The 288,358-nt window shown below is 34.1% G+C and overlaps 4 protein-coding genes, 6 non-coding genes and 1 pseudogene across 10 annotated transcripts; 8 read left to right on the forward strand and 3 right to left on the reverse strand.

The window, feature by feature from the left end:
* The first annotated feature begins 5,410 nt into the window (after positions 1 to 5,410).
* Positions 5,411 to 115,880, forward strand: LOC145260353 (uncharacterized). Its single transcript, XM_080118286.1, has 6 exons — positions 5,411 to 5,625; positions 22,385 to 24,653; positions 33,205 to 33,373; positions 37,757 to 37,886; positions 44,187 to 44,399; positions 115,098 to 115,880. Exons 2-6 carry the CDS (start codon positions 22,418 to 22,420, stop codon positions 115,248 to 115,250), a joined length of 2,901 nt encoding a protein of 966 aa, XP_079974412.1. The 5' UTR covers positions 5,411 to 5,625; positions 22,385 to 22,417; the 3' UTR covers positions 115,251 to 115,880.
* On the forward strand, positions 46,368 to 48,763 carry LOC145260214 (uncharacterized). The gene has a single exon (XM_080118039.1). It carries the CDS (start codon positions 46,443 to 46,445, stop codon positions 47,604 to 47,606), a length of 1,164 nt encoding a protein of 387 aa, XP_079974165.1. The 5' UTR covers positions 46,368 to 46,442; the 3' UTR covers positions 47,607 to 48,763.
* Positions 61,417 to 61,580, forward strand: LOC145260786 (U1 spliceosomal RNA). Its single transcript, XR_013864367.1, has one exon. It is a non-coding gene; the product is annotated as a U1 spliceosomal RNA (small nuclear RNA).
* Positions 63,940 to 64,098, forward strand: LOC145260790 (U1 spliceosomal RNA). The gene has a single exon (XR_013864371.1). It is a non-coding gene; the product is annotated as a U1 spliceosomal RNA (small nuclear RNA).
* On the forward strand, positions 82,320 to 82,483 carry LOC145260787 (U1 spliceosomal RNA). The gene has a single exon (XR_013864368.1). It is a non-coding gene; the product is annotated as a U1 spliceosomal RNA (small nuclear RNA).
* Positions 93,418 to 93,581, forward strand: LOC145260788 (U1 spliceosomal RNA). Its single transcript, XR_013864369.1, has one exon. It is a non-coding gene; the product is annotated as a U1 spliceosomal RNA (small nuclear RNA).
* On the forward strand, positions 108,151 to 108,314 carry LOC145260789 (U1 spliceosomal RNA). Its single transcript, XR_013864370.1, has one exon. It is a non-coding gene; the product is annotated as a U1 spliceosomal RNA (small nuclear RNA).
* On the forward strand, positions 114,310 to 114,382 carry Trnar-acg (transfer RNA arginine (anticodon ACG)). Its single transcript has one exon. It is a non-coding gene; the product is annotated as a tRNA-Arg (tRNA).
* Positions 115,881 to 120,786: 4,906 nt separating the features above from the next.
* On the reverse strand, positions 120,787 to 226,985 carry LOC145260354 (uncharacterized). The gene is made up of 32 exons (XM_080118287.1): positions 226,726 to 226,985; positions 222,500 to 222,709; positions 220,205 to 220,273; positions 218,461 to 218,491; positions 215,894 to 216,001; positions 212,471 to 212,613; positions 209,476 to 209,565; positions 205,864 to 205,947; positions 199,657 to 199,763; positions 194,456 to 194,575; positions 192,286 to 192,359; positions 185,207 to 185,298; positions 182,596 to 182,673; positions 179,837 to 179,874; positions 178,898 to 178,941; positions 175,777 to 175,928; positions 173,603 to 173,726; positions 171,927 to 171,972; positions 168,203 to 168,458; positions 165,861 to 166,011; positions 161,902 to 162,012; positions 155,238 to 155,301; positions 152,474 to 152,550; positions 145,812 to 146,543; positions 142,617 to 142,744; positions 141,489 to 141,623; positions 136,935 to 137,066; positions 131,419 to 131,550; positions 129,396 to 129,527; positions 124,687 to 124,818; positions 122,009 to 122,058; positions 120,787 to 120,891 (listed from the first exon to the last, which is right to left on the reverse strand). The coding sequence occupies exons 1-32, from the start codon at positions 226,822 to 226,824 to the stop codon at positions 120,873 to 120,875; spliced, it is 3,960 nt and encodes a 1,319-aa protein (XP_079974413.1). The 5' UTR covers positions 226,825 to 226,985; the 3' UTR covers positions 120,787 to 120,872.
* Positions 128,421 to 128,537, reverse strand: LOC145260902 (5S ribosomal RNA; annotated as a pseudogene).
* A 22,289-nt stretch (positions 226,986 to 249,274) lies between the features above and the next one.
* LOC145260355 (uncharacterized) lies at positions 249,275 to 278,667 on the reverse strand. Its single transcript, XM_080118288.1, has 6 exons — positions 278,037 to 278,667; positions 265,674 to 265,801; positions 258,878 to 258,991; positions 258,247 to 258,390; positions 254,957 to 255,074; positions 249,275 to 250,394 (listed from the first exon to the last, which is right to left on the reverse strand). Exons 3-6 carry the CDS (start codon positions 258,969 to 258,971, stop codon positions 249,434 to 249,436), a joined length of 1,317 nt encoding a protein of 438 aa, XP_079974414.1. The 5' UTR covers positions 258,972 to 258,991; positions 265,674 to 265,801; positions 278,037 to 278,667; the 3' UTR covers positions 249,275 to 249,433.
* Positions 278,668 to 288,358: the final 9,691 nt, after the last annotated feature.

The following is a 288,358-nucleotide window of genomic DNA, read 5'->3' on the forward strand; positions in this document are numbered from 1 at the left end:
ATTCATAGAATTGATGGAAGGCTATGTGTGATATTTTGTGTCTCCTCTGACTTCCGGTTATCCAAATTTTGTTTTCAAAGGATATTTGCACAGTGAGTTACCAAATTTTATAGAGGAATATTTTTGCTTTGTTTTGCTGACATATATTTTTAACAGTCTTTCTATAGTAAAATGACCGTACATGCATGGCAAAGAGTAACACTCTGCAAGAGGCAACCCTGTTAATATGCATGGGTATAGACAAAAAACGGCTGATCTAGAAGAGTAAACTTCGATAAACTAGTCTGTTATTTCTAAAAGTATAGTAGTTGATCAGAGAACAGCATGGTTGTGCAAATATTCTTGACAACAAACAAGCACAATGTTCTAGTTTTTGGAGAACTATGGCAAGATGGTGTCTCGATAAAATAGCTTACTCTTTAGCGGGGTTGGAAAATTTTTGCTTCAAACAAACTATGGTTGTTTTAAGTTAGTTTGCTATGACGAGCAGACTTCTGAGTAGGTGCCAAAATGCAGACCAGTGCAATCCATGGAAACCTGTCTACAACTGGATAGTCAGTCATATCAGTGTCTTAAATTATTTATCCCGTATGTAATATACTCGGTCTGTAATGGACGAAAATATAATTATTTAATATAGATAACTTGTTACGGCAACTGAGAAAATAAAGTATGTCAAATATTTAGAGCTAAAAGAGCTCAAGAAAGTTCTGGTGAAAGAAAGGTGTTTCTACAGACATTGAGTACGAGGTGCCTTCAATAAGTGTCCAGACGTTTTTTGTACAAGCATTTAAAATTGTTGTTGACGCTTGAAAATTCAGTATGTTATTGCTATACATCTTATGAGATGGCTGACCAATTTTTATGATTTCAGGTTCAAATGAACGGCTATAGCAGGAATTGGAATACACCCTACTAAAGCCTGATTGTGACAGCTGGTGAATTTCAAAAATGCAATCTGGACATGAGGATACTTTAGAAGAACAATATGCAATAAAATTCTGTTTTAAACTTGAGGGAAAAATACCACAGAGATGTATGGAATGCTTCAGACTGCTTTTGGACCATCTTGCATGAATCGGCCATCAGTTTTTGAGTGGTCTAAGAGATTCAATGAAGGCAGGGAATCTGTGAGGGATGATGAGAAGTGTGGGAATCAGAACCCCAAGAGTTGACTGGCCAAATAAAGAATTTCATGGATAAGGACCATCGTGCGCCTATAGAGACAATAAGTGCATAGTTTGATATCAGTGTGAAAGCTATACACACAATTATTTGTGATGAACTGAAAATGTAGAAGATTTGTGCGAATGCACCAGTTCACAACTCCATCTTTGTTACAAACTATTTGACCAAGATGGTCATCAAAACAGTTTCTCATCCTCCCTATAGTCCAGTGACTATGTGACTTTTGATTATTCCCTTAGCTTAATAAAAACCTTAGAGGCTGCTGTTATGAAACAATTGAAGAGATGAAATCTAATTGACACGCTCACACAAGAGGACTTCGATGAGGCCTTCCAGAAGTTGTTGGAATGGTACAACAAGTGCATTGCAGCCGGAGGAGATTGTTAATGTAGACATTGGTTACCTCCCTTGCTTCAGTTACATGGTTACCTCCCTTGCTTGTGGTGATATAAATAGGAGTCGGCCATCTTGGTTTAGTCAGTTCGTTCGTACAGTTTAGACAGACTACAAGTGTCTCAACAGAGATGACTTCGAAGGGGGATAGAGTTTCATGAACGTGCAATCAATAAAAGTGCTCATACAAAAAAATGTCTGGAAACTTATTGAAGGCACCTTGTACAGATATTTGTTTTGGCTGGTGTAAACAGGTCTGTGTGTAAACATGTCTGTGTGTAAACAGGATAAGTATAAAGATATGTGTGTGTGCATATTAGCATGTCTGTTTTGTTAGTGAGAAAGTGTAAGTACTAACATGAGTGTGACAGAGTTAAGTTAGCAGTGTATATATGCTGGTGCTGTGTTTAGTAGTTTGTGAGAGTCTATCATAGTATTTTCTACTATTCTGTGAGAGTAGTTCTTGCATGCATCGACTATAAAAACAAAAACAGAAAAGAGAGAAAGGAAGCTGTGTGTTTGGGTTTTTATAGTGTGTGCTGAAATTTGGAGCTGAATCTTTCTTGTATTGTTATTGGTTAAAAGAAACTGCTGATTTGAGTTTTGTCTAATCAAGAGTCCATGCATAATAACAGCATTTACAGCTGCTGCTACTTCAATCAGTTTAAAAACTTTTTTTGGAGGTGTGTGTGTGTTAAAAAAAAAATGTTAAAAGAAAAAGAAAAGTTTTAGTAGGAAGGTAGGATTGAACCCTGAACCCTTGACGCGAAGGTGGAAATGAAAGAGAAAAAAAGCCAGTCACCTGATCATCTCAGTCACGAGAGAGAGGAACTAATAAGGGCGTTATATGAAGGTTTATGAAGCGAAATAAACAGGTGCAAGGAAGTGGCGTGGTGTTTATTTATTTGCTTCCCAACTGAGCAAATTAGGCACAAGACCGTTTTTTAATGTGGGGAGGAAAAATCAGCTCCCCCAAGGGGGCACTCTTGCAGGGTCCAAAATTAGCAATTGTCTGATATGAAGGGTTTCCCCACATTGATCAAACTAATTGACTTAAAAAGCAATTGTCCGATATGAAGGATTGTCCTCACATTTACCAGAACTGATTACTTCCTTTTTTGCTCCTGGCCCGAAGGCCAAGAACAGCCTCTGCGCATGGTGTCTGACCTAGTTTTGCGCTGCAAGCCAGATCATTTGCTTTCGCTTTTCACGGCGAGCTGATAAAATTCGGGCTAATTAAATACACATGCGACCCCTGTTGTTAAGTCCTAGTTATTATGATTTAGACGCGATATAAAAAGTTTTAAGTATGAGCGAGTCTACCCAGAAGGCCTGGGAAAAAAGCCTTTCGCGGGCACACACAAAAAGCAAACATACATACACACACATTTTGCCTTTTATATATATAGAAGACAAAGTGCTGTTTCTATTCTGGTACTGCACTTCATCTTTTCTGTCCTGGGCTAATGAGGGGGGGGGGTTCTTATTAGACATTATTTCAATCAAAAGTGCTTTCTCCTTATTAAAATTCAACCTTGTATCTAACTCTGTCGTCATGGGGAGGCAAGTGAATAAAAGCATATCAGTTCTTTGGCCTTATAATCAATAGCAAGGTGTAGTATCCATTTTAATACTAGCAGGATCTGTGGAAATTCCACAGCAGACTCTTTCATATGTAATACATTGATGTTGGCATTCTGTGGATGTTCAGTGTAAATGGGGACATCCTGCTATATCCATCAAAAAAGGAGCGAGGGTAAATTTGTACTTTTTCTCACTCGATGATGACGTTTACAAGTTTTCGAGTATGCTGTAAATGAGTATCATAGAAAAAAAATTCCAAAAATATTACATTCAAACAAAATTGAATACAAAGTTTAATTGATACCCCCCCTCCCCGATTTTGGGGGGTTATGAGTAAAAACAGCATCTCCAACAGACCTTGTCACTTTTGAAAGCTGAATATGGCAGTATAGACATGGTATGTCCACAAGAACGCTTGTTGCTTGCAACAAGATGTTTTACCTGCGCAAAATTGTGCGTAAAATTTTTCAAAAGGTCCATTCTTGGAGTGCCCATTTTCTTATAGTTGGGATTCTTTCAAGCGAAACGACACAAGTGAAATAGATAAGATAAATAAGAGTGGGAGTGGAAGGAGGGTGGTTAAGAAAGTTCCCTTAACCGTAACCCCTCTTTTTTAAATGGGAATAATCACCGGTCACGTGAGAGAATCGCAATATCTTTCTCGATGATGGTCACAAAGTACATGTTCAATTTAGGGTACTCCTTGGGCGTTGAGTTCCATGGCGACCAGCAAAAAAAAATAATAGTCGCTTTCTTGACCCCCCCCAGTCAAGGCTGACGCATGTGCACGTAACATTTTTTATTTACTGATGTTGCCATAGTAACTAAACGATTATTTGAAACTTTTAGAAACATTTATTTATTTATTTTGACAAAACGTTTTACTCTTTATGAATATTAAAAGAAAAAAGTTACTAAACATTTATTAATAATTTCTCACTTTTACAAACATTTGTTTTTAAATTTCTTTTTAAATAACGACTTTTATCGACTTTTTTAAAAATAGTATTTGTGGATGGCCGGATGGGTATGCTGACAACAAATATCAGTTAAATTTTGCAAACCCGAAGTTTATTACAAAAACGTTTTGTTTTCGCACCATTCAACAATATGTTCTTCATCCGCGCATGTAAATTAAAAATATTTGTAAAAGTGAGAAATTATCAGTAAATGGTTTAGTTATTTTATTTATTTATTTTTTTTTTTACATTAGGTCCACTTCCGCGAATGTTAAGAACGGCTTTCAGAATAAACACCCTCAACCTCTTCATGTTAACAACGGATTTCGGAATAAACATCATTTTGGGGAGGAGGTGGGTGAAAAAATACTGATATTTGTTGTCAGCATACCCATCCGCAAATACTATTTTAAAAAAAGTCGATAAAAGTCGTCATTTAAAAAGAAATTTAAAAACAAATTTTTGTAAAAGTGAGAAATTATTAATAAATGTTTAGTAACTTTTTTCTTTTAATACTCATAAAGAGTAAAAAAAATTTTCAACGTAAATAAATAAATAAATGTTTGTAAATGTGACAAATAACGGGACCATCGTCATATTACGGTAGCCACGCAAATAATCGTTTAGTTACTACGGCAACGTCAGTAAATAAGACGTGCCGGGGGGGGGGGGGGCTTAGGGAGCGACCATTAAATTTTTCTGCTGCTCGCCATGGAACTTCAACGCCCAAGGAGTACCTAATTTAGTAGAACGTCATAATTGAAAACTGATCCCCGCCGATAAAAGTTTTTTTTTTTTTAAATCTTAAAGTTAGGTTTGTAATCGATGAGATTAACGTGAAAAAAAAAAAAAAAAAAGTGTAAATTGTGGAATTTAAAGGTGGGGTTCAATTCCTAAACGTCCGCCAAAAAGATAAATAGTTTATTTTCATTTTCTTCTTTTAAATGGTACAAACAAAAGTTATGATAATATTAAATTGTTGCACCATATTACATATACGAGGCGGGGGGGGGGGTAAATCTGTGTTGTGTGACTCGTGGGTTGAAGGTTCCTAATGATTTTTTTTTGAAAAATAAACTACTAAATAAATTACTAATAAATTAATACTAATAAATTAAGTGATTTTTGGAATGTGACATTTTCGTTCCGTGACGGGTACGTACATCATAAAGATTGTTCTGTAGTTTTTTTTGTTTATTTTTAGGTTTGATTCTAATCAAGAACTTCTATTGTTTTTCCTGAAAAAAAGTTTTATTTTAATTTATCGTTAAAGTATTCCTCTTCCCTTCTTAATTTCTTTCCGCCTATCTGCTTTTTCTTTTCCTCTCTATATCTTTACCTCTCCTCTCTCTTTGCATTTATGCTATCAATCCGCGTTCCTCTCCCCTTCTACCCCCTCTTTCATTTAATCTATCTATCCGTCTTTCTCACCCCCTCCCCCAAATCAAATTGCTATTTCCATTTCGAAACGACTCTTGAATTAAGGAAAGAAGAACCTCAGGTAATAATTTCATTATTAATTCTTCATTCAAAGAATTTCTTCAATGACATTGATTATTATATTCCTCATTTTATCCCTGTTAATTCATACGTGACTTTAAAAGTTGCACTTATTTGTTTTTTGATTTAAAATAAGTTTCAAACGAAAGAAATGTCAATTTTTCTTTTCTTACAAGAAAAAAAAAAAAAAGCATGGTTCCGGTTCAGTTGTTTCAGATATTAAAAAAAAAAAGAATCCGTTGCTTAAACACTTTTGTTACCGCGCTATTTTTAAAAATTCAAATTCAATTCGAGTTTTACGATATCTTTTAATTTTTAAATTAAATTGTTAGATGAAAATAGTGAATAATTAGAAAACATCCCCCTCTCCTTATGTTAAGAACGGCTTTCTGAATGTTATTATTTTAGCACGGTAACAAAAAAGTACATCACCAATTATTGATATAATTACAATAGTATAATATAAAAATTAATTACGAAATTAAATCCACCATATAAGGCAGCCATTTTACCTGGGATGGGATGGCGCAGACACCGCACGCGCACGGCGCACGTTCATGTATGAAAACGGTACTCCTCCTTCTATATTTCTTTTTTAATTTCAACTTTTTTCCAAGTTTTCAGCGGATTATTATCGAATGGACACTAGTCTACAAGATTATCAAAAAAAAAAGTTGTTTTTTTTACAACCTGCTCCATCGTAGTATAACACCCCCACCTCCCCATGTTAAGAACGGTTTTCGGGGTTAGGGGTGTTTATTCCGAAAGCCGTTCTTAACATGGGGGGGGGGTTAATGTGTTTATAATACGCTGGGTCACGTCGTAAAAATTTACAAAAAAAAAAAAAAAGAATTGAGGGTTTCTATTACAATCCACAGAGGCAGGGGGGAGTGGTAAAAAATATAAGAAATAAATTTTATCAAAGACAAGAGAAGTTGCTCTTCTACCTATCTGGAAAAGTTTTTAATGGTTTTACTCACTTAAATTGGTTCGAAAATCATAGTGTTTATCGGTACAAGGCGGCTGCGAGCTGACTATTAAATACGTGAAGTTTGGAAAAATGAGTATAAACTAAAATAATTTAAACAAAACACTGTTAGAAACCCACTGAATATATATCACGGTAACATATTAGGTGTATCAGAATTTTTGTAGTAATTTTTGACACCCCTAACACGAAACTGCGAATAAAATATAAAAAACTCGTAATTTCTCTTTTAAAAGTGGGTTGTTTATTTTCTTTATGGATTATACTTCCAAAATAAACTAGTTGTTTTAAAAGTAATAGAAATATTTTAGTACCAATATTTTTTTTATTTTTAAAAAAACAGTAATGAAATTAATTGAATTTTACGAGTTCAGTATTTTTCAATTTTTAAACTTTAAAAATCTATCAATTTTTCTATTGATTCTATTTTTACAATATTTTCAGGGTTAATGTGAAATTTTATGCTCTTTCCAATAAACCGAATATAATATTTTAGACACACGTTTTTTTTTAATCCCCCCCCCTTTTCAAGTGTCTATTAAAAAGTAAATAATTTACTCACCAAAGATTTATCACAAATTGAGGATAAAAGATCAATAAGTAATATAGGGTTTGTATTACTGTACACACAGATTCGAAAAAGTTGTCAAAAAACAAATATATAACAAATAAATGTTATCAAAGGCAAGATAAGTTACTTTTCTACCTAACTAACTGGATATATTTTTTGTGTATTTATTCAATGTAACATGTTTATTCAGCTCGAAAAACATGCAGTGTTTACCGATGTATTGGAAAATTCAAAATGGCGCCCAACACTCTCTTTAACATGGTAAGTTTGGGAAAAGGTGTTATAAATAGACAAAATACTATTAAAAAAACACCGAATATATGTCAACTTATGTCACGGTAACATATAATGAGCGAATTTCTAACAGTATTTTGTCTAGTTTATTATTTATAACATCTTTTCCGGAACCTACCGTGTTAAAGAGAGTGTCGGACGCCATCTTGAATTTTCCAAACGGTAAACACTGTATGTTTTTCGAGCTGAATAAACATGTTACATTGAATAAAAACACGAAAAATATATCCAGTTAGGTAGAAAAGTAACTTATCTTGCCTTTGATAACATTTGTTATATATTTGTTTTTTTGACAACTTTTTCGAATCTATGTGTACAGTAGTGCTGAGCACCACTGGTGCTCGGTAAAAATGGCACAAGTGAATAACTAGGTAAAAATGGCACCAAAAGGTGCTACTGAAGCTATGGGGTCCCAAATTCTAACCTCATTTTGGGTTTTGTAAAAGTTCCTATTTTCTTGCTGTCAACGAGGGCAGAGTTAGACACAAGGTCGATTTTTAATATCCAGCCCCCCCCCCCCAAAAGGGGCAGTTTTCATCGGAACAAAAGATTACAATTACCTCAGTTTATCTTAAGGTTCTTATTTAATTGCACCTCGCTAGGGCAAAGTTAGACACAAGGTTGGTTTTAAATCTGGGGAATATCCAGCTCCCCAAAAAGGGGCATTTTCGATCGGAACAAAAAATTACAATTACCTCAGTTTAGAAGCATTGTTTATCTAAAGGTTCTTATTTAATTGCACCCCAAACACAATGTCGGTTTTTAATCTGGTGACTATCTAGCTCCCCAAAATGGGGTACTTAGGACTAATGAATCGCAACTTATCAAGGATAAAACACACTTGAGGATAAGGGTTAATGTGGAAGTTTTCAATTCCACTAAACAAAATGCATCTTTTCTGGACAAGTTGTAGTTGTATTTTTGGGTTCTTTTTTCATAATGAATCGCTAGGTATCAAGGATAAAACACACACGGGGATAAGTTTTTTCCCCTAAAACAAAACAAAATAAAAATGATCCAGAAAAGATGCACTTTGTTTAGTGTAATTAAAAGCTCCCTGGTTAACACTTATCCTCGACTGGCTTTTATCTTTGATAAAAGAAAAAAAACTAATTTTGGTGCACTCTAAATTTATTTTATCATTGAATGTATTTTATCGTTGATAAGTTGGGCTTTGCAATTTTTTCTTATTTATCCAAAACTGCTATTATTGAATAAATATTGAACTCTGGAATGTTTCTGTTGAACTCGAGAATCTGCACAGAATTTCTGTCGGAGGTTGCATCGACTGATACGTTAACAAAGTGTAGTATCACTTCTGATGCTACATTGCTGCTACACTCCACCTATTATCTCCCCGTTCAATGAAGATAAATCCTTTCAGACTGAGACAATTTTAATTTTTGTTCTGATCCAGAGTTCCTCTTGTAGGAGAGCTGGATATTGCCCACATAAAAAAACGACATTGTGTCTAACTTTGCCCTCTTGGCGAAGCAAGTAAATAGGGATACTCAAGATGAGAATAGTAGTCCAAAGCTGGAATGGGAACAGTAACACAAAATTCTCAAAGCTAAACTGTATCAATGTTGTTAATTACCAAAAATAGTTTTATTGCCTTATTAACAAATTCAACAGATACATAAACTAAAGTGAAAGATAACATGTGTTGTCGCGTATACGTGCGAAAAGGTTTTATGACCAATTCATCTCACAGTTTCATGCGAAACCGTTCTGGGGGACATTTCTGGGGTCAATCGGTCATTCGGTCACTGAGTATATTTCTGACATAAAATTATAAACTGATTCCAATATAAATAACAGCTTACTGACCAAATATGACAGAGTTCAGTTTTGACTCACTAAAATAGGTACTTATACATGTTTGACACCCCGAGAGTACAAACAACGTTGAAATAATAACTATTTAGAAAGCCATTCTTAACATGGAGGTGGGGTGAACTATTTTGCACTTTCACCTAACAATTTAATGAAATAAAAGTAACATTTTTTTTTAAGTTCATATTTCTTTCGGTATCAAACATCCATAAGTACAATACGTTCGTTTGTTTACAAAATAAAAAAAGTTTATTTCCGCACCAAGGGGAGAGGTCATTGAATATTTAGGCTGTGAACTATAAGACTCAACGCACAAGGAGTACTTAATTTTAAAGTATAAAAATGTATCGAACTATAATTTTAAAGTTTTAATATTTCTTTTTAATGAGTGAATTGAAAAAAAATATGCTAAAAACATTTATAGATTGTTTTTAGTATTTTTTTTTGGGGTGGGGGGTTACATTAAGGTTGTATAAAATGTATCAAAATATAATTTTAATTCATCAATATAGTAATTTAAAAAACATGCAATATTTATGAAGAAACTTCTTTATATTTGAGTTTCATAAAGGGGTCGATAACTCGTCTCCATTGCCGACATGTTGCAATGCAGGAGTTCCATAAAAAAGAAACAACACTAAGTTTACATAAATTACGAGGAACGAATAACATAATGTTGATTTCTGATTTCAATATCAGAAGCCGTCATCAAATGGATATAATTGTTTATGTCTAAGTTATTTTGTTTGTATTTTTGAAAAATATATAAACTGCTTATTTTTATTTTATTTTTACTTTTAGCATATCTTGCGTTTGGTAGCATTTATTTGTTGTATATTTTACTTTTTCATTTTGTTGTCTATAGTAATAAATGTTCGATAATTCTTATTTTTAAGGCATTTATTAGTATAGACATCGAATCGAATATATGATAAAGAAACAAATAAATAGAAGTAACTAATTAAAATAAAAGGAACTTGTTTGTAAATAAGGGAGATTTTTTAAATTTATTTCTGCCCAGTGTTCAACTTATAATAGGGGAGAAGAGGTGAATGAATTACCACACAGATGAAAAAAGTTATTTCTGACACCTGTGACGTAATAGCACTTTGGGAAATCTCAAAAACAAGATTCGCATTTAGGATCTATTTAAATTTGACAAACTTCTCATTATTTTCTGTAACACCGGTGACGTTGCAGTACATGACCTAACTTTTGGAAAACTCAAAACGAGGGTAAAATTTGAGACCAGATCGGTCGTCTAGCAGTAGCACCCTTTTTAATTCGACAAATTTCGCACGTTTTCCCATTTTAATATACTATGAGATATTCATGCATGTTCTCGTTTTGTCATTTTTCTCATTAATCCATTACGTGCCATTTTTACCGGTGCCATTTTTACCTAAATTCGTGTACAGTAATACAAACCCAAACCTTTTTTTAAAAAAAAAAACACGTTGTTTGTTTGTTTGTTTTTGTTTTTTATGAAACCTTGGTCCTTGCTCCTTTAATTAAAAAAAAAAAAATTAGGGCTTGAATTACATTTTTTCGAGGAGTTATAAGTTTGAAAAGTAGAATTATTCAATATTTTTCACGAAATTTCTAACACACCTAGTTGGGAGGGTTTCTAACAGTATTTTGTTTATTTTAGTTTATACTCATTTTTCCATACTTCATCTCACTCAGATTGTTCACGAACCCACCCGTGTGCTCTACACTGAAGGCCAGTATGGGAGCATCCCACACCTTTTTCTCACAACTTGCCCTGAACTATGTTCAGTTTCCGTTCTGTCTCCTCTTGGATCTTCCGACCACTCTGTTGTATCAATTATGATAAAAATGAAATGTAATAAGTCCTCAGACGTACCTCTCCATCGTACAGTATATCGATACACTATGGCTGACTGGGATAGCTTCTGTACATTTATATCAGATCTACCTCTGCATTCCATGTTTAAAAAGAATGTGTCCTCTATAGTATCAGATCTGACGGAATGGTTAATTTTAGGTATAGACAGCTTCATACTCTCAAAAAAGTTCCAGCAAAAACAGCCAGACATGGTTCTCTCCAGAATGTACTGCTGCCATTGCGCACAGAAATCACTTTTTCCATTGCTTCCAACGTAATAGATGTACTGAAACTAAAGCGGCTTTCAGGACTGCCAGCAATCATTGTAAGAAAGTAATAAAGAATGGAATAGAGTTGTATGCTCAGTCCGTCAAGTCCAAAGTAGCTGAGCAGCGGCTTGGTTCCCACCAGTTTTGTTTTTTTTTTTACATGGGGATCACCACTTATCAAGGCCCGGAGGCCACTCAGGGATAAGGGTTATTGCATGTAGTAATCAATGAGATAGTATTGTAGTAATCATTAGTATTGGAGATTTGATAGTGTTTTACTTAAGAGGACGGTTTGTCATGAATTTGTTTATGTTGGACTTGAAGACATCCAAGTTGTAGTCAGGTGGGAAACCGTTAAGCGGAAGAGAGTTCCACAGTCGTGTGTCATGAGTAAGTTGCTGGAACCTGTGTTAAATAGAGAAGTAATCAACCATCTCAGCAAAAATAACCTTCTTAGTGACACTCAATATGGTTTTCGTTCTGCTAGATCTATAGCAGATGTGCTTACAGTTATATCTCATAGGATTAGCGAATCTCTCGACAGAGGCAACCTTTCTAGGGCAATTGCTCTTGACATATCGAAGGCCTTTTGATAAGGTATTGCATAAAGGTTTACTTCACAAGATCTCCAGCTATGGTATAGCTGGAAATGTCTTCTCAATTAATTAAATTAATTAATTAATTAAATCATTTCTTTCTGATAGGTTCATAAGAGTAGTAGTTGACGGGCAGAAATCAGAAGCTCACAGTATTAATGCTGGAGTCCTTCAGGATTCCATCCTGGGACCAATTCTCTTCCTGATTTACATTAATGATTTTCCAACTCGCATCCTTACATCATTCGTAGATATTTATGCTGATGACACTACCATCTATGGTAGCACATCTAAGATCATAAACGACCAAGTTCTCTCTGATTCTGTCACCTCTAATCTTGAGCACATGGTACAATGGGGAAAGGAGTGGCTGGTTACTTTTAGTGCATCTAAAACCAAACTTCTATCTTTACATCATCAATGTTCTGATCCCCATTTGGCATCAATTGAAACGAATGGCTCTCATCTTGGGGAGGCGTCATGTTTTGATAAGCTTCTGGGCTTAACTGTTACTCCTAATCTTAAATGGAACACGTACATTAAATCTATTGCCAAGGACGCTGGAAAAATGGTGGGATCCTTCTATCGATTCAGTAGATATCTTACTGCTGACGCAATTCTCTATCTATATAAGAGCCAGGTATGTCCAAAAATGGAGTACTGTTGCAACATTTTGGCAGGAGCTGCTAGAAAGGACTTGTCCTGCCTTGATAGAGTTCAAAATAGACTTCGTAGCCTCATAGGAGATGTCCTTTTCTCTTCTCTGCAACCTCTATCTCACAAAAGAGATGTTGCGAGTTTGTCTCTGCTTTATCGTTATTTTCATGGCAAGTACTCGACTGAGCTTCAATCTATGGTCCTCCCTCGCCAAACTTTAACAAGAAACACTCGTCTAGCTGAACACACTATCAATAATTCCTACCACACTTATCTGTGCCTAAACCTAAACGTAGATTCCATGAAAGAAGCTGACTACAATCTGGTTAATTTAAAGTCCAACGTAAACAAGTTCTTGATGAGCCGTTCCACTTAAGTTAACAAATTTACCTAATTTCTATTACTAACGATTACTACATTGTTCAATTGACTACTATACACTCTTAACCCTTATCCTCGAATGGTCTCCGGGCCTTGATAAGTGGTGACGCCTATGTAAAAAAAAAAAAAATTGCCTTGTTCACATATACCGGTAAACACTGTGATTTTCGAACCAATTAAAGTGAGTAAAACCACTGAAAACTTTTTCAGATAGGTAGAAGAGTAACTCATCTTGCCTTTGATAACGTTTATTTATTATAATTTAAAATTTTTACCACTTTTTCGTACCTATGTGGATTGTAATACAAACCCCCAATTTTTTAAAGTCGATATTTTAATATTTGTAGGGGTGCTCAGTTTCTAATGCGATGTTTTAGTAAATCGCTCACCCATTTTAGAACCACAACGATTTTAGGATAAACTTCGAATTTAGCCTTCTTTTGAATTTTGCTTTCTCCAATCGTTTTATATACATATTTATGGTTATCTTTAAAGACAGAGGGATGGTGCTTATGTGTGCGCTGGGAGCATTTATTAGTATAGTCAACAAGCGGAAAAAAATGGTCGGTATTTTTTAGTACTTATGCACTTATGTTACCGTACTAAAATAATAACGTTACAAGCAGAACCCGTGGAAATTCCACGTTACATGTCTGCCTTTAATGTTTTTCAAAAGTTCACCTAAATGTGCATGACACACCACATGTGATATTAAGTTAGGTCGATTTTATGTAAGTTCTGATGATTCCAAGTTGTTTACTATTCAGGACATTTTGGATTACACGTGTATGTAAGTGTCTGGTTTCCCATATTTACAGAAAACTGCTTTGTATTAATTGCTTTGTAATTTCAATATGACATGTAAGAGAATGTTTTCACCTAAAATGCGTAGGTTTAAAAGATTCCTAATCAATAGGCACCTCCAAAAGTCACCAGAATTACCCCTCAACCATATGTAAAATGATGTAGCTTTATTATAAATTAATATTATCAATATAACTTTTGTACCATTTAAAAGGGCGAAATAACCAGTAATAATTTTTAAAAAATTTTTTCATCGTACGAAAATAATGAAATTGCGAGACGAAAATCGTGTTTACATAATTGGCGCTTTAAAATAACGTTCGCATATAGTAGACATTCCGAACGTGAAAACATACCCTATTTAATAAATCTAGCAAAAATCAACTAATGGTCAGATTTTCATGAAATGTTTTATACTTATCCATTTCAGAATGAAATTACATATAAAATGCAGTTTTCGTAAAATATATGAGGGGAAATATTTTTAGTGCGTGTTCACCCCCCCCCCATTTATTTTTTCAAAATTCGAACAAAATATATTTAAATCTATCAAAATTTCTATTTATTATGAAACATAAGAGTTCAAATAAGTAAAAAATATTTATTTTTTAAAAATTTAAATACACATATTGAACAAAAATTTACCTTTTAAGTTGCAATTAAAAAATTGATATAAACTTAATATTATGTTTTTTTAAATTAATATATACTATAATCAGTTGAATTGCCAAGAAAAAGAAACTTTGAACATTAATTAACTTTTAAAAGATTAAAACGATTAAAATTCCATTATTTCAAAATGTTCCATTACAACATAGATTTTTAATTAATTGTGTTTAAATTTTTTTTTAATATTAAGTTTTCATATAAACATGACTCTTGTCAGCTATTTTATCGCCAGATTAAAACCAATTTGAAAATATTATTGCACAAATATTAAGCATTTTGTAGTCCCCCCCCTCATATTTTCTGTCTCTTTTTACCAAACAAGAAAGAAGCAAGAAACGACCGTCTAGAAGATAAAATAATTTAGTGAGAAAAAGATAAAAAAGAAAAAAATGATTAAAAAAATGTAGAATGTTCACTTGCGTCTGCACCTGCTAAATTTGTCCCTTTAGCAAGGTCCAACAGACTTTAAGTAACTATATAAAAACAGTGAAGAATAGAAGTAAAGAAAGATAGATCGAAAGAAGTCGCGTACTGAAACGCTTTTTACAATGGACGACTATATTATCTTTTTAAATGTGGACGAAAATAAGTCAGCATAAGTTACTTCCCCTTAATCATCACAATATCTCTTTTTGATTTAGGGTAAATAAATCCATGTTAGTTCCTTGTAGATGACAAAAATAAAACCACAAATGTTCCTTCATAGTTCATTTGCTAATTCCCATGATTTTGTTTCTTTGGTAGTTTCCACCACCTCACTCAGTAGAACTTCCTTTCTTACCATGCACATCGAAGTCGACTTTCGATTTGTAATTCATTTAAACTCAACTTCGCAACATTTCGACCTTGTGTATGCCATTAAACAACTTCATTCCTAGAAGAAATATTCTGTCTTTTACTCTCCGATGCATGAAAGTTACTGATTTTTATGTTTTTACTGACATGTCTTCGACTTTTTATAGTCTAGTCACCACACCTGGATAAACCTAACCTTCACTTGGTTAGCTTATTTCCAAACTTTTTGGATTTCTAATTGTTTTAAAGTCTGTCTATTTTTTTACGTCTTTTTTTATGGAGACAAAGTTCACACGTCCCGCACCAGTGGATGGCGATACCTCAATTGACAAAATAACGCAAATCTTCAAAAAACAAGCAGGAACTTCCCAAACCAATCAGCATGTAAAATTCAATCACGTGATGCAGCAAATCATCATCATTACATCAGAAATAGATAAAAGAGTAAGAAAAAAGAGGAAAAAGAGAGGAAGAAAGATTAAACAGGAATAAAATAAATAATGTTTTCACTTGAAATGTGTAGGTTTAAAAGATCCCTTATCAACAAAATTAGAAGTTATGATTTTACTTATTTCAACATGACATTTAAGTAGGTGATAATGTTTTCATCTGAAATGCGTTGGAATTTGTACTAATTTCAGCATGACATGTAAATAGGTTAATAATGGTAATAAAAAATTTTGGAGAGGGAATGGTTTTAATGATTTTTAATTAATAAAAAGCGATTATAAGAGAGGTAACTTGTTTCTCATTAATTAATGTTTGCAATGTACGAACAAGTAAATTAATATTTAGATTATTTAAAAAAAAACATTAACATGGGGAGAAAGTTCTGTAACTATTCTGTATTTTCACCTAACAATTTAATAAAAAAAGGTATCATAAAACTCGAATTTAGCGTGAAAATATGATTAAAAAAAATAGCACGGTCACATAAGTGTATAAGCACCATATTTTTTATGACCCAACTCTGTAGTTTATCTCTTTAAAAGAAATCAAAAGCTTTTTTTTATTTTTTTATTTTATTTTTTTTTTTTTTCCACTAATTCGTTTCAATATCCTTCAAAAATATGAAAGAAAGAATTTTAAAACAATAATTTAACATTTTAGAAGGGGGGATCACTTTCTTATATAAATTTAACATAATGTGAGCATCCGCTTAGCTACGTAGTGATCTATGAGACATAATCATTAGCATTTTTTTTTTTTTTTTTTTTTTTTTTTTTTTTTTAAGTTTGGTGTCAGAGGGTTGGTCATCATTTTCAAACATTTTAAAAATGCATAGAAACACTTCCAAAACTTATCAAGGTAGGTGGAAGAGTAACTTATCTTGCCTTTGGTAACATTTGTTTTTTGACTATTTGGTAAATTTTTACCTTCTTTTCACCTAAATAATGACCTTTAAAATGACGACTTGTGTAGGTTTTACTTCTTGGGTATGCTGAAATCGAATATTACACTTAAATTTGATGCAAGCAAGTAGTGTTCCAAAGAAAGTAAAAAGTTACCAAATTTAAAAAAATTAACATCTACAATGATTATAAAAAAGCATGCATCTTTTTGAAGTACTTAAAACTTTGACTTGATGGTGTTTTTTGTTTACAAAAAATAATAGTGCTAATAACAGAAGGGAAAGTACACCCTCTATATTTTTTTTTATTTTGTCTTTTTTTCGATTCTTTCAGTAGTTTTTTATTGAATGGGCACTAATCTACTAGATTATCAAATAAAGTGAAAAAGTCAAAATTTAAATATTTTTAGGGAATGCTCAGTTTCGAATGCAATGTTCTAGTTAATCGATCGCCCATTTTAAGACCAACTCAACGTTTTTGAGCCAAATTTTGCAAATTTTGGCTTTTTTTTTAAATTTCCCTTGAATTTTGCACATTTCCAATTATTTTATATACATATTTATGGTTATTTCAAGTTTTGTCACCCAACATTTACAATTTTTAAATTAATAGGAAAACTCTTACATGTGTGCACAGTTTCTAATAAATAAATCGATCCTCCACTTTGGAACCACGCGAGGAGAACACATGCACACCTTTTTTACATATTGAATTTTTCATTTATCAATCTAAGGGCAATAATTAATTGTCAATGTGCACTAGAATACCAACTTACATTTAAAAAGTTGATTTTTAGGAGTATTCTGGTCTGTATTCCTTGTTTTTAAGCGTATTCAATTATGCACTAAAATTTAATGCACGTGCGTGAAAGCAAACATGGCAAGGGAAAACAATATGGAATACAGACTCAAATACCCTAAAAATCAACTTTTTAAAGATATGTTTTTAGTTGGTACTTTAGCACACATTCATTGCCCTTAGAATGTAAATGCTGAGAGACGAAAATTAAAGAATGCATATTAAAAATTTAATAAATATATAAATATGAAATTTAATAAATACATCTATAAATCTCAATTGTTTGTTTAAATGTATGTGTGTACGTATGTTTATATCTGCCTAAAACTTTTGACAGAGGCGACAGATTTTCATGAGATCGGTATCATTTTGAAGCTTGATCCTTCGTATGACAAATATGGGGAAATTGACCAAAAACATTAATTCCTTCACCCTCAACTGGGTACTTTTCTACAGGAAGGGGTCGCTTTTTTTGCCAATATTTTCAAAAGTTATCGTCTTTTCAATTGTCTAGCCCTGATTTAAACCTATGTCACTTCTGGTTTGGCGATGGACACAACAGCAAACATGTCACATTTTTTGTGGGTTTTTTTTTTTTCATTCTTTTCCTCCTTCACAGTACGGGTTCGAGCCTTCCTGCCTACTACCATTGTTTTTTTTTTTTTGCTCAAAACACACCTCCAAACGCGGGGCACCCAGGCTAGTAGATAATATAAAATTTAATGAACGTATAGATAAAAAATTTCATAAATACATGGATAATATGAAATTTACTTGATTAAAAAAATTTTTCTTCAAAATCTTTGGATTCGGCATTAAATAATGTGAAAAGGGTTGATGTGCCATAAAACAAAAACAACCAACCAACCAACACCTTTCTATGGACATTTTTACATTCTCAAACAATGTGAAAGGAGTTCATATGCTATTATTCTTAGATAAACAACTTTTACGAAAACTTGATAATAGAAAGAAATGCCAGTTTTAACACAATATTTATTTTTCATTGAAAATATTTGTCCACTGAGTGTTTTTTAATTTGTTTGATTTGTTTTGGCGCACGAATGAATCATAGGACTTGACTTTTAATGAATTGTGCTCTGAACTCCTGGCACATGCCCTCTCTATCGATGTACATATTCTTGATTAACCCATCAAGCAGCAAAATCTCCCCCCTTCACATTTGAGGTCCCTAGATGCTGAAAAGTTTTTTACTCTAATAGTTCCTCCCCTCGGACTGTTAGACTTTGGAATTCCCTCTTGTTTCCTGCTTCCTGAAATTAACAGTTTAAATGCTTCCAAATTACTTTGAATTTCGAAAGCTAATCACTCATTGATAAAACAACAAAAATGCATATCACATGTTTTACTTAAAACAATTCTAAAGTAATTTGGAGTCTTAAATTTATGACACTAGTACATATCTTTTCTCCATTTTCATTTTTCAAGTTCATTTGAAATATGCTGTTATAAATATGAAAATTTGAAACGCAAGGGTGGTGCTTATATACTTTTTGGCTTTTGTGAACGGTCACTGCATAGACTGTGATTGTCCACTTTTTGTCTGAAGTCCATGCTCTGTTCCAACACCAACCACAGTATCGATGAAGTGATCTTTGTCATTGTAATCATAAAAGGATTCTCCCTGCACACAAAATACACCACTCCAGTTTACTATTTCAGATGATCATAACTTTCGGAAAATCTCAAATGGCTCACAATTACAGCGTAAAACTTTTTATTGAAGAAGACATTATTTTAATGAGCCAACCTGTTTCTTGTGTAGTTTGTCATCTGAGCTGAAGATTTTCTCATATTGGAGGCCTGCCATCAGTAGCATCCATCTGTGCATTCTACTAAACATGTCTTGCACATGTTCACATTTTGACACATCTGTATACTTAGATTCATTTGCCCCTCCCCCCTTACATCATGACCCTCAGCTTAACATTCATAGATAATATCAACTGGAACAAGTACATTGAGGACATTGTAAAGGCTGCTGCAAAGAAAGTGGGTTCCCTCTATCATGCTAGAATACTACTCACACCTGAGAGTATCCTGTATTTTTACAAGGCCACCATTCGGCCATGCATGTTATATTGTTGCCACATCTGGGCTGGTGCATAGGATCCAAAACAGTCTTCAATCTAATAGGTCCCACTTTATCGACTACGCTCCAACCCCTGTCCCATCACCGCAATGTGACATTCTGTTGGTGGTTCTTTTGGTCTTGCGTAAGCATTCATGGAACCCGCCTAGCACCCACTTTGCTGTACTTAGCGATGACATCATTTCCAGTGCACTGACACCCACATTCAACTCTATACAGATTTCATTCACCGCTATCTGCCAATAAGCACAGATGAGTTGGTCAAACGGCATAGTTTTTTCTGAGGTTGTGGGCGTCCAATGTGCACTTTGTCACTCACATTTCTGTTGCTACTCTTAAATCGACAAACTCATCTCCTAATGATGCTGACATCAACTGTATCAGCTTCGTAAACGTTCAACAGGTGCCGGTGAATGTTGATCAGTTCAATTTTCTTCTGCATGAAGGAATTCAATGATACATCTCTGCTTTTAATGTATGTCCATGACTAGTTGTTTTCTTAAGGTTTCACACTGTCAATATCTTCAACAGAGTGATGAAACTTTCATATCATAAATGCATAAGTTCAGTCATCATAACAATGCTATTTGCAATCCCTCTGATCCAGTCAAGCAGGATGAAAAAATAAGAAGCATTACTTTTGGAACACCCTTGTAAAAAAAAAAAATATTCATTTAAATGTCATATCCAATTAGTGACATGGAACAAGGAGAAAGAAACAACCTTGGTAGAAGTTACTGACCCCAATAAGGCTTGATTAAACAGCTAGGAAGGAAAAGATACAAAATATCAACGTCTTATGTACGACATAAAAAAAGAAACGGGAACCTTAGAAAGAGCTTCATCATTCTAGTTTTTAATGAAGCAACCAGACAAAAAAACAACTTTCAAATATACCCAGTGAACCAAGTGCAAGAGAGACACAAACAATTGTACTTAGTGACTGTTTTAATTTCATAAAGATCTTTTAGTTGGAGTATATTAGATAGTGGGTGAATGTCTGGCATCCAGTAGTGTGTTCTATCCTTAGCTAGAACAAAATAAGAAATTTAAAAAAAAAAAAAAAATCCAAAAAACAAACGTTTTTCAAACTATTTTAAAAATGTTAAAAAAAATTATTTTTGGACTTTTTGCTTTATTTTAATGACTTTGTATGTGGATTATTTTTTTGAGCTTTTATTTTAAAAAAATACTCATAAAATTAAATGGGTACTTTACTGAAAATTTGTATTCAATGCTACGATACTGAAGTGCTAATGCAAGAATTAAGAGTAAACAAACATAGCATCATCCATTATATTATTTTTTTCCATGCAGCGCATATCCTCAACCCTCATGGATTAAGTTTCACTTTGATACATTGTCACACTGCGTACACATGCCTGATAGACACTTCCTTAGTTGACAATGGTACTGTTCTGCTGGCTAATAATGGCAGAAGTTCAGAGTGCAACCTGGCCCATGAGGGTTAAGGATATGCGCTGCATGAAGAGAAATGATATGATGGATATGTACTGTTAGTCTTAAAGACAAGCTTAGATCAGATGACCTCAGAAAAGGATTAAATTGGAATAGTGTAGAGAGAGTAGACCACGTTGAAGCAGTGGATGATTGGTCAGTGGATGTAGAGCACTTGAAGTAGTTCACAGGGGAAGTCTAACAAAAACATGAGAGGAAGTAATAAAAATGAACCTGATAGAGGGATTAATAAAGACCTGGCCAGAGATAGGTTTGTTTGGAAGTCTATTTCTTAAAGCCATCCAATGCGTGTAAAACGGACGTTAAAATGAATATAGTCATGATGATCCTTAGTTTAATTTGCAGCTTCTTCATTTAAAGCAATTTTTTTTTCATATTGGATTCTTTAGATCACTGTTATTTTCATGTTTCGATCACTGTAACCTCCGACTTTCTTTACGTGTATCATGTTGAACTCTGGAATATTTCTGTCAAACTCCGGAATCTGCACATAATTTTGTAATGGGACGTTTTTTCTTTTCATCCATATGGTTTCATTCCATCAGGACTTATATCCAGTCATGACTGATGGAATGAGAGCATGCTACCCCTCTGGATTAAAGAGTTGCGTTCAAAATTCCGTGCAGATTCCTCCTGATGCTACCAGATCAGACTGTCTGAAGATATTGGCTTCCTGAGACGAAATGCATCTAACATTGATGCTTTTTGTTTTTCTACTTTTTGCAAAACTTTATGTTCTGCAAAGCCCAAAACAAAAACAAAAACAACCCACCTTTCCCCCCTTCCCCATTTCCCCTTTCTCTTTCTCCCTCCCCCACTTCCTGATTGGTTTCCTAACTTAAAACGAACAAAACATTAATACTGTAACCCTTTTCCCTCTTCCATTGCAAAACTCATATTCTACAGGGCAGGGAACAAAAACATTAAAATCCACTATAAAACAACCAAATCAAACACTAGAAACTAGCAATTGAAGATAATTAGAGCTTAAAATGAAATAAAATTAGACTAAAAACCTTCTAAAAAACAACTGGATACGACATGAATACTATTTCCAAAATAACTGAACATGGCATTAAATAAATCGTAATGGGTTGATATGCTGTAAAACAAAATAACCAAACCAAACCGTGCAGATTTCTCAAGTTTGACAAAATACACCTGAAGAAAGTTGGAGGTTACATCAACTGAAATGTTACGAAAATAACACTCAAGATGAGAATAGTAGTTGAAAGTATCCAAATAATATGAATAATCAATCCTCATCTCAAAATTTAGAAACATAATTGCATTTTTTTTTGTTTTTCAGCTGAAGGCAAAATCATCTGATATCTTCTGAGAGATGATGAAGACAGCAGATGCTTCTACCTTAATGCGTCAGTCATTAAGGAATCGGCCTTCACAATTGCTGTACGAGCCACCTGCAAAGCGCCATGGTAATAAGGGTTTGAAAAGTTCCTCCACCTCCCTCCCTTCGAACGCCAACTCAAAACCTGTAAGGTCCAAGACGGATTCCAAAATTTCCTGTTTACCAAAACCGACTGAATGTGAGAACGTAGCCATTTGCGGATCCAAACGATCTCTAGAACCAGGATTTGTTACCCATTCTGAAAACTCTTTGTCATCTTCTCTCAGCTGCCAAGGAGATGTGGAGAACACTAACAAACAAAGATTGCAGCCTATCGATAATCCATGGCAGTTTGAAAGAAAACCATCATTTGGACGAGGAATGCTTTTAAAACGACAACTCCTTTACGAACACAAATATATTGTGCCTAATGGACACAATGTTGAAAGGCAAAATAGTCATAATGCAACAGGTGTCGGAGTCTGTGCCCCAAATTTGGCTAAAACCGATTATCAGTTGTCGGATGATTTCAACCACAACAGCAACATGAATGATCCATTCTTGAAAGTTTCAGTTGATAAATTCACATCTTATAAAAATGGCACAAGTCCCCAACAGATTGAAAATAATTTGAAATCTTTTGTGAGCGGAAACTCCACATGTCAAGAAAATATTCCTTCTCTATCAATTGATAGAGACTATGATGTGCGCTACATCTTAGAAGAGGCTGTAAAGAGGTTGGAAATGAATCGAGTTCCTAAATCTTTTGCATTTAGAGATTGGGAAGCCAAGCTGGAAGCGTCTGAATCTCCTGTTTCTGAGCAATTGTTAACTACACATCATAAGAGCCCAATTACACAAAGTAAACTCTACTCCCTACCTGATAGCTGTAGTCCAGTTCTATATGATAGGGACTCTGATTATAGCTTTAACCAAAGTATATGTAATAACGAACCCAATGTCAGCAGCTTCAGTCAATCTGTCAGCGATGCTGATTCGGATCCTGGCTGCAGGCAAAGTTTCAGCAATCGTGACTTGAAAGGATTAACCAACTTTTACATCCTGGAGAAAGCCGACAACGAGGAGTCTGTCAATATCTTAAACTCGGAAACATCATCACTCAGTGATGAAACATACGTAACTGCTGCTTCTCACTCGAGTGATTCAGAAGAACATAGTGGGGAAAATATAAGCCGATTTGGTGATAGTTTCGGCAAAGGGAATCAGTTGTTGGAAAATAATAGCTGTACAGATTATCTTGTGAATGATTCGTCAGATGATGACATTCGTAGTTTTAAGACTTCGTTCAGTGGCGAACCAGACGAAAATACCAAAATTTGGGAAAGTTTGCAGTCTTTCCAAGAGAATTCAAGAGGGCAAATTAATGTCTCTGTTTTTGCAAAAGAAAAAAATGATCATCATACACACAATCAGAAGCAAGACAATAAATTTAACGAAAACACGCATAATTATTTTTTCCAGGATAAGTCCCAAGACGATAAATTTAACAAAAACACAACATACGTGGAGAATCACCCTGCCAAATGTGAAAATCTGAAACTAAAACATTCGCCTGAACATGAAAAGTGGCGCACACCTGAATTAAGTATAAGCGACTCTGCTTATTCTAGCTGTTTGTCGCCCAACTCTCCTCGGAATACTGTGCTTTACTTCTACCCATCAGCTACAACCAGATATAAAACCCCTACCACAACTCCCATCTGGACCCGAATAGATGAGAAACCAACGTTTAAAAAATCTCCTCCTTCAGGATCCACATCATCCCCCATGTTTTTTAAATCTTTCAAAAATAATGTTAACCGAACATTGCCCAGACATCTTTCTGGTCAACGGCTCAACCGATTGCAAAGACATTCCTGGTGCGGATCACAAAGCAACGATTGTCTTATGGATTCTCTGAGTACACAAGTCAAAGATATTTCGTTCCGAAATCATGATTTTGGGAATCTGTCAGTTTTTCAATTCCAGCCAAAATTTACCGACAACACCAAATGTTCTAAATGGAATATAAACTATCGGAAAAAATGTTCAGAGGCTGGTCACAGATTCATTGACACCCATTGTCATATCGACAGGATTTTCGAAGAAAATTCAGACACAATTTACGGCAATTTTCAAGAATATCGCGAAGCAAATGCAGATTCCTTCCCTGCAGAATTTGGCGGATGTGTGACAATTTTCTGTAATCCGCTCACATTTAATCCACGCGGTAACAAAACTTTTTCTTTCTTATCCATTTTAGTTTTCTTGTTTTTTTTTTTTTTCAATTTCGTCTTTAGTATGTACTAGCGGGGGGTACCCGTCGATGCCCGGGTGTCTTGAGGTAAATCAAAACTCCGGGGGCAGGGTGTTAAATAATAATAAAAAAAAATGTTTTGGTAGGTGAGTATGAGAATCGAACCCGTACCCTTGAGTTGGAAATTAATGTGTGAAAAAAAAAACGTGCGATGTTACCATTGGGCCACCGCGACATACAGCGTAGACGTGTTTGAATTTATTTATCTAACTATAACTATAAAAACAGGCATGCGTAATAAAAGTTAACTTTGCTGCTTCCATTTGACCTAATTAAGAAGGTCAAATAGAAGTCACGCAGCGTAAGCGTCTGTTCCTGGCGCATTGCTGCGAACACGTCCGTTTGAGTTTAGTTTAATTTTATTTATACGAAATAGCCCAATCAACACGCGAGAAGCCAAAATAACAATAATTTTGTAAAAATCGACATAAATAAATCTATACGCTACGCGCTTTCCTAATTCCTAGATATTATGATATAGGACCTATATACACAGTTTTAAGCGATAGTAACGACTCCAGGAGCGCGTGCGAAAGAAGCCTTTTGAAGACATACATGAAATGATCACACACATTTTGCCTTTTATATATATAGCTTTCTTTTTTCTTATAATATTTGTATAATAAATACATACAAAATTTGGCTGACAAAGTGGGGGTGAGGAAAAAGCAATCAAATATAACTAACCTCGCTAGTCAAAGGAAATCATTTCCGGTTTAATCTATTTAAAACCCATATATTTTATCCCAACCCCTTATTGTATAATATATATATATATATATTATACAATAAGTGGTTGGCATAAAAAATTTTATGTACAGATAGAAATTAAATATACACAATGAAAAAAAAAAGCTGCTTGTGCAGTATCCTGGGTTTTCGAACAGATACATTTTAAATAAAAACACTTTTCTGTACTTACTTGTGGTGTCGAGGTTAATATAAATTCCAAAAATTACAAAAAATGATCCAGTAGAAAAATAATTACAAGTAAAAATAGAATTTATCGAATTTTTCATGTGCAAAAGTTGTGTGACCAATTCTGTATGACAAACTGATTATCTCCCTTGCCTTCCTTGAAATCTGCCATTGAAAAAATAGAAAATGTCCCACTGCTAGTCTCTGATTTTTTTCTTCCCAAAAATTAGATCTAGCATATTCATTAAATCATTTTTATAAATTTTTGGAATTTATATTACTTTCGACATGGCACGTTAGTACATGTTTTTACTTGAAATGCATGTTTGAAAGCCTGGTATACTGCACAATCACTGAATAAATACTTAGAAAATATGACTCATAATAGGAGGGGCAGTGAGAAAAAGGAAATCCAGAAAAAAACTTAAACTACTATAATTTACCAAACAAAGTCTTTCTGTGTTTACCCAACTCATATATTCATTGTGCAGTTAGGGTTTGGGGTAAAAATTTTATATACATATACAAACAGAAATTAAATATATACAATGAAGAAAAAAAAAAAAAAAAGAAGATTGTCTCCCCACCTCCCTTATTGCTACAGGTAAACGGATTTGTCAGTCAAAAAGTGAAATCAGGCCCTAAAAGCTTTCCACACATTTTGTTTAAAAATATGGAAGCAGACCTGCATCTCTAACAAATTGAGCTGCCTGTAAACTGACATAGGAATGGGGGAAATTACATGAAAACAAAAGTATGCTGCTTACAAGAGACCCTCTTTATTCAGTCATTGGCGGCGGGGGGGGGGGGATTCTCCGATGTTCACTCAAGAGGGTTAGTCTGGCTAATAAAGCATCCTTGTTTTTTGGATTTAGAAGGAAGACACTGCATTCTGGATGTTAACAAAGGATGAGGCATCTCAACTTATCAGGTGTTGTTTGCCCAATGTCAATTTGGAACGTTTAGTGAATCAAGCAGTTCATGAGTATATCACTAAGAATCGTCTTAATGGGAGACTGAAATGCAGTTTGGGGTCCGATTTAGATTGCGAAGGTAAACCTAATCAGGATCCTAAAGAGTTTTGCTATTTTATCAGTTAATTTGATCTAGATAAATTCTAAAATGAGATTTGTGATAGTATGGATTTGAACTGGTAGACATGGTTTCGGTTCAGTGCAACTCTTAAGTTGCATTAACTATTTCTTAATTAGGAGAATCAACATAGTATTTCTAGAGTGCCCAAATTTTCATAATATAGTATATTCGGATCATCAGCTTAACTGGATTTGCACTAACTTAGATTGATCTAACCCTAGTATGGCTAGTTACTAGATGCCCAACACTTTGTTGTTCAGAATGAATGGCTACTGGGAACTGCTATTACAAATATTATAGTAGAAAATGAATGATCTGATCGGCAATATCTAGTGTAATCATCATAAGAAAAAGAAAATCATGTGACCCTTTTCTACCGATGACTCAACGTGGATTTCAGAGCAGAAAAAGCAATACTAGAGTTTCCCAAGTTTTAGCAATTAGAGCTGGGTTAAAAAGAATGCCCCGGAAATCTATAAATATGGTCGTTGAACTCTGTGCTAAGGAGTGACGTTATTTTTATCATTTTCTTCTGTTTTTTTTTTTTTTTCTCCATTTTTCACTTTTTGTATCAATTAGAAATGTTGGGGTCTGGATTAGACTTTAACCCTTTTTACACTTTCTTCTCAAATCCTTTTTTTTTTTTTTTTTTTTTGATAATTTCTCCATAGTTTTACTGTTTTTAATTTCCTACCAAATTTTATCCTGGATCTTATTTTATTTCATTTGAAAAAACAGGAAAGCAAAAAGAAAAATTCTCCAAAACTTATCCAAACCCTTCTCTTTCTTTCTAATATATTTTTTCATTGAATTTTCCAGCCATTTTCTTTGCACTCCATTCAACTCTCATCTCACCATTTTTTTTTTTTTTTTTTTTTTTTGTCACTTCATTTTTCCGCAGTTTGTCTCTCATTTTCTTTACACACAATCTCATGCTCGTGCCACAATTTGCAAGATGGAACGTTCTAGTAATGCAACCTTTTTAAATTCAACATGAACTTAATTAGTAATTGCAACCTCTATACACACTTGTAGGCTTTTTAGTTTATGGCATTAAAAATTAGTAACAAAATACAGTACAGTATATAATACACATGTATATAATTAAATAGCATAACACTGCAAGGCAGGGCAAATACAGTAACTAGGGTCCAGAAAAACATTGTATTCCACATCGTAACCGAAAAAAAATGTATCCTAGAGCCACCATATCTCGGAGTTCTGCTGTATTATTTGGTTTTCTTAATAAAAAAATGGGTTCTTGTCCAGAATTCAACCTAACTAAAAAACAAAAATAAAGGAAATTCTTTATGATGCATGTACCAGTCACAAAACAAAAATGTCATATTCCAAAAATCGCATAAATTGATCACATAGTTTGTTTTTTTACTTAGAAAATCAAGTCTTGTTAGAATGTTGTATCTTGCTCTCCCACATTTATTAAATATAGGGAGACAACTCAATTCGAACTATCATAACAAAAATAGAAATTAAAATCAGCCTTATAATTCCTACAAATTACTATTATTCATTAAAAATCATAAAAAAATGATTTTCAATATAAAAAAAAAGCTATTTGATCAATTTATATGATTCTTGAAATATGACATTTTTGCTCCGTGATAAAGATTTGTCTGTCGTTTTTTTTTTTTTTAAATTAGGTTCATTTCTGGACAATAACCAAAAATATTTCATAATGTAAAAAAGTCATAGCAAACAATCTCAATAAAGGTTTTTTTACAAAGGAGTCACCACTTATCAAGGCCTGGAGGGAGTGTACGGTAGTCAGTGGGACAATATTGTAGTAATTGTTAGTAGTGAAAATTTGGTAAATTGGATTACTTAAGGAGATGGCTTATCAAGAACTTGGTCACGTATGACTTGAAGACGACCATATTGTAATCAGCTAGAAAGCAGGGAAACAGAAGAGTTCCACAGGCATGCAGTTCTAAGAAAGAAGGTTTGTTCATAGAATATAAATTTAGGTTTAGGCACAGATAAAGAGTGGGGGAAATTATTGATATTGGTTTAAGATAGACAAGTGTTTTTCATAAAAGTTTTGCAAGGTTGACCAGACTTAGCTCAGACGAACAGTTGTCATGAAAATAACGTTAGAACAGAAAAGGGCTTGCAATGTCTCCTGTAGGAAAGAGGTTGCAGGGAAGAAAAAACGGCATCCCCTCTTAGGCTACGAAATTTATTTTGAAGTTTGTCACAGCAGAATAAGGTGCTTCTAGTAGTTCCTGCCCAGATGTGGCAAAAGTACTCCATCTTTGGATGCTTAGGAATTAACTTAAAAAAAAAAAACCTTGATCAGTGTAGCTGCTAATCACGAGGGTGAAATAAATAATTCACTTTGATTGGTGGATAAAATGCTATCTAGTGTTTTCATCATAAATCGGGAATAAAAAAAATCAGAACTTTTCTGAGGTATTTGTATCGGAAAATTTGTGCCTATTTTTCAATGTCAAAAAATTATTCTTTTAGTTGTTTTTATTTGTTGGTTCCCTGACAAAGGAGGGATTGGACCTAGTAATTCACTCATATTCATCTGTTCGTTTGTTCATACTCTTCTCAATAACCACACCATGGATTTTTTTTTCGGGAGCATTATATGGGTAAAATTGTCCCAAAATTATTTGTATATTAGTTCTCACTTTTCTCAATCACCATGCCTTGGGTTTCTTTTTTTTTTAAATTTTGCACAAACATTAGTCATGGTGAATGCAAATTTTTGCCAGACCAGATTTTCCGAACTCTGGTTACTCCCCCTAGGGGGTATTATAGGAGTAAAATTGTCCCAAAATCATTCACTCATGGATAGGGACCTCACATTCTCGGCTTGTTTTTAAGAACTTAATTTTCCATGGCTCGTATTAATAATGAGATGATATTTCTTGATTTTAAATTATCAGTGAAACTAAAATCTATGAACGAACTCCGAGTGTAATTTTATGTTTGCAAAAATATATGCGCATATTATATGGGTTTTTGTACAATTGTGCAACTGTTGCATGTGACTATGAGCAACTTGCTAAGTTTCTTGTGCATCATCCTTTAATGCATCTATATAATCTAATTCATTTTGTATGAATTAGATGATTTTATTGTTTTCGTTGGTTTCCTCAATATCTTTCTGGTTAGAATTTTTTTTTAGAAAAATATTGTATGGTTCACATGAAAGTTGCCAACTAGTAACTTTTCTATTTGGCTTGTAAACAAAAATATTTTCTTTTTCTTTTTTTTTTTTTTTTTTTTTTTTTTTTTAATTTTATTATTACATTTTCTCCCCAAACAAGGCACATTGCCACTTTGATGTAGGGGCTACTATCAGGGACATAAGCATCAGGAGTACTTTGTAGGGAGTTGGGCAGTAAGAAGTTGGTTCACGTTACACTTGAACTTCTGCATGTCAGTACAGTTGGGGAAGCAGGGACCCGGAAAGGAATTCAAAAGTCTAGCGGTTCCGGGGAAGAAACTACTGGAGTAGCAGGCTCAGTTACATCTAGGGATCTCTACTGTGAAGGGGTAGGATTTAGCTGCTTGTCGGGTTTGTCGGGGGTATTTACGTTGAGGGGCACAAATGCTTGCAGTTCGTCAAGAGCATTTACTGTTAAAGTACTTGTAGAACAGGCAGAGGGATGCAACATTTCGTTGATGGGACAGAGGCTGAAGCTTAGATGACAGTTCAGGACCTATTAGATTGGCAACTCTCTTTTGAATCTTGTCTAGGAGCGGAAGACTAGTGGCAGATGCACCAGCTCAAATATAACAATACTCCATACATGGGCGAATGGTGGCCTTATAGAGGTACAGGATACTTTCAGGCGTTAGTAGCTTTCTAGCACGGTAGAGAAAACCTACCTTTTTCGCAGCGGTTCTGGGAATACTCTCAATGTAATTGTTCCAACTCATGTTTCCTGTGAACGTTAGGCTGAGGTGTTTAAAAGATGTACTTTCAGATAAAGAGTCATTGGCCATTGCTATTGGTGGTAGAGAAGGTTTCTTGTAATTATTGAAGGAAACAAGTTTAGTCTTGGCAGCATTGAATGTGACCATCCATTTTTGTCCCCATTCCACTACAGATCAGAGGTCATTCTGCCATTTCTTTAGATATGTGTTCATTTGTTTTCCTGTCGTGTCTGTTATAGAGCGTGGTGTCATCAGCATATATACCCATCTCACAGACAATTTAGTTATCAAAGGTTAGCTGAAGATAAATTTGTCTGTAAAGCTCTGGTCTTTGTCCTAATTTTAGTCGAGTATTGCTAAGAATTTCATCTGTTCTATGAAAATACTGTTTTTTTGTCAAAGAATTTGTTTAATAGTGAAATTATTGCAACGCTGTTAAAAGTAGAATCGGCTAAAATGTTAAGTTTTGAAAGTTCTTATAAACATTTTCATTCCAATGTTATTTATTTATTTTTTTTTTTTTAACAATTTGTGTATGGGAGGAGGTTGTTTATTTTATTTTTATTTTTTTAATCTTTTTGAGCTTCATTGAATGTTCATTTTTTTATTGCATTTTCACCCGAAACAAGGCAAAATGCCACTTTGATGTAGGGGGCTATTGTCTGGGACAATTGCAGGAATACTATGTAGGGAGTTGAACAGCAAGATGTCTGTTTACATTACACTTGAGCTTCTGCATGTCAGTACAGCCGGGGAAGCAGGAGCCTGGAAGGGAATTCCAAAGTCCAGCAGTTCTATGGAAGAAACGATAAGAGCAAAGGGCTTTCTGGCAATTTCATTTAAACCAGTTTTCACTTTTTTGTTTATCTGGTCTTTATACTAATTAAATAGAATTGTTTACAATATCATAACCTTAACTTTGAAAAAATTATTTATTTCCAAAAATTTACAATTCTTAAAAACAAATTAGTGTGGGGAGTGGGGGGGGGCGTCTATGGTCATCCTTGTCACTGGACCTAAGATTAGTCTATCAATTTCCTAGCTAGAATCCTCAATCACCAAAATACCACATTTACACCCAGGATTATCCTAATTAAAATTCCCAAATTTAGTTTTACTTTTTATTGTTCTTATATAAGCTTAGCTTGATACAATACTAATATTAATAAAAAAAAATCCATTCTGTTTTGAATACCATTAACAAAAGTGGGAGGGGTGCTGTAATAAAATGACTGGTAAATAATTAACACAGCTGCATATCATAAATGTTGATTTTCTAACCTTGTGTTTAAGTGTATATATATATATATATATATATATATATATATATATGTATACACACACACTTAAGGGGTAACCGCTTATATAGCCTTGGGGGGCACTCTAGAATAAGACTTAAATATTAGATGGTGAGACAACATGATCAGTTATGGTGGAACTTTAGTAGGGCTAGATTACTTAAGAGGATTGCTAAATAAGAACTTATTCATATTAGATTTGAAAATGACCATGTTATAGTCAGCCAGGAAGCAGTTGCACAATATTGTGTTTTACAGACTAGCAGTTATAGGAAAGAAACTTTGCTCATGGAATTTTCATTTAGTTTTAGGCACAAACACTGATTTATTCTATTAATCATTCTGTTGCTACTAGATCAGGTTGTCTGAAGGTACAGCCTTCCTGACCTAAAATGCACCAAACATCGATGTCATTGTTTTGTTTTTTTTCACTTTCTCTTGGTTCTGGATATGACCTTAAACTATATCCGATGGTAAGGCCCGGCTTGTGGGCTTTGGAGAGTGTGGAGCCACCCTTTAATTGTCATTGCTCCCAGGTTCACTCTGCCCCGGAGTGGTAGTACCTGTTAGGGTCCCAATTATGGGTTAAATAGAAACCAACTTGAAAAAAATATATATATTCTATTAAAAAAATTTTCTTAAAAAATAATTGGATTCTGCATTAAATAACCTGAAAAGGGTTGATATGCCGTAAAAAAAAAAACGACCAACCAATCACTTTCCCTTTGCAAAACTCAATCGTGTTTTGCAAAGTAAAAAAACAAAAACAATTTTCCTCTAAAAAACAACCAAACCAAACACCATGAATGCATATTTGAAGATATAAAGAACTTAAGATATTTGTTGAGGGGAGGGGATTTATATCACTATTTTGTTTTTTTGTTTTTGAGTGATTATCAAGACTCCAAAGATGACAACCTCATGTCCACCATCTTGTTGTTATTCTAACTTAAAACTCACCACTGTTTGGATTTCGAAGTAAATAAAACACCCAAAAGACATTGAATGTATCCATATTTGCACGATATAAAATAAAAATAAGAAAATTTAAAAAAAATCAAGGTCAAAATCTGATGTATAATGTTTTAAAAGATGTATAAGAAAAAAATATTCAAGAACCTGTACATTTGACAACGTTATTGTAGAAAATATTAAAATTTTCATTTATAGAAAACCTTTTCTGTTCATTATTTCATTTGTTTTTTTGTGTTTTTACATTAGATTCCAAATGTCTTTTGTAGGAAGTCTCTTTCGCAGTTTGGTTGATGAGAAAAATGTGTGGATTGCTGTTGGTTGTCACCCAAAGAACGTGAGATTCTTAGACGATAGAACATTACTCTATATGAATACCTGCATACGAATGCCACAGGTGGTTGCAATTGGTGAAATAGGCTTAGATTATTCCGGAATGTAAGTAATACTTCGTTTTTCCTTTTTTGTTTTTCTCCTAATATAAATGTAACACCGATGCTCCGGCGCCTCTTAATTGAGACAAAACTACAAGCAGAAGTTTGAAAATCCAATTATGACCAGATTAGTTTACTGAGCAGCAAATAAATAACTCTTGTATGTTTGACACCATGAATTTTTTTTTGTTTATACTGCACCTGCTGGTGGTAGTCCCCTATCTGACAAAAGTCTCTTTTCGAAAAAGAGTATCAAATCTAATAGGTCCCACACTATCAGTCAAGCTCTAACCTCTGTCCCATCGCTATATGGTTACTTCCTTGTGCTTGTTTTACAAGTACTTTAATGGAATGCACTCCGATAAACTCATAGCACATGTGCCCTCAATGTACACACCCCTTACTAATATGACAAGCATTAAAATCATACCCCTTCAATGTTGAGGTCCCTAGATGCCAAAAAACCCTTCTACTCTAATAGTTCCTCAGACTGCTAGACTTGGGAATCCCTCCGTTTCCTGCTTCCCTGATTGTACTGATCTGCAAAAGTTTAAATGTAATGGGAAAAGACATTTTGTTGTTCAACTCCCCATGGCATGATCCCAAATAGTTAGTCACCCCTTATGTTCCAGGTGGCAATATATCTTGTGTCAGGTGAAATGGAGTAAAAAAAAAAAGTATCTTATTTTGTTTGGTAAACTAAAGTAATAGCTGTGGTCTATTTCCATGAAAAAAAGTTGCATATTTAAGATTTCTAGCAATCGCTGGTGTTTTAGAGAGTTTGAAGGTGTATAATTATTAATTTAATATTGATTAATCATAAAATTGAATGATCTGCGTTAGATATTGACTGGGTAACCTTGCTGATTATTATTTAGAGAAAGAAAACAATTAGATTTTGGAAAATATATATTTACAGCTTGGAATATTTAGTCAGGAATTTAACTCAAAAATAAAATGAGCAAAGTCAATTTAGAAATTTTAAAGTAGATTAGAATTTGCTTAGTTAAGTAGACAAGGTTTTATGACACGTGATTTAGTCTGTTTTGCTGACATAATAGTTAGCAGAGATCAAGAGAAACGCACTAGTGAACATACACGCAGACGACTCTGTTGGAAGCGGACAGGGAAACGAGTAAACATGTAGAGACTCAGCGTGTCAATCTCCGACACGAGAATCCATAAGATGAATAAAACCGATGTAAAATATAACTTGTTATTGCATTCTTTATGGAGTTTGGACCAATAAGAAGGTATGTGATGCTTTTGGTCAGAGACAAGCAGACATATTATCGTTTGCTTGTAAAAAGCTGTCTATGAAAGTTTGTGTAACGTTTGTATTTTTGAAAAAGCAGCCATGCAACTAACATTTTATATACATACAGGACATAATGACTATTTCTACAGTCTGTATACGTGCATTCTATTAGATATCAAAGACACTGTGATATACACCACTGGATGATTGACAAAAGTAAGGAATACAGGTGTGTGTATGTGTGTATATATATATATATATATATATATATATATTATTTTATCAACAATTCCTTTCTGTTACAAGTTTAGAATATAATTGTCTATAATACTAACCCAATTATAATCTTAGCTCAATGAATTTTCAAAAGAGTTTTCAGAGCATATATACGTAAATTGAATAAAATCACAACCTACATGAATAGAAATTCACTCATTTTGGCGTTAAGCTCTTACAGCTGTTTCGTGAAAGGATGGACAATTACCTCTCGTCCATAGAACTGTAAATCTTCCATCCAGTCACTCCTCAGAGACGCTTACAACTATCCCCAACTAGTTTTTCAATCCGTTGTGAACACGTTTATTTTTTCAAACGTGTTCACAACGGATTGAAAAACTTGTTGGGAATAGTTGAATGCCAAAATGAGTGAATTTCTATTCATGTAGGTTGTGATTTTATTCAATTTACGTATATATATATATATATATATATATATATATGTACCGATTAATCGGCTGATTAATAAGGTTTCTAATGCAGATTTATCTGTAAATTTTGTTGTCATAAATGATATTAATATTAATTATATTGTAAACGAAGACAAGTTAACTCCTTCTTTTGATGTCAGTGAAAATTTATCGAAGAGACATGCATTGCCTACACCATATTATCAAATAACAGGCATGACATGCTGTTAACATGTAAACTTTTGCAACTGCACTTAATTTGAGGCAAATATGGAAAATTTCCCTCCTTTCTCTTTCTGTTGAATAAAATTATTTTTTTTACTTTAAATCACTGTCAAAGAAAATTATTTTATCTTTCAGTTTTCATGTTGAGGAATTGTACAGTAAATTGTGAGCATGTGCGAACCAAAAATAAAGCATTCTTCATCAGTTATTCTCTTGATTCGCATTTTTGAACTCTTGCTACCATTATACATTTTTATTTTTCTGGCTTAAATACTGTATATTTTATTGAGATAAATTACTAATTAGATATCAGACATAGTTAATTTAAATATGTAAAAAATTAACTAAATATTGACTAAATATTCAACCATTGTGGCAACTAGTTTCTGCTGGAAGTATTTTGATGTCGATCTCAAGAATAAGAATACAGCTATCTGCAAGTTATGTTGAACCATCACATCAAAAGGTGGCAAATCAGCAAAAATCTTTACAGTGACTATGTTAAACCATCTTGGAAAGGTTCATCCATTATCAAATAATCCTTATACAATGTGAAATTTACTTTAAGTAGTAAGCTTTTATCTTTACATCATCAATGCTCAGATCCCCATCTGGCATCAATTGAAATGAATGGCTCTCATCTTGGGAAGGCCTCATGTTTTGACAAGCTTCTGGGCTTGACCTGTATTCCTGGTCTGAAATGGAACATATACATCAAATCCGTTGCCAAGGCCACTGGAAAAATGGTGGGATCCTTCTATCGATCCATTAGATATCTCACTGCTAATACAATTATCTATCTGTATAAAAGCCAGGTACATCCAAGAATAGAGTACTGTTGACACATCTAGGCAGGAGCTGCTAGAAAGGACTTATCCTGCCTTGATAAAGTTCAAAATAGATTTTGTAGCCTTGTGGGGGATGTCCTTTTCTCTTCCCTGCAACCTCTTTCTCACAGAAGAGATGTTGTGAGTTTGTCTCTGCTTTACCATTATTTTCATGGCATGTGCTCGACTGAGCTCCAATCTATGGTCCCCCCTCGCCAAACTTTCACAAGAAACACTTGTCTAGCTGAAAACACTATCAATAATTTCCCCCACTCTTTATCTGTGCCTAAACCTTAACATAGATGCCATGAACCAATGTCTTCCATTTTCCTGCTTTCCAGCTGACTACAATATGGTTGTCTTCAAGTCCAATGCAAACAAGTTCTAGATGAGCCATTCCAATTAAGTTAACAAATTTACTGAATTTCCATTACTAACAATTACTATATTGTCCAATTTCATTACTGTACACTTTTTAGCCCGTATCCTCGAGTGACCTCGGACCTTGATAAGTGGTGATGCCTATGTAAAAAAAAAAAAAAAATGTATGAAAACCAAAGAGAGGAGTAGAAATATTTGGAATCAAGTTTCTCCTTGCTGTTATTTTAGATCATTTGAAATCTTAGCGACAAGTTTGTCTCCCCTCCATCAAGGCCAGAGGTTTTGAGGAAATATCAGATATTTTGTAACTCATAGGAAAAACTAGGAAAATAAATGACTATGATTGAAACATTTTATGGCTGTAAAAAAGTGTCCAAAATAGGCTCTAGATGATTCCCTTAATGTGCGACCTTAAGGGCAAATTTCATATAGCCCACTACACAATTCAGGTCATTAGCTTTATAAAGAGCCTTCATTTGTTAAATTCTGATCAATAGTCACTGAGATTTGGAACTCATAAAATTGCCAAAAAAGGTGGTATATGTATCTATACTGGTAACTAAATTGAATATTGAGATGCTCATATCTTTGGTTCTAAGGGACGAAACTACATGAAAATTTGCAGGCTTTTTGAAGATTCTTATCCTATCCTATGGTTAAAATTTTATTACAATTGGTAAAAAAAAAAAAAAACTATTTTCAAACCAATGAAATATGCCCACATTTGTATATATAGTGTCCTGCAGATCAGCTTCAGTTTTGCTACTTCAGTTGCATCCCCTATGGCTTTGCCAGGCCACTAATATATAATCTTTCCAGCAATATTATCAGCATACAAATGAAAGTAATTGACTGCATTTGAGAGTCCATGTTGGTAAGTGTTTATTCCTGTCACATGCTAACTCAGGGTGAAATGCTTCTGTGAACTTTATTAATTCCTGTGGTTAGTTTTTATGAATTTAAAAAAGAATTCTTTTTAAATAAATTTTTGCCATGTTGGCATTTTTCAGGTTTTATTTGCAAGCCGAGACACAAAAAGAAGTTTTTCGTACACAAATCAAATTAGCATTGGATGTTTCAAAGCCAATTGTTGTCCACTGCAGAGATGCTGAATACGATTGCTTCGATATACTTAAAACGGTAAGAAATGGTGACACTTTTTAATCCTTTTTCTTTTTATCAGTTTTGTTTATCTATACATTAATATCGCTGGAAAAAACATGTCAGAAACTACCGGCCATCCTCTCCCCTTTTAAAAAATTTTTTTTTTTTTTAACTATTTATTCATTTCATCTATTTACTTATATGTATGTATGTGTGTGGGTGTGTGTATATATATATATATATATATATATATTAAGTAATGTGATTGATAATTTAAAATTTAAAAATCAAATTATAATTAAATTAAAAATCCGTTTCATAAGAAGGAACAACAACAAAATCAATTATCTGTACGATCGTTTTGGAAAACAGTGCTTTTTATTGTGGTAGACATCAAGTTACGGACAATAATTATTACATATAGTTTTATAATAAGCAAGGTCTCCTCATCAGAAAATTTTGAAGGGTTTTTATTAAATTTAAAAGATACCATAAATAAACCTAGCATTAAAAGTAAGGCAGATGTATCTGAAAAAAATTGAAATATACTGCTGGTTATAAAGGTGTCTTTAGAGGGTATGGGGATATTGGTTGATAGTTGCAAGTTCTTCTTATGAAACATATCTACAATTACGTATATAAGCTCGACCTGTTATAGGGAGCTAATAATTTAAAGGAGATTAGAACAATAGTCTAAAGAGCTGAGTGTATTTCAATGTAACAGTGAAATTACTAGTTTAATTAAAATACAGGAAAGATAAAGTGCTCGTTGTAATTTAGATATATAATAAGCTCGGTAAGTAAATATCCTAGAGCTAATTCAATATTAAGTAATGTGATTGATAATTTAAAATTTAAAAATGTGTGTGTGTAATTGTATGTATTTATATGTGTATGTATATATTTTATATTTCTTATTTCATTTGGTGTCCTTTAATAACTCCTGATAATTTAATTCTTAAGTAATAACTTGTACATTTCAGTTGACCCCTTTATTGCTTAAAATTTTGGCGCCTTTAACGTCATCTTGTCTGGGTCATTTTGACATTGGCTTTCTATTTTAAAATTAATTCAATCACCATTCAATTTAAAAAAAATTTTTTTCTTCTTCACTCATTTTTCTTAATTTTGCCTTGCCTCGACAGTCAAGTTTTAAATTTCTTCCATTTTTTTACGCACATTTTATCTTTTTAATAATATTATTGGAATTCATTCACGTTTCCTTGTACCTATTTGTGAATTATTTCACGGATTTCTGCCTTTTAGATTACTTTGGATCATTTTCCAATTACGCAATTCCCTTGGATTTTACTTGTGCGAATGTAAATTTAACTAACTTTCTTGAATTCTGCATTTTTGGATTTTACCGTCATTGGATATTTTACCCTTCACCAGACTATACATTTACGTGAAATCACTTTTTTATTCACCCTCTGCTTCACTTTTTGTTACCAAGTAAGATCTATGGCTTACTTGTAGTTTCATTAAATACTTTTGCAAGAAAAATTTGACCCGTATTTTGCTAAATCCTACTCTCTGATGAGAAGGAAAGTATTTCTTCGAAACTCCTCATATTAAGGACTATCCACTTATTTAGTGTTTCCTTTTTAAAATTAAGTATGTTTTAAACTCTTTTTCAAAGTGTTTTTTAACATGTTTTATTAACTACTTGTTCTTATATATATATATATATATATATATATATATATATATATATATATGAGGATTGATTTTTTTTTTTGTGGAAGCAACCATTTATTAAATTGCCTAATGAGGACTTTTGATTTTAACTGATCATTTGTCTCTTACACTTTAGCATCTCCAGTGTGCAACGATGTAAATTTTTTTATTTTAATAAAAACATATCTTGCTTTTCTTGTAATGAGCACTTTTATTAACCTTGTGAAATTCATTAGTTATCATTCTGATGTGTGTATGTATGTATATATATATATATATATATTTATATTTATCTGTGTGTAAACATGACTGCGAAACGTATAAATTGTAATCGTTTCCCTATTTCTTATTTGTAGTCAAAGAGGGATAAATGTCTTTAAAAAAAAAAATACACATTTTTCTAAAAGGACAATTTTTTTTTTTTGTTCCATCCTTCGGTCTTCCTCAGAAGGACATATGTGTCTGTTTATGGTCAGTGTTGGTAATAGCAGCATAAGAAAGCCAGTGAGATAAAGAACTGCATACCATCCTATAGGTACACTAAAACATTTTAGAGTAATGTTCTGTTAATTTTTATTTTAATTACATTTTCACCCCAAACAAACCACAGTACCACTTTGATGTAGGGGGCTACTATCAGGGATATAAGTTGCAGGGATACTATGTAGGGAGTTGAGCAGCAAGATGTCTGTTCATGTGACACTTGAACTTCTGCATGTCAGTTGGAGAAGCAGGAACCCAGAAGGGAATTCCAAAGTCTAGCAGTCCTAGGGAAAAAACTATTTAGAGTAGAAGGATGTCTTACATCTAGGGATCTCTACTAAAAAAATATGTAACTGAAGACGAACGTTTTATTAAAATTACAACAAAAAATTTAAAGAAAAATTAAGTCATCTTAAACTGAACAAATTTTGCACAAAAATGTGTATTCAAAAATAATAATTATGTGTAAGCATTTCTTAAAAGAAGGGGTGTGTATTTTAAAATTACATTTGATGTTGATTTGGTTTTCATTTATCTCGGTGAACACGAATCTGAGCCCCCACACAAAGAAATTTATTATAAATGTTTAAAAGAATATGGAAATTATAAGAATATGGATCTTTTGCTAGTGAATGCAATTCCACGATCCATATATAACAAAGTTGTATTTTCTTTTTAAATAAATAGAGAAAAAAAAATTTAATATGAATATCAATACACACAAAACAAAATTTATAGGAGTATATATTGGATATGTTTTTTTATGATTTTTGCAATTTTGTTATTTTATTTTAATAGTTTTATTTTTATACTTTCATAAACATAAATTAAAAAAGAAAAACAACTCGAACAACAAAATGAAAAAAAAAAACTTTATAATTTCATAAACATTTTTTATAAAATTTCAAATAAAATAATTTTTTTTTAATTTTCTTATTGAAAGTGCAAATAAAGACAGTGTTATTTTTATCTGTATAAAATAAATCAGAGAGAGTTGCAACCTTGGTTGAAGTGAGTGTCCCTAATGATGGAGGTTTGAACAGAGCTGAAAGGGAGAAACAGACCAAATATCAAGGTCTCATGTATGATATGAAAAACTGAAATCTTAGGGAGATATCAATCATACCAGTTATTATAGGTGCCATAGGGCTTATGAAGAACCTGAAGTCCTACCTAAGTAATATTCCTGGTGAACCAAGTGCAAGAAAAGTCCAGACAATTGCACTTAAGAGAACAGCGAGGATACTAAAAAGAGCTCTCGGTTGGTTTCAATAAAAAGCAGGGCAATGTTGGCAGCTGGTTTGGCTGCCCCATACCCAGCGTTACAATCTTCAAAGGAAGAAAATTAAAAAAAAAAAAAAAAATCCCTCAGCAACTAATATAGTATACTCTTGTTGAGCTGCCAACAACGATAGAACTCCAGAAAGAAATCATTCTAACAAATTCTGGCAAAGCAGGTGGAAAGGATGGAATCTCTGCTGAAATCTAAAAGGCGACAGGCCCAAACACCTTAGAAGTCTTTCATCATTTACTGCAAAGCATCTGAGAAGAGATGCCAGACGACTTTTAAGATGCCTTGATTCTCCCTGTATAAGAAAAAGAGTAGCAACATTGTTTATAGAAACTAGAGGTATATCATTTCTTTCCTTCACCAGGAAATATTCACCAAAATCATTCTCAATGGACTCATTCAAGTCTTTGGAAAAAAACTTGCCAGAGGCATAGTGTGGTTTTAGACCAGGGAGAAGCGTCATCGATATGATTTTTGTCATGAGACAACTTGAAAAATGCCTCGGTACTCTGTCTTCTTGATTTAAGGCTTTTGACTCAGTGAGCAGGGAGCCTTTATAGGTTGTGCTTGGCTGTATTGGATGTCCATCAAAATTTATTTCAATGATTAGGCTCTTTCATGTTGGCATGACAAGACAAGTTCTTCACAACAGCATAGACTTTTCAGATTATCAATGAAGTAAAGCAAAACTACGTACTAGCACCAAATTCTTCAATACCTTCTTTCACCTTCATGCTGTCTCATGCAGCGAAGGATCTGGAGCAAAGTGTCTATATTCGCTACCGCCTGGATGACACTTTTTTTGAATTGTGCCGACTTAACGTAAGACCAAGAGCCTTCATCCAAGAAGTTGTCTTTGCCAGCGACTGTGCTTTAGTGGCGCGTTGTAATTCCCATCTGCAACTGGTACTAAACCACTTTTCAGAATCCTCCAAACTGTTTAGTCAATTAGCTTTAGTAAAATTGGGATGTTTTGTCGGCCTGCACCAGAAACAAACCCCCTAAACTCTGAACACTGTCATTGACAACATTCAGCTGAAGAATGTGGAAAATTTCTAAAATCTAGAAAGCACCATCGCTCCTAATGATTCCTTGGACAGAGAAATCAATGTACGCATCAGCAAAGCCAGCCAAGTTTTAGGAAGACTCCAAAACAATGAGCTCAGTCAGTATAACATGTTTGAACACAAAACTGAAAGTGTACAATGCAGCCATACTTGGACATTGTATCATAAACACTTTTAAAAAATTAAAGAAATTCCATGTGCGTACTCTACATTTTGTTCCATCATTGGAATTCGTTGGCAAGACCATGTTACTAATCTTAACGTCCTGGATCTAGCTAAATCATCAAATATATAATGTATGCTCATTAGGGCCCAACTGCAGTGGATAGGTCTATCATCTGCATGGTAAGGTGCTGGTTGTACAGAGAACTTCAGAAATAGAAAAATAAAACATGGTTGTCCAAAACAAACGTGCAGTGATGAGAACTTGGACCAAAGGAATTGGAGGACTGTGCCAGTGATCAATCAAACTGACAAGTCACCATCCACAAAACTACTACGATCGTTGAGGATACTTGCCACTAGAAACTCCCTACTGCTAGAGCATCAACAGCAGTGATACAAACTATGACCTTTTGGTGCCCTTACTGTGTCTTCAACATGCGGTTGCACAGCCTCCACCGAAAACACAGATGAGTTGCCAAAATAAAACATGGTGCTTATGCACCTATTGAAATCTAAAAGGCGACAGGCCCAAACACATTAGAAGAAGTCTTTCATGATCTACTGCAAAGCATCTGCGAAGAAAAGAAAATACCAGACGATGCTATTTTTAAAAAGTATTTTCAAGTTAAATTAAAGTTTTACTAGATCTATTTTTAATTAAATTGTTAGGTGAAAGTACAGAATAGTTACAAAACACTCTCCTCTCCTCATGTTAAGAATAGCTTTCTAAATAATAACGGTATTGTTTCAGCATGGTTCAATAAGTGCATAAATTGGATTACCAACAAATTTTTTGATTACTCAGCACAATTAAGAATTAAAAAAAAAAATTAGACTATCTTCCAAGGGATTATCTTTTCTTTTTTGAGTTGTGTGTAGTATCTTTTCTGTTGTTTCTTCTTGAATGAGAAAGATTCTCCAAGGTTTTACTTCTTCTGTTTCAGAAAAGGTATTGTAGTATATGTTCTGTTATGATAATATCCTGCTAGGTATTACCTCATTCTTTTGAGGGTCATTGTATGAAGTTGTTTATCATGACATCATCTCAACCTCACAAAAAATATAAAAAAACATAAAATAAAATATGCATCAAATGCGCTTGAAACCAAATCACAACGTAATATTAGAAAAATAAACAAATATTTTACTTGTTTGAATTTATCACAAATATATTTCAAAGGTAGACTTCATCTTCAGTGTGTTCTTTGTTTTTTGTTTTTTTTTTGTTTTTTTTTCTTCCTTGCCATGTTGTAGATTTGGAGAAAGAAGTCTATAGAGCCGTGCACTGGTTGTATTTTGAATTGTTTGAACTGTGCGCAGGTAATGTGAGAATAACGTCAAAGAATGAGAGTTCAATATAGAAACGTCGTTTTAATTTGAATAAAATAAAATACGCATCAAATGCGCTTGAAACCAAATAACAACGTAATATTAGGAAAATAAACAAATATTTTACTTGTTTGAATTTATCACAAATATATTTAAAAAAAAAACATTTGAATATAACAGATCCTGGATAATGCCAGTTTGATAGAGTTAATCATATATTATACTAGCACGCCATTCAGTTTTGCACGTTTTTTTTTTTTTTTAATCTTTATTTCGATGAAATGTGAACTATTTTTTTTTCTTTTCCGCCTTCAATTTTAGGAATGTCCATCAGATTGGTTCATCCATCTCCATTGTTACATGTTGGATTTTAAACATGCCAAAAAATGGTTGGATGCATTTCCCAACCTTTACATCGGTTTGACTCCCAGGATTACGTATAAAAATGCTTTCAGTGTCCGTGATACAGCAGAGAAAATTCCGTTGACTAGATTGGTACTGGAAACGGACGCTCCATATTTTATTCCAAGTATGGTAAGTTTATTCAAATTTTTATTGCAAAAAAAAAAAAAACCTCAACCAATGATTGGCATGACAAATAACATATCTGAGAATCCAGCTTTCAAACTTCTAACCTTCAAAGGCAACATGAATTAAAACAGATCTCCCTTACATGAAGTGTAATGTGAACAGACATCATGGTGCTAAATTACCCACATTCTCCTGTTAGACATGGTTGCAAATAGTAGTCCCTTACGTTCCAAATGGCAAATTGTTGGGGTTAAAAAGAGTAAAAAATAAATGTTTTCGTACTGGAGTATTTCTTCCATCAAGGATGACAAAATGAAATGTTTAGAATAAATTAATCCAGCATCAACAAAAACGGCAACATTAAAATTTACAAACAACTATTTATATCGCTTTCTTCTTAGATATTTGTTTAGCCTATAAAATATGGTGACTGCACTTCTACTTAAGAATAAAACCTTTCTTCAATGATGTCATCTGTTGGCCAATGGTGGCAACCAGTCATGCTTGGGAATAGGAACCATGTCTATTAGCACTAACCGGGGGGGGGGGGGTAAAATACACTTAAATTAGGTATCCCAAACTGGCCTAGTTTAGGTGCGAAAACTAGTAAATAAAGTAAAATTTCCCTTAACTTCAACTTGCGATGTTTGTTTTTTGGGTTATTTTGATATGGTTTTGATTTAAATAAAATTTAATCTTTTGTTTTTATAGATATATAATTCTTTTTCTTGTGTCTTTAATAATTTTTTTTTTCAGGATTTTTCAAGTTATGCCTCTAATTTTGGTAAATGTCGCTTTATTTTTTACACAAAAAAATGTTGATGTTTTTCAAATTTGTTGTGCTTCATATTGTGAGTCTCTAAGTATATAAAAATGGTATCATTTTAAAGAAAAAAGGTCACTTAATAACATGGTGAGGTTATTAAAAGGTTATAAGTGGTTTTTCTAAAAAAATCCAACTTGAAAACTTCAGTGAAAGAAACATGAAAGAAATTTTATAGTAAGAATTCCAAAAAAGGCACCATTTTGTAGAGGAATATCTCCTCTTTAATAATCTGTTGGTGTCATGTTTATGGCCCCATAAATCAAGGAGCACACACTAATAAAAGTTGGGGTACCTACAGAGATTTTCAACTTAATGCCAGAGAGACCAATTATCAACTGTCAGCTAGCCAGTAGCCACACAGCAGCACAAGTACTGACTGACTGAACAGAAAAACATAAACAAACAACTCCTTTCACTATGGTTTGAGTGAGTTTGTTTTTTCTTTATTATTTAAAAGTTAAAGAAAGATATTTTTTTTTATTAATATTTTTAGAACATTAAAAAAAATGAAAATTTACAATTTTAAAAATAATGCCAGTTTATTTTCTATAGCTTTTTTTCAAACTTTCATATGTTCTTTCATCGCTTTCTCCTTTGGTTACGGTTGGATTATAACTATAAAGTATATGTTTTTGTTATTGTTCAGAAACATATGTTTTTTTAATTATGAAAAAAAAAAAAAAAGAATTAAAAAAAAATTATTTAAAATAAATTACTTAAAATAAGCATTATTTATTTACTAATTTTTTGTTTCTTTGTTTTGGATTTGTAAAACATGTCAACATTTGCGCTTTGTAGAAAAAAACTGACTAAATATAAAAACTCAGTTCCAAGGCTATATATTAGCAAATATATTAAATTATTTTGTCCTAAAATTTGAAAATAATTAGATAAAAACTTTTTATGTCAGCATTAACAGAAATTGTGACCGAACGCACATGTTTTTGTTTTTGATTTTCAATTCGCCAAACATGTCTAAATTTACGCTTTGTAGAAAAAAACTAACTAAATATAAAAACTCAGTTCCAAGGCTATATATTAGCAAATATATTAAATTATTTTGTTCTAAAATTTAAAAATAATTACATAAAAACTTTTTATGTCAGCATTAACAGAAATTGTGACAGAACGCATATTAATTTTTTTTTTTTTTTGTCGTCACCCGTACATACACTCATAAACAAAATATTCAGTAACTGACTTATGGCGATAAAATATACATGGATTCTTCCATCCAATTTAAAAATTGGACTTCATCAGAATCAGCTAGAGCAAGGCTGATTAGAACCACTGCGGATGTTCTTGGATGCCGTGGAGACGATAAAAGTGGTTGCAGGACAGAATGGCTGGCATTCTGCAGCAAAGAAGGGTACCAATCTCAAATCACAAGTTATCGGGCAAATAGGTTTAATTCTCTATTTGAAAATGCCTTAGCATTATATCAGTATAAAGAGCACATAAAATTATTTTTATCTGTGTTTGCAACATCTTGCAATATGAAATTACAGAGTGTTTTGGCTGACATTTCTGATGAGAGACTACATTCCCTACTTGCTGCAGTTGGTTTGCTGAACATTAATTTGACCAAACCTTTCTGGAAACTTGTTAACAGCACTGTTCAGTATGTTGACTTCCATCACTATATCAAGAAAATGGCTCTAAGTTTAGAATGCTGGATCAACAATCCCCAGTTGTTATTAAAATCTGACTGTAAAGGTGTATTTAATGGGGAATTCTTTGAGGAAGGCAATGTGTCTCTCTGTATTAGTCTCACAGCCCCTGAACTTGTTTTAGAATGTTTGCGCAAGATACTCAGTAAGTTCTTCATTGTCACTAAGCACCAGTTGCATGACTTTTTAGAAGGAGGTGCTTTTGGAAAAGATGTAGATCAGGAGACGAGAGATGCCTTGAAGAGCTGCCCTTTAACAAATCTGTCAGGTGAGCATGCCTTTGGAGATTTAGATTTTAGCATGCAAACAAAACGACATGCATCACTACATAATCGATCATCTTCAAATATGCTTAAGCGCAATCGGACAACAGCTTGGTTGGAAGTAATACCATCAACAAAGAGGCAATCCATTCTGAGCATCTCCAGAAAACATGCAAAACATTTGCGACAAAAACATGCACAACAAGAAGCCCTTGTGAAACTTCGTGTCCAAGAAAAAATTGCACAAAATGAAAGATTAAAGAAGGAAAAAGAACGTCAAGCTGCTGCTGAGAAAGAGAGAATTATTAACTTTGTTATTAAGCATGGTGGTCCAGTGAAGTCTGATAAACAGATAAAAAGAAATTTCAGAAAGTGGTTTGGAAGCACTCAAAGACCAATTGAGATACCTCAAGGTTGTTTTAGATGTCAAAATCAACACCAGTGGAAATAAAGTTCAACTGGAAGCTGCTCTCTCTGACTATTTGAAAAGAAATCCAATTGATTCATCTCCACCTCTACCAAAGCAACAAAAAATGTCTTCCCTAAGTGAATCTGCTGAACATTCAGATAACTCCCGCAGTTGTGATAAAGATCCATCTCAGGATATCTTCAGTTATGAACATCAAGGACAATGGGTAGCTGTCTACTATGACACCAACTTTTACATTGGCCAAGTCATTGATATTATATCTGCATCCAGCGCTGTAGTAAAATTTTTAATGCAAACAAAAAGTAGAAAAGATTATTTACGATGGCCTTTATCAGATGACATTGCACAAGTAGAGTCAGCATTTGTCTACAGATGGGATTTTGAGGTAATGCCAGTTTCAAGTGATGGTAGGATTTGGAGGGTTCCTGAGATATCTACCATAGCAGAAGCCTATGAAAGAATTCTGAGAGAACATCGATAAGAAAGGAATTGTAGTAAAACCTAAAATATCTTTTTTACTTGTTTTTTAAGTTGAAAGTTTTTCAATGTTTAAAAAAAATGATTTGTGCCTTTTTTTTGTATAAAAAATTTCTAAATATTATTGTCGTCGGTGCTTTTTTGGTGAGTTTAAATTTCCCAAAGTAAAAGTATTTCTGTGGCAAAAAGTTTTGTTATTAGAAACAAGGCAACCATTTTTTTTAATTCCTCACCCCAAAATTAGTAAAGTTGCAAAGTTTCAAGCTTCTATCACCAATGGTTACAGTTTTATAGCAATTTCAGTAACGTATACTTTTGACTCATTTTTTTTTAACCTTTTTTGCCCTTTTTACAAAATTGTCTGTTTGACTGCTTTTACATGGTCCACAATTGAGTGGTTTTATCAATTTATAATTAAAAGAAAGAATTATCTTGATCTCTAATGTGTTTTGAATCATACTAAGAAGATTCAATACATTAGCTATTAAAATGAAATTGATATGAACAGTTAAAGTTGCATTTCCGTGTCGTATTTTCACTGTTTTCGCGTTGATAGAGGGATTTTGCCTAGTGTTTAAGTTGGTTTCATCTAATATTTATTGCCTAAATTTGTATTAATTTTCATCTACTATAAGATATCATTACATTTATAAGGATTTTTCACTTGTTAGTAGCTTACATTTTTAGTTATAGACTATGAAATTTGGCTTCTCGGCCACGATAGCAAATTCCAACTTTCCGACAAACTTTGAATGATCATAACTTGATGGCTAATTGACCTACCAAAATAAATTTGGTATTTTTGTAAATGGTTTACAAAAATCTACATGCCCACATTACTTTTTTTTTTAGATATGATAAAAATAAAATTTTGGTTTGGGATACCTACTTAAATATGATATTTTAATTTGTCCAGATTTCATATATATTATTATAGGGTAATGATTTCCAAAGTAAAAAAAAGTATTTGGGTGCCATCAGCTAGAATTGAAAGCAAAAGCAAAACTGTAACATTCAAAGCTGGTGATGTCACCACTGTACCAATGTGACATGCATATGAACTGATTAAAAATAAACTAAGATGAATGTACAAAATGTATAATGAGTCTTTTCAATTTTGATCCCTTAAAAACCCATAAAAGTACAGTCTCTGGTCTCCCCTCGCCAATCTTTCACGAAAAACACCCGTCTAGCCGAATCCATTGTGAAAAATTTCTCCCACTCTTTATCTGTGCCTAAATCAAAACATGGATTCCATGAACAAAGCTTCTTTCTTAGAACTGCACGCCTGTGGAACTCTGTTCCGTCTGCCTGCTTCCCACTGGACTACAACTTGGATGTCTTCAAGTCCAATGTTAACAAATTCCTAATGAACCGCCCCCTTAAGTAAACACTTCATCAAATCTCCACACTAACGTAATGTACTTGCAATAACCCTTATCCCTGAGTGGCTTCCGGACCTTGATAAGTGGTGATCACTGTGTAAAAAAAACAAAAAAAGTCTATAAAAAATCCAATCCCTAGCACTACTGCCTGACTTTTGGTTTTGGAAGCGATACGAGGAGTGTGCAATAAGTAATGCCCCAGACCCACTTCCCCTAGCAGTAGAGCAACGAAACTTGGCACAGTTATTAGTCTTTCTCTACATAGGAACCACCCAGAGTTATGCATTTCTCCCATTGTTTGATGCAGCTCTGGAAACCGTTTTTTTTTTTTTTTTTTTTTTTAGAACACCCCAGGTTGGCTCTCCAACCATGACGTGACTTCAGAAATCAAAGCTGCATCATCTGGGAAACGCTTTCCTTTCAAAAACAACTTCATGGCTGGGAAGAGGTGAAAGTCAGAGGGTGCAAGGTCAGGAGAGTAGGGAGGATTTCATAACCACACGCCTGTGCTTCTGATCTGGCGACATGCGAGTTGTGGACCGCAGCGTTGTCCTGCAGGAGGAGGGTACCTTTGCTGATCTTGCCTTGCCTCTTAATTTTGATAGCTTCCCTTAATTTCCTCAAAAGTGAAGCATAATAGGCTCCTGTAATTGTGGTACCCTTTGCCAGAAAATCTGTCATCACTACTCCGTCCTGGTCCCAGAAGACTGTGAGCATGGCCTTGCCAGCAGAGGACTGCACCCTTGCCTTCTTTGGAAGCTGCATCATCTGGGAAACGCTTCCGTTTCTGTGCGTCATGAGTAAGTTGCTAGAATCTGTGTTAAATACAGAAGTAATCAAACATCTCAACAAAAATAACCTTCTTAGTGACACTCAATATGGTTTCCGTTCTGCTAGATCTACAGCAGATGTCCTTACAGTTATATCGCATAGGATTAGCAAATCTCTCGACGGTGGCAATCTTTCTAGGGCAATTGCTCTTGACATATCTAAAGCCTTTGATAGGGTATGGCATAAAGGTTTACTTCATAAGATCGCTAGCTATGGTATAGCTGGAAAAGTCTTCTCAATTATTAAATCATTTCTTTCTGATAGGTTCATAAGAGTAGTAGTTGAGGGGCAAAAATCAGAAGCTCACAGTATTAATGCCGGTGTCCCTCGGGGATCCATCCTGGGCCCAACTCTTTTCCTGATCTACATTAATGATCTTCCAAATCATATCCTTACATCATTTGTAGACATTTATGCTGACGACACTACCATTTATGGTACCACATCTAAGACAGTAAACGACCAAGTTCTCTCCAATTCTCTCTCCTCTGATCTTGAGCACGTAGTACAATGGGGAAAGGAGTGGCTGGTTACTTTTAATGCATCTAAAACCAAGCTTCTCTCTTTACATCATCAACATTCTAATTCACATTTGTCATCAATTGAAATGAATGGCTCTCGTCTTCAGGAGGCCTCAAGTTTTGACAAGCTTCTGGGCTTGACCATTACTCCTGATCTTAAATGGAACACGTATATCAAATCTGTTGCCAAGGCCGCTGGAAAAATGGTGGGATCTTTCTATCGATCCAGTAGATATCTCACTGCTGATGCTATTCTCTACCTATATAAGAGCCAGGTACGTCCAAGGATGGAATACTGTTGCCACATCTGGGCAGGAGCTGCTAGAAAGGACTTGTCCTGCCTTGATAGAGTTCAAAATAGACTTCGTAGCCTCGTAGGAGATGTCCTTTTCTCCTCCTTGCAACCTCTATCTCACAGAAGAGATGTTGCGAGTTTGTCTCTGATGTATCGTTATTTTCATGGAAAGTGTTCAACTGAGCTTCAATCTATGGTCCCCCCTCGCCAAACTTTCACAAGAAACACTCGTCTAGCTGTAAACACTATCAATAATTTCCCCCACTCTTTATCTGTGCCTAAACCTAAACGTAGATTCCATGAACAAAGCTTCTTTCTTAGAACTGCACGCCTGTGGAATTGTCTTCCGTTTTCCTGCTTTCCGGCTGACTACAATATGGTTGTGTTCAAGTCTAAAGTAAATAAGTTCTTGATGAGCCGTTCCATATAAGTTATTAAATTTACCAAATTTTCATTACTAATGATTACTATATTGACCAATTTCTACTGTACACTCTTTAACCCTTATCCTTGAGTGGCCTCTGGGCCTTGATAATGTGGTGATGCCTTTGTAAAAAAAAAAAAAAAAAAAGGTGGTGAGTCCAAGTGCTTCCACTGCATTAACTGGGTTTTGATCTCTGGATCATAGTGATGGATCCAGGTTTCATCCTGTGTAATCAGTCTTTTGAAAAACTTTGATTCATCTTCTTGGTACATCTCCAAATTCATCCTCGAGCACTCGACGCGTTCTCGCTTCTGGAATGGTGTGAGCAACCTGGGAATCCATCTGTCAGATACCTTATGCATATGTAAATGGTCACAAATGATAGTTTCCATAGACCCTGTACTAATCTTGACATCTTGGGCTATTTGGCGAATAGTAATGCGCCGATCTTCCAAAATAGCAGCCTCAACTTGACGGACAGATGCCTCTTCAATGGCAGAAGGGGGTGGGGGGGGGGGGCGACCAGGTCTGGGAGCTGTTTTCACAGATTTCCGGCCATGTTTGAATTCACAATGCCAGCGTTTTACAAGGTCATATGATGGGGCATTATTACCATAAGTTTCTTTCATTTCATCAAAAGTCTCCTGTGGTGTGCGTCCTTTCAAATACAAAAACCGGATCACTGCTCGACATTGAACAGGCTCCATTTCACACCTGACTCAGTTCAAACACCTGTAAAACAGAAACCACAATTAGTTCAGATCTGTAATTTGCCATATAACCAGTAGAGATATAAATCATTGCACATGCAAAATTTCAGCTAGATCAGACAACTGGAAGTGGGTCAGGGGCATTACTTATTGCACGCCCCTCGTAGTTTGAAAATATGGAGACAGACAAACAGACATGGCTAATTGCTCTTGACATATCAAAGGCCTTTGATAAGGTATGGCATAAAGAGTGGGGGGAATTATTGATATAGATGAGTGTTTTTTGTGAAAGTCAGGACAGTGGGAACCATAGATTGGAGCTCAAATGAGCACTTGCCACGAAAATAACAATAAAGCAGAGACAGTCTCACAACGTCTCTTCTGTGCAAAAGAGATTGCAGGGAAGAAAAAAGGACATCCCCTGCTAGGCTATGAAGTCTATTTTGAACTCTGTCAAGGCAGGATAAGTGCTTCTCGCAGCTTCTGCCCAGATGTGGCAACAGTATTCCATCCTTGGACGTACTTGGCTCTTATTCAGGTAGAGAATTGCATCAGAATGGAGATATCTACTGGAGTGGTAGAACGATCCCACCATTTTTCCAGCAGCCTTGGTAACGGATTTGATGTACATGTTCCATTTCAGATCAGGTGTAAAGGTCTAGAAGCTTATCAAACCATAGAGCCTCCCCAAGGCAAGAGGCACTCCTTTCAATTGATGCCAGATGGAGATCAGAGCATTGATGATGTAAAGATAAAAGCTTGGTTTTGGATGCATTAAAATTAACCAGCCACCTCTTTCCCCATTGCACCACATGATCAAGATCAGAGAATCAGAGAAAACTTAGTTGTTTACAGCCTTTGAAGTGTCGTTAGCATAAATGTCTATAAATGATCTTAGCATGTGTTTTGAGTTATGCAGATCAGAAATAGTTGGGCCGAGGATAGACCCCTGGGGGACTCAAGCATTAATACAATGAGCTTCTGATTTTTGCCCATCAACCACTATTATGAATGTATCAGAGAGGAATGATTTAATAATTGAAAAAACATTTCCAGCTATACTGTAGCTGGAGATTTTGTGGAGTAGACCTTTATGCCATACCCTATCAAAGGCCTTTCCTATGTCAAGAGCAATTGCCCTAGAAAGGAAGCCTTCATTGAGCGGTTTGCTAATCCTCTGAGATATAACTTCGCACATCTGCTGTAGATCTAGCAGAACAGAAACCATATTGCATGTCACTGAGGAAGTTATTTTTACGGAGGTGGTTGATTACTTCTTTATTTAACGGATTCCAGCAACTTACATTAGATGCACAGGAGACTGATTGGTCTATATTGAGAGGGGGATGATCGATTACCTGATTTTTTAAATACGGAACATACTGATGAGGTTTTCCCAGGTGTTGAGAAGCAATTCTCTTTAAGACAACATTTAAACAGCTTTGTAAGTATGGGAACTAGTTCTGGTTGAAGCTTTTTAAGCACTATAATAAGAATGCTGTCAGTCAGCTGCTTTACTGGAATCGAGGTTTTTGATTAGCTTGGCAACATCACGCACAGATATTTGTATGTCATGTAGCGTGTTTTCAGACACAGGAGAAAATACAGGGGTTGGCGGCCCTGATCGCATAGGGTAGAATTAGCTGCAAAGTTTTTCACAAAGAGTTTTGCTTTGTCCGATGCTGACAAGATTACCTCAGGTCCATTGATGATGTTTTTTGTTTCTGTTTTTTTAATTACATTTTCACCCCAAACAAGGCACAGTGCCACATTGATGTAGGGGGCTACTATTGGTGCCATAAATTGCATGTATGGAGTTGAGCAGCAAGATGTCTGTTCAAATTACACTTGAACTTCTGCATGTCAGTACATTTGGGAAAGCGGAAGCCTGGAAGGGAGTTCCAAAGTCTAGCAGTTCTTGGGAAGAAACTATTTAGAGTGGAAGGATGTCTTACATCTAGGGATCTCTACTGTGTAGGAGTGGGAATTTGCTGCTTGTCGGGTTTATCAGGGGTATTTAAATTGAGGGGGTACAAGGGCTTGTAGTTCATCGGAGCATCCACCATTAAAATACTTGTAAAACAGGCAGAGGGCTACAACATTTCGTTCGTCAATGGGACAGAGGCTGAAGCTTAGATGACAGTTCAGAACCTATCAGGTTGGCGACTCTCTTTTGAACCCTGTCCAGGAGTGAGAGATTAGTAGCAGATGCACCAGCCCAAATGTGGCAACAATACTCCATACATGGGTGAACGGTAGCCTTGTAGAGGTACAGGATACTTTCAGGCGTAAGTAACTTTCTAGCAATGATGGAGAGAACCCACCTTCCTCACAGCGGCCCTGGCAATTTTTTTAATGTATCTGTTCCAACTCCTGCTCCCTGTGAACATTAAACCGAGGAGTTTGAAAGAAGTACTTTCAGGTACCTTGTATCTTTAGCCATAGCTATTGGTGGTAGTGAAGGTTTCTTGTAATTATTGAAGGAAACAAGCTTAGTCTTGGCAGTATTGAATGTGACCATCCATTTTTGTCCCCATTCCACTACAGATTGCATGTTTTTTAGTGTTTCTGCCATTTCCTTAGGTATGTATCCATTTGTTTTCCCCTCGTGCCTGTTAAAGAGCATAGTGTTGTCAGCATATATATCTGTCTCAGACAATTTTATCAGGGAGGTCATTTATGAATATCAGGAATAATAAAGGTTCAAGGATAGACCCCTGAGGTACTCCTGCATTTATACCATATTGTTTAGATGTATTACCGTTAAAGACAACCTGGATTCTTCTCTTATTTAAGAAAGACCTAATTATTTTAAGTATCCAGTGATAGCCTATGATCTGATTTTCCGGAGAAGACCATCGTGCCAAACTCTGTCAAAAGTCTTAGATATATCTAGGGTTAACGCTCTACCTTCCCCTGCTTTGTCCAGTGTATGTTATATACGTTTAGAGGTTACAGTTAGGATATCTGCTGTAGAATGGGCTTGCCTAAATCCATATTGTTGGTCGGTCAGAAGTTTAGCATCTGTAAGGTGATGGATTAGAGCTTGGTAAATTATGGACTCAAATATATTTGGCGAAAAGCAGGAGGAGGCTAATAGGGCAATAATTTAATGGTTCAGTTCTTTTGCCAGAATTCTTGTAAACTGGTATCACAGAAACAGTTTTCCAGCAGTCAGGAATGCAAGATTCGTTAAAGCATGTATTGTAAAGTTTGAAGAGGACTGGAGCAACCTCAGCGGAGCATTTTTTTTTAATAGCACAGCCAGAATGAAATCAGGTCCACATGCTTTTGAGGTGTCTAGAGTTTTTATGATACCATGCACCTGAGGAGAGGTGATTTTCAGATCTAGTGTGGAGTCTGTCCGCAAAGGAAAGTCAGGGAGGGAGTGGTTTGCTGGGTCCAATGTGGAGTTTGCCTTCTTGGTTGCCATGCAAACAACAGCCTGATTGTCGGAGAGTTGGGTAATTGTTGATTACCCATTATTTACTACACTGTTGTAGATTTTCCAGAAATCACGGATTCCTAATTTCTGTGCTTCGATACGTTATCTGGTGGTTTCAGTATATTCTCTCTTAGCTGTCATTATTTCTTTCTAGCTCTTGGGATAGAGCACACATTTCTATTCTTTGTTATTTGCCAAAATTGGTGGGAACCAAGCTGCTGCTCAGCTACTTTGGACTTGACAGACTGAGCATACAACTCTCTTGTGTTCTTTATTACTTTTTTACAGTGGTGGCTGGCAGTCCTGAAGATGGCTTTAGTCTAAGTACATCTGTTACATTGAAAGCAATGGAAAAAGTGATTTCTGTGTGCAATGGCAGCAGCACATTCTGGAGAGAACCAGGGTTGACTATTAGGTTTTTGCTGGAAATTTTGGAGGGTATGAAGCAGTCTATACTTACAATTAACCATTCCATCAGGTCTGATACTATGAAGGACACATTCTTTTTGACATGAAACGTCAAGGTAGATGTTACACACTAATATGGCATCAAGAAGCCTCACCAGAAGCTACTACATGATCCTGAATCCATTCACGAAATGGCAATACAGCAGCACTAGTAGTTTGCACCTGCTGATAGGATGGCCTCCTTAGTGGTTAGTCTAAGGTTTGAGTCCCTGACTATCAGGCGAATAATGTCAGCCCAGAAAAACGTTTACCTCCAGTACCCGTATCAGTAACATGTTTACAAGGATATAAATAGAAACAGAAAATTTCCGACATCTCAGACGACTGCTCACGCAAAATACAACTGACCTAGAATACAGCTTTTTCTTCTGTCTTTGTCAGAAAAATCACTCATTTTAAACGAGGACAGAGAGACAAATTAGGAGAAGCGAGAGTTATGGGAGCTGCCAACAACGCATCCACAATGCATTGTCTACTCTCCATTTATTTTGATGATTGTAATATTTTCCAACGTAGGTTTTTTTACTTGGCACAATACCCTCCAATTATTTTAATTTCATAGGATTGGTCTCTTTGCTGCTTCAGTTGCTTGGAGACCATTATCAATCAGCCCGAACTTAGGTACGCCGCCTGGGTGGTATTAGCCAGGAAGTCTACCATCCCAAGCCTTGCCACCTAACTTTCAGATAAGCAAAGTTTATTGCTTGTTGCCTGAGACGCCCCTACCAGGAAATGCCAACAGGAATGCTGAGGCAATTTTAGTTAGGCCACAGTGCCCCTGTTTTAGGGGCACTGGCTTGACGTCCTTACGTTTTGACTTTATGTCACACCTTGCTGTGATATCTATCTGGCACAAGTTAATTTGGTGCTTTTAAGGTTACTTATAAACAAACCAAAAAAATTTGAGAAATAGGAGAAAGTGGCAACCTACAGAAAAAATTGCTGAGGTAAAAGGAGGTAACTCTTCTGATTTTTTATTTTATTTATATATATATATATATATATATATATATATGATGGGGAATCACCACAAATGCATTCAATCAGAATCTTTAAGAAATAGTCACATATTGAATTTCTAAAAAAAAAAAAAAAAAAAAGATAATTTTTTAAAAAATATTGTCACTACATGTAAACAATATTGATTATTTAATTTATTTTTATACAAAAGCTCACATTAACTTTTTTATAAGAACGTCAGGGGAGGCAATACCTAGACCATTTTAAAAATGGGAACCTGAACGAGCGTCACTCCCATCTCTGATTTTTTTTTTTTTTTTTTTTCAGTGGATTATTATTGATTGGACACTAATAAACCAGATTATCTATTAAAAAAGAATAAAGTCGTTATTTCGACATTTGAAAGGGGTGCTCACTTTGTAGTTACAACGTTATAGTAAATCGATCCCCCATTTTGTAAACACGGAAAGGAATTATTGCCCTTTGTTATTTTGGTACTTGTGCACTTTTGCTACTGTGCCAAAATAATAGCGTTATTATTTCAAAAGCCATTCTTAACATGGGGAGCGGAGGGTGTCTTGTAACTATTCTGTGCTTCTACCTAACAATTAAATTTTTTTTTTTTTTTTTAGATAATCTGGTTTATTTAGACACCGCCAAAAATGGCCGAAAAATGAAGTTGTTGTTTTTTAAAACAAAATTACATTTATTAAAATCCATTATTTCTGAGTAACTTTTTTTTTTCCAGAAAGATAAAACCCTGAATTTTATCATATAGGAAACAGAATAATGTAAAACTTTTTCTACTATTTTTAATTAAATTTTAAATGTTAAATTTTCCCAAAATTGACATTTTTTGTCTTGCACAAAAAATGTATATAAATAGTTAAAAAAAATAACAAAGGTTTTTGAAATAGTTTATTTATTTGTTGTCTAACTAAGATTTAGGGTGATTTTTCTATGAGAATATGCAAAAATATTATAATATAAGTACCTGGATTTCAAATAATTCCACTTATTCATATAGGCAACCAGTTATTTCGCGTCGATCTTGACAATGTTTACGTTTGTACTTGATAAAAAGCAAACTATGGAAGACCAAACAGGCCAAAAAAAAATTATTTTTCAGTGACGAAAATTTCAATGTATTATTAATGCTGAGGCTGGCCAGTACCAGATGGGTGACCATGTGTATGAGTTTGGTTTTTTATGTGTATGTGTGTGGGGGGCAGGCTCCCCAAAATGGAGGAGGGGGCAATTTAAAGCAGAATAAAAAAAAATTATTTCAGCGCGTTTGGTCCACCGTAGTCGAAAGGCGGCAAACGTTTTCAAACGGAATCGAAAAAATGATGCTATTTTTAACACAAAGGGCACAATATTTATCGAATTTTTTTTTTTTTTTTTTTTTGTATCAATTCTTCAAAGCATGCCCTGTTTAATAATGGTCATGCATTATTCGGCTCGCTAAAAAAAAATTATTTATTTATCAAAGATTTTAAAATGGCTTTTTTCGTATAAATATTAAAAAAAAATTTTTTTTTTTTAATTTTTTTTTTTACTTAAATAAAATTTTACACTTCAAAACTCAAAAGCGGAATAATTAAACACAATCGAAGTTCTGATATTCAGATGTCAAAATAAGGTATGCAAACAATTTTTTTTTTTTAAATCTATAATCCTGTCCCTTACAACAACACAATATGTTTTGTTCAGTTTCAGATGATTATTTTAAGCATATTTGGAACCCCCTCAAAACAAGGGGGTGGGGGGTGTAAGCAAAAAAATATATATATATCTATAAATATCGTTTATGAAAAATAAGTACACTGTTATAAAGTTCATTCTTCTCTTAATAATCGCTGAAAATTTCGTATTGATTGGATAATTACCTGATTTTTGGTAGATTTTTAAAAAGGCGGTCCGTCAAAAAGTACTTTCCTGCCCCCCCCCCCCCCCCAGTTTTGGCGGTGCCTAGGTTTAATAGTGTCCAATCAATAATAATCCACTGAAAAAAATGTAAATGAATAAATGAACAGAAAAAAAATAGAGAATGAAAAAAATGACGCTCATTTAGATCCATCAAAAACGATATCGTTATTGTTTGTTTGTTTTAAAATAAAATCGGTTGGTTCCGGTTTTATATCACTGTTGATTGCATATAAATGACCTTGACATTAAACATTACGGTAAAATGTTTTTTATTTTTTTTTTAATTTTTATTTTTTTTAAGAAATGTATGGTGAGAAATTGTTATGAAATGTTATTGATGACTAAAAATTGTACAAAGGTCTTAATATTGAATATAATATAAATAATCAATTCTCATCTAAACATTTCTAAAACATTAAAAGACAATTTCCTCGTTTTATTTATTTTGCATGATATGAAATAAAATTGTTTGAAGTATATATTTTATATTTTGTGAAAAACAAAAACTTAGGCTCAATGCCATTCAAAAATTGGTCATCCTCGTCACTGTACCCTAAGGACTGCCAAAAGTCACCACAGAATTACCCCACCCTATATGTAACACGATGTAACTTTATTATAAATTAATGTTATCAGTATAACTTTTGTACCATTTAAAAGAAGAGCAAAATAAACCAGTAATGATTTAAAAAATTTTTTTCATCGGATGAAAATAATAAAATTGCGAGACGAAAATCGTGTTTACATAATTGGCGTTTTAAAATAACGTTCCAATATAGTAGACATTCCGAATGTGAAAACATACCCGTATTTAATAAATTTAGCAAAAATCAACTAATGGTCAGATTTTCGTGAAATTTTCAATACTTACCCATTTTAGAATGAAATTACATATAAAATGCAGTTTTCATAAAATATATGAGGGGAAATATTTTTTAGTGCCTGCCCCCCCCCTCATATTTATTTTTCCGAAATTCGAACAAAATATATTTAAATCTATCGAAATTTCTATTTATTATCAAACATAAAAGTTCAAATAAGTAAAAAAAAAAAGTTTTTTATTATTCAAATACACATATTGAACAAAAATTTACCTTGAAGTTGCAATTAAAAAATTAATATAAACTTATTATGTTTTTTTAAATAGCGTTTTTTTTTTTTTTTTCAAATTAATATATACTATAATCTGTTGAGTTGCCAAGAAAAAGAAACTTGGTAAACATTAATTAATTTAAAAAAAAAATTAAAACGATTAAAATTCCATTATTTCAAAATGTTCCGTTACAACACAGATTTAATTGTTAATTGTGTTTAAAGATTTTTTTTAATATTAAGTTTTCATATAAACATGATTCTGGTCAGCTATTTTATCACCAGATTAAAACCAATTTGTAAATATTATTGCACAAATATTAAGCATTTTGTAGCCCCCCCCCCCATATTTTGTTTGTCTCTTTTTACCGAACAAAATATGAAAGTCCGTAGGTAACCAAAAGAACATTCAGTAAAACCGTATTTCATATTTAATATACAAATGTTTATAATATTATTAATCATTAAAACTGTGTAAATCTTAAAACCTAACAAAATTATAACAAAGATTAATTATTAATTGCAGTTTGAAGAAGATAAACATTAAATCATTAAGTCGTTTCTGCTTTTTCATAGTTCGTATAGTACACACAAATCTGACGTCACGGAAACATGCGGTCAAATCTTCACATTCGTTTGGCAGTCCCTACTGAACGCTTGCTTGTTTATGCTAGTCCTAGCTAAAGTTCTCATTCACCATAATACCGCAAACACATCGAGATTGTTCTACTTAAATTATATGTTTTTTGAGTGGGGTTTAAGATAAAAAAAATATTGATATGTAAATAATATAATTTTTTGAAACTGTAACAAATAAAAAGATAAGGGGAGGCAACTCTTCCGGTCGTAGTTTTGTTTTTGTTTTTAATTTGCGATTTGAAATAATTTTTTAGTTATCGAAAAAACAAAAATGATGCGTAAATAAATAATTTGATTTGACTCAACGAAAAATGTGTTTGTTTCTTGTTTGTTTGGTTCAAAATGGAAGGAAATTGCATTTGTTTGTATTTTTTATTAACGTATGAATTATTGTTGATGCGATACAAACGACCTTGACATTGAATATTACGGTAAAATATATGTTTATTTAAGAAATATCGTATTATATGAAAAGGTTAATGTGTTTAAATGGTTATGAATTGTTTGTTATGAAATGTTGTTATTGATAAATGTAAAAGTTGTAAAGTGTTAATGTTGTTGAAATTTGTTTGAATGTATTTTGTTAAGTTGTAAGTCGGTGTCGGTATTGTGTGTCGGTGTGTGATATAAAAATGTGCCTGAAGTTGTGAAAAGCATACTTACCTGGCACAGGGGTAAACGGTGATCATCCAGGCCGTTCTCCCAGAGCGAGGCCCTTCCATTGCACTACGGTTGGGTTGACCTTTGCGATCGTCCCAAATGTGGACGACTCGGGTGCGCTATTTCTAAGTGTGGGGTCTGCGTTCGCGCTCACCCCGATAACTAATCTAAAATCAGAACATCTTTTGTTTTTTTAAAAAAAACCTCCCCAACTCTATAACATAAAGTGTACATGTTTTGTCTTTTTTGGTCACTCTGTATTATCTCGTAATTGTATTTTGTTAACTTTACATTATTACAAGTTCAATAATTCAGAAATATTATAAACATTTATATAGAAAATATCCATAATAAATTTCTATGCAGTAAGTCGGTGGGTCTGCGGTTGGGTGCCTGGACCGGAGTAAATTCGCTTCCGGGCATCTTCAGTTGGACCGACGGCCCGGTCCGGATCCTCGGTGTGTGGTTCGGACCGGGTCTCCAGCTGAAGAAAAACTGGTCGGAAGTAGAGACCAAGGTCGAATCCTCTGTTAAGACTTGGGTTCGAAGGAAATTGTCCTTGAAGGGTCGAGCGGAGGCGTGTGCTACATACGTCTTTCCGCTCATCCTTTACCGTCTGTCTGTACTTCCCCTCCCTACAAAACGACGAATCAGCTTACAGGAGCACCTCGCCACACTCTTGTGGAACGAGGGTAAGCATTATGTTTGCAGAGAGGTCTGTGTTCGAAATCCGAGTGAGGGAGGCTTGGGACTGCCCGATCTCATGTGTCACAAGCACGCAGAGAGGTTGGCCTTCCTGAGCCGTTCATTGTACGTAGACGTTCCATGGGTCACTGCGGTTGAAAGCTCGTTTTCCAATCTCACACCTGACCCCTCGGTCGAAGCACGGCGGAGACCGAGGGGGGAACAAACATTCTACGCTGAATGCCGGTCCGCACTTAGAGCGTTGCCGGGGACCAGTGTCCTCGAACAGTCTAGGAACAGGCTTTATCGGGAGCTAGTGGGGCGTAGCAAAAAGGAACCGCTAGTGAAACGGACGGGGATGTCGTTGGAGGAGGTCCGCTCCCAGTGGAGTTGGGCGCTGGGACGGGACTTTCTTACAAATTCGGAATTTTCCCTTACCTGGCGACTTGTCCGGAACGCACTGTCCCTCCTTGAGGAACTCAACCTTTACAATGAAGAAACCCGGGTCTACTGCCTGCGCTGCGACGAAGACATGAGAGAAACTGTCGGTCATGCCTTTTTCCGCTGTAGCAGGCTCAAGTCCCTTCTAGGGTACGTCAACGAGGTAACGGCTCGCATCGATGCCGAGCGCTGGCTTGAACTAGACGAATCATATTTTGTGGAGAACATTGATCCGCCGCTGCCTAGGGAGAAAAGAATGGTTTTTCTAGCGATACTAGCAGTAGCGAGGATGGTCATATGGATCACACGCCTCAAGCGAGTCCGCGAAGGGATATCTGTTCCGGATCGGGATCTGATAGTCTACTTTAAGCATCTGCTTAAAGTGAAGATCAGATGCGATTGGAAGAGGTTGCCTCGAGTGGCCTTTGACAAGAGGTGGGTGCATGACGCTAGCTTGTGCATCCGACGAGGCGCCAAGTTTGAATTCGTGTTACCACCATAGGCATGGCACATGCGGTACTGGGTCCTACGGAGCCCATCCCGCTAGGTTAGACAAATAAAAAGTAAAGAGACTCTTGACTGGTGGTACAAATGAGATCCTGCCCCTCGATTTTTTTTTTTTTTTTTTTTTTTTTTTTTTTTTTGGCACTAGAGAACCTTCCGAGGCTACCCTACCACTACCCCCCCCTATCTTTTTGTTTTATCATCCCCTGATCAACCCTCACTCGAAGGTCGCCACCAAAGATATTCCCCCCCCCCCTTTTTGTTATTAGCAATCGATTTATTTTACTCCCAACACCCGACATGAAGTCTTCCCAATCCCCATTAGGGATCTCCCTGCTTGTTTTCGGTGCCCCGGAAAACAGTAGGCGATCTAACTACTTAGATTAGCTTAGGGAGGGACCTTACTAACAATGCACTAGGCAATTTTATTTTTGTACATTTTTCCTATATTTCTCACTCCCCAACACGAACTATTTTTCTTCCAAATTCAAGAACTTTTTATTTTTTCCAATGAATTGAACTTTTTCACACACACACACACACACACACACACTTTAATAAATTAAATAAATAAAAAAAAAAAAATGCGCACACACACATACAGAAATTGTATATATATATATCCTTTTTGTAAAAACGCTGGGGTTTTCATTAGTTAGCTTTAGATTCCACAGAGTGAATGAGGTATTGTGGTAAATGTTGCCAGTCAAGAGTAAAGTCGCCAAAGACGCCATTCTTACTTTAGTTACAAAGACCCTGCAACACTCCCCTCCCCAAATCTTATAGGGCCTTGTGCCTAAATTTGTTTTGTCTTTTGGAGAATTTACTTTTTTTAAATGTTTTAATTTTATATTGGAATTTTTTTTTAATTGTAATTTTTTCTTTGAACAAAATAAATTAAATATAAACGGTGATCATCCAGGCCGTTCTCCCAGAGCGAGGCCCTTCCATTGCACTACGGTTGGGTTGACCTTTGCGATCGTCCCAAATGTGGACGACTCGGGTGCGCTATTTCTAAGTGTGGGGTCTGCGTTCGCGCTCACCCCGATAACTAATCTAAAATCAGAACATCTTTCTTTTGATAATAAAAAAAAACAGTCCTCAATTCTATCACATAAAGTGTACATGGGGCCCGTTTTGTTTGTTTGTTTTTTTGGTCACCCTGTATTATCTCGTAATTGTATTTTGTTAACTTTACATAATTACAAGTTCAATAATTTTGTAGTAATATTTCAGAAATATTATAAACATATATATATAGAAAATATCCATAATACATTTCTATGTGTTGAGATTCGTGTTCACCGAGATAATTAAATGAAAACCATTAAATAATATGCATTATTTTTGTGCAAAATTGGTTCAGTTTAAGAAGACCAAAGGATGGAACAATAAAAAAAAAAATTGTCGTTTTATTTATATATATATATATATATATATATATATATATATATATATATATATATATATATAATATAAAAATTATAACACGGAAATTACTTAATTGTCGATGCAATAATTTATTTCAACCTTATGGTATTTTCAAGCATCTAAATCAGACAATTACATTTTTGATACTGAAAAAGAAAAGAAAAATCGTGCTTCGACCCTCAAAAAACCAAAGGTGGTGGTAGTAGCAATCCACTTAATACATTTATAGAGAGGGTGGTAGGGATTTAAAAAAAAATAAAAATTAAAAATTAAAAATAACAAATAAAAAAATTAGATTAGACACTTATAAGCGGCAGCTCGATGTAACCATAGATACACACACACACACACACACACACTCACACACACACACACGCAACACATACACACACACACGCCTCTAAGATGTACGTTCTGACATGTAAATGCCTTGACACGCGTTTACTAACCTAGGAAGGGGGGGGGGCGAAAGTATACGGATATATAGTGAAAGAAATAGAACAGCGCGTAATGGAAAAAAGAAGAAAAAAAAAAAAAAAAAAAAAAAAAAGAGGAAGAAAAGAAGAGGATACAGTGATTGAGTCATGGAAAGTAGGTCTATTAAAAGATAAATAAATTAATAAAAAATATAACTAAAAAAATAAATAAATAAAAATAAGAAAATAAAAATAAAAAGAATATTATATATAAAGTTTTAAAACTATCTGTATGTTATTATGTAAAAATTGATATTATCTTATAATTCATTTAAATATTTTATATGTGATATAATACTATGAATTTAAAAATTGAGTCTATATATTTAATATTTTATATATTTTCATGTAAATAATTTTATTGGTGATTATAGCGGTCGTTGTAATTAATATTTCAATTCTTAATTGATTAAGAAGTGGGAAAATGTAATATTGATCGCCCCCAATTCGATAGGACGTATCTAGTTTCGGTTAATATATACTTTTATTCCCTCCGTACAACAAAATTATTATCATGCACGCATAAAGAAATAAGTAAAATAATTAAATTTTTGTGTTGATTTGTATCAAATCTAATAATATCTAGTTTTAGTATTTGGTCTTTTTGACTTTTTAGTACTTTGATAAAATGATAGAGGTTCTTGCAGCAAAAGTAAAGATTGTGGAATCAACTAAAATGAAAATACAGATCTTGACACTTGCCCCTACCGATTGATCACACAAAAATGTATTTGGTGTTTCAAAACACATTGTACACAAGATTCGCAAATTGTGTTTGGAAAGTGGTATTTTAGTTTTAAAAATTCATATGCATTTAAAACAAAAGAAATCATTTTTTTGTTTCGTGAAAATAATGTAATTAATTTTTTAAAATTCAATCAGTAATAATTGCTTTTAAATTAATGTTTAATGTCATCTACAAAAACTCTTAATGCATGAATTACAGACAATCTGTCCGTACCATACAAAATGCAATATCTGCAAAATATATTTAAATTATTTTCTTTTTAAATTAACAAAGATTATCTTATTGAATAGTTTAAGAAATTACTTAGCACAATATGAACATTTGAGGAATTTTGGAGCATTAGGATTATTGTCTTTATCAATCTTTCACTGAATTACTGTGCGTACATAGAAAAAAAAGATAAACTTCACAGGGCCATATCTTCTAAAGTAGTCTAGAAACCCTCACAATTTTTTTTTTGAGAACTTCAGCAGTCATAGATGCTATAAAAAATATGATGAAAATTGAAGAGGACATATTTTCTCTAGACTGACCGTAAGCTATTTTCTACCAAGTATGGGGTTAAAATAATGAAATATTCGGATTCTACAGTCCTTTAATGCCCTTCCTACCAAATTTCAGAAATATTGAATGCATGGAAGTATTTTTTTTTTTTATTATTTTAGAAAACACTGAAATTTCGTGACGTTCCGCGGCGTAAATTTAGAAGCAAAATATGCAAATTTTACACTCCCCCTAAAATGTGAACGGTAAGGTTTTGGACCAAATAATTTGGCAAATTTTCTTAACTCATGAAAGGTAATATTTGTGCCAGATTTCAAGTAATTCGGTGTTGGTGGGTGCAGATTTCATCTTTTTGGGGGTGTTTTGACATGGAATGACTCACACTAGAGATGCTAATGTTTTGGCCAAATGATTGGTTAAAATTAAAAGTCCTCATCAGGCAACTTAATAAATGGTTGCTTTCCACAAAAGAAATCGATCCTCATATATATATATGATTGATTGAAGGTTACTATTTTATTAATAGTTTCTGACATCTGTTTTTTCCAGCGATATTAATGTATAGATGAACAAAACTGATTAAAAAGAAAAAGGATGAAAAAGTGTCACCATTTCTTACCGTTTTAAGTATATTGAAGCAATCGTATTCAGCATCACTGCAGTAGCCAACAATCGGCTTTGAAACATTCAATGCTAATTTGATTTGTGTACAAAAAACTTCTTTTTGTGTCTCGGCTTGCAAATAAAACCTGAATAATATTGTTGTATTGTCTATTTATAAAAGATTGTTACGTTGTCGCTTCATAAAGGATTGAGTGTTTGATTATTTTATCAGAGTTAATGTCGTGTCAATTTATATGCTGATAATATTGCTGGAAAGATTATATATTAGTGGCCTGGCAAAGCCATAGGGGAGACAACTGAAGTAGCAAAACTGAAGCTGGCCTGCAGGACACTATATATATAAATATAGGCAAATGTGAGCATATTTTATTGGTTTGAAAATCTTTTTTTTTTTTTTTTTTTTTTTTACCAAATGTCATAAAATTTTAATCATAGGATAGGATAAGAATCTTCAAAACGCCTGCACATTTTCGTGTAGTTTCGTCCCTTAGAACCAAAGATATGAGCATCTCAATATTCAATTTAGTTACCAGTCTAGACACATATACCACCTTTTTTGGCAATTTTATAAGTTCCAAATCTCGGTGACTATTGATCGGAATTTAACAAATAAAGACTCGTTAGAAAGCTAATGACCTAAATTGTGTAGTGGGCTATATAACATTTGTCCTTAAGGTCACACATTAAGAGCCTATTTTTGGCACTTTTTTACAGCCAAAAAAAGTTTCAATCATAGTCATGTTTTCCTAGTTTTGCATATGAATCACAAAATATCTGATATTTCCTGAAAACCTCTGGCCTTGATGGAGGGGAGACTAAAACTTGGCGCTAAGGTTTCAAATGATCTAAAATAACAACAAGGGGAGACTTGATTCCAAATATTTCTCATATGTTACATCTCCCCTCTTTGCTTTTCATATCCCACTTAAAATAAATTTCACATTGTATAAGGATTATTTGATAATGGATGAATCTTTATAAGAGGGTTTAACATATTAGTCATTGTAAAAAATTTTGCTGATTTGCCACCTTTTGATGTAATGGTTTGACATAACTTGCAGACAGCTGTATTCTTATTCTTGGGATTTCCATCAACATACTTCCAGCAGAAACTGGTTTCCATAATGGTTGAAGGTTGTTGTCAATATAAATTTTTTACATATTTAAATTAACTATGTCTGATATCTAGTTAGTAATTTATCTCAATAAAATATTATCTAAACCAGAAAAATAAAAATATGTAATGATAGCAAGAGTCCGAAAATAAGGAACAAGAGTATGACTGATGAAGAATGCTTTACTTTCAGTTCGCACATCGTCAGATATATAGATAGATTTCTATGAGTCGTTCTGTTTATAATTGTTTATTTTTGAAAAAGCAAACAAACAAACTTACAGCCATTGAATTATACTTTTGCCATACTTAAGGTAAATGTGCACTGAACAGATGCCATAATACTTAGTTAAATTCAAATTTTGATATCTTTTTAAAATGAAATTGTTAGTTGAAAGTATAGAATAGTTAAAAACACTCTCCCCATGTTAAGAAGGGCTTTTTAAATAGAAAATAAAATGTAACCTTTTTTTTTTTTCATTTCTTTTAAACAAACATTGATGACACATTGGGTGAAATATTTAATTTATATGTTAATAATAAGGTCTATAAAACTAATTAAGACAATTTCTGTTTACAGCATTTTTTGTACAATTTCAGTTTTTTAAAGAAAACTTTTGTTATCATGTCCCTTAATTAAGTAAGACTTCTTATAAAGATTCTAACAACTTTAAACGCAAAAAATAAAACAAAAAACAATTGGGACGCTGAAAATGTACAGAGTAAAACAATACGTTTTATTGACGCGTTGATTATTATGGTTGTCAACTGGTCAAAGTTGATTTATTTGTAAGAAAATTGCAACAGTATAGTTGTAATACGAAATAGTTGCAAAACATCCCCATGTGAGTGACGAAACGCGCTCTAGACACCCATACAGTCACCAGCCCATCACTGGGAAAAGTGCATTGAGAACAGTTGTGAGTATGTAGAAAAATAAATTCGGAAGCATAAAAGGTCACTCTTCATACCTCCTAAACATTTTAAGTAAAAAAAAAAAAAAAAAAAAAAAGGAGGCTTTGCTTTTGGAACGATCCTCGTATGACAAAGCACGCTTTGAATGGGCATCGTCCATTGCTGGCAAAACTGCATTGACAATTCTGGTGACTGTAGAAAAATAAATTCTGGAGCATTAAAAGGTTGCTCGTTTTAATGATACCATTCTCATCTTTGTAGGTCTTTAACATTTTTTAGTTAAAAAAAGCGGATCCATTACTTTTGCAAAGACCCTTGTAATATATAATACCCTTGTAATAATGTAATATATATCGTTCTAAAATATAAAATAGAAAGTAAAACCAGAGAAGATCCGCCCCATAAAAGAAGAAACAACAGAAAAGATATTACACAAGATTCAAAAAAGAAAAAGTAATCCCTGGGAAAATGGATATTAATTGTGCCTAGTAATTTAAAGAGATTTTTATTTAAAAATGAACAATATTTGGAGGTTAGGTCATAATTAAATAAATTCAAGAAAGTTAATTTGGTGCTTTTAGAATTGTTCAAGTTAGTTCACATGAGAAAAGAAAAATGAGAAATAGGGAAAAGTGGCAATCGACTAGAAAAAAAAACACCAAAAAAAAATGGTTATGTAAGGAGAGGTAACTCTACTGATTTTTTTATTTTTTTTATTTATTTATGTGTCTGTGTGTGGGGAGGGGGACGTCATCTTCTCTATCTTCTATCTATCTTCTTCCGTCTTTCTATATATGTGAAATGGACTCAATTTTTCCCCTCCGAGTTTGACCTCAATAGGATTAAAGATCACAACATTTCATTCATGCAAATGTAATATGCACAAACTCCAGCACATTATCTGAGGTGTGCTATAGGTCTATTACCTATACACTTGCTCGATAATCGTACATTCCTATATTTTTCCTGGTGAGAGTTCACTGCAAAAATTAGTTATAATCAACGGAAGTTGTAAAATCTTTTCTCTCTATTAAATTCCTCCTTTCCCCGCGCCTCATTTACACCGCTGCTTGATCGTTCACAAGGGACTGCTACGAACGCACACCGATTTCGGGTTTAATAGTTGCTTATAAAAACTGAAATGCTTCCTATTGGGGAAACGCACTACGCTTACTTTTACGTTTTTAAATTACCATTTCCTTCCATACATTTTCAAACTATGAAAAATAAATAAATAAGGATTCTTTCCATTCCCTCCCCCCCCCCAGCCACCTATACATACATTACATAATTTCCGGTTTATTTCGTTTCGTTTCGTTCTCCGTTTCTTTTTTATGTTGACATTTTCCCGATTTTTTGGGGACACTCGCCGTCATTATTTTTTCTTCTCACCATCGTTATTTTTTCTTTTTTCTTGGGGGTGAGGGTGGGTACATAATTGAATATTACTTTTCCTCTCAAAATATTTACACCATGATGATTATCGCATTTCTTAATGTAACTATGTCTGATATCTAATTAGTAATTTATCTCAATAAAATATTATCTAAACCAGAAAAATAAAAATAGGTAATGGTAGCAAGAGTCTGAAAATGAGGAACAAGAGTATGACTGATGAAGAATGCTTTATTTTCAGTTCACACGTGGTCACAATTTAATATACAATTCTTCAACATGAAAACTGAAAGATGAAGTAATAATTTTCTTTTACAAATGATTTAAAGTAAAAACTAATAATGTTAATTCGACAGGAAGAGAAAGGAATGAAATTTCCCATATGCTTACATCTATTTGTCTCAAATTCAGTGCAGTTGCAAAAGTCTACAGTGTAGGCAATGCATATCTCTTGGATAAATTTTCACTGGCAAACAAAAGACGGAATTAACTTGCCTTTACAATATAATTAATACTAGATTACTCGTGACCCGTTGGGTCAGTATGTTATATTAGCTATGGAATGAATGTATGAGCGTGACAAATAATTTTATGAGTGATAAAAACTATTTAGCGAAGAAGATCGAAATTACTAGATTACAAAATGTAAACAATGCATTCCTATATGCCACTATAAACGTACGGAGTTAAGAGGGGATGCATCATATTAGTTAATCAACGTATCTTTGTCAATACAGTAAAAAAAAAAAAAATTCCTATCATTTTCTCGTTTTCTTTTTTTTGTTTTTTTATATAAAGATCGAATACATCAATTTAATTTCATTCCGTTTCGTTTACTTCCGTTCCGTTTCGTTCCATGTCCTTTTTTTACTTAGGCACCACCAAAAATGGCCGAAAAATCAAGTTGTTTTTTTAAAACGAAATTACATTTATTAAAATCCATTATTTCTGAGTAACTTATTTTTTTTTTTCCAGAAAGATAAAACCCTGAATTTTATCATATAGAAAACAGAATAATGTAGAACGTTTTCTACTGTTTTTAATTAAATTTTAAATGTTAATTGACATTTTTTGTCTTGCACAAAAAAATGTACATAATAAATAAAAAAAGGTTTCTGAAATAATTTATTTATTTGTTGTCTAACTAAGATTTAGGGTGATTTTCTAAGAGAATATGCAAAAATATTATAAGTACCTGGATTTCAAATAATTCCACTTATTCATATAGGCAACCAGTTACTTTGCGTCGATCTAGAGTCTAGATCGACAATGTTTACGTTTGCATTTGATAAAAAGCAAACTATGGAAGACCAAACAGGCCAAAAAAACTTATTTTTTAGTGACGAAAATTTCAATGTATTATTAAACTGAGGCTGGCCAGTACCAGATGGGTGACCATTTGTATGAGTTTTGTTTTTAATGAGTGTGTGGGGGCCAGGTCCCCAAAATTGGGAGGGGGGGGCAATTTAAAGCAGAATAAAAAAAAAAATTATTTCAGTGCGTTTGGTCCACCGTAGTCGAAAGGCGGCAAACGTTTTTAAACAGGATCGAAAAAATGATGCTATTTTTAACACAAAGGGCCCAATATTTATCAAAATTTTTTCTTTTTTGTATCGATTCTTCAAAGCATGCCCTGTTTAATAATGGTCATGCATTATTCGGCTCGCTAAAAAAAAATTGCTAATTTATTTATCAAAGATTTTAAAATGGCTTTTTTCGTATAAATATTAAAATTTTTTTTTTTGTTTGTTTTGCTTAACTTAAATTAATTATTTTACTTAACATATTCACTGAATTTCACATTTCAAAACTCAAGCGGGATAATTAAACACAATCGAAGTTCTGATATTCAGACGTCAAAATAAGGTGTGCAAACAATTTTTTTTTTTTTTTTTTTTAAATCTATAATCCTGTCCCTTACAACAACACAATATGTTTTGTTCAGTTTCAGATGATTATTTTAAGCATATTTGGGACCCCCTCAAAACAAGGCAGAGTTTTGTAAGCAAAAAAATATATATATATATAAATATCATTTATGAAAAATAAGTACACTGTTATAAAGTTCATTCTTCTCTTAATAATCGCTGAAAATTTCGTATTGATTGGATAATTACCTGATTTTTGGTAGATTTTTAAAAAGGCGGTCCTTCAAAAAGTATTTTCCTGCCCCCCCTCCCCTAGTTTTGGCGGTGCCTAGGTTTATTAGTGTCCAATCAATAATAATCCACTGAAAAAAATGTAAATGAATAAATGAACAGAAAAAAAATAGAGAATGAAAAAAATGACGCTCATTTAGATCCATCAAAAACGATATCGTTATTGTTTGTTTGTTTTAAAATAAAATCGGTTGGTTCCGGTTTTATATCACTGTTGATTGCATATAAATGACCTTGACATTAAACATTACGGTAAAATGTTTTTTATTTTTTTTTTAATTTTTATTTTTTTTAAGAAATGTATGGTGAGAAATTGTTATGAAATGTTATTGATGACTAAAAATTGTACAAAGGTCTTAATATTGAATATAATATAAATAATCAATTCTCATCTAAACATTTCTAAAACATTAAAAGACAATTTCCTCGTTTTATTTATTTTGCATGATATGAAATAAAATTGTTTGAAGTATATATTTTATATTTTGTGAAAAACAAAAACTTAGGCTCAATGCCATTCAAAAATTGGTCATCCTCGTCACTGTACCCTAAGGACTGCCAAAAGTCACCACAGAATTACCCCACCCTATATGTAACACGATGTAACTTTATTATAAATTAATGTTATCAGTATAACTTTTGTACCATTTAAAAGAAGAGCAAAATAAACCAGTAATGATTTAAAAAATTTTTTTCATCGGATGAAAATAATAAAATTGCGAGACGAAAATCGTGTTTACATAATTGGCGTTTTAAAATAACGTTCCCATATAGTAGACATTCCGAATGTGAAAACATACCCGTATTAAATAAATCTAGCAAAAATCAACTAATGGTCAGATTTCCGTGAAATTTTCGATACTTACCCATTTTAGAATGAAATTACATATAAAATGCAGTTTTCATAACATATATGAGGGGAATATTTTTTAGTGCCTGTCCCCCCCCCCCTCATATTTATTTTTTCGAAATTCGAGCAAAATATATTTAAATCTATCAAAATTTCTATTTATTATCAAACATAAAAGTTCAAATAAGTAAAAAAAACATTTTTGTAATTATTTGAATACACATATTGAACAAAAATTTACCTTGAAGTTGCAATTAAAAAATTGATATAAACTTAATTAGGCACCGCCAAAACTGGGGGGGGGGCAGGTCAGTACTTTTTGACGGACCGTCTTTTTAAAAATCTACCAAAAATCAGGTAATTATCCGATCAATACGAAATTTTCAGCGATTGTTAGGAGAAGAATGAACTTTATAACAGTGTACTTATTTTTCATAAATGATATTTATATATATATATTTTTTTGCTTACAAAACTCTGCCTTGTTTTGAGGGGGTCCCAAATATGCTTAAAATAATCATCTGAAACTGAACAAAACATATTGTGTTGTTGTAAGGGACAGGATTATAGATTTAAAAAAAAAAAAAAATTGTTTGCTATCTTATTTTGACGTCTGAATATCAGAACTTCGATTGTGTTTAACTATCCCGCTTTTGAGTTTTGAAGTGTGAAATTCGGTGAATATGTTAAGTAAAATAATTAATTTAAGTTAAGCAAAACAAAAAAAAAAAATTTTTAATATTTATACGAAAAAAGCCATTTTAAAATCTTTGATAAATAAATTAACAATTTTTTTTTAGCGAGCCGAATAATGCATGACCATTATTAAACAGGGCATGCTTTGAAGAATCGATACAAAAAAAAAAATTTGATAAATATTGTGCCCTTTGTGTTAAAAATAGCATCATTTTTTTCGATCCCGTTTGAAAACGTTTGCCACCTTTCGACTACGGTGGACCAAACGCGCTGAAATAATTTTTTTTTATTCTGCTTTAAATTGCCCCCCCCCCATTTTGGGGAGCCTGGCCCCCACACACATACATATTAAAAACCAAACTCATACAAATGGTCACCCATCTGGTACTGGCCAGCCTCAGTTTAATAATACATTGAAATTTTCGTCACTAAAAAATAAGTTTTTTTGGCCTGTTTGGTCTTCCATAGTTTTCTTATTATCAAACGAAAACGTAAACAGTCGATCTGAACTCTACGGCGACGCGAAATATCTGGTTACCTATATGAATAAGTGGAATTATTTGAAAGTCAGGTACTTATATTATAATATTTTTGCATATTCTCTTAGAAAATCATCCTAAATCTTAGACAATAAATAAATAAATTAATTATTTCAAAAACCCTTTTTTTTTAAATATTTAAATACGTTTTTTTGTGCAAGACAAAAAATATCAATTGTTAACTTTTTGGGAAAATTTAACATTTAAAATTAAATTAAAAATAGTAGAAAAAGTTTTACATTATTCTGTTTTCTATATGATAAAATTCAGGGTTTTATCTTTCTGGAAAAAAAAAAGTTACTCAGAAATAATGGATTTTAATAAATGTAATTTAGTTTTAAAAAACAACAACAACTTGATTTTGCGGCCATTTTTGGCGGTGCCTAAACTTAATATTATGTTTTTTAAATAGCGTTTTTTTCAAATTAATATATACTATAATCAGTTGAATTGCCAAGATAAAGAAACTTCGTAAACATTAACTTTTAAAAGATTAAAACGATTAAAATTCCATTATTTCAAAATGTTCCGTTATAACATAGATTTTTAATTGTGTTTAAATTTTTTTTTAATATTAAGTTTTCATATAAACATGACTCTTGTCAGCTATTTTATCACCAGATTAAAACCAATTTGTAAATATTATTGCACAATATTAAGCATTTTGTAGTCCCCCCCCCCCCATATTTTGTTTGTCTCTTTTGTGAGAAAATAAAAATAAAAATAAAAAAAGAAGATTGCTTACTTGGTGGCGCCGGCCTCGAGGGCGGAATTCTAATCTGAGTGGTTGAGAGAACGAGTCTCTTATAGACTTGGAGGAGTAGGGGGAGGCACTATTCTTCTATTATAAAAGAATTGTGTCTCTGACTAGCACCAGTTCTGTTAACGACTTACTGGTGAACGGTTGGCACAAATTAGTTACTCGCTGCTCGCCGTACTACAAAACTTGTTACTCGACCCAGTAGGGGGGGGGAGGTCGCATAGGGCATCCTTTGCAACCCCTCGGAGCTTACGCTATCACCGGGTAATCTACTTTACCCTCTAAATAGTTTTTTTTTCCACATCTTGCAAAGGATTTGCTGCTTACTCTTTCGTCGGTTAACTACTCTCATGAACGTCATGAAAGAGCAGCTCCTACGCAGAAGGGAGTCATTGACTCAGAAGATTCAGGGACGACTGAAGATGTGTCGTGATGGAGTTAGGCCATCGGCGTACTCATTCTTAAGGACGGAGATTCGACAATTCATTGTCGAGTTAGAGACTTGTATCACACAGCTGGAGTTAGGCTCCTTTGATGAGAGTACACCTGCCGAGATTGAGGGTGCTTGGCTGCCTCAACTAAAGGATTATTATGAAGACTTGGGCGATTTGGATCAAGCATACCGACAGCCAGAGCCCAGCCCTTACTCGGAATCTGCCTTTGAGTTCTCAAGGGCTTCTGCAACTACCGGGAGAGGTTCTTCCTTCATTGTTAAACCCCCACGTATACAGATCACAGGGCCTACATTTAGCGGACAGGAAATGGAGTCCGACCGCATGAGTTTCAGAAACTTCTTGACTAGGTTTGAGAACTGCGTGATCGGCATGGCCAATGATGCCGAGAGGTTGAACTTCTTGAAGTGTTCACTCTCAGACAGAGCCTTGAGGCTGGTAAATCACCTGAGTTGCACTGACACCAATTACCAGCAAGCCATGGCTATACTGAAGAGGGAGTATCTGGACCTGGATGAAATCATTGACCAAATATTCCAGGATATTTTGGACTATGTACCAAAGAAAGGTGGAGCCCTTTTTGAGCTGGGGGACTTCGTTTCCAGGACGGCATCGCTGTTGGAAGAGCTGGGGAATTCCTTTTCGTGTGACTTTTCTGTGGACGATTCTGGCAGAGCCAGACTGATGGCTAAGATTCTATTTAGGAAATTTCCTCTCGAACTGAAAGGCGAGATAATAGCGCTAACAAATAGACGGGTGCCACCTTTGTCCTCCATATTGAGACTAACTGGAGAAGCAATAAAGAGATTGCAGATTAAGGGCGGTGTCTCCACTGCATTTACATCAACAGTAAGACAGAATACGTCTCAAAAGTTTGGTAGGGGGAACGCTATTACTCCTTCTTTTCATGTGGATGTGAACAATGCAACTTCAACCGGGTATTCCCGCACGTTGCCACCCATTCTCTCAGTTACATTCTCTTGTGGACCAAAGACAGTGTCAGTGAATTGCCTACTGGACACGGGTAGCGGGCGGACATATCTGGCGGCAGATGTACTGAGAACTTTGTGCCCAATCGAAACCCTTGGTGTCAATTGTCAGCTGAGATTGTCTACCTTTCTAGGTGAGTGTCAGCGTGGGTTCACAGAGGTAGTCCTGGGAGTTGACTTGGGTTCTAGAAGGACTGTGACATCTCCTGTCTTGGTAGCCGATGGTATGGACTTGTCGGTTCGAGTGGCCAACCTGGAATCTCTATTGCGTGTCTTTCAGGATGCAAAATATGCTTTGGCCGGCCAGTTTGAGACCGGAAAGGATTTAATACCGATCAAGGGAATAATTGGGTTAGACCTGATTGAACACCTGGACTCATTGAAGCTGATCCCGTGTTTGAATGGATGGGCCTTTGCAACCCCACCTGGATTGGTCCCGTTTGGAGCAGTGGACTCTTTGTTCTTGGAAGATAAGCCCCTCTCTGAGGTTACTCACCTCTCGTTTAATTCGGTAATGGAACATACCCCCCAGGTCGATTCATCACATTTATGTTTTGTCCTTGAAACACAATCAACATACCTGGATCCCATGGCGGAGTGCTTTCCTGACAGTATGGTACAAAGAGGGCTAGAACAAATGTTTACGTTGGAATCTCTGGGGCTTCCCAGTCAGGAGGACTTTTCTGATTACGATAAATTTCAGATGAAGCGATTTGAGGAAACGGTAGAGCTTCGGGATGGAAGCTATTATGTGGAGCTCCCCTGGCATCACGATAGATTAGCCAGAGTCCCCTCTAATCATGCAACTTCCTTGCATGTTTTAGACCGGGTAGCAGCAAACTTGACTAAAAGAAAAATATATGATGAATATTTGGAGGTGTTTCGTCAGCAACAGGAGGACGGTATAATTGAAGAGATTTTTGTCTCCCCTCAGGAGTTCGACAAATATGTGTGGATACCACATAGACCAGTTTTCAAGTCGGACCCTACGGCAACTACCAGGATAAGACCAGTGTTCAACTGTAGTTTGAAGACAGGAGATGGATTATCGCTGAACGAAGCAGCATATTCTGGCGTTAACTTAACAGGGGACATGATAAAGTTGTTGCTGGCCTTTAGAGCCAACAATTATGTGCTACTAGCAGACATTCGCCGAGCCTTCCTAATGATTCGGCTTAAGCTGGAGGCGGATAGGAACCGGTTTTGCTTTTTTCTTAAACAAGGAAATTGTTTGCGCTGCTTCCGCTATACCACCTTGATATTCGGGTTTACTTCCAGCCCATTTGTGTTGGGGTGCATCTTAAAATTGCATGCGGCAAAATACCCTCAGGATGCTTGCCGCAGAATGATGGAGGACCGGTTTTATGTGGATAACCTTGTGGCATCCGTGGCAGACGCGAGTGAGCTTACTACATTGTATTCCCTTGTTAGAGAGCGTTTGCTGGAAGGGGGCTTTATTATCCAGTCATGCAACTCAAACAGTCAGGCGCTCCGCAATAGGATGAAGGAGGATGGTGCTCTAAGTATCCATGAAGAGGAGTGGGAGAGAGTACTGGGCTACCGATACTCCCCACATTCGGAGGAGTTGTATGTTGCTCCGGTAAAGTGCAATCCTGACGTGACAACTAAGAGAGGTGTTCTTTCAGAGTCAGCTAAGGTCTTCGATCCGTTGTCCCTATGTCTCCCGGTTACTATCCGCAGTAGAGTGCTAATCAGGTCCATGTGGAAGAATGGTGCAGGTTGGGATGATCCACTCCAGCCAGCGATCTTGAGCGATTGGAGAGAGCTAGCCAGGGACCTTTCAGGGTTGAGTGATTTCCGTTTTTTGCGCAAGGCGCTTATGGCAGGGCTGCCTGGAGATATGTACCTGTTTTGCGACGCGTCCAAGGATGCATATGGGTTTGCCGTGTATATCGTACAAAATGGTCGGTCATCCTTATTATTTGCGAAAGCTAAGGTGGCACCTATGAAGGACAAGACTTTGCCTGTGTTGGAACTAATGGCCGTTTTCCTCACCTTCAAGTGTCTCCCCACAATCCTGGACAATTGTGAAGGATTTGTTCCCGAGAATTTGTGTATAGCCACGGATGCACAGGTGGTCTTGTCCTGGATTTTATCTCAAAACATGGCTAGCAAAAATGTTTTTGCAAAAAATAGACTTAAAGACATTCTGCAGATGAAAGTGGAGTTGGAGTCTCGCTATGGCTTGAAGACTCTCTTCAGATATGTTGATAGTACACTCAACCCGGCGGATTTGTTAACAAGAGGATTAACATTGAGAAAGTTCCAATCCAAGATGGAATTTTGGTGTTCAGGCCCTTCCTGGCTATGCGAAGGAATATCTCAATGGCCAGGACAGGATATGCCCTGTTTGAGTGAGATATGCCAGCGAATGACCCGCAGTTCAGCAAATTGTTCTTTGATCCATGATCAAGAGTACACTTCGGCCATACCTTTTCAGAGGTTTTCCTCATTCTCTGGTTTACTGACTGTTACTGCCTTGGTGTTTAAGTTCCTAGCCATCCGATTTAATCGACAATGGGACTACAACTCTAAGGCAGCGATCTACCTTATGAAGACAGTGCAACGGCAAGAATTTCCCGTGGAAGTGGAGTACCTAAAGGAGCCGAGTGGTAAACCCATGCCAGTTAGGGTTTGTGCTCTGGATCTTTTTCTGGACCCTGACGGTTTGATTCGATCTCGGGGAAGAATCAACCAATCTTCCCACTTTGGTTATGAAGTTAAAAACCCCATTCTGATAGGGAAACATCATCCTGTTACCAGACTCATCATTTTAGATTGTCATGAAAGGTGTTGCCACCTTGGAACTGGGTCAACTCTAGCGGAGTTGAGGCGAAGCGGTTATTGGGTCCCGCAGGGTCGACAAGCTGTGAATAAGGTACTGGCTGTTTGTGCCAGATGTAAACGTTATAATTCAACGCCAGTGACGCCGAATGCTGCTGGTGCCCTGCCGTCGCACCGTACCGATTTCAGAGTCCCCTATCAACACACTGGGATTGATTTTACTGGCCATCTTTGGGTGAGTGACGGGAAATGAGATACGAAAATGTACTTGCTCCTGTTCACTTGTTTGAATATCAGAGCAATACACATTGAAGTAGTTCCCAACATGAGCGTACCCTCTTTCTTCCAGGCACTGGTTCGATTTACTAACCGATATGGCGTTCCCGAAACCCTTTATAGTGACAACGCGAAAACGTTTATAGGAAGTGGAAAGATTTTCGATCGTCTCTCTCTTTTTACGGACTATCAAAGAAAATACGGTCCTTGTAAGTTAAAACTTAAAACCATTCCCTTGTTCTCTCCTTGGTATGGAGGAACATGGGAGCGATGTATCAAGACCATGAAGAATTGCCTATTTAAGATTCTTGGCAGCGGTAGATTGGATTACTTTACCCTTTTGACAGTGTTATCGGATATTCAGAGGTCTGTTAATAACCGGCCTCTTACTTACCAGGTGTCAGCCGACAAAAATGCTACTCCAATTACCCCTAATATGTTCCTTAAGCCCAATCAGAGCCCCGGGCTATTGATACGACTGGATAGAGAGGATAGAACAACCTTGTTGCCTCCCAGCAGGGAGAGGCTAATTCAAACCTTGGAACTTAGGGACCAATGTCTGACAGATTTCCACAAACTATGGTATGAGGAGTACCTGCTAGAGCTGGGAAGGAAGATTCCTGGTCGATCCCGACTCAGTACAAGAACCCGCCTCCAGAAGGATGATGTTGTGCTGATTAAGAGTCCTTTGAAACCCAGACCGTTTTGGGTCTCAGGAACTATTACTGAACTGATTCCAGGTCATGATGGTGTCGTTAGAGCAGCACGTGTACAAAAAGGGGAGGGCTTGGAGGAAGTACATTCCCTGAAACATCTGTACCCCTTAGAGCTTTCTAGGACTCCTGAAGGACCTCCTGTTGCGGAGGGAGGGGAGACGTTGGATTCACCCCCTAGTGTTGAAGAGCAGGTCTGGTTGTGTCCCCTGTGCAGCTCTCCGCAGCAGAATCAGAATATGATCGGGTGTGACTCGTGCTACGATTGGTACCATTTCCGATGTGTCGGTATCGACTCAGAACCTCCCAACAGGCAAAAGTGGTATTGCCCAGAATGTGCGCCCCTTAAAAAACGACGGGGTAGACCTAGCCTGCTGCCTGCTTGATTGATATCTGGACTGATCGACTACTGCTATATTGTACTAACAGTTGTTTTTTGATTAAGTATTTTGGTGGTCTGTCATTTTTATGTAACTTTTTCTTTTTCTTTTCTCTCTTCTACCTTTTGTTTTTTTTCTCGTTTTTGTCGGGAGTGCGTGAGAAAATAAAAATAAAAATAAAAAAAGAAGATTGCTTACTTGGTGGCGCCGGCCTCGAGGGCGGAATTCTAATCTGAGTGGTTGAGAGAACGAGTCTCTTATAGACTTGGAGGAGTAGGGGGAGGCACTATTCTTCTGTTATAAAAGAATTGTGTCTCTGACTAGCACCAGTTCTGTTAACGACTTACTGGTGAACGGTTGGCACAAATTAGTTACTCGCTGCTCGCCGTACTACAAAACTTGTTACTCGACCCAGTAGGGGGGGGGGTCGCATAGGGCATCCTTTGCAACCCCTCGGAGCTTACGCTATCACCGGGTAATCTACTTTACCCTCTAAATAGTTTTTTTTCCACACTTTTTACCGAACAAAATATGAAAGTCCGTAGGTAACCAAAAGAACATTCAGTAAAACCGTATTTCATATTTAATATACAAATGTTTATAATATTATTAATCATTAAAATTGTGTAAATCTTAAAACCTAATGAAATTATAACAAAGATTAATTATTAATTGCAGTTTGAAGAAGATAAACATTAAACCATTAAGTCGCTTCTGCTTTTTCATATAGTACACACAAATCTGACGTCACGGAAACATGCGGTCAAATCTTCACATTCGTTTGGCAGTCCCTACTGTACGCTTTCTTGTTTATGCTAGTCCTAGCTAAAGTTTTCATTCACCATAATACCGCAAACACATCGAGATTGTTCTACTTAAGATTCCTAAATCATATGTTTTTGGGTTTTTTTTAAGATAAAAAAAATATCGATATGTAAATAATATAATTTTTTGAAACTAACAAATAAAAAGATAAGGGGAGGCAACTCTTCCGGTCGTAGTTTTGTTTTTGTTTTTAATTAGCGATTTGAAATAATTTTTTAGTTATCGAAAAAACGAAAATGATGCGTAAATGAATGATTTGATTTGACTCAACGAAAATTGTGTTTGTTTCTTGTTTGTTTGGTTCAAAATGGAAGGAAATTGCATTTGTTTGTATTTGTTATTAACGTATGAATTATTGTTGATATGATACAAACGACCTTGACTTTGAATATTACGATACAATCGTGTTTATTTAAGAAATATCGTATCATATGAAAACGTTGATGTGTTTAAATGGTTAATAATTGTTTGTTATGAAATGTTGTTATTGATGAATGTAAAAGTTGTAAAGTGTTAATGTTGTTGAAATTGTTTGAATGTATTTTGTTAAGTTGTAAGTCGGTGTCGGTATTGTGTGTCGGTGTGTGATATAAAAATGTGCCTGAAGTTGTGAAAAGCATACTTACCTGGCACAGGGGTAAACGGTGATCATCCAGGCCGTTCTCCCAGAGCGAGGCCCTTCCATTGCACTACGGTTGGGTTGACCTTTGCGATCGTCCCAAATGTGGACGACTCGGGTGCGCTATTTCTAAGTGTGGGGTCTGCGTTCGCGCTCACCCCGATAACTAATCTAAAATCAGAACATCTTTCTTTTGACAAAAAAAAAATAAATAAATAAACCTCCCCAACTCTATCACATAAAGTGTACATGGGGCCCGTTTCGTTTGTTTTTTTTTTGGTCACCCTGTATTATCTCGCAATTGTATTTTGTTAACTTTACATAATTACAAGTTCAATAATTTTGTAGTAATATTTCAGAAATATTATAAACATATATATAGAAAATATCCATAATAAATTTCTATGTGTGCGGGTTGAGATTCGTGTTCACCGAGATAATTAAATGAAAACCATCAAATAATATGCATTATTTTTGTGCAAAATTGGTTCAGTTTAAGAAGACCAAAGGATGGAACAATAAAAAAAAAAAAAAATTGTCGTTTTATATATATATATATTTTTTAAAGACATTTACCCGTCTGACTACAAATAGGAAAACGATAAAAATTGATATACATGTTTCGCGTTCATTTTACACACATAAATATATATACATACACACACCAGGTGATAAATATATATACATACACACACCAGGTGAAGTATTTAAGAGTGATAACTAATGAATTTAACAAGGTTATTAACAGTGCTCAATACAAGAAAAGCAAGATATGTTTTTATTAAAATAATCAAATTTACATGGCTGAGATACGGGTCATTCCATGTCAATTCACCAGGCCATTACACCCACCGACACTGAATTACTTGAAATTTGGCACAAATATTACTTTTCATGAGTTAGGAAAATTTGCCAAATTATTTGGTCCAAAACCTTACCGTTCAGATTTTAGAGGGGGGGGGGTAAAAATTGCATATTTTGCTTCTAAATTTATGCTGCAAAACGTCACGAAATTTTAGTGTTTTATAAAATTTAAAAAAAAAAAAATACTTCAATACATTCAATATTTCTGAAATTTGGTAGGAAAGGCATTTAAGGACTGTAGAATCCGAATATTTCATTATTTTAACCCCATACCTGGTAGAAAATAAAATTTTGTTCACCCAAAAGCATGTCCCCCAAATCATCAATTTTTTACCTATGAAGGTTATGGTCATTATAGTGTCACGACCCGGTTAATGGATGACCGAATTGATTGGCAGTCAGATCAAGACACAAGAATTTATTTTATTTTATATCCAACATCTCATAATTATCTTCGGTTAATCGTCGGATGTCGGATTAACCAGCGAAACATATCATTAAGGAGGACGGAACAACAGAGCAAAAATGACAAAACAAACACACAATAAAAGTTTCTAATTTCCAGAAAGATTTTTATATACAAAGGAAGAAGAAAAAGCTCCGATAAAAAGAATGAGTGAGACAGACGTATTTTTGGGGATGTATGCCAGATGTATGCGACATGTAAAATACAGTACAATATGTATAAAAGTTTGTGGAAAGGAAAAGATATTGGCATGAGATAGGCCAAACTTATCTGTTTTTATCCGTTAGAGTAAACACGGATTAAAAGTTCGCAAGCACAATATCCAAGAAAAAAGTTGAGATGGCGAAAGTCTATCTCTTCCTTGAATCTTAGTTCCAAAGAAGAATTCAATCGACAATACGATTGTATTTGAATGATAATCCGCAATTTAATTAATTCAAATCTCAGCCAGATTAAATGTTGAGTTCAATCGACAATACGATTGTATTTGACTAATAATCCGCTGTTCAATTGATCCAAATCTCAATCTTGGATGAGGTCCGATTCTCGGAGATAGTGTTTGTATACCGGGCTGTCTCACTTCTTTTCACCAACTGTTTATTTCTTATTTTCAAATCCCTCGTGCTCCAAGTTTCCCGCCACGAATGTTCACTGTCTGGTTGCCATGACGACGTATTTCCGCTCGCTACAGCGATATTCACACCCAACCTCTGTCCCATTTCCCTCAGCCAAGTGTCTGCCACGCCACATCATTCACAGAGAGAGGGGGTTATCTGGTTCATTAGATTTTTAAGAAAGAGAGAGAGATAGCGAGATATATAGAGAGAGTAAGTAGAGAGATTGACTGTTCGCTTTGCTCTGACGTCACATCCCCCCTTAAAAGGCCGAAAACTTATTTTTCCTTAAATGACGTTTTCGGATATAGTACGACTTATTTATAGGCGGGATAATGTATCTGTAGCCGTTACTCGATTCACCTTTCTGTAATCGTTGCAGAATCGCTTCGATCCGTCTGGCTTGTCTACGAGAACGCATGGAGATGCCCAAGCACTATAGCTGGGTTCTATAAGATAATGCTGTAGCATATAATCCGTCTCGGCTTTCATCAGCTTAGCTTTATTCGGATTCATCCAGTAAGGATGTTGCTTGATGGGCTTTGCATCTCCTACATCAATTTCATGTACTGCTATTTTCGATTTGCTAGGCACGTCTCCGAATAAGCATCTGAAACTTTCGATGAGCTTCGATAACTCCTCCCGTTCTGTTGTGCCCAAGTGATCAAATTTCTCCCCCAGCTTTTCCAAGATTGCAGAATTCTGAAGTTTTGGTGATTTTTCTTGGAGCACGTCATAATAATCATGACTATCACATGTTTCGCTCTCACTCAACTCCAGTTCGCATGCGGCTATTTTTGCCATTTCTTCATTTCTGCTATAATATGACTTCAGCATATTTATGTGGCATTTTCAAGTTTTCCTTCTTCTATCCAGTGTTCCGATGATATAGTTTAGGTCACTGACCTTCCTTATAACCTTATAAGGTCCTTGGAACTTGGATTTGAGTGGATGGGTATTCATTGGTAATAGAAGAAGTACTTCGTCCCCCACTTCAAATTCCCGTTGGATCGTCTTTTTGTCATATCTTAATTTCATTTTGGTTTGGGTGTGCTCCAAATGTTCCCTAGCCAAGTCGTTTGCTTCCCTTATCCGTTTTCTCATCTTCAGTACGTATTCCGACAAATTCAGTTGTCTTGAAGTGTCCACCAGCCATTTTTCTTTTATTAGTTTTAATGGTCCTCTGACTGAGTGTCTGTATATCAGCTCGAATAGGCTATATCCGAGTGATTCTTGGGTAGCTTCTCTCGCTGCAAACCTAACAAAAGGTAGTCCTTCATCCCATTCTTTTTGACTCTCCATGCAGTATGCTCGAAGCATGCTTTTCAATGTGGAGTGGAATCGCTCAAGCGCCCCTTGGGATTCAGGGTGATATGCGCTCGCTCGAATCGCTTCGATGCCCAGTTGTTCAATGGCCTGTTGAAAGATCTTGGAAGTGAAGTTTGATCCTTGATCCGATTGTATTTCTTGTGGCAAACCGAATTTTGTAAAAAAGTTCACCAGAGCTCCAACTATTTTCTTAGATGATATGTTTCTTAATGGTATAGCTTCTGGGAATCTGGATGTTGCGCACATAATTGTAAATATATATTTGTTTCCCTGCTTTGTTCGGGGTAGGGGTCCTACGCAGTCTATGATCACTTTGCTGAATGGTTCGCCGGTGATAGGTATGGGTTGTAATGGAGCTGTAGGTATGTTCGAATTAGCCTTTCCCGCTATCTGACACGTATGGCATGTTCTGCAAAACTTTACTACATCTCTTTTTATCCCTGGCCAGTAAAACTGTCTATTTATTTTGTCGTAAGATTTATTTATCCCCAAATGTCCCGCTAACGCATCTCATGTGTTGTTTGTAAGATAAGCACCCGGTAGTCCTGAGGTATCACTACCTGATCTCTATTTTCCCAGTCTTCAATATCAGGGGTATTCTTCGGTCTCCATCTTCTCATCAGGATCCCATTGCAGATATGATATTCCGAGGTGCTATTATCTTTTTCAATATTCCCTTTGGCCAAATCGAAATATTTCTTGAGGCTTGGATCCATCTTCTGTTTTTCGATAAGATCTTCCGTAGTGGTTTGATCACGTAAGATGTTGTGTTCGCCATCTTCCTTTCTTGTCGGTAGTTCGCGCCTTTTCTTGATCTTCCCGCAATTTTCTCCTGATTCTCACGCCATCTCCTCTGGCTGCCTATGTTTTTCCTCCTCCACCTCCTCCTCTCTGCTACGTGTTAGAGTTTGTGCGCGCGTCACCACTCCCGCCTTTTTCTGATTTGGGTTCGCTTTTGGCGCCCATTTTCTGATCTCCTTCTGTTCTGGTATACCCGTGGCCATTACTCTGGGTCCAGCTAAGTCGTTTCCTAAAAGCATATCCACTTCCTCGATCAGTAGAGTTTCGACTACCCCTATTTTTATCGTTTTCGAGATCCATTTCGACTCGAGGTTTATTTGATGGATTGGGACTTTCGTGACTTTTCCGCCTATACCTTTAATTTCGACATGTTCACCCGTATCGGATCGTCTTCCTTTAAGGAGGTGTCTTCTTAGCAACAGGGATTGTGATGCCCCTGTGTCTCTCAGTATTTTAACTTTTGAGGTGTTCCCACTATCGTTCTTCTGTAACACTAGTCCCATAGCTATGAATGGTTTATAGCCGTCCTCTATTTCTTTTCGCGACACTATCCCCTGGGGTGTGGTTTGATATTTCTCTTCCCGACTGAATTGATTTCTACAATTCCTGGCTATATGGCCGATTTTTCCACAATGGAAGCAAGTTATCTCCTGCCTTTTACCGGAGGATGGTTTCTTGCTGGCACACTCTCGATCGGTGTATAGTGGCCTTTTCCTCGCATGGTTGGTATTCCCGCGTAGCTGTGCTTTGCTTTGAACATCTTATGTGTCAGGGCATGTTCATCTGCTAAAGTAGCTAATTCGCGTGCAGTTCCAACTCTCCTCTACATAAAGCAGCAGTTGGTCACTCAAGCCATTTTTACATTCTTCGATGAGAATTACTTGTTTCAGCTTTTCGTAGTCTCCCTCGGCTCCCTCGGATGCGCTCCATCGGTCGAAGTATGTTTCCTTCTGTCTAAGGGATTCCGTATAGGACTGAGTTTCGTTTTTTCGATAGTTTCAAAACTTTTGCCGGTATGCTTCTGGTAATAGCTCGTATGCCGCCATTATCGCTCTTTTTACCGTCTCGTAGTTTGCGCATTCCTCGATCGTCAACGACATGTATGCTTTTTGCGCCTTGCCGCTTATAACGGTTTGTAATAGCATCGTCCACGTGTGATTCGGCCATTCCAGATTAATCGCTGTTTTCTCGAAGTGCTGGAAATATTAGTCGACCTCGTCTTCTTTGAATTTTGGTACTAGCCTGACTTGCTTCGCTAAGTCAAATACTTTATTGCCTGATCCAAAATTTCTTTCTTGGAGTTCCAGTTCTAATTTCCTGGTTTCCTGCTCTATTCGGGCTTTTTCTATCTCTGCTCTGGCCATTATTTTTGCCCTCTCAAGCTCGATTTGTGCTGATGTCACTTCTTGAGGTTCTACCTGTAATTTGTCCAGTATCTCGTCCTCGAATACATCGTTGTCGCCCATGTGTTCTGCAGTTATCTTATGAAGATGAGCTTTACTCATAGATCGTCTGACATCTAATTGGAGCTGTTGTCCTATTACGAATGCGTCGTCCTTCTTCAATTTTAATAACTGCTCCGCCAATGGGTTTCTTAAGAATTCCTCTACTGTAGACATTTCTACTTCTCGTCTCCCCAATTGACAGATTTCGGATAAAGATAAAAACTAATGAGAATCCCGGACTGAGCCCCCAAATTATGTCACGACCCGATTAAGGGATGACCGAATTGATTGGCAGTCAGATCGAGACACAAGAATTTATTTTATTTTATATCCAACATCTCATAATTATCTTCGGTTAATCGTCGGATGTCGGATTAACCAGCGAAACATATCATTAAGGAGGACGGAACAACAGAGCAAAAATGACAAAACAAACACTCAATAAAAGTTTCAAATTTCCAGAAAGATTTTTATATACAAAGGAAGAAGAAAAAGCTCCAATAAAAAGAATGAGTGAGACAGACGTATTTTTGGGGATGTATGCCAGATGTATGCGACATGCAAAATACAGTACAATATGTATAAAAGTTTGTGGAAAGGAAAAGATATTGGCATGAGATAGGCCAAACTTATCTGTTTTTATCCGTTAGGGTAAACACGGATTAAAAGTTCGCAAACACAATATCCAAGAAAAAAGTTGAGATGGCGAAAGTCTCTCTTCCTCGAATCTTAGTTCCAAAGAAGAATTCAATCGACAATACGATTGTATTTGAATGATAATCCGCAATTTAATTAATTCAAATCTCAGCCAGATTAAATGTTGAGTTCAATCGACAATACGATTGTATTTGACTAATAATCCGCTGTTCAATTGATCCAAATCTCAATCTTGGATGAGTCCGATTCTCGGAGATAATGTTTGTATACCAGGCTGTCTCGCTTCTTTTCACCAACTATTTATTTCTTATTTTCAAATCCTTCGTGCTCCAAGTTTCCCGCCACGAATGTTCACTGTCTGGTTGCCATGACAACGTATTTCCGCTCGCTACGGCGATATTCACACCCAACCTCTGTCCCATTTCCCTCAGCCAAGTGTCTGCCACGCCACATCATTCACAGAGAGAGGGGGTTATCTGGTTCATTAGATTTTTAAGAAAGAGAGAGAGATAGCGAGATATATAGAGAGAGTAAGTAGAGAGATTGACTGTTCGCTTTGCTCTGACGTCATAATAGAGAAAATATGTCCTCTTCAATTTTCATCATATTTTTTTATAGCATCTACTTAAGTTCTCAAAAAAAATTGTGAGGGTTTCTAGCCTACTTTAGGAGATATGGCCCTGTGAAGTTTATCTTTTTTTTTCTATGTACGCACAGTAATTCAGTGAAAGATGGATAAAGACAATAATCCTAATGCTCCAAAATTCCTCAAATGTTCATATTGTGCTAAGTAATTTCTTAAACTATTCAATAAGATAATCTTTGTTAATTTGAAAAGAAAATAATTTAAATATATTTTGCAGATATTGCATTTTGTATGGTATGAACAGATTGTCTTTAACAAGTGATAAACATTGACTCACTTCTTTACAAAAACACTTATAGAGTTTTTGTAGATAGCATTAAACATTTTTTTTTTTTTTTTACAATTTTTCCAAAAGTTATTTTCATTAAACTAAAACGTTTTCTTTTTCATTTAGAAGAAATTTATAATAAAATGTATTTTTCAATAGTTTGAAACACTAAGTATGGAGCTACACTAAATTTGTTGTAGACTATTGTTTAAACCTAATATCTCTGATAGGTAATAATTGTAATAAATTTAGAATTAGACCAACCGTGAACTCTGAATGACCCTCCTTTGACCCAGACTGGAACATGTCTGTGGCACCTAAAATAGTTATTGGTCCTTTTTCATCTAGTATTCAAAGAGAAAGCTGGCATTTTCCAACTTTGATTTTTTTTACAAGCACATGGAATAATTGAAGTTGTTTTGTTTTTTTTGGGGTTTTTTTTTTTTTTTTTCAGATAAAGATGAATTGTTCTATTTGTGCTGAACTAACAGTTGAAACAAGTAGTAATTTATTTCATGATAAACAGTTTGGATTAATTTCAGTGGATCATTTGGATGCAATGGATGTAAAGGTTATTGCCTGTCGGATAGGACTTGATGAGGATAAAATACTATCTGTAACCATCACAATCAGACCTTGTTAACTAAGTATGAGTGGCTCGATAATCGTACATTCCTATATTTTTCCTGGTGAGAGTTCACTGACGAGAGCCATCCATCACAGTTGATGCCAGATAGGGATCAGAGCATTGATGATGTAAGGATAGGTGTTTGGTTTTGGATGCATTAAAGGTAACCAGCCACATCTTCCCCCACTGAACCACGCGCTCGAGATCAGAGGAGAGAGAATCAGAGAGAACTTTGTCATTTACAGCCTTTGATGTGTTGCCGTAGATGGTCGTGTCATCAGCATAGATGTCAACGAATGATTTAAGTATGTGTTTAGGGAGGTCATTGATGTAGATCAGGAAGAGAGTTGGGCCCAGGATTGACCCCTGAGGGACTCCAGCATTTATATTGCAGGCCTCCGATTTTTGTCCATCTATCACTACTCTTATGAGCCTATCGGAGAGAAATGATTTAATGATTGAGAAAACATTTCCAGTTATACCGTAGCTGGAAATCTTGTGAAGTAGACCCTTATGCCATACCTTGTCGAAGGCCTTTGATATGTCAAGAGCAATTGCCCTTGGAAGGAAGAGATTCACTAATCTGCGGTAGATCTTGCAGAGTGGAAACCATATTGTGTGTCACTAAGAAGGTTATTCCTGCTGAGGTGGTTGACTATTTCTCTATTTAATATGGATTCCAGCAACTTACTCATGACACACAGGAGACTTATTGGTCTGTACTGAGAGGGAGAGATGACTTATCACCTGAGTTCTTAAATACAGGACATACTGATGAGGTTTTCCAGGGTGTTGGAAAGCACTTCTCCTTAAGGCAACATTTAAACAGTTTCGTAAGTATGGGAGCAAGTTCTGGTTGAAGCTTTTTTAACACTATGATTGGGATGCCATCAGGGCCAGTTGCTTTACTGGAATCTAGGTTCTTGATTAGCTTGGCGACCTCATGCACGGATATTTGTATGTTACCTAGCTTGTTCTGTGTTATAGGAGGAAATATGGGGAGTTGATGGCCTTCGTCGCATAGGGTAGAATTAGCTGCAAAGTTCTTTGCAAATAGTTTGGCCTTGTCTGACGCTGACGAGATGACCTCTGGTCCATTGATAATGGTTGGGATAGAACGCACACTTCTGTTCAGGATCCTATTTGTTATTTGCCAAAACTGGTGGGAACCAAGCCGCTGATCAGCTACCTTGGATTTAACAGACTGGGCATATAGATCTCTTGCATTTTTTATTACTCTTTTACAGTGGTTACTGGCAGTCCTGTAAGCAGCTTTAGTCTCAGTGCATCTATTACGTTGGTAGCTATGGAAAAAGTGATATTTTGTTATGAAATGTTATTGATGACTAAAAATTGTACAAAGGTCTTAATGTTGAATATAATATAAATAATCAATTCTCATCTAAAAATTTCTAAAACATTAAAAGACAATTTCCTCGTTTTGTTTATTTTGCATGATATGAAATAAAATTGTTTGAAGTATATATTTTATATTTTGTGAAAAACAAAAACTTAGGCTCAATGCCATTCAAAAATTGGTCATCCTCGTCACTGTACCCTAAGGACTGCCAAAAGTCACCACAGAATTACCCCACCCTATATGTAACACGATGTAACTTTATTATAAATTAATGTTATCAGTATAACTTTTGTGCCATTTAAAAGAAGAGCAAAATAAATCAGTAATGATTTAAAAAAAATCTTTTTCATCGGATGAAATAATAAAATTGCGAGACGAAAATCGAGTTTACATAATTGGCGTTTTAAAATAACGTTCCCATATAGTAGACATTCCGAATGTGAAAACATACCCGTATTTAATAAATCTAGCAAAAATCAACTAATAGTCAGATTTTCGTGAAATTTTCGATACTTACCCATTTTAGAATGAAATTACATATAAAATGCAGTTTTCGTAAAATATATGAGGGGAAATATTTTTTAGTGCCCCCCTCCTCATATTTATTTTTTTGAAAGAAATTCGAACAAAATATATTTAAATCTATCGAAATTTCTATTTATCAAACAGAAAAGTTCAAATAAGTAAAAAAAACATTTTTGTAATTATTTGAATACACATACTGAACAAAAATTTACCTTGAAGTTGCAATTAAAAAATTGATATAAACTTAATATTATGTTTTTTAAAATAGCGTTTTTTCAAATTAATATATACTATAATCTGTTGAATTGCCAAGAAAAAAAACTTGGTAAACATTAATTAACTTTTAAAAGATTAAAACGATTAAAATTCCATTATTTCAAAATGTTCCGTTACAACATAGATTTTTAATTAATTGTGTTTAAATTATATTTTAATATTAAGTTTTCATATAAACATGACTCTTATCAGCTATTTTATCGCCAGATTAAAACCAATTTGAAAATATTATTGCACAATATTAAGCATTTTGTAGCCCCCCCCCCCCTATTTTGTTTGTCTCTTTTTACCGAACAAAATATGAAAGTCCGTAGGTAACCAAAAAGAACATTCAGTAAAACCGTATTTCATATTTAATATACAAATGTTTATAATGTTTATTCATTAAAACTGTGTAAATCTTAAAACCTAACAAAAATTATAACAAAGATTAATTATTAATTGCAGTTTGAAGAAGATAAACATTAAATCATTAAGTCGTTTCTGCTTTTTCATAGTTCGTATAGTACACACAAATCTGACGTCACGGAAACATGCGGTCAAATCTTCACATTCGTTTGGCAGTCCCTACTGTACGCTTGCTTGTTTATATTAGTCCTAGCTAAAGTTCTCATTCACCATAATACCACAAACACATCGAGATTGTTCTACTTAAATCATATGTTTTTTTTTGGGGGGGGGTAAGATAAAAAAATATTGATATGTAAATAATATAATTTTTTGAAACTATAACAAATAAAAAGATAAGGGGAGGCAACTCTTCCGGTCGTAGTTTTGTTTTTGTTTTTAATTAGCGATTTGAAATAATTTTTTAGTTATCGAAAAAACAAAAATGATGCGTAAATGAATAATTTGATTTGATTCAACGAAAAATGTGTTTGTTTCTTGTTTGTTTGTTTGGTTCAAAATGTAAGGAAATTGCATTTGTTTGTATTTGTTATTAACGTATGAATTATTGTTGATATGATACAAACGACCTTGACTTTGAATATTACGATACAATCGTGTTTATTTAAGAAATATCGTATCATATGAAAACGTTGATGTGTTTAAATGGTTAATAATTGTTTGTTATGAAATGTTATTATTGATGAATGTAAAAGTTGTAAAGTGTTAATGTTGTTGAAATTGTTTGAATGTATTTTGTTAAGTTGTAAGTCGGTGTCGGTATTGTGTGTCGGTGTGTGATATAAAAATGTGCCTGAAGTTGTGAAAAGCATACTTACCTGGCACAGGGGTAAACGGTGATCATCCAGGCCGTTCTCCCAGAGCGAGGCCCTTCCATTGCACTACGGTTGGGTTGACCTTTGCGATCGTCCCAAATGTGGACGACTCGGGTGCGCTATTTCTAAGTGTGGGGTCTGCGTTCGCGCTCACCCCGATAACTAATCTAAAATCAGAACATCTTTTTTTTTTTAAAAAAAAACCTCCCCAACTCTATAACATAAAGTATACATGTACATGGGGCCGTTTTATTTGTTTGTTTTTCTTTTTTGGTCACTCTGTATTATCTAGGGGCCCGTTTTGTTTTTGTTTTTTTTTGGCACCCTGTATTATCTTAATTGTATTTTGTTAACTTTACATAATTACAAGTTCAATAAGTTTGTAGTAATATTTCAGAAATATTATAAACATATATATAGAAAATATCCATAATAAATTTCTATGTGTGCAGGTTGAGATTCGTGTTCACCGAGATAATTAAATGAAAACCATCAAATAATATGCATTATTTTTGTGCAAAATTGGTTCAGTTTAAGAAGACCAAAGGATGGAACAATAAAAAAAAAAAAAATGTCGTTTTATATATATATATTTTTTTTAAAGACATTTACCCGTCTGACTACAAATAAGAAATAGGAAAACGATAAGAATTGATATACATGTTTTGCATTCATTTTACACGCATAAATATATATACATACACACACCAGGTGAAGTATTTAAGAGTGATAACTAATGAATTTAACAAGGTTATTAACAGTGCTCAATACAAGAAAAGCAAGATATGTTTTTATTAAAATAATCAAATTTACATGGCTGAGACACGGGTCATTCCATGTCAATTCACCAGGCCATTACACCCACCGACACTGAATTACTTAAAATTTGGCACAAATATTACTCTTCATGAGTTAGGAAAATTTGCCAAATTATTTGGTCCAAAACCTTACCGTTCAGATTTTAGAGGGGGGGGGGTAAAAATTTCATATTTTGCTTCTAAATTTATGCTGCAAAACGTCACGAAATTTCAGTGTTTTATAAAATTATAAAAAAAAAAAATACTTCGATACATTCAATATTTCTGAAATTTGGTAGGAAGGGCGTTTAAGGACTGTAGAATCCGAATATTTCATTATTTTAACCCCATACCTGGTAGAAAATAAAATTTTGTTCACCCAAAAGCATGTCCCCCAAATCATCAATTTTTTACCTATGAAGCTTACGGTCAGTCTAGAGAAAATATGTCCTCTTCAATTTTCATCATATTTTTTTATAGCATCTACTTAAGTTCTCAAAAAAAATTGTGAGGGTTTCTAGCCTACTTTAGGAGATATGGCCCTGTGAAGTTTTTCTTTTTTTTTCTATGTACGCACAGTAATTCAGTGAAAGATGGATAAAGACAATAATCCTAATGCTCCAAAATTCCTCAAATGTTCATATTGTGCTAAGTAATTTCTTAAACTATTCAATAAGATAGTCTTTGTTAATTTAAAAAGAAAATAATTTAAATATATTTTGCAGATATTACATTTTGTATGGTATGAACAGATTGTCTTTAACAAGTGATAAACATTGACTCACTTCTTTACAAAAACACTTATAGAGTTTTTGTAGATAGCATTAAACATTTTTTTTTTTTTTTTTACAATTTTTCCAAAAGTTATTTTCATTAAACTAAAACGTTTTCTTTTTCATTTAGAAGAAATTCATAATAAAATGTATTTTTCAATAGTTTGAAACACTAAGTATGAAGCTACACTGAATTTGTTGTAGACTATTGTTTAAACATAATATCTCTGATAGGTAATAATTGTAATAAATTTAGAATTAGACCAACCGTGAACTCTGAATGACCCTCCTTTGACCCAGACTGGAACATGTCTGTGGCACCTAAAATATTTATTGGTCCTTTTTCATCTAGTATTCAAAGAGAAAGCTGGCATTTTCCAACTTGGATTTTTTTACAAGCACAAAGAATAATTGAAGTAGTAGTTTTTTTGTTTTGTTTTTTTCAGATAAAGATGAATTGTTCTATTTGTACTGAACTAACAATTGAAACAAGTAGTAATTTATTCCATGATAAACAGTTTGGATTAATTTCAGTGGATCATTTGGATGCAATGGATGTAAAGCTTATTGCCTGTCGGATAGGACTTGATGAGGATAAAATACTATCTGTAACCATCACAATCAGACCTTATTAACTAAGTATGAGCGGCTTGAAAAGAGTTGTTGCAATCCATTTAAAAATCATAAGAAGCAAATTAAAGGCAGTTTGAAAGCAATTTCTTTGAAGTTGGCAGATAAAGCAAAGGCCAAGTTGTTACTTATCCCAGACAAGAAACTCTGTCCTAATTATGAATACGAATGAGCAAACTTCTTGATGATGAAAAACAAAAGTGTGTATCGGATGAGGAAATGCAAGAGCTGGATGCAAGTACTTCAATAGAAACAGAAGACAAATATCAGTGAAAGTTTCTCTGCTATTGGAATTTCTCCAATGAAAACGAAAGGGCTTCATGACTCTGGAAAGGCTCGTTTAGGTAAGAGAAAACTTTGTTCTGCAATCAGTAGGTCATTAAACATTGACTCTGAGCTGTTATGTGATGAATCTTTAAAATAAAAAAGATGAGATTTTAGATAAAGCTAAGTGCTTTGATAAAATGATAGAGGTTCTTGCAGCAAAAGTAAAGATTGTGGAATCAACTAAAATGAAAATACAGATCTTGACACTTGCCCCTACTGATTGATCACACAAAAATGTATTTGGTGTTTCAGAACACATTGTACATAAAGCTCGCAAATTGTGTTTGGAAAGTGGTATTTTAGCTGTGCCAGAACAAAAAGAGGCAAGTCTTTGCCTGTTGATATTGCACGGTTAGTGCAAGCATTTTATCAAGATGAGGAGTACACTTGATTGATGCCAGGAAGGAAAGACTGTTAGTATTAAACGTAATTTACATCAGCAGAAGAGACTCATATTTATTGTGCAACCTAAATGAGCTCTTCAGAGCATTCAAGGAACAGAACCCGAAAGTATCTTAAGGGTTTTCAAAATTTTGTAGTCTTAGACCAAAATGGTGTGTCCTTGCTGGTAGCGCAGGTACACATGCTTATGTGTATGCACTATCCACCAAAACATGAAACTATTACTGAAACCATTAAATGTACTGTATTTAGATCTCTGAAATATATTGTCTGCAATACAAGTAATAGACAGTGTATGATTCATAGGTGCACAAATTGTCCTAAATCATCACAATTGCTGGAAAAATTTCTTTACGACACCCTTGAAGAATGTATTGGTAATGAAAACTCTATTGGGTTCTCCCAATGAACAACAAGTGACAGATCAACTTTAATAATTCACAAGGAATCCTGTCAAGCTTATGTGGATTTAGTTATTTTGCAATAAATTTACATCTCATTCCTAAATCACAATCCAGATATTTAAAGCAAAAAAAAAAAAAAAAAAAAAATATCAGTGATAGCAAAGTTTTATTTCTTGGGGATTTTGCTGAAAATTACAAATTTGTTGTTCAAGATGAGATCCAGAGTTTTCATTGAAGTACCTCTCAATGTACTTTACACCCAGTTGTACTCTATTTTAAGCTTGAAAATACAATGCAAAGTTAATGTTTTTGTATTATATTGAGTGACAATTTCCATGATGTGGCATTTGTTTATATGGTACAGAAAAACATTATCGAGGTGATCAAGGCTAATTTGCCAAATGTGAAAAATATTGAATATTTTACAGATGGTTGTGGTGCAATCATCAAAAAGATTTTGGACTTGATGCAAAATGGAACTTCTTTGCAACTAGTCATGATAAACAACCATGTGATGGCAGAGGTGGGACAGTGAAAAGTAGCAAAAGAAAGTCTACGAAGACCAAATTCCAAACAAATCCTTTCAACAGAAAGTATGTTTGTATACTGCAAATCTGCGATTGAAGGAATCAAATTCATTTTGATTAAAAAGGAAGTTGAGGAAGCAAAGAGAAATCTCACTATTAGATTTGAAAATGTATCCACAGTTCGAGGGACAAGAATTTTTCATCAGGTTATTCCACTCAACAGAGATAAAGTAGCCATGAAACAATGTAGTGAAGATGAAAACTATGAATTGAGATATGACTTCTCTATCGAGGTTGAAGAAAAACCAATGGAATTTGTTGTTTCAGAATATGTTTGTTGCAGGTATGACAGTAACGTTTGGACTGGCATGGTCCTAGAAATTAATATGCAAAATAAGGACTTGCTGATTAAGTTGGTGCATCCAGCTCTTCCATCACATTCATTTTATTGGAAAGAGGATTTTAAGGATATATGTTTTGTGCTATTAACAAATATTCTGTGCACTATTGATGTCCCTACAACACCAAATGGTAGTTTATCATTTGTCCAAAGTGGATAAATTATCTGTGCAAAAAATTTTGTACAAAACAATTTAATCTATGTACACAACAAAATTTGGTGCACAGCATAGTTTAAAATTTGTATATTATTATTACTTGCTTCTAAATGAAAACAAAAGTTTTAGATTAATGAAAATAACTTTTTAAAAACTTGTAAAAAAATATAAATAAATCATTTTTAAAGTGATGAAATTGAAAGCATTTCTTATGGATAAAAAAGTGTTTAGTGCCAATTACAAATATTCTAAGTTTTAAAAATTCATATGCATTTAAAACAAAAAAATCATTTTTTTGTTTCGTGAAAATAATGAAATTAATTTTGTAAAATTAAATCAGTAATAATTTATTTTAAATTAATGTTTAATGCCATCTACAAAAACTCTGAAGTGTTGATCCTAATGCATGAGTTACAGACAATCTGTCTGTACCATACAGAATGCAATATCTGCAAAATATATTTAAATTATTTTCTTTTTAAATTAACAAAGATTATCTTATTGAATAGTTTAAGAAATTACTTAACACAATATGAACATTTGAGGAATTTTGGAGCATTAGGATTATTGTCTTTATCCATCTTTCACTGAATTACTGTGCGTACATAGAAAAAAAAAGAAACTTCACAGGGCCATATCTTCTAAAGTAGGCTAGAAACCCTCACAATTTTTTTTGAGAATTTAAGCAGTCATAGTAGATGCTATAAAAAAATATGATGAAAATTGAAGAGGACATATTTTCTCTAGACTGACCATGAGCTACATATGTAAAAAAATTGATTTGGGGGACATGCTTTTGGGTGAGCAAAATTTTATTTTCTACCAGGTATGGGGTTAAAATAATGAAATAATCGGATTCTACAGTCCTTTAATGCCCTTCTTACCTAATTTCAGAAATATTGAATGCATGGAAGTATTTTTTTTTTATTATTTTAGAAAACACTGAAATTTCGTGACGTTCCGCAGCGTAAATTTAGAAGCAAAATATGCAATTTTTACACTCCCCCTAAAATCTGAACGGTAAGGTTTTGGACAAAATAATTTGGCAAATTTTCCTAACTCATTAAAGGTAATATTTGTGCCAAATTTCAAGTAATTCGGTGTTGGTGGGTGCAGATTTCATCTTTTTGGGGATGTTTTGGCATGGAGTGACCCACACTAGAGATGCTAATGTTTTGGCCAAATGATCGGTTAAAATTAAAAGTCCTCATCAGGCAACTTAATAAATGGTTGCTTTCCACAAAAGAAATCGATCCTCATATATATATATGATTGATTGAAGGTTACTATTTTATTAATAGTTTCTGACATCTGTTTTTTCCAGCGATATTAATGTATAGATGAACAAAACTGATTAAAAAGAAAAAGGATGAAAAAGTGTCACCATTTCTTACCGTTTTAAGTATATTGAAGCAATCGTATTCAGCATCTCTGCAGTAGACAACAATCGGCTTTGAAACATTCAATGCTAATTTGATTTGTGTACAAAAAACTTCTTTTTGTGTCTCGGCTTGCAAATAAAACCTGAATAATATTGTTGTATTGTCTATTTATAAAGGATTGTTACGTTGTCGCTTCATAAAGGATTGAGTGTTTGATTATTTTATCAGAGTTAATGTTGTTGTGTGTGTGATGGTCTAGTGGTCTTTCTATTACATATTTTAATATACTGTTAAGTCTGAATATGTGTGTGACATGTATTTTAAACATACCTTCTGCCATTTCATTTGTCCATCTGGAAATTCTCGTCTGGGAGGGAGACTTGATACCTGTTTTTGGGGATGAAGATTTATTTCACTCCAAGACAAGAAATTGGTTCTATAGTTTTTTATTCACATTCCAGATCGTTTGCAGAAGAATGAAAAGTGAATTTGGCCTGTGTTGTTTATTTCTTCTAGGTCTTATTTCTACCACGCCAGCGTTCGCCGCCCCTTCATCCCCCCCAGAGAAGTGGAGGAGACAACGGCAAAGCCGTCCGCTCTCTTCCAAGTCCCACCCAAATCTCCTTGATTCAGCTAACCTGATCACATGACTCACACGCAATCCAATCAGCTGATCTTGACTTCCGGTCTACGTGTCTACTTCACCTCTTCCCTCTCTCTATCCATTCTCTAACAATATCAACCAACATGGCAAAAATTTATTAAAAAAGAAATCTTTAAATTTCATAAAAACTAATGACAGGAATTAATAAAGTTCATAAAAGCATTTTGGTCAGAGTTAGCATGTGACGAGAATAAACACTTACCAACATGGACTCTCAAATGCAGTCAATTACTTTCATTTATATGCTGATAACATTGCTGGAAAGATTATATATTAGTGGCCTGGCAAAGCCATAGGGGAGACAACTGAAGTAGCAAAACTGAAGCTGGCCTGCAGGACACTATATATACAAATATAGGCAAATGTGAACATATTTTATTTGTTTGAAAATCTTTTTTTTTTTGTTTCGTTTTTACCAAATGTCATAAAATTTTAATCATAGGATAGGATAAGAATCTTCAAAAAGCCTGCACATTTTCGTGTAGTTTCGTCCCTTAGAACCAAAGATATGAGCATCTCAATATTCAATTTAGTTACCAGTCTAGACACATATACCACCTTTTTTGGCAATTTTATAAGTTCCAAATCTCAGTGACTATTGATCAGAATTTAACAAATAAAGACTCGTTAGAAAGCTAATGACCTAAATTGTGTAGTGGACTATGTGACATTTGCCCTTAAGGTCGCACATTAAGAGAATCATCCAGAGCCTATTTTTGTCACTTTTTTACAGCGATAAAATGTTTCAATCATAGTCATGTTGTCCTAGTTTTGCATATGAATTACAAAATATCTGATATTTCCTGAAAACCTCTGGCCTTGATGGAGGGGGAAACTAAAACTTGGCGCTAAGGTTTCAAATGATCTAAAATAACAACAAGGGGAGACTTGATTCCAAATATTTCTCATATGTTAAATCTCCCCTCTTTGCTTTTCATATCCCACTTAAAATAAATTTCACATTGTATAAGGATTATTTGATAATGGATGAATCTTTCTAAGAGGGTTTAACATATTAGTCATTGTAAAAATTTTTGCTGATTTGCCACCCTTTGATGTAATGGTTTGACATAACTTGCAGACAGCTGTATTCTTATTCTTGGGATTTCCATCAACATACTTCCAGCAGAAACTGGTTGCCATAATGGTTGAAGGTTGTTGTCAATATAAATTTTTTACATATTTAAATTAACTATGTCTGATATCTAGTTAGTAATTTATCTCAATAAAATATTATCTAAACCAGAAAAATAAAAATATATAATGGTAGCAAGAGTCCGAAAATAAGGAACAAGAGTATGACTGATGAAGAATGCTTTACTTTCAGTTCGCACATCGTCAGATATATAGATAGATTTCTATGAGTCGTTCTGTTTATAATTGTTTATTTTTGAAAAAACAAACAAACAAACTTACAGCCATTGAATTATACTTTTGCCATACTTAAGGTAAATGTGCACTGAACAGATACCATAATACTTAGTTAAATTCAAATTTTGATATCTTTTTAAAATGAAATTGTTAGTTGAAAGTACAGAATAGTTAAAAACACTCTCCCCATGTTAAGAAGGGCTTTTTAAATAGAAAATAAAATGTAACTTTTTTTTTTTTCATTTCTTTTAAACAAACATTGATGACCCATTGGGTGAAATATTTAATTTATATGTTAATAATAAGGTCAATAAAACTAATTAAGACCATGCTTTTCTATTTACAGCATTTTTTGTACAATTTGAGTGCTTTTAAGAAAACTTTTGTTATCGTGTCCTTTAATTAAGTGAGACTTCTTATAAAGGTTCTAACAACTTTAAACGCAAAAAATAAAACAAAAAACAATTGGGACGCTGAAAATGTACAGAGTAAAACAATGTTTTATTGTCGCGTTGATTATTATGGTTGTCAACTGGTCAAAGTTGATTTATTTGTAAGAAAATTGCAACAGTATAGTTGTAATACGAAATAGTTGCAAAACATCCCCATGTGAGTGACGAAACGTGCTCTAGACACCCATATACAGTCACCAGCCCATCACTGGGAAAAGTGCATTGAAAACAGTTGTGAGTATGTAGAAAAATAAATTCTGAAGCATAAAAGGTCACTCTTCATACCTCCTAAGCATTTTAAGTAAAAAAAAAAAAAAAAGGAGGCTTTGCTTTTGGAACGACCCTCGTATGACAAAGCACGCTTTGAATGGGCATCGTCCATTGCTGGAGGAACTGCATTGACAATTCTGGTGACTGTAGGAAAATAAATTCTGGAGCATTAAAAGGTTGCTCGTTTTAATGATACCATTCTCATCTTTGTAGGTCTTTAACATTTTTTAGTTAAAAAAAGCGGATCCATTACTTTTGCAAAGACCCTTGTAATATATAATACCCTTGTAATAATGTAATGTATATCGTTCTAAAATATAAAATAGAAAGTAAAACCAGAGAAGATCCACCCCATAAAAGAAGAAACAACAGAAAAGATATTACACAAGATTCAAAAAAGAAAAAGTAATCCCTGGGAAAATGGGTATTAATTGTGCCTAGTAATTTAAAGAGATTTTTATTTAAAAATTAACAATATTTGGAGGTTAGGTCATAATTAAATAAATTCAAGAAAGTTAATTTGGTGCTTAAGAAAAATGAGAAATAGAGAAAAGTGGCAATCTACTTAAAAATGGTGATGTAAGCAGAGGTAACACTACTGATTTTTTTATTTATTTATGTGTCTGTGTGTGGGGAGGGGGACGTCATCTTCTCTTCTCTATCTTCTATCGTCTTTCTATGTATGTGAAATGGACTCAATTTTTCCCCTCCGAGTTTGACCTCAATAGGATTAAAGATCACAACATTTCATGCAAATGTAATATGCACAAACTCCAGCACATTATCTGAGGTGTGCTATAGGTCTATTACCTATACACTTGCTCGATAATCGTACATTCCTATATTTTTCCTGGTGAGAGTTCACTGCAAAAATCAGTTATAATCAACGGAAGTTGTAAAATCTTTTCTCTCTATTAAATTCCTCTTTTCCCCGCGCCCCATTTACACCGCTGCTTGATCGTTCACAAGGGACTGCTACGAACGCACACCGATTTCGGGTTTAGTAGTTGCTTATAAAAACTGAAATGCTTCCTATTGGGGAAACGCACGACGCTTACTTTTACGTTTTTAAATTACCATTTCCTTCCATACATTTTCAAACTATGAAAAATAAATAAATACGGATTCTTTCCATTCCCCCCCCCCCCAGCCACATATACATACATTACATAATGTCCGGTTTATTTTGTTTCGTTTCGTTCTCCGTTTCTTTTTTATGTTGACATTTTCCCGATTTTTTGGGGACACTCGCCGTCATTATTTTTTCTTCTCACCATCGTTATTTTTTCTTTTTTCTTGGGGGTGAGGGGTTACATAATTGAATATTACTTTTCCTCTCAAAATATTTACACCATGATGATTATCGCATTTCTAAAACTAAACTAAAATTACTAGATTACAAAATGTAAACAATGCATTCCTATATGCCACTATAAACGTACGCAGTAAAGGGGGGATGCATCATATTAGTTAATCAACGTATCTTCGTCAATACAGTAAAAAAAAAAAAATCCTATCATTTTCTCGTTTTCTTTTTTGTTTTTTTTTTTATATAAAGATTGAATACATCAATTTCATTTCATTCCGTTTCGTTTACTTCCGTTCCGTTTCGTTCCATGTTCTTTTTTCCTTAGGCACCGCCAAAAATGGCCGAAAAATCCAGTTGTTGTTTTTTTAAAACGAAATTACATTTATTAAAATCCATTATTTCTGAGTAACTTTTTTTTTTTCCAGAAAGATAAAACCCTGAATTTTATCATATAGAAAACAGAATAATGTAAAACTTTTTCTACTGTTTTTAATTAAATTTTAAATGTTAATTGACATTTTTTGTCTTGCACAAAAAAAAGTACATAAATATTTAAATAAAAAAAGGTTTTTGAAATAATTTATTTATTTGTTGTCTAACTAAGATTTAGGGTGATTTTCTAAGAGAATATGCAAAAATATTATAAGTGTTATATAGGGGTTTCATTGAGAGAGTCTTAGGAAGTGTTTGTCTTGAGAGATGCTTATTAAAGTGATGCTGTATCTTAGAGAGGGATGTTTAATCAAATCAGAGAGAGAGAATTTGTAAGAGACTTTATTAGACTTAGATAGATATTGTTCATGTTAGGAGAGATTTATTAAGAGGGATGTTGATGTACTCGGAGAGAGAGATTGTTCGTTTATAGAGACTCTTATATATTAAATTGTTCATTCCTTAATTGTGTTGAATGAAAGAAGAAGAAAGCTCTTGGAGTGAAGGGATAGTGTTCAGACAGTTCGGACATGATGATGTTGAGACGTGTATGTAAAGACATATAACACAAATATATAATACAATTCCGCTTTACCTTTCTGTAGGAATCATAAGACACAATACGAGCTTTACAAAAAACACTTGATGGTTTATTCTTCACACGGCCGTGATTCCATCATCAAGAATTCAAAGTTTCACATTTTTTTCTTGAAGTGACGTCTCGCTCCTAGACGACTGAATCTCTCTGAGTTTTCTCACTGACTGTCTAACTCTAACTAAAGTTTTTCTCTATTCCTAGAACTTTCTATTTTCCGTGACGTCATACACATGTCAAAACATGTGCCTTCTTTCACGTGTTTTGGACATACGTGTCCAAAACTTTTCCTATTTCTACAAAAGGAATTTTAACCTATATTCAATATGTTAAAAACATTATCTTATAAGCTGCATTCTTTCAATTCAAAATTTCATAACAAACTTGATAGTTAACATTCTTTCCTTGAAATATTTATCTATATTCTAAACAAATGTTTGTTTTACATTTTTAAATTCTCACACGTAATCTATTTCTAAACTAGATTACGAGGTTCGAATTTCGCCCATGCCATTTCATTTTCATTTTAAACGAAATTCTCCATTTTTATACTTACATGAAAAGGGGACAGCTCTTATCATGTAACATAAGTACCTGGATTTCAAATAATTCCACTTATTCATATAGGCAACCAGTTACTTTGCGTCGATCTAGAATCTAGATCGACAATGTTTACGTTTGCATTTGATAAAAAGCAAACTATGGAAGACCAAACAGGCCAAAAAAAAACTTATTTTTCAGTGACGAAAATTTCAATATATTATTAACGCTGCGGCTGGCCAGTACCAGATGGGTGACCAATGTGGGGGGGGGGGGCAATTTAAAGCAGAATAAAAAACAAAATTATTTCAGTGCGTTTGGTCCATCGTAGTCGAAAGGCGGCAAACGTTTTTAAACGGGATCGAAAAAATGATGCTATCTTTAACACAAAGGGCACAATATTTATCAAATTTTTTTTGTTTTTTTTTGTATCGATTCTTCAAAGCATGCCCTGTTTAATAATGGTCATGCATTATTCGGCTCGCTAAAAAAAAATTGTTAATTTATTTATCAAAGATTTTAAAATGGTTTTTTTCGTATAAATATTAAATAATTTTTTTTTTTTTTTTTTTTTTTTTGCTTAACTTAAATTAATTATTTTACTTAACATATTCACCGAATTTCACACTTCAAAACTCAAAAGCGGAATAATTAAACACAATCGAAGTTCTGATATTCAGACGTCAAAATAAGGTATGCAAACAATTTTTTTTTTTTTTAATCTATAATCCTGTCCCTTACAACAACACAATATGTTTTGTTCAGTTTCAGATGATTATTTTAAGCATATTTGGAACCCCCTCAAAACAAGGCGGGGTTTTGTAAGCAAAAAAAAAAAATATATATATATATATATATATATATATATATATATATAAATATCGTTTATGAAAAATAAGTACACTGTTATAAAGTTCATTCTTCTCTTAATAATCGTTGAAAATTTCGTATTGATTGGATAATTATCTGATTTTTGGTAGATTTTTAAAAAGGCGGTCCTTCAAAAAGTACTTTCCTGTCCCCCCCCCCCCAGGAAAAAATAGAGAGGGGGGGGTTGACGCTCATTTAGATCCATCAAAAACGATATTGTTATTGTTTGTTTGTTTTAAAATAAAATCAGTTGGTTCCGGTTTTATATCACTGTTGATTGCGTGTAAATGACCTTGACATTAAACATTACGGTAAAATGTTGTTTTTTTCTTTTTTTTTTAAGAAATGTATGGTGAGAAATTGTTATGAAACGTTATTGATGACTAAAAATTGTACAAAGGTCTTAATATTGAATATAATATAAATAATCAATCCTCATCTAAAAATTTCTAAAACATTAAAAGACAATTTCCTCGTTTTGTTTATTTTGCATGATATGAAATAAAATTGTTTGAAGTATATATTTTATATTTTGTGAAAAACAAAAACTTAGGCTCAATGCCATTCAAAAATTGGTCATCCTCGTCACTGTACCCTAAGGACTGCCAAAAGTCACCACAGAATTACCCCACCCTATATGTAACACGATGTAACTTTATTATAAATTAATGTTATCAGTATAACTTTTGTACCATTTAAAAGAAGAGCAAAATAAACCAGTAATGATTTAAAAAAATCTTTTTCATCGAACGAAAATAATAAAATTGCGAGACGAAAATCGTGTTTACATAATTGGCGTTTTAAAATAACGTTTCCCATATAGTAGACATTCCGAATGTGAAAACATACCCGTATTTAATAAATCTAGCAAAAATCAGCTAATGGTCAGATTTTCGTGAAATTTTCGATACTTACCCATTTTAGAATGAAATTACATATAAAATGCAGTTTTCGTAAAATATATGAGGGGAAATATTATTTAGTGCCTGCCCCCCCCCCACATATTTATTTTTCCGAAATTCGAACAAAATATATTTAAATCTATCGAAATTTCTATTTATTATCAAACATTAAAGTTCAAATAAGTAAAAAAAACATTTTTGTAATTATTTGAATACACATACTGAACAAAAATTTACCTTGAAGTTGCAATTAAAAAATTGATATAAACTTAATATTATGTTTTTTAAAATAGCGTTTTTTCAAATTAATATATACTATAATCTGTTGAATTGCCAAGAAAAAAAACTTGGTAAACATTAATTAACTTTTAAAAGATTAAAACGATTAAAATTCCATTATTTCAAAATGTTCCGTTACAACATAGATTTTTAATTAATTGTGTTTAAATTATATTTTAATATTAAGTTTTCATATAAACATGACTCTTATCAGCTATTTTATCGCCAGATTAAAACCAATTTGAAAATATTATTGCACAATATTAAGCATTTTGTAGCCCCCCCCCCCATATTTTGTTTGTCTCTTTTTACCGAACAAAATATGAAAGTCCGTAGGTAACCAAAAAGAACATTCAGTAAAACCGTATTTCATATTTAATATACAAATGTTTATAATGTTTATTCATTAAAACTGTGTAAATCTTAAAACCTAACAAAAATTATAACAAAGATTAATTATTAATTGCAGTTTGAAGAAGATAAACATTAAATCATTAAGTCGTTTCTGCTTTTTCATAGTTCGTATAGTACACACAAATCTGACGTCACGGAAACATGCGGTCAAATCTTCACATTCGTATGGCAGTCCCTACTGTACGCTTGCTTGTTTATATTAGTCCTAGCTAAAGTTCTCATTCACCATAATACCACAAACACATCGAGATTGTTCTACTTAAATCATATGTTTTTTTTTGGGGGGGGGGGGTAAGATAAAAAAATATTGATATGTAAATAATATAATTTTTTGAAACTATAACAAATAAAAAGATAAGGGGAGGCAACTCTTCTGGTCGTAGTTTTGTTTTTGTTTTTAATTAGCGATTTGAAATAATTTTTTAGTTATCGAAAAAACAAAAATGATGCGTAAATGAATAATTTGATTTGATTCAACGAAAAATGTGTTTGTTTCTTGTTTGTTTGTTTGGTTCAAAATGTAAGGAAATTGCATTTGTTTGTATTTGTTATTAACGTATGAATTATTGTTGATGCGATACAAACGACCTTGACATTGAATATTACGGTAAAATATATGTTTATTTAAGAAATATCGTATTATATGAAAAGGTTAATGTGTTTAAATGGTTATGAATTGTTTGTTATGAAATGTTGTTATTGATAAATGTAAAAGTTGTAAAGTGTTAATGTTGTTGAAATTTGTTTGAATGTATTTTGTTAAGTTGTAAGTCGGTGTCGGTATTGTGTGTCGGTGTGTGATATAAAAATGTGCCTGAAGTTGTGAAAAGCATACTTACCTGGCACAGGGGTAAACGGTGATCATCCAGGCCGTTCTCCCAGAGCGAGGCCCTTCCATTGCACTACGGTTGGGTTGACCTTTGCGATCGTCCCAAATGTGGACGACTCGGGTGCGCTATTTCTAAGTGTGGGGTCTGCGTTCGCGCTCACCCCGATAACTAATCTAAAATCAGAACATCTTTCTTTTGACAAACACATAAAGTGTACATGGGGACCGTTTTTTTTGGGGGGGGGGGGTCACCCTGTATTATGTCGTAATTGTATTTTGTTAACTTTACATAATTACAACTTCAATAATTTTGTAGTAATATTTCAGAAATATTATAAACATTTATATAGAAGATATCCATAATAAATTTCTATGTGTGCAGGTTGAGATTCGTGTTCACCGAGATAATTAAATGAAAACCATCAGATAATATGCATTATTTTTGTGCAAAATCGGTTCAGTTTAAGAAGACCAAAGGATGGAACAATAAAAAAAAAATTGTCGTTTTATATATATATATATTTTTTTAAAGACATTTTACCCGTCTGACTACAAATAAGAAATAGGAAAACGATAAGAATTGATATACATGTTTTGCATTCATTTTACACGCATAAATATATATACATACACACACCAGGTGAAGTATTTAAGAGTGATAACTAATGAATTTAACAAGGTTATTAACAGTGCTCAATACAAGAAAAGCAAGATATGTTTTTATTAAAATAATCAAATTTACATGGCTGAGACACGGGTCATTCCATGTCAATTCACCAGGCCATTACACCCACCGACACTGAATTACTTAAAATTTGGCACAAATATTACTCTTCATGAGTTAGGAAAATTTGCCAAATTATTTGGTCCAAAACCTTACCGTTCAGATTTTAGAGGGGGGGGGGTAAAAATTGCATATTTTGCTTCTAAATTTATGCTGCAAAACGTCACGAAATTTCAGTGTTTTATAAAATTAAACAAAAAAAATACTTCGATACATTCAATATTTCGGAAATTTGGTAGGAAGGGCATTTAAGGACTGTAGAATCCGAATATTTCATTATTTTAACCCCATACCTGGTAGAAAATAAAATTTTGTTCACCCAAAAGCATGTCCCCCAAATCATCAATTTTTTACCTATGTAGCTTTTTTTTTGTTTTTTGCAAAATATTTATCAACAGCAAGTTATTTAAATATTGTTATCTTCAAGAAAAGGTTGTTTACCCGTATAAATGTTGGGTGTAATTACATTATTTTTAGTTTTTCTTTAGCCATATTTTTTTTTTTTCTTGTTTTTTTTATTTTATTTTTAAGACTTTTTGTTCAGTCAGGTTTTTTTTTTCTCTAGGTGGGTGAGATTACACAGAAATAGAAAAAGATGTTTCTTCTTCTTTTCAAGAAGAATTTTCTTGATTAGGCTATTTCCTTAGAAATCTTTTACTTCGGTTGACTGTTGATCGGCCATCGACAGGAAAGAGGGAGGTGATGGGGTAGAGGAAGTGGAAGGAAGCCCCTTCCCCAAACCGGGTAGCTTTTGGAAATGTGATTCATGATGGAGACAAAAAGATCGTTTCCAAATTTTTGTCTCCACATAAATTCAAGTAAATATGTACCCAGAAGCTCCCGGCTGGTCCCACATTCTTGCTTATTACGCTGAGCGGTTCAAGGATTCTCCCTACGTTATGTTTTCTTTGGTTGAATAGAGATTCATCAATTTCTACAGTGTGCCCTGGGCCCCCTATCTGCCGGGGATTCCTCAGGAAATACTCCTGACAAATTTCTCTTAGAAAGTTCTTCCAATCAGTGTATGTGTGTTCGGATATAACACCGCATTCTCTTCTAATATGTTTTAGGGTTGCCATTTCAAATGACCATAAATAGATTATTTTTTACTATTGTTGCAATATCCAAATTAGATTGTGCAAAAAAACGATCCTGTGCACAATGATACCCATTGTCTACATTGTCCATTGGTACACCGTCAGACGAAGCCATCCTTTACGCATTACCTTTTTTTTTTTTTTTTTTAGTAAACATTTGTGTTTACAATTGGTGCACTTCATTCTTTGGGAAAGCAATTTCTTTTCCTGACAATATGAGATTGTCTGCACCGGCGTTTCCATTTGTTTTTCTAGCATTTATTTCCTTGCCTGTCATTTTTTTCTGTTTGGCGAGTCTGAAAATATAGTTGTTCGTCAGCTTTTTTTGGGTTCAGTCGATTTCTTCCAATTCGAATGTCGTCTGCTTTCATTTACATATCGTTTTTTCATTGGCTAATCAAACTCCCTGAAATTGAAGTACAAAAAAAAATTCAAAATAAATAAATCATTTAAAAATAACTAATAAATTAAAAAATGACTAAAAACATTAAAAAAAAAAATTTTTTAAAAAAACTTTTTAAAGTCAAATTAGCGTTTCAACCATTTGAACAACACTCGGCTGACCCCGATGTTTGCCGGTCTAACTCTGTCCCGTGGGGAGGCATTGTAAATAGCTACAATAATATCAGGGCGTCTCCATGTATGCTGAACATCCACAGAATGCCAACATCAATATATTACATACGAAAGAGTCTGCTGTGGAATTGCCACAGGTCCTGCTAATTCTTTCTAATTTTAATATAGAATTTTTTTTTTTTTTTTTTCATCTAATTTTCATGTGTTTGTGGTGTGTCCGTACATATGTAAATTAGATGATTATGTTAAAAACGAGTTAATGTTTCTAAATGCTTACAACAGAGGCATTAATAAATATTGGAAAATGGTTGAAACATAGCTAACTCAATTCTATATTGAAGTTATATTTTAGCATGTATCTTGTGTCATCTATACTATTAATAAAATTCGAAATGTTTACTTATTTATTTGTGTGTGTGTGTGTGTGTGTGTGTGTGTGTGTGTGTGTGTGTGTGTGTGTGTGTGTGTGTATACTAATAAAACTTTCGAACAGATGCACCAAATTGAAAAATTCTTTTTTTCCCTGAAAGGTGTGAGTTCCTAGATTATCCTTATCTATATATGGTTCGTAACGAACAACGCTGAGTCACACAAAAAGCCCCAAAACAAGGGTTTGGGGGCTGTTTTGTTAGGGCAGGTCGATTTGCAACTTTTTTCAGAAAATCAACATGGTACTGGTGATGATAGTTGGGATTTGATGTGATCAGAACATATACCAAAAATTAGATTCCCATCTTGAACAGAAAATTGAGCATTTAATTTTAAAAATCGTGTAGAAAAATGCTGAAAAATCCTTCGTTTTCATTGTATTTTTCACAACACTGACTTTGAAATTTCACTATTTTTATAAAATATTCACTTAAAATTGATATATTTATATGAAATACATTGAAAGAAAAGTATATACATGAATTATAATTTTAATTATGAATCACACCTAGCAAAATATCTCCACTTTTACTGCATTAATTAAACAAAAATTGTAAAAAAAGCTAATTAGCAACTAAGTCTTTTAAATTTCACATTTCAAAAAGATATGTGGAGATGTATTACACAATATAACAACTTGATACAAGTTACAGAACCATGTATTTTAATTGTTTATTAAATGCAATAATATAAACTGTTATAATAGAACTAAATTGTTCTGTATACTTTCCTTTTGAGGAAAATGAAGGTCTAATTTGCTGGCACGATGACTTTGTAATAATGTGTCTATGTCTTGCTTCCTGCCCATATACAACTTTTTGAGGAAAATTAATCAAATTTGACCAGTGTGTTGCTGCAAAATTGGTAGCAGTAATCTTTTCTTTTTTTTTTTTTTTTTTTTTTTTTTCACTATTTCTGGAAAAAAACAACACACAAAAAAACAAATTATTTTAAAACACTTTTTTTTTATATTTTGCGATGTCATATGAATAAAACTAACTATTGTTTGGGTAAATTAAGAAAACTAATAAAATTTAATGGATAAATATGTATTTAACTAATAGACAAAATCGTTTGAATGCCCTCTTCTCTCACATCCAATTCATCTGAGTTTATCATCGATATTATATTTTCCGAAAGTAGTGCAACAGCACTAAATTTTGTTTAAAACAGTAATTTGGATTTCAGTTAACTGTTTTGTTCTCTGAATCATATTAAAATATACTGCTGTTGGTTAAAAAAATATTGTCAGTTTTGATCTCAAACCAACTAACTGCATACACTTGGATGATAAATTTAACCAAAATGTTTAATTTATCATAGTGTTTGAAGATGGACAACTCTAGTCCATAAACACATTAATCTTGTGGCTTATGTTAGCCATCTTCCTTGATTCAAGGGCCCAATTTTCTAAGTTAACTTCTCCACAAGAAATGCCAACAGCATACTCAAAAAGTAGCCTCTGGTCTTCACACTTAAATTATTTGTGTCTTCTGCTGTCAGATAATGATGATCTGGAGGGACACTAAATTTTTAGAATTCTACTTGAGGCAAATCTTGATAATTATTGATACAAAGTTTCCGCAAAGGACCAGTAAATGTTGTTAGGCTTTTTGTTCCATCAATTAATTTAAAAATTGCTGTAAATGGCAGTTCTTCTTGTGGAACCTGAAAATTGGAAATTTTGCATGTTTAATAATAGAGCCAGATTACATAATAAATACCAATATATTATTTTATTTTCCACAATATTCTAATCTGAAAAGTAAAATAAATAAATGGATTATAACTGAAGGAAACTATTAGGCTATCTTCCAGTTTCATATGTAAAGAAATAAGTGCTAGTTATAAGAAATAATGAAAAACTTTGTAGAGTTGAATTAGATGTATTGAAGAGAGAGGACCAAACCAAATCAGAGGCATAGCAGTGTTTAGTTTAGGCATTTTTAGCAGATTTTAGCTCCGCCTTCGATAACATGAATTTATCCATAAAGAGATTCATTCTTGCTGTAGTTGTGCCATTTTTAATGAGTGTTTAGAGTTTGAAAAACCAGTGCTTGTGCATCTATGTTACTATGCTATTTTTAATAGTATTTAAGTTAAATTTAATTTTTTATGAAATTTTTGTTTATTAAATTTTTAGGTGAAAGTACAGAATAGTTACAATACAACCTCCTTCCCATATTAAGAATGGCTTTCAAAATAACATTTTAGCACAATGCACACATAACGAAACACCTTTAAAGGAGTTTCCTTATTTACTTGTATTAATCTTTGTGGGTTATCTGGTTTTAAAACTATTATTTTAGAAGAAAAACAAGGCTTAAAAATAAAAGAAAGTAAAATTTGACACTAATTTTCTGCAAAGTATTTTTTATTTAGTAGAAAAACTTGAAAATTTACGTGATTGTTTCGTAAAGAATGTGTAGAATAAAATTGTATGGACTATATTTTTGTTGTTGTTTTGATATAAAACTGGAGTATTATCATATTTTAATAAAAATTACAAATAGAATTTGATGTGAAATATTAGGTTGGTGCAAAAATAATGCTTTTCACGTTCATTTGAACGTCAAAAAATGACATTGTTTTTGTGTAAACAAATTAAAAAAGATAAAACAAATATGTTTAAATGCACTGCAGACACTTGAAATATAATAATATATATTTTAAGCAAGTCTTTTTCGTTTTTCCTTTCGAAATAATTATGCCTAAATCGTAATGTTTTCAAATTAAATAATAAACAAACGTTAATTTTCAATATCAATAACGAGCGTGTTTTGCGACAGTGAAATCTAAAATATTTCCACCCAAAAAATGTTCCTGAAATGAAAAAGCGAACTTTGGTCATTATTATTTAAAAAACGTAATTTTGCCTTTACACTTAATATTTATTTTATTAATGCATTATCCTCACTTATTTTATTTAAAAACGTAGTTTAAAAATTATTCTTAATAATGATTCTATTTTCTTAACAGTACGCATTGTTTTGATGACTGAACGTTCTTGACAATTCACCAAAAAACTTTTAATTACTTCAATTTTTCAACTTTTAAAGTCATTTCCTGAAGCAAAGATTACGATTTTGAAAAAAATATTTTGTGTAGGCCTTTTCTATGTCAAACCCCAACTATTATCACCATTGCCTCACCGGGGTTCCAAAATCGACCTGCCCTACTGTTTTGTACAAATGTTGAAAAAATTACCTGCCCATGTCAACAAAATTTAGCACTGTCTGTATACAGGTGCAGTAACATCTTTCGGCATGCGGACAGGACTTGTGGCACAATGGATAACGCATCTGACTACGGATCAGAAGATTCCAGGTTCGAATCCTGGCAAGTTTGTAATAATTTTAACCATTTTATTCAGCATTTATTTTCATTATCTTTACCCTTAGTTAGGGTATTTTGTTTTGTACATATGGGAATTTCCTATACTCCGAGTTCACAAGGTTGATGGTAAGACGATGCTGAATGTACTTGATGTTGAGTGTACTCAATTTTGTGTTTGACTTGGTGTTGTGTGTGCCGATGCGGCACAGCCGCTAGTAATAAAGTCCCACAGGAAATAAATGTAAACTGAATTACCTTTTGTGTGTGTGTATAAACACCCACACAAAATTTGAAATAAAAGAATATGAATATTTATAGATGGATCCCATCCTGAAAAAAAATGCTCAATATTTAAGGTAGAGCATCAATTCAATATGAGAATGATACAAAATTAAACATTCACAAAATTCATTAAAAAATAAGGAATACAAGATAGTGAATTATCTGCTTATTCCATGGAGTTTAAAAAATATGACACTTATATTGGGAGGGAATGTAGTTTACCCGTTATGTCTCTCATTGCTAAAACTAGAATTTTTGCTAACCTTTGATGAAGAAGAACCAAAATTTTTTAAGCTTCGTCAAAGCAGAGTATTGTTTTACCTAAATGTTAAATGAGTCTATAAAAAATGATTTAACAATTGGAATGTTTTGTCTTTTTGATATTTCTAAACTAATTTCTATTTCATCTGATCTAATCATATTTATGAATTATTCAAATTTGTAGGTACCCGACAAACAGTTGAAGTGTTCCCATCCCGGTTTGGCGTTCACTGTAGCTGAGACAGTAGCCCAACTTCAAGGCCGTGACATCAACGAAGTTCTGAGGGCTTGTTGGGACAATAGTCTCACGTTATACAAAATCAGACCCGATGCTTAAAGGGTTAAAAGTATGCAACGTTTTGTTGAAAGTGAAAAAAAAATTTTTTTTTCCCTCCCTTTCTCTTAAAGTTTTATTTTTATAGTTTAAAAGTAAATTTGTAAATTTGAAAAAAAATAAAAATAAATAAATAAAAAAACATTTGAGATTTTTTATGTTTGTGTTTTGTTGTTCGGGAGGGGGTTCTGACAAATGTTAACATTATTGGGTGTTTCATAGACTGTTGCTGAACTTTTTTATTTATGAGTGATTTTGTATACAGGGTTTTATTATTACCTTGACTAGGCCTTTGAAATATGAGAAATGTCTTGAAAATCATATTCCTTATTATCAGTAAAAATTTGTATCAGAATATTAAAAGTAAAATCAAAATAAATACTATACATTAAAAATACAATTGAAATAAATACTATTGAAATAGTTTTTTAATATTAAAAATCAAATCAAAATAAATCCTATTAAAATATGTTTTTAAATATCAAAAATGAAATTGAAATAAAAAATTCTACTGAAATTGCATCATACTATTTCCGGTCTTGTTGATACAAGAGTTATGCCCCTTTATCACAAAACTATCCGATGTTCCTATTTACAATGTCTCCCTATGGGACAGAGTTAGACACCAGGGTCGTTTTTTAACGTAGAGAAAAGGAATAAAAATAAAAATTGTCTCAGTCGTGAAGGATTTCTCCTCCACTGACAGAGAACAAGAAATTGAAGTGCTGCATCTGAAAAACAGATACTACACTTTGATCTTGACCCGAAGGCCAAGGATGTTATCCATATACTTTATGGATGCAGCCGAAATGAAAATCGAAATAAATATTTTAAAAAATATTTTAATAGTAAGTAAAATATCAGTTTTTTTGGTTTATTATATTATTCTGTATGTATCAAAGTTTGTTTTTAAAACTTTAATTTTGTATGGAGAAGGGGTTATTGTCAGCTAACATACTTCCTAACTTCCAGCATGGTTGCCAACAGAAGTGATGATAAAGCAAACCAGTTCCTTCGCTTTTTTTTTTTTTTTTTTCTCTCTTTTAAGAATTATTGAAAACTTTAAAATCGTTTAAACTATTTTGGGAATATTATGTATTGGATACCTTTTTTTATGTTTGTCATTTTGATTTCAAATTTTAGTTTTATATTTTCATAAACATATTTATTATATAAGTTTAAATAAAAAACTTATTTTAAAAATTAAAAAAACAAAAACATGTTTATAATTTCATAAACATATTTCGTATAAAATTTCAAATAAAATAAAAACTTATATTTTAATTTTGTTATAAAAAGTTCAAATAAAGACTAAGTGTGTTATTTTTATCTTTTTATAATTTTGTTAATTTTTATTGTATATTTTTCAATAATGTCATTTTCTTATATTTTTCTAACGGGAAGGCGCCCAGCTTTGCTCGTTCGTAAAATACGCTTAAATATGATACTTTAATTTTTCCAGATTTCGTATATATTATTATGGAGACATGATTTTAAAAGTAAAAAAATATATATATACTTGAGTGCCATCAGCTAGAATCGAAACCGAAAGCAAAACTAGCATTCAAAGCTGGCAATGTCACCACTGTACCAACATGACATGCATATGAACTGATTAAAAAAAAAAAAAACTGAGTTGCTTGTTCAAAATGCATGATTTGTTTTTAATTTTGACCCCCTTAAAAACCATTTTAACCAGCTGAAACCCCATAAAAGAATGGTCCATAACAAAATCCAATCATTTGAGGGCCCCTACCACTGCTCTGCAGCTTTTAGTTTCGGAAGAGATAGTTGGAAAATATGGAGACAGACAAACAGTGAGCTTTATAAATTAGAAAGCATTATTCACTATCTATGAAAGTTTTGTTTCTTAAAACATCAAACACTGAATCCTGTTTTGACTCTAGTTATATACAAACTGGGTGGTCTTATACTCCTGTATAATAAATGACTGCAGAAATTCCCCTCTGGACCAAAGTATCATAGGTTTGATCCCACATACAAATTTAATACATCTAGGCTAATAGCCACTATCTTATGTAGCTTTCAAACACCATTTTATACACATCCATGACATTAAAATACTACATTGCATCCTACGAGCAACACCATCACAATCACAACATCTTTATAGGAAGACGTCCCTATTTTTCTCTCTAAATATTTAGTCTTGCCACTACTCTCAGTTGTCATCAGAACGAATTCTACACTTTCCACAGATTCGGTGCTTTCATTACCTGTAACTGGCTATTAAATACATAAACTTAACATAATCTTTAGTTTTTGATTCATAAATAGTAACAGCTCCCTCACCAAACTCTGTTCATTCTGATTGGTTGAGCTCTGAAAATTGTCATATTCCGGAATCCAGTTATTCGCTTCGTAAATGGATGCTTAATAACATTACAATATGGCGTCGCTAAGAGACATATTTATGACACCAAAGTTTTTGTCGTTTTGACCAAGACTTCAGTCGTAAATATGTCTCTTAGCGACGCCATATTGTAATGTTACAATACAAACAGTTCTTATACCATCAAACATACTATGTGTACATTGGTGATGTTTAAAAAGAATGTATTACTTATGTATCTAAATATTGAACATTTTAGCTCACAAATACTTGCACTTGCCTTCCTCAAAACATCAACAAAACTGATTTCTTACAGCATAAAACACACGGCATGTCTACTGGTGATGTTTCAAAACTACACATTACATATGTATTTATATATTGAAGAGGTTAACTCCCAAATATATGCGACTTTTGTGCATGTATTAAATTGATACCATAATAACCTTTCCTAACAATGCTCTTTCTTTCCATCACCATCACTCCTATCATCATTACATCCAACGACACTGTCACACACTTGTGCTATCCAAACCTAAATATTATCAGATAAATCTCGTCTATGCTGAAAAATTTTCTACTCTATTAGCTTCTTTACTTGAACCGCTTACCTTTGAAATTTCTCAACTGTACCAACAGAAATTTAAATGTAATGTGAACAAACATCTTGCTGTACAACTAATTCCCACTTTGGATAGCCCCTATAAATCTGGCTCTTAATCACGTCTCTGTAGCAATATGATCAAAGTGAATAAGAGTAAACGAAAACAAAACAAATTTTTTTTTTTTTTTAAATCTAAATGAATAAATAAGACTTAAATATTATTGGAAAGTTGATCATGTTTGGAGTTTTGCAGAGTGCAAGGAGAAGAGAATGAGACGCCCCCTCCTCCCACCACCACCACCAATTCTTACAAGCATATATTTATTCATGTGTTCAACTGCGCTTCAAGAAATTTACATTTTCATTTTTCCTAATAATGTCATTCTCTATCCACTTTTTGCATCTGTTATGATGTCCCATCCTCAGCTTAAATAAAATAAAAAAAAATGTCCTGTTTCTTTTGATTTCCACATTTATGAAGGATCTGACCTTTGACCCTGTCAGACTTTGTTTTTGAATGAAAGTACAACAAACCAAAATATTAAGCATTCAATATTTTACAGGTATTAGTGACCCTATGCAATTTGTAAAACTACCAAAAAAAAAAAAAAAAAAAAAACCACAAAAGCGACATAATCTGCAGTTCAGCACAAATTTAATAAACTCACAAGCAATAATTAAAACTCCCAAAAATAAAACCAACACAGTCACTTTAAATGATGGAAATAAAAGAAAAAAGAAATCTTGCAGAGGATGGATATTTTACGAAATGCATTCTGGTGAATTTAATAGTATATAGGAACATGCCTTTTTAATGTAACATGCATTTAAGTCAACTGCATGCACATCCATGCATACACCTTTTAACCAACGCATCAGTTGTTGCCCTGTGGTAATCTCCGCTTTGCCCAACAGGTGGCGCTCTCCCTTTCCTCTCTCTCTTTCTTCCCACTGGAGACATGGAGCTGACAACACGTGTTTGCCTTCTATTCAAACCTCAAATGCCTCGACAGAGCGTTTATCTTTTCTCAAGATAGGTATGAAATTTGTATAAACAAACTCGTACACACACAATGAACTTCCAACGTATGCTTCGACAAACTCTCGCGTACATTCATGCACACATATACGCAACGAACGTTTATCTACATGCATGCTAGTTTATTATAAACACTCTAACGTTCGTAACCTGTGTAAATAAATATTCCTTGTACACATGTAAATATATGATCCTGTTTCAGCGTGCTTTATTTCAATGTCTTAAATGTACTCCTTGTTGATTTTCTTTTCCGCTGTCCTAGTAACGACGACCTCCAACTATCCAGCTTATCAAACATGCAGCCTATTCCCATAACCCGTTCATATACACGGCTTACAAAGAGGAGATCTAGCTATACAACCGGTATGTAAACTGCACACCAGGTCCCCCACAAGTATTATAAAAAAAAGGGTTGATTTATTGCTACCGAAATTTTGATTTCAATAAATTTTTAGTTAATAGCAAATAAATACAAAAAAAGAACAATTCAATGTTTAAGTCGTGTAGTTGTGAGAAATAGACACAAAACTGTTAGAATTTTATTAATATAAAGATTATGATTGCTTTTTTCCCTAATATATTTAAAAAAAAATGAAAAAATAAAGCCCTGACCCCCAAATGTATGATTCAAATTTTTTTCTAATTTTAACCCCATAGTAGCTATTTTTACAGACTAAAAACAAAATCGAATTTGTTCCAAGTCTGAATCTCCTATATATCAAGTTTCAGGTCTGTAGACAATAAATTGGTAGAGACCAATCTGCGCGCGCGCACACACACACACAATGGTCACTTATTTATATGTATCGACTACTATTGTTATTAGAAGGAAATTTTACTTTTGAGTAATTTCAAGTTTTATATTTGGTCCTGCCTAATATATTTTTTTAGATAATCATATATAGAGGGTATCCAAAAAAAAAGTCATTGTTTTACCAAAATCAGGGGTCAATTCAATTTCATAACTTGCATACATTGGTCAATGCTATACTTATCTATAATTAATTTCCAAAATGTTATCTATAAAATATCTGAAATAGAGAAAAATATAAGAATAATTAATGGTAAAATGACAGATTTTCAACCCTTCACTGACTTTTTGGCCACCCTGTATATGCAGCAAGTCTGAGGAGTTTTTTTTTCACTCTCATGCTCGGATATACCACCAGTTGTTGCCCATGTACACCGGGAAGACATTTTGTAAGATACATGCTTAGAAATACAATCTATGTCTTTTACACATGAAAAACTATTTTTCTAATGTATTTTTTATAATTTGTTAACAGGAATCCAATTAAATATTTAAATAGCGAGATTATCCAAAAGAAAATTGTTTGAATAAGCAGTGACATTGGAAGAGAGCAGCTGGGTCTGTTCGAGCAGACTTCTTCTCAACGTGTGGTGAACATGTGGAACCTGCAGAGTCACTCAATAGCTTCAAAGCCAGATTAGACAAACATTGGAGGAATCACTCGCTTTGCTTTAATTGAATTGTAATGAATCATAAAATGAATAATTAAAAAAAGGCCATAGAACAAATATATAAAGTACATTTTTTATTTCTATAAAAAAAGATAAATCCTTTTTTTTTCTTTGTGTGATTTGAATAAAATTTGGCATCACCAATTATCATCTGTCATCAATTTCACTGAAAAGAAAAAAAAATTGAATAAAACTTAATTGCCTTTATAAAAGGAAAACTAAAAAAAGATTACGTTTTAGTAAAATCATTGGTTAGATAAGTTTATAAGAAAATGTGTTGCGATTGCAACACTTGAAAACATTAAAAACAAATTTTTTTTTCTGTTGCATTTCAATTGAAGAAAGAATTTACAATAAACAGCAGATGAAAATTCAATGTGAATTTATTCATTTACCCTTGACTTGTGTTCAACTACAATTTTTTGCCTTTTCTGATTGCCACTGTCATTGCATTAATCTGATTAAAATGATGCAGATGGTGATTGTTTAATGATATGGACTAGACAACCTGGGTATTCCAAATTTAAATCTGGTTTGTTCCAAAGAATCATTTTCACTTAGGATGTTGGCAACCTTCACATGGTCCCTCTCGTAAGTACCCAATGTTTTTCTAGAAAGAATTCTGACTCGAAAAATATCAGGGAAACCAATGCCAACAATAGAATTTTTGGATTCAGATGATGATGATGACCTAATTTCTAAATGAAACATAAATTGTGCTAATTATTGCCGAGTCTTAAGAATAAACTAAAAAAAAAACATTGCAATTTTCTTATCTTGTTCTGACCGGAACCCACTGGACTATTTTGTTTGGCCATACGTTGAAAACATCACCAACATGACCTCCCACAATACCAAAGCCAGACTGATTATTGCCATCCACCAAGTTCCCGCTTGTGAAAAAGGCATGCTCCCAGTTTCAGACCCGCATCGAGACGATGATTGAGGCTGAAAGCGATTACATTGTATAGATGTCAGCTCTATTACATAATCACGTTACCGGAACCAATTTTTTTCAATAAAAGTTTTTATCAATTTTTTTCAATAAAAGTTTTAAAATAAAGCTGTAGCGTTGTTTTCTTTAGGGCGACACTTATCGTTCAACCCTGTACATCGGTTGGTTGTAGCAAAATAAGACAAGTGAAGAATTTACTTTAACAATTTATTTTTAAATTAACGGCATCTGACAAACGTATGCATCAGTTTTCTTTCATCATTTCCTTCATTTTACTTTGGTTAGTTTCAGCCGCAAAATCGCATTTAATTTAAAAGAGTTCACTTACCTGTCGGACATATGAGACTGAGAGAGGCTGTCAGAGTGAAGTTCTTCCGGCTGGAAAGATTTTTAAAGAGTTAAATAAATAAATCAGTACTTATGCAGAACAGGGAACACATTATGGTGAGCATATTCCAAGCAGCTTACATAAATGTAGAAGGTGCTAAATGAAAACTTTTTTTTTTTTTTTTTTTTTTTTTGCAAAAACACTGGACAAATGTTTCAGTGAAGCTACTATTGTTTTAATTGTTACAAAAAAAAAAAAAAAAAAAAAAAAAATCAAGGAAAACAAAAAAACACACCTTATCCATGGTAAATTAATCCATATCTATATTAAAGTGACCTTGCATGTGTGTGTGTGAGAGAGAGGAACAGTTTCTACCAAACTACTCTGTCAAGTTTTCGTCTACAGACTTGAAACTTGATATATAGAGTATTTGAAACAAATTCTAGTAAAAAAAAAAAAAAAAAAATAGCTGCTAAGAAGTCAAAATTGAGACTTAGCAAATGATTCTTTATGCATGCGCAAATATACAATAATTGCCGCCCCCCTCCCCTAATTTTAACCTGCATTCTGCAGTTTGTATTTTTTACAACCTATCCCAGCGTAGTATAAACATCCCCAACCTCCTCATGTTAAGAACAGCTTGCAGAATAAATATCCCTAAACCTCGAAAACTATACTACATACTAAATAAATATGTTTAACTGTGTTGATTTTGAAAGTTTTGATATTCATCTGTCCATAGGTTATATGGTAGTGAATGTTTTGGTTTTGATTCTGATGACACTCAAGTCATAACTTTTTTGTTTTTAACTTTTGAAATCACTATTATTGGGTACAATATAATAATCAATAGAGAATTGGTTCTTTAAAAATGAATATAAAATGTACATGAATATGATATTTAAGCATATTTTACTACCAGGCAACATGCTAATATGTTATACATATTAGTAAGCCGTGACTCATCATGAATAAATATTTTTTTGATAGCAAACAATTTTTTAAGGATTCTTTTTCATTTTTTTTTCCTTAATCATTTTCAGCCATAGGTTAGTTTTCTATTAAAGTTATGATTTAAGTTTTTTTTAACTTGCACATATGTGCACATGGACAGCAAATATTTATTTTTGCCTATGAGTTTGCATTTTTGACAAAATTCAATATTTGCTTTTGGACACTGATCCCTTCCCATGGACTGACGGTAGATAATGAACGAAGATCTTGGTAAAGGAAAGAAAACTGCCAGCCCCCTAAGTTGCATGACTAGGCCAGTGTGTAACTATTATTTGTAAAGTCGAAGACAATAATCAATTCTATGTTAAGAAAAACCAATTAAGTTTTGACTTTCTTTTCTTTAATTGGAAACGCCATTGTGAATGCAATATATTCCTCCGATAGCCCAGATGACGTTTGGAAGCTGATTTGAAAGCAGAACCGGAGAGTGACCGAAGACAAATTCGACCACTAGACGAAAACACGGGTGACGCCACAGGTATCGGCTACAGATTTGGCATTAAATAACTGGAAAAGGGTTGACATGCCATAAAACAAAAACAACCAACCAACCTAAACAAGGCACAGTGCCATTTTGACACAAGGGGCTACTATTAGGGTCATAATTTGCAGGGATACTGTGTAGGGAGTTGAGCAGCAAGATTTATGTTCACATTACATTTGAACATCAGCAGGGATCTAGGGAATTTCAAAGTCTCGCAGTTTGAGGGAAAAATCTATTTGAGTAAAAGGCTTTTTGGCATCTACGGATCTCAACATTGTAGGCGTTAGATTTTGTTGCTTGTCGGATTAGTCGGTATTTACGTTGAGGAGGTACACGTGTTTGGAATTTGTCATTATACCAAAGATAACGCAGTCCTTATTCTGCTTCAAGTACCATTAAATCTTTACGGTTTTCTATTAAAATTTTTTTTTTTTTTTTTAATTTCCAAGATGAATGGTTATCACAATTTGCTTTTGTCTGAACTTTCCTCCATATTGTTGCTATTTATCTTTCTACTAATGTGCTCTCTGGTCTTCTTTTCTGATGACCAGCTTAACAGAATTGCTGCAAAATAATTAGTAATTTTTAAAAAATGCAGAAAATTAAATTAGTTCTTGCTTGTGATAAAAAAAAATGTTCTTGCAAGGAAATTCTTTTAATAAAATGGACAGAATATAAATCACCCAAAAGTTCTAGCAATTTCTTTATTCTCACCGTATTTTGTTGGACCTACCCCTGCTCCTAATTTATACGGTAATATGTAATACTATCACTTCCATTAATCTCTCTCTGTGTTTTAACAGTCTAAAGTAAGGAAAAGAAAATAATTTTAAAAATTGAACTAGTCTATTGTAAACAAAAGTAAAAAAGAAAATAAAAAAGACTGGACTAGTCTATCGTAAACAAAAGTGAAGACTACCAGTAGTAGTAATATTATTTTATTATCTTATTAACCCATAGCTGTGGGGAGGGAGATATATCAATCAGAAAATGATTCATTTTGGATTTTGTCTTTATTCATATTTAACTGGCCTTGCAAACTCATTTTTTTTCCTGATTTAAACAATCTAACCTGATCTCAAGGGATGACCCAACAGGCAACAGGTCACTCTCTTCTTTTTTTTTTAATTTTGTTTTTTATATAGATATAAAAAAAGGAAAATAGATTTATAAAACTGACCTCTGATTCTCTATATTCTGGTTTGTCCTTTGTCGAATGAGTTTTCTCAAACTCACTAGTCTTCTGAGAAGGCAGCAAATCCAACGACTGAGAGCTGCTATGAATGGAGCCAGAGTTTGTGAGAATGTTACGCTACAAAGAGAAAATCAGCAAACATGTTACAATATTTGGTTTCATTTGAAAGAAGAGGGGATATTTTCTAAAAATGGTAGACGTTTTGGAATCCATACGTCACCAGTCAAATTCCAAGTCAGTTGAAAGAAAGTGATTTAAAAATGTAATTTTCTTCTCAAAGTAAAAATAAGTGTTTTGAAATGAATGCAAAAATAAAACTTAAAAAAGGGCATTTTTGGGAAATAGCTGATGAGATATTTAACAGAATTTGATTCGTAAATTAACATGGTATTAATAGTGTAATTTTTTTTTTTTTTTTTTTTTTTTTTTTACATGGTAGTCACCACTTATCAAGGCTCGGAGGCCACTCGGGGATAAGGGTTAATGTGCATACAGTAATCAATGGGATAGTATCGTAGTAATCGTTAGTATTGGAGATTTGATAAAATGTCTTACTTAAGGGGGCGTTTCATCAGGAATTTGTTTATGTTGGACTTGAAGACATCCAAGTTGTAGTCAGGTGGGAAACAGGCAAACGGAAGAGAGTTCCACAGGTGTGCACTTCTAAGAAAGAAGCTCTGCTCATGGAATCTACGTTTTGATTTTGGCACAGATAAAGAGTGGGGAAAATTATTAACAGTGGTTTCAGCTAGACGGGTGTTTATCATGAAAGATTGGCGAGGGGGGACCAGACATTAGAGCTCAGACGAACACTTGCCATGGAAGTAACAATAAAACAAAAACAGGCTTGCAATATCTCTTCTGTGAGAGAGAGGTTGCAGGGAAGAGAAAAGGGCATCTCCCACTAAGCCACAAAGTCTATTTTGTACTCTGTTAAGGCAGGATAGTCTGTTTTTAGCAGCTCCTGCCCAGATGTGGCAGCAGTACTCCATCCTTGGACGTACTTGGTTTTTGGATTCACTGAACTACTGTTCTCATTTTGAGTGTGATTTTTCACAACATTTCGGTCGATGTAACCTCCAACATTCTTCAGGTGTATCTGGTCAAACTCAGGAATTTGGACGGAATTTCGAACGGAACCCTTTATTTACTTCATGGGGGTAGCATGCTCTTGTTCTGTCAGCCATGACTGGATAGCGGTCCTAAGTAATTCGCAATTGTATTTTTTAGTCGCCCACACTGAGAATTGAACTTTCAACCTTCAGGAGAATATCACTTTTACAATTGATTTTTCCAAATACTATAACTACTGCACCATGAGTCCTTGCATTTGAAATTCCGCCCAAATTCTCGAGTTCAACAAGATACACCTGAAGAAAGTCGGAGGTTACTTCTTCAAGCGATATTGCTTCTACAAAACGATTACAGACTAAACTTTTGTATAAGCAATATCACCTGAAGAAGTCTCTACTTACTTGTCACTGGTTGACCAAATCATGCTCATCAATGTGTAGCGACATTATGGAAAACAAATAAAAAGTCCATATATATGTACACAGATATTTAGGAGATATTGAAAATTAACTAAACATGTCACGTATCTCCTATGTATTTCTCTCAACTCCCCCTCCACCAAATTGATTTAACTACTCTGATATTTCTTAAAGTATTTAGAGAAAGACTGATTTTTTTTGTTGATTTGGCAAGTTGGGATTTGATTACAAAAACCACAGTTATTAACGTATATATACTATGGCATTCATTTTGTAAAAGTGGGGACCATAAATTATATAAACAGCAATATCACATATCTTGTTAAACTCTGGAATCTGTACAGAATTTTAAATAGAAACCTTTATTTCAATCCAGAAGGATAGCTTGCTCTTGCTCCGTCAGCAGTGACTAGGTAGAAATCTTCAGTAATTTGTAATTGTTATCTTAGTATTGCCTGCACTGAGGCTTGATTGAATCTTCAACCTCCACCAGAATCTCATTGAAAAGGGATCACTTAGCACTTTACCCATTATGCTATAGGTCAAAATATCGATCTTCATATAATCGATATTGTTTGTTTCACTGTTGGCAATAGACCGCTTTGCTTAGTCGACCTTCATTGGAATGATCCAGAACATTCATTGCAGTGGTTCCCAACCACTGTGCCGTGGAAAATTAATGTGCTGTGCAATGATTACTTGTGTGTCGCAAAGAGATAATAGCTAGAAACAATTTAATTTCATTTTGTTTAATAAAAACATTTAATTTTTTAATCATGATAAAACCACTCAATTCAAAATCATCAAATTTCTGGAATCTAAACGTTTTGCGCATACTAATTGGTAAACTTTTTTTATGGTTTATATTAGTGATGGGACGATTAATCGGAATGTCAGAAGTTTTTCAAAATATCAGGAATTTTTCCAAATATCGGAATATCAGGAATTTTTCAAAGTGCAATCAGCATCGGAGCTGAATAATTCAGACTCAATATCGATACCAAACTGATTCCTAAATATACAGGTTGTAAGACAAAAAAGTCTAATCTAACTTTATGCAGTAATGATATAGATTATCTTCTACTCTTGTTAGCGATATGAACTGTGAAAAAAAAATTTTTTTTTTTTTTTAAAATGATTATTTTAAAATTCAGAATTGAACTAATTGTTGAATTGTATAAAACCTTTCTAATACATTGTTACCTTGCATATTATTAATGGTGTATTGCAAAAAGGTTTTATGAGTAGAAAATATTTATTTTTTTGTGACTGATGCCCCATGAATTTAATTTTCTACTTTTGAGCAACTCCAAAACTATGATCTTATGTCCGCCATTTTTTCTTGTTCTCACATAGTATTCGAGAATACTTAATTTTTCAAACCGAATAAATTCTTTACAATAAGTTGAAACACTAAAAACTTATCCAGCTAGGTAGAAGAGTAACTGACCTTGCCTTTGGTAACATTTATTTGTTATACTTGTTTTCTTTAAACATTTTTTGTTGTTTACTAGCAAAGATACCCGCGCTTTGTGCAGAACTTTGTTGTATGTTCAGGTAACTGCTTCACGGGCACCCTTGCAATAAGTAGACGTTGTAAGAGCAACTATTGCTTAAGGTGTTTAAAATTTTTTAAAACGACCTCCTGAAGTGACTGAAATCCAACTATGAACTTTAAAACAAATAGGTTATACCAAAGTTGACAATTATATTGTTGCACATAAAAGTTGAGACAATTACAAAGAATCACAATGGTTAACATTTGTTTAGCATCAACAGAACGTTTTTTATCAAAGATGAACGTTACTTTATGATATCACATGATAAACTTCTCATGGAAGTAAATTTGAACTCATTGCTAAAATTTTATCCAACAAATTCAATACTTAAAACTTAGCACAATCAAGATCATATTTTTTCATCCTGTCATTTTCTAACACGTTTTATCGAAGAGTCTTGTGGTAAATTACATTTCTACTGCTTTGATTTGGAGCTAGAATGTAGAGTTTTACTGAACTTCTTGTCCAGCTGGTGGAGAGGTAGAACATATCGTGACTGAAGCATTCTCATGTCAACTCAGCTAACGCCAATGGTTTTAAATATTTCCATAGCCCTTGAGCCCTTGGAGAGGCATAGGCCATCCACAACTTTTGTAGATGCTTTTGTAGCAAGGAGTTCTTTTTACAAAGTGAGGGTGCTGGCCCCACGCCCAACCTTCCCAGAAGGTACATACAGCACCTAGCCTTCCCAAATGGTTGCCCATCTGGTACTAACCAGGCTCAACGTTGCTTAACTTCGGTGATCTGACGAGAACCGGTGTGTCAACGTGATTGTGCTGTACTTTATATATTTTACTTTGACTTTTATTGATGCTCATTGCAAAACATACCTTTGGCGCCATGGTGACGACCCCCCGAGATGGTATCAAACCCTAACTTGGTGTGCACTATCCAGAGTTTGTGAAAAGCTGCACAAAATATGATCTTGACCTTAACCTTTGATGTTGACCTTGAAAAATAGTGTGAACCATCTCTAGGTCAGAGACTACCATCATGTCAGGTCTGGTCATAATCGGTCCAGTGATGTGGGCTGTAGTAAAATATATATACATAGGCTATGAACTTAACCGTAACCTTAAAAAATAGTGTGCAACATCCCTAGATGAGGGGGGGGGGGCTGGATATGACCTTAAACTATATCTGGTGGTGAGACCCCAACTTGTGGACTTTGGGGAGTGTGGAGCCACCCTTTAATTGCCATTGCTCCCAGGTCCACTCTGACCCAAACTGGTAGTACCTGTTAAGATCCCAACTATGGTTTAAATAGAAACCGACTTGAAAAAAAAAATATACTCTATTAAAAAATTGTTCTTCAAAATCACTGGATTCGGCATTAAATAACCTGAAAAAGGTTGATATGCCATAAAACAAAAACAACCAACCAACCAACCTAGATGGGGGATCGTCATCATGCCAGGTTTGGTCACGATTGGTCCAGTGGTGTGAGCTGTACACACAGCCACATAAACGCACACACACAGACACATACAAATGCTACTACTTTATATATAGAGATGGCAAAAAATACCTGAATAGATCACAGATGAATGCTGGCACAAGTAATTTTTTTTAAATAAAAATCTTTGTATGATTATGTTTTAAGATCAGAAAACAAAAAATGAATTAAAATTCTAAAACCAACCTCCGATTGTCTATGCTCTGGTTCGTCCTTTGTTGAATGAATTTTCTCTAATTCGCTTGTCTTTTGAGAAGGCAGCAAATCCAACAATGGAGCGCTGCTGTGAACAGAGCCAGAGTTTGTGAGAATGTTATGCTACAAAGAGAAGATCAGCAAACATGTTACAATGTTTGGTTTCGTTTAAGGATGGGGGACATTTTCGAAAAAATACAAGTGTGTGTGTGAGAGAGAGAGAGAGAGAACACTTCTCAACCTATATACTCAATGAATTTTTGATTTCTTGATAAGTATGTCTTGTCTTGTTGGGTGTTTGCTTGGGGGGGGGGTCGGTTTATTTATTTGGTTTTTATTTGTTGTTAATTGCTTGGATAGGGTTAGCTAGCTAACCCTCTCCAAGCATACATAGATATACTTATCCAGAAATCATCTCACCAACGAGACGCCAAAAACTTAAACATTAAGACTCAAATTTTAAAGTAACCCCCTCCTCCTACCCTCACATACCCCCTCCCCCCTCCATGTATCCCTATGCCCTCAGTCACACCAGAAATGAACTTCCCAGACCCTCCTCCACAACCACCTAAGGTCCTTAAACTCCAAAACTAAAACATTACCAACATACCAAGCACCCCCCTCCCACCTTTCCCCCTTGTTCCCTTCCTCTATTTTCCGCTCTTCTCGCACCCCTCCCCTGACATCATTCACTCTTTCATCCCATCATAACGAACATTTCTGTAAAAATCTGAGGTAGCTATAGACGGCCAAAAAAACGGCCGGGTAGCTGAAACAATAATGTAACTTAACAGAAAGATACGGTAATAAAAAATAAAACGTATATATATATATATATTTTTTTTTTTCTTCATAAGTTTTGGTTTTGATTCAAGCTAATGCACTCAAGTCTTATATTTTTGAAATCACAACTTAATAATATATAAGAATTGATAAAAAATTGACTATAATAATATATATGAAATCTGCATAAATTAAAATATCATATTTAAGCATATCAAGCGATGCCGGGCATCCCTGCTAGCTTAGATAAATACTTTTGTAGTTTTAACAAAAGAGCTACAATAATACCAGGGCATTTCCATTTACACTGAACATCTACAGAATGCCAACATTAATATATTACATATGAAAGAGTCTGCTGTGGAATTTTCACAAGTCCCACTAGTACTGCTGAAAGGTCAAAGGCAGTGAACCCATTAAAACTATAATCCAAGATATGTTGAATCGAAAATACTGCCAGTGACTGTATTCTTTGTTTCTGTCTCTTTCTTGTTAATATAATTAATGCCTCTTTATCTATCTCCCTCTTTCTCTCGCATTTCAAGGAAGAAAGAATTGTAATTCAGTTTGAAGTAGGGCCCTGAAGACAATGGGTCGCCAGTTAAACTCTCCGAGTTAAAGAAAATGCTCTTTCTTAAACATTTAAAAAAAAACGAATTCCATTTTCATAAGAAAATGTGTTTGTCAATTATTTTAGGCATTCAATTTCAGCACCAAAATTCCTGTCACTAATGATGATGAGAACTTAAAACCCTTATCACCAGGGAACTGATTGCCATGCTCAGGACGTAATAGCCATTTCAGAGATGTCTTTATGGTGCCAATAAACCAAGACACACGCCCCAGCAAGGGTCACTCTGATCTACAAAAAGTGCCTGAATATCCCAGTCAGCATTCCTCCATGGGGGCGCCTCAGACTATTAGTAGTAAACTAATCTCTTTTCAAAGAGAGAAGGCAAAGCCTGGGAGGGTGAACTTTTAGAACTGCACAGGACCAATTCTACCACATAATCAACAGGGATGGTCTAATCTTTGTTGATTTTGGTGCCAAAGTAAAGTGTGGTTTTCTAATCAGAAACTAGAATTGAATATAATAAGAAAATAATATGACTCCCTTCCTCCCGGTGTCCTTTTTTTTTTTTTTTTTTTTTTTTTCTCTCTCTTCCCTTCATCTCATATCATTTTTATCAGTCATCACTACACACAAACGAATTAAAAATCTAAAACTGACCTCTGATTCTCTATGCTCTGGTTTGTCCTTTGTTGAATGAGTTTTCTCAATCTCACTAGTCTTCTGAGAAGGCAGCAAATCCAACAGCGGAGGGCTGCTATGAGCGGAACCAGATTCTGTGAGAATGTTGCTCTACAAAGAGAAGATCAGCAAACATGTTACAATGTTTTGTTGGTTCGTTCGAAAAAATGGTAGACATCTTGGAATCTATTTCACCAGCCAAATTCCAAATCATTTTTTTGGTTACTGATGCCGCCGTTCAGTTTCAAGAGACAATGGATACTCCCTGTAACGATAGCTGTGCATGCAATTGTGAGGCAAGGGTCATGTAATTCCAAGCCACACTTCTCCACCTGGAATTCCCAAATGGTCACCCATTTTAGTACTAATCAGACTCAATGTTGCTTAACTTTTGTGATCTAACGGGAACCGGTGTGTCAACGTGATTATGACACGCAAACTTGTCAATAACTTTAACACATTGATTTTGACTGTAATGACCTTCTTCAGGAATCATTTGGGGATTGTTTTGATTGAGATTATTTTTTAAATAACCTCACAGATTAAGATCTGGGAGAATCACAGTCTGGTGAGTGTGAAGACTATTTAGGATCACACCTCATACTGATGAAACAATCACCAAAGTGTCCCTGCATATTATTAAATAGCAATAAAACAAAACTGTTGAATATTGAGTCAAATAGCAAGGAGAAGTACTAGACCATTGAAAACAATGCCGAGATAAGCGGAGAGCACATACAACACCTGGAATTCCCAAATGGTCACCCATTTTAGTACTGACTTTAGTACTACATTGCTTAATTTTGGTGATCTAGCAAAAACCGGTGTGTCAATGTGATTATACCATTTTTGGTTAATGAGTCATCACTAGAGTTATGACAACAGGATATTCTTATCATTGTTTTGACTCTCAAGTATATATCCGGCACAGTTAGACACCGTTAATCAATGGAGAACCGCATCAGTCTATATAAAAACATAAGATATCAACGAATACACACTCGAGAGTCAAAACAATGAAAAGAATATTCTGTTGTCATAGCCCTAGTCATCATATATCAAGACCAAAAACACCTCAAGGCTAAGGATTAATGAGATGGATGTATTGGCAGATGAATATCATGAGAGGATTGAAAATGATGAAATGGAAGGAATGAAATTTTATTACTTATGAGGATGGTTAATGATATTTGTTTACATTGGATTTGAAGATGACCATGTTATAATAAGCAGGGAAACATCCCTTGATAATGTGTTTATTAAACGAAAGTTCTTGAATAAAAAAATCTGTTTGCGGAAATTTTGGAGAGCTATCAGATGAAATATTAAATCGAATTTGATCCATATGTTGATGTATTAATAATAGTGCAAATGTTCTTTGTAGCAATTATTTTACAAAATATTTTTTAACAAGTATTCAGTTGATAAGAACGTAAAAAAAAAAAAAAGGGTCAAAAGAGGCAGAAGGAATAATTAATAATTCAATGTATACATATACAGAAATAATAATTTAACAAATATACGTCCATCACTGCATCACGTCAAAGTTACTGCACAAAAAAGTGTTTTTTTTGTTGTATCAGTTTTTTAAAATCGGCCATCTATAATATAAATCTCACCTCTGTTTAAATGTTTGTATGTATGTATGAATGAATGAATGTATGTACGTATGTCTAAAACTGCCGACAGAGGCAACAGATTTTCATGAGATTTCAAGTATTTATAAATTATTTTGTTTATTGACGATTGAATCCATAGCAGAAATCCTAGCAGTCATCATCATTGCTGACATGCATTGAACGGGGAAACTAACTCATCTCTGACCAAATCTTTATTTATCCCTCTTTCTCTCAAGTTCATTCCTATCACTTCATTCCATGTTTTCCTTGGCCTTTTTCTGTGAACCGACCTTGCTACCTTAACTGTTCTACATCTACTAATTAAAAAACTGTCATCTATTCTTTCAATGTGGTCATCACATCAACGTCTGCTGTTCTGCACACATCTCCTTATATTGTCCTGATTTAATCTTCTCGAGGTCATCAAAACTAAGCCTATCTAGAAATTTCACATTACATGTCGACTGTATCATCTTCATATTATTTCTCTCCATGCAACACATATCCTCAACCCTCACTGATCAGGTTTCATTTCCATACATAGTCACACTGATGACTGATAATATACTCTTCCCTTTTGTCAACACTGGTAATGTCCAGCCGGTTAACAATGGCAGAAATTTCCTGGACTTATTCCATCCATTCCTAAATCTTGTAATCACACTAGCACCTGATCCACTCTGTGCTCCAATGGTAGCACCAAGTTAAAACATCTCGACAACCTCAATAGCTTTGCTATGTAGAATATTTTATGTTACACCGACCAAGGGAGATAATAAAATTTCAGCAAATCATTTCTTCTTAAAAAAACAACTTATGATTTATCATAATCTGTAGATATAGCTTAGTGGTAGAGCATTTGACTACAGATCAAATGAATCCTGTTCAAGCCCGAGTGTACCTCACCATTTTATTTTAATTTTTTCTTATTAATGAGTTCAATTTATGATAAAAGAAGAGGTACCAAATCATTTCTTGACTTGCATATATAGTAAAATTAAACATTAATCAGAAGTGACTTTTCCATCGTCAAGCCCAAGTATCAGCTGACATGATATTGTAAACAAGCACAGACGGAATTTGATGAACAACATTATTATTATTATTTTAATATTTTTTTCAAATTAGTCCACCGGACAAATTATTCCTCATAATATATAATATTCAATAGAGGATTGATTCTATAATAATACATTCGCAATCTGCATAAATTAAAATATCATGTTTAAGCGTATTATATGACCAGGCTGGCAACTAGTCAACTATAAAAATATCCACTGTGTTTCCGTTTTAACATTTTTATTAATAAATAATGTGTAATGCTAAGCTTAATAATTCAGTATACAACATCAGGAGCAGCTGTATACATCCTACAAATTTTTTGTTTTTGTATTATTTGGATACTTCAAAATATTGTTCTCATCTTTTCATGTTTCGATCGATGCAATTGCCGCAAGGATCTGTGACATAGTAGATATCACTTGGTAAAAATTCAGTTGTAAAGTTACTCTTCCGGAGGTTGAAGGTTCAATCCTCAGTGCAGGTGACACTCAAAATACAATTGCAAATTACTTAGAATTTCTACCCAGTCATGACCGATGAAAGCATGATACTGCAAGAGTTGAGTCAAGCGGGATATTGTATCCTTCCGGCTTGTGGTGAGCTCAATATGAAAATACTAATGCCCGTGTGTTCGGTATTTATAGAAATCAGAGGAAGTTAGATTAGGTAAAAGGTTCTGTTCGAAATTTCATGCAGATTCCAAAGTTCAACAGAAAGATTCATGAGTTCGACAAGACACACTTTTCTTAGAACTGCATGCCTGTGGAACTCTCTTCCGTTTTCCTGCTTTCCAGCTGACTACAATATGGTTGTCTTTAAGTCAAGTTCTTGATGAGCCGTTCCCCTTAAGTAATCCAATTTACCAAATTTCCACTACTAACGATTACTATGATATTGTCCCATTGACTACTGTACACTCATTAACCCTTATCCTCGAGTGACCTCTGGGCCTTGATAAGTGGTGACTCCTATGTAAAAAAAAAAAAAAAGAACCTGAAAATGGCTGGAGGTTACATCGACTGAAAGATCATGAAAATAACACTCAAGATGAGAACAGTAATCCGAAGAATCCAAATACGAATAATCCTCATCTCAAAAATTCAGAAATGTAGATTTTCATTTTTTCATTGTGGGAGGAGTTCTGGATAAGTGGCAATGGAAATAAAGAATTACTAATTTGCATAAGTTTTCAAACTTATGCAAATTAGTAATTATTTTATTTTGCTAGTTATTTCTTCTGAAGAGAAAAGGCCTAATTTTTTGAACTCTATGGAATAAGGAAAAAAAAAATCTTATATTCTTTGTTTAAATATTTGATAAACTAATCAATAATGTAATTTTATTTTGTCTTCTAATAATGTTCTGTCTATAATATCGAGCATCGCTTTATCATGAAAATATATAAAATATTCATACTATTTAAATATATATATATATATATATATATATATATATATATATATACATAAAAGTGACCTTGTCTCTCTGAGGAATAGTTTCTACCAAACTCGTCTGTCGACGTTTGGTCTACTGGTTCATATATATATGATATATGGTATAGGGGGTTTGAACCCGTGAAACAAATTCAATTTGGTCTTTAGGTGGTAAAAATAGCTGCTAAAGAGTCAAAATTGAAAAAAATTTGACTTGGCAGGTGTAAGTCGACTTAAAGTACGCAAATATACATTTACAGATTAAATAGTGTTATTTTTTAACTATTTATATGTGTATGAATGTGGTTCAAGGGCTGAAGAGTTGTATGTTTTGATTCTATTCGGTGCCACCAAATATTTTTTTATTTTTGAAATCACTACTATATATTGGGTACAATATAAGTATCAATAGATAATTGGCTCAATAATAATAATAAATATGAAATCTGCATAAATTAAAGTACCATATTTAAGCATTACCTTGGGTACAACATAATAATCAATAGAGAAATGATTCTAAGTCAATTCTCTATTGATTATTATATTATATAAATAATGAAATCTGCATGAATTAAAATATCATATTTAAGTGTATTTTATTATCTGGCCATACCAGGTGGCCTGCTAGTATATATATATATATATCTATAGAAATAAAACAGTAGATGCATGTGTATGGGTGTGTGAAAATATTTACTGGTCGCATAACACTGAAATTAACAGAAAATAGTAATCATGCACTAAGAATGGTTTATAACGAATAAAATCTTTGTTTGGATGACTGAATAACGCGTACAGAAATATGTTGGCAAGTTGAAATTCAAAATTGGCAACATATTTTTACTTCTTTTTGTGCATGCGCAAATTCATTCATAGCTTGAAGCGGTTTAATTTGAAATCTTTCTTAACTATCGATAGCTTAAATGGAATGGAATACAGTTGAAGAGCTAAATGTTTTGGTTTCAATTCTAGCCGATGGTACCTAAGTCAGTTTTTTAAAGAAACTTGAAATTAGTAAACTATGGGTGGAATTGAAAAGTCAGTGCCATTGAGGAGGGGCACTTTGACCCACAAAAAAGTGCCCGGACAGCCCCAACAGCATTCCCTAGTGGAGGCGCCTCAGGCTATTAGCAATAAACTAACCCCTTCTCAAAAAGAGAACTGCACCGGACCAACTCTACCCAACAATAGGGAACAGGTCATTACGAAAATTATCTAATCCTTGTTTATTTGTGTGCTGACGTAAAGAATTGAATATGATAAGAAAATAATACGACCCCCTTCCTCCCCATGTCCTTTTTTCTTTTTATTTCTCTCTTCCCTTGATTTCATTTCTATCATTCATCACTACACACAAACGAATTAAAAATCTAAAACTGACCTCTGATTCTCTATGTTCTGGTTTGTCCTTTGTCGGAGAAGCTTTCTCAATCTCATTCGTCTTCTGAGAAGGCAGCAAATCCAACAGCGGAGGGCTGCTATGATTGGAGCCAGATTCTGTGAGAATGTTGCCCTGAAAAGAGAAGATCAGCAAATGTATTATAATGTTTTGTTGGTTCGTTCAAAAAAATGGTAGACATCTTAGAATCTGTATTTCACCAACCCAATTCCATATCATTTTTTTTTTTTTTTGCTAAAGAGTCGTCATGGTTCTTGTCTAGAATTTCCACTAAATTAAAAAACAAAAATAAAGAAAAAACTGTATGTAGCCATGATGAAACGAAAATATCATATTCCAAAAATCACATAAATTGATCAAGTAGTTTTATTTTTAAATAAGAAAAATCAAATTTTATGAGTATCTGAGGAGCGACTGTCTCACTTGACACTTTTTTAAAATCTCAAGCAACAAAGAGAGATAATCAACAATAATACTTACTAGATTTATGTTGTAATACCTAAGGATTCCCATTAATTGCTTAAAAATGATTTTCTTTATAAAAATAAAACTATTGTTTCAAATTTCTGATCTCGATACAATTACCAATTGCAATTCTTTTAAAATCCATAAATATTTAGTTATATAATTGCTTTTAATTCTTTTAATTTTGAATTACTGTAATACTAAGTCTCATCCCTTTACAGTAGAGATCCCTAGGTGCAAGAAAGCCTTTTACTCCAATAGTTTCTTCCCCAGAACTGCGGGTCTTTGGAACTCCCTTCCGGGATTCTGCTTTCCCAACTGTACTGATATGCAGAAGTTCATGTGTAATGTGAACAAACATCTTTCTACTCATCTCCCTTCATAATGACCCTGCTAATTAAGTCTCTGATAGTAGCCCCCTGCTTCAAAGTGGCACTGTGCCTTGTTTGGGGTGAAAATTGAATAAAAAAAATAAAAAAATATAGTACATGCATATATTTTCGCAAATGTAAAAATATACTGGGAGGCGAGGGCGTCTATAGATTTTAATTTTACTAAAAGTCAATCAATGCTGGAAAATCAAGTTTAAATAAGAAATTAAAAGAAGAAAATAACAGAATCATGTTTGCATTCAGAGAATAGCCACAATTTTTTCTGAATCTGATTAATCAGCACAACACACACATATATATATATATATAGTTTTTTTTTATTATACAAACATTATTGGTTACATATGTGCATACATGTTTCAGTGGAATCCTAATTCAAGGATAACACTTTTTTGGTCTGATGAAGTGTTATCCTTGAATTGGGATTCTACTGAAATATGTATGCACATATGTAACCAATAATGTTTGTATAATAAACTGACTATATACCAGCTCTGTCCTGCATTGAGCACTCTTTAATAATTATGCGAGTTTCATTGGATTTACATCTAGAAAACCAATCAATACAACCATTATATATGTGTATGTGTGTGTGTGCGTGTATGTATAACCTACTAGGTGATGCCCTTTTCTTGTCCTTGCAGCCTGTTTCTTACAGAAAAGACATTGCAAATTTATCTCTGTTCTATTGCTATTTTCATAGCAAGTGCTCAAGCAAGTTTCAATCTATGCTTCCTCCTGTAAAACATTTACAACACTTGTCTAGCTACAACCACTGCCAAAAATTTCCTCTACTCTCTACCTGTGTCTAAATCTAAGTACAAATTCCATAAACAAAGTTTCTTTCCTAGAATTGTCCACCTGTGGAACTCTATACCACGGTTCTGCTTTCCAACCAACTGCAACATGGTCATTTTCAATTCCAATGTAAAAAAGTTCTTGTTGAGCAGTACTTTCAAATAATCAAATTCTACTCATTTTCCACCACTACTGACCATTACACTTATCTTATTGACCACCTGACACTCATTGACTCTTGTCCTCAACTGGCCTATAGGTCTTGATAAGCGGAGACTCCCTTGCAAAAGAAATTTAAAAATAAAATATAGAGAGAATCATCCACATACAGTACTGTTTCGTTGTATCACAACTCATCAGTGCAGCTAGACTAGCACCTTTCCCTAGCCGGGGATTGAACCTACAACCATTGCGCTGATAGTTGGCAGTTCTATCCACCGACCCATTGGATCAGTGCTCACAAATGACCTCAACAAATGTCCATTTAAATAAACACTCGCCAACCACTTGTACAATGCTTGACCTGCTTGTTTATTTATAAACAAACAAACAACGATTTATAGCCAATTAAGTGCCAGGTGAGATATATTTTCGACAGTGCTCTACCCAAAGGGGGATAAAATATATATACATATACATACATACATATGAAAATAATGATGCACCTCTGTCTTCCTGTTTTCTAATTCTTTCTTTTTCCTGATTCCAATACAATTACCGATTCTGTACTAAATTCCTGATTCCGATACAATTAATGATTCCAATTCCAATTCTTTATAAATATATAAATATAGATCCCCCCCCCCCGATTACTGTAAAAACATACATTAAATGTGCAGATATTTTCTGAAACACAAAAATACACTTGTGGGGGGATGATCTATAGATTTTAGTTTTACTGGTAGTTTAAAATCAATAAATATTTATTAGTTTATCATTACTACCAGTCAAAATCAAATAATAAAAAAAAAAAAAAAAAAAAGAAAAGAAAAAAAGACAATTAAAGAAATTGTTTTGACGTCAGAAAATAGACATGCATTTTTCTGATCTGGATATCAATACTGCCAAAAGTTCTGATTTTTCTGGCTCCTGATACCAATTAATCGTCTCAACACTAATATATATATATAGAGAGAGAGATAGATAGATAGATATTTCCTCCTGGGACTGAAAACACACTATGCAATATACCTTTATGTGATGTTGCCAAGCTTATCAAAAACCTTGATTCCAGTAAAGCAACTGATCCCAACAACATTCCAGTCATAGTGCTCAAAAAGTTTCAACCAGAACTAGCTCCCATACTTACAAATCTGTTTAAATGTTGCCTTAAAAAGAAATGCTTTCCAACACCTTGGAAAACTTCATCAATCTACCCCATATTTAAAAATTCCAGCAATTGATCTCTCTTAATACAGACAAATCAGTCTCTTGTTCATCATGAGTAAGTTGCTGGAATCTGTGATAAAAAAGTGGTCACCTCAACAAAAAAACAAAAATGCAATATGGTTTCCATTCTGTAGATCTCCAGCTGATGTACTGTTCTATCACATAGGATTAGTGAATCTCTAAACGTGCGGGGCTTCGTTTCTAGAGCAATAGCCCTTGACATATCAAAGTCATTTGATAGAATATGGCATAAATGTCTACTTCACAAGATTACCAGCTGATTAATAGCTGAAAATGTTCTCTCAATTATGAAATCCTTTCTCTCTGATAGGCGTATAAGAGAAGAAATCATAAACTCATAGTATTAACACTGGTGTTCCTCAAGGTTTTATTCTAGGCCCAAGTTTCTTCCTAATCTTCAACAACGATCACATTCTTAGATCATTCATAGACATTTATGCAGACTATGGCAACACTTCAAAGGCCAGCAATAACCAAGGTCTTTCTGATTCTCTCTCTTCTGATCTTGAGAACGTGGGGCAATGGGGAAAAAAGATGACTGGTTAATTTTAATGCATCGAAAACCAAGCTTCTCTCCTTTCATCATAATCACTCTGATCCCCATCACAGTCCAATTAAAATGAATGACTCATCTTGGGAAAACTCCATGTCTTGACAAGCTTCTGAGACTGACCTTCACTCCTGATATGAAATTGAACACATACATCAAATCTGTTGCCAAGATCACTGGAAAAATGGTTGGATCACTATCGCTCCAGTAGGTATCTCATTACCGATGCAATCCTCTATCTGTATAAGAGCCAGGTACATTCTAGAATGGAATACTGTTGCCACATTTGGGCAGAAGCTGCTCAGCGCATCCTATCCTGCTTTGATAGAGTTCAAAACCAGCTTTGAAACCTATTAGATGATGCTCTTTTCTCTTCCCTGCAACAGGGATGTTGTGAACTCGTTTCTGCTCAATCACTATTTTCATGGCAAGTGCTTGACTGAACTCCAATCTATGGTCCTCCATTGCGAAACTTTTACAAAAAACACTCAACTAGCTACAATCACTATATGATTTCCTTACTATCTCTGCCTAAATCTAAACGTAGATTCCATGAACAAAGCTTCTTTATTAGAATCACCCGCCTGTAGAACACTGTTCCACTGGCCTGCTTTCCAGTTGAATACAACATGGTAGCCTTCAAATGCAATGTAAACAAGCTCTTGTTGAGCCATCCCCATAAATAATCAAAGTCTACCAAGTTACACTATTAACAATTACTACACTACCACCTTACATTCATTAACCATTATCCTCAAGTAGCCTTCAGGCCTTAATAAGTGATGACTCTCAAGTAAAAAAATAAATAAATAAATAAAAAAATGGATGGATCAAGACAGACTGTTACTATAGTAAAGGGAAAAATAAGATGTGTGTTCATTATTAAGTTAGCCTTTGAAAAAAAATTATTTCAAAAACAACCTCCTCGATTTCTGTATCAATTTGACTGGAATCTTCTTTATCCAAAACTGGATTTTTGTTTAAATTTCCTTCTTTAGCTGATGATTCTAATCCAGGAATATTTTCTTTCAAAACGGAATCATGATTAACGTTATCCTGGAAAGATAATAAAAATATAAAAATAATAAAAATTCATCCAAAAGCAAAAACATTCAAATACAAAATAGCTTGAAAATTTTAAAATTAAATTCAAGATTGTAGCTTGCTTGCTGTCAGTAAGTTGAAATTAAATGTTGGTCAGTTGAAATGTCAATCTTCTGTAGAAATATTCTTTTTGACACATAATTGCCAGACAGATTGCAAGCAGCAGAGAATGCAGTATAAGTGCTGACTCCAGAAGCACCATTTTAAAGTTTGTCTCCACTGAAGGCAAAAAAAAAAAAAATGCACAGAATTCTTTCAAAAGAAACTTTGTTGAAACAGCTTATCCTGATTTTAGATTCAGTCAAAGGAATATTTCTTCATTTTTTTTTAATTTCATTAAAGGAAAACAATATAAATCAAATATTTTGTCTGACTCCAATCTTCCTTGGTGAGTTATAGACTTTTTTATGATTTATTCCTTGTTGAGCTATAACTATGAATGCCAATGGCAGTAAATCTCTGCTGGTGTTAAATGGTGATGGTTATTGAGGTCTTATTTTTGAGTGTGTTTAGAGATTCACATGTTTAAACAAAAAAAATCTCTAAAGCACCGAATTTGGTTTAAAAATGATTTCATATATTTTCAATTTCATGTTGCTTTTCAATGTAGAAATATTGGATCTGTTACCCTTACATATGTATCAGAAGGAGAGAGAGAAAGAGAGAGAGAGAGAGAGAGAGAGAGAAAGAAAAAAGACAAAAGAAAGAGAGAGAAAAAAGAAAGAGAATGAAAGAGATAGAGAGAAGAAATGTAGAAATATTGGATCTGTTACACTTACATATGTATTAGAGAGAGACAGAGAGAGAGCAAGAGAAAGAAAGGAAGCAAGAATGAGAGAGAAGGAAAGAATGAGAGAAAGAAGGAAGAGAGAGATGGAAAACCAGAGAGAAAAAAAAGAAAGTAAACAAAACCAAAAATGATGAGCCGATCATTAATTTTTATACTTGTTCTGAATGTTTTTTCAGGAACTCTTTTTCTTGCGGAAAGAAACTCTTTGGCTGCTTTGACACTTCAGCATTTGAAGATTTTCTTTGATATGAAGAGGAGGAGGAGGCGGAAGGGGAGGATGACTCTAGAAGAAAAGAAAACAGAAATGACAGTATTTATTTAACAAATTAATAAAGGAGTGTAATTTCATCACAAAATTCCACCATAATTCATTTTGGTTCAATCATGCACTAATCAACCATGTCATCGTTTTGTTAAATTGCACATTACAAAGCTGCTACCACAGCTGAGCAAAAAAGTTAGTAAGTGTATTCCTTGCAATTCAAAAATTTTTTATTAAGTTCCAACAAAATGCATTTCAATATATTCATACACCAGAGCCATTTTATTCTTTGGTATATTGTACATTAAACTAAAGCAGCTCTCCCTTGAATATATATATATATTATTATAATTTTGCAATAACCAAAACAACAATATATTATAACAGGTTTATCATAAAATGTATTTCTTCAGTGTTACAAGTGTTTCTTAACCATTTGGACAAGCTTAAATATTATTTCATTAAAAGATATTCCAAAATGGCTAATCATAAGGCAAAAAATACAACTGTAACAAAAAATATACATGATTTTTTATTTTACGAATACAAGCAGCGAACTCACTTCCTCTTCCTTCATTTTATCAATTAATTTTGAATTGTGTCAACAACTTACTTTCGTATTTTAATTATTAGATAATTGTTATTTAATTTTTGTGTTTTTATATTTATTTAATTATTTAAATCATCATTTAATTTATTGATTTATTTTTTAATAATTTAATATAAAATCTCCTAAATTTTCGTATCTATATAATTGATATTGATAACCTCTCAATTAGCCTTAGTTTCGTATATTTCTTTATTTAAATCTACCGATTAACACATTGGTTATTTTCTATTTTGTTATTTTTTAAAATTAGGGCAATAAAAAGGATTATTCAGATCCTTTTTAAATTATTTTTAACACCTTATTATGCTATAAGATAAATCTATAGTTTTCCACCTTGTCATATCCTAAGAAATCAAAGTTGAGTCCTTTTTAGAAAATTAAGAAAATGCAGTAAAAAAAGAAAAAAAAAAAAAAGCAGTTTAGTGTAAATGCAACATTCTGACTTTTGGTTGTTGAATGCTCTCTGGCTGTTTACTGTGTATGTCCAGTGACTTGGCATTTATAAGCATTTAATTTCCCCTCAATTCTTGTGTTAATTGACAAAAAATGCCTATAAAGTTTAGGGTGACTTTGTGACAGAGTTTCAATCTCTAGACAAGCAGTAATTATGACTTCCTACACTGATGATTGCATAAACATTAAACACTCGTGTCTTCAGGTATAAAATAATTATTATATATACAGGGTAGAACAATAAATGGATCTACCAGCGGCCATCTGATTGCACTAAGGGATTACCAAACTCTTCAGCACATCCAGGTACACTTTGGTGTTGGCTTACAAGCTGACTTTGAAGATGTGAGATGGCATGATGTTGCCTTCACTTGAAACCACACCATAACTGTGGCCAGAAACATTTTTTTCATCACCATGGGCACATCCCTGTTATTCGTGACAATCCAGCGATGCATTTTGAGGGTGCTGGCAATGGTCCTGTTGTCATAACTTGGATCAGTACAGAACATGAATTGTACAGCAGTGTATCTCAGATCTTGCTTGTTGAACATTGTGTCACTTTCAGATATGATAGAAGGCTCTGTCGCTCTTAGGATTTGTACACAACTGGCCAACTAGTAGATGATTTACAATAAAAAAAAAAAGAAAACCAGTTTTCATCAAACGGAAATGGAATCGGGTTATCTTCTCAAGGGCGACAATTTTATCATTATTATTATTAGATTTTCAAAATTAAGTTTTACTTATAATACTTAATTTTTGTAAAAGTTGGGATACTGACCTTTTCTGGCTAATACCAGGATACAAGTTTTACTACTCTAATATATAAAAGCCAGTAACTTGGAGTTTCAATGTTGGATCTCGATAGAAATGCCTCTGACAAATCGATATTTGACTCTAACTAGCTGTTTTTGTTTTCTTTTTTCCACTATGCTATTAGCACCAACATATTTTGCTTTGATTCTGTTTCTTATTACTTAGGCTGACTAGGACTTTATATTATAACATAAGGATCCATTCACCAAATAAAGCAGTTTATTAATATTAGTGAATCTTTCAACTTCTCATGAGTCAGAGAATAATGCTTGTAAAATCATTATGAAAGAATTATCTAAAAAATATGGCAGAAGAAGGGATTACCTCAGGATCCTTTCTGGATGATGATGAAGACAGGTCAGCAAACCCAATCGGAGGGATCGTTTCTGCCTCATCAGGGGGGAATTTGCAAACCTACCATTAGCATGTGTTGAGATGATTAATCAGAATCAGAAAAATTGCAAATATTTTCCAATGCCAAAAACGATTCTTTTAAATTTTTGGTTAACATAATTCTCCATTTCTGGTACTAATGATAAATATTTATTTATTTGAAAACTAAAATCACTCCCAAGTGTTTTTTTTTTTACATTTGTGAAAATATATACACATATTACACGGGTTTTTACGGTAACTGGAATAAAACAACAACTCTACAGCTAAATATTTAGAGATTTAAAAAGAATTGTAATCAGTAATTGTACCGGAATCTCTCCAGGTTTCAAGCACATACAGCACCTTATATTAACAAATGTTCAGTCATTTTAGTATTGGCCAGGCTCAATATTGCTTAACGGTCATGATCTAATGGGAACTGGTGTGTCAATTTGATTATGTCATATATATGTGACCCAAGACTGTCTGCAAACTGTTCCCAACCATCATCAAACTCTAACACTCCTAAAACTAACCTTTAACTTTATTGATCAATCTTTTGTTCAGGTTATTGCTACACCTTGATCAACTATCCCATTTTAACTTTCTTTTGTGTTCCTTTGTGAACAACTTCCTATCCATTGCTCTGCCGATAAACCCATTTCCCTTTTCTTTTGTCATGCTTCTATTTTTACCTACTTCCCAACACTTGGGAAGGAGGGGAGGTGCACACACCGATAATATCACATCAGAAGGGCTGATTTTTACTGAATTATGGTTTCTATATAGAATAAAAAAAAAAAAAAATGGAGAAGGTGCGATAAGGCTTACCTGACTTTTTTGTACTGCGCCAAGCGTCATCAAGGCTGAGAAATGGTACAGGCTCCACACTTGCTTGCATGTTAACGGGAATAGAGCTTTGCTCTAAAATTGGAAGGTTTGTTGCAGTGAAAACAGAGAGTGGTTCTAGAGGTGATTTCTCTGTCAAGTAAGAGTGTCCCAGAGAAGAGGGCCGAGAGGGTTGTGTAAGGCCCAAAACAGGAGGGGAGAATGTTGACAAATGGGGAGGAGAAGCAACTGATAAAGGGACTGAAATTGAAGCTGGAGAAACAGAAGTTGCCGATACCGGTAAACAGAGTGGACTAGCAGGAGTGGGCGGAAGAGGAGGAGACAAAGAAATGGGAACAAAGGCAGAGATAGGAGCACGAGCTGAAACGTGAGTATGGGTTGAATCAGTAGGAGGTGCTGGAGATGGTGGAGCAGAGATGCGAGAAGAGGCTGAAACTGGCGCAGGTGCTGTAAAATTGGGAGGCATAGAAATAGGAATAGGGGCTGAAACCTGAATAACTTTTGAGGACAAAGGAGGAGATGAGATGAGAGTAAGGGCTGACGATGAAGGATGAACTGATATAGGAGCAAAATAAGATGGTAGGTCAGGGACGGAAGCTGTCTGACAAGCATCAAGAATTGGTTGGGAAGCTGCAAGGGAACTTAGCACTTCTGCTGCTGTGGCTGGCCCCATCACAGAAGACGGATCTGTAGGAAGAGTGCTTGCTTCTTCATCTGAAAAAGATTAAATGTTTTTTTTTATCGTTATTTGTATGCAATTTATGGATTTGTTTGAATAAGATTACACAACAAATACATTGAAGACATTGCCAAGGCAGCTGTAAAAAAAGTAGGCTCCCTTTACCATGCTAGAAAATTACTCGCACCAGATAGTGTCCTATATCTTGCCAAAGCTACAATTCATCAATGCATGGGGTACTGTTCCCACATCTGAGCTGGTGCATTTATCACTTGTCTCTCCCTTTTAGACACGATTTTAAAAAAGAGTCTCTAATCTAATAATCTGCAATATAAATGCTGGAGTCCCTCAGGGGTCAATCCTGGACCCAACTCTCTTCCTGATCTACATCAATGACCTCCCTAAACACATACTTAAATCATTCGTTGACATCTATGTTGATGACACGACCATCTATGGCAACACATCAAAGGCTGTAAATGACGAAGTTCTCTCTGATTCTCTCTCCTCTGATCTCAAGCGCGTGGTTCAGTGGGGGAAGATGTGGCTAGTTACCTTTAATGCATCCAAAACCAAACTCCTATCCTTACATCATCAACGCTCTGATCCCCAGCTGGCATCAATTGTGATGGATGGCGCTCGTCTGGGTGAGGCCCCGTGTTTTGACAAGCTTCTGGGTTTGACCTTTACTCCTGATCTGAAATGGAACACGTACATCAAGTCTGTTGCCAAGGTCGCTGGAAAGATGGTGGGATCCTTCTACCGCTCCAAAAGATATCTCACTACTGATGCAATTCTCTATCTATATAAAAGCTAAGTACGGCCAAGGATGGAATACTGTTGCCATATCTGGGCAGGAGCTGCCAAAAACAGCCTATCATGCCTTGACAGAGTACAAAATAGACTTCGTGGTTTAGTGGGGGATGCCCTTTTCTCTACCCTGCAACCCCTCTCCCACAGAAGAGACGTTGCGAGCCTATCCTTGTTTTATCGTTATTTTCATGGCAGGTGCTTGTCTGAACTCCAATCCCTGGTCCCCCCTCGCCAATCTTTCACGAAAAACACCCGTCTAGCTGAATCCACTGTGAAAAATTTCCCCCACTCTATATCTGTGCCTAAATCAAAACGCGGATTTCATGAACAAAGCTTCTTTCTTAGAACTGCATGCCTGTGGAACTCTGTTCCGTCTGCCTGCTTCCCTCCGGACTACAACTTGGATGTCTTCAAGTCTAATGTTAACAAATTCCTAATGAACCGCCCCCTTAAGTAAACACTTCATCAAATCTCCTCACTAACGTAATGTACTTGCAATAACCCTTATCCCTGAGTGGCTTCCGGGCCTTGATAAGTGGTGATCTCTGTGTAAAAAAAAAAAAAAAAAAAAAAAAAAGTCCTGCACTATCAACCAATCTCCAAGCCCTGTCCCATCACCACAATGCTGCATCCTTGTGACTGTTTAACAAGTATTTTAATGGAATGTGCACTGACAAACTCCTAGCTCTTATGCTCCCTCAACATATATACTTCCAACTAACCAGACAAGTAGCAAAATCTCACCCCTTTATTGTTGAGGTCCCTTGACGTCAGGAAGACTTCTACTCTAATAGTTTATTCCCTATGGCTGCTAGACTTTGAAATTCCCTTTCTGTTTCCTGCTTCCCTGACTATACTAAGTTTAAATTTAATGCAAACAGACATCTCGCTGCTCAACTCCCCACAGTCCCCTGTTAGACATGATCCCAAATAGTAGCCTCTTACATTCCAAATGGCAATATGCCATATTTGGAGGCAAAAAAAAAAATAATAAAAGAAATAATTTTAACAAAACACAGAAAATGAAATCATGGCCACGAATATCATTTCGATATAAAAAAATTGATTCATAACTGGAAGCTAGCTAAGGAAAACACACGACATGGCGAAAGAAAATAACGTTAACACTTAGCATAGAAATAACGATAGAGTAGAGAAAGACTAGTATTGATTTAATAATGTAACCGGCCCATTTGGCACAATGGTAATGGGCCGGAAGATTGGGGTGTTAATCCTCAGTCCAGTCATACCAAGGACTTGAAAAAATGCTTTGTTTTAAACATCTATATATATAAAAGCAAAAATGTGTGTATGTATGTATGTTTGCTTTATGTGTATGTCTGCAAAAGGACTTTTTCCGGCGGCTTCTCGAGGCCGTCGCTCATTTGTAAAACTTTTTATATGCTGTCTAAATGATAATATCTCCAACTTAACAACAGGGGTTACCTGTCTATTTAATTTGCCCGACTTTGAAACGTTAAATATTCGACATTTTGGGATCACTGCATGTTTGCTTTTGTTTTTCGGTATAAAAAAAGCGAAAATCGATTCAAATCCTTGCCCACAGCCAGTGGTCTCTAGAAAGCAATGTAACATTTGGTCAATGTCGGCTTACCGTCATCATATCAGACGGTTACTTATATTTCAAGACGAGCCACTCCCCTAATAAACGGGAGAGATGTTTTCCTCCAAAGTTAGGTAAAAACAAACAAACCGGGTTATTGACCTCATTAAAAACTGTCCCGCAGAAAATATTCACTGCTGAATAGCTATTGCTTATGTCGTCGTAACGCTTGCACAAAATGTTAACTCTACGAATTCCACTTGACATCATTTAGTGCGGGCACCTGTCAATTATCTTCTTAATTAAATAAATTCAAACTTCTTTCAGTAACTCATTTTTGTTGGCCAAACGGTTAACGTGCCATGTTTTTTTCACATTTTATTTTCCAACTTCTCCTCAGGGCTTCGGGTTCGATTCTACCTAATTACCAAAACTTTTTTTTACCCCTCCCCCCCTGGTGTTTCTTTTTGATTTAAGAGCACACACACCTCAAACACCCGGGCAACACGGGGTACTCCCGCTAGTTCAGCATAAGGGAAGAATTGAGGGCAAGTGGAGTAATACTAAGAATTAAGTGGTGCCCTCCCTTACATCTCTGTGTAGCAACTTATGAAATGATTGGTAATAATGGTGGTGATTGGGAAGAATTTGATTATTTAAAAAGGCAGCTCAACAAGAATTTGTTGGTATTGGACTTGAAAACGACTATATTGTAATCTGCTGAAAAGAAACCCCACAGCAAAATGGACAAATATAGCAAAGAAACATTGCTGATTGAAGCAGTATATATATATAAGTAATGAAATCAAAAGGATGTAGTGTTTACCGGATATACACAATGGCAAACTTCAATCTAATATAAATACCAGTATTTATATATAGATTATTTATTCCTCAATCCCATTTGACTGGAGATCAACTTCTCTTTGGGCTACTGCACTGTCCGAAAAAACAATTTCCATTATTTCAGCTGCTTTGAAAATTTTCCAACTGAAGTATATGCATCACACTGGATTTAATTTTGGACTTCATTCTCTCTAAAGAACTATTTTTGTCTTTCGGATTACCTTGAGAGAATTTTCATGCAAGCTGAAATATTATGCATGGTTTGTTTTATATTTTTTTTTTACTTATCCAACAATTTTTCACTCGTTTTTCTTGGCAATTTATAACCATAATAAATTGTGGTTTCACTTAATGCCATAACCAGCAAATTCTAGCATTGCTACAAATATAATTTGCTGATTTCCTCTGTCCTCCGATGAGAAGAATAGCAAGAAAGGCATTCTTTGAAACTCTGCAGAATAAGGACTTTGTAAATTATTTTATGGAGTATTCAGTTGAACAATAAATTTTCATGGTACATTTCAACTTACAGTTTTAATTTTTTTCTCTTTATATATATATATATATTTTTTCTCTTTATATATATATATATTTTTTCTCTTTATATATATATATATATATATATATATATATATATATATATATATATATATATATTATATACATACACACACACAGGGTATCCCAGATGTAGCATACCACCATACACTGACCTCCATGGGGTGATCACCCCAATCAGCAGATCTGCCTTAACTTTTTTCTTTGGGAACATTTCAAATCTGTTTTGTACTAGAATCGTCCATCTGTTAAGTTAATGAACAAATAGATATCATTTGTATTTTTATGGAAACCTAAATGATATGTGACTTCTAGGACACCCTATATATATAAGTTAAGATAAAACGTAAAGTTACATAGGAACTTTATTACATTATCAAGTCAATTAGGATTACAGAAAGAGGAATAAAAGAGAAACCTCTTTAGGCCATGGCATCTCGAAGCTAAATAAGAGAAAGCCAGCATTCTCCTTTTCTGACGTGAAGCATGTAGCTTCGAAATACCATGCCCCAAAGTGGTTTCTCGTTTATTCCGCTTTCTGTAACCCGTGTTGACTTGACAATATAATTAAGTTCCTATGAAACTTTACACTTTATCTTCTTAACTTATTCTATAAATATATAAAATATCAATTAAAACCATTTTTACCAACCATGGAAGTAGTTACACCACTTGAATTGTACTTAAAAGAAAAAAAGACGGATTTAAATGTTTACTTCTTGACTGCTTGCAAACGGATTTTTCTACACACCTGGATTACACATATTTAAATTATTACATTTTTTCTTTCATCTGAAGAAAAGAATAGCATTCTTGGAAACTCTGCAAAATAAGGATTTCTTGTAACTGTTTTTAGAGTATTCTGCTGGACAAAAAAATTTATTTCTAAATTTTAATTTACAGTTTTGATTTCTTTTTCTTATAACAAACTCTACTGCCTATTGTGTTTGTATTGAGCTTCTTTTTTTTTTGGTTGGGATTACTATATAAATATTAATATTTATATTAGTTTTAAGTTTACACTTACTTTTATTGGGTAAACATTTCATTCCAATTGCCTTGAGATATATATATATATATATATATATATATATATATATATATATAAGTGAACATGTGTGTGTGTGTGTGTGTGTGTGTGTGTACATTTCCCTACGCAATAATTCTGTCAATTTTAAGTCTACAGACTCGTAATTTGATATACAGGGTACTAAGTTTTGGGAAAACTTTGTGATCGGTTTTTGGCCAGAAATTTCGCTGTTAAGGGGGTCAAAGTTCAACGATTTGACCTTTGAGAACTCTACCAAACTCCTTTGACAACTTTGGGTCTAAACACTTGAAATTTTAGATATAGATTCCTTGGACATGGATCTAACTTAATAACTTGATTTGAGCCCAAAACAATAAATTTTTAGGGGTCATAATAGGGGTCAAAGTTAAAAAAATTGACCGCTTTTTTTTTTTTTTTTGCTCAACATACACCTCCAAACACCCGGGCAACGCGGGGCTGAAATGCTAGTATATATATATATATATATATATATATATATATATATATGTGTGTGTGTGTGTGTGTGTGTAACTATATATTTTTGACAAAGGAAGAAACACTGGCGATTTCTGGGACAGCTCTTGCTTGTAGTGGGTAATATACAAAGATTTTAAATCCTTTCAGAGCGTTTCTCATTATCCCTCAGGGATAACATAGTGCAGATGATGCTTTGATTATGCATACTGATATGCTTGTTATTTTTTTACGTCTCCAACAGAGCGGGCCCTGTCGGTGGGGCATTAGAATATGGCGACTGTCCTCCTGCAGAGGGTAAAAGTCCCTCAATGGGGGTCCTGGATATGACCTTAAACTATATCCAGTGGTGAGGCCCAGCTTGTGGGCTTTGGGGAGTGTGGAGCAACCCTTTAATTACCATTGCTCCTAGGTCCACTCTGACCCGGAGTGGTAGTACCTGTTAGGGTCCCAACTATGGGTTAAATAGAAACCGACGTGAAAACAACAAATATATTCTATCAAAAAATTTTTTCTTCAAAATCTTTGGATTCGGCATTAAATAACCCGAAAAGGGTTGATATGCCGTAAAACAAAAAACAACCAACCAACCAACCAACAGAGCGAGTGTCGCAAAAAGAAAGTGTTGTGTCTACAAACCAAAATAACGATGAATGCACCTTTTTGTTTCTCTTGTTTCTTAGTTTTATTGCGCTCTGAAATAACGGCAGCTACCGGACTTCCTTCGTCGATGGATCTGTGAAGAGAAAAAAAAGACAAGCAAGTCATCCTCTTATCATTATTTGGAGTGGAATATTCTTTTAAGACGTGAAAAGATTTTTAAATTTCAGTATTATTCTCGGTTTTACGTGCAATGTTATTAGTGTTGGGATGTTAATCAAAATCAAGAACCGGAAAAAATTAGAACTTCTGCGGTTATCAGAATCGGTATCATAAAAATTTATGTCTATTTTCCGATGCCAAAAGCAATTCATTTGTCTTTTTATTTTATTTTGTTTAAAGCCAAATCTTCCACTGCTAATAGTAATGATAAAACAATGAATATTTATTGATTTTAAACTACTAGTAAAACTAAAATCTATAGATCAGCCTCCCATAAATGTACTTTTACGTTTGAAAAAATATCTGCATCTGTTTTTACGGTAATCAGGAAAAAGAAAGCAACTTTATAGTTAAATATTTGGAGACTTATGGCTTTCCTAGCAAGCCGCCCAACATTGCCATTGTAAAATATGCATAAATATAAGATTTTAATTCATACAGAAACTGAGACGTGTGCATGCAAGTATTATGTTTTTTCTAAATAGTTCACTTTTTGTAAGGAAAAAAATACTCGAGCTGAGATTGAAACCAAAACCTAAAGACAGTGTGTCAAGTACGATAACCATTAGACCAGCATGACACGAGCTTTAAAAGGTATTTTCAAACTACTTACTCTTAACATAAGTTATCTATAATGTGAACGATTCACGCATGCATGAAACAGCAAAGAGATAAAAAAAAAAAAACGATGATTTCGACGTACCAAATTTTCAATTTTGACCACTTAGCAGCCCTTTTTTCCAGATGAAAACAGATTAAAAAGTTTTCTACATGTCTGAATATCATAAATACCAAATTTCAAGTCTGTACATCAAAAATTTGTTGAGTATATAGGTTGAGAAGTGTCCTCTCTCACACACATACATTATCACTTTTATAGATATACTAAATGTACCCAGTATTAAACATAACGTTAAATTCCTTTAAAAAAAATGAAAATAAAAAAAACAGAAAGAAACTGAAACGTGCATGTGAGTATTGTTTTTTTTCTAAACAGTTCACTTCTTGTAAGTAAAAAAAATGTACTCAATCTAAGATTGAAACCAAAATCTAAAGATGGTGAGGAAGTTCCATGCGAGTTTGAAATTCACAAACGGTCGTCAGTTGCATGCATATCCCTGTCAGGGGAGATGATGACGTTAGGTTTTTGCAGCTCTTGCACGGAAGTGTTGACATCCCCCTACATACAGTGCCTGGAATTCCCAAATTGGTCACCCATCTGGTACTGACCAGACTCAACATTGCTTAACTTTGGTGATCTAACGAGAACCAGTGTGTCAATGTGATTATGCCGCACATTTAGCAATGTTATATTCGACTTAAAAGTATCAAGTTTCTTTGGTAAAAGTCACTATTCATTTCTATATGACAATTGTTTACACAAGTATAAATGGCCATTGTTTATAGACTGGCGTGATGGGAGGGGGGGGGTAAAATTTTTATATATTTTGGTAACTCATTTGCTTTTGCTGTTGTTAAGCAACATTCATTTCGAATGAATCAAATTATTATTGGCATTCATTTCCTTGTTATCTTTCTAGTTAGAACTCTTTTTAAAAAGGCATCAAGTATTGATGAACAGGACCATGTGAAGGTTGCCAACATCCCTAAGTGAAAGTGTTTCTGAGGAACAAACCGGATTTGAACTTGACACATCCAGGCTGTCAGTCCATGTTGTTAACAACTCAGCTACTGTCACCTCTCTGCATTTGCTGATGTCATGAAGGTGAAAAAAAACACACACTGAACCCTGCAATGTTGCGATTTGAATTTTTTATTGCTTGGAATGTGGCCTCAGAATTTACAATTTTGCTTTTCCCCGTTGCTTTCTAGAATCAGCTCCTCATAGAACAGAGATTGTGTATTTCATTATCCATGACTACAAAAAGGTGGATGAAGGAAACTAAGAGTTGTTGTTGTTGTTGTTATAATAATAATTATGATGATGATAAATATTCATCCAAACTCCTCCTTGCCAAGTCTCGACTTCAACTGTAATCTTCACCAACCGTTCTCACTGTCTCTCTCCCAAAAAAGAAGACTGTCTTATGCTTTCCCCTTCCATTCCTTTTCAAAGCAGTCATTGTCCTCATATGCAAATTACTGCCATATATGTATATTAATAAACTGTCTATAGACAAAAGTTTTTATTTTCTCTTCCCTTTCTTGATTCAGTCATGCAACAAGATAAACAGAGGCAACGTCGCTTGTGCAAGTCACGTTTTTCATTACTTTCACAACAAGTTTACACACCTAGATCGTCAGTTGGTTTCATTATTCACTGTGATTTGTCACAACATGACCACCCATTTTCCACAAATCCAAACTCGTACAATTTTCCAACAATCCCCTACCACCACATGCACACATTGATACTTACACACGAGAGAAATGCTGACTGAACAAGAGCAAGCTACCCCCCGCCCCTGGATTAAATAAAACGTTCTGGTCAAAATTTCGTACAAATTCCAGAGTTCAACAAAAATGCATCTGAAAAAGGTCGGAGGTTACATTGCTTGAAACGTGAAAATAACATCCAAGATGACAACAGTTTTCCAAATAATCCAATCCATAAAAAATAATTGTTTTAAAAATACTAACCTGTTTCCCTCTTCTCCCGTCAATTGTGATATATCAAATTGTGGTAGAACTGATATAGAATGGCCTGCAAGAAGACATAATGTAAAAGTTTGTTGACAATTTTTTAACTATGTTAAAACATTCATTTAGAAACCTTGAAAATGCAATTTCTGTTAAAATTTTTATAACAACTGATAGAATGGTTTATTAGGATTTTGTAAACAAATAGAATTTCAGAAGTAAATTTTGAAAAAATATCCAAATTCTAATTAATTGAAAAAAAAAGAATGTTTATGTATATTGTGACATGTTTTTTTTTTAACTTGGTGATCACTGCTTACCAAGGGCCAGAGACAACTCTAGGATAAGGGTTAATGAGTGTTAGATGGATAGTGATACAACACCGTGATGATCGGTAATGATGGAACTTTGATCGGGTTTAAATATATAAAAGAGGACGGGTTAACAAGAACTTATTTTTAAAATAGATTTTGCTATTCGCTGCGAGGTTGGGAAATTTTGCGGAAAAGGTCAGCAGAATTTATTTATTTGCAGGCTGTTATCCTCATCTCCATAGTTGTTGTTTCACGTTTCGGCCAACCTCATGTCTTCATCAGATGGTTAACTGCAACAGGATAGGAATGCTGAGTCTCTTAACTATATCCTCAGACTTAAGATAGTGGTTTCAATCCTACCCAAAGTCGGCCAAAACATGGTGAGACGACAACAACTATGGAAGGCAGTAATTACTGAGGATAAAGTTAAGAGACTCCGCATTCCCATCCCGTTGCAGTTAAACGACCTGACGAAGGCCAGAGGAATAGTTGGCCGAAACGTTGTGAAACAACAACTATGAAGATGAAGATAAGAGTCTACAAACAAATAAATAAATAAATAAATAAACAAATAAATAAATAAACAAATAAATAAATAAATAAATAAATATACAAATTACTCATCTCAAAGGATTCCAATAAAAAAAATAATACGTGAGCAGAATTGTTCTGAGCAAGGTATGGAGAGAAAAAAATAGAGAAAGAGTAAAGATTTTTTTTGTTGTTGATTAATGACAAAGGAACATAAGTGATAGAGAGAATGAGTAGTGAAAAGGGAACTGAAAAGGGCAATAAGAAAACAATGGATGAATACCAGGTTCATCGTGGTTCACTTGTCACATCCACATGGATCCATATACATAAACGTTAGGAAACATTTGATTTTGGTCTGATTATTTTTTATTTTTTTTTATTTTTTTTTTTTTATTCAATTTTCACCCCAAACAAGGCACAGTGCCACTTTGAAGCAGGGGGCTACTATTAGGGAATTAATTAGCGGGGTCATTATGAAGGGAGAAGAGTAGAAAGATGTTTGTTAACATTACACTTGAACTTCTGCATATCATTGCAGTTGGGAAAGCAGAATCCCGGAAGGGAGTTCCAAAGACCCGCAGTTCTGGGGAAGAAACTATTGGAGTAAAAGGCTTTCTTGCACCTAGGGATCTCCACTGTAAAGGGATGAGACTTAGTAGCTTGTCGGGTTTGTCGGGTGTAGTTACGTCGGGGAGGTACAAGTGTTTGCAGTTCGTCAGAGCATTCACCATTAAAGTATTTGTAGAACAGGCAGAGGGATACAACATCTCGTCGATGGGACAGAGGTTGAAGCCTAGATGACAGTTCAGGACCTATCAGGTTGGCGACTCTTTTTTGAACCCTGTCCAGGAGCGAGAGACAAGCAGCAGATGCACCAGCCCAGATGTGACAACAGTACTCCATACATGGGCGAATGGTTGCCTTATAGAGGTATAGGATACTGTCAGGCGTAAGTAGTTTTCTAGCACGGTAGAGGGAGCCAACCTTCCTTGCAGCAGCCTTGGCAATGCTCTCAATGTATCTATTCCAGTTCATATTCCCTGTAAACGTTAGGCCGAGGAGTTTAAAAGAAGTACTCTCAGGCAATGTGTTCTTGGCCATTGCTATTGGTGGTAGAGAAGGTTTCTTGTAGTTATTGAAGGAAACAAGCTTAGTCTTAGCAGCATTGAATGAGACCAACCATTTTTGTCCCCATTCCACTACGGATTGGAGGTCATCCTCTAGTGTTTCTGCCATTTTCTTGGATATGTGTTCATTTGTTTTCCCCTCATATCTGTTATAGAGAGTGGTGTCATCGGCAAATATACCCATCTCCGAAACAATATTATCAGGGAGGTCGTTTATGAATATCAGGAACAATAGAGGTCCAAGGATAGACCCCTGAGGCACTCCCGCATTTATGTCATATTGTTTGGATGTACGTCCGTCGAGGACAACTTTGATTTTTCTATTACTTAAGAAGGATTTAATTACGTTATGAATTCTTCCAGTGATTCCATATGATCTAATTTTCCTTAGAAGACCATCGTGCCATACCCTGTCAAAAGCCTTAGATATATCAAGGGCCACCGCTCTACCCTCCCCTGTTTTATCCAATGAACGGTATATACGTTCAGAAACTACAGTTAAGATATCTGCTGTTGAACGGGCTTGCCTGAATCCATATTGTTTGTCAGTCAGGAGTTTAGCAGCTGTTAGGTGCTGGACTAGGACTTGATTAACTAAGGACTCAAATATTTTGGCGAAAAGCGGGAGGAGGCTAATGGGGCGATAATTTAGTGGGTCAGTTCTTTCACCAGAATTCTTGAAGACTGGTATCACAGAGGCGGTTTTCCAGCAGTCGGGAAAACAAGATTCGTTAAGGCATTTATTGTAAAGTTTGGACAGAACTGGAGCAACCTCGGCAGAGCATTTTTTTAATAGCACAGCCGGGATGAGATCTGGTCCACATGCTTTAGAGGTGTCTAGGTTTTTTATAATAGCATGTACCTGAGAAGGGGTGATTTTCAAATCGTCAAGTGTGGCGTCTGTTCGCAGAGGAAAATCAGGGAGTGAGTGGTGTACCGAGTTCAGTGTGGAGTTTGAGGCAAACCGACTGGCAAGCAGATTAGCCTTGTCAGTTGCCGTGCAAGCAACCTCATGATTGTTTGTTAGTGGGGGAATAATTGACTGTCCATTATTAACTACGCTGTTGTAGATTTTCCAAAAATCCCGGGTTCCTAATTTCTGTGCTTCGATGCGCTTTCTGGTGGTTTCAGAGTAATCTGACTTAGCTGTGTCTATCACTCTCTTACAATTATTTCTAGCTTCTATAAACTTCTGTTTATTTGAGCTGGACTTATGTCGGTTGAATCTGCGGAACGCATGCTGCCTTTGACAAATGGCAGCTGCACAAGCAGAAGTAAACCATTGGGGGGAGTGGGGCTTGCTATAGTATTTCCGTGCGGGAACATGTGCTTCAATAGCAGTTTTGAACCATTCAGTTGTCTCATTTGCACACTGTTCCGCTGGAAGAGTAAAGATATTTTGCCATGGGGCATCTCTGATGAGCTCCCTGATGGCTTCCCAATCAGCCTTTTTGTAATACCTCGTTGTTTTGAGTAGTGGGTCTTCAGTTTTAGGGCGAGAATTTAGGCTGATTTCTACCATTATCAGCATTCCCGAGTGGGCTATGGGCATTTGTTGTACAGTCATTGGGAACCGTTGTCAGAAAGAGATCTAGAAGTGAGGCATGTTGATCGTGCTGGTCTGGGAAACGTGTCGGAAATGTAACCATCTGAGATAGGGAATGAGATATAGAGAAGCTATATGTGGCGCTACCAGCTACGTCTGTGTGATTTGAGAATCCTAGCCAGTTACTATGGTGGACATTGAAGTCACCAAATACATGTATTTGTGCGCTAGTATCGAGGGAGAGTGCTATATCTATGCTGTCTGAGACTTTGTTTATTAGGGCCATTATTACGGTTAAATGGCCTATTATTATTATTTTGTTGTATATGTCAATCGTTTTTGGGTTATTTAATGCTGAATCTCGTAATTTTGGTAAATAGTTTTCATTCTTCAAATTATTTGTAATCTTCAAATATTTATTTATGATATTTGGTTTGGTTGTTTTTGACTTTGCAGAACATGATTGAGTTTTGCAAAGGGAAAGGGAAAAAATAGCATCAATGTTTGGTGCATTTTTAGTCAGGAAGCCAGTATCTTCTAACAGCCAGATCTGGTAGCACCAGATGCCCTAACAGGTATTACCTCTCCAGATGAAAATGTATCTGGGAACAATAGTAATTAAGGGGAAACTGTACATATCTTACAGCCCTCAAATGGAGCCTCATCACTTGATGTTGTTAAGTCATACCCGGAAAGACAGAAGAACTTTGAGTTGTAATTTCGTTATTAAGCAACAATGAACTGACAAAGGAATTTTTGTTGTCATTTTATGTGCATTTATAAAGAGAAACCTTTAAAACCAAACAGGTAATAGTTGTATGTGTTTTCTTTTTGTGTCTTGTGCGAATTAACAAAAAATAGCTAGCAAAGAATAACAACAGCAGGAAAACATAGCAAACAAAAGTAAACGCATGATAGATTATTGGTTTTGATCCAACTTCAAAAAATTCAACGGCTACAGTACTCCCCCTCCCCTTAATAGCACCTGGCTATGTCACAAAACAATAGAGGAGAAATAAAGATTTCGAGTTGGGAACATTGTGAACTGTTAATTATCCCAATTCTTTCTGCAAGTTCCGTTCTGTCTGCCTGCTTCCCACCTGACTACAACTTGGATGTGTTCAAGTCCAACGTTAACAAATTCCTAATGAACCGCCCCCTTAAGTAAACACTTCATCAAATCTCCACACTAACGTAATGTACTTGCAATAACCCTTATCCCTGAGTGGCTTCCAGGCCTTGATAAGTGGTGACCACTGTGTAAAAAAAAAAAAAAAAAAGTGAACGATGCGTTGTACAAAAAAATAACTTCTAAAGTCTATCCATGACTTGTTTACAAAGTTTCAGTCATGCATGTTCTGCATTATTACCGCTCTACATTGCAAGCACGGATATGATGGATTTCGTCTGCGATGGCCCTCAAGTCAATAAAGGAATAATCTAAAGATTGTTTTGATAGTTGTTATTTTGAGATAAGCCCACAGATAAAACCTTTGGGTAAGGTTTGGTGAGTGTAAAGGATCACACTTCTTACTGATCCCTGCAAGTCACTGAACAGCACTAAAAACAAAAAACTGTTCAACATTCATCACTGAAACTTGGTGGACAAGTCAAGCACAGAGTAAAGTTTATTTGTACCAAATATGGTGGTTGGATTGCAGAAAGAATTGCGCGATTCATGATGGTATTGGTGATATAACAGGGGGGGGGATCTCTTATATTATGAAGATATGTTGGTGGCTGTCCAGAATTCTTCCTACATTAAAAAACAAAAATACAGAAAAATCTTTATGTAATATGCATACCAGTGATGAAACGAAAATATCAGTTTTCAAAAGTCACATTAATTGATCAATAGTCTTAATTTTAATGAAAAAAAAAAATCATTTTTAAACAATTGGAAGTGATTAATGGGAAATCATAGGCATTACAAATCTGATCTCACAAGTTTGAATTATTATAGAGGTATCTGCCTTTGTTTCTTTAAGATGGTGATGCAAGACTTCCTTTCTGATTACTCATACAATTTGATTTTTTTAGTTAAAAAAACTATTTGATTAATTTACATAATTTCGTATGTCATGGTTATATACATCAAACATCTAGAAGTGTAAGCCATGTTTAGTTTCAGTACAGTTTCCGATGGTTCATTGTTCTACACAAGTCCTGGAAGGTGACTAGTTCGCAGTAAACAGTTCTCGAGTTGGAATCCACAGAGCAAAAGATTCTTCCTGCGTTGACACAAAGAAAACATATGCGAAATTGCTACAGAAAGTTTTAATATTTATGAAGCAATTCTGGTTTCTGATTGGTTGGTAACAGGACGTGAATTCGATTCGTCGGTTCCGAGCAGCATCGTTTATAAATAGAATCTCCCGACTGTGCGGGATTATACCCCATTATACTGCTGTATGATGGGATGTGTCTCCTAGCGGCTTCGGCTGCAGGGAGACAGGGTAGTAGTACACATCAAGGATCTGTTCTTGACACTCAGCCCGACAGGTGAGGCGCCAGGAACTGGCCCAGCACCTGTCGGACTGAGGTACACCGCCTGGGTAATACCCAGGAGGTCCACCCTCCCAGGCCTTGCCACCTGGCTTTCGGGTGGGGCAAGTTTATTGCTTGTCGCCTAAGGCTCCCTGACTGGGGAATGCCGATGGGGTTACTCAGGCAATTTTTGCAATTGCAGGAGTGCCCCTCCTTTAGGAGGGAGAGCTTTAGATCCCCAGTTTCCCGGCCTTGTGCCAAATATTGCTGATGTGGGCAACAATTTAAATAACTACCCCATTATAGTGTAAAAATATTGTAACAAAACAGATTTTTCTGTATTTTTTTATTTTTTTAGGAGTAAGGGGACTTCTGGACAATCACCAACATGTTAAAAAAGTATTATTTAGGGTTCTTTTTTGCTATTATAAAAAGAAAAATAATTGAAAAAATTCAATTTAGAAAAAAAGTGATCATGAAATATGCTCCAAACAAAAATATTACTTTTTTTTTATTTACAATACAAAACTTGGTAATAAATTTGATTAAGAAAATAATTTACTTTGGATATTAGAAGTGTTTATGTTAATTGTAAATATTATTCAGATTCCTGAGTCAGTTGTTCATACGTAAAGCGCTTTTGTTTTTGATCTCACCTTTTTTACTCGATTCATTACTGTTGGATTCTTTACGCGGTGTAGAAGCAAGCGTCTTTGGGGATTGGCTGCCAGTGTTGGTCTCTATTTGTGATCGCACGGGGCTAGTATCTGAAAAGAGAAAGATTGAAAGAAGAAAAAGCTAATATTATTGTTTACTGCTTTTAAAATAGCATTAAAAACATCATTTTGAGGACATCGGAAAAACACTCATAAAATCGCTATGAACCCATAAAATTCTGTCAAACCATAAATCAAATGAGAGGAAAATTCATTTCTGTAGAAGTGGATCAATGTTATTTTGTTTTTAGCATTTTTTATCAATGAGATAAAAAAAAAAATGATTACTATTTTAAAATCATTTTTTTTCATATTATTTGGATTCTTTGGACTACTATTTTCATCTTGAGTCTTATTTTTCACAACGTTTCAGTGGATGTAACCTCCAACCTTCTTGAAGTGTATATTATTGAATCAGGAATTTGCATAGAATTTTGAACAAAACCCTTTAATCCATGTTCTTGTTCCATTAACCATGATAGGGTAAAAGTCTTAAGTAACTCGCAATTGTATTTTGAGTGTTGTCCACATTAAGGATTGAACTTTCAACCTTCAGAGGAATATAACTTACAACTAAACATTAAGGATTGAACTTTCAACCTTCAGAGGAGTATAACTTACAACTGAACTTTACAGAGTACTTTATCGAGTATGCCACAGGTCTGTGCAGATCCCCGAGTTTGACACCTGAAGAAGGTCAGAGGTTACATCAACTAAAAGGTTGTGCAAATAACACTCAAGATGAGAACAGTAGTCCAAAGAATCCAAATAATATGAATTTTTGAAGTCAAATTTGATCATATTTGGTTTCAAAAATCAAGGAAAATATTTGCTTTTATATATATACTAGCAAAGATACCCATGCTCTGCACATTTGACCTTCACCTTGAAAAATAGTGTACACCATCCTAAAGTGGGGGACCATCATCATCCCAGGTTTGGTCATGATCAGTCCAGTAGTGTGGGTTGTAGGAGTATATATACACAGGCTATGAGCGTGATCTTAACCTTGAAAAATGGTATGCACCATCCCTAGGTGGGGGACAATCATCATGCCAAGTTTGGTCATAATCAGTCCAATGGTGTGGGCTGTAGGAGAGTTGAACAAACACACATATACAAACATGAACGCAACTACTTATGTAAATAAATTATATAGATATATTCAAATTTGGTCAGTCAAATAGTTTAACTATAATTGTTTATCAAAGTTCAACCGCTAGGATTCAGTAAGTTTTCATGAAAATTTTTTTAAATATTTAAATTGGTGAAACAGAAGTTTTGATTTTTTTTTTTTCATGTAATTATCATAACTATCTGTTAGGAAGTTCTTTGGAAACCCTTAACAAAGGCACATAATCAATAAAAATGTTGGTTCTTGTCCAGAATTGCACCTATATTAAAAAACAAAAATAAAGAAAAATCTGTATGATATACGTACCCATGACAAAAAAATCATATTCTAAAAATCACATAAATTGATCAAATAGTTTTATTTTTAACAAAGAAAATCAAATTTTTTAAGTAACAGAAGAGCAATCATCTTATCCATCATTTTGAAAACAATCTTAAAAAAACTAAGGGAGATAACTCAATAATTCAAACTTGTGAGATTTATGTTGTAATGCCTACGAATTCCCATTAATCACTTAAAACTGATTTTCTTTATAAAAATAAACATTCGACCACTGGGGTTTAGTAAGCTTTTTATTAAAAAAAATTTTGAACACATAAATTGGTGAAAACAGAGGTTTTTCATTTTTTTCATGGAATTATTATAGGTAAATAGGTCAAGATAGTTTTTTGGAAATTCATAACAAAAGGCACATAAAATTTTTCTGAAGAAAAAAATTGTTCTTTCTAGTAAACTGACTTTTTGCTTAGACAGCAGTAGTTGTTAACAAAAGATGCCGATATATTTTTGTTATATTAATTTGTGACCAAATTTTTGAAAATTGAAATATTCAAAAATGTTTCTGAATATTCAGTTAGAGCCATTCTGTAATCAAAATATATACGTAATAATAATAAAATAAAAAAAAAAATTTTTTTTTACATGGTAATCACCACCTATCAAGGCCTGTTGGCCACTCAGGGATAAGGGTTATTGCATGTACAGTAATCTATGGGACAATATTGTATTAATTGTTCGTAGTGGAGACTTGATAACGTGTCTTAAGGGGACGGTTTATCAGGAATTTGTTTATGTTGGACTTGAAGACATCCAGGTTGTAGTCAGGTGGGAAACAGGCAAATGGAAGAGAGTTCCACAGGCGTGCACTTCTAAGGAAGAAGCTTTGTTCATGGAATTTATGCTTTGATTTAGGCACAGATAAAGAGTGGGGGAAATCACCAACAGTGGTTTCAGCCAGACAGGTACCCCTCGTGAAAGATTGGGACCAGAGATCGGAGCCCAGACGAGCACTTGCCATGGAAATAAAATAAAACAAAGACAGACTCGCAACGTCTCCCTCATGGAAGAGAGGCCGCAGGGAAGAGAAAAGGGCATCCCCCACCAATATATATAGATATATATATGCCAGCACCAGCAAAGTCATAGCTTCACTATAATAATCACTTGCTAATATCTTTCCTCTAATGAAAAGATCACATTCTTTGAAACTCTACAGATTAAGGAAATCTTAATATTTCTTTTTGAGTATCTTGCCAGACAATAAATTCTTGTAAATTATAATTTACAAGCTTTAATTGTGTTCTTATATATATATATATATATATATATATATATATATATATATATATACACACACACGAGCAGACAGTTAATGAAATATGTTAAAAAACACTTTGAAATGAGTTAAAAACATATTTAATCTGAAAAGGAAACACTAGATAAATGGATAGTCCTTAATCTGCAGAGTTTCAAAGAAATACTTTCCTTCTCATCAGAGGGTAGGAATTAGCAAAATGCGGGATCGGATTTTGCATGCAAAAGTATTTGATGAAACAACAAGTAAGTCAAAGATCTTACTTGAAAACAAAAAAAGTTAAGCAGAGGGAATATGGTGAAGAAAAAGGTGATTACACATGAATGGATAGTCTGGTGGAAGATAAATAATCCAGTGACGGTAAAATCCAAATATTCAAGAAAGTTAATTGAATTTTCATTTTTATTTTATATATATATATATATATATATATATATATATATAGCATATAATTAAATTGAAACTATATTTACACACTATTGTATGATGAAAAAATACTTTTCTCGACGTTCAAGGATCCTTCTTCAAATAAATTGACTATCAAAAAGTTTTATGGTTCTTTTATAAAATAGTGACTCCTTCAAGAAATGCTGTATTTTTTCTCCTTAGGTTTAAAAGTTCAAATACTCGACTTTCAAACTTTAATTCTAGTCAGAAATTACTTTCTAGTCATCAATTTAAAAAAAAACAAATTGAACACTTTTTTTTAATCAATAATGTGTGAATACTCTAAAACATAAAAATAGAAAACATTTAGAGTGTAGAGATAATTTTTGCATATACATTTCACTTAATATGACCGTCCCATCCTTCTAAGGCAGTTAGCCCGTTCACCAATTATTTTGATATTTTTTTTTTTATGCTGAAAAATTATAATAAAATTAGAATTACTTACCTTTGGTGTAAGTGACAAGACTCCCTCTTCCTTCTCAAAAAACTAATTTCATAACCTTACCTCTAACCCTAAATCGAATAACAAGCCCCCCCCCCCGCCCCTACATTTCACTTCAATATATCATCATGCTTTGTACACATGCTTGATAGACTCTTTCTTTTGGCCGAGAATTATTTAAAAGAAAGAACAAAGATTGTTTTAAAGAAATGGGAAGTGGAGAGGTTCATTTGAACAATACAAAGCATAAAATAATGATGACCATAATTTTCTGTTACCTCTGTGGCCAGCAACAAGGTACTGCAATTTTTTCTTGGGCTTTTTGAAGACATTTTCAGAGGCGACTTCATCGATGGTAGAAGTTCTACCGGGCGAACTAGTGCCTTTCTTCAGTCTGTTCTGGAAACATTGGTATTCATGTTTTATGTTCTGCAAAAGGAAAAAAGGATGAAAAACGACAAAAAGAAGTCGGTGCTTGTTAAGATATAGTCGACAGATCGATTTTTTAAAACGTCATTTTAAGCAAAAATAAGAGCACTTACTTGTCATGTCGAAAATAGTAATATATAAAAAGACCACGAATATTCATCAAATAGAACAACTGCTATTGTGTTTTTAGTAAAAAAACGTCCATTGTTATGATCTTTTAAAAAAAAAAGTCTGCCATTAAAATGTCGAAAAGGGAGATAAGTATGTCTCCTGTATTCGCAATGTTCACATCTAGGGAAAATGTAATTTCCACCAATTTTCCATAAAAATTACTTTTAACTATAAAGAATGAATTTTCATAATTTTTGGATATATTATTATTTTCATCATGACAATTAAGTAAGTACAGTTGGTTTTGTTTAAAATCACATATTTTAAAAAAATCGATCCGATGACTCTATATTGACAAGCACTGAGAAATCAATTGTTTGATTAAGTTTGCTTTCAGGAGTTTATTTTTTTTTGCCTTAAAAATATTTACATACACACGCACACAAACTAATCACAGTTGGAATTGATCTGGCAGTCAGATTGCCACAACTAGACAAACTGTTGAAGCATGATACAGTGAAACAGCTGCCTGTGGATGGCTATCCATACAAATTTGTTTGAAACAAATTTGTTGATTCTTTTTTAATCTTCTTACATTTCAGAACTATTTGAAGCATTTTATGACAAGAAAACTTTTATAACAATATTGATAGCCATTTCTGTGTACGATTGGTGGGTTTGAGAGTTGGAGAAAATGGATGATAAGAAAACATTGGTATATTTAAAGAAAGTGATCTGCAGATTCAAAATAAATTTTTTAGCTACCCCTTAAATAAATTGAAGGTCGAAGATACAGAAGGATCATCATAACAGACATTCTGGCTGTAAATGAAAATCATAAAGAAACTGAAAAAAAGTGCATCTTTTTTTTTTGTTAATTTTACTAATTATTGGTAATTATTAATTTTATTAACTATTATTAAGTATTAATTTATTAACTATAAGTAAATATTAATTTTATTAACTATTGGTAAGTATTAATTTTATTAACTATTGGTAATTATGAACTTTAATAATTACTGGTAATTATTAATTTTACTAATTATTGGTAAGTATTAATTTTACTAATTATTGATATGTATTAATTTTAATAATAATTGGTAAATATTAATTTGAAACCTACAAAACATTTTATTTAATCAAAAATTCAAAGATTTCCTTTAATTTTTCTTTAGAAAATCAACGTTAAATGTATCAATAAAGTTGTTGAAAATATTTGATTGGTATTAGGTATTATATAGTAAGTCTTTTTGATTCTTATAAAATTCAGGAAATATGCATGAAAAACCAACAAAAGATATTTCTTGGTGTTGTCCACTCCAGAGCTCCCACAACCCCTTAAATAACCAGATGATAATGATGATGATATATGCAATAATTTTATGTTATATTGTGAAACTATGTGTTTCCCTGTGACAACAATCATGACCCTTACAATTTGTACGCTGTGGTTTCTTTCTCCTTCATTTCTCATTCTGGCCGTGTTGTCGTCTCTCACTCAGCGGTGACTGCCAAGGAAGCAAGCACGGGTGCAAAATCATTAAAAAAATAAACAATGCAAGAAAAATGAAAGAAAACACAGACTATCCATTGTATCCTGAGTGTGTGTGTTTGATACCATAGACTCTCTAAATGTTAACGTCCACATCTTAGTCATATGCCAAGGCCTTAACCTGTCGTCAGTCGAACCAAACTGGAAATTGACCTCAAATGCCGCAAACTGAAGACTGTTCATAAACTATTCCTAACTGTTGTAAGCTGTTGCAAAACTCACCCCTACTCCTGAAATTGTGAACTAACTCTAAATATATTAAACTTTATTGTCCGCTACACCTTGATTAACAATCCCATTTTAGATAGCCTTTGTATGCCTGGGTGAATAACTGTCTCTCCATCTTTCTACTAAGAGCATTTCCTATAACCTTTGTTCTGTTGATCAAATTTTTAGTCTAGTGGGGTCTATAGTATTACAATAAATGAAAAAAATTTTCTTGTTTCCAGTTTCTGCATTTTTACTGCAACATATTTCGATTTGGAGACCAATAAAATTAAAAGGGGACGACATTATAAATATACTAACCTTCATTTGTTCTTCCAAAATTTTCTGCCCATACTTATTTTGTGCAATGAGATTTGAAGAGTCGTCATTTGTCAGTTCTCCATCCGTGAAGTCAGCATCTTGACCTGACCCTTGCAATCCACAGGAGCTGAACTCATCTTCACATGTGTAATCACCAGAAAGATATTTATAAACGATCGGAGTCTTCGGCTTTCGAGTGGTCCTTAAAGATTGATGAAGGCAATCATCACGGCTCCTGCGCTGCGTATTTAATGACCTGATTGACAAGAACAACGTAAACAAATTATTTTCTGCCAAAGCAATTTTTTCAAATGGACATCCTGTTGCAGATTGTTCTTAGAACTTCATATTTCATCAGTTCCATATATTTAGTTTATACGTCTCTGGTTTCACTCTGTGAGCAGCTGGGATGACAAAATCTGTTTGGCAGTTTTTTTTCTTTTTATTGACTACTAGCTTGCAGCCCAGCGTTGCTCGGTTGTATAATACACTTAAACATGATATTTTAGTTTATGCAAATTGCATATGTATTATTATAGAATCAAATATTATATATTACAAGGAATAATTTGCTTGGTTGGCTAATTCACAAAAAAAAATTTAAAAGAAAAATTATAACGCCGCTCATCAAATTCCATCTGCATTTGTTTACAATATTATGAAAGCTGATATTTGGGCTTGATGATGAATGCCCTGGAAAAGTCACTTCTTATTAATGTTTAGTTTTAAAATATGCAAAGAAAGAAATGATTTACGGCGATTTTAAATAGTACCTCTTTTATCATAAATTGAACTCATTAATAAGAAAAAATTAAAATAAAATGGTGAGGTACACCCGGGCTTGAACAGGGTATCATTTGATCTGTAGTCAAATGCTCTACCACTAAGCTATATCTCCAGATTCTAATAAATCTGTTTATTTTTTTAAGAAGAAATGATTTGCTCAGATTTTATTATCTCCCTTGGCTGGTGTAATGTAAAAATTCTTTTTTCTGTAAGAGAGAAAAGCTATTTTAAATATCAGATTTTCTTTTTGATTTTCAATATTTATCAGATTAATTTCTGCACAAACCATATCTAAGAACACTGCCAGACATATAAATTAGCTTTGTACGAAATTTTTAAAAGATAGGCTCAGCTGTTTCAGAACCTATGATGAAGGAACTTACACACACACACAAAGTAACTTTTATATAATAGTAGAGTATCATTTTTGGTCTTTTAACTTGCATAAGGTTGTTTCTATATCAATGTCACAGAGTTCTTTAGGGCTTTTATTTTCTAATACTACTTGCTCCAGTTTGCGTTTGTACCATTTTGTTTGTATGTTCAAAATTCAGTCATTTGCACAATTCCTACTAAATCATCTCCCTAATCAAGTCATATTTGTTTTCATATTTGGAGCTTTCGCTTATGATGTGGCTCATGGTTTCATCTCTTCACCTGTAATGTTTACGGTTGCTATTTTTCTGATGTTTGTCTATCTTTACTTCTATATAATTTTTTTTTTTTTTACATAGAAGTCACCACTTATCAAGGCCCGGAGGCCACCTGAGAATAAGGGTTATTGAGTATACAGTAATCAATGGGATAATATCGTAGTAATCGTTAGTAATGGAAATTTGGTAAATTGGATTACTTAAGGGGGCGGTTCATCAAGAATTTGTTTATGTTGGACTTGAAGACAACCAAGTTGTAGTCAGCTGGGAAGCAGGTAAATGGAAGAGAGTTCCACAGGCGTGCAGTTCTAGGAAAGAAGCTTTGTTCATAGAATCTACGTTTTGACTTAGGCACTGATAAAGAGTGGAGAAAATTATTGACAGTGGTTTCAGCTAGACGGGTATTTTTCGTAAAAAATTGGTGAGTGGAGGACCAGAGATTGGAGTTTTTGTGCTGATTGTGTTGTTTTGTGCAGCTGTCAATAGCAATTTCTCTTTTCACATGTCCTTTTTGCAGCCATACAAGGTTTTCTTGTGAACAATTTCTTTGTTTTATAAATAGCCCTATTTTTATTCTTCCTCATTTAACATCTGCATGTGTTGGATGATTTTAGAAATTGATTTCAAAACTAATCTATCTCTGGCCATGTCTTTATTTATCCCTCTTTCTATCAAATACATCCCTATCATTTCCTCCCATGTCTATTGTTATTATAGTTACTTTACTTTTTTTTACTGATCAGTCATCGTTTATCAAGGCCAAAGGTCACTCGATGATCAGGCCTAAAGAGGTGTATAAATTGAAAATCACCTGATTGTAACATTACGTTGTTACAAACAAAGGAAAAAAATAAAAATCTGGGTCTGCATTTTTTCTTTTTCAACAAAATGTTTTTATTGCCATTACTTTAGCACCACATGTTTATTTTATGCGGTCACATTACTCCATCCTCCAACTGCATGCTGGCCACATTTTCATCTTTAGACGTCTACTTTCTTCAACATCAAACTCTTCTTCTCCTGACCACGTTGTGGCTTTTTTCTCCTTTTTTTTCTAGCACACATTTTCTAATTTGCATATGCGTCTTTTTCGGCTGCTGCTGCTTTCCCACGCACTCATATGCACTCTGTTATGTGCTGAGAGAATTAAAAATCTCCACATAACATCAACAAACTTAAAATGACAACCAACCCAGATAACAGCAATTCTTCTCCCGCTGTCAGAAGCATTACTCATGGGACATGAAGACAAAATAGGTGAGAAACTAGAGTTACAATATAAACCAAACATCCATTTTTTTGCTTTCCATTATTTTTTGGTTTAAAAGACTTTTTACACTGGGTTTTTTTATGAACCGAGCGGGTATGCAAAGACGCCCCCCCCCCCATCAAAACATCAATGCAAAAAAAAAAAAAGATGGTGGTCCAGAATTCCCCCTTATCTTAAATAACACAAATAAAGAAAAATATGTATGATGCATGTGTCTGTGGCAAAAAAAATAAATATATCATATTCCAAATATCACGTAAATTCATCATGAAGTCTTATTTTTATAAAGAAAATCTATAAGGTGGCCATTACAAACAAAGGAAAAACATAAATAAAAAATCCGGGTCAGCATTTTTTTCCTTTTTAGCAAAAAGTTTTTATTACCGTTCTGTCGGCATAACTTCAAAAGTCTCTCGCTGCCACTTGTCCATTTTAACCTGACACATGTTTCTCTTTCTTACGACCACATGTGGGCACAGCCGGCCCATTCTCATCTTCGACTTCACACAACCATTCTCTTCGATGTTCACTTTGCTTCTCTTCGAGCACATGGTGCATTTTCCTCTAATTTTTTCCCCCTTTCTATTCTCGTATACACTTCTTAATTTGCATGTGGTTTTTCGACTACTGTTAATCTCTTTGCAAGCCAGCCATCCTTTGCTGCTGCTGATATTTTCCCACGTGCTCATATGCACTATATTACAAATCATTTTCAAACAAATTTGAGTCTTTCTAATGTCCTCATGTTAAAAATGGCCTTCTAAAATCTTACAAGTTTGAATTATCTGGAATTATCTCCCTCGTTTTCATCGCAATATTGTCAGTGTTTATTTTGTTGGTCACAAAATTTGAATCATATTTAACAATAAAACCACTTGATCAATTTACATGATTTTTGATGTATGATATTTTATTTTTATCATGGATAGGTACGTCATATAAATTTTTCTTTATTATTTAATATAAGGGAAATTCTGGACAAGCACCCCAAAAAAGACAAAAATATTTTTTTTACCGTGAACAAATGTTTTTCTTTTTCTTTGTAATTTCATTCTTCAAAGCTGGGGAAAAAAAAAGAGCAAAAAAAAAAAAATTGTGACACTATAGTATGATTGCAAGAATTAGGAGTCAATATGTAATCTTGCCATTACATACAAACAAAAGGAAATAAATAAATAAAAGTCTGAGTTGGCATGTTTTTTTTATTGTTTTTTTTTTGTTTTTTTACACAGTGATCACCACTTATCAAGGCCCGGAAGCCACTCAGGGATAAGGATTATTGCAAGTACATTACGTTAGTGTGGAGATTTGATGAAGTGTTTACTTAAGGGGGCGGTTCATTAGGAATTTGTTAACGTTGGACTTGAAGACATCCAAGTTGTAGTCCGGTGGGAAGCAGGCAGACGGAACACAGAGTTCCACAGGCGTGCAGTTCTAAGAAAGAAGCTTTGTTCATGGAATCTGCGTTTTGATTTAGGCACAGATATAGAGTGGGGGAAATTTTTCACAGTGGATTCAGCTAGACGAATGTTTTTCGTGAAAGAAAACAAAAGTTTTTATTATATGTTACTCTCCCATCTCAACACCACTTAAAAAGTCTCTTGCTGCCACATGTCCATCTAGCCTGTCTTGCGTTTCTCCTTCCTCTGGCCACAGCCGGCCTATTCATGTTACACGTTTATTTTGTTTGACATCAGCTTTTGCCTCTCCCACAAGCACGTGGCGTCCTTTTTCTCTTTTTTTCTTCCTCTCGTGCTCACTTCATAATTTGCATTTTTCGGCTACTGCTGCTGCTGCCAATCTCTTCATAAGCCAGCTATCCTTTGCTGCTGCTAATATTTTCCCCACACGCTCATATGCACCATGTTACAGATGGAGTCGGGTTCAAAATACTTCTGCGATCACTAATCAGCAGAGCATTAACACTGTCGACCAAGAGAAGAGTTTATCAGGCATATGTACGCAGCAATGATGGCGCATGGAAGTGAAAATATGGTTAGTCAGGGTTGCAGACATGTGTTGCATGGACAGAAATGATATGATGGATGTGTAATGTAAGTCTTAAAGACAGATTCAGATTTAATGACTTCAGAGAAAGATTAAATCTGGACAGGATAGGGAGATGGTATGGCCATGTTGAAAGAATGAATATAAAATGGACATTAAACTAAACACGATGACTATTTACAATAAAATAAAAGCATTTCATCGGATAGATATTATTTGTTGTTTTTTTATTGTTCATTATTATTTACATCATAACTACTGCATATGATCAACTGAATGCAAATTGTTCTTGTGTCATTAGTTGGAGAGGGTAAAATGCAAACCCTACTTTTTTGAACAGTATTAGTGTTCAAATGATCAAAATCAATTCAGTTGGATTTACAGTATGAAAAGGAGGGAATGAATTTTGAATAGAAAAATAAGTAAAAAGTTTTAAAAAAATGTAAAAATTGTATTAAAAAAATGTTGAAATAAATGTAAAAAATTTAATATAAAAAATGTTAAAAAATAAAATAAATGTAAAAAATGTTTTAAAAAATGTTTTGTAAAAATGTTAAAAAAAATGTTTTGCAAAAAATGTAAAAATTAATGTAACAATAAATGTAAAAAACGTAACAATAAATGTAAAAAATGTAAAAATAAATGTAAAAGTTCAAAAATGTAAAAAAAAAAAGTAAAAAATACCTTCTTGTGCGAACATCAATTTGTTTTGCACTTGCGACATTTCTTGGTTCAAAGTTTTTATTTCTTCCGTTTGTTCCTCAAATTGTTGGATTAATTTTTGATTATGTGTTCGATTATCTGTAATCTGAAATGACAAAAAAAATTTTGGATTCAAGTTTGCTTTTTTAAATCTGAAAAAAAAAATCACAAAAACTCTGATCTATGTTGTGCATTTTTGGTTTCATTTTAAAGTATGTGTTCCCATATTTGACATAGAACATTATAAAATATTAGAATGGATGAGACAGAAGATAATTAATGCTTCTTATAGAGTTAAATGAATACAAACAAAAAAAAACAATAAACCAATTGCTTTCCATTTACTCCTATCCATTCATTTCCCTGAAATGCGTACAGTTTGTAATTGTTGCCTTATAGTCCACAAGTATTGTACATATTTAAGAGTCAGCCAACTTGAAAATATATTTTTCTGTTTGCCAGATTGTTATGAACTTTTGTGTCAATAAAAGCAAGAGAACTTAATTCTGACCAGAGCATTCACCAATTCAAACCCAATAATGCGCCAATACGACCCAACACAGACTCTAACAGTAATGTTGATACAACCATACAGACTCAAACAGTAATGTCAATATAAACCAACATAGGCTTGAACAGAAATGTCAATATGACCCAACACAGGCTTGAACAGAAATGTCAATATGACCCAACACAGGCTTGAACAGAAATGTCAATATGACCCAACACAGGCTTGAACAGAAATGTCAATATGACCAAACACAGGCTTGAACAGAAATGTCAATATGACCCAATACAGGCTTGAACAGAAATGTCAATATGACCCAACACTAACTTGAACAGCAATGGCAAAACAACACAATATGGGCTTGAACATTAACATGAACATTGAACAGTAACATCAATACAATCCAGCACAGACTTGAATAGTAGCAATAATTACGAATGCTGACATAATCCAAGAGCAACCTGTGAAGTCACTGACAAATGACTCAAGTATCGTCTTTATATAGCTCTTGAGCAAGTTCTTGGGTGGTTCCGTGCATGCTTGTCCCAATATCAAACATTTTTAAAGATTTAGTGGCCATATTTGATAGAATGTTTATAAAAGCATAAAGTGGAAATTTTATGATTTTTTAAAACTTTTTTGTCAACACAAAATAATGAAGTTATTCAAAAAAAAAAAAAAAAAATGTCACTTTTGGTTTGTTTGGTGTTTAATGGCCCCATCAACCACTTTAGGATCATTTTAAGGCCAAACAATTTTTTTTTTTTTTTTTAAAAGAACAACATATATGAAATGAAGTTTGGTTTTATGCCCGGGTGAAGGATCACTGGTGCTATATTTATTCTGAGACAAATACAAGATGAGACGATTGTAGATGCATTTCTGGTTTGTGAACCCGTTTTATCTTGTAGAATAGGGGTGGTTATTATTCTATTTTATAGATTTTCCAGTACAGTCCAATTGTTTTTAGGAAATTTAATATATCTTTTTTTTGCAGAAAAGTTTTTCTAGGTTGTTTATTGTTTTGAAGTCTTTACAATCAATTAGTATATTTTTAATAGACATAAGTTTTTGATATGGTATTTTTTTTTTTACAAGGTACCACTTCCCAAAGGCCACTCAACGATAAGGGTTAATGAATGTAAGGTGGTACTGTAGTAATCGTTAATGGTATAAGTTGGGTAGAATTTGATTATTTAAGGGGACAGTTCAACAAGAACTTGTTTACATTGGACTTGAAGGTTACGATATTGTAGTCCATTGGGAAATAGGCCAGCAAAACAGTGTTCCACAGGCAGGGAGTTCTAGGAAAGAAGCTTTGTTCATGGAATCTGCGTTTACATTTAGGCACAGATAGAGAGTGGGGGGAAATTGTTGATAACGGTTGCAGACAGTCAAGTGCTTTTTGTGAAAGTCCAGCAAATGGAGACCAGAGACTGGAGCTCAAACAAATACTTACCATGAAAATAATTGTATATAATAACCAATAATTGGTATACATAAAAGGGGATCTTTTCCTTTTAGGAAGCAAGAGTTTGTAATGAAGGCATGACCTATACATAGTCAGGCTATGATTACTTTTTCCTCTGTTAACAATATGGTTACAACAAAGTCCAGAAGAAATAGAACTGTCCATGAATGGACTCACCTCTTTTCGAAACTTTTCTTCAAGTTGTTTCTTGTAGTTCTCGTACAGCACTTTCTCTTGATTGAGTTCATTTCGCACCTTCTCCATTTCTTGCTTGACACGTGCCATTTCCTGATTCAACTGGAGGGACTCCTTCATAAAGGACTCTTGTCCTACAACAACAGAAGAAAATGGAATTGTGGGTACGAATTTCAAACTGATTTTAACAATCTCATTTTACTTCCTACTAACAGATGAACCTGACCATAAAATATTTGAAAAACTTAGCTTTACTTTTGCAGGTCAACAGGTATAACTGCACAAGTGATTAAATTCCTCAAAATGCATTCCAATTTGGAAATTCATTAAAAAAAAAAAAAAAAAAAAAAAAAACTTTTGCCATCTTTAGAGTTTTTTGTAAAATGTACTGGACCACCTGTGACCTGTTGGAGTTAATATTATCTATAAATCTATAAAAGAAAGAATGTGTGTGTGAAGATACTTCTCAACAGATTTTTTATTTACAGACTTGAAATTTGGCATATAGAGTATTCAGAGATGTGAAAAACTTTTTAATTGGTTTTCATACAGAAAAACGGGCTGCTAAGGGGTCAAAATTGAAAAATTGGTATGTGTGGGGGGGGGGAGTTAGATTTATATCTCTTTGCTAATTGTTTCATGATTGCGCACGCATGAATAGTTCACATGACAGATTACTTATTTTCAACATAAGTGAGTTTGAAAACACTTTTTAAAGATCATGTCAAGCTGGTCTAATGGTTATCGTACTTGACTCCCTGTCTTTAGGTTTTGGCTTTGATCTCAGCTTGAGGATTTTCTTTTCTTTTTTTTTACTTACATAAAATGAACTGTTTAGAAAAACATAATACTTGCATGCACATATCTCAGTTTCTGTATGAATTAAAATCTAATATTTATGTGTATTTCACGACTGGGCAACACTGGGCGATCTGCTAATTATAAATAATATTAAATATTTACGAAATTTTTTTCATCATATGTTTAACATCTGTTTTACATACTGGCATGAGTTGAACAGCTTCTAGAATTTAGCTTCCAAACTAACCTATCTCTGACCAGGTCTTTATTCATCTTTCTCTCAAATTTATCCTTATTTCCTCTTATGCTTTCCTTGACCTTCCCTACCAACTGACCATACTACCTTAACTTGTAGCATTATGGTTGAGTTAATACATAATAGTTATAGCTCGTTAAACTTATTTACTTTACTTCACGTTACGGCACATCAACCCTTCTGGATTTTACACCATATGTTCTTACATAAGTTGTGGTTCAACACTTTTTAAACCTATGTCATTTATTTGTTCAAGCAACTGTGTGCATGCGAAAACAAAAAGTCATCTCTCTCTCCATAAAAACAAAACTTGATCACACGCATAACAATAAAAAGGCTGAGACTGTCTTTTCAAATGCAGTTGAGATTATTTGATTTCATACAGTGGTCTGGAGACGCATTGCCAAATTTTTTACTGGCCCTTAATCTTAGAGAGAGATGATTTTGCTGGTTACATCTTAAAATTCGTATTCTCTCTTCGCTCCCAAGAACCTCTGTAAACTCTTTCAAATCTCACTCTTAAACATGATATCATGAAACTCTCACTGAATCATGTTCCCATGAAACAGGGCCTAACTGCAGTGACCCCCATGACTCCTTTTCTGTCGCATCAGCCATCTGCTTTAGACAGGTTTTGAACTCAATGACTCTCGCTAAAAATCTATTACTAAATCTGTTACTAACATCTATATCTATGTACTAGTTAAAACTGCTTGTCTGCTAACGTAGGGTAGGGTACCATTATATAGCGCAATACTTTCTTTATCATTATTATACTCGGTTTAATACCCATTTTAAATGCTGGCAGGTTTAAGAAACTGATTTTCAAACTCATCTTATCTCTGGCCAGGTCTTTATACTTCTTTCTCTCAAATCCATCTTTATCACTTCCTCCCAAGTTTTCCTTGGCCTTCCTCTGTGAACTGGACCTGCTACCTCAACTGTTCTACATCTACTAATTCAAGAACTTTCATAAAGTTTTTGAATTGTTAAACCAAAGTGAATTTGTGCTGTTCTTTATTAATAAGGTTTATGAGAATTTCTATTAAACAGATTTGGTTGATGGTTTTATTTTATGGCATATCAAACCTTTCTTTGGATTATTTAATGCCCAATCCAATCATTTTAGTAAATGTTTTTATACTTCAAGTTCTTTATATTTTCAAATATTTATTCATGCTGTTTGGTTTGATTGTTTTGTTTTACAACATATCAATCCTTTTCGGGTTTTTTTAATGCCAAATCCAGTTCTTTTTCCTTTTTGAAAAAATTTTTATACTTAAGTTCTTTATATCTTCAAATATTTATTCATAGCGTTTGGTTTGGTTTATTTGTTTTGTAGAGGAAATTTGTTTTTCTTTTTTGGCTTTGCAGAATATGATTGAGTTTTGCAAAGGAAAGGGAAAAAAACAATAACATCAATGTTTGGTACGTTTTAAGTCAATAAGTCAGTACCTTCAAACAGCCTGATCTGGTAGCACCCATGCTATTAAACAGAAGCAGAAAGTCAATAAGTTACGGTTTCATATCACAAAACTCAAACTGTCAACACGATGAATTACCAAAAGGATAATCTGCGACGGATCAAAGAAGCGATCATGGTCAAGTTTGCTATATTTTGTTTTTGAAATCCTTCTCATCAAACTGTTGAACCTTTCCATCGACTGTGTTTCATATTGTTATCACTTTCAACCTGAATAATTCGCAAGTAAATTTATACGACTTGGTTGTTAAAATAGATTACAAAGAAATGAAAATCAAGCTTGGGTTTACTTTCAGCAATCTAGTAATTCTCGCTTCTCTTATTTCTCTTAATCCTCACATTCTATGAGCAATATTTCTGACAAAGGGGGGGAGAATTGTTGTTTTTTTTTTTTTTAGTCAGAATCTATCCACCTAACATTTATTGTTGGCAAGTTTGGGACCTGAAAGCGGTATTTATTTATTTTTTTCTAGCTCCTTAGATCGAGTGGCTTCATGCTTTGTCCAGAATGATTTCCATGAAATGAAAATAAATAAAAAGTCAAAAAGTGACAGCCAACTTACGCATCTTGAGACATTCATTTAACTGCGTTGTTTCTGCATGGTGCCTGGAAATAGAATGATAGAGAGGAATTTAATTCTATGCTTAGACTGATGTCCTCATCTTTGGTATTTTAATCTTCCTATATTTAACAAAAGATAGAGTGAGTGGCAAAGTTGCAGATTATAAAATTGGAAAGATAAATTCTTATTTTGTTTTGTACATTCACAAAAAAAAAAAAAATACTGTGGTTAACAGTTATACATGTTACTGCTACTTTGAGACATTACGGAAGAATTCAAAGAAATAAAAAATATTTTAAAATAAATCAATGTATTCAACACAAACAAGATTTGTATAAAAAAAAATCAAATATTTTTCATGAAACAAAACGTTATCAAAACAATTTTCTTTACATTACAAATAAGAGAACATTGTACGATGATGTAAGGGTCTAGTGTCAGGTTGGTAGATCTCTCCATTCCCGGGATTCAAAAAAATTGATTCCGTTAAATTAGTAAAGAACTCACATCTTAATATATAAACAAAATAAAAAAAGGCTTAGTATCGTTTCAAACTGTGTCCTTCAAATGGGAGAATCAATGCTGCGCTTTGTCATTCAAAATAGAAAAGAAAAGAGGGCATAAAAAAGATGGAGGTACACCAAAAGAAGAAAGAAAAAGGGTACACTAAATCAGAAAAACAAAATGGAGTGGAACGAAAAAAACAAAATGGAGTGGAACGAAAAAGAAAGAAAGGGGTGGAACAAAAAAAAAAATGAAAGAAAGGGGTGGAGCAAAAAATGAAAGAAAGGGGTGGAACATACAAAAATGAAAGAAAGAGGTGGGACAGCAAAAAAAAAAAAATGAAAGAAAGGGGTGGAACAAACAAATGGAAGGGGTGAAACAAACAAACAAAAAAAAAAACAAAAAAAGAGGTGGAGCATTAAAAAGAGAACTTACATTTTCTCAGTCTCAAATTCTCTTCTTGACACAATATTCTTTTCATTCAAGTTCATTTTTGAAGGAGGTAAAAAAAATAAGAAATTGAAACATTTTTTCAGTAAAAGAAAAGTAACTAAAGTAGAAGGAAAATGAAAAAAAAAATTAAACAGAAATTATTGAAAGAATTTTCAAAAAAAGTAAAAACACGCTTTCCCATCAAACTACTTTTGACAAAAAAAAATAAAAAACCCTAAATCATCTAGGATGCTGACAAAAATAATTTAACCTCTCTATATTTAAGTATAATAATAAGTATTATAATAAAATTCCCCTCCTTAACCAACTCTCATCTTTTGAAAAATTAGTCTTTATATCTTACCCATTGAATGCTGTACTATTACTCCTATATCTATTACTCCTACCATAACATAAAAAGATACAGATAAAAAACGGCAACTGGTTCAATATAATAACCAGAAATGAATAGAAGGCTGAGTAGTTGTTTGATCTAATTTGAGTTATTGAAAAATTACAAAAAAAAAAAAAAAAAAATCTTCCCTAGAAATTACAGTATTTCTTTTTTAATCATAATCAGATTTGTGTCATATTTGAATCTCATGATTTTTAAATGTGCCTTGTGTAGTATCTAACTTTTCATCATACACACATACAATTCTCCTGCATATAATATGAGGGTCATTACAAAAGTAATGCATGCCTTTTTTTTTTTTTACTAAAAAAAAAAAAAAAAAAAATTGGAAAGCTACAAAGACTGGAGTGGTACCATTAAAACAAGTGACTTTTTGTGTTCCACAATTCATTTTTCTACGTAGTCACCACCATTCTCAATGCACTTTTGCCAGCGATGGGATCGTGGTTATGCATGGGTGTCCAGAGTGTGCTCACATCTGTTGCCATTCTAATATCAACAAATCCATCTTCTAACTGTGCTGACATTGGCTTTGTAAATGTCCAACAGGCACCGATGAATGTTGATTGGTTCTAATTTCTTATTGAAAAAATTAAATGACACATCTTTGCTTCTGATGCATGTCCATGACAGGGGTTGCTTTCTTAGCGTCTCACACTGTCAATATTTGCAACAGAAATGAAACTGTTGGGTTATGAATAGGGCTAGGACAACAACATATTCTTTTCATTGTTTTGACTCTCGAATGTGTATCCATTGATATCTTATATGCTTTTATATAGAGTGATGTGGTTCTCGGTTGATTAACTGTGTCAGATATATACTCAAGAGTCAAAACAATAATAATAATATTTTGTTGTCATAAGCCTAGTTATGAATGCATGTTCAGTCACCATGCCAATGTAATTTGCAATCCTCTCTGATCCACTCAGGCAGGATAAAAAATAGGAGGCATTACTTTTAGAATACCTCTTGTAGATAAATAGTTTAACACTCACCTCCTCTTGATTCCACCTCCCCCCACAAAAAATATTAAAAAATGTTTACATCTTTTTCTGTTTTAAAAATTATTCTAAAATAGTGGGTCTACCCTAATGTAAGATTTGGAACTAATTTTTGATGAGGTTTTTTAAATATCCGAGATAAAAAAAAAAAATGATACCCCATTCATATTTTTAAAACAGTAACAGAAAAATTAAATTGCAAACGTTAAAAAGAAAACAAAAATTACTTAAATTATTAAATAACAAAATAATAAAGAAAAAAGACTATAAAAAAATTATAAACAAAGAAATTTTTTTAATTTAAGAGAAAAAAAAACAAGAAAAAAAATTTAAAACAGAAAACTTTAAAAATAAAATTTATAGAAAGCAAAAAGTAAAAAAAAAATTTTAATGAAAAAAAAAAAAAAATAAAGAAAAATAAATAAAAGGTGATTCTCTTCAAACTATGTATTTCCTTGTTTACATTGGTTTGGTGCGATCCTTACGTTCGGTAAATTTCATTGTATGGATGACCAACTGAGTACATAATTTACCGTTATAATCTTGATAAAAAAGTTTCCAATAAAAAAAAAAAATTGCTTAATTAAAAAGTCTTTATTCAAACCTTTTTAACATAGAAACATAAATTTATTAAACATCAGATGTTTTAATTTTTTAAAATCAAGCATAAAAATAGAATTTTTAATCAAACATCATAAAGAGTCTTTAAAAAATAAAACTTTTATTATAAAAGTATATTTATGAAATGTGTTTTTAATAAAAAATTTTTTTTTTTACATATTTACATACTTTTTTAATCAAATATGCTTTTTACAAGTTTTTTACCAATGGTAAAATAAAGAGTGATGTTCATATATAAAAAATAAGTTTTAATGTAGTATATTTAAGAACTTGTATTTTTTTTTAATCAAACGTTTTTTTTACTACAACATTTTTTATGATATTTCAATAGTAAAATGAAATGACATTTTCATATTAAATTTTTTTTAAATAACTTGTAATGCGTCTTCCAATGAGATGTGTTTTTTATGTGAGTTTTAATGGTATTAACAGTTTGAATAAAGACTATTTTTATTTAAACAATATCTTTTTATTGGAAATTTTTTCATCAGGATTATGATAAAATATGTACACTTTTGGTACATTGAAATTTGCCCAACTATGTAAACAAGGGAACACGTAGCTTGAAGAGAACCAGAAAAGTTTTCGAAAAAGAAATTAAAATTTATTTTTTGTTTTTACAGAAATCGTTTTGAAAGAAGTTTTCAACAAGAAATATTATGAAAATAAAAAAAAGATGCCCCCCCCCCTATTAAAAAATTATTATTTGTACATAAATTTACCTCTGTTAATTTTGAAGACAAGTATTCGTTGTTTTTTACCAATGATGCCTCGGTACGACGTGCTTCTTGAAGAAGTGCCTAGAAACAACAAAAAAAAAATCCTTTTGATAAAAAAAATTTAATCAGAATTAAATGACAAAAAATCAAATCGATTCACAAATTTTTTTTAATTTTTAACTTTTAGAGAGGTGGGATGGGGATTTAACTCTACAAAATTAATTCTGTATTTTCAGTTTTTCAATTGGCAGTTTTTTTGTTTTTTTTATTGAATTGAAGTGTTTAAGGGTCCAATCACTTAAGAATTGTTAATAAAGCTCTTGAAAGAATGTTATCATATATGAGAGCCCTACATAAGTTACCTAGTGTGAATTTTGATAAGGGTCACAGTAGTGCATGTTAGTTGTGCATAGGATAACCTAGTTACAAACATAAGTTTAACCCAAACAGGTGGCGTGATTTGAAGCAGAGGACAACCTGTCAAATATGCAAAACAAAACATAAATGATTGATGTGAGGATATGATGATGTCATGTTTTTCAAGAGAGAAAAAAAGGTTTTTCAAATGAGTTTCTCTCGGCAAGCAATATGAATGAGATGGTTCAGTAATGTAGAAATGATCTAAGCTGAACATTACCTCAAGGCTCTGTCTGTTGTCATTTCTTGAAAGCAAGGTAGTAACTTAAGAAGTAAATAATTAAGATACGTCCGTTCCTCTCTCTCCATGAGTAAATTCTCTCCAATAAAACCCTGAAGAACTCTGTCAAGTCTCCTTGTGTCATTCATGAATCGGAAATTTATTTCGCCTAAATTAGGAGACAATCGACAACCCTAGATGATCAGTCACTCATGCAGTGACGTTGCAGAGAATCTTAGACAGGGTTCAAAAGAGAGTTGCCAACCTAATAGGTTCTGCACTGTCAGCTAGGCTTCAACTTTTGTCCCATAGACAAAATGTTGCATCCCTCTGCTTGTTTTACAAGTATTTTAATGGTAGGTGCTCTGACAAACTACAAGCCCTTGTACCCCACTAGATATAAATACCCCTGACAAGCAACTAAATCCCACCCCTACATAGTAGAGATCCCTAGATGCCAGAAAGTCTTTTATTCTAATAGTTTCTTCCCTCAGACAGCTAGATTTTGGAATTCCCTTCCAGGTACCTACTTTCCTGACTGTACTGACATGCAGAAGTTCAAGTAAACAGACATCTTGTTGTTCAACTCCTTACATAGTATTTCTGCAAATTATGTGAAAGATAGTAGTCCCTACATCAAAGTGGCACTGTGTCTTGTTTGGGGTGAAAATGCAATAAAAGTTTTTAAACATACGAGGTGCACATACGAGGTGTCTTAAAAAAGTTTGCAGACTTTTTTGTATAGACATTTAAAATTGTTATAAACTCTTGAAAATTCATTATGTTTTTGCTCGTATGAGATGACTGACCAATTTTTAGGATTTCAGGTTCAAATGAAAAGCTACAGAAGGAATCAGAATAAACCCTACTAAAGCCTGATTGTCACAGCTGGTGAATTTCAAAAAATGCAATCTGGACGTGAGGATACTTTAGAAGAACAATATGCAATAAAATTCTGTTTTAAACTTGGAATAAAAAATGCCACAGGAATGTATGAAATGCTTCAGGCTGCTTTTGGACCGTCTTGCATGAATCAAGCATCAGTTTTTGAATGGCAAAAGAGATTCAAGGAAGGCAAGGAGTCTGTGATGGGAGGGAGGAATAAGGAAGTCAGAACACCAAAGTTGATTAGCTTAATAAAGAATTTCATGGATAAGGATCGTTGTGCGTTTAGAGAGACAATAAGTGCATGGTTTGATGTTAGTGTGGAAAATGTGAGGAACTGAAGATGCAGAAGATTTGCGCAAAGTTTCTCTCACGGGTGCTCAGAGAAGATCACAGACAGACTATTTAACTAAGATAGGCATTAAAGCAGTTCCTCGCTATCTCCAGACTTTGTTCTCTGTGACTTTTGGCTATTCCCTAAGCTCAGGGAAAACCTTAGATGCTATTGTTATGAGACAGTTGAGGAGATGAAAGAGGCTGTGATGAGGGTCATTGACTCACACAAGAGGAATTCTATGGAGCTTTCCAAAAGTTGTTAGAACGGTACAACAAGTGCATTGCAGCCGGAAGACATTACTTTGAAGGGGACTAGAGTTTTATGTGTGTACTATCAATAAAAAAAAAAGTTTGGAAACATTGAAGATAACTAGCATATGTATAAAAAGACTTTATTTCATTTCTTGATCGCTCGTGAGAGAGAACGTAACTTGTGTAATCTCTTGTTAATGAAAATGTAACCAACCCCCCTTTCCCCCACTGGATCTACATAAACCCTGGTTTAAACTTCTTGTATAAAGACACAAAATTAGATTAAAAAAGATTTGAGAAAACCTAGATAATTTTAAGACACCTCACCTTAAATAGAGCTAAACATTTGTTTTTGTTTGTTAAGTGAACCATAACTTCAGTTATGTAATCTTTATCTTTTACAGTTTGACCCATTGCAGTTAATGTTTTTCATCCTCTGACTTTTAACAGTTGTTGGTTACCTTGAAATTAACTGATGCAAATTGAGGGGAAAGTGATGCTCACCTCAAGTTCATTAATTTTATCATTTTTCTCTTGAACTTCGTTTTTCAGAGATTGCATCCTTAGTTCATCTTCTGCAATTCGAAGTTCAGTAACTGCAATAAAAAGAATGAAAATACTAAGAGGTGGACTATTGAAACTAACAGAAATTGAGAAAAATTTCACCAATATATATATATATATATATATATTCATTAATATAAACAAATTTATAAGGTCGTGACATTGGACATACTAATGTTTTAGACAGATGGTTGGTTAAAACCACAAGTTCTTGTAAAGCGACTTAAAAAAAAAAAAAAGGTTGCTTTTCACAGAAGAAACCTTTTTTTAAGTCACCTGGCAAGGACTTGTGGTTATAACCAACCATCTGTTTTTTTATTGAGCACTCTTAATAACCTTGTTAATTTCATGAGTTATCACTCTTGAATACCTATAACCTGATGTGCATATATATATATATATATATATATATATAGCACCAGGAAGTAAAAATTTCCAAGTTAGTACCTAGAGGCACATTAAAACCACTGGGAGAGATGCCCTCTCAGTCTTCATTAAGACATGCATTTAGGAGAAAGAAAACTGATGTAAACCCTGATGTCTAATATCTGCTGTCTTGTGGCAATCCAATTGCATCGATTGAGGTTAGCAGTGATTCCAAAATGTGTGGATGGTCCTATATAAAGCCTTCACCACTATAAACAAATCATCTGTGTGGACTTTGGACAACTTAGTTGTCTGAATCTCACACATCGGGATTCGATAGGAGAAATAAAAATTTTACTATATGTATATAGAGACTAAATAGAAAGTAATAGAGGTAGAAAGAAGAAATGTACAAAAGGTACAGAAAATATATACAAGGGAGAAATATGCAAAAATAAGGATATTTTTTTAAATAAAAAAAAACATTTTGCTAAACTAATTCCTTTTTTTTAAAACTTATCCTACAACTTTTTACATTCTTTTCTCATTTGTTTCTTCCGTCTGAATTATCGGTCTCCCACTTACTTTGTAAGTTTAATCTCTGAACAGTTTTCTTTACAATTTTTTTTATTTATGATAAAAGACTATACTTTTTAAAGAAAAAAGAAATTAGGCCAATTTTTTTAATTTATGACATTCCCCAGTGCATGCTCACATACATGTCCATAGTAAAAATTAAACCCTCATGTTTTCCCCTTTGTCAACCTAAGGAATAATGGGCAGCGAACGTGGCCGGGTACAGCTAGTAGTGCTAATAAAAGCGAAACACAGCAATTCAGAAATTGCAAGATTTCTAAAAGTCGCCAGTAATGGTTTTTGGTGTTGTTAGCTATGAAGAGCACATCATGCCTCCTCATTTTTTCCCACGGGCTTTAGAGTCAACGCAGATGTCTATTGTTCAGATCATTGTTAAGCCTTGGATAGTCAACATCACTAATGGAAGGGTCTATGCCTTCCAACAAAATTCGCCAGCATTCAATAAAGCTCTTAAAACCCAGGATTGGATGGCCAAGAATTTTCATGATCATGTCATACCAAACATATGGCCTCCTAACCCACCAGATCTTAATCCTTTGAATTATTATGTGTGGGACATCGTTGAAAAGGAAGTTAATAAGCATCCTCATAACACCAAATGCTCTCAGATGGAAGTAATAGCCAGAGCAATGGACATAAAGACCAACTGATCAAAGCTTGCAGCTGCTTTTAAACTCGAATTGAGTTGGTGATAGAAGCCGAAGGAAGATATTTCTTTTTTTTTTTTTTACAAGGGTGTCACCACTTATCAAGGCCCAGAGGCCACTCGAGGATAAGGGTTAATAGGTATACATTAGTCATTGTGATTTTAGCATAGTAAACAGTGGGAATTTTGTAACTTGGATTACTTATATACAGAATAACACATAGATTAATATTATATTTGTTTTGTTACCAAAAATTGTATGATTTAACAGTTTCATTTTCTGTTTTTTCTAAAAGCGGTTAAGGTGTACTCATCTTACGTACCCTATATATATGTTTTATTTTTTTTATTACTGTTTTATCTGTTTGGTTACATATGTTTCGGATGCTGGACCCTGTTTATGATCCAACAGCCTCGTCAGACCTTACAGACCAGTTTTACTATATATATATATATATATATATATATATATGATGATTCGTGGACGAATCGAAAGCGCTCGTAACAACAACATGTATGGATCCTTTATTAATATTTTTGATTTTGAAACAAAAAAGACAATACGAAAAATTGAAAAATTAAAAAAAAGAATTATAAGACAAAATGTCTCCGTTGTATTTAATAATATTTGCTTGAATATATATATATATATATATATATATATATATATATATATTCAGACAAGTATTGTTAAACAGTACAAAGTGTTTTTGCTTAATGAGCTTTTTTTGTAATTTTTCAAATTATTGTTCTTATTTCTCGGTCGAATCTGTCCAAGAAATTTCCATAGTCATCTTTGTCCATCTGTTTTTTTTCTTTTAGTTGTTTTTTGCAAGTACTTTCAACAGAGTTTCATCAGTCTGATATTTATAAAGTACTCTTTGAGTTTTGTTTTTTTGTGCATTTCATTTTCAAAAAAATGTTCTGGGTACGACTTTAAAAGACAACCAGTGATGAGGCCCCATTTGGGGGCTGTGGAGAATGTGAAGTTGCCCCTTAGTTATTTCTCACAGGTCCGCTTTGGCACTGAGTGGTAATACCTATTGGGGCATCTGGTGCAACCAGATTAAGCTGTCTGAAGATATTGGTTTCCTGACTAAAAATGTACCAAACATTGAATTTATTGTTTTTTTCTTTTCTCTTTGCAAAACTCAATCATGTTTTGCAAAGTCAAAAATTTTCTTTCTACAAAACAATCAAACCAAACATCATGAATAAATATTTGAAGATATAAAGGACTTGAAGGATAAAAACTTAAATAACCTAGAAATTAATATACTGTAAAACAAAAACAACCATTTTAAAAGAGAAGATTATGTTATCGTCTTCATATATTCAGCTTAACGTCCATTTTACATGCATTTGATGACATTTAAAACATTAGCTTCCAAACCAACCTATCTCTGACCAGGTCTTTATCACTCATTCTCTTAAATCCACCCTCATTCCTTCTCCATATATTTTCCTTGGCCTTTCCCTGCTACTTCAATATTTCTACATCTTATTCTTTCAATGTGGCCATACCAACAAAGTCTCCTGTTTTGACACATCTCCCTTTACTGTTCAAATTTAATCATCATCAGATCTGTCTTTAAGACTCACATTACACACGTACCATCTTATTCTCATATCATTTCTCTCCATGCAAAACATGCCCTAAGTCATGTTTGTCATGCCTAATATATTTTTCTCTTGGTTGACTGCTAGTTAGTAATGGCAGAAGTTCCTTGAACATACTTCATCCACACATAACTCTTGTAATCAGAATAGCACCTGCTCCATCCTGTACTCCAGTGGTAACAAAACTTCTCAACTACCTTAATAGCTCTGCTATTCAGATATACTTACTATAGAGACATAATTAAAATATGCTCAAGACTATCAATCTTATGTCAGACTAACTAGTACAGGTGTAAAATGAAAAAAAAAAAATGATATGAGATTAACCTTCAAAATAAGATTTGGATATAGAGGTCACAGAGGCTCAAATGATTATTCGCATGGATGTACATACAAGAAAAGACCTCTCTTCTCTAATGCCAGACATAATAGATCTAAAACAAACGATGGGCAGTTTCACTCTAGCTTGAACCAGATCAACGAAGATAAACTTAAAAAAACGCAGTAAAATTAATATATATATATACAGGGTGTCCATAAAGTCCGCGTACACCTTAATTTTTTAAAAAACTTTATTTGTATTTGAAACTAGCAGCTGTGCCACATTGGCACACACAACGATGATTCAAACACAAAATCAAGTACACTCAACATCGTCTTACCATCAACGCTTACCTTGTGAATTCGGAATATGGGAACTTCCCAGAAGCACAAAACAAAATCACCGAAAAAACAAAAATACCCTAACTAAGGGTAAGGATAATAAGTAAATGTTTGATAAAATGATGGTTAAAATTATTACAAACTTGCCAGGATCCAAATCTGGAGTCTTTTGATCCATAGTCAGACACGTTATCAACTGCACCACAAGTCCTGTCCGTATGCCGAAAGATGTTACCGCGACTGTATACAGACAGTGCTAAATTCCATTGACATGGGCAGATAACTTTTTCGACATTTGCACGAAACGGCCCAAACACCCTTATTTCAGGCTTTTTGTGTGACTCAGCATTGTTCGTTACGAACCATATATAGATAAGGACAGTCTAGGGACTCACGCCTTTCAGAGAAAAAAAAATAATTTTTCAATTCGGTGCATCCGTTCGAACGTTTTATTGGTATATATACACATAAATAAACATTTAGAATTGATTAATAGTATAGATTATCTGTAAAAAAGATCAGAAAGTAAGAAAAAAAACTATTTTTAAAGGTTTTATCCACATTTAAGTTTTTGCATGCCCTTCATTATTAGCAATGCAAAAGTAACGCAATTTTGCAGGTCACAAAACATTTATACATTTTTGTTAACGTGCACACAAACCTTCTGGACACTCTATACATACACACACACTAAAAAGCACTTTGTGTGTGGGGGGGGGGGGCAAGTTCCTTAGTGACTCCCAAAACGGCTGGGCCAATTTTTTAAATTTCACACAAATGTACTTGTTATGTCTGGGAGTGTTCTTTAATAGGTTTTGTAGCAGAATGCCCCCAATAAGTATCAAAAATTGATAATTGAAAAAATCCGATTAAAGAAGAAACACTGATTTTGGCCGAAGTTAACACCCTGATACAACCTAACATCACAAGTGAATTTTAGAAATATCATCGCACAAGCAGAAGGGTCCCGCATAAAAAAGCAAAGCAACAATAGGTTATTTGATAAGACAGGGGCACCTTCAAAATGAATGTTTCTGTTTAGAGCGTAATTGAACCATTATACTTAACTTATAGTTTAAACTTTAATTCAGACTATTATATAAAAATAATTTTATAAAATCAATGGTAGATTCTCTACAATGCAATGTAGACTACAATGTATTTTGGACTAAATCACTGCAGGGAAGCATGTGAAGCTTCTTTCCAGTGTAATGTGGTGGATCCCCAACTAGAGCAGGTTATCAATCGATTTCGATGACAAAGTATTAGAAGTGTGGAACATTTACTGATCCTAACTCAATCCCGGGCAACGGCTGGTCTTCCTGCTAGTAAGCATATATATATATATACACACACCTAAATGCGTTTATTTCTCTGATACTAAATTTGATACTTCTACTAAGCAGATGTCTTGTCAACACGATCATAGTATCTTTTAACAGTCAAAGGGGAGGTAATTACAATAGTCTTCAGTACATGTATTAATGACTAAGACAAAGTTATGCAAGATTTTAAAAATTGGACCTACATTAGTATTTAAGCTGACAAATCAAATTGTGATTCTGACGAGCAAATTTTCATTTGTTATTGTTGTAGCATATTATTGTCACAGTAATAACGTCATTTGCTACAGTTTATTGAAAAAACGCAGTCCCACTCTGTGAATACTGGCAATATGAAAACATTTTAAGAATTATAACTGAAAAAAAAAAAAAAAAAAAAAAAAAAAATCAAAACCAGTAAGGAGAATAACTCATATTTTTAAGTAAAGAGTATAAAAAGAGTTGTCTCTCTTGGAAATAAAATTTTATTTCTTTTTCTGTAGAAGTTTTAAAAAACAAAAATCAAAATTACTTCAAATGGAAATCAACGAAAATCAATTTTATTGGAAAAAAAAATTTGAAAGTTCAACAAGCTATGTAACAAAGTAGGAGATATTTACATCCGCATACAGGTTTTTTTTTATTACAAAAGAGTCACCACTTATCAAGGCCTGGAGGCCCTTTGAGGATAAGGGTTAACGAATGTACAGTAGTCAATGGGAAAATGTAATTGTTAGTAGTGAAAATTTGGTAAATTGGATTATTTAAGGGGATGGCTCATCGAGAAATTGTTCACGTTGGACTTAGAGACGAGGTTATTGTAGTCAGTTGGAAAACAGGGAAACAGAACAGGCATGCAGTTCTAAGAAAGAAACTTTGATCATGGAATCTACATATAGGTTTAGGCACAGATATCGACGGGGAAATTATTGATAGTGATTTCAGCTAGACGGGTGTTTTTTGTGAAATTCAGGTCAGGGGTGGGGACCATAGATTGGAGCTCAGATGAGTACTTGCCATGAAAATAACGATAATGGAGAGAAAGGCTTGCAATAAGCTACAAAGTCTATTTTGAACTCTGTCAAGACAGGATAAGATCTTTCTAGAAGCCCTTACTCAGATGTGGCAACAGTATTTCATCCTTGGATGTACTTGGCTCCTATACAGGTAGAAAATTGCATTAGCAATGAGATATCTACTCTACATTTTTCCAGCAGCCTTGGCAACAGATTTGATGTACATGTTCCATCTCATATCAGGAGTAAAGATCAGACCTAGAAGCTTGTCAAAACATGGAGTCTCCCCAAGTTGAGAGCCATTCATTTCAATTGATGTCATATGGAGATCAGAGCGTTGATAATGTAAAGATAGAAAGTTGGTTTCAGATGCATTAAAATTAAAGTTTGAATGTAGAAAGCGATTTTAATAGTAGGCATCATCATATGCAGCATAATCACATTAAAAAACGGGTTCTTGTTAGATCACCAAAGTTAAGCGGCATGGAGCCTGGCCAGTACTAGATGGGTGACCATTTGGAAATGATAAGCATTGTATGTAATTTCCCCACGACTGGGATTGACATGCAGCTGGGGACTGTTCGTGAATTTGATAATCCCTATAAATTTCCTCCTTCACAGTAAACCGGCATAATATTACACCAGATATTGCTGGTTCATTTATCGTCATAATCTCTTCTAGTAGACTGCTCAACGGAACAGAAACACAGACAGAGAATGCATCCATAAAACATTGGCTAGGTAGAACCAATAAAAAAAATATACAAATACAATATTTTTTATACTTACTTCTTACTTGGTTTTCTCTTTTGTCCAATTCCTGGGATTTTTCTAGAATTTTCTTTTGTTCCTCGAGCTTAAATCTTGGGGGGGAAAAAAAAAAAAAAATTCATTAAATACAGTGAAAGTGATTACGAAGATTATTATTATTACAATAGCAGAATTTTAATTCCGATATGATATTCATATAAAAACAATTTCTGATACGACTGACACAGCTGGAAAGAAAGGGAGAAGAACAATAAGAAATAGAAAGAAATGTTACATATTAGAGGCCTTTGCAGATTCAATTAAATTAGAGATAGATGATATGAAGTTAAAGTAAGGGGGGTGATGCAGAAGTCAAATACGGTAAACAAAACAATCGGATGATCACGAATGACAAATGATGTCACGATTTTTGATCAAGTAAAAACTAAGGTTTTCAGTTCAGTCTTATTCTGGAAGCCATGCGAATAAGACACAGCTTAATAATGTAGAGCAATCTAAGGCGAATGTCATTTCAATGTCTGCCCGTCTGCATCGCTCATTCCGTAAGTTAGAAAATTAAAGCAAAAAGAAAATTTGTTAGCTTCTCTCCTTCTCCTAAGTTTATTCTTTTCAACAAAACCTTGAGGAAACTCAGCAGACATCTCCTTGTGTCTTTCATGCATAAAAAGTTTTGTCTAAATTATACAGATGATTGCCAACCACTAGACAACGCGATCACTCATGAAATGACAATAAGAAGAAACAACCATAAAAAAGAGACTCCGTATAAATATAAATAAATAAATATAAAAGAGAGACCTTGTATAAACACCCAGCACATGTATGAGGAACATTCCAAAAGTAATATGTTTTTTATTCCACCTGAATAGATCAGAGGGGATTGTAAATTGCATCGTTATGATGACTGAATTATGCATTCATAACTTGAAAGTTTCACTTTTTTGTTGCAAACCCTTGTCATGGGCATGTGTCAGAAGAGATGCATTATTAAATTTCTCCATGCAGAAAAAAAACTGAACTTATCAACATTCATCAGTGCCTGTTGAACTTTTACAAAGCTGATACAATTGATGCCAGCACAGTTAGGAGATGAGTTTATTAATTTTAGAATGGTGACAGAGATGTGAGTGACAAAGAAAGAGCATTGAGAATGGTGGTCATTATGTAGAAAGATATATTCTGGAGCACAAAAGGTTGTTCGATTTAATGGTATTACTCCTGTCTTTGTAGCTCTTCAACATTTTAGTTTTTAAGTTAAAGATAGGAGGCCTTACTTTTGAAATGATCCTCACACGTATAAAAAATTTGATAAAACTTATTTTTTCAATTTTCAGAATCCATTTAGTATTTTGGTCAAATTAGCATAAGTTTCATGGGTTTCTTGTTCCGTTTGTTTTCAAGTTTGATTCATTTTTTTTTTTTCAATTTGATTAATTTTTATTTTCTTTCAATTTGATTAATTCTACTTTTCTTTTTTTTCAATTTGATTAATTTTTCTTTTTTTTTTTTTACAATTTGATTAATTTTTCTTTTTTTTCAATTTGATTTTTTCTTTTCTTTTTTACGATTTTCTTTTTCTTTTTTAATTTGATTAATTTTTCTTTTTCGAGTTAATTGATTTTTCTTTTTCAATTAGACTCATCAAATCATTAGGCAATGTTTATTGTTGAGTTTTTTAACAGTTTTTATGACTTGAAAATGAGTGTCTTTAATATTGAAATGTTGCATACTAACATGATTAAGCGTATGCAAAATTCAAAAGTAGGATTGCTTAACAACTAAGAATTTGGTAATGTTAATTAGTATGATAGACATTATAAAATTTGGTGACTATAACTTACATTTTTTATGTAAAGGTCTTCAAGAACTTTTAACCTTTTGATGTTCGTATCATAGTATATTATTTTAGTATTATTAACTAGAGTGTGCTTAAATTGATAAGCATTTTCTTTTTAAATGTTGGCAAATTGAGCTAGTGCCAGAGAGATATGAGTCTTCAGGAAAGTGTTAGAGTAGTGAAACCAATATAACAATTCATTATATCATAATCAGAGATACATTCTCTCATAGGACATTGAAACCAATATACTACATTGGTTTTTCCTAATGTGTTTTTTGGTAGTTTCAACTATGTGCTTTTTAATAATAAATAATGAATTTTATTATTTATAGGCTGCAAAAGACTTACTTGTTGATTTCAGTTTGAAATCTTTGATGATATTCCAATTCCAAACGATTCACTTCGTTCAATTTTTGCCGTAAAAGTTCCTCTTGACTTTGCATCTTCTCTTCATGAAGAACTTTCTCTCTATTATCACAAGAAAAAAAAAAAAAAAAAAAGGAAATAAATTAAATTCAAGAAAATAAAATTTTTGAGAAAAGCCATTTTTGGGGGTCTTTTGACTCTTAAAAACACACACACACACACACACACACACTAATGCGTCTATTCCATCAAAGACAACAGAAAATGATTGCGTTTTGTAACTTAATCAAGGAAATCTTGATATTACAATTTATTTACACTCAAACAAATGAGGTATTTATGTTTACACATCAAAATTATCATATGCAAAGTTTAGTGCTTTTTTACATCAAGCAACCAATTCTTACTCGATGATTATGAAAATGAAATTTACCATATTAGTTCATTTCTTAATGGAAATCGCTCAAGACAAAGCGTGAAGCTACTTGATGTTTGTAGCTAACAAGACTGAAAGATTATTGCCGCAAAAAAAACCAAGAGATGTTCATTGATCTTAGATCAAATGTACTATCGTCATAGTTGCATACTTTCCTTGGTGGCTTCTTCAGAACTTGGTTTGGATGAGGAATTTTCTTATTCTGATCTCTTCATCATTATCCTCATCACATTTGTCTTATATTCAATGCTTCAATGTTAATGTTCACCATTTTTTTCTCTATCATAATGCACGAACATGTAAGCCTTTGTTATGAAATAGTTTTTGCATATGAACTTATTTCGCTATTCTTAGTGTTAAGTCAAGCAGAATGAGGGATCAGATGGCAACACGATACAATTTATATATGTTGGGAAAAATGAGAGCAAGAGCGACATGTGGTGCATGATATATATATATATATATAACTACTTAATTTACTCACATAAAATTAATATACGAAAGTATAGATTTATGCGTAAACTTTAAGTATTTACTTCAAAAGTGCTCAATACGTAGGTAGAGCTAGTTAGTAAGTTATAAAATGTATATGGCGATTAAGCTACACTGAATATTCCGCGTTTCATCCACTCTAGGACTCTTCAGGCTTATGCCTTCTTTTAGTTAGCCAATCAGCTTTCTAGTATCCACCGCGCCCTTCCTATCAGCCAATGAGCATGCATTTATCGGACATAGGCCTATTTGACCTCTGGTTGACCTGTTCCTTTGTGTGTGCTCTATTTAGCCTGGATATTTAGCTTCTTGATCTGTTTTAAATCTGGGTTAGTGTTTTTTTGTTTTTTTTTTAATTAATGTTAGTTTATATATAAATATATATATGTGTACATATGTGCATAAGCATGAAGAATCCTAGAGTGGATGAAACGCGGAATATTCAGTGTAGCTTAATCGCCATATACATTTTATAACTTACTATATATATATATATATATATATATATATATATATATATATATATATATATATATATATATATATATAAAAATGGTTGTATCGATTGGTTTCCTAGATGTAAATCCAATGAAACTCGCATAATTATTAAAGAGTGCTCAATGCAGGACAGAGCTGATATATAGTCAGTTTATTATACAAACATTATTGGTTACATATGTGCATACATGTTTCAGTGGAATCATCAAAAGTGTTATCCTTGAATTGGGATTCCACTGAAACATGTATGCACATCTGTAACCAATAAGGTTTGTATAATAAACAATATATATTAGTGATGAGACAATTCCAATATCTTTCCATGATCCCGATTCTTTATAAATCTCTAAATATTTAACTATAAACTTGTTATTTTTTCACGATTACTGTTAACATATTAAATGTGCAAATATTTTCTCAAATGTTAAAATACACTTGTTAGGAATGATTCATAGATTTTAGTTTTATTAATAGTTTAAAATCAATAAATATTGATTATTTTATTATTGCTATCAGCAGTAAAAGATTTTGTTTTAAACAAAATAAAATAAAATATACAAAAGAATCGGTTTTGACATCGAAAAATAGGCACAAATTTTCCCGATTCTGATACCCCCAAAAATTCCAATTTTTTTCCAATTCTGATTCTCTGATTAATCATCCAAACACATATACTCAAACTTTCAAAATTTAAGCTCAATTGATATTAATTTTTTAATTCCAGAGCATGTATAAATAATAGGTTAGATTCCAGTAATCATGTCTTGTTTTATTTTTATTTCATTAACACTTAGGTAAAGTACAGAGTTATATATCCTGCTTTTTACTATGAGTATAATTCATCGGAAGGAAACTAAACATCACAAAATAAAAAAAATAAAAAATAATATAACTCACATCGCCAGAGAATTAATAAATGTAGCTTCAAGTTTCTATCCATCTCCATGATCGCCATTTATTAAACCACAGAACTAATAAAAAAACGTAAACTTTGATAAAGTTTACGTTTCTTAATTTTTGAGATGAGGATTGGTTATTATTATTTGGATTATTCAAACTACTGTTGTAATCTTGAGTGTCATTTTCACAATGTTTCGGTTGATGTAACTCCCGACCTTCTTCAAGTGTATCTTCTTGAACTCGGAAATTTGAACGGAATTTCTAATGAAACCCTTTATTTCAGGAGGGTAGCATGCTCTTGTTCCGTCGGTCGACCGAAACCTTGTGAAAATGGCATTCAAGATGAGAACAGTAGTCCAATAAATTCAAATAATATGAATATTAAGTTTGTTATAGGAAATTAAATCTAGTAAAGGATATATAACTACGAGTGTTGGATTTGACACAAGTTGGTTTAATATGGAAGTATATCATCCAGAACCCTCTCTCACCCCCCAAAACAAAACAAAAAAATAAATAAATAAATAAAAAAATAAAACAAAAAAACTGCTGATTCCAAAAAATGACATTGTTTTGCTCAGCGATCTTTGACAACTGATAAGTGGATAGATACACACACACGAACATCTTTGCTTTATATATTACTAGCGGAGGGGGGGGGGGGTTATCCGGTGTTGCCCAGGTGTTTGGAGGTGTGTGTGGTTTTGGGTAAATCAAAACTGGGGGGGGGGTTAAAATAAAAAAAAAGGTTTTGGTAGGGAAGTATGAGGAGCGAACCCGAACCCGAGAGGCAAAGTTGGAAATTAAAGTGTAAAAAAAAAAAAAAAAAACGTGCGACGTTAACCATTGGGCCACCGTGAAATACTAATGGAAACACGTTTGAATTTATTTAACTATTTAGAATTGGCAGGTGCACGTTTTAATGACTTAATGAGGTCAACTTTGACTGCGGGGCAATATTTTAGTTACTGTGGGAACGCTTTTTTTATTTTTATTTTCCAAGTTGAATAGCAATTGTCTGATATAAGGAAATTTCCACATTGATTAAAGCTGATTGCTTTCGGACATTTCCGGCGATCGCGACCGGAAAAAAAATACTGCCAGAATTAGTGTCGCTTTTATTATACGAAAAAGCCTAATTCATATGCGGCAAGTGAAAAATGTTGAATATTTATCTTTTCAAATTCGAGCAAATTAAATAGACAGGTGACCTCCGTTGTTAACTCGTAGATATTATGATTTATATGTGATATAAAAAGTTTTAAGAAGTTGTGAGCTGATCGACCGCTTCTCGGAAAAAAGCCTTTCTTGGACATACACAAAAAGCGAACATACATACAAACATTTTTGCTTTTATATATATATATATATATATATATATATATATATATATATATATATATATATATAGACTAGCAAGCCTAGCCGATGTTGCCCGGGGCTTTAAAAGACAAAATAGGTCAAAAAGTGTGTGTAACATTTTTATATTAAAACCTTTAATTTGTCTGCCTATATCTTTCCACAATCATGTTGTTAGCTTCTTCTCAGCCCATTCCTCTCTCTCGTTTTAATGTATTGAAAATAACAATAATGTAAGTCGTTCACCTCTCCTTTACATAAGATATAACATTGAATGTGGCTGAAACACTGCCCTCCCCTCTCCAAACAGAAACAAATAATCAATTTAAAATTTTAGATATTAATTATCTAGAACAACGTTAATCAAAATATATCAACCTTGTGTTTCCTTGTTTGATAGATTTTCAATTTTAATTGTATATACAGGGTGGAACAATAAAATTGTCGCCCTAGAAAAGACAACATGATTCCATTTCCATTTGATGAAAACCACTTTTCTTTTTTTGTTGCAGACCATCTACTAGTTGGCCAGTTGTGTACAAATCACAAGAGTGATAGGAGCCATCTATCATGTTTGACACAATGTTTAGCGAGATCGGAGATGCACCGCTGTACAACTCAGGTTTCTACCGATCTAAGTTATGACAATAAGATCATTGCCAGCACTCTCAAAATGCAAATCTGGACGTTCAATGCTTGAGGGCACAGCTCAATAAAGTTTCTGGCCATGGTTATAGTCTTTGGTGTGGTTTCAAGTGAGGGCCACATCATGCCACCTCACATCTTCGATGTCAGCTTGAAAGTCAACATCAAAATGTACCTGGATATGCTGAAGACTGATGATCCTCTGCTGCAATCAAATGGTTACTGGCAGATCCTGGGTGTGGCAGCAGGACTCGGCGCCAGCCCACAAGAACAAAAAGACCCAGGCTTGGCTTCAGAAAGAGTGCTATGACTTCTCTCACTGGCCCCGCCTGCCCCCCTGATCTGAACCTGCTGGACTACTTTGCTTGGCCATACATCGAGAACATCACCAACATGACTTCCCACAACAACAAATCCAGCCTGATTGCCCCCATCTGCCGAATATTTGCCGAGGTCCCACCAGCGCTTGTGGAAAAGGCATGCTCCCAGTTCCGGACCCGTATCAAGATGGTGATTTAGGCTAAAGGCGGCTACATTGAATAGATGTCAGCTCTACTACATCATCAAGTTACCTGAATTGATTTTTTTCAATAAAAGTTTTAAAATAAAGCTATAGTGTTGTTTGTTTTTAGGGCGACAATTTTATTGTTCCACTCTGTACACACATACATACATACAGACAGACAGACAGACAACTGCTCTTTATATAATAGATCAGGTAAGATTTGAATAAACAACAATTTAATATTCTTTTATATAAATTGTCTCCTTCAAATATAATCCTGCTAAAACCAAGCTAACATCTGCTTGTTTTTAAATATCAAAAACTGTTTATGATGTGATGACCCCTGACCTATTGATTCCTTCCAGCGTGCGAGTGATACCAGCATCTCTTTCTCGAAGAGCATTTATTTCTTCAAACAAAGACTGCCTCTGGATGTAGGTCTCCTTTAACAGCATCTACAAAAGAAAAAAAAAAAAAGAAACATTTGCAAGAATTCAACAGAAGAACTTGTATTCATCTTGCTTAACAGTACTTGTACTTCTCGTAGCCCATCACTGATACACATCAACACAAAGCATTTAACCAAAATGCTAGTTTATTTAATACGGAGCATGTTTGCAAGCTAAACATGTAGGAGACTGAGCAACAAAAAGTCTCATAGCTCAAATACGGTCTGGCATTTGCGGCTTTCTCGCTGGCTTTCTTTTAAGTGCCGAACATGTAGCTCTGAAATTTGCTATCTATAGCTGTATTTTCTATCTGGAACAGCATCATGTTGCCCTAATTTGTAATGTACTTGGAAAGTTCTGTTGCAGTTATAGATTCACCATTTTTCAAAAACATTTCTACATTAAAACCACGATGTATACCATATTGCTTGATGAGGGTACCCGAAAAAAAAAAAAAAAAATTTAGACTACTTGCATAGATTATGTGTGAATGAGTAACTTTAAATACGCCTCAAAACCTATTAAAATGTGGAACAAAATAACAAACAACTGTATACACACAAGTTTTACATTAAGGTAATAGTATGTAAGAAAAATAAAAAAATTAAAATTAAAGTAATCCAACATATAAAATAGAAATAAAATGCCTACTCCAGGAACGCAAGTGTTAAAATAAGATTATTTATCAATTCGACACATTTAAAAAAACATGCTAGATCATTCCTATACAAAACTGAACAAAAGTATAGGAAGTAAAGTCAACTGAACTGTTGTCTGAGAGAAGAACTCTAATTGGTTAATGGAAATGCTCTTTGGGAATTCTTATTTACAAGAAGTTATATTTACTCAAAATTCACGCAGGAATTTTTTTTACTTTCATTTATTTATTTTTTAAAAAAGGATTGTGAAAATTTAATTTTGTAATTACAGTCTCATTTTATCATTAACCCCTTTATGATCTGAATTATGATGTAGATGATTAAAAAAAATTTGTTAATTTATGATCTGAATTATGATGTCGATGACTAAAAAAAATTTATTTTTAATTTATGAGCTGAATTATGATGTAAATGATTAAAAAAATATTTATTGTTAATTTCAATTAGTTTTAAGGGATAACTTCCGTACATTTATATCTGATCTACCCCTACATTCCATGTTTAAAAAGGATGTGTCCTCCATAGTATGGTTAATTGTAGGCATAGACCGATTCATACCATCTAAAAAATTTCAACAAAAACCTAATAGCCAGCCATGGTTCTCCCCAGAATGTGCTGCTGCCATCGCGCACAGAAATCACTTTTTCCATAGCTACCAACGTAATAGATGCACTGTGACTAGAGCTGCTTTCAGGACTGCCAGCAACCACTGTAAAAGAGTAATAAAAAATGCAAGAGAGCTATATGCTCAGTCCGTTAAATCCAAAGTAGCTGAGCAGCGGCTTGGTTCTCAGCAGTTTTGGCAAATAGCAAACAGTATCCTGAACAGAAGCATGCGTTCTATCCCAACCATCATCAACGGACCTGAGGTCCTCTCGTCAGCATCAGACAAGGCCAGACTATTTGCCAAGAACTTTGCAGCTAATTCTACCCTATGCGACAAAGGCCATCAACTCCCCGTATTTCCTTCTATAACAGACAATACACTATGCAACATACAAATATCTGTGCGTGAGGTCGCTAAGCTAATCAAGAACCTTGATTCCAGTAAAGCAACTGACCCTGACGGCATTCCAATTATAGTGCTGAAAAAACTTCATCCAGAATTTGTCCCCATACTTACAAAACTGTTTAAGCATTGCCTTAAGGAGAAGTGCTTCTCAACACCCTGGAAAACTTCATCAGTATGTCCTGTATTTAAGAATTCAGGTGGTAAGTCTTCTCCCTCTCAGTACAGACCAATAAGTCTCCTGTGTGTCATGAGTAAGTTACTGGAATCCATATTAAATAGAGAAGTAGTCAACCACCTCAACAGAAATAACCTTCTTAGTGACATGCAATATGGTTTCCATTCTGCCAGATCTACAGCAGATGTGCTAACGGTTATATCTCATAGGATTAGTGAATCTCTTGACAAAGGCTACCTCTCTAGGGCAATTGCTCTTGACATATCAAAGCCTTCGATAAAGTATGGCATAAGGGCCTACTTCACAAGATTTCCAGCTACGGTATAACTGGAAATGTTTTCTCGATCATTAAATCATTTCTCTCTGATAGGCTCATAAGGGTAGTGGTTGATGGGCAGAAATCAGAGGCCCTCAGTATTAATGCTGGAGTTCCTCAGGGGTCAATCCTGGGCCCAACTCTCTTCCTGATCTACATCAATGATCTCCCAAAACACATACTTAAATCATTCGTTGACATCTATGCTGATGACACGACCATCTATGGCAACACATCAAAGGCCGTAAATGACAAAGTTCTCTCTGATTCTCTCTCCTCTGATCTTGAGCACATGGTACAGTGGGGGGAAGAGATGGCTGGTTACTTTTAATGCATCTAAAACCAAGCTCCTATCTTTACATCATCAACGCTCTGATCCCCATCTGGCATCAATTGAAATGGATAGCTCTCGACTAGGGGAGGTTCCATGTTTTGATAAGCTTCTGGCTTGACCTTTACTCCTGATCTGAAATGGAACATGTACATCAAGTCTATTGCCAAGGTCGCTGGAAAAATGGTCAGATCCTTCTACTGCTCCAGAAGATATCTCACTGCTGATGCAATTCTCTATATTCTCTATCTGTATAAAATCCAAGTACGTCCAAAGATGGAGTACTGTTGCTACATCTGGGCAGGAGCTGCTAAAAACAGCCTATCCTACCTTGACAGAGTACAAAATAGACTTTGTGGATTAGTGGGGGATGCCCTTTTCTCTTCCCTGCAATCTCTCTCCCACAGGAGAGATGTTGCGAGCCTGTCTTTGTTTTATCGTTACTTCCATGGCAGGTGCTCGTTTGAGCTCCAATCTCTGGTCCCCCCCTCGCCAATCTTTCATGAAACACACCTGTCTAGCAGAAACTACTGTCAAAAATTTTCCACACTCTCCATCCGTGCCAAAACCAAAACATAAATTCCATGAACAAAGCTTCTTTCTTAGAAGTGCACGGCCTGTGAAACTCTGTTCCGTCTGCCTGGTTTCCACCTGACTACAACCTGGATGTCTTCAAGTCCAACATAAACAAATTCCTGATGAACCGCCCCCTTAAGTAAGACACTTTACCAAATCTCAACACTAACATACTGTACACGCAATAACCCTTATCCCTGAGTGGCTTCTGGGCCTTGATAAGTGGTGACCACCTTATAAAAAAAAAAGGGTAATGATACTATGATTGCCTTCAAGCTGGAAAAATTATGAAGTTCATTAGTTCAACTATCACTGAGAATTTTTGCATTTCATAAACTTACTTTGATTATTATCCATAGAGCTTGAAGAAAGTGTGTTCATGACGACAAACGAAATCCTTCACTCTCTGAGACAGATGGCGGCATACTGAATGTAAGCAATGGACAGTTGCAATCTGGAAGTATCTGGCATCTACCTAGATAGTGAACTAATGCATACAAGGTGTATTTGAATTAATTCCTACTTTATTTTATGCTGTTATATTCATTTATTTACGACTGAATGAATTAGTTCAACCAGGTCATAAAGGGTTAAGACATTTTTTTCCAATGCATTACTTAATGAATTTTAATTTAAAGGGTTAAAGTATTAAATGAACAAAATTGTTAAAAAATAAAAACCAGTAATTCTGTTATGATAATGTTTTCATCATCATCTAATCATGCTAGTGTAACAGAGTGTGGACGTGTGTATAACAGCCAACGTATACAAATGACCCAGCTGTGTGTGAAATGATGTCACAGTGAAGAAGAAAAAAAAAGATTATAAGAAACACGAAAAAAAAAAAACCCCAAGAAATAGAAAATAAAGAAATAGAATTTATGCTTCAAGTTCTTTATATATGATGCGTTCGGTGGAAGAACAATATATTTCTCATGAAATCTGAGAGACGTTGTGTAGTGTAGAAGAGAATTCATGCTCCGACCGAATTTTATTTCCTATCTCTTTATCTGATAAGAGAGATCACCATTTTGTCAACTTGTTGTTTAACATTAAAGTTAACAACTGCAGCATTTTAAGACATACTTTTCATTTGAGTAGTATATGCAGCTGAACAATAGGTTGAGCACCTCAATTTAGCACCAATATATATATATATATATATATATATATATATATATATATATAGAGAGAGAGAGAGAGAGAGAGAGAGAGAGTAAGTCTGAAGAGTCCTAGAGTGGATGAAACATGGAATATTCAGTGTAGCTTAATCGCCATATATATTTTATAACTTACTAACTAGCTCTACCTACATATTGAGCACTTTTGAAGTAAATACTTCAAGTTTACACATAAATTTATACTTTCGTATATTAATTTTATGTGAGTAAATGAAGTAGTTTATATATATATATATATATATATATATATATATGTATATGTATATGAATGAGAGAGAGAGAGAAAATAAAGAAATAGACGTGTTACACGCATGGCCCGAGAGCAACAAATGGAAAGATGTGTTTTCAACATGGCCAGACAAAGACAGAGTACTATGTGTTTGACACGGCAGAGTCTTGTGAAGCACATTGGAGTACGAGAAGATTTTTATACAAAAGACAAAGCGTTATTCTGAAAGTACCTTTAAATAAATGTCTGTTGTTTAAACTGAAAAAAAAAAAAAAAAGAATTTAGAACTAATTACTTTAATTTAGTAATAAAATTCTTGAATGTAAATAAATTTCAATCTTTTAATACATGAGTTTCTTTTAAATAAAATACTTATATTTTTATAACTAAAAATTTAAAAACTTTTTCGTTAATGAATCATTCTTTTTAAACAAGAGTTACATTCAGATATTACATCATCTTTTGGCCAAAAAAGAAAGAAGAAATGCAAAACAAAAATGAAAATAAAACGAATCCTGGACAACACTGGGTTTTTACAGCTACTTACATATCTCTCTCTACTATTATATAAAACAAACTTTGTCTGTGTTTTTGTGTCTGTGAGTTTCTTCCCTATGGATTCAAAAACGGCTGGGTCGATTTTTATGAAACTTCACACAAAAGTACTTTATGCGCCTGGCAGTGTTCTTAGATAGGTTTTGTGTTGGAATGTCTTTGATAAGTATCAACAATCGAAATAATCCAATGAAAAAAGGCGATTTTGACCAAAGTGAACACCTTACACAGCCTAACATCACAAGTGCATTTAAGAAGTTTTATTACCACACAAACCAAAAGGCTTGACATATAAAACCGACAGTAGGTTCTTTGATATGACAGGGGAAGAGTTTGAAATGTTTCTGTTTAAAGCATCATTTCACATTGATACTTGACTTTTTCAATTTAAACTTTAATTCAAGCCATTATAACTGCACAATTAGTAATGCCAGACATATAAAACCAACAGCAGGTTCTTTGATATGATGAGGGCGTATTTGAAATGAATGTTTCTCTTTACAGCACAATTGAAGCAGGATACTTGACTTTTGCATATTAAACTTTAATGCAAGCTATTATATATAAAATAATTTTATAAACTCAACATTAGGTTCTCTACAGTGCAATGTAGACTACAATATATTGTGAACTTAGTCACTGCGAAAGGCATGTGAAGCTTCCTCCTGGTGCATCATGATGGATCCCCAACTAGAGCAGGCAATCAATCAATTTGATTGACAAAAAAAACAAAAAAACAAAAAAAAAAACAGATATTTGCAGCCTACCATTTTCTATTTTGAAACAGATTTATCAAAATCATAGATTGCAGTTACTTCCCTTGGCTTTTAAGAACTCTTCCATTTATATACAATAATGATAAAAATATAATTTGATATATTTTTAATTGTAATTGTTTTTCTACTCAAATCATAATTTTTGGAATTTTTTTTAATTTCAACATGACACGTAATTACAGAAAAGTGTTTTTACTTAAAATGCATTATTTTTTTTTATCTCATTATACTGCACAAGCATCCATGATTCTTAAGAATTATCGATAATTAAAAAAAGAATGTTTTTATAGCCTTACGTCCTCCTCCTTCTGTAATCTTTCCGTAAAGTTCCGTTCTCTCTCACGTAAAGCATTCGATCGGAGTTGGTAGGTTTTTTCCAACTAAAAAATAAAAGTTTTCATTAATTAAATTTTAAAAAATAAGGAAAGAAAAAACTTATTGCTTAATATATATTGTAAACTTTTTTCTTTTAATTTTTTTCCATTGAAGATTGTAACGCTGGGTATGGGGCAGCCAAACCAGCTGCCAGCATTGTCCTGCTTTTTATTGAAATCAACCAAGAGCTCTTTGAGTATCCTTATTGTTCCTTAAGTGCAATTGTCTGGATCTCTTTTACACTTGGTTCACCAGGGATATAAGTTAGGTAGGCGCTTGTGTAGATTGGCATCTTTTAAACCAATGCATTTCAGATGGAAACATTATTACATACTTATGTGTCATGGAAAAAATTAAATATAAATATTACGAAAAATGATCCAATAGAAGATATGTTAGATGCATTCTTAACAAAAAATCATCCACAATTATGTTCTGTTTAAAAAATGTCAGACTTTTAATTTAAATGAAGGGAGATAAGTCAGTTTGTCATACTGAATTGATGGCACAGTTCTTTCACATTAAAACATATGATAAAGCTTGATAAAATGTACTTTTATTTGTAAATAGCCTTGGTGCCCGGCATTGCCTGGGTGTTTGGAGGTGTGTATTGAGCAAAAATAAAAAGTGGTAGTAGGCAGGCAGGCTTGAAACCGTACTGTAAAAGAAGAAAAAAATGTGGAAACAAAAAAAAAAGAAAAGTGACGTCTTTGCTGTTGCATCCATCGCCAAACTGGAAGTGGTGAAGGTTTAAATTAAGGCTAGACAATCGAAAAGAGGGGATGACCTTTGAAAATATCAGCGAAAAAAGGCAACCCCTCCCTGTAGAAAACTGCCCAGTTGAGGGTGAAGGAATTAATGTTTTTAGCCAATTTTCCGATATTTGTCGTCCGAAGGATTAAGCATCAAAACGATACCAATCTCGTGAAAATCCATCGCCTCTGTCAAAAGTTGTAGGCAGACATACATACATACATACATAAATACATACATAAAACCAAACAGGTGAGATTTATATTATAGAGTAGCGAGGGATACCTGGCGTTGCCTGGGTGTTTTTGTAGGTGTGTGTATGGGGGGGGGGTAAGTAATAACCCTATTTAAATATTATAAAAAAGACAATGTTAAAAAATCGGAAAAACCAAAACGGAAAAAACATGGCATAAATAAACCTGTCAGATCGAACCTGCAATCTTAAGATAACAATGCTGTATGTATAGGGGGGGGGGGTGAACTAAAGAATAAACAAAGTAATAAAAAAACGTTGCCCGGGTGTTTAAAGGTGTAAAAAAAAAAAAAAAAAGTTTTGGTCGGGAGGCAGGATTGAACCCGGAAGCCTTGATGCAGAGGTGGAAACAAAAGCCAACTACTTACTTAACCGTCTCGACTACGAGTGAGAGTAATTGAGTAGCATGTTAAGTTAAGGCTTATAAAGCTATTGAAAGAGGTTTGATTGACAGGAAGACACTAAATGAGATAATTGTGGGATCGTTACGATGACGTGGCAGTATTTTTAGTTTTTGCTTCCCCCAAATGATGGTGGAAAGGGGAAAAGCAGCTCCCCATTGTTCAAATCGAATAGCAATTGTCTGATACAAGGAGAACCTCCACAGTGATCAAAAGCTGATTGCTTTCTGGACGTTTCGGCACGAAAGCCGAGAACAATGTTGTGTTTGAATTGGTTTCGCTTTTTATAGGAAAAAGCCAAATCAACATGTGAGAAGCCAAAATAGCAATAATTTTGTAAAAATCGCTGTAAAGAAATCTAGACGCGACCCGCATTCCCAAATCGTAGATATTATTATCTAGGGGTTATATAAACAGTTCTAAGCGACAGTAACCCCCACCGGGACCGTCGGCGAAAAAAGCCTTTTCGAGACATACAAAAAATGCGCGCGCACATTTGCCTCTTATATATATAGAAGACTAGCGGGGGTACCTGGCGTTGCCCGGGTGTTTGGAGGTGTGTGTGGTGTTAAATAAAAAAGAAACCGGGGGGGGGGGGTAAAAGTTGGTAGGCTCGAACCCAAAGCCCTGAGGCGAAGTTTTAAAATAAAATCGGCCAGCCAGAATGAGTTACTGAAAGATGTTTGAATTTATTTAAGTAAGAACCAAATTGACAGGTGCATGTACGGAAGTTGTCGAACGTTATGACGACGATGACAGCAATAGTTATTCAGCAAATGAGGTCAATGACCAGGTTTGTTTGTTATAAGCGAAGTAAAAAAAGAAAACAATCAAAACATCGAAAAAAAACACAAAAAACTAACATAAGACAAACGAACGATGTTAAATGTAAAAATCAAAAAAACAAAAAAGAAAAATGGCTTAAATAAGCCTGTTTCGATATTAAAATTTAAAAAATTGGTGGGTACCCGAGTGTTTTTGGGTGTGTGGTCGAGGGTGTATAAGCGAAGTAAAAAATAAAAAAAACAGAAAAACGAACGTTACGTGAAAAATGGCTTAAATAACACTGGTTCAATATTTAAATTTTAAAAAAAAAAAAAAAAAAAAAAAAAAGACATCTCACACCACGATTCGAACCCAAAACGTTTAGATAACGAACCAACACACTAACCAACTGAGCTAATGCGACATACATGAAGTTTACTCAGTTCTTCAAGTATTTAAAGTAAATCAGGTCATGATGTCATCTGACGCATGTATAGAACCGGTCGTCGTCACGAGAGGACTGTTTTTGTTGACCCCCCCCCTATCAAAAATTGTCGATTTCAGGGTGAAAAATTAACGCTTTTGGCCAATTTTTCGATATTTTTTGAGCGAAGGATGGAGCTTCGATATGATACAGAGTTTGTGAATTTTCGTTGTGTCAGTCGAAATTTTTTAGCAGACACACAAACACACATACATACACGCATTTTCGCTTTTATATATAGAGATTATTTTCTGCTGGGTCATCATTTTGTAATTTTTGCAATTTATACTAATTTAGAGAATGATTCGTAAGTTAATAATAATGTTTTCACCTGAAATGTGTTTGTTTAAAAGATTAATCTACAATTTGTTTCCATGAGTATATTATCTATTTATTACACTGCCTTTTTTGTTAATATTCTAGTTTGCATAGGTTATACCATTGCATAAACAGTCTATTTAGTCTGGATAAAAAAGTCAGTCATTGAGAAGCAATCAAAAATAAAAGACATAATACTAATGAAATGATAATTCGTAAAACAACAAAATTTGCTGATTGATTCTTTCTCTTTCCATCCAAACTTGAAACAATATAATTAATGAGGACATGATCAGTGGTATACAACTCAAATAAACCCTTCATTCTCAAAGATTGTATTATCAAATTAATAGCATGAAATTATTATACAAAAAACATGCTTCGTAACGTCTGAAGTGACAAATTCAGAAAAGCCCCTTGAATTTGTGACGGGTTCCGATTCAGGTAAAAAAAAAAAAAAAATTGGGGGCACACACATAGTTTGAAACCCTCAATCAAGATATGTTTTAAATCAATTAATGTATAAAGAACAAAATGATTATGGCACAATTTTTCTTACCTCCTGTTTAGACAGTTCCAATTCTTTCCGACATTTTTCCTTTTCTTCTAATCTGAATTTGACCAAGTCATTTTCTTTTACTCGAATCAACTTAAAACGAATAATAAAAACGTGTTAAAAATTAGAAATTGCGGGTTGCATAGAAAATTCGAAATTTTTTTTTTTTTTACAAGGTAGTCACCACTTATCAAGGCCCGGAAGCCACTCGGGGATAAAGGTTATTGTGTGTACAGTACGTTAGTTTGGGAGATTTGATAAAGTGTCTTACTTAAGGAGGCGGTTCATCAAGAATTTGTTCACATTGGACTTGAAGACATCCAGGTTGTAGTCAGGTGGGAAACAGGCAGACGGAACAGAGTTCCACAGGCGTGCACTTCTAAGAAAGAAGCTTTGTTCATGGAATCTACGTTTTGATTTTGCCACAGATAAGGAGTGGGGAAAACTTTTGACAGTGGTTTCAGCTAGACGGGTGTTTTTCGTGAAAGATTAGCGAGGGGGGACCAGAGATTGGAGTTCAGATGAGCACCTGCCATGGTAGTAACAATAAAACAAAGACAGGCTCGCAACGTCTCTTCTGTGGGAGAGAGGTTGCAGGGAAGAGAAAAGGGCATCACCCACTAGGCCACGAAGCCTATTTTGTACTCTGTCAAGGCAGGATAGGCTGTTTTTAGCAGCTCCTGCCCAGATGTGGCAGCAGTACTCCATCCTTAGACGTACTTGGATTTTATACAGATAGAGAATTGCATCAGGGGTGAGATATCTTCTGGAGCGGTAGAAGGATCTGACCATTTTTCCAGCGACCTTGGCAATAGACTTGATGTACATGTTCCATTTCAGGTCAGGGGTAAAGGTCAGGCTCAGAAGCTTATCAAAACATGGAGCTTCCCCAAGACGAGAGCCACCCATATCAATTGATGCCAGATGGGGATCAGAGCGTTGATGATGTAAAGATAGGAGCTTGGTTTTAGATGCATTAAAAGTAACCAGCCACCTCCTCCCTCATTGTACCACGCGCTCAAGATAAGAGGAGAGAGAATCTGAGAGAACTTTGTCATTTACGGCCTTTGATGTGTTGCCATAGATGGTCGTGTCATCAGCATAGATGTCAACGAATGATTTAAGTATGTGTTTTGGGAGATCATTGATGTATATCAGGAAGAGAGTTGGGCCTAGGATGGACGCCTGAGGGACTCCAGCATTAATATTGATGGCCTCTGATTTCTGCCCATCAACTATTACTCTTATGAACCTATCGGAGAGAAATGATTTTATGATCGAGAAAACATTTCCAGTTATACCGTAACTGGAAATCTTGTGAAGTAGGCCTTTATGCCATACTTTATCGAAGGCCTTTGATATGTCAAGAGCAATTGCCCTAGAGAGGAAGCCTTTGTCGAGAGATTCGCTAATCCTATGAGATATAACAGTTAGCACATCTGCTGTAGATCTGGCAGAACGGAAACCATATTGCATGTCACTAAGAAGGTTATTTCTGCTGAGGTGGTTGACTACTCTATTTAATATGGATTTCAGCAGCTTACTCATGACACACAGGAGACTTATTGGTCTGTACTGAGAGGGAGAAGACTTATCACCTGAGTTCTTAAATACAGGGCATACTGATGAGGTTTTCCAGGGTGTTGAGAAGCACTTCTCTTTAAGGCAATGCTTAAACAGTTTGTAAGTATGGGGACAAATTCTAGTTGAAGCTTTTTCAGCACAATGATTGGAATGCTGTCAGGGCCAGTTGCTATCCTGGAATCAAGGTTTTTGATTAGCTTGGTGACATCATGCACAGATATTTGTATGTTGCAGAGCGTGTTGTCCGTTGCAGGAGGAAATACGGGGAGTTGATGGCCTTCGTCGCATAGGGTAGAATTAGCTGCAAAGTTCTTGGCAAATAGTTTGGCCTTGTCGAGATGAGAACCATGGCTGGCTGTTAGGTTTTCGTTGGAATTTTTTGGATGGTATGAATCGGTATATGCTTACAATTAGCTATTCGGTCAGGTCTGATACTATGGAGGACACATCTTTTTTAAACATGGAATGCAGTGGTAGATCAGATATAAGTGTACGGAAGCTATCCCAGTCAGCAGTAGAGTATCGATATATAGACAATTCGAAATTGTGCAAATTGTACTGTAGAAAATTATAACTTTTATAAAATCCATAAAAAATTTTTTTCTTAATTAAATCTAATTATTACAATATCGTTTGATCATTAGATTAGTAATTGAACAAAATTGTTATAAAATGTTAACTAATTTTCTAAAGATAATGTCATTCTAATTTCTATGCATAAAATAGTCGAATGTAAAAATTTTTTAATCTTTTGCTAAGAATTTTAATGCCAGTTTAAACGATTTTATTTTATTTTTTTTGCATGAAAATCACTCCAGACAAAGCATGAAGCCATTTGATATAAGGAGCTTAAAAAATACTATGTCAAGGTCAAAAACTAGCAAACACTAAGTGTTAGATGGATAGATTTTGACCCAAAAAACAGCAATCCTTCTCTCTTTGTCAGAAACATCACTCATGGAATGTGAGGACTAAGTGACAAAATAAGAGAAGTGAAAAGTATGTGGCTGCCCAAAAGTAATGCTAGATTCTACTCTTTCAACAATTCAAAATTTCTTTCAAGTTTTAAAGCATCATACAAAATAATTAATCCATTTTCTTTTTGGTTTAGCAAATATTAACAAAAATTTAAAAAGGCTATCTTATTTATGAAGAAACCAAAATGCATTGTGTTGGATTTTTTTAAAAGTAGGAGTTTTTAAAAGTTATTTTTGGTACTTTACACACGTTAAAAAATTCAGAGGTTACATCAACTGAAACATTATGACAATAATCATCGAGATGACAGCAGTAGTCCCAATATTCAAATAATCAATCCTCATCTCAAAAATTCCAAATATCAAATAACGGATTTATTTATGCAAAAATATATTTGTTTTGTTTAAAAAAAAAAAAAAAAAAAATTAATGCTCACCTCCGATTGCAATTCCTTTTCATAACGTTTCTCCAATTCTCTATGAATAGACACAAATTTTTCCTCCAAACTGAGCATCGCATTCTGATTGTGTTTCTCTTTCTTATCATGGTAAATTTGTTCCACGCCATTTAACTTCTCGTCTGGAAGAAAATAAAACTTTGTTTCAATATTGAAAATTTAGCTGCATTATAAATGGATTTCATTTTTTATCATGATTTTTTTAAAAACTCTTTTTCTGCCCCCAAACAAGGCATATTGCCACTTGGAATGTAAGGAGCTACTCTGTGGGATTGTGTTTAATAGGGGAGCATAGGGAGTTGAGCAGCGAAATGTCTGTTCACATTAGATTTAAACTTCTGAAGATTACTACAGTCAGGGAAGCAGGAAACAGGGAGGGAATTCCAAAGTCTAGCAATCTGAGGGAAGAAACTATGAGAGTAGAAGGCATTCCAGCATCTAGAGACCTCAACAATGAAGTGGTGGGATTTTGCTGTTTTTCAGGTTAATTGGAAGTATGTATGTCGAGGGTGCACAAGTGCTACAAGTTTATCAGACCACATGCCATTAAAATACTTGTAAAACAGACACAGGGATGCGACATTGTAGAGATGGGACAGGGGTTGAAGTTTGGCTGATAATGCAAGACTTATTAGATTTAAAACTTTTTTAGATGGTCTAATGGGGCAGATGCACCAGTGGCAGATGCACCAGTGGCAGATGTGGCAACAATACTCCATGCATGAGCGAAACTTTCTAGTGCAAGTAATTTTCTAGCATGATGCAGGGAGCCCACTTTCTCTGCAGCAGCTTTGGCAATGTCCTCAATGTATTTGTTACCATTCATGTTGCTTATGAATGTTATATGGAGAAGTTTGAAAGATGGGCCTTCAGGTAGAGTATTATTTATCATGCTAATCTGTGATCAAGGTTTTTTTGTGGTTGCTAAAGGAAACAAGCTTAATCTTAGTAGCATTAAAATGTTACCATCCACTTATGACCCCATTCCATTACCAACTGGAGGTCATTTTCTAGGGTTTCTGCCATTGTCTGCATTTTAATAAATTATCTAAGAATCTTATTTTTAAAACTTTTCCATTAATAAAATTATATGAACACTTCTTGTGTCTACATGTTTCTTGCCTCTTTGTAACTGAGGGTTTTTTTTTACTATTAATGAATTATTTATTGAATATTATTGAAATAAAAAATAAAAATGCTCTAGCATAAAATAATAACAATTAAGATATCCTTTTTAAATATATAATTGCAAAATTAAAATGCATTTATTTAAATCTTTTGTTAATAGTTGTAAAAAAAAAAAAAAAGAAAAAAAGGAAATGAATTATTTTGTGACTCTTCAAAATTTAGAAGGAATTTAAAAGCATTTAAACTGTTGAATAACAAGTCATCTTAGCTGGCTTTCAAATTTTTAGCATATCCTCATGTATTGAAAGTTGTGGAAGTTTTTTTACATTTTAATTTATAAAAGTTATTTTAACAACAATTAATTATAGTTTTATAACATTTTTTTTTTAATCAATAATTTAATGAACACTATTGTAGTAAAATTTGGAAGAAATTTGAAAGCGCTTAAACCACTGAATAGAAAATCATTTTAAATGGTTTTCAAATTTTTAGCACATCCTCATGTATTGAAAGTTTTTTATATTCAATAATTTTATAAGTTAGTTTAACAATTAATTATAGTTTTACATTTTTTTAAAATCAATAATTTAATTAACATTATTGTAGTAAAATGAAATTTTAAAATCCTATTAAAAAAATTTGGTAAAAAAACAAAAAAACATGAAAGACTCCCAAGCAACACCGAATAAATACAGTTGACACTTTATAAAAATTGTTTCAATTTTTTGTGATTTGTCTCACAAGATGATTTTTAAACATTCATCAAAAGAAAATACATTTTTTTAAGCATTTAAAAAAAAGCAGGCTCATTTTGCAACATAATCGCTAAACCAATCTTTATCCTTTGTCTAATTAATCCAAAGTTATAAAGATAATCTATTGTTTTTTCCTTGGCGATCACTTCAGACAAAGCATGAAGTCACTTCATGTAAAGAGCTAGCAAAAGTGAAACAGGATTATTACAAAGACAGGTGATGCCAACTGACCTTAGTCTTGAAAAGACTAAGACTATAGATAGGAGGAACAACAGTCAGCAGAAAGAGTTCCATAAGGCTGTAGTTCTTGGAAAGAAGCTACTGGAATAGGAAGTTATTTATCTTCCTCCTATGGTGGGAAGATGTGACACAAGAGTCGGAAAGTGGGATTTGAAAAGCCAACACCTTAAAAAAAAAAAAGAAAAAAAAAAAAAGAGTAATTTGGCCTACAAAAATATACTTGAGCAACCCCATTGTCATTACCCAATAGGGGCGTCCCACGCAATTAGCAATAAACTAACCCCTTCTCAAAGGGAGATGGCAAAGCCTGGGAGGATAGTCCTCCTAGAACTGCATAAGACCAGCAATATACTGAAGTCAACAGGGAAAAAATAGAAAACTGTATTATGATGGGGTATGAAAACGACAAATTGATGAACACTAGATCAACAAGTCAAATAAGTTGGAACAGAAGAAAGGTATAGATCAGACGATGCTGAACAACACGTCATAACAGTATTTGCAGAAAAGATTGAGACATGCAACATCCTACGAGAAAGAGAGTACAAAGAAAAAAGATGGAGGCCAATCAAATTAGATATGTTTCGGCACCTTATAAAAAACTCTCAAATAAGATTCACAAGGCCAAATATGGCAGCAATACTCCATACATGGTGTGATAGTGAATTTGTAGAGATAAAGAATAGCCTCGCATGTGATAAAGGGTATATAGAGAGCAATAGAGAGCCAACTTTACTAGAAGCAGAAAAAGCAATGGATCTATGATGTGAACTGCAAAAAGATTTGAAAGAAAGACCAAGAAGTTTCAAAGTCGATTTCTCTTCAAGAACGGAGACATCCATCCATGAGAATATCAGAAATAAAAAGGGACACGCCTACGATTGAAAGACACAAGTTGAGGCTTCGCAGGATTAAACGAAACAAACTATTTTGTCCCCAGTCTGCAACTGAATCTAAGTCAACAGTTGATTAGCAGCATATTTCAACTGATCTAAAGGAGATGGGCGAAAAGCAACAGCAGAATAGAGAATTGTATTATCATCAGCATATAATCTCAGGAAGATTATTGATATAGAGCAGAAACAATGTTGAACTTAGAATAAAGCCCGGAGGAAGCATTAATGAGAAACAAGAATGAAGAGACATTATCCAGAATTACTCGCAAGCTTTGATTGAAAAAAAAAAATCTGAAGAACTCCAAAGAATGGTTATATTTTTTGTTAAAAGAAATAAAATTAACATCAAAGCAAACAAATTGACGAAACGACACGTGTCTTACCAAGTGTTGAAACTGAATATTGCGGCATAAAATCAGTCTGCACTGAAGTACTGACAGTGGTCGAAGAATGGAGGGAAGAAAGTTCACACAGAAGTTGCCAGAGGAAACCTGCAAACGAAACATCAACAATAAAAGCAGTCATTTTCAGTTTAAAAAAAAAAAAACGTTGGTTCTTGTCCAGAATTCCCGCTATATTAAAAAAGAAGAAAAATCTGCATAATGTAACGAACCCAACAAACCGAAAATATCGTTTAAAATAAAAAAAAAAATTTTTTTAAAATCACATAATCTTCTTTTTCTTTTTTTTTTTTTTTTACTCAGCTTCACCCCAAACAAGGCATATTGACACTTGGACGGAAGGGGATACTAATTGTAGTGGAATAAAGATAATGCTGTCATACTAGGTGGAATGATAAAATTGTCACCCAAGAAAAGATGACATGATTCCATTTCCATTGGAGAAAAACTAGTTTTCTCTTTTTGTTGCAGACTATCTACTAGTTGGCCAGTTGTGTACAAACCCCAAGATTGATAGAAGCCTTCTATCATGTCTGAAAGTGACAATGTTCAACGAGCAATATCAGAAATGCGCCGCTGTACAACTCATGCTCTCTACCAATCCAAGTTATGACAAGACCACTGCCAGCACCTTCAAAATGCATCTCAGAATTGCCATGAATAACAGAGAAGTCCCCAGGGTGATGAAAACAAATTTTCCGACCATGGTTATGATCTTTGGTGTGATTTCAAGTGAGGGCCACATCATGCCACCTCACATCTTCAAAGATGGCTTGAAAGTCAACGCTAAAGCGTTTTAGCTTTTCCTATTTAATTTTTATTTTTTAATTTCAAAATAAATTTTATATAAAGTTAGATGGTATCTACAATTTCATCATGCATACCCAAACTAGTTGCTTGCCCAAATAGAGTATTTCCGAACCCTAAAAAAAAAAAAAAAAAAAAGAACTAATTTTAGAAAAGAGACCATGAGATGTCAGATTACTAGCAAATAAAAAGGTCTGATGGATGAGACGTTAAGAAATAACAGTTTTATTGTTTTGTTTATCACCGGGTGAAGGTGAGAGTGGAAAAGTACATCAAGATTAGTGGTTGGTACTTTGGGTGGAACTGACCTTGTGTTTATATCTGAGAGGATAAACATATGATCTTGTGTTTATATCTGAGAGGATAAACATATGATCTTGTGTTGAGGGGAGAAAAATAAACGTGTGTTTCTGTATTCAATCATTTTCTTGTATGACGTTGCCGTGCGATCACGCACTCTCCCACTCAACAACAAATGCCAACCCCAATGCTCTGTGTCATGGATTTCTCTTTCATCTCCTCTTCTTGTTATGTCGTCATCTCTCCCATTGGCGACTGCCGACAAAGTGCGCACAAATTCACAAATAAAAATAAAATTAAACAACTTTAGAAGAAAACACATTCTGTGGATCTTAGTTGGGCTCTGGAGTGTGTGAGATATCATCACGGGAAACAATTATCTAAGTTTTAAGGTTCATATTTACGTCTTCTGTCAAGGCCATGTTCATTAGTTGATGTCAGCTTATCTTGATCTGCTCTGAGCCACGACCTGCCTTCTACTATGTCAAACTGGAAATCTGCCCTCAACTGCTGCAAACCCAAGACTGTCCATAAACTCTCGCAAAACTGATTACCATTCCTAAAACTGCTTATAAACTAATCATACTGACCTCTGGTCTTTTCTCCCCATCGCTGCCACACCTTTGTTAACAATCTTATTTCAGCTACCTTTGTGTGCGTTGTTGAACAACTTCCTTTCCATTATCTTTCTATTAAGCTCACTCTCTATAACCTTTCTTCTGCCGATAAACTTATTTTTTCTTTTTTGTTATAGTGTAACGTCGCAGGAACAAACAAACAAAAATAAATAAATCTGAACCCCCCCCTCCTCCTCCGACGTTGGTTATAGCCAGCCATTTCTCGCCTTCAACTTTACATGTCCACTTTTTTTTTTTTTTTGGCGTGGACTTTGCTTCTCCTTCGATCACATGGAGTATTTTTTTCTTTTTCTCATGATGTAAGCCTGCACGCACTTGCTAATTTGCATAGTGTTCAAACAGTTGCTGCTGCTAATATCTTTGCTAGCCATCTATCATTTGGCTGCCGCTGATATTTTCATACGTGCTCATATGCACTCAGTAACAATAGTTTTTTTTTATAATTCCTAACACTTTGTGTGGGGTGAGGTGAGGGGGGCATCGATAGTATTACATTGTTTTCTTGAGTAAGAATTTTCACTGAGCTCTAACTCCACACAATATGGAAAAATCCCATTCATTGTTTGATTGGTCAGACTGAAAGAACACACGATCATTTTTTGCCATACACACCAAAAACCTAATGTATATTAAGTGCTAAAAAAAAAAAAAACTACTGATAGCAATATAAAGCGATATTAGAAGAAAAATATTGTCTGATTCATATCACAAGATTGCAAGGTGATTTGATGGGTTGAAGATTGTTGCGTGAAATTGAACTAATAAAAATGGAAACAGAAAGAAAAAAAAATCAAAACAATTTACCTTTTTTTGAATAACTTGAAATTTGAGAAAACTGAAAAAAAAAAAAAAAAAAATCAAAACATTAATTCAAATGACAACAAATAATTTAATGTTATTTAATACATACTGAGTAAATAATTTTATTGTAAATAAATATTAACTCATTGAACTTTTTTTTTAACTTCTCTTTCACCCAAAACAAGGCATATTGCCACTTAGACTGTAAGTGGTTACTATTTGAGAACGTGTCTAATATGGACCTGTTGGTAGCTGAGCAGTGAGATGTCTGTTCACATTACATTTAAATTTCATCAAATCAATACAGTCAGTATACGTATATTACTGTTTTCAACCCAAACAAGGAATATTGCTACTTGGAATTTAAGTGACTACTATTTGGGATCATATCTAATTCTATTTGGGAGTTGAGCAGTAAGATGTCTGTTTGCATCACATTTAAACTTACATAGGTTAGTACAGTCAGGAAAGCAGTAAACAGGGTGGGAATTCCAAAGTCTAGTAGTCTGAGAAAAAAAAAACTATTAGAGTAGAAGGCTTTCCTTCATCTCAACAGTAAAGGAGTGAGATTTTGCTACTTGTCAGGTTAGTCTAAAGTATGTACGTTTAGGGAGCACAAATGCTATGAGTTCATGAGGTTGAAGATAAGGCTAATAGTACAGGACCTATTAGACTCTTTTTTAGGATTAAGAGTGAGAGATTTGTGGTAGATGCACCAGCCCAGATGTGACAAGTTTTGTAGAGATATAAAATACTTTCATATGCGAGTAATTTTCTAACACGGTAAAGGGAGGCCATTTTCTTTGCAGCAGTCTAAGCAATGTCATCAATGTATTTAATACTGGAGAGAACAACAACCGAAATGTTGTAAATATAACAATCATGATAAGGATATTATGCAAATAATGTGAATTGTATCAGTTTTAAAAATGAATGTCACTCAGGTGTTACAGATTTTTTTTTTACTCTTTTTTATCTTAAACAAGGCAGATTGCCACTTGGATGCAAAGAGCTATTATTTGAGTTCATGTTTACAGGTGACTATGTAGGGAGTTGAGCAACGAGATGTCTGTTCACATTACATTTAAATTTCTGCATGTTAGTACAGTCAGGGAAGCAGAAAACGGAGGGAATTCTTAAATCTAGCAGTCCAAGTAAAGAAACAATTAGAGTAGAAGACTTCTAGTGAACAGGTGGGATTTTGCTGTTTGTTGGGTTAGTCAGGGGTATGTACATTGAGAAGACACAAGTACTACGAGTTCAGAGCACATTTCATTAACTTACTTGTTAAATAGATACAGGGGTGTGATATTACGGTGACAGGAGTTAGAGCTTGGTTAATAGTGAAAACCTATGAAATTCGAGACTCTTTTTTGAACCCTGTCTAAGAGTGAGAGACTAGTGATAGATGCACCAGCCAAAATGTGGCAACAATACTCCCTGCATGGGTGAATGATGACTTTGTAAAGATATAAGATACTTTCAGGTGTGAGTACTTTCTAGCATGGTAGAAGGAGCCTGCCTTCCTTCCAGCAGCCTTGGCAATGTACTCAATGTATTTGTTCCAATTCATGTTCCCTGTGAATATTAGGCCAAGGAGTTTGAACAATGAGCTCTCAAGTAGATTGTTATTTGTTATGGCAATCAATGGTTCAGAAAATTTCTTAGGATTAAGGTTGGACATGTTAGTGCAATAAACATCTTTGTTCAAACATTGTTTAAAAGCAAAAAACATCCACAAACTTACCAGTTTTTTGTACAATTCAGATGACGGATTTATATGAAGCAATTGTAATAAATCAGCCATGGAAAACATCTGTTAAAAGATAAAAAACAATGTTTTAAATTTTGGACAATTTGGTTGATATTTTTGCTTGGAAAAAAAACAAGCATGATGTTGCAGAAATATGCTACAAACACCCCGTGAACAATGAAAATTTGAACATAGTTAAAACCTATATTGACTTGGGCAAGATGGGGAAAAGCAACGCTTTTAATCAAACTACTACATCTTACCCGCATGTATTAAATAATGCAGATTTCCGAGTTCAATAAGATACACCTGAAGAAGGTCAGAGGTTACGTCAGTTGAAACGTTGTGAAAATAGCACTCAAGACGAGAACAGTAGTCGGAAGAATCCAAATAATATGAAAGAAATGAGTATTCTATATTTCATTGCAAATTGCACTTGAATGGACAGCCTTTTCCAAAGTAGACGTCATCATAAAAAATAGAAAATGTCTGTTATGGCATATGATATCAAAACATGGGAACTGTATAATGCAACAAAAGAGTGGCACACTAAAACACATTATGCTTGACATCAATTTATCAGAAAAAAAAAAGAAACACTTGGAGAAAACAGCATACCGATGTAAATGACATCATCACCCCCATACGAATGGATACACATAGACGGGTCATTTTTTTAAAAGCAGATGGACACTTGGAGCAACAGAATCGACCTTGATGCAATGAAAAAGACCAAGAGGAAGGCCAAAAATCCGTCGAAGAAATGATTCTGACAACCAACTGAGTCCCACATGGCCATCCATAGTTAGGATCAAAACAAAGTGGAAGGAAACGAGGGATGGGTTCCTCCGTCAGGAATGGTCAAAAACCATGATGATGATGATGATATTTATATACATATTGACTTTATTATAGTGTGAAGGATAATATAAATAACAAATACTAACACATGTCACAAATAGTGTAATAAAAATGATTTAATGAAGTGATCAATCGATCAACCGATGCCTCCATTCAATGTCAACGTGATTATGCCGTATGAAATGATCATGGAATATAGAATACTCATTTCCTTTGTTTATTTGGACTTTTTGGACTACTATTCCCATCTCAAGTGTTATTTGTACAACATTTCAACCAATGTAACCTCCGACCTTCTTCGGGTGTATCTTGTTGAACTCGGGAATCTGACTGCCAAACTTTGGAATCTACATGGAGTTTTAAACAAAAATTTATTTAATCCACGGAGGTAGCATGCTCTCATTCCATCAGCCATGACTGGGTAGAAGTCCTTTTGCAATTGTATTTTGTTGCCTGCATTGAAGATTGAACTTTTAACCAACAGAAGAGTTTAACTTTACAAACGAATTTTACCACTACGCCATGGGTCCTTGCAATTACTTAGGACTTCTACACAGTCGTGGCTGACTGAATGAGAGCATGCTACCCTTGTGGATTAAGGGTTCTGTTTGAAATTCCATGCAGATTCCAGAGTTTGACAGTAAGATTCCCAAGTTCAATAAGATACACCTGAAGAAGGTCAGAGGTTATATTGGCGAAAACATTGCGAAAATAACGCTCAAGATGAGAGCAGTAGTCCGAAGAATCCAAATAATGCGAATAATCAATCCTCATCTAAAAAATTCAGAAACCCATTTCCTTGCTGCACTTAAATTTGAAATAACATTTTCTATGGTTTGTCAAATTGAATAACATTTTTAGATGCATCCACAGATCTCTAGTAAACATTCTCGTTGTAAGTCTAGAATTCCCTCTATATTAAAAAAAACGAAAATAAAGAAAAATCTGTGTGATGTACGTACCTGTGAAGAAATGAAAATATCATGTTCCAAAAATCATGTAAATTTATCAAATAGTTTTGTTTTTAAAGAAAAGCAAATTTTATGAGCATCTAAAGAGCAACTCACTCGCTTGTTAATGCGCAAAAAAAAAAAAAAATCAAGACAAAGGGAGATAACTTCATACTTATTGGATTTATGTTGTAATATTTCCAAATTCCCATTAATTCGCTTAAAAAATGATTTTTTTTATAAAAATGAAACTTTTTGATCAATTTATGTGATTTTTGGAATATATTTTTGTTTCGTCACAGGTAAATAGATCATACAGATTTTTCTTTATTTTTGTTTTTTAAATAAAGGGGATTCCTGAAAAAGAACCAAGATTCTGTCTGTTCACCCATCAGTTTATCACACTATGTTTAAAATGGGATTCGCGTCGTTAAACACGTAAATTCTTTTTGTCTTTGAGAAAGGGGAAATAACTTACTTTGTCGGGATACGTGCCACTTTCGGGAATGAAAATTCCCATTGTGTATTCGTAGTCGCATTTTTGCAAATGGTCGGCCACAAGACTGTTGGCTGCCCTCACTAAAAGGGAGTTATGATCTCCGGTGGAAGCAGGGGTCGGTTTCGGGAAGATATTTCCACCTGGAACACATTCTTGCAACTCTTTGACTAACAAATGGCGCATCTGTGTCTGTAAAAGATAAATGATGCAACGAATTAAGAAAATTATGTGTAGATTAAGTGATGTTTTCAACTAACGCATTTCAGGTGAAAACATTACATACTTAGATGTCATGGCAAAATTAATATAAATTTAAAACAAAATTATGTAAAACGATCCAGTAGAAAAATAATTACAAGCAAAAATAGAATTTATCGAATTATCAAGTTTTATCATATGTTTTAATGTGGAAGAGTTGTGCAACCAATTTTGTCTGACGAATGTTGATTATTAATATGTTGCAGGTTGTTCTTACACCACCTTTTCTTTCATTAAAAAAGTCCTTGTCCTTAACTAAAAAACTGGCTTTGGTTTCTGACTCGTTTATAAAGATGGTGACTAAATTTTTCTGCATCAATTTTCATTTTGTTGTTTTACACATACAATGAAATTAGTTATAACTTAGTGTTATAAATATATTTATAAAACATGGTTTGGTACGTGTGCAGTCAGTGTTATGTATTCACTGCGTCTGGTTGTTTGAAATACGCTTTCCAGTCAATATAATTGTTAACATCTACTTTTGTCATTGGTCCAAAATATATACACACTGACAATGCTGCTGGAGAAATCGTTCTACCATTCCAGTAGATATCTCATTGCTGATGCAATTTACTACCTGCATAAGATCCAAATACGTTCAAGGATGGAGTACTGTTGCCACATCTGGGCAAGAGCTGCTAGAAAGATCTTATCCTGCCTTGACAGAGTTCAAAATAAACTTTGTAGCCTAATGGGGGATGCCCTTTTCTCTTCCCTGCGACCTCTTTCCCACAGAAGTGATGTTGTCTCTGCTTTATCGTCATTTTCATGGCAAGTGCTAGGGTCTCTCCGGCCTTACTTTCACAAAAAATACCAGTCTAGTTGAAGCCATTATTAATAATTTCCCTCAATCTTCATCTATACCTAAACCTAAATGTAAATTCCATGAGCAAAGCTTTCTTAGAACTGCATGCCTGTGGAACTCTTCCATTTTTCTGCTTTCCAACTGACTACAATATGGTCGTCTTTAAGTTAAACTGAACAAGTTCTTGATGAGCCATTCCCCTTAAGTAATCCAATTTACCAAATTTCCACTACTAATGATTGCTAAAACATTTTCCCATTAACTACTGTACAATCATTAACTCTGATCCTTGTAGTAGTCTCTGGGCCTTCCTTTGTAAAAAAAAAAATCAAAATAACTTTCCATACACAAACAAAACAAAAAAATATATTTGTTCACTAATTCAAAGAAACAAAACTTTTATTACCCCCCCCCCCCCAAAAAAAACACAGTTGCCAGAAAAAAAAAAGAAAAGAAACAGTAAAATTTATGAAATTATTACAGTAGGTTGTTTGTTTTATTTTCTTTTTTTGTTCATTTTTTTTTTTATTGACTTCCGTTTGTTTGATATAATCTGGTGGTTTCCCTCGCCCACTGGGCGTTGTCGAGTGAGACTCCCGGAAAGACAGGCTCTAAAGTGCAGAAGTACCTTTATTTGTTATATAATTTGTTTTTTTGACAACGGTTTCATACCTCTATGGATTGTAAAACAAACCTTGATTTTCTCTATAAAAATAAAAAGCGCTTCTTCAGAATGAAAAGGAAAAGTAGTAAAATATTTAAAAATTATGAAAAATGATAAAATAGGAAATTAATTATTAATGAAAATAGTTTTGGAAATAAATTGCAAGTTACTTAAATAATAAATAGAATAAACAAGGGAGGTAATTACCCCCCCCCCTAAAAAAAATGGCGTCTCAATGGATCATGAAATTTTGAAAGTACGTTTTAATATGCTACCTGCGACATAACAATTAAGTAGATAATATTGTTTTTAATGAAAATTCAATTTTGTGGCTTTCGATTTCTATTCTTATTCTGAAGAAGTGCCAAATAAAACTACTTGATCAATTTATATGAGTTTTGGAATATGACATTTCCATTCTGTGATAGTTGTTACGTACATCATAAAGATTTAGTAAATTGTTATTTTAACTGTAACACAATACTCGCCTTTTAATTAGCGACTTTTACAGATCTTTGGGTCTGCTAGAACGAATATTGCATTCAAATTAGGGTAGACAAGCAGCTTTCTGGATATTAAGACATTTTTTTTCCAATGCATTCCGTCGCCATTCTTAACATGGAGAGAGGGTGTTTTGTAACACACATGCGCATTAGTACTTGTTTAGTTAGGAAAAATATCGCCAGTGAAAACATAATGGATTATATTGGATGATAAAGGTCTTAATATACAAAAAAACAACTAGTCTGTCCCAAATTTAAATGTATTATTCATTTTCAACATACCCGAAAACCTGTAAAAATCGTTAATTTAACAGTGGATGTTGAGTTGCAGTTAAAGTAAAAAAAAAAAAAAAAAAAAAAAAAAAAAATATTCGAAGGATTAGTGTGCTAACTTAATTACAAATGATCAGGAATGTAGAATTAACAAGGGCAGACAAATGGGTAAATATTACCTTATGCTACAACAGAACACCAACCACTCTAATTTGTCTTTTTTAAAGGTATTTGAGGTCGCTGACAACGAATCTGATAATCAAACCTGTCGCAAATTTACCATTTGTATGGTATGAACCCCTGGACCTTGGGACTATTTTGTGCCATTTTACCACCTTCAATAGTGTTTTTCTTACATGATACATTTGCATGCAATGGGCATAGTGAAGTGACTTATCACATCACGCAGGAATCTTTCAGTGGCCCGAGGTCCAGGGGTTAATACCATGAATACGGTAAATTTCTGACGGGTTTGATTATCAGATTCGTTGTCAGCGACCTCGAATACACCCCCCTCACTTGGAGTGCTTTTCTTTTCTTCTTGTTTTATTTCTTTTTCATATAATTTTAAATTGTCTACAGAAGATTTGTACGCCATGTGAGAAGGCAGTTTGCTAAGTGAAGGCACATTTAACAGCCATTGTTTATGCTACTGCATGCATGCGCATAGCGTAAATGGAAACAGTAAAATGACAGATAATAGTCCCTGTGTTCAGGGGTTAATACCATGCAAATGGTAAATTTGTGATGGGTTTGATTATCAGATTCGTTGTCAGCGACTTCGAATACCCCTAAAAAAACAAATTAGAGTGATTGGTGTTCTGTTGTAGCGTAGGGTAATATTTACCAAGGTGCTTACTGATCCGTGCTATTTTTAAAATCATATTTCCAAGTTTAATTAAAGTTTTATGATATGTTTTCTTTTATTCCATTGTAAGGTACAGAGTAGGTACAAAACACCCTCCCTTCCCCATGTTAAGAATGGTTTTTTAGATAATAACGTTATTATTTCAGCACGGATCAATAAGTGCATGAGTATTTTTACCAAAAAAACTACTTGATCGATTTACGTGAGTTTTGGAATATGATATTTTCGTGTGGTGACAGGTACATACATTATTTAAAGAAGGAATTAACAAAGGACAAAATGAAAAAGGGATTAAAAAGGGAAAGAGAAACTCTGTAAAATAAGTGAAAAACTAAAATATCCGTGCTGAAATAATAACCTTATTATTTTAAAAGCCATTCTTAACATAGGGAGGGAAGGGTGTTTTGTACCTATTCTGTACTTTAATCTTACAATTGAATTAAAAAAAAAACATAATAAAACTTTAATTAAACTTAGAAATACGATTTAAAAAATAGCGCGGATCGGATCAGTCACTCAAATTTTGACGAACTTTAAGCGGTGATTGGAGTTATCTTCCCCCCCCCCCCCCCGATCGTGCGCGAATAAGCAAGATGGCGAAATATGATCGATTTCATCAAAATTTGATTTTCCTTTGTCAAAAAAAAAAAACACACACACAAAACTACTTGATCAAAGTAAGTGAAAATTTTTTATGAGAACTTAATTCCATAACGGATACGTACAATATAATTTTCATTATTTTCATTTTTTTAAAGTCTTGATTAAACTAAACAAGTACATCTTTCTATTATTAGGTGGAATTCTAAATAAGAACCAAAAATAAAGTACCTTCAACTGATCAACGACGCCTCGTTTCTCAAAGTGACTGTAGAGTCGTCTTCGGAATTCTTCGGCGCTTAACCCTTCCTCCAGACTTTCTTCATTCATTTTGATTTGTTTGTTTGACACCGAATTACCACAACTTTACGAATATAAATACATGAGTTTCGCTAGATCAACGATGTCACTTATAGGGAACCATGTTTCATCTAAAGATATAAAAAGAAATTGAAATCGTCGCCATTTTGTACTTTTAGCGACAATACCATGGCAACTGGACAAATCATGTAAGGAAGCCGCAGTTTCGTATTTTTTTATTTTAAATGTTTATCTCTTCTCTTTTTTTTTATAATCTTCTTTTTCTTCTTCACAGTTACTTTTAAGGTGATATTAAGGTGGAGGGTTACATATTCATTATTTATTTTCTTAACTGGAAAGCTACTATGACAGCGATAAATACCGTCTGTAACCGATGTTTATAATCTACGAAACGAAACGAAACGAATTGGAAAATAAACACAAAAAATACGAAAAAAAAAAAAAAAAAACTACGGGTAAATATTTGGAAAAAAATAAAACAAAAAAAAACAATTATCCGAAAAATTACATACTAAAATCTATTAAACATATTGGAATTTTACAAGGTAGGTTTCTTCAAGTTTCTTTTTGGGGTTTATTTGCATTGGGATTTTTTTTTTTTTTTCGGTTTGTTTTGTTTTGTTTTGTTTTTTACAAGTACTCTAAGTCTGTTAAGACGCTGCTCGGCTGAGACCCATGATTGCCGGTCTCGCCCGATCCGTGCTTGACGGGAATTCACTTTTAGTTTTGGTTCACAGTTTTTGCCAGAGGTGAGGGAGGTGGGGATAAATACAGCTAGACATCGTTCGAGGCGCGATCACCGCGAACCTCCTATTGGAATATCCCCTTTAAATGGGGAGCTGGTTTCCACCCCCATCATCTTCGGGAAGCCAAACCGACCCGCATTAAAACAAAGTAAACAAGCGCCAAAAGACTGCCCCGCAGTAATTTAAAAAAAATGACACGTCATCATAACGACTCCGCGATGACCTCATTAAGCGGCCAACTGTCAATCAAACCTCTGGGACTTTTTAACCCTTAATTTAACACGCTTCTCATTTCCTACGTGGTTGCCTATGTTTTCCCTTTCGTTTCCACCTTCGCGTCAAGGCTTAGGGGTTCAATCCGATCTTCCTACTAAAACTTTCATTTTTTCTTTTAATGTTTTTTTTTTTTTCACGCACACATCTACAATCACACGGGCAACGCCGGGTACCCACCGCTAGTTTATTAATATTTTAGATAGTATTTAAAATTTATCACGTAAATAATTACATTTTTAAAATAAGTGCTTATTTAAATTAGCACGAATGGTGGCAATTAAAAAATAGAGAAAATACAATAAAGTCTGTATGATGTATATACTGCATACATTGTACTCAATACAGAACGAAAATGTCATATTCCAAAAATTACGTAAATTGATCAAATATTTTTCTTTTAATAAAGAAAATCCAAATTTACGACTTTTAAGTGGTTTTAATACTAAAATGTATTGAACATCTGAACGAACTTCTCTCTCTGCCATAAAATTAATTCTTTTTCACGTTTTTATTTTTTCTGCGGATTATTGTCGATAACAAACTTAACTAAACTTTCATATTTTTTTTCTTAAAGCTTATTTAATGAATTTTAATGTGAGGGATCACTTTTCAATTATAACGTTCTATTAAATTGATACGCCAATTTTCCGTCAATCTAAAAAAAATAACTCCTTATTAAGTTATTTTGTGGGTTAAAAGAAAACTTTAATTTATTATAATACTAGCGAGGGATACCTGGCGTTGCCCGGGTGTTTGTAGGTGTGTGTGAAAAAACCCCGAAATGTGAAAAAAAAACAGGTGCCCGTGAAAGAAAAACGAAGCCTTGACACGCAGTTGGAAAATAGTAAAGTGTGAAAAAAAAACAGGTGCGCGTTTTTGATTGACGTGACGGCGATAGCTATTCAGCAGTTAGCATTTTGTGCGGGACAGTTTTTAATGAGGTCAATAAATTGGTTTGTTTGTTTTTAAAAACCCGCTCCCTGTTTATTAGGGGGAGCATCTCGTCTCGAAATGAAAGCTACCGTCTGATATGACAAAGTCGACATTGACCAAACGTTACTTAGCTCTCTGCCAGTTATTAGAGTCGAGTTTCGCTTTTTTTTATACCGAAAACCGAATGTAACGCATGCCGATGCAGGGAATGTGGAATAATTAACGTTTGAAAGTCAATAAAATTAAATAGACAGGCGAGCTCCGTGGTTAACTGTGAGATATTACAATTTATAGATGATGTAAAAAGTTTTAAGAAGTTGTGAAGTGAACGAGCGCTTCTCTGAAAGAAGCCTTTTGTGGACATCGAGGAAAAGCGTACATACATACATACATACATACATACATACATACATACATACACACATTTTCGCTTTTATATATATAGAATATATTATAATTAAAAAGTGACCCCCCCCCCTCACGTTAAAAGCCATTAAATAAACTTTTTTAAAAAAGTTTTCCTGCTAATATGAAATATCGATTATCGACGATAATAATTTTACGGCAGGGGAGTTCAAGCTCATTCAGCTTATTTTTGACCTCGCCACTTTGATTTGAGTTGTCTCCTCTTTATTTATTTCAGCGGATTTCATCATGGCCGACGTAACACTACAGCCTATAACTTGCTTTGCTGTAAAATTTTATTTTCTCAAATAATTAAAAAAAAAAACTACTTGATCAAATTACATAATTTTTGGAATATGATATCTTAGTTATGTAACGAATAAGTACATTATACAGACTTTTCTGTATTTTTTTTTTACTTTCAGTTACAATCATGTGCTTTGAGAATTTAATTTTTTTTTTAATCCTTACAGCCATCATACGGTGCCAGGAGGCAGGGTGGGGTTCACCCCTTTTTTGCCTTTGCTAAGTAGAATACCTACACTTCTTGATCTGGCATCATCATCATTATTTTCTAGCAGTCATCTCCTCTTGCCCTGTCAGAGAGAGGAAGGGCTTTTGAAGACATTTCTACCGAAATTCCCTTCTCATCAGGACGTTTTTATTTTAAAAGAAAACAAAAACTTTAGAACCAGAAGGTTCTAGAAGATTGTGAGAGTGCCTCTCAAGAAAAGGACTGAAAGAGAGAGAACATTTTTAAAAGACCCATATATATATTTCTTTCCTTTCAGGTTTTACATATTAAGTAAGACTGTTTTTTTTTTCTGTATCATTATTTTAAAAGGGACAAAGTATGTTTTCCTGTTTTTAATTTGTTACTATCAGTTGGACGATAGATTTAACTTTGTTGTTCCATTCAATAGAATTAATTCTACAATACACTCTCTCAACTAGAGATCCTCTTTTTGTATGTTCTATTTTTTAAATCTTTATAATTGGTACTTGACATTGTATATTATAAGAGATTATATTAACAGAGATGATATATTAAAACGTGTCATTTGTTATCTAGTAGATATGAGATATTGTTCGTTTAACAGATAGATAATAAACGTATAAATCGTATGTATGTTGTTTAGCCAGGAGGATATGATATTGACGTGTAAACTGAGTCATGTTGTATCAGACTTATCGCACTGGAATATTTTACAGTTCATATGTAAGAGTAATATATGCTTCATACCTTTTTTCTTGAAGAGTTCTTCTATCTTCCTGCTGCTCCATGACGAACCATGAAATGACCAGCACCATCCAACTGAAACATCTGTTCTTACTTGTGAAACCATAAAACAACTCTTTATATTTTTATAATATAAATTTATTACAGTTGCCTCAAATGGTTTTCGCAGGATCTGCAGTTCATCTACATGTTCTATTCTTACAGCTCGCTCCCTAGCTGTCTGTTCACCTCTGCCTAGATCGTCTGTTCACTTTAATGGTCAAACATCAACTGAGTCTCTCTAAAACTAACTACATCACATGTTCTCTTACGTCACCTCATTACGTGTCTCAGATCAACCTAATGTCACCATCTAGTTATTTGTTTATCCAAACCCAAAAATAATGTTTACATCTATTTTTTATTTTCGCATTCGTTTTGCGATTCCACGTCAATCATCTCTTCCCCAATTTAACTGTTTATTCTTCTAATCATAATAACTGATCCAGCGACCATCCGTCGATCAATTCAATTAATAATAATAATAACAATAACAATAATGTTTTGACCCTTGGCCCTGCTTGCCACAGTTAACACAGATATTATGCTATGATCACGGTCTAAAAGGGTCATAACCTTACACTTGAGGGTAATTGTTAACCCCTGCTTTGGGAAATAAAAGCCATTCATCAATTATTTCTTTCAATAAAACTTGACTAAATTAATAAACTTTTCGAGTCTGATTTTTTTATTAGCTCCTTTTTTATATTTTGCCTCCATTTTGTTTATTTGTCACTTTATCTTTATTCACGAGAATTTGCTTAAATTCTCCAGCACTTTGTTTTATTTTTTTCTTTCCCCATTTTTTAAAAAAATATTTGTTACACCAAAGAAAACGTGCTTTGGTAATGACAACTACAAAACACGTCAGTGCCAATTTGAATGAGCACTCTAAAATCATGTTCATCTCTTACTATTTAATTGCTTCCCCTCGAGAGCAATACGAGACACAAGGCCGTTTTTGATATAGGAGAAAACCAGCTCCCCAAAAAGAGGCACTCTGGAAGTAGATAAAAATCAAAAATTGCCTTAGTATAGGATAAAATAAACTTAAGTGTAGCATCAGAACAGATACTACACTCAGATCTCATCCCAAAGGCCAGATTCTACTTTTTCTCTTTTTTAAAATAATTACTTTAAAATTAATTAAAACACAAAACATTTATGCAGGTATAGGTGGAAGAGTAACTAATCTTGCCTTTGGTAACATTTATTTGTTATACATTTGTTTCTTGACCAGTTTTTCAGTGTGTTGTATCTACTAATAAATGCTCGCGTTTGTTACGGCCTTTTTCGAGCAAAGCTTCCCCCCCCCCCCGACGCTTGCTGACACCTCTATTCTAAATTTGTGTTCAGAGAACATCATTGATGGACTGTTTAATTTAAACAGGCAGAGGCATGCTACATTTCGTCGATGGGACAGAGGTTGAAGCTTAGATGACAGTTAGAGAGCCTATGAGGTTGGCGATTCTCTTTTGAACCCTGTCCAGGAGTGAGAGACCAGCAGCAGATGCACCAGTCCAAATGTGACAACGACACTCCATACATGGGCGAATAATGGCCTTGTAGAGATACAGGATACTTTCGGGCATAAGTAACTTTTTAGCATGGTAGAGAGAGAGAACCCACCTTCTTTGCAACAGGTTTGGCAATGCTCTCGATGTATCTGTTCCAACTCATGTTCCCTGTGAACGTTAAACCAAGAAGTTTGAGCAAAGTACTTTCAGGTAATGTATCTTTAGCCATAGCTATTGGTGGTTGAGAAGGTTTCTTGTAATTATTGAAGGAAACGAGCTTAGTTTTGCCAGTATTGAACATTACCATCCATTTTAAACTCCATTCCACTACAGACTGGAGATCTTACTCTAGGGTTTCCGCCATCGCCTTGGATATGTGTTTATTCATTTTCTCCTCGTGCCTGTTATAGAGCATGGTATCGTCAGCAAATATACCCATCTCAGAGTCTATTTCATCAGGGAGGTTATTTATGAATATCAGGAATAATAAATGTCCAAGGATCAACCCCTGAGGTACATACGCATTTATATCATATTGTGTAAACGTATGACCATTGAAGACAACCTGGATTCTTCTATTTAAGAAGGATTTAATAATGTTGAGTATTTGTCCAGTAATACCATAAGATCTGATTTTCATTAGAAGACCATCATGCCATACCCTGTCAAAAGCCTTAGATATATCTAGGTCTACTCTCCTCCCCTACCTTATCCAGTGGATTTATGGAAACATTTTGTTTTCATTTGAAAGCATGCATTCATTTTTCTTGCTATTTCAATTTATGGAAACATCTTGTGTTCATCATAGATATTAAAAAATAACACAAACTGGTGTATTCTGTGGGTATTTTTTTTAAATAAATGTGATCTAAATCTAATTTAAAAAATTTTTTTCCTTAGTTTTATAATTTACTAGCATTTCTGCCCGGCGTTGCCCGGGTGTTTGGAGATGTATATAGAGCAAAAAAAAAAAAAAAAAAAAAGCGGTCAATTTTTTAAACTTTAACCCATATTATGACCCCTTAACATTTATTGTTTTGGGCTCAAATCAAGTTATTAAGTTAGATCCATGTCCAAGGAACCTATATCTAAAATTTCAAGTGTTTAGACCCGAAATTGTCGGAGGAGTTTGGTAGAGTTCTCAAAGGTCAAATCGTTGAATTTTGACCCTTTAACAGCCAAATTTCTGGCCGAAAACCGATCACAAAGATTTTCCCAAATCTCAGTACCCTCTATATAAAATTTCGAGTCTGTAGACGTAAAATTGACAGAGTTATTGTGTAGGGAAATGTACACAGACAGACACACACACAGACATATTCACTTTTATAGATATATAGATTTTATTGTATTATTTTATATTAATATCAACATGTTACAAGTGATTCAAACTGTTCAACAGGGAATGTAGATATATCCTCAAACAGCACAATAATTATATTTTACAAAATAATAACAGTATAAACATTTTTGTATAAACACCCTATTAGATTGATTAGCATGTATCTCCCTTTCTAGCTTAAGGACCTCTTTCTGACCCTACACCGGTTGAAGGTTGCCAAGGTGCCCATTCCAGCATGGCTGCTTAAATATAGTCTTTTATGCTTTAAATATCTCAACATTCTCAGACATCCTTTGCATTACTTTTTAGTATTATTTCTTTTATATAAACAAACATTATTTACTTTCTTACCATGTGTTGAAATGGCTTCTAACCTTTCAGAATTCAGTTGTTACTCAGCATAATTTGTATTCTCCCCTTTCTATAAATACTTTTTAATATTCAAAAATGCTCTTCATTCTGTGAACGTATCAAGTTTACAACTATTTTTAAACTCTAAGTAAACCTTCACCTTCATTTTGTATTTACATGTTTCTGAAAAAATGTTGTTTTTTTTCCTTTCAGTTTTACCTTCGTCGATGGTCAATAAATTTGTGTATAAAATATATCATGCCTCAAAGTTTTTGATTGTTGATGAGAGTTTGTACTGTCTAACGGTTGTGTACATTTTTCACGAAATACACACATCCTGGAAACAGTATAGGAAAACAAAGATACCCTCTAATGGCCAGATATTTCATCGTCTACACTATCTGTCAGAACTACGGATGTTACTCCAACAGCAGTGCCACACAGTTCGTCTTTAAATAAGAAAGAAAAGAAGAAAACTATGTCCAGTATAACAAAGCTATTCGTCCAGCCTCTCCTTCATCACCAATCAGCTTTTTCTTCTCAACGAGAGCAAGCAACGTGCCAAATCGGTCAAGGACTCTTCTTCCTGCTACTTTCAATCTTCCAGCAGATTATCTACAACGATCGCCATTGCTATCACTCAAGCCAAGGCCAAAGCAGCCAAAACACATTTAGCTTTCATTGACCAGGAGCTAAAAATGAAAATGGAGTGGGAAAAACTACAGCTTGAAAAGGAGACGGCTGCTAGCTGAAGCAAAAGCTCTGAGGGAAGCTGCCGACGAGCTAACTGAATGGTCCAGCTGCAACCACTCAAAACTCGACTGTATTCCTGCTGACCCTAACATATGGGTCAAAGAATACTTAGCTGACCAGGTAAATTAACTGAAACAAGATGGATGGACTCCACCCATCTCTTAATGAAGAAATCGGTTTTGAACCATGCTCAAGCAACTTTGAAATAAAAAAAAAACTATGGCACCAGCAAGAGGCCATACCCTCCGAACACGAAGATCACCAAGGATGATGATATGGTGGTGCCTTCTATCTAAGATATTGCCTTCTTGAACATCTGAAATGAGATTCTGGGAAAAACAAAAACAACAGTTGGGTCGCTCCACTATCCTTTAGATCTCCCTGATGTTGTCTCCCACATAACAGGAAACTGGAAGAGAAACAACTTTCTTCACTGAGATGTAGCCTTGATAAGAAACCAGAGATGCAGAAGCACTTCCTTGCATTCATGGAAAGGCTCCCAAAAGGCAGTCCACTCAATGGCTTCAATCCATTCATTGATAGTCATGGCTTACTGGGGATTGGGGGCTGTGCTGGAAAAGCTGAGATTGAGATTGTTGTCATCCCTAGGAAACACCATATTGGGTCATTGATTGTGAGTTATTACCATGGACAAAACAGACATCAGAGATGCCTATTCACTGAAGGCGCTATCTGTGCAGCAGGAATTTGGATGGTTGATGAGAAGAGGTGCATGAGCCGATACATTTACCATTGCACCACCTGTTGAAAACTCCAAAGCCTTACCCAGGTACAAAAGATAACCTTCCCAATGACTGCCTCAGCATTGATCCTCTCTTCACCAACATTAGCTTAGATATATTTGACCCTTTGGGCTGTTTCCTCACACCAAACAAGAAGCGATCTCGCTAACAGCAAGTTTACATGTATGTAGCACTTAAGGTATCCACATTGAAGTTATCGAATCAGTGACTACCTTTAGTTTCATCAGCATGCTCACATGCTTCTTTGCTATCTGTGGTCCTGACAAGCATATATGCTCTGATTGTAGAATCAATTTTGTGGCTGCCGATATGGAGTTGGGCATTGAATCAAATATGGATATGAACTCTGTCACTAAATACTTATCAGAGCAAGGCTGTATCGGGTCATTCAACATTCCCCATGCCTTACACATGGGAGGAGCCTGGATCGGGATAACCAAACGGATATTGGGCACTATGCTTTTGCAACACAAGCAAAGACTGACCCATGAGTTGCTCACCACATTTTTCACAGAGGTCACTTCTATAGTCAATGCCGACTTATCGTCTCAGTGTCGGCAGTGTCCATACTTACACCTGCAACCCTCCTAAAGCATACATTCCCTTCACATACGAGAGCGGATACGGACCCAAACACATCCTCAGAAGCCAGTGGAAATTCATCCAACATCTGGCAGAGCCATTCTGGAGTATGTGGAGAAGAGAATGCCTATCTTCTATCTAAAAACCAAATGTAAATCAGAGAAACCCAACCTGGAACCAGGAAACGTGGTTTTGCTCAAAGATGACCAGGCTGCTCAAAATGAATGACACCTAAGATTGATTACGTACATGTTCCCTAGTGAAGACAACCTTGTGAGGAAATTAGAGGTAAAGTTTTCCAGAAAGGATGGTGCCAAATACCTTCTCAGGCCCATTATCAAGATTGTCCTTCTTTGTGCAAAGGACTAGCACATTTCATGACATCGAAGATGTCAGGTCGGGTATGTTCTGTTTAGTATAAAACAGATTGATTAGCATTTATCTCCCTTTACTCGCCTTTCTAGCTTAAGGACTTCTTTCTGCACCAGTTGAAGGTTCCCGGTGCTCAATTTAAACCTAGTTTAAACCTAGTTTTAAACCTAGTTTCAGCCAGTCCAGCATGGCTGTATAACAGTTTTTTATCCCGTAAATATCTCAACATTCTCGGATATCTTCGGTAAGAATCGTTATCTTTCTCCTCCAGAATTAAATAATGCAAGCATTATTTTTTGTATTATTTCTTTTATATAAACGACCTTTGTTTACTTTCTTACCATGTGTTGAAATGGCTGCTAACCTCTCAGAATTCAACAGTTACTCAGCATAATTTGTATTCTCTCTTTTCTATAAATACTTTTTAATATTCAAAAACGCTCTTCATTCTGTGAACCTATCGTTTACAACTATTTCTAAACTCTAAGTAAACCTTCACCTTCATTTTGTGTTTACATGTTTCTGAAACAATGTTTTTTTTTTCCTTTCAGTTTTACCTTCGTCGATGGTCAATAAATTTGTGTATAAAATATATCATGCCTCAAAGTTTTGATTGTTGATGAGAGTTTGTGCTAACTGTCTAACGGTTGTGTACATTTCCCACAAAATACACGCATCCTGGAAACAGTATACACCCATATTTGGACTAACCATGTTTGGCACACCCAGTTGACTAACACAGGGTTAACGATTTAAAATTTTTGCACAATTGAAACTGATTTTTTTTTTCTTAATTTATTAATTGTCGTTTGCTGTATTGGTTGAGCGTTTCACCATATTCTGAAGGTGTACGTAAGCTGCTGAAATATGGTGACATAACATTCACAGAAAAACAGGTCATTCTATGCTTTTCTGCGTAAATAAGTTATTCTGGTGTTTCTTGAAATAAGGCAGTTCAAAATAAATTAAAAAGAAAATTTTTTGATATACTTATGTATTAGTCACAGGTCAGGATGTTCTAATGCTACATTCAAATTAATTTGTCCTACATCAATGGAAGGGGAAACCCTTCTATACTAAAACCATTTTTATTTTTGCCTATTTCCAAAGTGCCCCTTTTTGGGGAGCTGGCTTTCCTTCACATTAAAAACGACCTTGTGTCACATTTTGCTTTCGTGAGGAAGCAAATAAATACCTACTTAAGTACTAGGCAAAAATAGGTATCTACACTAAAAAATTATAGAAAAATATTGAGTAGAATTTTAAAAGGCAAAATGTGTGTGTGTGTGTTTGTATGTCTTGCAAAAACTTTCCACACACGCAACAGATCCTTACGTGATTGATTTGTTTTGAAGTTCAATCCTTCAGACAACAAATATCGAAAAATTGGCCAAAAGCATTCATTCCTTCACCCTCAACTGGGCAGTTTTGTCCAAGGAGGGGTCTTTTTTCACAAGTCATTGTCTCCATTGGATTGACTACACTTAATTTCAACGCTCCTGACTTCTGGTTTTGCCATGGACACATCGGCCAAGACATTACATTTGTTTTTTTCCTCCTTCGTGTTACAGGTTCGGGCCTGCCTGCCACTTTTTTTTTAACAACACCTCTCTCCACCATCTGAACTGCCTACTGTTGTTTTGACCCCCCCCCCATTACCACTTTTTTGGGGGAGAGGTTCCTTACTACACCACGTTCATACACCCAGGCAATGTCGGGTACCCCTGCTAGTTTAATATATGTGGAATATTAGCACAGGTTAGTTACTTGCTTTCTAAGTTTTAAATAAACAATTGTAAACCTATTAGCAATGCAACTGTTCTGCAGTGGAATATTAGCACTAGTTGGTTGCTTGCTTTCTTGGTTTTAAATAAACAATTTTAGTTCTATTAATAATGTCATTAGTCTGCAGTTCAAGATTAGATATATATATATAGTTGCTTCCATTCTTAAATTAAAAAAAAAAACATTTAAAATCTTATTAGCAATGCAATTGTCTTGCAGTGAAATATTATCATTGGTTGATTGCCTTCTGCCTTAGTTTTACAATAGTCTTAATTAAATTCATTTGCTAGTATCGATGCAAAACATGATATGAGCTATTTTAGCCCAGAAGAGAGAGAATCAGACAGGTCTTGGTCTTTGTTAGCCTTTGAAGTGTTGCCATAAATTATAGATTTTGGTATTGTCTGCATAAATGTCTATAAATGATCTAAGAATGTGATTTGGGAGATCATTGATGAAGATCAAGAAGAGAGCCCAGGATGGAACTAATTAAACAATTAAAATCCTGTTAGCAATGCCTTTATTCTGCAGTCGAAGATTAGCACTGGTTAGTTGCTTGCTATCTTAAATTTTGAATAAACAATTGAAATCCGATTAGCAATGCAATTGTTCTGCAGTGAAAGATTAGTTTCCTTCTGCCTTAGTTTTACATAATCTTTATTACAATTGTCTTGATTAGAGTAATTTGCTAGTATTGATGTAAAACGTGTGATATGAGCTAAAAAACAAGAAAATAAAAAGGAAAACATTTTCACATTTTTTATTTTTTAGATGAGGATTAATAATTTGGGTTATTCGGTTTACTGTTCTCATCTTAATTGTTATTTTCACGTTTCTTTTGATTTTTCTGCATTTTAAATTGGAATTCTTTATTCAATTCATCGGTTTAGCATGCAATATCACATGATAGTTTTTTCGAGATATAAAAGACGGTTTCCCTCGAGTGTAGTGCCATTCTTTTAATAGAAATCAAAGAAACGTTGCATCCCTCTGCCTGTTCTACAAGTATTATAATGGTGAATGCTCTGACGAACTGCAAGCACTTGTGCCCCCACGACGTGAACATCCTCGACAGACCCGACAGGCTGCAAAATCCCACCCCCATATTGTAGAAGTCCCTAGATGTAAAAGATGTTTCTACTCCAGTAGTTTCTTCCCCAGAACAGCTAGACTTTGGAATTCCATTCCAGGTCCCTGCTTCCCCAACTGTACTGACGTTCAGAAGTTCAAGTGCAACGTGAACCAACATCTTGCTGCCCAAATCCCTACATAGTACCCCAGTAGTTGTTGCCCCTGTTAGTAGCCCCCTACACCAAAGTGGCAATGTGCCTTGTATGGGGTGAAAATGTAATAAAAAATAAAAAATGAAAAAGAAAATGTAATTGTCTCAAGCAAAGAGAAAAATGCCACCATCAATCATCACAGAAGCTTTTCTAAGTGAAGAATTAATCCAGTAAGATCAGCAGTATAGTGGCCCTCTTGTGTGAAGACAGAAAACCCAGTCACTGTAGTGGAATGGGGCCATAAATGGATCGTCACATTTTATGCTAGAACCACCAATATCCATGACAAGTAACATCCTACCTGAGAATTCTTCTTTCAAACTTCTCAGCCTAACATCCACAACAATATAAACTGAAATAAATACATTGTGGACATTGCAAAGACTGCTGCAAAGAAGGTGGGTTCCCTTTATCAAGCTAAAAGACTATTCACACCTGAGAGTATCCTGTACCTCTACAAGGCCATCATACGCACATGCATAGACTATTGTTGCCACATCTGGGCTGGTGCATCTACCACTAGGGTCTCCCTCTCGGATAGGTTTCAAAAAAAGAGTTTGCAATCTTAAAGGTGAACATGAGTAAAAAAAAATTTTTTTTTAAAGAAGAATTTAAAGATTCAGCATATTTTTTCTGATATCTGATTGGTTCATTATTATAAATGTAATTATTGAAATCTTTGTCGTCATTAGTCTTTTAATGCACCAAAAAATATTACAACAAAACCCATTTTTTATCATATTTTGTTTAATGTTTGTTTTACATACTGGCATGTGTTGGACAGCTTTTCAAAATTGAACTTCCAAACTAATCTGTCTTCATGTTTCTGAATTTTTGAGATGAAGATTGATTATCTGTATTATTTAGATTCTTCGAACTACTGTTCTCATCTTGAGTGTTATTTGCACAACGTTTCAGTCAATGTAACCTCGGACCTTCTTAAGGTGTATCTTGTAAAACTGTCAGATTTGAAAATCTGCACAGAATTTCAAATGGAAACCTTTATTTAATCCATGGGGGTAGTATGCTCTTGTTCTGTCAGCCATGACTGGGTAGAAGTCTTTAATAATTTGCTATTGTATTTTTGGGTTGCCCACACTGAGGATTGAACTGTCAACATGCAGGAATGTAACTTTTACAACTGAAGTTTAACAAGTACTCTATCCACTGCGCCATCTCCAAAAAATTTTGAAAGGGAAACGAATCCTCATTTTGTTTGGTAGTGGTGGGTGAAAATAAGAAACTTTATTTTTAGAATTTTTTTTTTTTTTTGCATGGGTTATTCTTTGGGGATTTATACAGAATTATTTTTTGTAGGATAATTTCATCAAATAGGAAAAAAGAGACTGAAATTAACTAAAAAATGTTTGTTTAACATGAAAATAAGTAACTCATTATAAAGATTGCTGGAACTATGTTCACACATCGAAAATGGAAACATGATTTTTTTTTTTTTTCGATTCAATTTAATTTATTTGGCAAAAAATAAAACAACTGTGCTTCAATGCCATGTAGGAAAAAGGTGGCAAAAATTTACAGAGAAAAAAGGACACAGTAGTCCAGCACCTAAATTTACCTTAAATTGTGCTGTTGTATTTATTACTACACTTGAAAGTCTAATCTAAAGTCCAGGGATTCTGATTGAGAACACAGTCCTTCTTCAGTTCAGTTGAAATACTTTCTTGTAGCGTCCATGTAATCCTCTTTCTGGTGCAAGAGTGACTACCATAACGACCATTGATGAAATTGTAGACAAAAATCAAATCACCACGTAATTGTTGGCACTCAAGGGAGAAAATGTTAAGCTTTTTGAGTCAGCAATGATAGGAATGATCCGATAGATCCTGCACCTTTCGAGTAGCCAGTCCTTGAACTCTCTTCAGATATTGGATATTTCGTATTAGGTTTAAAGAAGAGGCCTGGACACCATACTCTAACAGTGGTCTGATGAGGGAGACATAAAACGGGAGAAATATTTCAGGAGTGAGTTTGCAGAAAGAACGTCGTATGAGAAATAGGATACTCCTCAGTTGATAAAAAATGAAAATGCCACCATCCCAACTTTCTCGTTCCAAAATTTAGAAACCATTTGATTAGCATTGTATGTCATGCTAAAATCATTTGTTTTTCATATTATTTGCTTGGTCTGTCAAGGAGAAATCCTGGGTTTGTATTACTATACACATAGATTCGAAAAAGTTGTCAAAAAACAAAATTACTTTTTTTAGTGTTTTTCTTCAATGTAACATGTTTAATCAGTTTGAAAAACAGTGTTTACCGATGTATTGGAAAATTTAAAATGGCGCCGGTCTCTCTGCTGAAAATGGTAAGTGTGGAAAAAGGAGTTAAAAATAAAAAGATATACAAAATACTGTTAGAAACTCGCTCAATATGTTACCGTGACATAGACTGACATATAATCGGTGGACTTTTAACAATATTTTGTATAGTTTTATATTTTTAACTCATTTTCCGAAACTTACCATGTTCAAAAGAGTCCGGCACCATTTCAAATACATCGCTAAACACTGTATGTTTTTCGAACTGAATAAACATGTTACATTAAATAAAAACACTAAAAAATTATCCAGTTAGGTAGAAAAGTAACTTATCTTGCCTTTGATAACATTTATTTGTTATATATGTTTTTTTTTTGACAACTTTTTCAAATCTATGTGTACAGTAATACGAATCCTTGTAGACTGAAGAAATTTTAAGTCCTGAATAGTTTAGTGAGATCTCTTTCATTTGCTTTAACTATTGAATCAATTCCTTAATTCAAAGTTGCTTCAGATTATCTGCCAAGGAGTCTAGACATGCTTAATACAATTTTACATTTTATTCAGGAAAAATTAATTTAATATGAAATATTTGTGTTCTTGTTTCTAGAAATTAAGGAAATGAAGCTTGTGTTTATTTTGGGCAGCCATGACTGGATAGAAGACTAAACAAGAGTATGCTACCATTGTGGATTAAACAAGGAGTTCCATTCGAAATTCTGTGTAGATTCCAGAAAGGTTCCCAAATTTAATAGAACGATTCCAGAGAATCCGACATGATACACCTGAAGAAGGTCAGAGATTATACTGGTTGAAATATTGTGAAAATAAAACTCAAGATGAGGGCATTAGTTGAAAGAATCCAAATAATATGAATAACGAAAAAACAAAATAAACAAAAAAATAATAAAAGAACAAAACATGAATGAAAGAAAAAGGAAAACAGAAATAAAATCACACAAATGAAAAATAGTGAAATGAGGAGTAATAACTGACAAAAAAAACAGGAAAAATAAAAATAATGAAAGAAAGGCATGAAGAAAAAAAAGAAAGAAAGAAAAAACAAAAAAGAGGAAACGAAGAAAGGAAAATGGAAGGAGAAATAAAAGAAAAAGGATGAAAAAGGAAGAAAAAAGAAAAAGGAAGAAAAAAGAAAAGGAAGTAAAAAGAAAGAAAAAAAAGAAAACTGAAGAAAAGCGGAAGAAAAAAAGAAAGAAAGAGGAAAGGCATAACACATAGTTCACTTAGAACAGAATTTTACCTAGTACTTTATCTGTTAACTTACACTCTTCTGGAGGTTAAAGTTTCAATCCTTCGTGTGGATGACACTCAAAATACAATTGCGAATTATTTAAGACTTTCAACCACGTTATGGCTGACAGTATAAGAACACGCTATCCCCGTAGATTAAATGATCCCCGAGTTTGACAGAAAGATTCTTGAGATACCTGAAAAAAGTCGGAGGTTACATTGACTGAAACGTTGTGAAAATAAGTAAGATTAGAAGCGTAGTTGGAACAATCCAAATTAATCAATTGCTGTTTTTTTGGGTTGAATGTGGAGTTTTTCAACTTTTGTCATAATATCCATCATCATTCAATTGTCAATTCATCTATTTTATTGACTCTTAGCCTTGAGTGGGTTTTGGCCTTGATAAGTTGTGGCTTATTACTATTTAAAAAAAATGGGACTAGAAAATATTTCTGTCTTTGTTTTGTTAAACAAATGAAATAGGTAGCGTCAACGTGATCAAAACTCTCCTCACTTTTTTCTTTAGTTCATAAAAGTATTGTTGCTGCATCAAGGCTGGTGCACCAACCACTAATTGGGCGTTTTTGTATATAGTAAAAAAAAAAAAAAAAAAAAAAAAAAAAAAAAGAGTCTCTTACCTAATAAATCTTACACTGTTTTCTATTGATTGAACGATTTCAATATTTTTCCTGATTGTGATACAATTAACAATTCTGTTTTAAATTCTTGATTCTGACTCTTTTAAACTCTAGATATTTAACTATAGAATCATCTTTTTTTTTCAGATTACCATAAAACTCCCATGTAATACGTGCAGATATTAAAAATGTAAAAATACACTTGTGTGTATGTGAGGGGGGTAATTTTAGCTTTATTGGTAGTTTAAAATGAATATTTATCTTCTTACTAATATCAGGAATGGAAAATTATGTTAAAAAACAAAAAAAACAGAATCATTTTTGGCATCGGAAAATAGGCATAATTTTTTCCGATTTCCAATTATGATTAATCATCCCAACATTACTGTCTACCAAACTCCAACCCCGGTCACATCACTGCAATTTGATATCCCTGTGCCTGTTTTACAAGATTCCCAAGTTTGACAGAAAGACAGAAACATTGTTCCATTGGCATGCTTCCCGGCTGAATACAAAATGGTAGCCTTCAAGTCCAATGTAAACAAGTTCTTGTTGAACCGTCCCCATAAATAATCAAATTCTACCCAACTTACAACATTAATGATTACTAAACTACCACCTTACATTCATCAATATGGCCATCTTCAAGTTTAGCGTAAACAAGTTCTTGATGAGCCGTTCCCCTTAAGTAATCCAATTTTACCAAATTTACACTTCTAACGATTAATATGATATTCTCCTTTTGATCACTGTACACTCTTTAACCCTCATTCTTGAGTAGCCTTTGGGCCTTGATAAGTGGCGATTCCTTTGTAAAAAAAAAAATTATCCTTGAGTGACCTTTGTGACTTGATAAGTGGCGACTCCTTTGTTAAAAAAAAAAAAAAAGTACTCCCACAAAATATACTCTGATAAACTTAATGCAAATACCAGCAACCAGCCTGACTATCAGCAAAATCCCATGGAAGGTTTTTGTTTAATTTTACGTACACAGAAGTAGAAAGGAAAATTATTTACAGTTGTTGTAGCTAGACAAGTTCATGTTGAAAATGTTTTACAGAGTGAAACCATAGATCGGAGCTCAGTCGAGCATCTATCATGAAAATAATGATAGAGTAGAGAAAAGTTAGCAATGTCTTTTCTGTAAGAAAGAGACTGTAGAGAAAAGAAGAGGATGATCCCCTCCCCCCCACTAAATCTTGAAGTTGGTTTTTGCAGCGTCTTCCCAGCAGCACCTCCCCAAATGTGGCAATGATCTCTCAGGCTTTTGTTTGAAATGTCTTTCTCTTTTTCAGTCTGTCACGTGTAACTTGTAAATAGCATTTTCTTTGGTTTGTCAAGCTTTAGTTTTAAATAGTATTTTCGTTGGTTTGCCAAGATTAAATTGGAAACATTTTCATTGGTCTGTCACAACAACAATCAGTAGCAGCTGGAAATTGATGGTGACCAAGTGGGCAACAACATGAACTGACAAATAAGCATGTGCTAAGTTCGAATCCAGTTTGTTCATCAGAAACACTTTCACTTTAGGATGTTGGCAACCTTCATGTGGTCCTTCCCTTAAGTACTCAATGTCTTTCCAGAAAGAAACAGAAGAGAGTTGCATAAGCGTGCAGTTCTAAGAAAAAAAAGCTTTTCTCATGGAATCTATGTTTAGGTTTAGGCACAGATGGAGGAAATTATTGACAGTGGTTTCAGCTAGATGGGTGTTTTTCAGGGTGGGGACCATAGATCAAGATGAGCACTTGCTATGAAAATAATGATAAAGCATAGACAGGCTCACAATGTCTCTTCTGTGTGAAAGAGGTTGCAGGGAGGAGAAAAGGGCATCTCCCTCAAGGCTAAGTCTATTTTGAATTCTATCAAGGCATGATAAGCTGCTTCTAGTAGCTCCTGCCCAGATTTGGCAACAGTACTTCATCTTTGGACATAACTGGCTCTTATATATGTAGAGAATTGCATCAGCAGTGAGATATCTACTTGAGCGGTAGAATGATCTCACCATTTTTTCAGTGACGTGGGCAACAGATTTGATGTATGTGTTCCATTTTAGATCAGGAGTAAAGGTCAGACACAGAAGCTTGTCAAAACATGTTTGCAACATTTTAGTTTTTTTACGAATACAGTGGAATCCCTAGATATGAAATTAATTGGTTCCGGCTTGGCTTAAGTATCTTACAATTTTCCTTTCCTAAAAGGCATTTTACACATACACTGTCTAATCTATTTCAAGCCCTATGAAGAGACTCATTAAATTTTATAATAAGGGTAAAATCAGAATGAAATAAGAGCCAAACCTAACTGTTAATACCTTCACTGACTATTTATTTTTTCACTTTTCTTTGACATCCAAATATAAAATTTTATTTAATAAAAACGACTGTGAAATATATGACATATTTTCTCAGCGTTATTTCAATTATTACTTGTAAGCATCCATGCGTGCGGGCGAAAAAGGATTCAAAGTGAAATGGATTATTTTCTTTTTTTTGTGATTTCTAAGAAAAATAATGACAAATTCCTCCACCTCCTACAAAAATTTCAAAAGCGTGTACGATAAAAATCAAAACAGAAAATTTTTTCTTCAATCTGTATTCTTCAATTTTGTTAAAAATTGTAATGGGTTCATTAATTTTTTTCAATTTTTAAAATAATTTTAATTTATTGCGGTGGGAGGGTGGGGTGCAAGTAGAAAAAATTAATTCACGTCCAAGAAAAAAATATTTTAAAAAAATTACTAACAGTCTTCTTAATTGAATAAAACTCTGATTTTAAAACAATTTTAATTTAAGTGGTAATATATACCTTGTTTAGGATGAATAAAAATATGATTAAAAAGAAAAAAATAATAATAATTCACTTATGTTTTTATTAATTGTGTTAATATTTTAAACTACCTGATCATATTGCATTTTAGTGTTATGGAATTTAAATCTCTCCAAATATCTTGTAACATTAAAAAAAAAAAAAAATGGATGGGAAATTTTATAAAAGTTATTTAGTATTTAAAATCAATAATTTCAATTAAAAGGTTCATATTTCATTATTTGATTTTCATAATTTCTTCAATTTTGATTTCAATGTTGATTTAAAAGAGTGGTTTTTGTCCAGAATTCACCCTAATAACAAAAATAAAGAAAAATCTGTATGATGTATATATGACACAAAAACATCACATTTCAAAAATCACGTAAATTAAGTATTAGTTTAAAAAAAAAATCAAATTTTAATGAGTAGCGAGGAGAGACTGTCTTATCCGCTATTTTCAAAACAAAGTAAAAAAACAAGGGAGATAACTCAATAATTCAAACTTATGATTTATGTTGTAACTAGCCTGGGTGCCCGGCGTTGCCCTCGGGTGTTTGGAGGTATGCTTAGAGAGAAAAAAAAAAAAAAAAAAAAATGGTAGTACGTAGGCAGCTCGAACCCGTACTGCGAAGGAGGAAATGAATGTGAAAAAAAAAAAAAATAATATGACCTCTTTGCTGTTGCGACCAGGTTGAAAATACTGGCGAAAAAAGCGACTCCCTCCCTGTAGAAAAGTGCCCAGTTGAGGATGAAGAAATTAATGTTTTTAGTCAATTTTTAGATATTTGCTGTCCAAAGGGTCGAGCTTCAAAATGACACTAATACCGATCTCCTGAAAATCCGTCACCTCTGTCAAAAGTTTTAGGCAGACATACAAACATATATACATACATTTAAACAGACAGGTGAGATTTATATTACAGCAGATGTCTACAAATTCTCATTAATCGATTAAAAATGATTTTCTTTATAAAAAATAAAACAACTTGATCAATACATTTCTGGGTTTTTGAGATGAGGATCGATTATTTGTATTATTTAGATTTTTCAGACTATTGTTCTCATCTTGAGTGTCATTTTCACAAGGTTTCGGCCGATGCAACCTCCGACCTTCTTCAGGTGTATCTTATAGGACTTGGGAATCTGGGAGGAATTTCGAATGGAACTATTTATTTATTTCACAAGGGTAGCATGCCAATTACTTAGAACCGCTATGCAGTCATGGCTGACGGAATGAGAGCACGCTATCCCGATGAAGTAAATATAAGGTTCCATTCAAAATTTTGCCTAAATTCCAAAATTCGGCAAGATACACCTGAAGTAGGTCGGAGGTTAGACCGACCAAAATGTTGTGAAAATGACACTCAAGATGAAAGAATCCAAATAATATGAATATTTGATCAAATTATGTGATTTTTGGAATGTGATATTTTCATTTTGTCATGGGTATGTACATCATAAAGATTTTTCTTTATTTTTGTTTTTTGATATAGGATGAATTATGGACAAGAAATAAAAAAGTTTACAATCAAAAACAAGTTGAAGAAAAAAAATGTTTTTTTAACTGGCCTCGGTGTTTATGGCAGTTATTGAGTTTGTTTTTGTCTTTAATTCAGCAATGGACACATTCTTCTCTGATGAGATCCGCAATAGAAATTTATAAATATTTAAATAATGTTGATTAATGTCATTTTTTTAATTAAGTATAAACAGATTGAATAAGTAATTAAAAGAAAAAAAAATATTTATTATTTTTTAATAAATATAATTTTTCAAATGTCATTATTTTTTAATGAATATTAATTGATAATGTTATTTTACAAATATGATTTGCTCATTTATTAGTTTTTTAAATTATTTTTTAATTATATAGTATTTGCTCATATATTTTTTATCTTTAGTATTTATTAATATATTATTATTTTTTATGAAAATTATTTCTTCATATATTATTAATTAGTTTTTAATGAATGATTTGTTTATACATTATTTGTTTTGTTCATATATTATTAGTAGTCTATTATTTTTAATTAATATTATTTATTTATATATTATTATTAATTTATTATTTCTTAGTGAATATGATTTATTTTTATATTATTAATTTATTATTTTTTTAATCAATATTAATTATTCACATATTTTTTTTTCACTTAAGGATAAGGGTTAATGAATGTAAGGTGGTAATGTAGTAATCGTTAATGGTATAAATTGGGTAGAATTTGATTATTTATAGGAACGGTCCAACAAGAACTTTTTTTACATTGAACTTGAAGGTTACCATATTGTAATAAGCCAATGGAACAGTGTTCTACAGGCGGGCAGTTCTAGGACAAAACACTTTGTTCATGGAATTTGTGGTAATATTTAGGCACAGATAGGGAGTAGGGGAAATTGCTGATCGTGGTTGAAGCTAGTCGAGTGTTTTTTGTGAAAGTTTGGCAAGGAGGACCATAGCTTGGAACTTAGTCGAGCACTTGCCATGAAAATAATTGATTTTTATGACTATTACTTTTTAATGAATATGATTTTTTTCATATATTTTTATTATTAATTTATTATTTTTGCTAATTAATTATTTCTTGATATTTGTTTATGTATTATTATTAATAATTTATTATTTCTTAATATTATTTTTCATGTATTATTATTATTGGTTAATATTATTATTATTATTATTCTTAATTTATTATTTCTTAATATCATTTTTCATGTATTATTATTATTGGTTAATATTATTATTATTCTTAATTTATTATTTCTTAATATTATTTATTCATGTATTATTATTATTAATATTTTTTAATATTATTTGTTTATATATTATTATTATCAATTATTATTTCTTAATGAATATTATCTGTCGATATATAATTAATAATTTATTGTTTTTAATGAATATTATTTATCATATATAATTTTTATTACTATTATTTTTTAATAAATCTCAGTTGTTCATACATTTTTATTAAATTATTATTTTTTAATATCTTTTATTCATATTTTATCCATTTATATATTCAACATTTATTTTATTTCTGACATTTACAAAAATTGTAAAACTCATAAAATTACTTTTTTATATAAAGCGATAATTCCAATTGAAAAATCCATATTTTAATATATTTCTAATAATTAATTTTTACAATTTCAATTTCATAAAAAAAAGGATGTTTACAATTGAGAAAGTCAGTAAGAAAAAAATATTCTTTTAAAAAAATAAGTCACAGGTTATTTCAAGCAGTCGTAGTTCTCTACCGAAATATCGGTTGGAATTTTAGATATTGTTGGAGCGTTATTGGCAAAGGCAGACGATCAATGTCACATGATCTCGACAATTGCTGCAGGATGGCAATCCGGCATTGGCTTTGTAGATTTAGAATTCTGGGCATTTGATAAATCAGCAAACTAACCTCATTATCATCAGAACTCTGTTTGTAGTCGAGGACTCTCATGTAGCTACCACACCGGGAAAAAGCCAACTGATAATTCACCCTGCAGATTCGAATAAGGCCCGGAAGGCAAGACGTGAGATACTTGAGCAAAGTTATCGTATCGGCATTGAATAGGTAGATATCAGAAAAGGCGGTCACGCCAAACCGGTTGTCGGTCAGTTTTTGGACAATAAGCAGTGTTCCGTCCTTGCTGTAGGAGAGGTCAAACCGACTGCTGCCAAATAGCACAGGCAAACATAGATTGCTACGGACAACAACGCTAGAGTCTTCCAGCGAATAGGTGACCAGTTCGTTGCAGATTCCCGTCGCTCTGCACTCATAATTGGCGACTGCAATGCGTGACCACTTGAAGCGTGGATCAAATGCAACATAAGGTTGCACGGCATGATTTAGGGTGATAACCTTCAGCACTTGGAATGTCTCATGTGAGTATATGTAAAGGTCGTAGCTAGACATTCGACTAATTTCGGAGAAAGAGAAGAAAAGAATGGCAGTGTAGGAGCAATCTGGCGTGATGTCGCCGTTTACGATTGTCATATTTTCCTTTGGTGATGGCATGATGCCAAGAATTTGTTTCTGTTTAATGTCGACGATTGGGAACGAGAATTGGTTGACGATTCCTTGCTGCCGATGAAGAATTAGGAGAAGCAAGTCATTGCGACATGCTAAAGCCACGCTGCTCAGCTCGTAGTCTGCATTGACAAAAGTTGGTAACTGGCATTTACTTGTGTAAGGGATCAGGAACTTGGAAGATTTATATCTGAGAAAAAAATAAAATATAATAAATAAAAATATAATGAATAAAAAAATAAAATTTAATGAATTTATATCAAAGAAAAAATAAAATATAATGAAAAAAAATAAAGTATAATGAATAAAAAATAAAATATAATGAATAAACAAATGAAATACAATGATTTTATATCTGAGAAAATAAAATATAAAAAATAAAATATAATGAATAAAAAATAAAATGAATAAAAAATAAAATGAATGAAAAATAAAATGAATGAAAAATAAAATGAATAAAAAAATAAAATGAATAAAAAATAAAATGAATAAAAAATAAAATGAATAAAAAATAAAGGAATAAAAAATAAAATGAATAAAAAAATAAAATGAATAAAAAATAAAATGAATAAAAAATAAAATGAATAAAAAAACATAATGAATAAAAATAAAATGAATAAAAAAATAAAATGAATAAAAAATAAAATGAATAAAAAATAAAATGAATAAAAAATAAAGGAATAAAAAATAAAATGAATAAAAAAATAAAATGAATAAAAAATAAAATGAATAAAAAATAAAATGAATAAAAAAACATAATGAATAAAAATAAAATGAATAAAAAAATAAAATGAATAAAAAATAAAATGAATAAAAAATAAATTGATAAAAAAATAAAATGAATAAAAAAAGTAAAATGAATAAAAATGAATGAAAAAAATAAAAATGAATAAAAAATAAAATATGATGGCATGAAACGTTTTTCATGAAAATTAAATTATACAGTATTATTGGACAAATGTTAAATATAATTAGATCCTTCTTAAGCAAGAGGAAAATCCAGGTTGTCCTTCATGGATGTACATCCAAACAGCATAATATTAATGCAGGAGTGCCTTCGGATGTTGATCCTTGGACTTTTATTATTCCTGATATTCATAAACAACCTCTCTGATAACAATGTGTCTGAGATTGGTATATTTGCACTCTACAAGAGGTATGAGGAATAACGGATGTACACATATCTAAGGCAACGGCAGAATCCTTAGAAAACGGCCACAGTTGAATGAGGCTGTAAATGGATGTTAAACATTTAATGCTACTAAGACTAAGCTTCTTTCCTTTTATAATTACAAGAAACCTTCTCAATCACTGATAACTGTTGTGCCGTGGAACAACAATGAAAATAAGAACAATCAAGTCGAGGTTTGGTTAAGGAACAAGGGTATTAACAATAATGTACAAAGATAGGAAAGCGTGTATATCTGCTCGGCACTCGGCTAGCAGTTGAAGTGCAGTCACATCTCTCTCACCGGTGTTGGAATTACTAGCACCATTTATAGTGCTAATCGATGTAAATTCCTCTGTTCAAGGAAGGTCGGTATAACAATAACCATGACTAATAACATCTTACCTAAGAGTTTTACCTTCACGGGAAACATAAACTAGAACAAATACATCAAAAACATTGCCAAGGCTGCTGCAAAGAAGGTGAGTTCTCTCTACCATGCTAGAAAATTACACACATGAGAGTATGCTGTATCTCTCCAAAGTCACGATTCACCCATGCGTGGAGTATTGTTGCCACAGCTGGGTTGGTGCATCTACGACTAGTTTCTCATTCTTAAAAAAAGAGTCTCCAATCTAATAGGGCCTGTATTGTCAACTAAGCTCCAACCCCTGTTCCATCACCAGTGTTGCATCCTTGTGCATATTTTACAAGTATTTTAATGGAATTTGCTCTGATGAACTCAACACACTTGATGTACATACCCCCGACAAACCCGTTTAGCAACAAAATCCCACCCCTTCATTGCAGAGGACCCTAAATGCAGGAAAGTCTTCTACTCTAAAAGCTTCTCCCCTCAGACTGTTAGACTTTCGAATTCCCTCCCTATTACCTACTTCTCTGACTTTAAGTTTAAATCTAATATATAAAAGGTTATGTCTGTCTGTCTCCATATTTTCAAACTATCTATTCCGAAACTAAAAGTTTCAGAGCGGCACTAGGGGCCTCAAATGATTGGATTTTTTATGGACCGTTCTTTTATGGTTAAAGTAGGTTTTAATGGGTCAAAATTAAAAAATCGTTACACATTTTGTACCTTCATCTTAGTTAATTTTTAATCATTTCATATGCGTGTCACGTTGGTACAGTGGAAACGTCATCAGCTTTGAATGCTACAGTTTTGCTTTCGGTTTTGATTCTAGCTGATGGTACCCAAATACTTTTTTTTTTACTTTTGAAATCACGACGATAATAATATATACGAAATCTGGACAAATTAAAATATCAAATTCAAGCAAAGTAATATAAACAGATATCTCACTCATCTTCTATAAACATTGTCCTGGGGTGAACATGAGTTAAAAAAACAAAAACAAAAGCAGGTAAAGATCCATGAATTTCAATAATATGTCTCCTTCCCCTCCTCTGGTTGCATATTTTTGCTAGTATATATAATGCACTGAGTAGGAATGCACCAATAAACAAATTGGCTAATCGTCGGATTAACAGCTAATGCCAATTTATCAGCAAATTTTGTTGTCATAATATTAATTTAATTACAAAGTGAAACAATAAAGTTGTCACTCTAAAGAAAACAACACTACAACTTTATTTTAAAACTTATTGAAAAAAAATCAATTCAGGTAACTTGATTATGTAGTAGAACTGAGACATCTATGCAATGTAGCCGCCTTCAGCCTCAATCACTGTCTTGATACGGGCCCAGAACTGCGAGTATGCCTTTTCCACAAGCGCCAGTGGGAGCTCGGTGAATACTTGGTGGATGACAGCAATCAAGCTGACTTTGGTGTTGTGAGAGGTCATGTTGGTACGGGTAATGTTCTTGATGTATGACCAAACAAAGTAGTCCAGCGGGTCTAGGTCGTGGAAAGAGGGGGTCAGTGAAAGAAGGGTACAAAGTTGTAGCACTCCTTCTGAAGCCAAACCTGGGTCTCTTTGGGCTTGTAGGCTGGCGCAGAGTCCTGCTGCCCCACCTAGGATCTGCCAGTGGTACCTGATTGCACCAGGGAACCACCACACTCTTTCACACATCTAGGTACACTTTGGTCATGACTTTCAAGCTGACTTCAAAGATGTGAGGTGGCATGATGTGGCCCTCACTCGAAACCACTCAAAGACAATAATTGTAGCTGGAAACTTCATTGAGCTGTGTCCTCAAGTGTAGAACTGTTTAGATTTGCATTTTGAAGGTGCTGTCAATGGTCCTGTTATCATAACTTGGATTGGTAGAGAGCCTGAGTTGTACAGCAGCACATCTCTGATTTCGCTTGCTGAATATTGTGTCACTTTCAGACATGATAGAAAGCTCCTATTGTTCTTGGGATTTGTACATAACTAGCCAACTAGTAGATAGTCTGCAATAAAAAAAAAATGTTTTTCATCAGACGGAAATGGAATCATGTTGTCTTTTCTAAGGCGACAAGTTCCATCCTGTATATGATAAACAGAGACAAATTATCTACCTTTTTTGTTTACTGGTGAAAATTCACTGAAGGGACATGTACCGTCTACACCATATTTTCGCATAACAGGCATAACACATAGCCTTTTGCAACAGGGTTGAATTTGAGTCCAATAGAGGTAAGCATATGGAAAATATCTCCTTTCGCCTCCTATCGAATTAACATTATTATTTAAAAAAAAATCACTGTCAAAGAAAACTACTTCAGTTTTCACGTTGAAGATTTGTGCGGTAAATTGCAAGCACATGCAAACCATTCAGTCATACTCTTGTTCCTCATTTTTGAACCCGTGCTACCATTACATATATATTTTTTTTTTTTTTTTTTTTTTTTTTTTTATTTATTTATTTAAAAAAATTTTTTTTTTTACTTAAGTGGAACCTTTCTTACCACTGTTAAACAATTCAATAAATCAATGGAAACAAGATTTTTTATCTTATCTAAATGATAAAAACTTGTGTGTCTACTTTCCTAGATTCAAATTTAAATTTAAAAAAAAAAATGGCATGGAAAATACCACTAAAAATTGGATTCCACATCTTCTATTTTCGACTGATGATAATGAAACAGAATCAGGATAATATTCTTCAAACTTGTGCCATTATTAACCAGCAGAATGTCTAGTATTTATCAGGCAAGGGTGCGCAGTATTATGATGTATGGAAGTGAAATTTGGCCAGTGAGGATTGAGGATATGTGTTGCATGGAGAGAAATCATATGTTAATGATGCAATGGATGTTATGAGTCTTGAAGAGAGGCTAAGTTATGTTGATTTCAGCGGAAGATTAAATCTGGACAGCATAGGGAGATGTGTGCAAAACAGGAGACTATGATGGTATGGCCATGTTGAAAGAATGGTTGTAGATGAAGAACAGTTGAGGAGTAATAAAAAATGGATAAGAGAAAAAGAGAGAGAGAGAAAAAAAGATCTGGCCAAAGATAAGTTAGTTTGGAAGTTAATTTCTTAAAGCCATCCAACACATGTCAGCAAGGAAAATGGATGTTAAACTAATGATGATGATGATACTAAATACCAAAACCGGATGAAGAAGAAAATGAAGATGATGAAAAAGAAAAAGAAAAAGAAAATTTCTTATCACCTGATCTCCAGATGTTTCCAACCTTTTTGAAAAATTATTCTGACAAATTTGGAGCAAACTGAACCATCACAGTCAACTTCTCGACAGCAATATCGGGCATTTTGAAAGCCATACGTTTCTAAAAAATAGAGTGAAAATAAAAAATAAAACTATACAGTTTTAACTGAGTCAAAATAGTAATCAAATAGAGATATAATGACATTTTTAAAATGATTTAACAATTTCTATATATAAAGCAAAGTTGTTTGTATGTGTGTTGTGGCATCACAGTTAAATAATTGATTTAAGAGCCAAACTAACCATAGATTCAGAATCAGCAGCTTGGATCGATGTCCTTATCGATGTCAGAAGTTTTTCAACCTTTTTTAAAACTTATCACTCAAAATTAAAAGTATACAGTTTATTTTCTGAATAAACTGCTTCTCTCAATTACATATTCCCACAAAGAAGGTAGCAAACAGTTTCACTCTCTATATATTTGCTACTCACATGTACCTCTTTAACACCGGTTCCCTTCTTAGTATAAGAGAAATTCTTTTACAACATCCAAAACAAAACATCTCCATTATTTCATTTTAGCTTCATTATTCTCTTCTACATAATACGTAAAGTTATAATAAAGGCACATCAAAGTCATAAACGGTCGTATAAAAAGTCATATAATAAAATCATAAAAGTAGACACAAAAAAAGAGGGTACTCGTGCAGGCTGCTCGGCTTTACTCGGAACATGGCATCAACTTCCGGCTTTCGCTGATTATCAAGACGTAACAACGCTACTTATGGAAAATACTGTGGAAAACATTTAAATATAATAAAATCACCCAAAAAAAAAAAATAAATAATATAAAAAAAGAAACAAGAACTGCATGCTTCCCAGCTGACTACAACTTCTTTTTTTTTTTTTTTTTTTTTTGCAATTAATTTCACTCCAAACAAGGCACATTGCCACTTTGATGTAGGGGCTACTATCAGGGACATAAGCTACAGGGGTACTATGTGGGGAGTTGGGCAGCAAGATGTAAGTTCACGTTACACTTGAACTTCTGCATGTCAGTACAGTTGGGGAAGCAGGAACTCGGAAGAGAATTTCAAAGTCCAGCGGTTCTGGGGAAGAAACTACTGGAGTAGAAGGCTCTCTTACAACTAGGGATCTCAACTGTGAAGGGGTGAGATTTTGCTGCTTGTCGGGTTTGTCGGGGCGTACTTATGTCAAGGGGGCACAAGATTACAGTTAGGATGTCTGCCGTGGAACGGGCTTGCCTAAATCCGTATTGTTGGTCGGTCAGAAGTTTAGCATCTGTAAGATGACTAGAGCTTGGTTAATAATGGACTCAAATATTTTGGTGAAAAGTGGGAGGAGGTTAATGGGGTGGTAATTTACTGGGTCAGTTCTTTCACCAGAATTCTTGAAAACTGGTACCACAGAAGCAGTTTTCCAGCAGGCAGAAAAGCAAAATTCCTTAAGGCATTTGTTGTAAAGTTTGGAGAGAACCAGCGCTACTTCGGCGGAGCACTTTTTTAATAACATAGCCAGGATGAGATCAGGTCCACATGCTTTTGAAGCGTCAAGATTTTTTATGATGGCATGCGCCTGAGATGGAGTGATTTCCAGATCGTCTCGTGTGGCATCTGTCTGCAAAGGAAAGTAGGGAGGGGGTGGTTTGCAGGGTCCAGTGTGGAGTTGGAGACAAACCGACTGGCAAGCATGTTGACCTTCTTGGTTGCTGACTAAACAACCTCATGATTGTTGGATAGTGGGGGAATTGTTGATTGCCCATTATTTACTACACTGTTGTAAATTTTCCAGAAGTCACGGGTTCCTAATCTCTGTGCTTTGATGCGTTTTTTGGTGGTTTCAATAAATTCTCTCTTAGCTGTCGCTATTTCTTTCTTACAGTTATTTCTAGCTTCTATATACTTCTGTCTATTTGAACTGGACTTATGTTGGTTAAATCTGCGGTACGCATGCTGCCTTTGTGCGATGGCAGCTGCACAAGTAGAAGTAAACCATTTGGGAGAGTGGGGCTTGCTATAAAACTTGGTTGTTTTCAAGTCCAACATAAACTAATTCTTGATGAACCGTCCCCTTAAGTAATCCAATCTACCAAATTTCCATTAATAACGACTACTACAATATTATCCCATTGATTACTGTACACTCAATAACCCTTATCCTTGAGTGGCCTCAGGGCCTTGATAGGTGGTGACTCCTATGTAAAAAAAAAAAAAAAAAAATGACCTACTGTAATAATTTCTGTTTTATTCTTGTAACAAATTTTTATAAGCGAAAAAATAAACAAATAAGTTGTATTTTTTTCAACCATTTTTTTGTCAAACCAAATTGAAAAAATTAATAAGATAACCATTTTTTTGTATTTTCCATATATTTTTTTAAAACAAAAGTTTAAAAAAAGAAAAGCAGTTTTTTTTGTGTTTTTCATGTATTATTTTTTGTATTTTTTCCTTTATTTTTATGCCTAATGTAAAGTAAACTTTTTTTTTCTTTTCATGAACAATTTTTTCTTCTAGGGTGAGGCTGGACAACTGGTTTCTTTTCTTTTTTTTTAATTAAATTAAATTAAGAAAGCCGAGATATTCCCTTAGGATTAGGTAGATTTTTCTATGGTTGCATCAGACAATGTCAAATTTTGATAAGCGAAAAAATAAAGAAAGAAGTATTTTTTCAACCATTTTTTTTCAAACCAAATTGAAAAAATTAATAACCATTTTTTAACCATTTTTTTGTATTTTCCATATATTTTTTTAAAACAAGTTTAAAAAAAGAAAAGCAGTTTTTTTTTGTGTTTTACATGTATTATTTTTTATATTTTTTTCTTTATTTTTGTGCCTAATGTAAAGTAAACTTTTCTTATTTTTCATGAACAATTTTTTTTTTTCTAGGGTGAGGCTGGACAATTTTAATTAAATTAAATTAAGAGAGCCGAGATATTCCCTTAGGATTAGGTAGATTTTTCTATGGTTGCATCAGACAATATCAATGTGAGATGTGACAGCAGATGTGGAAGAAACATTTCCGATATATGGTTTAAGATGAAGAAAAAAGGATCGTTACCAAATTTCCGTCTCCACATAAACCCTAACCCCGAAAGATAACTGTTGAAAAGCTGCCAGCTGCTCCTGCATTTAATTTTACTTCCAATATTTTCCGCATATTTTTAGCTGATCAGTATCTTACATCAAATTACAGGTCACGTTCCGAGCAAAGCCGAGCAGATGGTTAGTTACGTTTGGTTCAAATTCTGCACAAGTACTAAAAAGAAAACTGACCTGCAATTGAATCCGATGAATGAGCATCGCCCGAATAAAGCAACTGCCAAGGTTTCTGATAAGGTGGAAGGATTATTTTATATCCTTGATTCTTTGGAGAAATTTTCTTGATAAAATTTCCCATGACATCATGCGTAAAACAGCCTGAAAATGGAAAAGATGATAAATAATTAGAAAGTAGTTAGAGATAACATCTGATCAAAAATAAAAATAATATGCAACATGATCATTTGCAGGGGAGAGTATCTTTATGTGTCTGTGTCATGGGGACGTTTGTGGAATAACTTGTTACATCCTGGGCACGGCAACCAACTCTCCGAGTGTTATACACAATAAAAACAAGGACATTCCCTTTAGTTCAAGAGGTTGATATGACATATTTTATGTCTGCTTCATAGGTCTTCTCTTTGAGTTCTAAGCATCATTACTGGCAGGATTTTCTCATCATAGAATTAATTCTCTCCAGAGAATTATCTGGACTTGAACTGTTGCTGCTGGAAAATAAGCAAACATCACACATATTCTTTATAAAAATATAATAACATTTTTAACTTGCAGCCTAGACAAGTGGTGACTCCTATATATAAAAAAGGTAGAATTTGCTGAAAGACATTAATCTTGAAAGACTTACCTGACGAGTTATGTCTACTGCAAGAATAGAAGGACGAATGTCCAACATCGTATTCTTGCGTCCTGGGGGACAACTTCCTCAGAAAATTACCCATCACGTCATGTGGGAAGCACCCTGTACAGAGGATATAGAAAAAAAATATTTTCTAGTTAAACGTGCAATGTGTCGTAAAATGTTGTGGAAAAATGAAAAGGAGGTCGAAAAAACAAATTCTTTTACATCAGATTATTACAGCAATTCTTACGGATGGATTCCATTGGAACTAGCATCAGATTTTCAATGAATAGTTATTTTTATGGAAAGTGTTCGACTGAGCTTCAGTCTATGGCCCCCCCCCCAGGCCTAAGTTTCACAAGAAACACTCGTCTAGCTGTAAACACTATCAATGGTTCCCCCCACTCTTTGTCTGTGCCTAGACCTGAACGTGGATCCCATGAGCAGGGCTTCTTTCTTGGAACTGTGCGCCTGTGGAATTGTCTTCCGTTTTCCTGCTTTCCGGCTGACTGCGGTATGGTTGTGTTCAGGTCTAGCGTAAATAAGTTCTTGATGAGCCGTTCCATATGAGTTATCAAATTTACAGAATTTTCATTACTAATGATTACTATATTATCCAATTTCTACTGTACACTCTTTAACCCTTATCCTTGAGTGGCCTCTTGGCCTTGATAATGTGGTGATGCCTGTATAAAAAAAAAAAAATGCTAACCAGTTAAAACACATAACATTCTTGAACAAATAACGTGCTAATATTTGTAGGATGCGGATTCAGGTTTTGTACAGATTTTCAGTGTCCATTTTCAAGGACTTTTCAAAGCTTTTTAAGACTTTCTTGAGAAAAAAAATTCAAGTTTTCAAAACAAAATTTGATAATATAAACAATGATATAATAAACTAAAAAAAAACTTAATTGACAACAGGAAAAATCATTATCATTTACATACAAAACAATACGCCCGTCAACAATCATATTTACATTTCTTGACCCACTTATAATTGGTTAACCAATCACGATTAAATGTTATTTTCCCCCCAAATGTAGATTGGTCTAGACTGTGTCTATTTTACTTCTTAATTTCCAGTATTATGGGTACAAGCTTCACATCTCTATATCACAAATACCCAATATTATTATTATATGGAAAACATCGGGTAGTTTTGTGATAAAGGAATATAACTCTTGTGTCCACAAAAATATGATGCAATTATATTTTGATTTTATAATGGTATTTTATTAATACTTAAAAGATAATTTAATAATATTCATTTTGATTTCATGTTTATTATTGCAATGCATGTTTTTACTGGACAAAAAGAATATGATTTTCACGGGATCTTTCAAGACATTTTCAAAATTTCCAAGCTATTTCCAAGCTAATAATAAAATTAGAAATAAGGCCTTCTCAAGGCAAAAGTAAAAATTCCAAGACTTTTCAGGCCTATGCAAACCCTGGGATTATATGACTGCATGAAGGAAGCACCCTGCATGGATGATTACAAAAAAAAACAAAACAAAAAAAAACAACATATTTTCTAGTCAAACGTGTAATGTGTTGCAAAATGTGGCAAAATGAAACAGGGTCAAAATTCATACATGTTACATTTTTTTTTTTTTTTTACAAGAGTTTTACCACTTATCAAGGCCTGAAGGCCACACGAGGATAAGGGTTAATGAATGTAAAGTAGTAGTATAGTAATCGTTAATAGTGTAAATTGGGTAGAATTTGATTACTTATGGGGATGGCTCAATGTGAACTTGTTTACATTGGATTTGAAGGCTACCAAGTTGTATTCAAGCGAGAAGCAGATCAACGGAACAATGTTCCACAGACGGGCAGTTCTGGGAAAAAAGTTTTGTTCATAGAATCTGTGTTGTTTTACTCATCTTCATAGTTGTTGTTATTTCACCACATTTCGGTTGGTTGGTTGTTTTTGTTTTACGGCATATCAACACTTTTCAGGTTATTTAATGCCGAATCCAGTTATTTTTAAGAAAATTTTTTGGTCAGAGTTGACCTGGGAGCAATGGTAAATAAAGGGTGGCTCCACATTCCCCAAAGCCCGCAAGTTGAGGCCTCACCATCAGATATAGTTTAAGTTTATATACAGGACCACCACATTTTGGCCAACTAGTTCTCTTCTGAAAGTTGAAGGTTCAGTGCAGATTGACTAAAACGTTTCATTCAATATTCTGCCCAGGTTTCCAAGTTTGGCAGAAAGAATTAAAATACGAATAATCAATCTTCCTTTTAAAAATTCAGAAACATGTTTTTGTGAATTTTAGATTTACAGTCTGTTATCAAACAGATCTTTTTTTATATATGTGTGTCTATAACCAGATGACGAAATCCCAGATAATACTTCATTGTATTGTATTTTTCCGCCACAGTTCAGCACTTGTATTTCATTAATATGAAAATATTTTAGAAAGAAAATCAAATGTTTTGAAAAGCTATTAATTTATAAGATGTGTTAACTTCTCTATACAAGGTTCTGACCATCAGTTGATCATACTTTTCCATGTTACAATCATTAAAACAAAACAATCACAACTCAGTAACATGGGGGGGGGGTCAAATATTTATTCAATATTTCGAAGCTATACTTACTCAAAAATACAACTATATATATATATATATATATATACAGGGTGTCTAAAAAGTCACTAAAAGGTTTTGAACTTAAATAGATTCTTTATTTTTGAGTGACTTTTTGAACATATATACATATACAGGCATATAAGCAAAAATAAAAAATGTTCTCTGAAATATTAAATATTGAATACTGTATTATTATTGATTGAAGACGGTACAACAACTGAAAATTAATGAATTTTCAAATATTGCTTCGGTAATCATAAAAAAAAAAGATGGCAGCCATTAGAAAATATCCCGGCCTGGACAAAGTATTTTTCTGGAAGTAATTAAATTTTTTTTTTTTTTTTTTTTAACATGGAGGTCACTACTTATCAAGGCCCAGAGGCCACTCAGGGATAAGGGTTATTGCATGTACAGTAATCAATGAGATAGTATTGTAGTAATCATTAGTATTGGAGATTTGATAGTGTCTTGTGAAAGATTGGCAAGGGGGGATGAGAGATTGGAGCTCAGACGAGCACTTGCCATGGAAATAACGCTAAAACAAAGACAGGCTCTTATTTACCAGGCTCGCAACGTCTCTTCTGTGGGAGACAGGTTGCAGGGAAGAGAAAAGGGCATCCCCCACTAAGCTACAAAGTCTATTTTGTACTCTGTCAAGATAAGATAGGCAGTTTTTAGCAGCTCCTGCCCAGATGTGGCAGCAGTACTCCAGCAGTATTCCATCCTTGGACGTACTTGGCTTTTATACAGATAGAGAATTGCATCAGTATGAGATATCTTCTGGAGCGGTAGAAGGATCCCACCATTTTCCCAGCGTTCTTGGTAACAGACATGATGTACGTGTTCCATTTCAGATCAGGAGTAAAGGTCAAGCCCAAAAGCTTGTCAAAACATGGAACCTCCCCAAGACAAGAGCCATCCATTTCAATTGATGCCAGATGGGGATCAGAGCGTTGATGATGTAAAGATAGAAGCTTGGTTTTGGATGCATTAAAGGTAACCAGCCACCTCTTCCCCCACTGTACCACATGCTCAAGATCAGAAGAGAGAGAATCAGAGAGAACCTTGTCATTTACAGCCTTTAATGTGTTGCCATAGATGGTCATGTCATTAGCATAGATGTCAACGAATGATTTAAGTATGTGTTTTGGGAGATCATTGATGTAGATCAGGAAGAGAGTTGGGCCCAGGATGGACCCCTGAGGGACTCCAATATTAATACTGTTGGCCTCTGATTTCTGCCCATCAGCTACTACTCTTATGGACCTATTGGAGGGAAATGATTTAATGATTGAGAAAACTTTACCAGTGTTACTGTAGCTGGAAATCTTGTGAAGTAGGTCCTTATGCCATATCTTATTGAAGGCCTTTAATATGTCAAGAGTAATTGCCCTGGAAAGGAAGCCTTTGTCAAGAGATTCACTAATCCCATGTGATATAACCATTAGCACATCTGCTGAAGATCTTGCGGAGCGGAAACCATATTGCATGTCACTAAGAAGGTTGTTTCTGCTGAGGTGGTTGACTACTTTATTTAATATGAATTCCAACAACTTACTCATGACACACAGGAGACTTATTGGTCTGTACTGAGAGGGAGATGACTTTTCACTTGAATTCTTAAATACAGAGAATACTGATGAAGTTTTCCAGGGTGTTGGAAAGCACTTCTCCTTAAGACAACATTTAAACAGTTTTGTAAGTATGGGAGCAAGTTCTGGTTGGAGCTTTTTCAGCACTATAACTGGAATGCCATCAGCGCCAGTTGCTTTACTGGAATCAAGGTTCTTGGTTAGCTTGCCAGCCTCACGCACAGATATTTGTATGTTGCATAGCGTGTTGTCTGTTATAGGAGGAAATACGGGGAGTTGATGGCCTTCGTCGCATAGGGTAGAATTATAGCTGCAAAGTTCTTGGCAAATAGTCTGGCCTTGTCTGATGCTGACATGATGACCTCAGGTCCATTGATGATGGTTGGGATGTTCAGGATCCTGTTTGCTATTTGCCAAAACTGGTGGGAACCAAATCGCTACTCAGCTACTTTGGATTTAACGGACTGAGCATATAACTCTTGCATTTTTTATTACTCTTTTACAGTGGTTGCTGGCAGTCCTGAAAGCAGCTTTAGTCTCAGTACATCTATTACGTTGGTAGCTATGGAAAAAGTGATTTCTGTGCGCGATGGCAGCAGCACATTCTGGGGAGAACCATAGCTGGTTGTTAGGTTTTTGTTGGAATTTTTTGGATGGTAAAATCGGTCTATACCTACAATTAACAATTCTGTTAGGTCTGATACTATAGAGGCACATCCTTTTTAAACATGGAATGCAGAGGTAGATTGGATATGAATGTACAGAATACAGTACGGTGGAGAGGTATATCTAAAGACTTATTACATTTCATTTTTATCTTAACTGCTACAATGGAGTGGTCGGAGGATCCCAGAGGAGATAGAACGGAACATGAACACAGCTCAGGGGAAGTAGTGAGGAAGAGGTCTAGAAGGCTTGCGTACTGACCGGTAGTATTGGGCACACGGGTGGGTTCGTGAACAATCTGAGTGAGGTCATAAGCAGTGGCAAAATCACGACAGAACCTCCCCTCATCATCGGTCTTATTTGAGTGGGTCAGCCATTTCACATTATGGACATTGAAGTCACCGCAAATGTGAATGTTAGCCGAAGGATGAGCAGACAGGATGTGGTCAATTTTTACAGATATGCTCTTAAAGATAGTAACCCCACTATTGTGGGGGCGATAGAGGGAAAATATAAATGCAGTGGTGTAAGCAAGTACAACCTGGAAGCACATATAAGGTAAATTAGGGTCTTCTCTGGAGATATCCCTACCACATGGAAAGCCATTTTTAATGTAGGCACATATTCCATGCCCATGGCGATCTTGAGGGTCAGATTTAAATGTTAAGTATGAGTATCCTTTAATTATGAATTCGTCTAGGGAAGTGGTTGGCCCTATGCCAGTTTCACTTAGAAAGAATATGTCCGGTTTCGTCTCCTGTAATTGTGTTTCAACCTCTGGAAGGTTGGAACGTAGACCCCTGATGTTGGAGAAGGAGACCTGGTAGTAGGAGGATGGGGTTCTCGGTTTATTTGTGTTTTGTTTTTGGAGATTTGTCATATGATGTTTTGGGATTTGTGGAACAGGTCGATAGACTTGGTTGGAGCAGGACAGAGGGGGAAAGTAAGAGAAAAAAAAGACAAGAAATCTTTTTTTTTGTAGCACATAAGGTAAAGCCGTAACAATTACCCACTAGTATGGCATCGAGGCCCTACCAGAAACTATTGTATGGTCCAGAATCCATTCACCAAATGGCAATACAGCAGCCCTGGTACTTTGCACTTGCTGATAGGACAACCTTCTTAGTGGTTAATCCAAGGTTCGGTTCTCTGACTATCAGGCGGATAACATCACCCCAGATGAAACGTTTACCTCCAGCACCCTTACTAGTGACATAACCACAAGGATAGACATAGAAACAGAAATTTTCCGACATCTCAAGCTACTGTTTACAAAGTACTGCTGATCTGGAAAGCAGCTTTTTCTTCACCCTTTGTCAGAAAAATCACTCATTGGAAATGAGGACTGAAGGACAAAAAAGGAGAAGCAAGAGTTACTGGAGCTGCTGATAACACATCCACATGCATTATCTACTCTCCATTAAAAAAAAAGGTGAGAGGACTTATTAATATCTACTTAGTATAAGTCCGTTGCCCCATTCCCAGTTTAGGACAGTACTTTAAGATAGTCTCCTCTCCCATATTAATGCATGGATACTTTTTGCCTTTATCTACCTCGAGCTAGAATGTTCGACAATTCCAGCTCCACCCCATAATAAATATGCTATAATGGAACTTTTATCAAATTGGAAAATCTGGTTAAATTTTAACTTGTTTAAAAAACTGGTTAAGAAGTAATACCTTTAGGGTTACATATTAACTTTAGACTAGCTAGAAGTAATGCATACTTTAGAGAAAAAAAAAAAAGAAGCCGCATGTATTTGAGTTCAAATAATATGCAAGTATAATTTGGGAAATGTTCAATTTAATAGGATACTTTTTTTTTTCTCGTTTAGAAAAATTGAATTTAGAATTGAATCCAGTCATGGGTAAGATAGAGTTAAATTAATTGCAAGCAGGTGCAGATTAGAGACTATTCAGTCTTGTTATCGCCACACTTACCTGATGTGTGTGTTTGTTCCTGAGTTGTTACTGGAATCTACAGATGCCATCATGGAATTCTCCTGGATTTTGCCAAAGAGAATTTACAATGGACAACATTTTACATCCATAATAAATAAATCCTTAACCTGCAAAAAAACAAAATAAATAAATAAATAAAAATTACATTATTGCTGAAGCACAGAAAATTGAAGCTTCATTGTTGACTTCAAGAGAGATCACCCAACTATGGCCAACATAATGATGTTGAAAAGATCACCTGATTTTGAAAACTTATCTAGACATGATTTCTGCAAATGGATTTATACATAGAAAACAAAGTTAGCGGGATTCTCAGAGTTATATCTGAATAGCATTGCATCTTATAAATCGATATTTGGTTCTAACTAACCAGCTATGTAAATTTTCAATCTGTGTTCTTGATATAATAACAAAAAATCCAATTGATTTTATATTCTATTCAACCTAATAAATCGATTTCAATAGTATACACCATTTACTTTCATTGGATAATCAACAGAAATTATTATTTAATTAAAATGGAAAATTCAAAATGGCGTTTACAATCGTTGGGTATCTATTTTACTTTATTTATATTATAGCTATGTTTCAAGGATTTAATTCAAACATTTATTATACTGTGATGAAGGAAGAGGTGATTTTGAACAAACTCCAAAATGTGACTGGTTTGAAAGCAAGTTGGAATTTTTGCAGGAAGATGCAAACTGAATATTATTACAACCAATGAAAATCGTTATTTTTATTTCTATTGTTATTTTTATGGTAAGTGCTCAACTGAACTCCAATCTATCATTTCCCCTTGCCAAACTTTCACAAAAATACTCAACTAACTACAACCATAATAGACAATTTTCCCCCACTCTCTATCTGTGCATAAATCTAAATGTAGATTCCATGAACAAAGCTTCTTTCCCAGAACTGCCCGTCTGTGGAACACTGTTCTTTTAGTCTGCTTTTCACTTGAATACAACATGGTAGCCTTCAAATCCAATGTAAACAAATTCTTATGTGAGCCGTCCACATAAATAATCAAATTCTACTCAATTTACTCCATTAACAATTACTACACTATCATTTTACATTCATTAACCCTTATCCTTGAGTGGTCCTTAGGCCTTGATAAGTGGTGACTCCCAAGATTAAAAAAAAAAATGTTTTAAACCCCCAAATTTAACAAGCTGATGCAAACAGAGACCTCTATAAATACGAGGAAATAATCAGGGAAAGGATATCAAACCTGGCGTACTTTGAAGGGCACAAAAAAATGTTCATCACCCCATCCCCTTGCCTTGGGCTGATGGGGGTGGGGGATTGGTGAAATGAAAAATAACACTTCAAAACTTAAAACTCCATCGCATGCAGCTACACACACACTAACAAGAACAAGATAAACCAATGTGTCACCTTAATGAATGGTGTTTATTATTTATTTATTACTAAGCTTTATTAACGTTTACTGTTACGGGTCTGTGTGTTCTTATCAATGTTCTTACATATACGTGTGAGGGTGCGTGTTCTTACGTATAAACGTGTGTCCTTACGTGCAGTTCACTGTTATATGTGTGTGGGGGTGTGTGTGCATGTGTGTTTGCTATTCTTCTACAGTTTCTTCTTGCCTTGGGGAGTTTCTGAGACGTGTATGTGCAAACAATATAATACGAACATTACCTGGTTTGCCTTAGCCAGCGCATGACATCTTCTTGGTCGCTGGTCTTCCATCCTGCTGGGGAGTGATGCTGCAGACAGATTCATGAATGAACAACAAGATGGAATTGAAGCTTCAATCTTTTTATTCAAGGCAAGCCTAACATCTCATACCCTGGTCGTCGGGAGAGACCCGAAATCTCCCATCTGCATTCCTCTGCTTCCCAAACCAACTCTCCCCATGTGGTCATCAACCGGAAGGCCTACGACCACAATTCCGTGTCACGCCTTAATTTCCGGTACATTCTAATCTAGGTTCTTCAAGGTGACTTGGGTTTGATGCCTGTCAAACCCAACCTTTCTGATCCTGCTAACTCGCTGATGGGAAATGAAAATATGCTTATATAACTTTCTATTCCTAAAACTACCTATATAGCAATTAAACTGGGATTCCCAATACTACAAATACATACTTGTTAGATAATAGCCGTGTAGAAGCATTTAATTGTCAATTATCTGTTTATCTATCTATCTATCTATCTATCTATCTATCTAATTATCTATCTGAGTGGACAACAGATTTGAATGATGACATGTTTTGACATGTATTGTATCCAACTTTCTACCTTGTCAGTTTGCACCAGAAGTATCCGAACTAGGACCAGACGTGATGTGTTATGTGTTGCAAGCATAGTTTGAGTTGGATTTGAAACATGGAACAAGCAAGATGGGCTAAGAGGGTCTTCCCATGAGGAAGATGAATAAAGAAACCACAAGCCAAGATTTACTCCAGTTCTCCTGTGACGAAATGCCTGAAGAGTGAATAAAATATATATAAAAACACTCATTCGTCTTGGGTCTTGAACCGTTTCCTTTAAACAGGTTCCAGCTCTCCCAAGGATGGTTGGCGAATCCCAAGAAGCAACCAGTAGCAGAATATTTATATCGTCATATTATGTGTATTATATGTTCTGACACGCATGCACTAACACCATTAGATGAATCACGGGTCATTAAGATAGACATTAAGGGATCTGAGGACAACAGTCTGTTATATATCACATAATGTACATAGATACATATATATGGCCCATTAAGAAAATATAAATATGATTAAGATAATAACAACACTATACACAACATAAGAATATTTAATTCTTTCAACCATTGTTATAGATATAAAATCATCAGTAAGAATTTAAAAAATACTCTTCATTCTTGTTCAGCATTGATAAGGCTGTGCATTACTATTGATTGCCAAAGAGTTTCTTGGTTTGGACGTGTCGTGGGGACATTTCTAGAATGGATGTTATGACCAGGTCTGGTAACCAGATTCCTCAGTGTTAAACACAATAAAACGATAGGCACATCCCCTTTAAAATCAGCAGCAGAACACGTTTGTTGTCATGTTACGTGTATTATATGTTCTGACACGTGTTCACATATTCACCAACACCACTAGAAGAGTCACGGCCCGTTAAGATATACATTAAGACAGGAGGACAACAGTCTGCTATACCACAAACACAACGTACATACAGTTATATACACCCCATTAATTAAGAAAATATATAGTATACAATTTAGTGATAACAACACAACATACTTACACAGTGCAACATTGTCTATTACTCATACATGCACACTAACACTAACAAATATATACAGACATACACAGCCCAATCCTTTGTGTCTAACCAAACAAGCAGAAAAACTACGAAGTAGTGTTGGAACGATTATCAGAATCAGAATCGAAATAAATCGCAACTTTTGGGCATATCGGAAAAGGATGCGCTCATTTTCCCCAAAAAACGATTCCTTTGAATGTTTGATTTGTTCCTTTTTTTTGTTTAAAACTTAATTTTCGTACTAATGATGAAACGATAATTCTTTATTGATTTAAAACTAACAGTAAAATGAAAATCTATAGGTCAACCTCCACAAATTTTTACGAAAATATATGCGCATGTTACATTAGTTTTTATGGTACCCCCCCCCCAACTTCCCCAATAAATGTAACTCTATATTTAGAAATTTAAAAAGAATCGGAATCGGTAATTGTATCAGAATCAAAAATTTAGTACGGAATTGGTAATTGTATCAGAAGAGGTAAAAATATTAGAATCATCCCATCATTACTACGAAGTGGAGACAAGACTAAAGAAACGAGAAAGAGCAAAAAATGAAAGAGATTGAACCTCTACTCCTTTCCAGAAGAAAAACTGGACCAAAGCATCTTCCAAACCCTCACTCCCGTCAGACTTTTAACACCTATCAGCATACCTACTACACCCCGTCTATCTCACTCTTCAGGGAGAGCTTCTGAGACTGAGCAAGAATTAAAAAAAAAAAAAAAAAAAAAGGAGTCAATCTATATCCCCCAAACCCAAAGGGACAAACAAAATAAGAATCTGTGGCGTAACGGATAAAGCATTAGGGACAGTCAATTGAAACTGACACTTTTCTAGAAGTTGAAGGTTAAATTCTTAGTGCAGATGATACTAAGAATACAACAATTACTTAGAACTTTTAATCGGTCATGGCTGATAGAACAAGAGCATGCTACCTCTATGGCTTAAATAAAGGGTTCTGTCCCAAATTCCACGCAGACTCTTGAGTTTGACAAGATACACCTGAAGAAGGTCAAAGGTTATGTCCAAAATGTGCAAATAACACTTAAAATGTGAACAGTAGTCTGAATAATCCAAATGGTACAAAGAAAGCTCCCATTGTTACTCGTAGAGCAGATATGCAAAGCAGATCCTCTGCAAATGATGGCAGACATCACATCGCAGCAAATAAGAATGTTAAAACTATCAACAACCAAAAAGTTGAAAATTCCTGAAAGTTCCCCAATGTTCTGATAATGTCGTTCTTGATGCCCAAGCAGGTGGCCTAGAGCCTGTGGTGACGGAAGCATCCATCTCTCAAGAAATTTGAACATAAAGCTGAAGATTCAGCTCCTATTTAGCGCCCACCCCCACCTTTTTACGGCACTGTTAAGCTAACTTTTCTTTTAGAGGTTGGATCGATTGAGTTACAAGCAAACTACTAACAGGTAGCCTAGGGCAGACCTGCAGCATCCTCACTTCTGAGAGTTCAGAGCTGGTGATCAACACTGAATAGTACTTATGTTCATGTACTTAACTTTGGCAAGCCTTTACACCAGGGTCATGAGATCCTGATGCAGTGCTGCTTATGTGCCAGGGGATCTCCTGGCTCATAACATACACATGGCTGTGCTACAAGAAACCCACTGTTTTGATGAAAGATGTTATTTATCTCCCTCCCCATAGCAGGAAGATGTGACACAAGGGTTGAAAAGTATAATTGAACAGGAAGAGCACTCTGGCCTGCAAAAATATCTGGACAGCCCTGTCAGGCGATTAGCAATAAACTAAACCTTTATCAAAGAGAGAAGGCAAGTCTTGAAAGGGTGGATTTTCTTTAACTGCATAAAGATAGCAACATGCTGGAATCAACACGGCAAAAGCCATTTCACAAATGGTCTTTTCCGTGTTGATTTTAGAAGTGATCTGAAGTGATCTTGCAATTTCAATATCTTTTCAACATTCGGCAGAGATAATGCGAGGGGAGTTTCTTTGTTTAGAGGGTTGTACCCTCCTCGCAAATGTAAACATTGTACTCACATATGCAAAAAGAAGGCTAGTTGCAGTCAATATCGACATTAATAATAGCAAGTTTCAGAATGTCGTAGACGGAGAATGTTTCAATTTTACAGTAATTGGAGGTGTTCCTAATGAGTTTGGCATGGTTATTTTTTATGCATGATTGGAATGTCATTCGAAGATAGGATGGGCGGAACCAGAAACTGGGATAGCAGTGTAAGACCATGTGTGCTCGTTCTTGATAACGAACGACGACCTCCAATGCTGTTTGCTGTTGATTTCTTCTCTTCTGGACATGTTGTCGTCTTTCATATTGACTGCTGAAAGGTATGTACTGCACAGTGGTTCACAAGTATAAAAATATAAAATAAAACAAAACACAAAAAACACAAACTCTGACACATTCTGCAAATGTCAATTACACTCTGGATGTGTGTGTGTGTGACACCATCGACCTTCTGAATGCTAAGGTCCACATTTACGTCTATTGTTGCGGCCATGTTCATCAGTCAGTTGATCAATTCATTTTCATATGCACTAGTATTGGGATAATTAATTGGAATCAGAATCAGAAAAATTGTGAATATTTTCCAATGCCAAAAACGATTCTTTTAAATTTTTGTGAACAATTTTTCATTTCTGGTGCTAATTGATAAATGATAAATATTTATTGATTTTAAACTGTAAAACTAAAATCACCCACCCACAACTGTATTTTTTTTTTTTTACATTTGTGAAAATATATGCACATATTATTTCAATGTTGGGTCTCAATAGAAATGCATTTGACAAATCGATATTTGACTCTGACTAGCCGTTTTTGTTTTCTTTTTTCCACTATGCTATTAGCACCAACATATTTTGCTTTGATTCTGTTTCTTATTACTTAGGCTGACTAGGACTTTATACTATAACATAAGAATCCATTCACCAAGTAAAGCAGTTTATTAATGTTAGTGAATCTTTCAACTTCTCATGAGTCAGAGAATAATGCTTGTAAAATCATTATGAAAGAATTATCTAAAAAATATGGCAGAAGAAGGGATTACCTCAGGATCCTTTCCGGATGATGATGAAGACAGGTCAGCAAACCCAATCGGAGGGATCGTTTCAGCCTCATCAGGAGGGGCAATGCAAACTTACCATTAGCATATGTACTAGTGTTGGAATGATTAATCAGAATCAGAAAAATTGTGAATCTTTTCCAATGCCAAAAACGAGTCTTTTAAAATTTGTTAACAATTTTTTTTTTATTTCTGGTGCTATAATGATAAAATGATAAATATTTATTGATTTTAAACTGTAAGACTAAAATCACCCACAAGTTTTTTTTCTTTTTTTACATTTGTGAAATTGTATTATTGGGAATCCCAGCTTAATTGCTATATAGGTAGTTTTAGAAATAGAAAGTTATGTAAGCATATTTTCATTTCCCATCAGCGAGTTGGCAGGGTCACAAAAGGTTAGGCTTGACAGGTATCAACCTAGATAGAATGCACCAGAAATTAGGGGTGACACGGGAATTGTGGTCGTAGGCTTCCGGTTGACGACCACATAGGCTGAGAATTGGTTTTGGACAGCAGAGAATGCAGACAGGAGATTCGGCTCTCCGATAACCAGGGTCCGAGATGATAGGCTTGCCTTTAATAAAAGATTGAGGCTTCATCCCATCTTGTTGTCATTAATGAATCTGTCTGCGGTGACCACTCCCCAACGAGATGGCAGACCAGCGACCAGAAGATATTATCTGCTGACCAAGGCAACAAGGTATGTACGTATTATACATTTGCACATACACATCTCGAAGACTTTCAGGACAAGAAACGGTGTAAGGATAAGAACACCCACCCACACACACACATAACAGTGAACTGCACATAACATACGTAAGAGCATACACACCCACACACATATAAGAATGTTGATAAGAACACACAGACCCGTAAAAGTAAAAGAAATCGTAAAAAGAATAGTAAACAAGAAACGTAAAAGAGAACGATTAGCAACAGAAACGTTTAATAATAATAGTAATAAATAAATAATAAACAGGACAGCAAACATTTACGGTAACAAAAATATGCGCACATCTTACATGGGTTTTTACGGTAACTGGAGAAAACAACTCTATAGCTAAATATTTAGAGATTTAAAAAGAATTGGAATCGGTAATTGTATCGGAACTGGACAAATTTTGAAATAGTCCCATCACTAATATGTACATAAAAAAAAACTTCCTTTGTACTCTCTTTTCTCCTCACCTTTTCTTCTCTCTCACTCCTCCCCCTCCCCACACTTCAACTCTTGTGTTTTTTCTTTCTTTGAAATTTATTGGAATTGTCTGATGAGATCGGTAGGATAATATTGTTGTCCTGTCAATTGAAACAATCTGTAATGATTTAAACTAAAAAAAAATACTCGAGGTTGAAATAATAAAGACATATTTCGGTCTACTTAAGTATTGAACACATTCCTTCTGTTTTTTTTTTAAATATAAATCCTAATATATATGTGTGTGTGTGTTTACATAGGCATCACCACTTATCAAGGCCTCCTAATATAGAGGAAATTTCTAACTAGTTTTTTAGAGTCTAAATCCATCGTTGTACTTTTCATGTTGATTCATGATGGAGATGTTACTACCGATCACAAATATAAAAATATAAAATAAAACAACACAAAAAAAAAAAAAAACACAAACTCCAACACATTCTGCAAATATCAGTTGTACTCTGGGTGTGTGTGTGACACCATTGACCTTCTGAATGCTAAGGTCCAGAACTACATAGTCGTCTGCCAAGGTCATGTTTGTCAGTTGACCTCAGCTAATCTCGATCTACTTAGAGCCACAATCTGCATTCCACTATCCAAAACTGGAAAACTGTTCTTAGCTGTTGCAAACCCAAGACTCTCTGTAAACTGTTCCTAACTGGTGTAAAACTGTCGCAAATTAATCGCCACATCTAAAACTGTCTCTAAATCTATCTTCTTTACGTCTGGTCTTTTGTCAACCACACCTTGATTAACAATCCTATTATATTTTCCTTTGTGTACCATGGTGAACAACCTCCATCTCAACTGTTCTACTGATAAACTTATTTCCTTTTTTTTTGTGTTATATGTCTTTCCTATTTTTTTTTATTTCCTAATACCTTGGCGGGGGGGGGGGTAACGTCGATAGTATTTTTGGAATGAGAGCAGTCTGTCTAACCTGATGGCCTAGTGTGATCTTGTTGACAGGTTCTGTCCCAATCAGTCGAAGTGAGAAATGTGGACATGGAATTGTAGTGCGTCTTTCTGCTCAACTACTTTAACAGGAAGTTAGAATAGGACATGCAAGTTTTCTATCTGAGTACACATTCCACTTAGACCATAAATTGATTATGACCCATTTGAATTTAGTAATTAGACCTAAGCTAGCTGGGTACTGGAAGTTAAATACTGTTTTAGTAGAGATCTGTAACTTTCAGGAAATGCTAAAATCACTTCTTCAGCAGGCTGCAGTGGGGATGGTAACTGCAAGTACGTGATAGGTTTTACTCGAAATGACTCCTCATATAATAATGTTAAAGATAAGAAACATTTTTAATGCCTACACGAACTTATTTTTCTTCACATCATCCACAAACACTATTTAGTGACTTTACCAAAAAACTATTTGATCAATTTACATGATTTTTTTTTTATATGATATTTTCATTCCGTGTCTGGTACGTACACCATAAAGATTTGGCGCTTCTTCGGAATAAGAATGAAAATCAAAAGCCGCAAAATTGAATTTCGGGTTTGTATTACTATAAACATAGATTCGAAAAAGTTGTCAAAAAACAAATATATAACAAATAAATGTTATCAAAGGCAAGATAAGTTACTTTTCTACCTAACTGGATACTTTTTTTAGTGTTTTTATTCAATGCAACATGTTTATTCAGTTCGAAAAACATACAGTGTTTACCGATGTATTAGAAAGTTTTTAATGGCACCGGATTCTCTATTGAACACGGCAAGTTTGGGAAAATGAGTTAAAAACAAAAAATATACAAAATACTGTTAAAAACCCACCGAATATATGTCAGCCTATGTCACAGTAACATATATTGAGCGAGTTTCTAACAGTTTTGTCTAGTTTTTATTTATAACCCCTTTTCTCAAACTTACCGTGTGAATTGGGCGCCATTTTAAATTTTCCAATACATCGATAAACACTATGTTTTTCGAGCTGAATAAACATGTTACGTTAAATAAAAACACTAGAAAATTATCCAGTTAGGTAGAAAAGTAACTTATCTTGTCTTTGATAACATTTATTTGTTATAGGTTTGTTTTTTGGCAACTTTTCTAATCTATGTGTACAGTAATAAACCTTGAATTTCCATTAAAAACCAATGTTATCTACTTAATTTTCATGTCACAATTAGTTAAATATATTGCATTATTACATGAAACATGTACTTTCACGAGTTCACTATTCATTCATCCGCCATTATTTTGAGGAGAAATGTAACAAGACAAACTGCAGTTATCTCTCCTATTTTTATTTTAGTATAACTTGCAATTTGTTTGAAAACTGTTTTCACTTTTCATTAATAATTAACTTTCTACTGAATCTACTCTATCATTTTTCGTAATTTTTGGATATTTTACTAATTCCGAAATGACAATTAAGTAGATTATATTGGTTTTAACTGAAATTGAATATTTCGATTTTTCATGTTCGATCTTATTCTGAAGAAGCTCCAACGATTTTTCTGCTTTTTTTTTTATTGTTTAAAAAATTTGTTTTTTTTTTTTTTAATTAGTTTGAATTGTGAATAAGAACCCCCATTTTTAATTAATTAGTTATCTTAAAGCAGAAAAGTTCAAGATAATCAAAAAATCAAGTATTATGATCCATGTGTGTGTGGGTGTGTTTGTCCCCTTTAACCAAAAGAACCAGGATTTTCGAATACGCCCCTATCGTATATTTCGTTCAATAGAGTCCCTTAACTGCGGAAATAATAATTCCCTTAATTTTGGATTCAACGAAATTAAATTTTATTTCTTGTCCGGAAATAAAATTCTAATTTACAATTTTTTTTATTTGAAGAATCGACATTTAATTCCATGCTTTAATCGCTGACGACCATGTTGTGTTTTGCTGTTGTTTTGTTTTTTTGTTTTTCTTGTATAAAAAATAGTTTTATTTTATTTTTGTTTTTTTCATACGAAAAATAAATTTTACCAGAATTTAAATAATTAAACAACAAAAGCAAATAAATAAAAATATAAGGAGATAATTTAAAAATAGCAAATTATTCAAAATAGAAAGTGACCGCGACGGGTAAATATTTGCCATAAGATATTTAATTTTAAAAGCAGAAAATTCTTTTAAATAAGTTTAAATGCTAATAAAAATTTCAGTGATTTAAAATTATTTTATTCCATAAAATATTATGGTGCAAGTCCAAAATCCAACCTACTTAAAAAAAGAAAAAGCAAAATCTTGTAATGGCTACGATATACTATTAATCGCTAAAAATCATAAAAATGATTTTCGGGGCTTATTTCGAAGTACACTTAAAAAAAACAAAAACAAGAATACAGACAAATCTTTATAATGAACGTACTCATCACGGAATGAAGATATTATATTTAAAAAAATCACGTAAAATTGATCAAGTATTTTTTTGTTTTAATTAAGAAAATCAAATTTTATGAGGAAGTGAGGAGGGGCCGAAAGCGGCCATATTGTTTTAAAATGTGTTAAAATTCAAGGGCGACAATTCAATTCGACTGCAGAGATTTTGTTTGTAGTACAAAATAATTAAAACTTTTTAATCACTAAAAATCGTAAAATTTGATTTTCTTAATTAATTGATCAATTTATGTGATTTTTGGAATATAACATTTTCATTTCGTGGCGGGTCTACAATTTATTTAAAAAAATTAAATTGAATTCTAAATAAGAACTAATATTAAAAACAATCGAAAACTTATTGATTCGGGACGTTAAAATCGTATTAAAGAATTCGAATTCTTTATTCCAGGACCAGATTGAGAATTTTCGTCTAAGAAATCTTTTCTTTTTATCCAAACATTTTGGGAAAATTCCAAACGAGATAAAATCCAACAGTCCCTATAGTACGATGGAGACGAAAGAAAAGGGGGAAATATTCTTTAAAAATAAATAAAGAGTTTTAAAGGGGGAAAAAGGCATCAGCGTTTTATTAAGTCGAATCTTTTTCATATATAATTTGCCATCCATGTGTTTTTCACGCAACTATGTGACTTACACATTGAAGTACCATTTGGCACTTCTGCAGATTACGAATCGTGCCATTTTTAAATATATGAGATTTTCAAGTTAAATTCAATCTTTGCAGTATTTTTTGTTTATGAAATTGTCAAATTAGAGTACAGAATAGTTAACAATGCCCATCTTCTCATGTTAAGAGTTGATTTTTAATAACATTATTTCAGCACGATTCGTAAACTGCAGAAGTGTACCTTATTTATTGAAAAAAAAATAACTAAAAATGAACTAAAATAAAACGATTTTTAAGAAATCCTATTAAACAAACAAACAAAAAAATTACGAAATTAATGCATTTTATTGATTTTTGTTAAGTTTTATAACGATTTGGTTCTTTTAAAAGCACACATACACAAATTAAAAAAAAAAAAAAAGATAAAATGCGAAAGTCTTACTCTTTGTGGGATTTAAAAACGACCGATCGAATTTTATTGTAAAACTTATTTTCTTGTAAATAACATATTTATATTTATTAGATTATTTCTCTATCGAAAAGTGTAGATATTTTCGATACTTATGCAAAATACGGGCCGTACTGAAATAACGCTATTATTTAGAAACACATTCTGAACATGGGAGGGGCGTTTTGTAACTATTCTGTACTTTCACCTAACGCTGGGTAAAACAAATTTTGAAGAATAAGTCGTAAGAAAGATGAAAGAATTTTTATTTTCTTAATTCTTCGTTATTATTTTTTTTTTCTGGAAAAATGATTTTGTGTGCGTTTGGTAAATAAGCATAATTAAAATAATTAAAAAACAAAACAAAAATAATTATTACCTCTTTTTATCTTTTTCTTCCTCCTGAGTCTTCGTTTTTTCCATTGGATTTGAATTCTTTAAAGAAACTGAAGTTGTTTTTTTTTTTTCGGAGATTTCAAGCTTTTTTTAAATGTTAGATTTCAGTAAGTTCCCAGAGAGTTGGATTTTTCGGCGAAAACTCCGAAAGAAAAAGCTGTAAAGAAATGGTAAACATTGTTTATTTTATTCTCTTTTTTTTTTTTTTTTTTTTTAACTATTTGTTTGTTGTTTTATCTTCTTAAGAGAAAAAACAAAAAACAAAACAAAACAAACAAACAAACAAAAAAAACACAAGAGAATAAGGGTAGCGTTGTGGGATCCACCCTCGACCGATCTAAAGAATGGGAAATTCTTTTGTGCGTGTTTTCGCGTCTTTTTAGACTGAAGACAACAACAGTAAAAGCAAAGATGAAAGAGGGGGGGGGACAAAGGTTTGGTTTAAGATTATTACAGAAAGAAACGGTAAAAAATAGTTCTGCTACCAATCCAAGAGAAATGGAAACGGAATGAAGATGAAAATTTAAAAAAAAAAACGGATGAGAGAAGGGGGGGGGGGCTGAGATTATTCTCTGCTGTCGCTGCTGCTGCTGCGATTCCGCCTGGCTGCTGCTGCTGTTTACCTCCGTTGTTGTGGGGGCGGGGCGGTGATAAAAGTACCCTTTTTTTAAAACCATTTTTACAAAGAATAAAGTTCCCAAGAAGGGAGTCTCTGTTTCATCTTAAACTAACAGTGATAAATTCTCGGTAGACAACCCGACTATGCCCCAGTTTATGAAATATTTTAACTTCTGGACTTTTTGCTAAAAAAAGTAAATATTTTGTTTTTGTAGGACAAAGTTGGAAAAAACGGACGCAACCTTATCATAAAAATAAGAATTAATTAACAAAATTATATTTTTACGTTTAAAAAATATATAGCTCGTGTGCTTTTTCTCGCCTCTACGTAACTAACTTACCTTTTGGTTAGGAACAAAGATTAGTATTTTTTCAAACTTCATTTTTTTTTTCTCTCGATTAGTAAAATGTATATCCTTCTAGACTGAGACATTAATTTTTTTTTCTTCTGTCCTAATCCAGAGTTCCCCTTTTTGAGAAAACTGGATTTTCCCCACGTTAAAAACTGAATTTGTGCCCAATTCTGCTCTCAAGTAAATAATATTTTAATAAAAAATATATTGGCAACCATATTCGCCCATGTATGGAGTACTGTTGTCACATCTGGGCTGGTGCATCTGCTGCTTGTCTCTCGCTCCTGGACAGGGTTCAAAAGAGAGTCACCAACCTGATAGGTTCTGAACTGTCATCTAGGCTTCAGCCTCTGTCCCATCGACGAGATGTTGCATCCCTCTGCCTGTTCTACAAATACTTTAATGGTGAATGCTCTGACGAACTGCAAACACTTGTACCTCCCCGACGTAACTACCCCCGACAAACCCGACAAGCTACTAAGTCTCATCCCTTTACAGTAGAGATCCCTAGGTGCAAGAAAGCCTTTTACTCCAATAGTTTCTTCCCCAGAACTGCGGGTCTTTGGAACTCCCTTCCGGGATTCTGCTTTCCCAACTGCAATCATATGCAGAAGTTCAAGTGTAATGTTAACAAACATCTTTCTACTCTTCTCCCTCCATAATGACCCTGCTAATTAAGTCCCTAATAGTAGCCCCCTGCTTCAAAGTGGCACTGTGCCTTGTTTGGGGTGAAAATTGAATAATAAAAAAAAAAAAAAGAAAAAAAAAAAGAATTAATAAATAACATTTTGGGGCAAACCTAACCTGTACAAGAGTACCCATCTTCTAAAAATGCCTGTTTTACACTTAAAAAAAAAAAAAAAAAAGAAACTTTTCCCGACGATTTTCATAGATTACAGACTTAAGTAACCAAAAAAATGTTGAAAAAAAAAAAAAAAATTAATGACTTTTAAGAAGAGGGTTCACTTTCTTGTTATAATGTTCTACTTCATTGGCAATGAAGTAGAACGCTATAACGAGAAAGTGAACCCTCTTTTTAAAAGTCATTATTTTTTTTTTTTTTTGCTACCCGACTTACTGTCCATTTCTTTACCGATATTTCACGTGATTAGAACGTTATAACGAGAAAGTGAACACCCTTCTTAAAAATTATTAATTTTTTTTTTCAAAATTTTTCTGTTAATATGATACTCAAGTCTGTAATCTATAATTTTCGGGGGGGGGGGGTAAAAAGTGAAAAACATGCATTTTCAGGTAGTGTGAGCACTCTCGTACTCGTCCGCCACAATTTTTAAAAAATAAGTATTTGTTTTATATTATTTTCCTTATTACTTTAAAAAGTGAATTTGTTGTGTAAATTACGTAGTCGTGACATAACAGATACACACGTGAAGAGATAATTACCTAAGTAACATTTTGGCCTTCAGGCCAAGATCACAGTGTAGTATCTGTTAACCTTTTCTGTCCTCGGTCAGTGGAGGAGGAGAAACCTTCATGACTGAGACAATTTTTATTTTTGTTCCTATCCAGAGTGCTCCTTTTTGGGGAGCTGCATTTTCCCCACATTAAAACCCCACCTTGTGTCTAACTTTGCCCTCGTGGGGAGGCAAACAAATAGGAATATTAAAGATATACTTTATTTTAAAACATTTTTTACTGTGGATTTATATATATACTCTTGTTCACCCCAAACAAGGTATATTGCCACTTGGGACCATGTCTCCAGGGGACTATGTGAGGAGATGAGCAAGATATCTGTTTCCATTACATTTAAAATTCTGCATGTCAGTACAATCAAGGCAGCAGAAAACAGGGAGGGAATTCCAAAGTCTAGCAGTCCGAGGGAAAAGTAGAAGATTTTCCAGCATTTAGGAACCTGAATAGTGAAGAGGTGTGATGTTTTTACTAGATGCGTTTGTCGAGAATACGTATGTTGAGGGGGTACAACTGCAATGAGTTCATCAGGACACATTTCATTAAAATACTTGTAAAACAGGTATGGGGATGCAACATTATGGTGATGGGACAGAGGTTGGAGGTTTTATATTATCTCTTCACGTATGTGTGTGTGTTTTTCTCGTGACTACGTAATTTATATATTGAATTAATTTTTTTTATAGTAAATAATTTTTTTTTAAATTCTACATCTATTAATTCGTCTGTTATCTTCAAACCACAGCAGATGTTGAAGCTTGGTGGTTGGAAAATTGTTTATGCAGTACCAGTGTTCAAGAATTTTGGTGAAAGAACTGATCCACAAAATTATTGATGAGACGTTTCCAATATTTTTTCAGGTTCCAATACAACTACCGATTCTGTTCAAAATTCCGGATTCTTATAGTTACAGATTCTGATTCCAATTCTTTTAAAGTTTTATAAATATAAAGTTGTTTTTTGTTTTGTAGGCTCAGATCACTGCAAAAACTCAATTTTTTTCTGATTCCAATACCCAAAAAAGATCTGATTTTTTTATTCCCGATTCTGATTAATTGTGATAGTCCAGCACCTTACTAATGCTAAACTGACATTTATGCACTACTAGGATGGAATCACTTATTTGGTTTTCAGTTGGGACATGACGAGAGTGCATAGCAGGGGCAGACAATAACTTTCACTGATTTTTTTTATTTCATTACAAAAAAAAATGTTTTATTATGAAAATTTTAAATTCTGAAAGAAAAATAATTTTTTTAAAAATTCACATGCATTTCAATAATGCAAGATCATGTTTTATTAAAAAAAAAGTCTATTTTATTTAAAAAAAAACAAAAGAAACTCAACTCAGTTTATTGTTATTATAAGTTTCTTATATTTAATTTAATTCCAGATATGTATTACAAAACCTTTATGTTCATGTTTTATTAAAAATTCAGCTAACATTCACGTATGTGGAGACTTTAATGTTCACAATGTGGAATGGTTGCCTCACTCAAACAAGACCGATGATGAGGGGAGGTTCTGTCATGATTTCTCCATTGCTTATGACCTTACTCAGATTGTTCACGAACCCACCCGTGTGCCCGCCACTGACGGTCAGTATGTGAGTCTCCTAAACCTTTTTGCACAACTTGCCCTGAACTATGTTCAGTTTCCGTTCTGTCTCCTCTTGGATCTTCCGACCACTCTGTTGTATCAATTAAGATAAAAATGAAATGCAATAAGTCCCCAGACGTACCTCTCCATTGTACAGTATATCGATACACTATGGCTGACGGGGATAGCTTTCGTACATTTATATCAGATCTACCTATGCGTTCCATGTTTAAAAAAGATGTGTCCTGTATAGTATAAGACCTGACTGAATGGTTAATTGTAGGTATAGACCGTTTCATACCCTTGAAAAAGTTCCTGCAAAAACCTAACAGCCAGCCACGGTTCTCTCGAGAATGTGCTGCTGCCATTGCGCACAGAAATCACTTTTTCCATTGCTTCCAATGTAATAGATGTATGGAGACTAAAGCCACTTTCAGGACTGCCAGCAACCATTGTAAGAAAGTAATAAAGAATGCAAGAGAGTTGTATGCTCAGTCCGTCAAGTACAAAGTAGCTGAGCAGCGACTTGGTTCCCACCAGTTTTGGCAAATAGCAAACAGAATCCTGAACAGAAGCGTGCGTTGTATCCTAACCATCATCAATGAACCTGAGGTCATCTCGTCAGCATCAGATAAAGCCAAACTCTTTGTCAAGAATTTTGCAGCTAATTCTACCCTATGCGACGAAGGCCATCATTTCCTCCTGAATAGAAGCATGTGCTCTATCCCAACTATCAGCAATGGATTTTAGGTAATCTCGTCAGCATCAGAAAAAGCCAAACTCTTTGCCAAGAACTTTGCAGCTAATTCTACCCTTTGCGACCAATATTTCCTCTTGTATCAGAAAACACGCTATGTGATATACAAATATCTGTACGTGATGTTGCCAAGCTAATCAAAAACTTTGATTCCAGTAAAGCAACCGGCCCTGACATTATTCCAATTATAGTACTCACAAAACTTCAACCAGAACTAGTGGCCATACTTACAAAACTGTTTAAACGTTGTCTTAAGGAGAATTGCTTCCCATCACCCTGGAAAATCTCATCAGTATGCCCTGTATTTAAGAATTCAGGTGATCGCTCATCCCCCTCTCAGTACAGGCCAATAAGTCTCCTGTGCGTCATGAGTAAGTTGCTGGAATCTGTGTTAAATAGTGAAGTAATCAGCCATCTCAGCAAAAATAACCTTAGTGACACACAATATGGTTTCCATTCTGCTAGATCTACAGCAGATGTGCTAATCTTATAGGATTAGCGAATCTCTCGACGGAGGCAGCCTTTCTAGGGCAATTGCTTTTAACATATCAAAGGCCTTTGATAGGGTATGGCATAAAGGTTTACTTCACAAGATCTCCAGCTATGGTATAGCTGGAAATGTCTTCTCAATTATTAAATCATTTCTCCCTGATAGGTAGTAGTTGATGGGCAAAAATCAGACGCTCACAGTATTAATGCTGGAGTCCCTCAGGGGTCCATCCTCGGCCCAACTCTTTTCCTGATCTTCGTTAATGATCTTCCAAATCACACCCTTACATCATTCATAAACATTTATGCTGATGACACTACCATCTATGGTAGCACACCTAAGACCGTAAACAATCAAGTTCTCTGATTCTCTCTCCTCTGATCTTGAGCACGTGCTACAATGAGGAAAGGAGTGGCTGGTTACTTTTAATGCATCTAAAACCAAGCTTCTATCTTTACATCATCAATGTTCTGATCCCTATCTGGCATCAATTGAAATGAATGGCTCTCATCTTGGGGAGGCCTCAAGGTTTGACAAGCTTCTGGGCTTGACCTTTACTCCTGATCTAAAATGGAGCACGTACATAAGGTCTGTTTCCAAGGCCGCTGGAAAAATGGTGGGATCCTTCTATCGATCCAGTAGATATCTCACTGCTGATGCAATTCTTTATCTATATAAGAGCCAGGTACATCCAAGGATGGAGTACTGTTGCCACATCTGGGCAGGAGCTGCTAGAAAGGACTTGTCCTACCTTGATAGAGTTCAAAATAGACCATAGCCTCATAGGAGATATCCTTTTCTCTTCCCTGCAATCTCTATCTCACAGAAGAGATGTTGTGAGTTTGTCTCTGCTTCATCATTTTCATGGAAAGTGTTCGACTGAGCTTCAATCTATTGTCCCCCCTCGCCAAACTTTCAAAAGAAACACCCGTCTAGCTGAAAACACTATCAATAATTCCCCCCACTCTTTATCTGTGCCTAAACCTAAACATAGATTCCATGAACAGTTTCTTTCTTAGAACTGCACGCCTGTGGAATTGTCTTCCGTTTTCCTGCTTTCCAGCTGTCTTCAAGTCCAACGTAAACAAGTTCTTGATGAGCCGTTCCACTTAAGTTAACAAATTAACCGAATTTCCATTACTAACGATTACTATATTTTCTAATTGATTACTGTACACTCTTAACCCTTATTCTCGAGTGGTCTCTGGGCCTTGATAAGCGGTTATGCCTATGTAAAAAATTTTTTTTAAAGATGTATCTTTTGTTTAAAAAAAAACAACTCTATTTTATGTAATTAGTTTCTTTGGTTCTTTTGTTTGTGGACTGTTATCCTCATCTTCATAGTTGTTGTTTCACTATGGTTTCAACCAACTATTCTTATGCAAAGATCGGCAAAGACGCTTGGGAGGCCAACTGAAGATGTGATTACACACCATCAAAGCTGACATCGAACTTAACTCGGGTCCACAGATCTATGATGTTCACCGCTGATCTCAGAAGTGGTTACCCATCACTATCTTGGCTGCTGCTGACTGTCGTATGTGTTCATCCGGGGTACTGTGTTCTATGAGGGTTCTTGGTTGAATGCTGCCAAATTCAAAGTCAAGTCAACTTGTCCCTGATATTGCAGGTGGTGTGGTGTGTGTCTTTTTCCACTGTGCTCCACACATAATATTAATTGTCAATCAGGCTAATTGGTGGTGAGGGTAAATGTTGGGATTAATTAAGTCATGGATGTTTTAAAAAAGTTTTGAGCTTCCCTTGAAGTGTGGCTTGAAGTCGAGTCCTGCTGCCACAAATATGAATTCCTTGCAACTGCCTTTTCAACCAAATGCTTGACAAGTGGTCAGTAGCTCAATATCACCCTTTTCCAAAGATGCAGGGGTAGCAGGACATGATCTTTGCTGAAAAAACACCCAAAGATCATCACAGTCTTGATAATGTGGGGGATTTTGTGTGAATCGTGCATCGTATAATTGGTTCGGGTGGAAGTTCACGTCAAGAAGAACCAAAGCATTCTCGATTTGACATTATTTTTCTGATTTTTTAGATAAGAATTGATTATTCGTATTATTTGGACTACTGTTCTCATATTGAGTGTTATTTCCCCAAAATTTCAGCCGATGTAACCTCCGACCTTCTTCAGGTGTATCTCATCAAACTTGGGAATCTTTCTGGTGAACTCTGGAATCTCCATGGAATTTTGAATGAAACCCTTTGCTTAACCCACGGAGGTAGCATGCTCTCGTTCTGTCAACCATAACAGAATAGAAGTCCTAAGTAAGTCACAATGATCCATGGCGTAATGGCTAAAGTAAAATAATGGTAAACAGTTGTAAAGTTACACTCTTCTGGAGGTTGAAGGTTCAATCTTCAGTGTAAGTGAGACTCAAAATACAATTGCAAATTACTTAGGACTTCTACCCTTTTCAAGACTAAGGTCAATAGGAATCATCTTTCATTCTTGTTAGCTTCTTATATTAAGTGGCTTCAAGCCTTGTCTGGAGTTACTTCCATTAAAAAAAAATGGGGGAAAATATTGGAATGGTCCTATCACTACTCATCTCAGTCGCAATTCTTGAACTCACATCTCATGGCTTTCAAAGAGCTCTGAGCTGCGGCAAAGATTTTTTGAATCTGGCATCGGTTATCATGATGCATCATGATGCCGGTCACTTTCTTCCAATATTCTAGCACTTTTCAAATCAGCCATCATCTGCAGTTCTCAAACTCACCAACATTACACAGAATCAATTGCACTTTTACTGTTATTCAATGTTTCATTAGCTACATTGCCTTGACAGCTTCTTTGGGTGTTCAAAGCCATTATGAATTGGTCGGCAGCTTGCCCTCTCGACTGTTCTCTCAAACTCACAACTGACTAAACCCTACATATACATTTCTTCTAATGACCTCAATCAACACATATCACTCATGACTGTTGTCTGATATCTTTCATGTATATCTGTAGCAAGATCCCAGGTGATGCCAGGAACCTTGCTTAGCTAGATGAGGATGAGAGATGGTTAAGGAGAGAGGTTATGCTAACACTTGGTCAAGAAAAACAGATTTCCATAAAATTCTGTCCATCAGAAAAATAATATCTGTTTCAATGAAAGGAAAATATAAAACTGATAATAGAATTTCTTTAGAACAAGAGAACTTGGGAAGGAGATTGTTTTTCTAGTTGGGTTTGGTAAAAATGGATTTTAAATAACTAATGAAGTCAGACAGTTACAAGGAACTTGGATTAAAAAAACAGACTTTTGTCATCAAGCATATAGAAAAAAACTATAAATTGAGGGAGGATTATCTATTCAAGATGTTATATATTCAAATGCCGGACCACCCGGCAAGTGACTGATAAGCCAGTTTCTTTAGAAAATGAGTTAGAGACGGAGAAAAAGGGAAAAGAGAATTGAAGAGGGATATAGTTAAGATAGAGAAGGAAAAGGAAATTCAGAGGAAAAGTAATCTTCAAACGACAGAGGAAAACAGAATGATCTCAAAGGGTTGGGTGGTTGAAATTAGAGTTTAATAAAAACCATTGCTGGGCTAGAAGGAGGACACATCAGCTTTTGGGTTGCCAGTCTTTTGGGCAGGCGGCTCTCAAAAGAGTAAAGTGAAAAGAACGACTTTCTCCTCCAAAAATTAATTGAAGAGTTTGATTTCATTTGAAAGATTCTGCATCCAAAAACATTTTGTTTTTCTTAAATCCGAGAGAAGCTCCAAATTTAACTGATACTTTTTCTGTACAAAGTGTGTCCAAAATGATTTTATGCAATAATTATTTTTGTTCATAAGAAAATGATCTCCAGTGTTATTGATTGTTGACTGCATATTGTTAGAGAGTAACCCAGTTGATTTCAGATCTACTCCTGAACCCGACGCCAAGTTGCGGCTAAGAAAAGCAGCATACCAGCCATTCACCAGAGCACCTACAAAGAATGAACTCAACTGCAGCATCTGACGACGAATGGCCAGCTGAAAATAAAAGTGTTGCCATACAGACTTAGGGTCGTGCATGTTTTGCATGCCCAGAGTATGAGAGTGGTAGTTTTCAATAACCAGTAAAAGCATCTGGTTGCATTTTGAGGGGTCCACCACTAGACAGCTAAGAGTGTAGCCACCTGGACTTAGGGTTAGTGCACATTTTCTTTTCTATGTGTATGCCCTAGCCTTGCTGGGTTGCATTTATAGTCCTGTGAGCCAGGATCGACAAACACGCCCAGATGTTATATCACATACCACCTACCAATATTAAAATTCTTGACTTGTTTCCAAATTTCATTATGAAATTAACATTCCTGTTAAATTTCTAACATAAATATTTTATCTTAAAAATACATTTTTCATCTTGATACATTTCTTAACATTCTATTTTACAAACACTAACAACAATCAATAAGAATCCAGAGTGGAATGATAAATTTGTTTGTCGCCCCTAAAAAAAAAAAAAAATAAAATAAAATAAATAAAAAAAAAATTTAAAAAACACACAAAAAAAAAAAAAACACACCACAACTTTATTTTAAAACTTTTATGGAAAAAAAAATCAATTCAGGTAACTTGATTATGTAGTAGAGCTGACAACTATTCAATATAGCCACCTACTGCCTCAATACGGGTCCGGAACTGGGAGCATGCCTTTTTCACAAGCACCGGCAGGAGCTCAGCAAATACTCAGTGGATGATCAGTGTAGTTTTGGTGTTGTGGGAGATCATGTTGGTGATCTTGATGTATGACTAAACAAAGTAGTCTAGCGGGTTCAAGTCAGGGAGGGGGGCAGTGAGAGAAGGGTACAAAGTCATAGCACTCCTTCTGAAGCCAGGTCTGTGCCAAGTCCTGCTGCCACATCCAGGGTCTACCAGTGGCCTATTAATTGCACCAGAGGATCACCACACTCTTCAGCACATCCAGATACATTTTGGTATTGACTTTCAAGCTGACATCGAAGATATGAGGTGGCATGATGTGGCTCTCACTTGAAATCACACAAAAGACCATAACCATGGTGGAAACTTTGCGGAGCCCTGAAGTGTTGAACCGTCTA

The sequence above is a fragment of the Euprymna scolopes genome, chromosome 36 (assembly GCF_053919585.1).
Source record: "Euprymna scolopes isolate OS-2025 chromosome 36, ASM5391958v1, whole genome shotgun sequence".
Classification (NCBI taxonomy): Eukaryota; Metazoa; Mollusca; class Cephalopoda; order Sepiida; family Sepiolidae; genus Euprymna; species Euprymna scolopes.

What these genes read in the sequence shown, in the direction of transcription:
- LOC145260355 (XM_080118288.1), bottom strand. Translation starts at nt 258,971, where the DNA reads ATGGGTAATTTTCTGAGGAAGTTGTCCCCCAGGACGCAAGAATACGAT. An exon ending in CAGTAGACATAACTCGTCAG is followed by an intron (nt 258,391 to 258,877) that starts GTAAGTCTTTCA and finishes TTCCATTTTCAG; the next exon opens with GCTGTTTTACGCATGATGTC. An exon ending in TTCATCGGATTCAATTGCAG is followed by an intron (nt 255,075 to 258,246) that starts GTCAGTTTTCTT and finishes TCTATTTTTTAG; the next exon opens with AAACGTATGGCTTTCAAAAT.
- LOC145260214 (XM_080118039.1), top strand. Translation starts at nt 46,443, where the DNA reads ATGGATTCTTCCATCCAATTTAAAAATTGGACTTCATCAGAATCAGCT.
- LOC145260354 (XM_080118287.1), bottom strand. Translation starts at nt 226,824, where the DNA reads ATGAATGAAGAAAGTCTGGAGGAAGGGTTAAGCGCCGAAGAATTCCGA. An exon ending in AAGAAAAGTTTCGAAAAGAG is followed by an intron (nt 173,727 to 175,776) that starts GTGAGTCCATTC and finishes TTGTCATTTCAG; the next exon opens with ATTACAGATAATCGAACACA. An exon ending in TAATGAATCGAGTAAAAAAG is followed by an intron (nt 155,302 to 161,901) that starts GTGAGATCAAAA and finishes GTCTTCTTGCAG; the next exon opens with GCCATTCTATATCAGTTCTA.
- LOC145260353 (XM_080118286.1), top strand. Translation starts at nt 22,418, where the DNA reads ATGATGAAGACAGCAGATGCTTCTACCTTAATGCGTCAGTCATTAAGG. An exon ending in GGCTTAGATTATTCCGGAAT is followed by an intron (nt 33,374 to 37,756) that starts GTAAGTAATACT and finishes GGCATTTTTCAG; the next exon opens with GTTTTATTTGCAAGCCGAGA. An exon ending in CATATTTTATTCCAAGTATG is followed by an intron (nt 44,400 to 115,097) that starts GTAAGTTTATTC and finishes TCAAATTTGTAG; the next exon opens with GTACCCGACAAACAGTTGAA.